This window comes from Carcharodon carcharias, chromosome 3 (genome assembly GCF_017639515.1).
Source record: "Carcharodon carcharias isolate sCarCar2 chromosome 3, sCarCar2.pri, whole genome shotgun sequence".
Classification (NCBI taxonomy): Eukaryota; Metazoa; Chordata; class Chondrichthyes; order Lamniformes; family Lamnidae; genus Carcharodon; species Carcharodon carcharias.
In genome coordinates this window covers 103,492,037-103,780,394 of record NC_054469.1, presented here as the reverse complement: position 1 = coordinate 103,780,394, position 288,358 = coordinate 103,492,037, and the positions used below count along the sequence as shown (strand labels likewise).

Sequence of the window (288,358 nt, the reverse complement as noted above, 5' to 3'; positions counted from 1 at the left end):
TCACTCTGTATCCCATCCCCCTGACAAATTAGTTTAAACCCCTCCCAACAGTACTAGCAAACCTCTCCACAAGGATATTTGTCCCGCTCCGGTTCAGGTGCAACACGTCCGACTTGTACAGGCCCCACATTCGCCAGAAACAGACCCAGTGATCCAGGAAACTAAAGCCCTCCTTCCTGCACCACCTTTTCAGCCACACATTCATCCTTTCTATCCTCATATTCACTAGCACATGGCACAAGGAAAAATCCAGAGATTACAACCTTTGATGTCCTGCTTTTCAATCTGCTACCTAGCTCCCTAAATTCTTGTTGCAGGACCTCGTCCCTCTTTCTACCTATGTTTTGGGTACCAATGTGAACCACGACCCCTGACTGTTCGGCCTCCCCCTTCAGAATGCCCTGCAGCCATTCTGTGACATCCTTGATCCTGGCACCAGGGAGCCAACACCCCATCCTGGAGTCTCATCCATGGCCACAGAAGCGCCTGTCTGACCCCCTTACTATTGAGTTTCCACCACTTTTGCACCTGCACTCTTACTCCTCTCCCCTTGTGCAGCTGTGCCACCCAGAGGGCCACGAACTTTACTCTGGCTGCACTCTCCAGATGAACCTTCACCTTCCTCATTTTCCAACACAGAAAAATGATTCTTGAGTGAGATGCACTCTGGGGCTTTCCTGACTTCCTGCCTGCTTCCCTCCTTCTGACTGGTGGTCACCTATTCCCTCTCTGACTGCAATTCCTTAAGCTGCGGAGTGACCACATCTAAAAACGTGCTATCCATGTAACCCTCAGCCTCGTGAATGCACTGCTGTGTCTCCAGCCGATGCTCAAGCTTCAAAACCCGTTGCTCAAGCTGGTCAAGCCGGGGGCACTTCCTGTACATGTGGTCATCCAGACAGCAAGGAGTGTCTAATAATTCCCACATGCTGCAGGCTGTACAACACATGGGACTGAGCTCCCTTGCCACACATTTTGTTTGTTTGTAAATAAAAGACAATTTCCTTAAATTTAAGCCAAGTAGAAAACTATTTAGTTTTTCTTAAAAAAAAACAAATGCTGAGACTCTTACCTTCTCCAATGTCACTTTAAAATGGAAAAAAGGCAACTAACCGACTACCTACCAATCAGCTCTCTCCCTTGTCCTGACGCCACTCCTTTTGAATTCCAGCGGTGCTGAGTGTCTGGGTGAGAACCAGCTCCCTCATAGGTTAATTCCGCTCCTGCTCTTTATACAGCTGCTCCACTCTTTATGCAGCCGCTCCGCTCTTGCTCTTTTTGTTGTCTTATCGTTATTATTTAGTTAATTCCCCCCTATCCTTAAGTTACTAATTTAATAATAATCAACAAGTGATAGTTATTCAGCTGCTAATTTAAATCTAAATCAACGCTAAAAGCTGAAATAGTCACCAGCAAATCACCTGCCTACTCTTCTGTAATGGCACTCTTTGTTTTTTCAATGTTGGTTTGAATCGCTATTTGGGGCCTCTTGCTCTCTCCCCCACACTTTATTCATTCTCTCTCCGCGCTATCGCTCCTACTGCTGATAGTGACTGGTGTGTGCTTTGGAGGGGAACTTCTGGGTGGTGGTGTTCCCATCTATCGCTGTCCTTCTAGATGGTAGTAGTCGTGGGTTTTGCAGGTGCTGTCTAAGGAGCCTTGGTGAGGTCCTGTAGTGCATCTTGTAGATGGTACACATGTTGCCACTGTGCATCAGTGGTGGACGGAGTGGATGCGGTGCCAATCAAGCAGGTTGCTTTGTCCTGGATGCTGTCAAGCTTCTTGAGTGTTGTTGGAGTTGCACTCATTGAGGCAAGTGGACAGTATTCCATCACACTCCTGACTTGTGCCCTGTAGATGGTAGACAGGCTTTGGGGAGTTAGGGGAGTTACTTGCCACAGGATTCATAGCCTCTGACCTGCTCTTATATCCAAAGTATTTGTATGGCTACCCCAGTTCAGTTTCTGGTAAATGGCAAACCCCAGGATGTTGTTAGGGACATAGGAACAGGAGAAGGCCATTCAGCCTGTCGAGCCTGCTCCAACATTCAATACGGTCATAGCTGATCAAACACTTCGATGCTTTTTACCCACACTATCCTCATAACCTTATACATTATTGTTAATCAGAAATCCATCAATCTCTACCTTAAACATACTCAATGACTAAGCTTCCATGGCCCTCTGGGGTAAAGAATTCCAAAGATTCACAACCCTCTGAGTAAAGAAATTTCTCCTCATCTCAGTTCTAAATGGCTTCCCCCTTATTTTGAAATTGTGTCCCCTGGTTCTAGACTCCCCATCCAGGGGAAACATCTTACCTGCATCTATCCTGTCTATTCCTTTAAGTATTTTGTAGGTTTCCATGAGATCACTTCTAATTCTTTGAAACTCTAGAGAATACAGGCCCAGTTTCCCCAATCTCTCTTCATAAGACAGTCCCCCCATCCCCAGAACAAGTCTGGTGAGCCTTCATTGCATTCCCTGTATGGCAATAGGGGACCAAAATTGTACATAGTACTCCAGGCGCGGTCTAACCAAGCTTCTATACAATTGGAGTAAGACTTCACTACTTTAGTCAAATCCTCTTGCAATAAAGGCTAATATTCCATTAGCCTTCCTAATTCACTGCTGCACCTGCATGTTAGCTCTCAGTGACTTATGGACAAGGACACCCAGGTCTCTTTGTACATCTACCTTTTATAATCTCTTACCATTTAGGAAATACTCTGTTCCTTCTACCAAAATGGATTACCTCACATTTTTCCTCATTATATTCCATCTGCCATGTTCTTGTCCACTCAGTTTGTCCAAATCCTCCTGTAGCTGCTTTACATCTTCCTTACAACACACATTCCCAGGTAGCTTTGTATCATCCGTGAACTTGGAAATACTACATTTGTCCCCCACATCCAAATCATTGATATATATTGTGAAACAGCTGGGACCCAAGTGCTGATCCTTGTGGTACCCACTAATCACAACCTGTCAATGCAAGAAAGACCCGTTTATTCCTACTCTCTGTTCTCTGCCTGTTTGCCAATCCTTAATCCTTGCCAGTATATTACCTCCTATCTCATGTGTTTTTCTTTTGCTAATCAACCTTCTGTGGTGGACTTTATCAAAAGCCTTCTGAAAATCCAAGTATACTACTTCCATCAACTCTCCTTTATCAATTTTGTTGTAACATCTTCAAAAAACTCCAACAAGTTTGTCAAACATGATTTCCCTTTCACATCATGATTATCCAAGTATCCATTTATCACATCCTATATAATAGATTCTAGCATTTTCCTCACTACTGATGTAAGGCCAACAGATCTGTAGTTCCCTGTTTTCTTTCTCCCTCCCTTCTTAAATAGTGGGGTGACATTTGCTACCTTCCAATCTTCAGGAACCATTTCAGAATCTATAGAATTTTGGAAAATGATCACCAATGCCTCCACTATCTCTGAAGCAACCTCTTTCAGCACTCTGGAATGCAGAATATCAGGTCCCAGGGACTTATCAACTTTCAGTCCCATTAATTTCTCCAATACAACCTTCTTACTTGTACTAATTTCCTTCAACTCCTCATTCTCCCTAGCCCCTTGGGTCTCTAAATCTTGAAGATTTCCTGTATCTTCCTCAGTGAAAACAGACACAAAGTAATCATTTGACTTCTCTGCCATTTCTCTATTCCCCATTACGAATTTTCCTGACTCTGCCTATAATGGAATCACCTTTGTCTTAGCCAAATGCTTCCTTTTTACGTATCTATTGAAGCTTTTGCAGTCCGTTTTTATGTTTTTTTGCTGGATTGTAATCATATTCTATTCTCCCTTCCTTTACCAGTTCCTTAATCTTCCTTTGCTGTATTCCTAAAAACCACCCAATCCTCAGGTTTACTACTACTTCTTATAAGCCTTTTCTTTTTATCTTATGCAATCCTTAAGTTCCTTTGTCAGCCATAGTTTGACTCTTTTTGGGTTTTTGCGCATTGAAGGTGCTGTAAGCTATGTAGTAGTTCTTTGAAGACTATCTATTGCCTAAGTACAGTCATACCTCTTAACGTATTTTCCCAATCCACCTCAGCCAATTTGTCCCTCATGCCTTCATAATTTCCTTTATTCAACTTTAACACCCTTCAGAGTGAACTACCTCCCTTTCAAACATAAAGAAAAATTCTATCATATTGTGGTCACTCATCCCTAAAGGTTCTTTTATGAGATTATTAATTAGCTCTTTTTCATTACATAATACTAGATCTAAAATATACTGTCCTCTAGAAGGCTCCTAAACATACTGCTCCAGAAAACCATCCCTAACACACTCCAGAAACCCGTCTTCCACAGCTTTAGTGCTCAATTGGTTTCCCCAGTCTACATGCAGATTGAAGTCACCCATAATTACTGTATTGCCCATGCTACCTGCTTCCCTCATCTCCTGATTAATACTATGCCCCACATTACCACTACTGTTTGGTGGCCTATAAACAACTCCAACCAATATCTGCTGCCCTTTGCTGTTTCTTAGCTCCACCCAAACAGATTCCACACATTGTTCTTCCGATCTGAGATCCTCCCTTACTAATGCACTGATCCCATCCCTAATTATCAGCGCAACTCCATCTCCTTTCACTTCTTGTCTGTCCTTCCTAAATGTCGAATATCCTTGAATATTCAGTTCCCAGTCTTGTTCACCATGCAGCCATGTATCCGTAATAGCAATTATATCATACCCATTTACTTCTATTTGTGCCTTTTGATCATCTGCCTTATTGTGAAGGCTGCATGCATTCATGTAGAGTGCCCTTAATTTTGTCTTTTTGACATAATTTCGCATTCAAAGCATACTCAATGCTCTGCTTTGTTTCTCCTGCCTTCTAGTCTCACTATTACTTCCTGTTACCAACTTTACTTTCTTCCAATTTGGGCCATCCCTTTGGTTCCCACCCCACTGACAAGCAAGTTTAAACCCACCCTAACAACACTAGCAAATCTCCCTGCAAGTTTATCAGTCCCAGTCCTGGTAAGATGTAACCCGTCCTGCATGTACAGGTCCCACCTTCCCCAGAACTGGTCCCAATGCCTCAGAAACCTGATGCCCTCTCTCCAAAACCAGTTCTCCAGCCACATATTTAATTGACCAATCCTCCTATTCCTATACTCACTAACCCGTGGCACTGTGAGTAATCCTGAGATTACTGCTCTTAAGGTCCTGCATTTTAATTTCCTTCCTAATTCCCTGAAATCTACTTTCACGACCTCATCCCTCTTCCTACTCATGTCGGTACCGATGTGCGCCACAACTTCTAGCTGATCCCCCTCTCCCCGAAGGATGTCCTGCAGCCGCTCCGTTACATCCTTGACCCTGGCACCAGGGAGGCAACTCACCATTCTGGAGTCACACTTACTGCCACAGAAACGCCTGCCTGGTCCCCTAACTATGGAACCCCCAAACACTATTGCCCTTCCATTCTAACCTCCCCCCATTCGGCTGAGCCACCCGTGATACTACAGGCTTGACTCTGGCTGCACTCCCCTGAGGAACCATCACCTTCATCAGCATCCAAAGTGGAAAACCAATTAGCAAGCAGGATAGACTCAGGGGACTCCTGCACTACCTGCCTGGTTCTCCTCGACTGCCTGACAGTCACTCATTCCCTCTCTAGCTGTACACTTCTGATCTAGAGTGTAACCACCTCTCTAAACATGTTTTCCATGTAGTCCTCTGCCTCACAGATGCACAATAATGACTCCAGCCGCCGCTCAAGTTCCGAAACCTGGACCTCAAGCTTGGACAGCTCGTGACACTTCCTACAAATGTGTTTGTCAGGGCCACATGATGCATCCACGACTTCACACATACCACAGGAAGTACACTCCACTTAGCCAAGCTGACCTGCCATTATATTAGGTGATTTCAACTTGCCCAACATTAATTGCGATAGACATAGTGTCAAGGGCTTGGATGGAGTGGATTTCTTGAAATGTGTACAGGAGAACTTTTTAGGTCAATATGTAGAGGGTCCAACAAGGGACGGCGCAGTGCTGGACCTAATTCTAGGGAATGAAGCTGGACAGGTGGTTGAGGTGGTAGTAGAGGAGCATTTTAGCGATAGCGACCACAACATGGTACAGTTTAAGCTTGTTATGGACAAAGAAATAGACAAGTTGCAAAAAATTGTTTTGGATTGGGGGAGAGTGGATTTTAGTAAAATAAGGCAGGATCCGGCTAGTAGACTGGGAACAGCTACTTGTGGGAAAATCTACAGAGGAGCAGTGGAGGGCATTCAAAAAGGAAATGGGGAGGATACAGGCTCAACATGTTCCCGCTAAGCCGATAAGAAGGAGTAACAAGCCCAGAGAACCATGGATGACCAGAGATATTCAGGTTACGATGAGAAGGAAAAGAGGCTTTTAGCAGGTACAAGGGAAGCAAATCAGTGGAGGCATTAGTGGAATACAGAAGGTGCAGGGTGGAGCTTAAGAAAGTAATTAGGAGAGCAAAGAAAGCTCTGGCTGGTAAAAGTAGGGAAAATCCTGAGATATTCTATAAGTATATCAATGGGAAGAAGATAACCAGGGAAAGAGTAGGGACCATTAGGGACCAAGGGGGCAATCTATGGGTGGAGCCAGAGGACATCGCTAGAGTGTTGAATGAATACTTCACATCTGTCTTCACCCAAGAGAATGAGGATGAAGGTATTGATCTCAGAGACTGAGACTGCAAGGTTCTTGAGCAAATTGATATAGGGAGTGACAAGGTATTGGAGGTGTTGGCAGGCTTAAAAGTGGACAAATCTCCAGGTCCGGATGATTTGTGTCCCAGACTGCTGAGGGAGGCAAGGAAGGAGATTGCAGGGGCTCTGACCCAAATGTTTAATTCCTCTCTGGCCACAGGGGAAGTGCCAGGGGACTGGAGAACAGCTAATGTGGTTCCGTTATTTAAGAAGGGTTGTAGAGATAAGCCAGGGAACTACAGGCCAGTGAGTCTCACGTCAGTGGTAGGGAAACTATTGGAGAAAGTTCTGAAGGAGAGAATCTATCTCCACTTGGATAGGCAAGGTTTGATCAGGGATAGTCAGCATTGCTTTGTCAGAGGGAGGTCATGCGTAACAAATTGGATTGAATTTTTTGAGAAGGTGACCAGGTATGTAGATGAGGGTAGTGCAGTTATGTAGGTCATATAGACTTCAGCAAAGCCTTTGACAAGGTCCCACATGGGACACTTATAAAGAAGGTAAATGCACATGGGATACAGGGTAATTTGATAAGGTGGATTCAAAATTGACTTAATTGTAGGAGACAGAGGGTGATGACAGAAGGATGCTTTAGTGACTGGAAGCCAGTGTACAGTGGCGTACCACAGGGATCTGTGCTCGGTCCCCTATTATTTGTCATTTATATAAACGACATAGATAACCATGTGGGGGGTAGGATTAGTAAGTTTGCGGATGACACAAAGATTGGCCAGGTGGTTAACAGTGAGGTTGAGTGTCCTGGGCTACAGGAAGATATAGATGGGATGGTTAAATGAGCAGATAAGTGACAGATGGAATTTAACCCTAAAAAATGTGAGGTGATACACTTTGGAAGGAGTAATTTGACAAGGAAGTATTCAATGAATGGCATGACACTAGGAAGTTCTGAGGAGCAAAGGGACCCTGGCATGTGTGTCCATAGATCTTTGAAGGCAGAGGGGCATGTTAATGTGGTGGTGAAAAAGGCATATGGGACACTTGCCTTTATCAGTCAAGACATAGATTACAAAAGTGGGGAGGCCATGTTGGAGTTGTACCAAACCGTGGTGAGGCCACAGCTGGAATATTGTGTGCAGTTCTGGTCACCACATTATAGGAAGGATGTGCTTGCACTGGAGGGGGTGTAGAGGACATTCACCAGGATGTTGCCTGGGATGAAACATTTAATTTATGAAGAGTTGTTGGATAGACTTGGGTTGTTTTCGTTGGAGCAGAGAAGACTGAGGGGCGACCTGATCACGGTGTACAAGATTATGAGGGTCATGGACAGGGTGGATAGGGAGCAGCTGTTCCCTTTAGTTGAAGGGTCAGTCACAAAGGGACATAAGTTCAAGGTGAGGAGCAGGAGGTTTAGGGGGGATGTGAGGAAAATCTTTTTTACCCAGAGGGTGGTGATGGTCTGGAATGCACTGCCAGGGAGGGTGGTGGAGGTGGGTTGCCTCACACCCTTTAAAAAGTACCTGGATGAGCACTTGGCACATCATAACATTCAAGGCTAAGGGCCAAGTGCTGGTAAATGGGATTAGGTAGGTAGGTCAGGTGTTTCTCACGTGTCAGCGCAGACTCGATAGGCTGAAGGGCCTCTTCTGCACTCTGTGATTCTGTGATCCCGTAACTCTAAAGACTATTTATTAGACTTAGAATAAGTAGAATGAGTAAAATACATTACTAGTAACTTAACAGTTATGCTACTTTATCTTACTTTGGTTTACTTTATTAGTTAATTTCACTTTGACTTGATTTAACTTTACTTCCCTATTGCTAGTGTTCCTTACTCAAATCCAAGTAGCTACTTCTCTGTAAATGATATGTTTTCCCATTTTTAAGCTATTTAACCACACTCCCTAACACAGCTTCTCACCAACCAATGAACTTACAGTTTTCCTTTGATGTCACCCCTGGATTTTTTTCAAACTCAGCCTGCTGCCCCAGTAGAGGTGCCCCTCGCAGGTCCGGCTGTCTCCACCCTTGGAAGGTGAAGGAAGGCCCTGAACTTCGCCCTCCATTTATAGAGGTGTCCCTCACAAGTTCGGCTGTCCGCGCCTGGAAGGTGACTGAAGGCCATGAGCCTCGCCCTCTATTTATCCTCTGCCCAAGTGGAGGTGTTCCCTCACAGGTCCAGCTGTCTCCGCTCTGCTAGTGGGAGTTTCAGCAATGGTAATGCCATTTAATGTCAAGGGGCGATGGTTAGATTCTCTCTTTTTGGAGATAGTTATTGCCTGGTACTTGTGTGGCGTGAATGTTACTTGCTACTTTGAGCCCAGGCCTGGTTATTGTCCATATCTTTGGACATGGACTACTTCTGTATCTGAGGAGTCGCGAATGGTGCTGAATATTTTGCAATCATCAGCAAACATCCCCACTTCTGGCCTTATGATAGAAGGAAGGTCATTGATGAAGCAGCTGAAGATGGTTGGGCCTAGGACACTACCCTGAGGAGCTACTGCAGTGATGTCCTGGAACTGAGATAATTGACCTCCAACAACCACAACCAATGTTAAAATAAAACCTGGTCTAACACCTGGATAACTACACAACTGAACCCCCCACTCCCCAACCACCCAGCTACCCCCCCCGACCTTACACCCCCACATGATCCGACAACCCCCCCAATCCAACTATCCTCTGACCCATTTACCCATCCCATCCACTTATCCACCCACCTCACCCACTTATCCACATTCCCACAGTTACCCACCAACCCCCTCACCCACCATTCATCCACTCACTCATTCGCTATCCTTCAAACTGGATCTTTAAACTTACTATAAGGCAGCTAGTGCCATAAAAAGGGGGTGTGTCATGTCTTCCCTGACCCTCCTGCTCCGATGGAGTTCCCCGACAGATGTTGCGCTCCACATTTCTGTGAAAGCTGGTCTAAGAAGACCCTGGAAGAAATGCATAGCAGCGTCGAGTTGGGCTATTTTTGAGCGCATCTTCCCAATCCAACTATCATTGCTGCTGCTTGGAAGATCCAGGCCTTTATCTCACTGCCTGCCTCCGTGTTCAACTACATTGAACAGTGTGAGGTTGTTGCACTTGTGCTTTAGAAATGAATTTAACTCACCACAGAAATTTAAGTCTTGTACATTCCCAACCAAATACCATTATAACAATGCGATTACTGTTAATCAACCATTCTGACATTGAAAATAAACTATTAGAAGTGTGAAATCTACTTACTTCAAGTTCAGGTGTTGCAATTTTGAAAATGTCAAAATTTGAAAAAAAGTCCTGTCTTATACTTTCAGTTAATGATTTCCCAACATTTATTGATTTTTGCACCTTTTAGTTTACCATTTCCCTGCTTTTCAGTCACCCATTTCTCCTTTCTGAATTAGTCGATTAACATTATTTTCATCTTTTTGTTAGTCAGTTCACGCTTATTCATTCTTGTCAAAGACATCTCCACATCTTGACAAATTGTTGCTTGTCACCAATAAGTTTCAAATTAGGTAAGTAAAACAAAAAAAAATGTTTAATTGTACAACAAAATTTTATACAGAAAACATTGGCCTGTTTTTCCCACATCAGACAGGCTCGGCAGGAGCGGGCGGGGTCAGTTACAGAGTCAATCACTGCCCGCGATCAGCTCCGCACCGCCATTTTACACAGGTGGGCCAATTAAGGCCCGCCCAGCAGCAGTAGTGCTGAGCGCTACCCGTGCAGGCAGGGGGAGGAGGGAGAGTCGGGTCCAGCGCTTTTTCGCGCATGCACGCAAAAGAGCGCTTCAATCTCCAAGAGGCATGGAGCTGCCTCAGGGAGATCGAAGTGCTTTTTAAAAAAATAAATAAATGCAATAAAAATTTAATGAAACATGTCCCCTCATGTGATTGTGTCACATGATAAGGGACATGTTTTCACTTTTCAGAAAAAGTTTTTATTTAATTCGTAAAAGCTTTAGGAAACCTCGTCCCAACCGTGGATGAGGTTTCCTAAAAAACATAAAGGCCACTTGGACAGGCAGCATGAAATTCAGGTTAGTTACCTGGTCAATGACCTTAATGGGCCTATCAATTATCGGCGGACGCACAGCTGACTCTGGCGTGTCTACTAAATGAAATATCGCACGCCCGATGTCATTGTGCATCATTTCAAGTTCCAGCGTGTCAGGCCCGCCCCCACGCACCAAATGTAAAATCCTGGCCATACTTGTATTGTGTTACAGGGGTCAATGAACATATTATAACACTGAAGGGGAGCCTGAGAAGCAAAAAGGTTGAGAACCCCTGCTTTAAGGAAGGAAACCTCCCATCCTTTCTGGTCTGGTCTGTATTTGACTCTAGTCCACATGAGCATAGTTGACTTTTTCCTGTTCTTTGTATCAAAGTGCTAGTCAGGGTAATTGGAGATGGGAATAAAAGCCAGTGACACCCACACTAAGGATGAAAATAATGTCACATAGGACAAAATGGTGAAGCTAGGAACACAGGAAATAGTAGCAGGAGTAGACCACATGGCAGTTAGAACCTGCTCCACCATTCAATATAATCATGTCTGATCTTGAGCTTCAATTCCATTTTCCCGCCCGCTCCCCATATTCCCTGAGAAATCAAAAATCTATCTATCCCAGGCTTAAACATATTAAATGTTGGAGCATCTACAATTCTTTGAGTGAACTATTTTTCTCTTCATCTCAGTCCTTAATGATCGTCTCCTTATCCTGAGACTGTGGTCCCATGTTTTAGATTCCCTGACCGATGGAAACAATCCCTCAGCGTCCACGCTATCAAGCCCCTTCAGAATTTTGTATGTTTCAATGAAATCACCTCTCATTCTTCTAAACTCTGGAGAACATAAGCCCAATTTTCCCAGCATCTCATCATAGGACAACCCCCTCATTCCAGGGACCAATTTACTGAACATTTGCTGTACTGCCTCCAATGTAAGTATATCCTTTCTTAAATGTGGAGAGTAAAACTGCACACAGTAATCCAGATACAGTCTCACCAAAACCCTGAACAATTGTAGCAATTCTTCTTTATGCTTATACTCCAATCTCCTTGCAATAAAGATCATTTGCCTTCCTAATATCTTATTGTTACCTGTATGCTAACTTTCTGCATTCTTGTACAAGCACACCCAAGTCTCTTTGAACATCAACACTTACTAGTTTCTCACCTTTTAAAAAATATTCTGCTTTTTTATTCTTATGACCAAAGTGAATAACTTCACACTTCCCTACGTTATACTCAATCTGCCATCTTGTTGCCCACTCACTTAATCCATCTATATCTCTTTGCAGTTTCTCTGTGTACTACGCACAGCTTATCTTTCCACCTAGCTTGGTATCATCAGCAAACTTGGATACATTACTCTTTCCCTTCATCTAAGTCATTAATATAAATTGTAAATAGCTGAGGCTCCAGCACTGATCTTTGCAGCACTCCAGTATTCAATGCTTGCCAACATGGAAAAGCCCCATTTATGCCCGCCTTCTGTTTTCTTTCGCTTAACCTTCTATCCATGCTAACATATTATCCCCAACTCCATGAGCCCTTATTTTGCCTATGAACTTTTTGTATGGCAGCTTACTGAATGCCTTTTGGAAATCCAGCTGTACTACAACCACCGGTTCCCCTTTATCTACCCTACTAGTTATATCCTCAAAAAACTCTAATACATTTGTCAAACAGGACTTTTTTCCCAATCTTGATCACCTTGTAACCATGTTTCTGTCATGGCGACGAGATCTAAATCATTTATCTCTATTTGTGCCACTGGTTCATCTATTTTATTACATTCATTCATTTTTTTCATGCATTCAGATAAAGAACATTTAATTTCATTTGTTACCAACAAAAGGGGGGTTAATTTAAACTGAACTAATTCCTCTTCTCATCACCAGTCCATAAACAGAAGTGTTTTGATTTGCACCCCCCCTTTATAATTGGTGGCACATTTCCCAACCCCTTGGCTTTGGGATGATCCAATTTCTAGTAATAACCCCACAGCAATTTCGAGATAGGATGAACTCAAAGGGTTAGTTTATTTACATACTCAATGTGGGATGGAGTCACAATGTTGCCCTCTTTGCATTCATACAGTAACAGACAGATAGAGAAAGGAAGATTTACAGTGCAGGGACCACAGAGAAGAGATATGGTGTTCCAGAGTCCAGCATTAAAATCCAATGAGGTATTCCTTCACGGAGGTCGGCAGGTTGAAAACCAATGCTGTATAATTCATTTTTCCAGTGGAGTTAACTTCATGCAATGTGATAGATAGACAAACAGAGCTGAATCAATCTTATAGATGATGGTACAGAAGTTCCAGTCGAAACAATGTAGATGGGGCCAGGTATTCAATCTGGGCAGAGCCCTTTTTCTTTGCTGCTGCTAGTTAGATAGTGATATGGCAGACTCAGATTTTGCATTAGAACAAGACAATATTGCTGGTTACACCAGCTAGAGGTCCATGTCACAAGACTCCCACCTCTCCACATTGTCTTTGACAATGGATGTGTATCCCTTGTCTGGGTTCCCGAGACAGTTAAATATTCCAACCATCAAGGCTTGAAAGGAAGTTTGCGGGGTCCTTTGTCCTAGCAGCCGAATACACTCTGGATGGAAAACCTGGGTTAGAAAATGCAGATGGCCTTTCTATAATTCTCTTTGAATTTGGTCTGTGCAGCCACAGGGGTGTCATTAGTGTCTCTTCAAAGATAACAAGGTATGAGTTTCCCTGATACTGCCAGAAAGCTCCTATTGTTTGGAGGTCACAGACAGACATAGCTTCAGCCATTTTAAAAGGTCTTTGTCCAGTTTTTAAATTTTAGAAATAGCCATGAGGAAATTTATATCTATTTTATAAAGAATGTTCAGGGTGGCATCTTAGTCCCTTCACATTTTTTTACTTCTATTCCCTGCAATGACCTTATTCACTGATAAATATTTTTTGTTAAACTCTCTGTTGCTTCCTGTTCGACTCTGCTTGTCTTTAGCCACATCACTACACTGTTGTGATACTTTGACCTTTCTCTTTGGATTTATAAGTCTCCCTCACCCGAGCCCTCCCCCACGCCCCTCCCCCATCTTAGTTTAAAGCCCTGTCCACAGCCCCGTTTATATGATTGGCCAGGACACTGATCCCAGCCCAGTTCATGTGGAGCCCATCCCAATGGAATGGTTCACTTTTCTCAGAGTACTGATGCCAGTGCCCCATGAATCAAAACCCCTTTTTCCCATTCTGCTCTTTGAGCCATGCGTTTAATTCTCTTATCTGTTTAACCCTGTGCCAGTTGGTATGTAGCTCTGGTAACAATCCAGAAATGATTACCTTTGATGTTCTGAGTTTTGATTTGGATCCTAACTTCTCAAATTCTCTTAGCAGAAGATAATTCCTGGTTCTACCAATGTTGCTCATCCCCAAGTGGAACACGGCAATTTTATCCTCTCCCTCCCAATCCAAGTTCCTTTCCTTAATCCTGGCACCAGGGCAGGCAACACAACATTCAGAGCTCCCTGTCATGGCTGCAGAGAACAGTATCTATTCCTCTGACCATACTCTCTTCTGTCACTACCACATTCCTCTTTGGTCCACCCACTTGAATGGCATCCTTCACCATGATGCCATGGTCAGTCCATTCATCCACCTTGCAGTCCTTCTCCTCATCCACACAGGTAGCAAGCACCTTGGGCTGAGGTTCCTCCATCTCTACATGCTGGGTCCCCATAACCGCCTGACCTGTAGTCACACCCTCCTGTCTCTGATCATTGACCAGCTCTAAAGTTCTGCCTAGCCTAAGGGGTCTGACCACCTCCTGGAATAAAGTGTCCAGGTAACTTTTCCCCTCCCTGATGCATCTCAGTGTCTGCGGTTCGGACTCCAGCTCAATGGCACTTAGCTGAAGCTTCTCAGGCTGCAGCCACTTACTGCAGACATGTTTGTCCTGGATCACACTGGTGTCCCAAAGTTCCCACATTCTGCAATTGCAGCACATCACTTGTCCTGCCATCTTTATTATGTTTCAATTAATTTATTTATTTTTCCTTAATTCATTTATAATTAATAAACTCTTCTACTTCCAATAACACAGTAAACCTTAATACTACCAGTAAAACAGTACAATTACTAATAAATTAAACACTTCTGAAAAATAAAGGAGCAAAATATTCACCAACCAATCATTTATCTGTTTCCCTGTGATATCACACTTTGATTATTCTCCTGGACAGTCAGTCTACAAACTACTCTCATCCCCCAACTTTTTAGTGAACTCTGGACTTTCTTTCTGCTCTGTTTAATGAACTCTCACCTCTCTCTCCCTGCTATTTAGTGAAGTTTCACCTCTTTCTCTGTGCTGTTTAATCTTAGGAATTTCTTAAAGTTTCTGAGTACACTGTAATTGATAAAGAAGAGTTCACAAGGAGCCAGCAGATGCAGATTTTTGATCCATACCTATCACAACCCCGGAATACACATTCACTGAAAATGCCTCCATGCACAAGAGCAGCTGCCACAGAATTGTACCATTAAAGGTTGGATAAGTTGGGCCTGTGTCCATTGAAGTTTAGAAGAATGAGCGATGATCTGATTAAAATATATAAGATCCTGAGGAGACTTGACAGGGTGGATGCTGAAAGGGAGAAACTCAAAATAGGCGACACAGTTTAAAAATAAGGGGTCCCCGTTTAAGATGGAGATGAGAATTGTTTTATCTCAAAGGGTCATTAATCTGTGGATTCTCTTCCCCAGAGAGCTGAGTTAGATAAATTCTTTCCTGATAAGGGAGTCAAAAGGATATAGTGGTCAGACAGGAAAGTAGAGGCCACAATCAAATCAACCATTATCTTATCAAATGGTGGGGCAGACTCAAGAGGCCAAATGGCCTTCTCCTGCTTCTAATTTGTATATTAGCCTGGGCTTCTAGATTACTCGTGTGACATTACCACTACACCACCATCCCCGCAAACACTGTTGGCTGGTCTCCCACATTCTACCCTGCATAAATTTGAGGTCATCCAAAACTTTGTTGTACATGTCTTAACTTGTACCAAGTCCTGTTCCTCTATCACTCCTGTGGTCACAGACCAACATTGGTTCCCAGCCAACCAACATCTTGATTTTAAAATTTTCATCCATATTTTCAAATCCCTCCATTGCCTTCCCCATCCCTATCTCTGTAATTTTCACAACCCTCCAAGATATCTGCGCCCCTCTAATTCTGGCCCCTCAAGCATCCCCAATTTTAATTGCACCATAAATCGTGCCTTCAGCTGCCTCAGCCCCAAGCTCTGGAATAATTTCCCTACACCTCTCTGCCTTCCTACCTTGCTTTCCTCATTTAAGACACTCCTTAAAACCAACCTATTTAACTAAGTTTTTGGTCATCTGTCGTAATATCTTATATGGCTCGATGTCATACTTTGTTCTATAATACTCCTGTCAATTGTGTTGGCACATTTTATTAATGTTAAAGGTACAGTATAAATCTAAGGTGTTGCTGTTGTTTTCAAACCTGAATGAGAGATCCCTAAACACTGAGGAGCTTCTTCGACTGAATGCCTCAGTATGTTTTCTGTTATTGAACTGTTACCTCTACCAGCAGGAAAAGACACTGATGAAACATGGATCATCCTACATAGGTTTTTTTTTTTTGCACAAACACCACTCAAACAATATTCTACCAGGTGTAGAATCATATACACAATACCTAATTGACAAAGGCAGCTACAATATTTGCTAGTCAGTAACTGTTCCACTTTAGCTTCTTCTTGAATATCTACCTGATGACTCTATAATAGCAGCAAGACCAACATTTTTTGAAACACACTTTGAAATCTCACATTTAAAACCAACACCAACCACACATTAGGAATCAAAAGATTGTGTCAATGTGAAAGACATTAACGAAATGAGGTTACAATTCACTAACAGGGGTAAGAAATCACATTATTTCCATGCAGTCAATTTTAATCTAATATAACTTTAATATGAAAAAAATTCCAATGAATGGATGACTTTGTTGAATGGGTAAACAGATCAATGATCAATGTAAGTGTAGGGAATGAAATATTGCCATTAATCTAGACACTTTACAGTGGCCTTATGTCAACAAATGTTAATCTAATTTTATGTGCCATTAACAACAAATGTGATTGCATGGGATCAAAAATCGATATTCAAATTAATTTCTGTCATTGGAACCCAACTGCAACATTTACATGGAGCCATTATCCTCTCGCTTGCGGGAATCCCAGGCACGGCCAGCAGTCAATCCTGTGGACTTACCAGCTCAGTAGTTGACCACCAGGCCACACAAATTTGCATCTGGAACAGGTGGAAAGTCAGCTCGTGGGTTTTAAATGAGGTCGGGATGTAAAACACTTTTGTTGTTGGACCAGGCGAGTTTTGAACTGACATTAAAACATACAATACAAAACTGGCTCCCAGCTAAAATCAGAGCCTTCTGGTCTTAGTTTATATGATTGATGCTACTGATAATCAACTTAATCTCTCTCAACTATTTGACTTTAATGAAGTTGGACTTTTTATTACCATTGCACTATTGCTATCTGCCATGTGCAATCTGATGTTGGCCTTTTTATTTTATGCCTTTATTTTCTTATTTTATTGCCTTTAATTTTATATTTTCTTAACTTTACGAATGGACATAGAGCAATGACAGACATGTAAAGACCCTCTGCTGCACACGGTTGCAATACTTTGCGTATCTCAATATATATCAGAGTGACCAGCTGTCCCATATTTTAAGGACTGTTGCTCTGTATTTTGAGGACAGCCTGTGGGAGACTGAGCCTCAGAGTCTCCAGGATGTGTTTGAGTGATTCAAGCAGGACTGCATGTGAGTGAGTTGGTCAGAAGAGAGATGATAATGTTGAGAGTCAACAAGATAAGTATGTGTTTAAGTTGATTAAACCCCTCCCCCCCCACCCACTATTATGTTCTCAACAACACCCACCCCCACCCCTCTCTTGTTGAAAACCCCCTCTCCCCCCCCACTCTTATGCTTACCAAACCCCACTCCCACGTTCTTACATTCCCCAATCTCATGGTCACCAGCAACCCCCAACCCTGGTCCCATGGTCGAAGTGTCCCTTATTTTATTTCAAAAGAGTTGATCACTCTGATATATGCACTCCCCGCCCTGCCAAAAACTATCTGATAAATTCTAATGTAGCTGTTGCTGTGCAATTCAACTGTTAGAATAAATTTATTGCATTGTAGCACACTGCTCATTAAAATAATCATTATAATTTAGGGATAGTTAAAGTTTTTATTTTAGTATCCAACTCAAAGGTCCACTTTCATGGACAAGCCTTTGTTATAAACTGAAATGTGACTTTATCTCTGAAGTAATCTGAGAATATAAGACACAAGATTAATGATGAACCCTTTTACTGATGAGGTACACAATGTGAATAGTGAGGATAACCAGTATACACTTCTAATTGCTACAACTGATGGGCATATATAACATTGATATTATGGCCTGGATTTTTGTTCCTGAGGCGGGAGCGTGGAGCTGGGAGATCTCCTGACCCGGTTTAGGAAAAAGTGCCCCAAATGGGCAGAGTGGGCAGATGTGGGATGGAGTTGGAGTTGGGCCTTCCACCCCAATCTACCACTCCAGGATGGGTACACCCCACCCCACCCCCACTAGGGCTATCTGTACCTTGCTTGTCCTGCTTTCTACCATTAATTAGCACATTCCTTAGATTATATCACCACCTTCAACACCTCTTTGTCCTTTTGTTTGTGAGATCTTTTGGCTATCTCCACCTATCACTGGCCCTCTATCCAGCTCTACTTGTCCCACCCCCCCCCTCCCCCCCAAACCAGCTTATATTTCACATATCTTCTATTTTTACTTAGTTCTGTTGAGGGGTCATTCGGACTCGAAACGTTAACTGTGTTCCTCTCCGCAGATGCTGCCAGACCTGCTGAGTTTTTCCAGGTATTTTTGTTTTTGTTTTGGATTTCCAGCATCCAGTTTTTTGCTTTTACATTATTGGTACCTAACTGGATCTCCCCACCAACCCCCACCACATCCCAGGGTCTGGCCAAGGATCGTAACAGACAGCTTGACAGCTCCCTTCACGAGCATTTATGATTTCTCTAAAAAGTTTAACTCAAACACTGTAGGATAAGGCCCTTGCTGCAGCAAAAGTGGGGTCTGTTTGAACTCAGCTTTGAGTTCAAATGGCCCTGCTGGGTTCGGGTGTCCCACACGTGGCAGTCACATCCTGCCCCCATGCCCCCGCAGCCCTGGCGAAAATGATTTCGACTGGATATGGGGGTGGGACTTCTGGATCTGGGGTCTTCCCACCATTTTTGAAACACTGCAGACTCTCCATGACTGCAAAACCCCAGGCCTATGCATATCTTAGGATTCAAGCTATGAATCAGGTTTATTAAGGAATAATATTACAAGGAAGCAAAAACAAATACAGCAGAAATCTCTAGATTACAGAACTTCACTTAAAAAGCTTAGTTCCTATTATAAAATAAAATATCTCAAATTTCTGGCAGTTTTCAGTAGTATTACACTCTTATTTTGGGTCAACTTGAATGATGTGAAATTTTATATGAGATCAAACACCCGCAGAACCTTTTTTAACCTCATGTTTAACTGTACAGCAAAGACAAATGCTGATTTATATGCCAGGTAAATCCTAGATATATAGGATTTCAACCTTGGTTGAAATCAGGGTGACCAACTCTCAGGGAAAAAATAACAGACATTTTGGCAGGAAGGACCATGGGAGCGGGAGTGGGGGGAGTTGGGGTGGGGTTCACCCAGTATTTTCAATTTTCTGTAGAGATCCAAATGAGCAACAGTTGCATGTAATACCATATTGGGAGCATTACGTTATTATGGGGAGGTCATTGGAAATTCCAATGACTCCTGATTTGCTTTCTTGTTTTGAAAACAGACTGAGTGATAATAGCTGAGTCTTGTTAATCCTCCAAACACCTGCTGCTAGCCTGACATCCCATTTGAGTAGATGGACTAGCGATATTTCACAGGTCAGTCTTCAAACACCTACAAAGTACTGGCATAGGGCTAAAATAGCGAAATGAGTCTGTCAAAGCAGGCCACCAGGAAGAGAGTGCAATGTACATGTGTGCATGCTCGCAAATCAAAGATTGTCACAACTTCAAAATTATGGGACAAAGGCCATCCTGGCAGCAAACAACCTGGGAGACAGGACAACTTCTATTACTAAACGGTGCCTTGAATTCCGGAACAGCTGACCACCGTGGTTGAGATATCTGCAACAACAAATTAACATGCTTCACTGTCTCCTCAAGAACCAAGTTTCTAAATAATCATCTTCCTAAAGAGATCTGGGTAGATTTCCCTGAATTGGCAGGGTTCCCACTGGAATCCATTGGAGCAGAACCTGTCCATTCTCAAACCCTACCCGATGTTATATGGGCAGACTGCCAATGTTATTATCACTATCTGTTGGGAGCTCACTTCAGGGAGGAGAGGAGAGGAAAACAGAAAATCTGGCAGAACTGCAGCAGCTCAAAGAGTCAAGTCACTTATATAGAATCTGAAAGCAAAAACATCAAATTGTGTAGCAGGTATGTCAGATGGTGGTCAGGTAGACCACTGAGCCCCTAAGTTCTGAGACTCCTCTGTAGAGGTTTCATTACCCCAAAGAAAAGGGAGAGAACATTTATTTGGATTGAAGAAAGGAGGCCAATGAAAAGGAGGGTATAAACACAGTGAACAGGATGGCCTAGGCATTACTTCCCAGACCACAAAACAACTCCAGCCCACTGCCAGCATATTCAACATCCCTCTTTGGAATCACCCCCACCCCTCCTAGACCCAAACTGCACACCAGCTCAGCATAGAAGCTGTGATTTCTCACCATCCACAACCAGTGAACTGCATCAGGTTGTCAATTTTGCAATTTCAGCTCATCATCTGCATTTAAATGATGCCAAAGCCAGTAAATGGCTCATGTCTCAAGCCTGTACAAACTGCACAAGGAATCATTGTTCTGCTGGCATTACACCTATTTTTGGGCAAAATTCAAATTTCTCAGCCATTATGTTGACTCCTGTATCATGCAAGAGTAACCACAGTGGTACACAGTTTGAACCATTTTTTGTGGGTCTTAGTAAAGGTACAGTGGCTAATGTAGTATGGTCCTGTAGCTAATGTCTCAACAATGAGATCTTGAGAGTTGCATATTTAAACATGAATCCTTTATTGTTAACCTTTAACTATTTACAAATCCCAGGTTACCTCCATGCAGGCGCATTCCAGAGTGTTCTCTCTTAGACTGTTCTCCCAGAGCCTATCACCATGTGACTCTATTACCATGTGACCCTATACAACATACCATGGATGGTGCTATTCTCCAGTCCCACATTAACCCTTGCTCTTGTTTATTTTTATTTGTTTCTGGGATGTGGATTTATTGCCATTCTCTAATTGCCCTTCTTCAGAGGGCATTTAAGAGTCAACTACATTGCTGTGGGTCTGGAGTCACATGTAGGCCAGATCAGGTAAGGAGATCAGATTTCCTTTCCTAAAGGGCATTAGTGAACCAGATGGGTTTTTACAACAATGTTTCCATGGTCATCATTAGAATTTTTAAAATTCCACCATCTGCTTTGGCAGGATTCAAACTCAGGTCCCCAGAGCATTACCCTTGGTCTCTGGATCACTAGTCCAGTGATAATACCACTACGCCATTGCCTCCCCTTCTGCTGAGCACCTTTACATTACAATGGCATGCAGGCACATACAACATTATACAATAGCTAAAATAGATTAAAGGTCAGGAAATTCATTGGTTTCATTCTCCCAGAAATTTAGCAGGAGCCCAATTCAAGTACTTCCAGCGAAGTAATGGTGGAACTGAAGGAACAGCCCCGGTAGATCCAACTAAAGTATGATTATGCTTCCTGATCTAGAACTTTTAGCCAATTGACAGGCTTTCTAAGGCAGAAATGAAATTTCTTGACTGATACTTTGTTTATGTAAAATAATTTTGTTGCTTTTATCGTTGTAATGTGATAAGAAAACAGAACCTTCTGCAGAAAAAAAAATGTGAAGTGCTGTATAAATGCTAAATCTCATACACTGTACATGGTAGCTTCAAATCAGAATTTGATAAATCATGCTTCATCTTGTTAATAAAAATGGACAGTAAGAGTGTAACAATTTCCAGGTCTACAGAAAATTTCCGTTTTTACACACCTATTCAATAATGATGACTCATTTAGTTATTCCATTTGACAGCTATTTATACATAAAATGTCTTACATATTTTAATGATATGAACTGGCTGGCCAACATGCAATAATCTGCAGCAGAGCCCATATTGGAAAAATTCTATTTGAATTCTATTTGAAATTGGTACCACAAGTGGTCTGACTACTGAAGGTGAGGGTGCAATTGCCAACAGATTCTATTTTTAAAATGGCATTGTCTTGCAGGAAACACTGGCATGTTGCTAAGTCAGTAAAAATCTAGACATTTTTGAGTGAAACCTATTCATCTTCAGAAGTATTCTGCCACACTGTTTTCTCATTGGCAATATGGATATAACACAAACTATCAATAATATAAATCATTTTGCAACATTAAAGGCAATACTGTTAAAAAGCAACAAATTCAGGGACTATTAGACTTGCACATATATTTTACCTCAGGGCAGTAACTGTAACACTTATGAAGTTACAGCATTATCAATACTTTGATATTTTGTTATGTCAGGTATGGGTTCTCCTTTGTAATCATTATTCCCCTAATATTCTTACACTCAAAAATCACCAAAAGAACCTAAGAAAGACATGGGAAAGAGTGAAGTGAACTATTAAGACTATTTTCATGCACAGCCCATGTGTTATGAACTCTATTCAACCAATTTAATCTTTTAAAATCAAGCTCCCAAAGCTCTTCTCTGCTCCTAAAGGTAAAGCAAGCAAAATTCCAGAATAGCTGTCTATCAGCCACCAAATTTCTTAAAGCTGTTCCTTTTTCACAGGCATTGCTTTGCTGAAAGTACACTGGAAACTGAAGAGAGACAGGATTTTGAGCTAGGGCATGGTAGGGTTAGGATGGTGGCTTTATGGGCATGGGGAAGGGGGTTAAGCAGCAAAGGCAGCTGAACAAATGGTCTCCATCTTGGTGATAAAGAAGTCCATGTATTGTTTGAGGTGAAAGTGGAGCAGGGAGCAATGAATGTTTAGTCATAGTAATTACTGCACAAAAGGAAGCCACTCAGCCCATCAGGTCCATGCCAGCTCTCCGTAGAGAAATCCAATCAGACCTATTTTTCTGCTCTATCCCATAGCCCTTCAGGTTTATTACCCTCAAGTGCCCATCCAAATTCTTTTTGAAATCATTGATTACTTCCACCACCCGCCTAATCGTTGAATTCCAAGTCTTTACCACATAGCAGAAAAAGGTCTGATGAAAGTTCATTTACCTGAAACATTGGATGGAATTTTCTTGGATTGCACTAAGCACGGTAGCCTGCAAGGAAAATGGCAGGTTTTCACGCCGTGACTTCCTGAGCCCGCCTCATTATATATTCACTCCTGCGAAACACGATGTTTCCATGGTGGGTGGGCTTTCATTCACCCACTTGCATCACGCTGGTCACCATCTTTAAAAGGCAGCCACCAGCAAAGCACTCATTGCCACCAGCTCACCACCACTGCCTGGGAGACATGGCCAGTAAAGGCAAAAAGACTCCAGCCCCCCACTTCAACAATGGGTCCCTCGAGCGACTGCTGGATGTCACAGAGGCCCGCCAGGATGTGCTCTACCCCTGCTCTGGCCGCAGGATGGGTAGCAATGTCACCAACCCGGGTTGGGAGGCGGTGGCCGCGGTGGTCAGTGCAAACGCCCTACAGAGGAGGACAGCCACCCAGTGCCACAAAAGAATGAATGATCTCCTCCAGTCCGCCAGGGTAAGTCACTCTTTTCATCACTCCCAACTCACACACTCGCATACCCATCACACATCCACAGGGCCCTCACTCTGCCAGCGCAAGGGACATCACCATTCATTCTTTCACACACACCATCATTGTCCTCTTCCCATCCATGGGACCACTCACCACCCACACAGATGAGGCATACTTATCATCTGGCCCAGCAGGTGTCACGATACACTATCCCCATCTCTATCCATGCAGGAAAAACGGGCACATAACAGGAAGGAAAAGTCGAAGACAGGTGGAGTGATGCCGGAAATCAAAGTTCTGACAGAATTCGAAAACAAAGCCATCCAGCTGGCCGGCAATGACCGGGTCCAGTCTTGTGCTGATGGTGAGGTCAGCGTTGCTCTGTCAAGTGAGGATCCAGCAATGCAACATCTATCAGACAGCCATGCCATGAGCGATGTGCCCTCTTTCACAGGCCACTGCCATGCACTAATTATTTCCCCTTGCTTTCACAGGCACATCTGTCAAACAGCCGACAGAGTCCATGACCCAGGACCTCCAATCAAGCTCAGAAGAAACCTCTGAAGAGGAATCTGAAGGCACCGTCCCATCACAGCGCTCACCCACACCCTCCACCAGCGCAGAGACACACACCTCGGTGGGACCTAGCTTTAGAGTAGTCTTGGGATCACAATCTGGTGAGCACATCACACTTTCTGATCCACAGCAGGTGGAGACAGGCATTTCCCAGGTCCCCAGCACTCAAAGGACAGCTGGAGGCCAGAACATTGCTGAGTCCAAGTCAGATAATGAGTCTCTGGACTTGGTCATGTCACAATTGCTGGAGCTGCAAGGGCAAGCTCGGGAACAACAGGAAGGGATGTCCACTGCACACCTCAGACAGCAGGGCATGATGGAGGAGTCCATCCGTCTTCAGGCGGCATTGCAATGCACCGAGGTCAACGCTTGCAGGATGGCAGCTGCCATGGAGACCGTGGCCCAGGACGTCATTCCTGCACTGCTGTGTGGGCTTAACACAATCACTGATGCCATTGTTGGCCTCCAACAGTGCATACGCAAGAGGGATGCTGGGCAGCTCCATCTCACTCCAGCTACCCCTTCCACTCACGGAGTCAGCCAGGGACCCTCAGGCGCCCATAAGGAGGAGCATCAGCAGGTGCATGCTCCAGGGCCATCCACCCAGGTAACTCTGGGAGTGACCAGCCTATCTGACTCCCCTCTTCTTGTGACCCTCACAGATCCAGCTTCACAGGCTGAGGAGGGTGCCACTGCCACACAGCAGGATCCCGAAAGCAGGCTGGGTCCCTGTAAGTTTCAGCCCTCCAGAGGACACCCGCCAAGGTCATCACAGACAGGGCTTCACAGTCAGCTGTCTGCCTCCACCTCTGCTGTAGATGTCCCGGGAACACCAAGGCATAGCGGCAGGGTTAAGAAAGTTAGGTAAAAGTAGTTGCTCAGCCTGGCCACGGGTGTTGATCTCTTGTACATACTGCTCACTATTGTCAAAAAAATCCTAAGAATGTCACCCTGCCTGTTCTGATGAGCAGTGTTCTTGTCACTTAGATGTGAAACCTTTCTGCACAAGATAAAAGGCAGGTGTCTCAGTCCAGGGCCTCCCCCCTGTGCTCTGTGCAGCCTTCAGACCATAATGATGGTCCAGCCTCACATTCCCTGGAAACATTACTGATGCATGCACCTGGGCAGTGTTGGTCATTGCTGCCAGAATGTAGTGGGCAGGCACCACAGAATTCTCTCATACTCTCTGTGTGTTCAGCACCTTTAAGGTGGGGCTGGCCCCCATCACACCAGCATCTGTGACCAGTGATGATGTGCACCAGCTCCTGAAGGGCTGAGGTGCTGAAGGCGGACACAGCATCAGATGCATATAAAGTTTAATGGCTGCATCTCCGAGATGGCCCTAATCATGGAACACAAGTGAGATCCCCTCAGCCAGCCAGGAATCAGAGGCCATGTGAAGATCTATGGAGTGTCCTCACTGCATGTTGTCATCATCCTCCCGCAACTATTAGGGCCTCCACTGCATCTCCATGACAGAAGCATTTTTACAGTCAAACATTCACAACTGCGATGTGAGGATCTACAGGTACACCTCACTGCATGTCTTCAACATCCTCCACAAATCTGGCAGCTATGAGGGCCTTCCAAGTGCACCTGCCTCATCTAGCCAGTGCGACAGCCATGCATGTATCTGCAGGATGTGTTTCTGGTGGTCGCACACCAGCTGCACGCTCAGTGAGTGGAATCCCTTGCGGTTGATGAAGTCCACTAAGTGCAGCGATGGAGACCTGAGCGCCACATGAGTACAGTCAATTGCACCCTGCACCTATGGGAATCCTGAGGTCAGGGCGAATCTAATAGCCTTTGCATCCTGGTTGTCCTAGTCCTGGGCGAAATGCACAAAGTTGTGTGCCATGGAGAAGATGGCATCCGTGAACTCATGGATGCATTTGTTGGTGGTAAGTTGTGAAATCTCACAGTGGTCACCTGTGGTGCTTTGAAAGGAGCCACTGGCATAGAAACTGAGTGCCATGGTCACTTTCACAGCCACTGGCAGTGGATGCCCTCCATGTCCCCTTGGTGCCAAGTCCTGCAGTAAGTGGCAGATGTAGCCACTAGATCCCTGGACATGCACAGTCATCAGCGACACTTGTTCTCAGTCACCTGCAGGAATAGCAAGCGGCATCTATAGACCCTGGGTGTCACTGGGCACCAACAAGCCATGGCTCGCTGTTGCTCCTGGGCAGTGTGTACAGGAGTCCCTGCTGCCCCTTCTTCATGAGGTTGCTGCTCCTACCATTGCGAGACCAGGTGCATCAATCACTCTCTCCTCCGTCTTCTGTGGTCTCTATTGGCCATCGGGCATATAGCTAGGTCACCAGCATCCTTGATCCTGACGTGGTCCTCCTGCAGCATGAAAGAGAGAGAGAGACGTGGTTATCATGGCTGTAGTTAGCACCTTTCCTGGCCCTGTGTGACCACCCCTTATTGCTTCCCAGAGAGTGCTGGTCCCCTCTTGGATGGCCAGAGATAAGTGCGCTGTATGGCTGCCCTGTTAACCTGTAACATGGAGGACACTGATCCAAACCAGGATGCTGAGATTGCAAGGGGCTGTGAGCGCCTCCAGCAGTGACTGCTACATGGCCAGCACTTTGGACGAGATTGTACAACGTGTGCAGTCCAACTGCTCCGCAGTCCAATAAAGTGGTGACAGACTCGAAGTCTGTGCCAGGGGGGATGGAGGGTGGGATGTAAGGTATGGAGTGCTTAGTGGCCCTTTGGTGCCTCCGCAATGCTTGCATGGGCAGGCAGGCTAGGAGCCTGACCCCAATCATATCACTGTGGTTGCGCCTGATCTGTCTTAGTTGCAGAGGCATGGTTAGTTTATACAGGTGTCCCCAATGCGTGGCCACTTCCCTCGCTTACCCTGCCTCCCATCTCGATTGCCTGTGCGCGGGATGCAGCGCCAGGGCAGCAATTGACCCCCCAGCCCCCTCAGCAGTCGCCTCCGAGGCTGGCCAGCACTTGCCCCCAGACTCCCCCCACCCTCAGCACCCGCCTGCAGGGCCAGGCACAGTTTCCCCCCACCCCCCAGCTTCCCTGAGGCCTGTAAACTATGGGCAAGCTGTGGAGAACGCTGCTGCTCACTCATCTCAGTTCCCCCAAAGTGAAGGCCACCAAGTGCACATAGCCTGCATGCTGTTGTGAAACACATCAGCGTGCTTTCCTGCCAACATGGATGGATGATACGGCGGAGTTCCAAAAGCCTAGCGGGATGGACTTTTAATTATATGCTGATGTATTACAATTAGCTCCCTGCCGACTGATGGCGGGAAATGTGGCCCACCATTGGTGGGCTGAGCGGAAGATCGCGACCTGCTTTAACGCCATCGTGAAGTGGATCCCGCCATATTTTCCACATACGCCACCTATCACGCCCACCACCAGAGGGCTTGGAAAATTCCGCCCATTAATTATGTTTCTCTCTGCGGATGCTGCTTGACCTGCTATTTCTCGCAATTTCTGTTCTTGTACAAAAAAATTCTTGCTCACATCCCCCCCAAGTCTCTTATCCAAAACTTTAAATCAATGTCCCTATTCTTTGTACCGTTAGCTAATGGGAACAACTTTTCTTTGTCTACCTTATCTAAATCTGTCATAATCTTACAGACTAGAGTATTGTATCCTATTCTGGTCACATCCTTCCTAAAGTGCGGTGTCCAGAATGGGACACAAAAATCTAATTGTGGCCTAACCAGAGCTTTATAAAGGTTCAGCATAACTTACTCACTTTTGTACTCAATACCTTTTTTTATGAATCCCAAAATCCCATGTGATTTGCAAACTACTCCAAATGATGAAAAATTATAGCTAAGGTTAAAACACAAATTAAATTTATGCCAATTTTATGGAAATCCGTTATAGTCCTCTTTCATTTTCTTCCCCTGACCTAAGGTATACACAATTCCCAGGCTAAGTGGGAGGGGTAGACCTCTTCCTTGCACATTATTGCTAATAACATTTCCAAACTGACTGGTATGAGGCTCACAGGAGCAATCCAGGAAACCTGTCCAGCAAATTTACTACCTTCACCAGCCCACATGGAAGCTCATATCAAATCTCTGCATGAACTCATTCTGGTAGCATAGTCAAGGTTAAGAAGTCCATCCATCAGCACAAACTCAACTCTCTGTTGTCTTGATGTAGAGTATCAATGTGCTCATATGGAAACCTATTTACCGTGAAATTAAAATGTTGTTAAAGTGTATTTCTACTAATTAATTATGCTTTTGGACATATTGATACCCAAAAAGCAGCTTTTGTTCAACAGCTATGTAAGCAATGCTGTGCAGTAATGATAAAAATACACTTCTATTTTGTTCCCTCTTAAAAGAGTCAAGGTCATTTTAAAAAGTAAGATATTTGCAGGGTTATGATTAACTTAATACCCTTTGTTCTACATGGCTTTACTAATTATAGCTAATAGACTAACAGGCTTGGGTGCATTACATTTGCTGACAGTTTGAAGGAGCTGAAATAACATACACAATGAAGCAACTAAAGTTGTGAAACATGTCAGTTTACGAGGATGTCTATTAATGCTAACTGAACTTCTTAAGGTAAAAGTTCTGATGATTAACACTCAATTAATAGGCGGAAAGTGGGCATAACTGATTACAAAAATTGGTGGACATCCATTATGCTAGATTTCTGCCTGCTTAATACAATCTTACTGTCCAGTTTTATACTGGTGTTATACCATCACCCCTGTGCTTCCTTATGCACATTGGCTTCCTGTCCAGCAATGCTTCAATTCCAAAATTCTCATCCCATTTTCTGATCCCTCCATGGCCTTGCCCTTCCATATCACTGTAACGTCCTCCAACCATCACCTTTTAAGATCTCTGAACTCCTCCAATTCTGGTCTCTTGTGCAGATCTGATTTTTATTGCTCTTCCATTAGCAGCTCCAGCTGTTTAGGCCCTAAGATCTACAGTTCCCTCCTTCAACCTCCCCTTTCTGTCCTTCTTTAAGACATTCCTTAAAACCTACCTCTTCGACGAAGCATAGGACCAGCTGTCTCAATATCTTATGGAGCTCAGTGTCAGATGGGCACTGTGATTCTGTGAATTCTCCTGTGAAGTTCCATGAGGCATTTTACAATTTTAAAAGCAAGTTAAATGCAAAATGTTGTTCAAAGACTTTGCCAGCTTGCAGTTAATTGCATTAAGATTATCGCCCAGTGACATCATTTAGATGTCCACATAACTTGCTGGAATTTAAGCTGAAGAAACATGAGCTCTGAGTTGTGGAACTCGAGAGGCCGCTGGAGTCACTGGTGCATCCACAAGGCTGAGGATCACATGGATAACACATTTAGAGAGGTGGTTACACCACAGCTACGAAGTATACAGGCAGAGAGGGAATGAGTGACCGCCAGATTATCTAAGAGAAACAGTAGTGCAAGAATCCCCTGAGATAATTTCACTCCCTAACCGCTTTTCCATTTTGGATACTGGTAAGTGCAATGGTTCCTCAGATGATAGTAGCAACAGCCAAGTTTGTGGCACCACAAATGGCTCAGCTGTGCAGGAGGGGAGGAGGAAGTGCGATAGTAGTAGGGATTCCATAGTTAGGGGAGCAGACAGGCATTTCTGTGGCCATAGACGTGACTCCAGGGTGATATGTGGCCTCCTTGGTGCCAGGGTCAATGATGTCACAGAGCAGCTGCAGGACTTTCTTTTGGGGGAGGGTGAGCAGCCAGAGTTTATGGCCCACAATGGGACCAATGATCTAGGTAGGAAAAGCAGTGAGGTCCTAAGAGCAGATTTTAGGAAGTTAGGAAGAAAATTAAAAAGAAGGACCTCAAGAGCAGTAATCTCACGATTACTCCCAGTGTCACATGCAAGTGAACATAAAAATAGGAAGCTTGAACAGTTCAGCACGTGGCTGGAGGCATGGAGCAGGAGGGAGGGCTTCAGATTTCTGAGGCATTGGAACCTGTTCTGGGGCAGATGGGACCTGTACAAGAAGGACTGGGACTAATGTCCTTGCAGGGAAGTTTGCTAGTGCTGCTGGGGAAAGTTTAAACTAGATTGGCAGGGGGATGGGAACCTGAGGGGAAATTCAGAATGGAGAGGAGAAAAACTGGCAATGGAAAGTAGAGAAGCATCAACTGATAATGTGGATATATCAGACAGTAGTATCAAGATAGTTGAAATACTTGGAGAGTTTGATAGAATTCAAGTAGGCAATAGTAAGTTATTAGATGGGGTCAGAATAAGGGGGAAAATAAAAAAGCCTGAAGCAGGGCTAATATGCATGCATAGCAACGCACAGAGTGTGGTTAAGAAGATTGGTGAAATGCAGACACATGTTGACAAATGGAATTATGATATTACTGCTATAACGGAGACCTGGCTTAAAGAAGGGCAGAGCTGGGTGTTAAATATTCCTGGGTACAAGGTATTTAGGAGAGACAGGAAGGGAAGAAAAGTGGGGTGAGTGGCAATATTAATTAAAGATGGCATTACAATACTGGAGAGAGAGGATGTTCCAGAGGGGTAAAGGATGGAATCTCTCTGGCTAGAGGTAAGAAATGAAAAAGGTGCAATAACATTGATTGGTGTAGTATATATTCCACCAACTAGTGGAAGGGATGTGGAGAAACAAATTTGTGAAGAAATTACAGGGAGGTGCAAGAATTATCAAGTAATCATAATGGGGGACTTCAATTATCCAAATACAGACTGGGATAGGCATAGGACAAAAGGACGAGAGGGGTGATAGTTCCTGGAATGGGTTCAAGGTAATTTTCTGCAGCAGTATGTTTCTGAGCAATGAGAGGACGTGCACTTTTGGACCTGGTTCTGGGAACTGAGTTGGCCCAAGTGGATCAGATATCAATGGGAGACCCTCTAGGGGACAGTGATCATTGGATCATAAGGTTTAGGTTGGTCATGGAAAAGGACAGGGCACAATCCAGAACAGGGATAATTAATTGGGGGAAAGCCAACTTTGATGGGATGAGAATGCATCCAAGTCAAGTGAGTTGGAATCTATTGTTGGCAGAAAGGATGGTGGCTGAACAATGGGCCACCTTCAAAGAAAAGGTATTGCAGGCAATGTCAAGGTTTATTCCCCTGAAGGGGAAAGGTAGGGCAAATAAATTCAGAGCACTCTGGATGACGAGAGAGATAGAGGTAAAGATGAAAAGGAAGAAGCGCGTGTACGATAGAGGTCAGGTAGAAAATACAATGGAGGATCAGACTGAATGCGGAAGGACCAGAGGGGAAGTGAAGCAACTAATAAGAAAAGCAAGGATAGAGCATGAAAAGAGGCTAGTAGCTAACATAAAAGGGAATCCAAGGTCTTCTATAAACATTTAAATAACGAAAGGGTGGTAAAAGAAAGATTAGGGCCAAATAGGAACAAAAAAGGGGACTTGTATGTGGAGGCTGAAGAAATAACAGAGATATTGAATGAATACTATGCATCTGTCTTCTCAAAGGAAGAGGATGCTATCCAGGCCGAGGTGAGAGAGGAGATAACTGGTACACGAGACGAATTTACATTTGAGAAGGAGGAGGTGTTAGAAAGGCTATCTTTACTTAAAATAGATAAAGTACCAGGACTAGATGAGATGCATCCAAGAGTACTGAAGGAAGTGAGGGGTGCAAGGATAAAGCTGGCAACTACAGATCAGTCAGTTTGACCTCAGTGGCAGGGAAACTTCAGGAAACTACAGTTCAGAATAAAATCAATAGTCACTTAGAAAGGTGTGGGATAATTAAGGAAAGCCAGCATGGATTCATTAAGGGAAAATTATGTTTAACTGACTTGCTAAAGTCTTTTGAGGAGGTAACCAAGAAAGTTGATAAGGGCAATGCTGTTGATGTGGTGCATATGGACTTTCAAAAGGAATTTGATGCAGTGCCACACAACAGCCCTGTGAGCAAAATTCTAGCTAAAAGAATAAAAGGGAAAGTAAGCACTTGGATAAGAAATTGGCTGAGTGACAGGGAACAGTAGTGATAAATGGTTGTTCTTCAGATTGGAGGAAGGTTTGTAGTGGAGTTCCTCAGGGGTCAGTGTTGGGACCCTTGCTCTTTTTGATAAATATTAATGACCTACACTGTTGTGTGCTGAGCATGATTTCAAAATTTGCAGATGATGTGAAGATTGGAAATGTTGTCAACTGTGATGAGGATAGTCTTGAACTTCAAAAGGACGTAGACATCTTGGTGGATTGGGCAGACAAGTGGCAGATGAAGTTCAATGCAGGGAAGCGTGAGGTGATCCATTTTGACAGGAAGAATATGTTGAGACGGTAAAAAAGGTGTATATAAAGGAGGTGCAGGAACAGAGGGACCTCGGTGTATATGTACAAAGGTCATTGCAGATGGCAGGGCATGTTGAGAGAGCAGTTAATAAAGCATATGGTATCTTAGGCTTTATTAATAGAGGCATTGAGTAGAAGAGGTCATGTTGAACTTTGTAAGAACCTAGCCAAGCTGTTCCAGTACAGCTACAACGCTGGCATCTACCCGGCTATGTGGAAAATTGCCCAGGTATGTCCTGTACACAAAAAGTAGGACCAATCCAACCTGGCCAATTACCATCCCATCAGTCTACTCTCGATAATCAGTAAAGTAATGGAAAGGGTCATTAACAGTGCTATCAGGCAGCACTTACTTGGCAATAACCTGTTCACTGATGCCCAGTTTGGGTTCCAGCAGGGCAGCTCCTGACCTCATTACAGCCTTGGTTCAAGCATGAACAAAAGATCTGAACTCCCAAGGTGAGGTGAGAGTAACTGCCCTTGACACCAAGGCAGCATTGGACCGAGTGTGGCATCAAGGAGCCTGAGCAAAACTGGAGTCAATGGAAATCAGGGGGAAAACTCTCCGCTGGTTGGAGTCATACCTAGCACAAAGGAAGATGGATGTGGTTGTTGGAGTCAGTCATCTCAGCTCCAGGACATCACTGCAGGCATTCCTCAAGGTAGTGTCCTAGGTCCAACTATTTTAAGCTGCTTCATCAATGACCTTACTTCCATCATAAAGTCAGAAGTGGAGAAATTCACTGATGATTGCACAATGTTCAGGACCATTCACGACTCCTCAGATACTGAAGCAATCCATGTCCAAATGCAGCAAGACCTGGACAATATTCAGGCTTGGTCTGACAAGTGGCAAGTAACATTCGCGCCACACAAGTGTCAGGCAATGACCATCTCCAACAAGAGAGAATCCAATCATTGCCCCTTGATGTTCAATGGCATTACCATCACTGAATCCCCCACTATCAACATCCCAGGGGTTACCATTGACCAGAAACTGAACTGACTAGCCATATAAATACTGTGGCTACAAGAGCAGGTCAGAGGATAGGAATTGTTCGACAAGTAATTCACCTACTGACTGCCCAAAGCCTGTTCACCATCGACAAGGCACAAGTTAGAAGTGTGATGGAAAACTCCCCACTTGCCTGGATAAGTGTAGCTCCCACGACACTGAAGAAGCTGGACATCGTCCAGGACAAAGCAGTCCACTTGACTGGCACCACACGCACAAACATTCACCCCCTCCACCACCGATGCAGAATAGCAGCAGTGTGTACCATCTACAAGATGCACGGCAGGAATTCACCAAGGGTCCTTATTCAGCGCCTTCCAAACCCACAACCACTACCACCTAGAAGGACAAGGGCAGCAGATAGATAGGAACACCACCACCAGAACGTTCCCCTTCAAGTAACTCACCATCCTAACTTGGAAATATATCATCATTCCTTCACTGTTGCTGGGTCAAAACCCTGGAACTCCCCCCCAAGAGCACTGTGAGTGTACCTACACCACATGGACTGCAGCGGTTCAAGGAGTCAGCTCACCACCACTTTCAAGGGCAACTAGGGATGGGCAATAAATGCTGGCCCAGCCAGCGAAGTCCACATCCCGTGAATGAATAAAAAAAATAGTCCTCATCTGGAGTACTGCGTCCAGTTCTGGGCGCCATTCTTGAGGAAGGATGTGAAGGCATTTGAGAGAGTACAGAGGAGATTCACAAGATGATTCTAGAGATAAAGAACTGTAGCTAAGAGGATAAATTGGAGAGGTTGGGACTGTTGTCCTTGGAGAAAAGGCAGCTGAGAGGAGACTTGATCGAGGTATTTAAGCTCCTGAGGGGTATGGACAGGGTAAGTAATGAGAAACTGTTCCCACTCAAGACAGCATCAAGAACTAGAGGGCACAAATTGAAAATAATTGGCAAAAAGTGTAAATGTGATGTGAGGAAAAATATTTTCACCCAGCGGGTGGCTGGAGTCTGAAACAAACTTCCTGAAAGGGCAGTGGAGGCAGGTACGATCAAGGTATTCAGAAGGGAATTGGATTGCAATCTGAAAAGAAATAATGTGCAAGGTTACGGGCATAAGGCAGGGGAGTGGGTCTAGGTGGAATGCTCTTTCAGAGAGCCATTGCAGACTTGGTGGGCTGAATGGTGTCCTTCTGCACTGTAAAGATTCCGTGATTCTGTGTATCCCTTAGTGCATGTCTTGTGCATTTGTTTACCTACCCTAGTGCTCCTATGAGTTTTCCTACCCCTCCCAAACAGGGATACAGCGATAAATAGTGTAGGTAGCCCTAGCTGCATGCTTGACCCATGATAATTACCTCCCAGCACTTACTTCATTTGGTCCCTGTGTCCACATGAGCAGGCACATGCAGACTGCCCGGCTCACCTGTTTTCAAATGTAATTGAATTTTTAAGCCACTATCCCTCCTTTGGCGTACCACCCTTTGATTTAGTAGTCAGTTCTTAGTAGATGTGTTAGGTGCAAGTCAAACAATTGCATAAAATTACAACTTTGAGTATTCATGATGCAGCTTGCTGACTGACTGCGATCAAAGCTAAAGGTAATATTAACATGCCCAGTTCAAATCATGTCCTCAGAGATAACAGTGAAAACATGGATACAAAGAGAACAATGAGGAAGCCTAAATCAAAAAGAAAACAAGCTGAAATGACATTATCAAAACAGAATAATGCACAAACAAGGTTTATTTATCAAGCCCACCAGAAGAGGATTTAGCATTGAGATTTGTTTTATGCCAAAACTGTTCTTATTGTACTTAAGTTGATATTTTTTCTATTTTATATTGCTTCTTCAGTGCCTGTTCTTTCTGTCTGAGTGCCAAAATGTTCATAATACACAAATTAAAGAGATGGTATTAGCTGGCTAAACTATCTCAGCAGCCAGACACTCTCCTAGGTGCTCAATTTGGAAGTAATTATGTGGGCTTCTTGCATGTCATTGTTTGTTGTTATATCTATCATGGTGCACATTGCAGTAATAACTGAAAACATGGTACACACAGTAACAGATGGTAATTTATAATGATTTTGGAAAGTCACTGTTCTATCAACATCCTATATTTCAATATACTCTATTAGCATTGCAACAGAAAGCCTAATATCAATTTTTTTATTCATTTGTTGGAGGTGGGCATTAATGTTGGGCCAGCATTTATTGCCCATCCCTACTTGCCCTTGTTTAGAAGGCATTTAAGAGACAGCCACACGGCTATGTGGTCTGGAGTCACATGTAGGCCAGACTAGGTAAGGACAGCAGGTTTCCTTCCCTAAAGGACATTAGTGAACCAGATGGGTTTTTACAACAATTGAAAAGGGTTATCATCAGACTTTTAATTCCAGGTTTTTTATTGAATTCAAATTTCACCATCTGCCATGGTGGGATTCAAACCCAGGTCCCCAGATCATTGCCCTGGGTCTCTGGAATACCACTATGCCACCACCTCCCCTATATGTATTTCAATAAAAAGTGAGACACATGAGAAAAAGGTAAATAATCCAAAAACAGCAATTTTTTAAAAATTGTAAAGAGTCTGAGATGTCTACTTCTGTGAAAAAAAATTCAGTCCACTTTTCATTCTGAAGATTTCCACTAAATTTGAACAATTTAGTACATACTTTACTACCAGCTTTGGAAAATAGGAGCAGCTGATTCTATAATTATCTGTTGCTGTGTTTTTTACATTCATTCATGGGATGCAGGAATCACTGGCTTGGCCAGCATTTATTGCCCATCCCTAATTGCCCTGAGATGGTGGTGGTTAGCTGCCTTCTTGAGACCTGCCATCCATGTACTTTAGTGACACCCACAGTGCTGTTAGGGAGGGAGTTCCAGGATTTTGACCCAGCGACAGTGAAGGAATGAAGATATATTTCCAAGTCAGTATGGAGGGGAATTTCCAGATGGTGGTGTTCCCATGTATCTGCTGCCCTTGTCCTTCTAAATGGTAGTGGTCATGGGTTTAGAAAGTGCTGTCTAAGGAGCCTTGGTGAATTCCTGCAGTGCATCTTGTAGATGGTGCACACTGCTGACACTGTTGGTGAGGGAGTGAATGGTTGTGGATGGGGTGCCAATCAAACAGGCTGCTTTGTCCTGTATGGTGTCAAGCTTCTAGAGTGTTGTTGGAGCTGCACTCATACAGGCATGTGGAGAGTATTCCATCATGCTCCTGACTTGTGCTTTGTGGATGGTGGACAGGCTTTGGGCAGTCAGGAGGTGAGTTACTCACCACAAGATTCCTAGCTTCTGACCTGCTCTCGTAGCCACAGTTTTAATATGGCTAGTCCAGTTCAGTTTCTGGTCAATGGTAACCCCCAGGATGTTGATAGTGGGGGATTCAGTGATGGTAATGCCGTTGAACATCAAGGGGCGATGTTTGGATTCTCTCTTGTTGGAGATGATCATTGCCTGAAGCCTGTGTGGCGCAAATGTTACTTGCCACTTGTCAGACCAAGCTTGGATATTGTCCAGGTCTTGCTACATTTGCACATAAACTGCTTCAGTATCTGAGGAGTTGTGAATGGTGCAGAACATTGTACAATCATCAGCAAACATCCCCACTTCTGACCTTATGATGGAAGGAAGGTCATGGTGTCCTATCACATATCCACCAAACAGTTTTCTCCAGTACTTTCAAAGTTCAGCAAAGATTCTATCCTTTGAGCAGATTTATCTATATTTGATTATGTTTGAATCAACCGCGTTTATAGGGTACTTTACTTGTGATTTTCAAAATGAAGGGCGTTTAATAACATAAAGTAAATTGATCCATGACATCAGGAAACTTGGTGGCTACTTTCGGGTTGTGCCATAAACTATGCAGTAACAATAGCCAGAATTTTCCACCCCCATTAGCATTAGGCATCATGGCGGGCATGAACAGACAATTTGGCAAGAAGGCCAAAATTCGGTTTTATGCCATTTTGAAACCAGTTTGCGATCGTGTGCTCCATCTAATAACGGCGGGCCGCCTTACCTGCTGTCCAACGTTGGGAACCTAATTTCAGTGCATTTGCATCTCATCATTTTGCCTGTTCACCAAAATCATCCCCCCACATCTAATTTCCCGCCCACATCAGCGGAAAAACAAGCGTGATGTGCAGATGTTGGGACATACCATTAGGGCTCACATCACAGATGCTGGAGCCCTACAGCTACCAGACCCTGGAGGAACACATGTATCGTATGCTGGGTGGATTCTCATGGACATGGCTCTGCCGCAAAGCAACTCACAGAAGTTGGAAGGTCTCATTTGCTGCCTGGGGTCTGCTTCAGAACATCACGGCCTTGACTATTGGCAGATATGGATGATCAGCGATGGAGAGAGAGGAAGGTCCATCTGTGAGTGGGAGTGGAAGATTTAACAGGGGAAAGGTGGGTGAGGTTGGGAGGGGGGTGGGTGTAGAGTAGGAGGGTGAAGTAGGGGAGAATGTGGCAACTGGAGAGGTGGGTGTGAGGGGGGAGGAAGGTGTAAGGGAAAGAGTTTGGAGAGGGGAAGGAATTTGTAGGGGGAAAGGGCTTCAAGGGAGGAAGGACTTCGGAGTGGCGAAGGAGTCTGGGGAGAGGAAGGAGTTTGGAGGGGGGTGGGGGGGAATGGAGTCCAGGGGAGGAAGCAGCCTGTGGGGAGGAAGGAGTTTTGGGGAGGGGGGTGGAGTCCAGGGGGGGAGTTAGGAGGGGGCAAGGGTTCCATGAGGAGAGGGAGTCTGGACACAGGAGGGAGTAAGGGTGAGGAGGGAATAAGTGTAGAGGAGGGAGTAAGGGTGGAGGAGGGAGTAAGGAGGGGAATGTCCAGGTGAACATACAAGGGAGGGGTCTCTGGAGTCACTGACTGCCTCCTGGGGACCGAACTGAGGATGGGCGTGGTGGGCAGGAGAGAATGGTGAGTATGAAAGGGACCAGAGTGAGCTGGAAGCTGGAAGGGTGAGGGTATATTGGTAATGGTAGAAGGGTCGGTGAGGGTGGTTGGTGGGGACTCAGAGGCAGACACAGACCCATAGGGTAGGAAGGAAGAGATCAGGGAGGTCAATGTAGATGGGAGTGGGATTCTCAGGAAGGTAGGGAATGTGCAAATTCACCTGGACATCCTGGAAAGACAAGGGTTCTGGCTGGTAGAGGATGGTGGGAAGGTAGAAGATGATTCCAGGGGGGGTCAACAGTGATGGGGTAAAGGACATGGGTAACTGGAGGAGGGGAAAGAACTGGGAAGCTGAGAAGAAACTTAACGACTACCATGGCTGTCGAAATGGAAAGTGAGCGGAGCCTCATGTTGGATGAGCACAGGTGCTGCATGGGAGTGCGATCAGTGGATGGCCGGAGATGCAGGTCAGCTCAGTGGATGACTGAAAGAGAACCCCAGCAGGCAGCATTGAAAATGCTCAGGATATTGAGATGAGTGTGATGGAGGAAGGCTCTGCGTGTATGGGAGAATGCTGTCACAAGGCTCCGAAAGGCCCTGCCACAAACACGCTTCTCCCTCCAGAATCACTTGTGGTCCAGCTGCGTGCAGCTGAACTGTTAGTTGGGGAGGACTTGTGAAGCCTGTAAATGAAGCTGAAAGAGACTATTACACATTATTCTGTAAAAGTGAATATATTTTCATATTATAAAGTGATCAAATGTGTTCACCCATGCAACCACTTGTGGTAAAAAATTCTTAACTTTTCTAGGGGTGGACACAGGAGGGGTGGATACAGTCTGTGCAATGGTTGGCCTTGTTGCCTCTGCTGACTTCAGCCTTTGTCCTCTGGAGAGCCGAGGCCTCAAGGGCCCCAGCTTGCTTTGGCTTTCCTCCAGTGGGCCAACTGTTCCCTCTGCAGCAACAGAGGACGAGGTTCCGGGGGGGTCACAGGCAAAGGGGACTCAGAATGAGAGAGGACAGCTACTGAGATTATTGACTGGATGACCCAGGCATGCCCAGCTGTCATTCCTCCTCCCTTCGGGTGCCCAAAAGCCCCGGCCTGACTCCTTGAGGGGAAGGAGCACCTGGGTGGACATCGAGGTGCCCCATTTCCCTCTCGCATTGCTACTGCAGGAACTCACCCATGGCTACCCCGATAGAGTGCAAGTCTGCTTGCATCTCCACGTTCTGCTGGACCAGGGTCTCCATCGCATCCGTCAGCCTTCCCATGGAGACCTCCACACGCACACATGGGCACCACTTCATCAAAGACCAAGCAGACACACTCCTCCGACTTGCTTGCCACTCTGTTGAGGACTTCCAACAGCTCGCATGATGTTCCTCTGCCTTCTGCTGACACTCCATGATGAGTTGGAAGGCCCAATCCAGAGGCTCGTCATCTGATACAGACTTCACAGATGCCTCTTCGGCAGCAGTCCTCCTATTACCGGGGAGCTCAGCTGAACCTGGCTTGTCCTGCTGCGAACATGTGTCTGTGCGGTGACCACCAGATTGTGAACCCGAACCTGCTCTAGATCTAGGTCCACTGAGGTGTGTGTCTCTGCGCTGGTGGAAGGTGTGGGTAAGTGCTGTGACAGGTCTTCCAGACTGCTTATTTCCAGCTCTTCAATGGAGGAGGTGTCCTCTTGGCTGGAGGTGAGGACCTGGATGGAGCTGAGGAACTGGCTGGCTGAGAGTGTCAGTTGCTTGGCAGAGCTCCCTGTGAATCAAAGTTGAGATGATTAGTGAATGGCAGCAAAGTCAAAAGCAAGAGAGCGAGCACTCACAGTTGCGTTGAGAGAGGGATGATGTGGTGTAGGATCCTCAAGTGGGTTTTTGCCGCCAACTTCATCGCTGCAGGCAGGGTCCACATTTTCACCAGTCAGCGCGATGGCACACTCTTCAAAGTGAGTGAGGGGTCCCTAAGACCATAGGGCGTAGGAGCAGGAGCAGGAATAGGAGCCCATCAAGTCTGCTCAGCCGTTCAATGACATCAAGGCTGATCTGATAATCCTCAACTCCACTTTCCTGCCTTTTCCCCATAACGCTTGATTCTCTTACTGAATAAAAATCTGTCTATCTCAGCCTTGAATATATTTAATGACCCAGCCTCTATAGCCCTCTGCCATAAAGAACTCCACAGGTTGACTACCCTCTGAGAAAAGAAATTCCTCCTCACCTCTGTCTTAAGTGGGCGACCCCTTAGTCTGAGATTATCCCCCTGGTCCTAGACTCTCCCACAAGGGGAAACAACCTCTCAGCATCTACCCTGTCAAGACCCCTAAGAATCTTGTATGTTTTGATAAGGTTGCCTCTCATTCTTCTAAACTCCAATGAGTACAGGCCCAACCTACTCAACCTCTCCTAAGAAAATTTCTCCATACCAGGGATCAACCTGGTGAACCTTCTCTGGACTGCCTCCAATGCCAGTATATCTTTCTTTAGAAAAGGGAACCAAAACTTTTCACGGTATTCTGGATGCGGCCTAAATATTGCCCTTTATAGTTTTAGCAAGACTTACCAAGTTTTACACTCTACTCCCTTTGAAATAAAGGCCAACATTCCATTTGCCTTCCCTATTACCTGTTGAACTTGTATGCTAGCTTTTTGTGATTCATGCACAAGGACCCCCAAACCCCTCTGTGCTGCAGCTTTCTGCATTCTTTCTCCATTTATATAATATCCAGCTCCTCTATTCTTCCTGCCAAAGTACATAACCTCACATTTTCCCACATTATATTCCATCTGCCAAGTTTTTGCCCACTTACTTAATCTGTCTATATCCCTCTGTAGACTCTTTGTGTCAACCTCGTCACTTGCCTTCCCACCTATTTTTGCATCATCCACAAACCTGGTGATAATACATTCACTTCCTTCATCCAAGTCATTAATATATATTCTAAATAATTGTAGCCCCAGCACTGATCCCTGCGGCACTCCACGAGTTACAGGCTGCCATCACGAAAATGCACCCCGCCCCATCCCAACTCTCTGTCCTCTATTAGTTAGCCAGTCCTCTATCCATGTTAATATGCTACCACTAATGGGCCTAATGTGGGCACCCCACATCTGGGTCATCTTCCTGCTGTTATGAGCCAGCTTCTCCTGCATGAAAACAGATGGAGAGAGTGTGAACAGGACACATGGCACTGCGTGGAATATTTGTGTGGTGAGCGGAGCCATGGACAGGATGAGGACACGAGCTCCAGAAGATATGTGTCTGATGGATATGTAAGGGTGTGTGTGAGAGTTAGTGGTGTTGCTCCTTGAGGTGTGAGATCCCTGTGGATGTGTGTTGGATTTGGGAGTTTGTGAGTTGATAGTGATGAGGTAGTTGACTTAGCCTGGTGGAATGAATGAGAGCATTCATCTTCTTCCTGCCCTGGATGGCTGACCTCCTCCTATATGCTCTGTTGGCACTGACTGCCACTGCCACCACCTCCCAGGCTGGATTTGTGACTCTGGTAGACCTCCTGTGGCCAGAGCTGGGGTAGAGGACATTGCGGCGGCCTTCCACTGCATCCAGCAGGCATCCAAGATAGGCATCACTAAATTTGGGGGCTGCCATCTTCTTTGCTTTCAGGCCATCTGTCGCCTGGAGACATGAAGTAGGCGTGCACTCTGGTGCACTTTAAATATGGCTCCTGGAGCGAGGAAGCATTGAGGTCACGGCATTGCAAACAAATCCGAGCCCGCATTCCAGTGAGCCAGCATGTTCCCCATAAACGCATAATTAATGAGGTGGTGGGATGCATTGGGAATGGGACGATACAACGCAAAAAGATGCCATTTCAGCTTATGGGTAAAACGTCCATTTTCCCACCCATTACCGCACTTAGTGTAAATCTGGGACAATTCTGTCCGATGTATTAGAAGATCCATGTGCCACAAATGACCCTCTTCTATCCAAATGTTTTTATGTATAGGTAGCAATCACTTCAAAAATGAAGGCCTGCATTTTCTTCTGCATTACCACCCATTTTTGAGGTAGCAAACCGAGGAAATGCAACTTAAAGGCTATACTGCCTCAAACACACCACAAAATAATTGGCCTGCATTCTCCTTCCAAAAAGCATCTACTTAAGACTGACCGCAAGCTTTCACAAACATTTAAATAGTGTCATGGGGGGGAAGGCTGACCCTTGCACATCTTGTAACAATTACACTGATATGGCTTTTTGTTTGAAACCTGTTTTATGATGAACACATTTCAAAACAATATGATTAGAACAAGGAATGTTAAAATAGCTGTTTCCTTACATTTTAAATTCAGGACCTTTTATATTCAAATGAAAATGAGAGCACCAATATCCATTTACCATTACTTTCTGCCGATCTCAAGATAATAAGTTATAATCATTGTAAAACTAAGATTTTTAAGATGTTTCCTGTGGTGATTGTTTTATTTCAGGAAATACCCTGGGCAATGTATCTTGATGAGCTGCAGGTGCTGTAGCAAAACTTATAATTTGGTGCTCATCTACTAATTTAGTTTTTAATATCAAAACAGAATCATGTTAAGGCAATTTTACACTGTATTATTTCCATGTGTACAGATGATCTTTCCAACAATTTACTCCCCCATGCTCTTGAAGACCACAACTTCAGCTGTTATTATACTCCAGTGACTAATTCTCTTTCATGAGCATTACAATTATGATTTCAAGTTCAGAGTCAAAATCTAGTTCTCTAATTAGTTTGATAAAAGGTTCACACCTGAAACTTTGGCCTGAATTTTACCCTTGGCGGGCGGGCACAATCAGCGGGCCCGCAACCGGTTGGGAAATGGGCTGCCACCAGCAACTGGCCCCCGACAGCGATTTCATGCTGGCTGACCAATTAAGGCCCGCCCAGTGTGAAACACATCTTCCCAATGTTTGGGAAGGGCAGGTGGGACCCTGCTGGGGCGGGTGGAACCCTGTTGGCCACCAGGTCCGATGGTGAATCAGTGGCCGTTTTAAAAATGGCACAGGCACCTCCAGGGAAGAACTTATTTCAAGCATCGTGAACACAGAAGTTACGGCCTCAAGTACAGCTGGAGACGCCAGGTGGGAGGGCAGGTTGGATAGGCACTCGCCTCCTCCCGGTTTTCGGATGTGTGCCACGGGGTCCTCCTGGAGGGGGTGACTCCGAGGAGGGACACCCTTGACCCCAGAGATGGAAGGAGGAGGCCACCAAAAAGAGCTTGAGAGGAGGTGGCAGTGCAGGTCAGCAGCCACAAAGTGGTGCGGAGCACAGGGGTGCAGTGCCGCAAAAGATTTAACAACCTGCTGCATTCAGGAAGGGTGAGTACCATGTTGGCATAAATCAGTGTGTTGAAAACAAAGAGAGGAGAGCTGGGATTTTCACAATTTAAAACAGCGAGAGGAGAGCCGGGAGTTTGTTTAAAACAGCGGGAGGAGAGCTAAGAATTTTACAGTTTAAAACAGCGAGAGGAGAGCCGGGCGTTATACACTTTAAAACAGCGAGAGGAGAGCGGGATTTCTACAGCTTAAAACAGCGAGAAGAGAGCCAGGAGTACATGGAGAGCGGACCTTCATGAGAAGGGCAGCAGCAGCAGGACATAAAAACCAGCGGCAGAGAGCCTCTTCAACCTGTTTCTACCCGTCAGAGGAAAACAGGTAGGTGATTGATGGGTATATCATCTGTGTCTCTTTTGATTGGCCAACTAGTTTAAATCAGGAGACATTATTACAGCTGAAGAGTACAGTTAAGAAATTCACTTTCAAAATATTTAACACCCAAATTAATTAATTAAGTAGAAAAGGGATGGCTGGGGAGGTGATGTGTTGCAGCTGTATTATTTGGGAGCTGGTGGATGCCAGTGCGATCCACAGTGACCACATCTGCAGCGAGTGTTGGCTCGAGGAGCTTCAGCTCAGAGTTGTGCTGGAGTCTGAGTTGTGGACACTGCAACATATCAAGGAGGGGGAAAGGGAAGTGAACACTCTGTTTCAGGAGGCAGTCACATCCCTTAGATTAATTACATCAAATTTGGTTTGTGATCAGAGACAGGAGGGTGTGACTGCGAGAGAGGCAGGTATGTGGGTCCAGAATTTAGCTTTGGAGGAGCCTCAGCCAGTGCCCTTGTCCAATAGGTACGGGGGCCTTGCTGCCAGTGTGGACGAGGGCACAGATTGCAGGGAAGATGGGTGAACTGACCACAACACCCGTGGTACAGAGCGCCATTCAAGTGGTGGGAGAAAAGAGAAATGTAGTGGTAATAGTTAGGGGAAGAGATACTGTTCTGCAGCAAAAACAAAGAGTCACAAAGGCTGTGTTGCCTGCCTGGTGCCAAGGTTAAGGACATCTCTTCCAGACTGGGGAGGAACTTGGAGCGGGAGGGGAAGAATCCAGTTGTCATGGTTCACATAGGTAGGACTAGGAAAGAGTTTCTGTTGAGAGAATACGAGCAGCTCAGGGCTAAATTAAAAAGCAGATGCACAAACGTAATAATCTCTGGATTGCTACCTGAGCCATGTGCAAATTGGCATAAGGTAAATAAGATTAGAGAGGTAAATGTGTGGCTCAAAGATTAGTGTGGGAGAAATGGGTTCCAATTCATGGGGCACTGGCACCAGTACTGGGGAAGGAGAGCGCTGTTCCATTGGAACAGGCTTCATTTGAACCATGCTGGGAACAGTGTCCTGGTGAATTGTACAACTAGGGTTGTAAGTAGGATGAAAAACTAATTAGTGGTGGGTGGCGGGGGTGGGTGGGGGGGGGGGGATTTGCGGTGGCTGGTTCAATTGTAAAAATATCAAAAAGAAACAAGAGAACAGAGGTGCAGGGTAGCGAAGAGGCAAATGATAATCAAAGTGTGACAGGAAGGGGCAGAAAATATAAGCAGAAGAGTGCAGCAAAAATTGGAACCAAAATGAGCAATAATGGTAAAAACTCAAAGCTTAAGGCTTTTTATTTGAATTCACTCAGCATTTATAACAAGATGGACGACACAAGTAGAAATAAATGGATATGACTTGATAGCTATTACAGAGACATGGTTGCAGGGTGACAAAGACTGGGACTCAATATTGAAGGGTATTCAATGTTCCAGAAAAATAGGCAAAAAGGAAAAGGAGGTGGGTTAGCTTTGTTAATAAAAGAAGGTATCAGTGCAATGGTGAGTAGTGATATAGGTGCAATAGATCATGATGTGGAATCAATTTGGGTAGAAGTCATGGGTGGGAGTCATCTATAAGCCCCTGAAGAGTTGCCTCATTGTAGGACAAAGTATAAATCAGGCAATAAAGGAGGCATGTAAGAAGACCGCTACAATTGTCATGGGTGATTTTAATCTGCATATTGACTGGACAAATCAGATTGGCAGGGGTAACATAGAAGATGAATTTGTAGAGTGCACCAGGGATTGTTTCTTAGAGTAATACATTGCAGAACCTACCCAGGGACAGGCTATTTTAGATCCAGTAATGTGAAATTAGGTAGGATTAATAAGAGATCTCGTTTTTAAGGATCCACTAGGAGGTAGCGATCACAACATGGTAGAATTTGAAATACAGTTTGAGGACGAGCAACTCGGGTCTCAAACCAGTGTTCTCAACTTTAAAAAGGGCAATTACAGAGGCATGAAGAAAGAGTTGTGTAAAGCGGGCTGGGAAAATAGACCATGGGAAAGATCAGTGGATGAGCAGTGGCAGCCATTTAAGGAGATATTTCATAACGCATACCAAATATTAATCCCGGTCAAAAAGAAGGACTTGATGAGAAGGATGAACCAAACATGGTTAACAAAGGCGAATATCCAATCAAAAACTAAGGCATACAAAGTAGCAAAAACTAGTGGTAGGCCAGAGGATTGGAAATTTTTTAGGAACCTGCAGCGGATGGCTAAAAAGATAATAAAAAGGGAGAAAATTGATTATGAAAGTAAAAGGGCAAGAAATATTAAAACAAACAGCAAGAGCTTCTACAGGTATATAAAAAGAAAGAGAGTAGCTAAAGTGAGCATGGGACCCTTGAAGGATGCGATAGGAGAATTGATAACGGGTATCAGGGAAATGGCAGATCATTTAAACTAACATTTTGCATCAGACTTCATGGTGGAGGACACTATAAACATAGCCTAATATCTGTCGTTGGGAAAATACTAGAGTCCATTATTAATGAAGAAATAGCAGGACATTTAGAAATGTGTAACGCAATCAAACAGAGTCAGCATGGTTTTGTGAAAGGGGAATCACGTTTGACAAATTTACTAGAGTTCTTTGAGGATATAACAAGCAGAGTTGATAAAGGGGAACTGGTGGATGTAGTGTATTTGGATTTCCAGAAGGCATTCGATAAGGTGCCACATAAAAGGTTATTGCACAAGATAGGAGCTCATGGTATTGGGGCTAATGTATTAGCATAGATTGAGGATTGGTTAACACACGAAAGGCAGAGTCAGGATTAATGGATCTTTTTCAGGTTGGAAAGACGTAACTAGTGGACTACCTCAAGGATCAGTCCTAGAGCCTCAATTATTTACTATCTATATTAATGACTTGGAAGAGGGGGCAGGGTGTCATGTGTCTAAATTTGCTGACGATACAAAAGTGGTGGGAGGGCATGTTGTGATGAGGGCATAAGGAATCTGCAAGGGGATATAGACAGGTTGAGTGAGTGGGCAAAAACTTGGCAGATGGAGTTTAATGTAGGAAAGTGTGAGGTCATGCACTTTGGTAGGAAAAATCAAAAGGCAGACTATTATTTAAATGGAGAGAGACTCCAAAAATGTGCAGCACAGAGGGATCTGGGTGTTCTTTACATAAAACACAAAAAGTTAACAAGCACATGCAGAAAGTAATTAAGAAGGCAAATGGTATTTTCGCCTGTATTGCTCGGGGGCTGGAGTTTAAAAATAGGGAACTCTTGTTACAACTGTATAGGATGTTGGTGAGGCTGCACTTGGAGTACTGTATACAGTTTTGGTCCCCGTATTTAAGAAAAGATATACTGGCCTTGGAGGCAATTCAAAAGAGATTCACTAGGCTGATTCCTGGGATGAAGGGGTTGACTTATTAAGAACGGCTAAACAGGTTAGACCTTTATTTCTTGGAGTTTAGAAGAATGAGGGGTGATCTTATTGAAACGTACAAGATTCTGAGGCGGCTTGACAGGGTCGATGTTGAGAAGATGTTTCCACTAGTGGGGGAATCTTGAACTAGGGGACATAGTTACAGAATAAGGAGACACTCATTTAAAACTGAGATGCAAAGGACTTTCTTCTCTCAAAAGGTAGTGAATGTCTGGAATTCTCTACCCCAGAGAGTTGTGGAGGCTAGATCACAGAAATTATTTAAAGAGGAGGTAGGTAGATTTTTGAAATATTGGGCATTTGAGGGCTATGAGGAGCTGGCATGAAAGAGGAGTTGAGGCCTTGGGCAGATCAGCCATGATCTTATTGAATGGCAGGGTGGGCTTTAGGGGACGAATGGCCTATTTCTGCTCCTATTTCTCATGTTCTTATGTTCTTGTGTAAGTGTTAAGGTCTACATCTCCCTGTGAAGCTCAGGGGTGTTAGAGTCTGAGTGCCAACTGTCAATGACGCCAGAGCTGGCCAAGGGGGTGAGTCCTGGCTGCTTGGACTGAGTGCCTTGCATCTCGAGGGCCACAACTCGGATGTGCCCTGCAAGGTGTTCCTCAGGTGGGGTTGGCCAGGCTGCAATGGTGCTGCAGGTAGAGAGTGGATTAATCCATGCTCCTCTGTCCTTTCAGAAGAACACTGAAAGGTCACAGACAGGCTGAAGCCCCCCAAACTTTCTAAGCATATCCAGATTCAAACAGGATGCCTTGTAGCTGGAGAGACGCCACGCATCTTAGTCAACTGGCCGTGGAGAGGCTGGGTTGTCAGATGAACATAAGAGGGCAGTGCACAAAGTTGAAAGTTTCAGATGGTGCAAATATTCTTGTGTAGTCTCTTCATGGATGAAAGCCTCAAAACTGGAGTCCCCGTTGATCACTGAAAGACAACGGCACCATGATGCAGATCTCCATTGTCCCACAAGGGTGCCTGGCATGCACAGTGACAGTGTGATGACTTAAACTAATGACTTTTTGCTGTTTCTCCCTTAGATTCATCAGAACACACTCAATAGCAGGACCCCAAAAAGCCACCCCTGATGCCGGAGGACCACCCAGGCTTCACATGCACCTGCGTCACACCTGCTCTCTGAACCAGGCACCAGCACAGATACCAGAACCTCAGTGGCCGCTAGATCCTCGGCTAGAATGTCGGAGCACAGCAGTGAGGGCACTTCACACTCGCTTGAGGAGCAGACGGAGGCAGAGAGGGCCCAGGGTGCCAGCAGTTGGAGGACTGCTGGAGACCAGGATGATGCTGTGTCAAAGGCAGTTGATGAGCCTCTGAAGTCATCCATTAGGCAGCAGATGCTGGATGTCCAGCGAGATGTGCAGGACGAACTGGCAGAGATCCATGAGGGTATGTGTGCCATGGTCTCTGTTGTGGAACAGTCCGTGTGGAGCGTGACCACAGAGTTGACCCTCATGGCCGAGCACACTGTATCCTCCATTGAGAGGGTGGTGACTCTCATGGAGAGGCAGCTCCAGGAATAGAATCAGGGCATTCCTGGGGTTGTGTTTGGACCTGAAAGCCCTCACACAGGCAATGGCCTCAGATGGTCAGTGCCTGTGTGGGAGATGGATGAGGCACCCAATATCCAAGCTAAGTGCCTTTCCATCAATAGCGAGCAGGAGGTCCAGAGCAACCTCACGTTGACACACGAGCCACTGGTCATCATTGCAGGCTCCTCTCAGGGTACTCTGGATGATGGCAACAACTCCTCTGCCTCTCTGCCAGTGACAGTGGCATCTGATAAGGCTGCAGTGACTGGGGACAGGCCAGCTGTGGCACTGGCCACTCCCTCCCAGGCAGGGCTGGCACAGGCTCCATTGGCCAGAGGATGACCACCAAGGTCATCAAGGCCAACAAGACAGCAGAGTCAGCAGGCTGCCTCCCGTGCTGCTGCTAGTGAGGGGTGTCGGGGGCGGGGCGGTGGGGGGCACCAAGACATAGCACTCGCAAACGTAAGTTTAAGGCACCATGAGCACCAGAGGGACTGGTCACAGGTGACTTCTTGTTCTCTAATGTTTTGTTTATGTTTACTGGTCTGGGAACGAAGACCAGAGAAAGCTATATTAATTTTTTTGGATTGTCAAAATGAGATCAATTTTGTTTTTATCGTAATGACCTGAGTGTGCATCACCTTTGTATTTTTTTGGTGCCGGGTATGCCAGTATGTAATGCTGGACATGAGTCATTCTAAATTTTATTGCACAGGCACTGAGTGGACTTTGGGTTCAAATGAAAGGATCATTTCAGACATCCGGGATGGAGACGGCAGCCCTGGCATGAAGTGGAAGCAGATCTTTGGCAGCCTAGCTGAAGGAGCGTTGGATCAAGGCATCCCTGGTGTCCCTGCCACCCTGAAGGATACAGAGGTCTGTCTCCATGCCCTCAGCTTTCTCCTCACCATGCTCCTCTTTTGACTCACTACTGGATTCATCCTCTGTGGCCTGTGGAGCTGTGTTAAGATCCTCTTCCAGCAGTGTGTATCACCTTGCAGTGCCAGACTGTGTAGAGCACAGCATGCAACCCACTCTGGGGGGTATTAGAGTGCTCCCCCTGAACGGTCCAGGCATTAGATGCGCATTTTCAGAAAATCTATGGCCCTCTCTGTCACTGCCCTTATCAGAGATATGATTCGTATTATAACACTGCTCTGGCCCTGTTCTTGGGTGGCGGGGAGGGGGGCATAAGCCAACTTTTCAATGGTTACCCAGCAGCCATCCATCCAGTCGGGCTGGAGCACTGAATAGCCTTGGCACCTGGGAGTGTCTCAGGATATAAGCATTATGGGAGTTGCCAGGGTAGCTTGCACAGACTTGCAGAATCTGCATCCTGGTCACACATTATCTGGATATTCATTGAGTGGAATCCCTTCCTGTTGACAAAGGCAACCGGCTGACTCCTTGGGGCCTTGATTGCCATATGTGTGTAGTCAATGGACCCTGAATGCAGGGAAACACAGCAATCACTGCAAACCTTCTGGCTCACTCAGCCTGGCTGACCTCATCCGTACAGAAATGAATAAATGTCATTATCCACGTGAACAGAGCTTCTGTCACCAGCTTGACGCAACTGTGGACAGCTGATTGGGACGCTCCACACAGATCCCCCACTGAGCCCTGGAAAGAGCTGGAGGCATAGAAGCTGAAGGCCACTGTGACCTTCAGAGCCCCTGGCATGGGGTTTCCACCCACACAGTTGGAGGCAATCTCAGGCCCAATCATCTGACAAGTGGAGATCACAGTCTCCCTAGAGAGGCGGAGCCTCCTTCAGTATTGCACCTCGGACATATTGAGGTAGCTGCATTGCCACATGTAAACCATGGCAGCAGGAAAGTGGAGTCTTCTGTGGCTCCTTCCGCCTTGAGTTACCAACTAGTCCTGCGCCCCTTGTGCCTGCACCTCTCCTGTCACAGTTCACTCCCCTAGGAGCTGCATTGGGACACCTGGCCCCCTCCCCCTTCTGCCCCTCTATTCCTCCTTAGAGGAGGTAGAACATCAGAATATAAAAAATAGGAGCAGGAGCAGGCCATTCAGCCCCTCAAGCCCACCCACCATTCGATAAGATCATGACTGATCTGCCCAAGGCCTCAACTCCTCTTTCATGCCAGTTCCTCACAGCCCTCAAATCCCTGATATTTCAAAAGTCTTATCTATCTCCTCTTTAAATACTTTCAGTGATCTAACCTCCACAGTTTTCTGGGGTAGAGAATTCCATTCATTCACTAGCCTCTGAGAGAAGAAATTTACTCGCACCTGTTTTAAATGAGCGTCCCCTTATTCTGTAACTATATATCCTAGTTCAAGATTCCCCCACTAGTGGAAACATCTTCTCAATATCAATCCTGTCAAGATTCCTCAGAATCTTTAATTCAATAAGATCACCCCTCATTCTTCTAAACTCTAATGAATAAAGGTCTAACCTGTTTAGCCGTTCTTAATAAGTCAACCCCTTCATCCCAGGAATCAGCCTAGTGAATCTCTTTTGAACTGCCTCCAATGCCAGTATATTCTTTCTTAAATACGGGGACCAAAACTGCACGCTACTCCAGGTGCGGCCTCACCAACACCCTATACAGTTGTAACAAAGTTTCCCTATTTTTTAACTCCAACCCCCTAGCAAGACTGCCCAAAATTCCATTTGCCTTCTTAATTACTAGTTGCATCTGCATGCTACCCTTTTATGTTTCATGCACAAGAACACCCAGATCCCTCTGTGCTGCACATTTTTGGAGTCTCTCTCCATTTAAATAATAATCTGCCTTATGATTTTTCCTACCCAAGTGCATGACCTCACACTTTCCTACATTAAATTCCATCTGCCAAATTTTTGCCTACTCACTCAACCTGTCTATAGCCCCTTGCAGACTCCTTATGTCCTCATCACAACATGCCCTCCCACCTATTTTTGTATCATCAGCAAATCTGGATACATGACACTCCTCCAAGTCATTAATATAGATAGTAAATAATTGAGGCCCTCGGACTGATCCTTGTGACACTCCACTAGTTACATCTTTCCAACTTGAAAAAGACCCGTTAATCCCTACTTTGTCTTCTATGTGTTAACCAATGCTCAATCCTTATGAATGCATTCCTCCAGTACTGTGAGCACCTATCTTGTGCAATAACCTTTTCTGTGGCACCTTATCGCATGCCTTCTGGAAATCCAAATACACTACACCTACTGGTTCCCCTTTATCAACTCTGCTTGTTATATCCTCAAAGAACTCCAGCAAATTTGTCAAACATGATTTCCCCTTCACAAGGCCATGTTGACTCTGTTTGATTGCATTACGTTTTTCTAAATGTCCTGCTATTTCTTCGTTAATAATGGACTCTAGTATTTTCCAAATGACAGATGTTAGGCTGACTAACCTATAGCTTCAAGCTTTTTGTCTTTTTGAACAGGGGTTTCACATTAGCGGTTTTCCAATCCGCTGGGACCCTCCCAGAATCCAGTGATTTCTGGAATATTTTGACCAATGTCTCCACTATCTCTGCAGTCATTTCCTTTAAAACCCTTGGATGCAGGCCAGTATGTCCTGGCAACTTGTCTGCCTTTAGTCCCATTAGTTTGTCAAATACTTTGTCCCTCGTGATAGAGACTGTTACAAGATCTTTCCTCCCATTAGCTCCTTGCTTATCTGAAATCATTGGAATGTTTATAGTATCCTCCGCCATGAAGTCAAATGCAAAATATTAGTTTAAATTATCTGCCGTTTCCCTGTTCCCCATTATCAATTCCCCAGTCGCATCCTCCAAGGGTCCCACACTCACCTTAGATACTTTCTTTTTATATACATGTAAAAGCTCTTGCTGTTTATTTTTATATTTCTTGCCAATTTACTTTCATAATCAATTTTCTCCCTCTTTATTATCGTTTTAGTCATTCGCTGCTGGTTCCTAAAAAATTTCCAATCCTCTGGTCTACCACTAGTTTTCGCCTTAGTTTTTGATTGGATACTCTCCTTGACCGCCTTTGTTAACCCGGGTCTTTTTTTTAACCAGGATAAATATTTGCTAAGCTTTATGAAATACCTCCTTAAAAGGCTGCCACTGCTTATCCACTGACCTTCCCCTTAGTCTATTTTCCCAGCCCACTTTAGACAACTCTTTCTTCATGCCTCTGTAATTACCCTGTTGAGGACATTGGTTTGAGACCTGAGTTGCTCGTCCTCAAACTGAATTTGAAATCCTACAATGTTGTGATCACTACCCCATAGAGGATCCTTAACTATGATATCTCTTATTAATCCCACTTCATTACACATTACTAGATCTAAAATAGCCTGTTCTAGGGTAGGTTCTGCAATGTATTGCTCTAAGAAACAATCCCTGATGCACTCTACAAATTTGTCTTCTATGTTACCCCTGCCAATCTGATTTGTCTAGTCAATATGCAGACTAAAATCACTAATGACAATTGTAGCACCCTTCTTACACACGCCCATTATTTCCCAATTTATACTTTGTCCTACATTGAAACAACTCTTTGGGGACCTATAGACGACTCCCACCTATAACTTCTTCACCTTACTATTCCTTATTTCCACCCAAGTTGATTCCACATCACGATCTATTGCACCTATATGACTATTCACCACTGCACTGATACCTTCCTTTATTAATAAAGGTGTCCCACCTTCTTTTCATTTTTGCCTATTTTTACACAATGTTAAATACCCTTCAATATTGAGTTCCCAGTCTTTGTCACCCTGCAACCATGTCTCTGTAATAGCTATCAAGTCACAGTCATTTATTTCTATTTTTGCCAACAGCTCATCTGTCTTGTTACAAATGCTGTATGCATTTTGATATAGAGCCTTAAGCTTTGACTTTTTACCATTATTGCTCATCCTGATTCTAATTTCTGCTGCACTCTTCTGCTTATATTTTCTGCCCTTCCTGCCACACTTTGCTTATCATTTGCCTCTTCACTACCCTGTATCTCTGCTCTGTTTTGCTATTTCTTTTTGATTTTTTAAACTTCCCTTCAATTGAACCCTCCCCTCCCACTAATTAGTTTAAAGTTCCTAACTACAACCCTAGTTATACGAACAGGACACTGGTCCCAGCATGGTTCAAATGAAGCCCATCCCAACGGAACAGCCTCTCCTTCCCCAATACTGGTGCCAATACCCCATGAATTGGAACCCATTTCTCCCGCACCAATCTTTGAGCCACGCATTTCCCTCTCTAATGTTGTTTACCCTATGCTAATTTGCACTTGGCTCAGATAGTAATCCAGAGATTATCACCCTTGTGGTTCTGCTTTTTAATTTAATTTAAACCCAAACTGCTCATAGCCCCTCAGCAGAACCTCTTTCCTAGTACTTTGGTACTACTTTGGTACCTACTTGGACCACGACAACTGGATCCTTCCCCTCCCACTTCAAGTTCCTCTCCAGCCCAGAAGAGATGTCCTTAATCTTGGCACCAGGTAGGCCACATGGCCTTCAAAACTCTCTGTCTTTGCTGCGGAGAACAGTGTCTATTCCCCTAACTATGCTATCCCCTATTATTACAACATTTATTTTTTCTCCCACCACTTGAATGGCGCTCTGTACCACGATGCTGTGGTCAGTTCGCTCATTTTCCCTGCTGTCTGTTCCCTCGCCTACACCGGGAGCAAGAACCTCATACCTATTGGACAAGGGCACTGACTGAGTGCCACCAGCGGAGGCCACAATCCCCATTACCAGGGTAACATGGCTGTCTGATACCTGGAAGGGTCCACACAGTGAAAAAAAGGTCCTTGGAGACACCAATACATCCTGAAAAGAAGCCTAGAAATGCTAAGGATGAAGCTCAGAACAAAGATGAAGCTGTCAAGTTCAAATAAGAGATCAGTAGTAAACTATCTCCCAAACTCTTCACTACTCTCACTGGCAATGCTGCTGACCCTTTTTATCCCGCCCTTGGATGATGTTTTGCAAAATGTGGGCTGCCTGCCTGCCCGTTTTGCCCATGCAACAAGCGCAAATTCACACAGGCAATGTAAAATAGGGGTCAATTGGGTTTTTGATGGCCTTAAGTGGTCTCTTAATTGATGGCGGGCATGGCTCTGACACCAGCATGCGCTCGCCAACCCGTAGATTGCATGCATGCGGGATGCACGCCCGCCCGCAAGGCGTAAAATTCTTCCCATTAATTCATCTCTTCAGATACTGCCTGACTTGTTGAGTGTTTACTATAAGTCAAGTGATTTACACTGTCCTTTAGGTAATCATTGTGATATGCTCAGTTCTAAGTATATGCACTCTCCACTGTAATAGGTTAGAAAAAGGTAAATGTTAATATTTTGGAAAAGAGTATTTCCTGAAGAAAATATAGCTGCAAATACTGGAAATAGCTCAAAATACCAGAATACAGTCTGGGGTTAGGTGTAAGATGCAAAATATCTGATGCATGCTTGTAGGTATGGTAGCATAGCGGTTATGTTACTGGATGAATGATCCAGAGAGTTGACTTCAAATCCTACTATAGCAGTGGTGGAATTTAAATTCAGTTAATTAAATATATCTGAAATAAATGGCTGGTATCAGTGACCATGAAATCCGTGTTTTGTTGTAAAAACGTCTCTGGTTCATTAATGTCCTATAGGAAACAAAATCTAGCCATCCTCACTCGGTCTGGCTACCTGTGACTCAAACCGCTATGAAAAAATCTAATCAGAAGAAAACTGGACAAACCATCTAGTATTTTCTGAAGGACCGGGCAAGGCAAAGTACTCCTCACTAACATCTGGGGACATGTCAAAATTGGGACAATTCATTAGAACATGAGAAATAGGACTAGGCAATGCAGACCTTAAGCCCTTTGAACCTGCTATGCCATTCAATAAGATCATGGCTTATCTGATCTTGGCCTCAACTCCACTTTTCTGCCTCTTCCTTATAACCCTCTGTTTCCCTTGTAGTTTACTCTCATTATCTATTTTCTCCCTCTTTATGTTTTATTAATCCTTTACTGAGTTATAAAGATTTTGTAATCTTCTGGCCTGTTGCCAATCTTCTCAATATCATATGCCTTTTCTGTCAATTTGATACGATCCTCAACTTCTGTAATAAGCCATGTATCATTCATCCTTGTATTCTTTCTTTCTCAATTTAATATATCTTTGCTAAAAACTATAAATTATCTCCTTAAATATCCACCACTGCTTATCCGCTTTCTTATTTATTTTCCCAGTCTACTTTAGCCAACTTTTTCTTTGTACCTTTATAGTTGCCTTTATTTGAGTTTAAGACATTCGTTTCAGACTCATGTTTCTCACCTTCAAACCAAATGTGAATTTTTTTTCATATTATGATCACTCTTCCCTAGAGAATCCTTTGCTTTGGGATCATTATTTAATCTTGTCTCATAACACAGTACCAGATCTAAAATAGCCTGTTCCATGGTTGGTCCCAAAACATATTGTTCCAAGAAACTGCCTCAAATACATTCATCTTCAAGTCTACCTTTGCCAATTTGATTATTCCAATCTATACAAAGATTAAAGTCACCTATGATTATTGCAATAGCCTTCTTACAAGCTCCAGTTATTTCTTGATTTACACACTGTTAGGGGGCTTAGGACTACTCCCACCAGTGACTTCTTTCCCTTGCTATTGTTTTATCTCCACCCAAGCTAATTCTGCATCCTGATCTTTTGAGCCAAGATCATTTCCCACTAATATATTGATCCCATACTTTATTAGTAGAGCTACCCTGCCTCCTTTTCCTTTCTGGCTATCCTTCTGAAATGTTAATACCCCTGAATATTCAGTTCCCAACCTTGGTCATGTTGTAATCATACCTCTGTAATGACTATGAGATCACACCCATTTATTTCTATTTGTGCCATCAATATATCATTTTTTTTAAAGAATGCTGCATGCATTCAGATAAAGAGCCTTTAATTTTGTCTTTTTACCATTTTTCCCCACTCTGAGTCTATCTGCTGGTGCAGTCTCATGTTTGTACACTCTGTCCTTTCCTGTCACAATTTGGTAATCATGGCCCATATTGCCCTACATTATTGGCTTGTCCTTCCTCTTTAACTTGCTAAATTTCCCCACACTTGAACCCTTGCCTGCCACCACTTAGCTTAAAGCCATATCATTAGTCTCAGCACAGGTCAAGTGAGGACCATCCTAACAGAACCTTCCTCTTTCCCCATTACTGGTGCCAGTACCCCATGAATTGAAACCCATTTATCCAACACCATTCTTTGAGCCATGCATTCAACTCTCTGATCTTATTGAACCTATGTTAATTTGCTTGCAGCTCACTTTTGTGATCTGCTTTTTTTAGCCCCTAGCTGCTCAAATTCCCTGAGCAGAACCTCTTTCTTAGTTCTACCTGTATGGCTGTACCTACATGGACCACAACAACTGGATATTTCCCGTCCCACTTCAAGTTCCTCTCCAACATCAAGCCGATGTGGCACTGCGCAGGTAACATAGCCTTCGGAACTCACAATCTCATCTGCAGGGAACAGTATCTATCCTCCTAACTATACTGTTCCCTACCACTACAATATTTCTTTTAACTCCCAGACTTGCACTACAGTGTTGTGAGCAGTTTGTTCATCCTCCCTGCAGTCCCTGCTCTCGTCCACACAGACTGCAAGAACCTTGTACCTGATGGACAAGTTCAAGGACCGAGGTTCTTCCTACACCACCTTCTGGATCCCCATACCTGCCTCACTCTAGTCATCTCCTCCCGTCCCTGACCACAGACTAAATCTGAAGTATTTAACCAACGGGAACTGACTGTCTCCTGATCCAGGTAACTTTCTTCCTCCCTGATGCATCACAGTGTCTGAAGCTCGGACACCAGCTTATCAATTTGAGCTGAAGTTCGTCAGGCTGCAGACACTTACTGCAGATATGGTTGTTGTGGATCATACTGGTAACCACCAGGCCCCACTTGTTACAGCTCCAACACATCGCCTGCCCTGTATTCTGTATTGAATTTTATTTAACTATTTAGGGTTTTAAGTTTTAAAATATCACTCAATTGTCTATGTATAGTTTTTAATCTAGTTAATAACGTTGTTTAATTTATTAAATTTAGTTATATGCTTTAGGTCTTTACTGTAACTTAGCCCACAATCCTAATTTAACCACGTTTATTTGTATTTATTTTTCAAACATCAAGCAACAGCCCTAACCCCATACCTAACTGAATTCCCAAAGTCACCAAATGCCTTTGCAGTCTGCTGAAATCTGTGCTCAGTTGAAGCTGCTACATGTTAATACTCCTATTATTAATTCACTTACTATTTCATTTCGTCCAATTGAAAATTTTAATTTCCTGGCTTTTAGTTTAAATCAATGCCCTAATTCAGAGAGGAAAAAAAAAGAAAAGAAATATTCACCAACCAATCACTTACCTGTTTTCCTGCGACATCATACTGATTATTTTCAAACTCTTGATTCGAATGCAGTATGTTCACTTTCAACTCTTTATATCCTACTCTGGTCTCACACAGCTCCCACTCCCCCTATCCTCCACTGCTGCCACTTTTTATATCCCACTCGAGTCTCACATAGCCTTCGCTCCTCCTGGACTCCTCTGCTGCCACTCTTTATATCCTGCTCCAGTCTCATTCAGCTGCCGCTCCGCCTGGTCTCACACCTCCTCTGCCACTGTTCTTTATATTCCACTCTGGACTTGCTCAACTGTCCCACAAATGTTTTAGTAACATAACTTTTAAGTTGGGAATTAAAGTGTTAAATGTAAGATAAATGGAAACCTCTGATTGAGAAATTGATAAACAACCCTGGAGTAAGTGCAATTTAACAGACCTGGAATAATTATAGTTCAAAGTGTTTATTTAATACAGTCAAAATTTGAAGGGAGAAAACTTAAAACAATGGATGAACCATCTTCGACATTTTGAGAGGGACAGGCAGTCTATGGTTGTCTTCATAAAGGGTTTAAATTATTCATGTAGTTCTCAGGTCAAAGAAGCTAACAGCACCTTTGTAAATAGGAAAGTCACTTGATGGAACATCAAGTCTGGAGAACAGGGCTATTAGTTGCATGAGAGATATAAATTTTTCAAGTAGGTCCCAGAATCAAAGTGGTTGTTTTGAAGGTAATAAATAGTTAGTTTACATTTCTGTTTGTAACATCCCAAGTATGCAACACTGCCGTGGAGATGGGCTGTGGGGGTGTGGGGGTTAGGAAGGTTCCTTTGTTTAATTTATCTGTCTGTGTGTTTGCTTACAGAAGCAGGCAGTCAGCAGTTCAGTTTGGTAACAGAGATAATTGCAGCTCATTAAGTCAAGAGAGCAAATGAGATACATGTTAGCCAGGCCTGCACCTTAAGCAGAGAAAATACTATCTTCATTGTTCACCATGAGAGATGTGGATGCAAGCTCAAGTTCAGTTTGGCGACAGAGTTTGTGAGGGATAAGAGGCTGGAATATTTGCCTTTCTTGGCATTACAAAAAGAAATCTACAGTAACCCTCATTAAAAATCAAGCTTACAAATATTAGTTTGAAGAAGGCAGAGAGAGACAGGGATTGCCAAGAGCTGTGTCTACCCAAAGCCAGGACAAGGCGCATAGAGGCCACTAGGAACCAGGGTGTTCCTGGTTTTTAAAAAAATCACTGAACACAAATGCAGTGAGGCTCAAGTTTGAGTTGAGAAATCCTGAGCCATGGGGTTGAAGAAAAGTTGGAGTATCGCTTAGCTAAAAGCTAATGGAGTGATCCCATGAAATTTTTGTACCTTGGAGAATAATTGGAACACAGAGGGGAAATTAAAGTGAATTCCAGAGATTGTGGCATATTTGGTTTGAATTCACAAAGAAAATGAATGAATCCTCAAAATATTGTAACATATAAGGGTGTTCTTGGGTGGAATTAGAAAGTAAAAGGGGAACTGGATTTATACTATAGTGTTACATTAGTAGTACTTGCTTTGTTTAATTTTTTTATACAGTAAAGTTTGTTTTGATTTAAAAATGTGAAATTCGGTAGCATAATTTCTTTCAGTTGATCACTGGGTGTTCGAATTACTCTTTAAACATTAACAGTCTCTGTGAGGATCATAACAGTACAAAAGTTATGGGGAACTTTTATAAAACATTTATTTAGCCTCAACTGGAGTATTGTGTCCAATTCTGGGCACCACATTATAGGAACGATGAGGAGGCACTGAAGAAGGTGCAGAAAAGATTTACAAGAATGGTTCTGGGGATGAGAAACTTCAGTTAGTGGATAGATTAGCAATGGTGCACTTGTTCTCCTTAGAGATGGTAGAGAGAAGATTTAATTGAGGCATTCAAAATCATGAGTGGTCTGGACATAGTAGAGAGAAAAATTTCCCATTGGTGAAAGGATTGAGAACCAGAGGATACCAATTTAAAGTGATTGGCAAAAGAAGCAGAGGTGAAATGAGGCAAAATGTTTTACACAGTGAGTGGTTGGGATCTGAAATACACTGCCTGACAGTGTGGTGGAGGCTGATTCAAGTGTGGCTTTCAAAAGGGAATTGGGTAATTATCTGAAAAGAACAAAAATTGCAGGGCTACAGGGAAAAGACAGGGGAGTGGGTCTAGCTGAGCTGCTTTTATAGAGACCCAGCACAGGCACAATGAGCCAAATGGTTTTCTTCTGTGCTGTAACCATTCTATGATTCCATTTCACCTTTGCTGGGACTAATTCTCCCCACAGCCATGTCTTGACAATAACCAGCCCCAACTCACCTTTGTCTCTACGCCCACTTCTTTGTCCAGAAGTCTTCTCCAATTCAGCAGTCCCATTTAGTCATGTCCAGTCTTCTCTGTCCAGCTTGACCCCTCACACTGGCATCTTACTCTCTCCAAATTTTTTAATTGAGAACTGATGGCCTGATATCAGCTGACTCAACTTCTGCTTAATCACTTAAGTCATCTTCCTCTGAACTTGCAGCACCAAGATCTCTCAGATACAACACTATCACTGTCATCAAACCTGTCAACAAGGATGGTGCTGCTATTGTCTGGTGTACTAGCCTCTACCTGGCAGAGGCCGAATGCCAACTCTCTGACACTTACTCCTACCTCCCTTGAAATATGACCCCACCACCAAACATGAAGCCTTACAGGACTGTCTCTGACCCCATCTCCTCTGGAGATCTTTCCTCCACAGCTTCTAACCTCATAGCCATCAATAGCCCACTTTTACCTCCTTCCCAAAATCCATAAATAGGGCTGCCCTGGTATAACCATCATTTCAACCTGTTCCTGGCCCAGTGAACTGATTTCTTCCTATCTCAACACTATTTTTTCTCCCTTTGTCCAGCCTCTTCCAACCTGCATCCGTGATTCATTTGATAGTCCCTGTCACTTTAAGTCTCCAATTTCCTGGTCCTAACACTTTCCTTTACGCCATGGACATTCAATTCCTGTAGAACTCCATCCCCCCTTGGAATGGTCGAAGAGCACTTCACCAATTCCTTGAACAGAGGCCCAACCAGTTCCCATCCATCACCACCTAGCTGAACTAGGTGTCAAGTTGAACAACATCTCCTTCAACTGCATTCACTTACTCCAAAGAAAAGGTGTTGCAATTGATACCTGCATGGGTCCTAGTTATACCTTCATTTTTGTGAGATACATGAAACACTCTTGGTCCAGTCCTACTCAGGCTTCACTACCCACCCCTCACAATTTTTTGATATATTGATGTTAGGACATGTGTCAATGCCGCTTCCTGCTCTCACCCTGAAATGGAAAATTTCATCAACTTTGATTCCAATTTCCACCCTTTTCTCACCTTCACATGATCAATTTTAACTCTTCCTTTCCCTTCCTTGACTTCTCTGTCTCCATTTCTGGGGATAAACTATCAAACAATATTCACTACAAGCCCACTGACACCCACAACTACCTTGACTACGCTTCCTCATGCCCTGCTTCCTATAAGGCGCCTATTCCATTCTCCCAGTTTCTCCATTTCAGTTGCATCTGTTCAGTTGATTCAACCTTCTATACTGGCACTCACTTCCAATATATTTTCCTTTTTATCTCAACTGAGAATCCTCTCCCACAGTGTGGTTGACAGGGCCCACAACTCTGTCCATTCTCTTTCACACATTTCTGCTCTCACCCCTTCCCTTCCCTCCTAAAACTACAGTGGGGTTCCCCTTGTTCTCATCTTCCACTCCATCAGCCTCCATATTCAATGCATCGTCCTCTGCCATTTTTGTAACCTCCAGCATGATGCCATCACTAAACTCATCTTCCCCTGCTAATATCTCAGAAAGACAGACAGAATGGCAAAGGAGGAGAGATAGTCATGATAGTAAAGGATGATGTAAGGTCAAAAGCAAGAAGGGTCTTGGCTCAGAAGATCATGGGCAGAATATTGCCGTCAGCATGCTGGGGCTGGCCCAACACGCCGACGCATAAAATGATGTACGTTGACGTACATTAAGGCCATTAAAAAAAGCAATTAAAGTTGTTGACAATGCTGCCCATCCAACATTAAGGTTGGCGGGCAGGTGAAGAGCCCAAGCGGCCTTGTGTTTTTCAGGAATCCTCATCCACGGGATGAGGTTTCCTGAAGGTTTAATAAAATAAATAAATAAAATTTGCCAAATTGACAAACATGCCCCAGCTCATGTGGCACTATCACGTGAGGGGACATGTCTAAATAATGTTTCTCTTTATTTATTAAAAAGTTTCATTATGTACTTAATCTCCCTGGGGCAGCTCCGTGCCTCAGGGAGATTGCTGCACTCTTTCATGCGCACGCACAAAAGAGCACAGGCCCTTCTCCCTCCTGCACAGGTGGCGCTGAGCGCTACAGAACGTGCTTTACGCTGGGCGGGCTTTAATTGGCCCACACACGTAAAATTGCAGCTTCCACCCAGACCGCCCAACATAGGTAAGATTCAGCCCCATGAAACAGAATCAGTATGGGTGGAGATTAGGAATAACAAGAATCAGAAAACACTGGTGATGGTAGTTTATAGGCCCCATCAACAATATCTATACTGTTGGACAGAGCATTAAACAAGAAATTATTGGAGTTTGAAACAAAAGTAATGTAATACTTGTGCATGACTGTAATCTTTATATAGATTGGGACAATCAATTGGCAAGGGTGTTCAGGAAGGTGAGTTTGCAAAATGTTGTCACTACAGTTTCCTGGAGCAATATATTGTGGAACAGACTGGGGAAAAAGCTATTTAAGATCTAGCATTGTGTAATGAGGTAGAGTTAATTAGTAATATCATTGTAAAAGATCTTATGGGAAATAGCAATTGAAATACAATTGAATTCCATGTTAAGCTTGAAAGCAACACGTTCCAATCACCAACATGAATCTTAAACTTAAGCAAAGCCAATTACATAGGTATGAGGGGAGAACTGGCTGAAGTTGGTAAATAGATTAAAAGGTATGGTGATAAATAAATAGTGGGAAACATTTAAAGTAACAATTCAAAATGTTCAACAAAAATGCATTCCATTGAAAAATAAAAACTCAGCAAGAAAGACCCACCCATGGCTCACTGAGGAAATTAAGGATAATATTAGTTTAAAAGAAGAGTCTTATAATGTTTCAAAGACCAGTAGCGTGTCTGAGGATTGGGAGTGCTTTAGAAACGATTGAAGGGCCACCAAAAAGTTGATAAAAAAGGGAAAAAATAGAATATGAGAGTAAACTAGCCAGAAATATAAACAACAGATTGTAAGAGCTTTACAAGTATATAAAAATGAAGAGAATAAAAAGATAGGAAAGGCGGGGGGGTGGGGGTGGTTAACAACGATGAATAACTTAAATGAGAAAGCACCATAGATATGGATATCAGTTCATGTGATTGTCAGAGTCCAGAAAGTCAGAGTCAAGTGAGGATTCCTTCACAGAGAAGCTACAATTCAGGTGGGTTTAGCTAGCTGAAGCAGAATTTGCAGAATTCCTTTAAAGTTGATGGTGATACAGCAAAAATGAGGTTGGTATACAGAGACCTGGTCTGCTCAGCAGGTGACAGCAGGAATCAACCAGAGAAAACAGACTTTGAGGAAGCTTAGACTTGATACAGGTTGGTTGGCCTGGACTCCTGCTTTGATGTTTGCAGGCTGAAATTTGAACAGTAGACTGAATTGTGAGTCTAGAAATGTAACATTAAAACTTTCCAAAGGCCAGAAGCTTAGCTCATGGTATGTTGTCCATTAATGAGTCAGTTGCAGACTAACAAGCAGTTTCTATGTCTCTGGTCAAAATCCATTGTTCACCTTTGGAGATAGATGATGGCTTTTAGTGCCTCTGCAGGTATAATGAGTTTCAATGAGTCTCCTCTAGCTGGGGAGACAGATCACCTGCTGGTCCCAGGTTTTGTTTATTGTAAAATATCCTCACATGAGAGGTGTGAGATTCCACAAGGATGAGGGTTGAGCCTTTGTCCTATAACTGCGGTTGGAAAGTTCCAGAAACCGTAGCCAAGTTGGGAATCATGTGACCCATAACATCCATCTTTTGGTTCAGCAAGGTACACTTTTTAAATAAGCAAAAAGGTAAGGTTTGATTTGAACATTTCATGATCTCTTTCATGTCTTAGGGACATGACAGACACATTTATTAGAGTTTTTTGAGGATGTAACTGGTAGGGTAGATAAAGGGGAACTAGTAAACGTGGTATGCCTAGATTTTCAAAAAGTAATTGATAAGGTAGAAAGGTTTTGGCATAGTGGTGTTGTCACTGGATTAGTATTGCTGAGGCTAATGATCTGGGCATATGGATTCAATTCCCACATTCCATCAAAAAGTTCTTTAGACATTTTGCAGCAAACATTGGTAAGAGTTGTTTTATAGACCACCAAGCAGTAGCGGTAGTGTGGGGCGTGGTATTAATGAGGAGATTTGAGAAACATGTAGCATGCGTAATCAGTAATCATGGGTGACTTGAATCTGCATATAGACTAATGAGCACGAATGCTGTGGAAGACAAGTTTAAAGAGCGTGTTAGTGATGGTTTTCTAGAGTAGTATGTTGAGGAACTGACTTGAGGGCAGGCTATTTTAGGTCCAGTATTATGTAATGAGAAAGGGCTAATTAATAAGCTTGTTGAAAACGAATGTTTATGTATGAGTGACCATAATATGACAGAATTTCACATTATTTTTGAAAGTGAGCCAGTTCAATCTGAAGCCAGGGTGTTAAATTTGAACAAAGGAAATTTTGAAGATTTGAGGGAAAAATTGACTGAGGTGAATTGGGAAAATACATTAGAAAATATGACCATACGTAAGCAATGGACAGCCTTTGAAGAATTATTACATAGCTTACAGCAAACGTACATTCCTTTAAGGCACAAAAAAAAGTCATTCAACCATGGCTAACAAAGGATATTAAGCATTGTGTAAGATTAAAGGAAAAGGCCTTTAAAGTTGCCAGAAATAGCAGTAAACCTGAGGATTGGGAGGATTTTAGAATACAGCAAAGGAGGACCAAGAAATTGATTTTAAAAAGGGTGATTAAAATATGAATGTAAACTAACAAAAAAAAACGGACTCTAAAAGTTCCTTAAAAGGAAACATTTGGCTAAGGCAAATGTGGGTCCATTACAGGCAGAGTCAGGAGAATTTATAATGGGGAATAGAGAAATGGCAGAGAAGCTAAATTATTATATTCTGTCTATCTAGACTGAGGAAGATACAAGAAATCTCCCAGAATTAGAGATCCAAGGGACTAGGGAGAATAAGAAATTGAAGGAAATTTTTTAGTAAGAAAGTTGTTTTGGAGAAATTAATTGGACTGAAGGTTGATAACTCCCCAGGACCTGATGACCTACATTCCAGAGTGTTGAAAGAGGTAGCTATGGAAATAGTGGTGATCATCTTCCAAAATTCTATGGATTCTAGAATGGTTCCTGCAGATTGGAAGGTAGAAAATGTCACATCACTATTTAACAATGGAGGGAAAGAGAAAACAGGGAACTACAGACCTGTTAGCCTTACATCAGTAGTAAGGAAAACACTAGAATCTATTATAAAGGATGTGATATGTGGACACTTGGATAATAATGATCTGATTGGGCATAGTCATCATGGATTTATGAATGGGAAATCATGTTTGACAAATCTGTTGGAGTTTGTTTGGCATGTTACTAGCAGAATTGACAAAGGGGAGCCAGTGGACATAGTATACTTGGATTTTCAGAAGTCTTTTGATTAAGTCCCCCAGAGGAGGTTGGCTAACAAAATTAATGCACGTGGGATAGGAAGCAATATACTGACATGGATTAAGGATTGGTTAACAGGCAGAAAACAGAGAGTAGGAATAGATGGGTCATTCTTGTGTTGGCAGACTGTGACTAGTGGGGCACCGCAAGGATCAGTACTTGGGCCCAGCTGTTCAGAATATATATCAATGATTTGGATGTGGGACCAAATGTCATATTTCCAAGATTGTGGAAGACACAAAGCTAGGTGGGAATGTGTATTGTGAGGAAGATGCAAAGTGACTTCAAGAGAGTTTGAACAGACTTAGTGAGTGGGCAAGAATATAGTAGAAGGAATATAAAGTGGAAAAATGTGAGGCTATTAACTTTTGTAGGAGGATAGGATGCGCAATGTATTTCTTAAATGGTAAGAGATTAGAAAGTGTTGATGTACAAAAGGACCTGGGTGTCCTCGTCAACAAGTCACTAAAGGCTAACATGAAGGTGCAGCGGGCATTTAGGAAGGTAATGGTATGTTGGCCTTTATCACAAGAGGGTTTGAGTACAGGAGTAGCGAAGTCTTGCTTCAGTTGTATAGAACCTTGGTTAGGCAGCACCTGGAGTACTGTGTGCAGTTTTGGTCCCCTTACCTTGGGAAGGATATTAATTCCATAGAGGGAATGCAATGGAAGTTCACCAGACTTGTTCCCAGGGTGGCAGGACTGTCTTATGAAGAGAGATGGGGGAAACTGGGCCTGTATTCTCTATAGTTTTGAAGAATTATGGGTGATCTCATTGAAACCTAAAAAATACTTAAAAAGATAGACAGGGTAGCTGCTGGTTGGGAAGCCTAGAACCGGGGAACACAATTGCAGAATAAGAGAGAAAGCACTTAGGACCAAGCTGAGGATTTTTTTTTTTACTCAGAGGGTTGTGAATCTTTGGAATTCTCTACCCCAGAGGACTGTGGAAGCTCAGTCATTGAATATGTTTAAAGTAGAGATTGACAGATTTCTAAATGCCATTGATGTAAAGGGATATGGGGATAGTGTGAGAAGAAGACATTGAAGTGGATGATCAGCCATGATCAAATTGAATGGTGGAGCAGGTTTGATGGGCTGAATGGTCTACTCCTGCTCCTATGTAGGTGCCACACAAAAGGTTAATAGGCAAGATAAGGGTTCATGGTTTTGGGGGTATTATATTAACATGGATAGCAGATTGATTAACGTGGAGGAAGCACAGTAGGCATTTTCAAGTTGGCAGGCTGTGACTAGTATAATGCCACAAGGTCAGTGCTGGGGCCTCAGCTATTTACAATCTATATAAATGACTTAGATGAAGAGACAGAGGGAAATGTATCTAAATTTGCTGATGATACTAAACCAGACGGAAAGGTGAGCTGTGGGGAAGACACAGAGAGGCTGCAAAGAGATATAGATAGGTTAAGCAAGTGGGGAACAAGACGGTAGATGGAGTATAATGGGGTTCAGTGTGAGATTATTCACTTTGGTCATAACAGAAAATCAGAATTTTTTTTGAAAGGTGGGAAACTTGTAAATGTTGATGTTCAGAGAGGAATCAGGAATGCAGAAAATTAGCATGCATATACAGAAAACAATTAGGAAGGCGAAGGGCATGTTGGTCTCTATTGCAAGGGGATTGGAATACAGGAATAAAGAAGTCTTGCTACAATTACACAGGGCTTTGGTGAGACACATCTGGAATACAGTATGCAGTTTTGGTCTCCATATTTAAGGAAGGTTATATTTGCATTGGAGGTGTTACAGTGATGCTTCACTGGATTGGTCCCTGAATTGAGAGGGTTGTCCTATAATGAGATGCTAAGTAAATTGGGCCTATGTTCTCTGGAGTTTAGAGGAATGAGAGGTAATCTCATTGAAAGATCAAGATTCTGAAGGAGCTTGATAGTGTAGGCACTGAGAGATTGTTTCCACTGGTTGGAGAATCTAAAACATGGGGGCACAGTCTCAGGATAAGAAGCCAATCATTTAGGATTGAGATTAGGAGAAATTACTTCACTCAAAGGATTGTGAATCTTTGGAATTCTCTACTCCAGAGGGTTGTGGATGCTCCATCATTGAATAAATTTATGGCTGGGATAGACAAATTTTCTCAGGAAATCAAGGGTTATGGGAAGTGAACAGGAAATTGGAGTTGAAGCCCAAGATCAGCTATGATCATATTGAATGGGTGGAGCAGGCTCAATAGGCCATATGGTCTACTCCTGTTCCTATTTCTTTTGTGCTCCTCTTTGAGCATTCTGAAGGGACTGTTCCCTCCAACACCCTAGTCTATTCTTCAATCATCTCCAGCACCTCTGCCCCTTCCCATGGCACCTTTCCATGCAAATGCAGAAGATAACCTCTCTCCATTCTCACCATCCAAGGCCCCAAACATTCCTTCCAGGTGAAACAGCAATTTACATGCTCTTTCAATATACTGTATTCACTGTTCACAATATGGTCTCTTCTACCTTGGGAGACCAAACACAGACTGGGTGACCACTTTGTGAAACACCTCCATTCTGTCCACAAGCCTGGCCTTGAACTTCCAGTCGCTCATCATTTTAATTTTCCACCTTGGTCCCACTCCAACACCCTGCAGTATTCCAATGAAGCTCAGGGTAAGCTTAAGGAATATCACAATACTTTTTATCTGAGCACTTTACAATCTTCTGGACCCAACACTAAGTTCAACAATGTTAGGTCATAACCTCTACCCTCATCTTGTTTCATGTTTTTTTGCTGATTTTTTTTCCCATTTCTCTCATTTCCTTTCCTTTGTGTTCGGAGGGCAGCCATTCAGGATCCTGCCATTCATATTCACACAAAAACACACATGCCCGCACACACGCATGCACACACACATGCACACACACCTTAAATGGTAAATGAGACAGGATGTCCTAGAGGGGTCAAGGACAGAATTTATTTGGCTAGAGCTAAGGGACAAAAAAGGTGCAATTACATTGCTTGGTGTAGTCTATAAGTCACCAACTAGTGGAAAGGATGTAGAGCAACAAATTTGCAAGGAGATTACAGAGAAGTGAAGAATTGTAGTGTAGTTGTAATGGGGGATTTTAGTTATCCAAATAGACTGGGATAATAGTATTGTAAACAGCAGAGAGGGGAAAGAGTTCCTAGAGTGTGTTCAGGGAAATTTTCTACATGTTGCAACTGTGGAATGTGGGAGCTTTGGGACACCAAGGCAATCCAGGACCAACATATCTGCAGAAAGTGTAAGCAGTAGAGGAATTCAGGATCAGGATTACTGACCAGGGAGGGGGAGAAATACACTTTGTTACAGGAGACGGTCATGATCCTTTGAATAGATTTGGCTGTTTTGGTCAGCAGTGAGGGACAGGAGGATGTGATCATGAGTGAGGCAGGTAATGGGACCGAGCACACAGTAATCAGACTTCACAATTATCAAACAAGTTTGAGGTGCTCACAACCCATGTGGACAAAAGCGAGGTGGATGAGCAGGCTGACCATGGCACCATGGTACAGGAAACTATTCAAGCTGGGGAAGCAAACAGGAATATATTAGTAGTAGGATATAGTATAGTGAGGGGGAATGACACTGTTCTCTGCAGCAAAAAGCAAGAGTCCAGAAGGCTGTGTTGCCTGCCCAGTGTGAGGGTTTGGAACATCTGCTCACGGCTGGAGAGAAACTCGCAGTGGGAGAGGTAGGATCCAGTCGCCATGGTCCATGTAGGTACCAACAACATAGGCAGGGCAAGGAAGGAGGTTCTGCATAGTCAGTATGAGAAGCTAGGTACCAAACTAAGAAGCAGAACCCCAAAGATAATAATCTCTGGGTTATTAGCTGACCCACATGCAAATTGGCATAAAGCAATTAAGATTAGACAGATGAATGCTTGGCTCAAAGACTGGTGTGGGAGAAGTGGGTTCTTGTTCGTGGAGCACTGGTACCAGTACTGGGGAAAGTGGGGGCTGTACTCTTGGGACAGTTTACACCTGAACCATGCTGGGTCATGTGTTCTTGCAAATCACATAACTAGGGGAGTAGAAAGAGCTTTAAACTAAACAAGGGGCATGAGAGATCAAGCTTGGGTAGATGTGGCAAATCAAGGGGTTGTTATGAAGTGACAGATGATTTGTGCCAGGCAGACCAAATCCACAAGCGAAATTTGGCCACACTATCACAATGGTTTGCAATTTATATTTATTACAAGAAGATTTATGCACTGAATTCAGAAGTAGTGAGTCCACTAAGCTCCCTGCTCTTGTATTCTATGCCTCGGCAAATAAAAGCAAGTATCCCATATGCCTTCTTAACCACCTTATCTACCTGCCCTGCCACCTTCAGGAATCTATGGATATACACACCAAGGTCCCTCTGATCTTCAGTACTTTCCAGGGTCCTACTCTTCATAGTATAATCCCTTGCCTTGTTAGCCCTCCCTAAGTGCATTACCTCACACTTTTCCGGGTTAGATTCCATTTGCCACTGCTCTGCCCACTTACCAGTCCATTGATATCCTCCTGCATTTTATGGCTATCCTCCTCACTATTTACCACCCTACCAATTTTCGTGGCATTCGCGAACTTCTTGATCACACCCCCCACATTTAAGTCCAAATCACCATAAACAGCAAGGACCCCAGCACTGAGCCCTGTGGAACCCCACTGGAAACAGGTTTCCAGTCACAGAAACATCCCTCTACCGTCACCCTCTGCTTCCTGCCTCTCAGCCAATTTTGCATCCAACGTGCCACTTTGCCTTGGATCCCATGGGCTCTTACTTTCTTGACCAGTCTGCCATGAGGGACCTTATCAAAAGCCTTGCTAAAGTCCATGTAGACCACATCAAATGCATTACCCTCATCAACACTCCTGGTTACCTCCTCAAAAAATTCGATCAAGTTTGTCAAACATGACGTTCCCTTAACAAATCTATGCTGACTACCCTGATTAATCCGTGTCTCACTAAATGCAGATATATTCTGTCCCTCAGAATTCTTTCTAGTAATTTCCCCACCACTGAGGTTAGACTGGCTGACCTGTAATTTCCTGGTCTATCCCTCCATCCCTTTTTTAATAATGGGACAACGTTAGCAGTCCTCCAGTCCTCTGGCTCCTCACCTGTGGCCAGAGAGGATCTGAAAATTACTGCCAGGGCCCCTGATATTTCTTGCCTTGCCTCCCTCAACAGCCTGGGATACAGGCTTATCAGGACCTGCGGATCTATCCACTTTTAAGGCCGCTAAACCCGCTAGTACCTCCTCTCTCTCTATGTTAATTTCCTCTAATATTTCACAGTCCTTCACCCTGATGTCTATATCTGAGTCGTCATTTTGCATTGTGAAGACCAACACAAAGTATTCATTGAGGACTGCACCCACGTCTTCTGGGTCCACACACACATTACCTCTATGGTCCCTAATTGGCCCTACTCTTTCCCTAGTTATTCTCTTGCTCTTTATATATTTAAAAAACCACTTTGAGTTTTCCTTTATTCTCCCCACCAATGCTTTCTCATGCACTCTCTTAGCTTTCCTAATTTCCTTTTTAAGTCCTCCTCTGCGCTTTTTATAGTCCTCTAAGGACTCTGCCATATTGAGCCCTTGGTATCTGCCGAGGAGATTTTGCTTCTCTTTTTTTTAATCCTAACCTTTACGTCCCTTGACATCCAGGGTCCTCTGGACTTCTCCCAGTCCACTTGGGCCAAATCGTACCTCAACTTAGTAAAATTAGCCTTTCCCCAGTTTAGAACTTTTATTCCCAGCCCAACCTTATCCTTTTCCATAACTATCCTAAATCTAACTGAGTTACGGTCACTACCTCCAAAATGCCCCCCTACTGATACCTTCCACCTGCCTGGGCTCATTTCCGAATATTAGGTCCATAACTGCCCCCTCCCTTGTTGGGCTTTCTACGTACTGGCTAAAAAAGTTCTCATGGATGCAACTTAAGAATTTTGCTCCCTCCCTATCTTGCACACTAAAACTATCCCAGTTAATATTTGGTAGTTAAAATCCCCTACTATTACTGCCCTATTATTCTTATACTTCTCTGAAATTTGGTTACATATTTGATTCTCTATCTCTCCCTGACTGTTTAGGGGCCTACAGTACACACCCAACAGCGTGGTTGCCCCTTTTGTGTTTTTTACTTCTACCCATATGGCTTCATTTGATGATCCTTCCAAGATATCATCTCTCTCACTGCTCTAATTGATTCCTTTATCAATATTGCAACCCCACTCTCCTCTTCTATCCCCTCTCTATGTTGTCTGAATACCCTATAATCAGGAATATTGAGCTGCCAATCCTGTCCTTCTTTTAGTCAAGTCTCAGTCATAGCTATGATATCATACTCCCATGTGCCTATCTGTGCCCTCAGCTCATCTGTCTTATTCCTCAGGCTCCTTGCATTAAAATATATTCCATTTAGCCTTGCTAAACTCACTTCTTTCTTATCTAGTCTATGTTTCCTGTGCCTTCATTTTAAAGGCTTGTGGTCTGTATAAACAATTGTTTCTGACGAATTACTTGCAACATAAACCTTGAAATGCTGTAATGCTAAAGCCAGACCTAGAATTCTCTGTTCCATGGTTGAATATCTTCTCTGATGTACATCCAGCTTTCGTGAAAAGTATCCCACCGGTTTTTCAATTCCAGTTTCATCTTCTTGTAATAATACAGCACCAATACCTACATCACTTGCATCAATCACCAGCTTAAACTGCTTGGCATAATTAGGTACTGTCAAAACTAGTGTCATGGTCAATACAGCTTTCAAGCTGTCAAATGCCTTCTGACACTCCTGTGTCCATTGAAACTTCTTGTTCTTTTTTAGTAGTTCATTCAGATGGAATAACCACACTGCTAAAATTTGGTACAAACTTCTGGTAAAATCCACTCATGCCCAGAAATCTCAAAACTTCTCATTTTGTTGTAGGCACTGGGATATTTACAATGGCTTTTACTTTCACATCTCTCAGAGCCACTTTACCATTTCCAATGGTATGGCTTAGAAATGGAACTTGCGTTTTAGCAAATTCACTCTTAGCCAAGTTCACCACCAAATTAACTTCTTGCAGTCAAAAAGTTCTTTCAGATGTTGTAAATGTTCCTTCTACGTTTGACTGAAAATTACCAAGTCATCGATATAAACAGCACAATTGCTCAGCCCTGCGATTACTTTGTTTGTCAGTCTTTGAAATGTTGCTGGTGCACTCTTTATACCAAATGGCATAACTTTAAACTGATATAGTCCATCTGGCATCACAAAAGCTGAAGGCTCTTTTGCTTCTCCAATAACAGTACTTGCAAATAACATCTCATCAAGTCAATCTTTGTGATAAACTTTGATTGTCCCATTTTCTCAATACAATCTTCCAACCCATGGAATAGGATCTGAATTTGCTTTTGTCACTGCATTTACTTTTCAATAATCCACACATAAGGCAGAATTTTCTGCCTGTTGGGCAGGCGGGCCCGACCCAATCTCCGGTGGGCGCGGAGCTGATCCCCGCCGGCGAAGCAGGCCGCACTGCCATTTTACGTGGACGGGCCAATTAAAGCCCACCCAGCATGACATCCGGCGGGAAGCACCATGCGCTCCCACTGCGAGCCAGGGAGGGCGGAATTCCTTAATTCCCTAAAAGCGAGAGTGCACTCTTTCGTACATGCGCACGAAAGAGTGCACATCTCCCTGAGGCTAAGTACAGCTTCATGGAGATGGCCTGCACTTTGAAAATATTAAAAATAGAAAAAAAATCCCTTACATGTCCCCCTCATGTGACAATGTCACATGAGTTGGGACATGTTCATAATTTACAGAATAACTTTATTAAAATTTTTAAAACCCTGCATGAAACCTCATCCCGCCAGTGGATGAGGTTTCATGTTTTCTCTATTTGCCGCCGGGGCTCCTGGCCTGCCCACCAACCTTAACATTGGATGGGCAGGTCCTTTAATTGTTTAAATGATTTTGCTGTGCCCCCGCCTTCCTGAAAATTTAAATGGGGCGGGATGACATCGGGGATTCCGCCTGACATCATCCCGCGTTATATGATGCGTTGGCGAGCGGGCCCCACCCCCTGCTTGCCGACAGCAAAATTCTGCCCTTAGTCTTTGTGTTCCATCTGGTTTTGGTGCCATCATAATAGGCGAACTCCAGTTAATGCAACAAGACTCGATGTCATTTTGAAGCATGGATTTGATTTCTTTCTGTACTTGCAATAATTTCACTGGATTTGATCTATAAGGGTGTTGCCTTATTGAAACTGAATCACTCACATCTATATCATGCGTAACTAAATTTGTCCTCCCCAGCTTATTCCCACAAATAGCTTTGTGTGACTGCAATAGCTTCTCCAAATCACTTTGACATTTGTCTGGAAGGTAACTCAATATTACATTTAAATTTTCAAGTACCACTCATTGTCTAATTTTATTAGAGGAAAATAAATTTCAGAATCTTTAATTTCTACCTCTTGCTCTTTATCTATCACCACTAATACCTCCTTTTGGTTATCTTCCCTGTCAAAGTACCTTTTAAGCATATTTACATTACACCCTTTGCTTCTTTCTTCTATCTGGAGTATTTATTAAATCATTTACTTCACTCAGTTTCTTTTCAATTCTTTAAGGCTCATTAAACCTTGCCTTTAATGGTTCACCCAATACTGGGAACAAAACTAACACTTTTTCCCCAGCAACAAATACGAGCTATGGCTCTCTTATCTGCCTTTGCCTTCATCATCTGCTGCGATATGTTTAAATGTTGTTTAGCTAACTCACAAGCCCTGTTCACTCTTTCTCCAAAGTTTGTCATATAATCTAGAATAGTTTCCAAATTCTGATCCACTAACTTCTCCTGAATCAATTTAAGTGGCCCCTTTACTTCATGAGCATAGACTAATTCAAAAGGACTAAATCCTATGGATTCATTAGAAGCATCCCTGACAATAAATAACAAGAATGGAATTCTACAATCCCAATCCTGTGCCAGTCTTGGCTATAAACCCTCATCATAGTTTTCAAGTCTTGATGCCATCTCTCCAAAACACTTTGTGATTCAGGATGATAAGCTGATGACTTAAACTGCTTTATCCCCAGGCTGCTCATTACTTCCTTAAGCAGCTGTGACATGAAATTTGAACCCTGATCCGACTGTATTTCTTTCGCTAGCCCATCTCTTGTAAAGAATTTAGTCAACTCCTCCACAATTCTCTTTGCTGTAATATTTTGTAAAGGTATTGCTTCCAGAAACCTTGTAGACACATCCATAACTGTCAGCAAGTACTGATTTCCACTTTTAATCTTAGGGAGGGATCCTACACAATCAATCAGAACCCTGGTAAAAGGTTCCTCAAATGCTTGAATCGGAATTAAAGGTGCCAGTTTAATGACAGCTTGAGGCTTTTCTGTCACCTGACATGTTCTAAAGGATTTGACTACATATTTATGCAATCAAAGCCAAAAAAATTGTTTGTATCTTCACCTGTGTTTTCCTGATTCATAAATGTCCCCTATTGGAATTTCATGAGCTACTCTCAATATCTCATTTCTGTATCCAGATGGTATAACAATTTGATGTACTACCTTCCATTTCTCATCTACTGAAACATGAGATGGTCATGGAATACATTCAGCCTCTGCTTCTGAATAAGCAGTCTAATATAACTTCTTTATTTGTGAATTCTTCTGCTATAAATCTATCAATTTAACTGAACTAAACACTTCTACTTCATTCTCTTCCACCTTTTCTTCCTGTACAATCTTTTCAAAATCAGATCCAGCTAATTGAAAATCAGCAATTTTTCCCTCCTCTTCCTGATTCAGCCCACGAGTTTGTGATCTCGTTACTCGTTACAAAATCTGAAAACAATCCAGGATGCTCTTCCTGCAACACCTCTGTTGAATGCACCACCACAGGCTGCTCGACTACAGTCGGCATCACCAACATCTGTGATATAGCCAGGTCATTACCTAAAATAAATTGAACCCATGCAATTTTTTCCACCACTCCAACAATCACCTCACCAGTTTTCTACTTGCTCTTTAAATTTACCTTCCACAATGGAATAGGTTTAGCATCTCCATGAATCCCACCTGTTTCCGCTTTTCCCTGCCATACTCCCTCTGGACAACAAATATTACTATCCCATAACATTAAGGATTGACTTCCTCCTGTGTCTCTTAAAATTTTAATATCTTTGCCTGCTCCACCCTGTAGACATGGAAAGACTTTCCCTTCACATACAAAATCTTTAAACATTTCTGTAACCTGCCCTTCAGTACTCCCTTGGGTAAATTGTGAACACATTCCGACTTCTTTACCTACCAGTGATTCTTCCTGCTTCACATGTACACAAACCACCAGCTTTTCCTGATTCTGGATCTCAGAACGCACAGTACTCTTACTTCCAGAATGTTTCTACATTCCAATAACTGCTTTGGGTCTTCCCTGTAGCATCCAGCACATTGACTTTGTAGCGTCCAACACATTGATTTTGTGTGCTCTATCTTATCACAATGAAAACACCTCAGTTTTTGAGTGCCATTCTACCCTCATTACCTACCTATTTGGTCTGAAGAGAAACCTCCTGAAAATTTCCAACTAATCCTTCTCTTCCTTGACTAATTACCTTCCTGTCACCTTCCCACTTCCTATCCTTCTCTGATTTAAAAGGGAGATAAAAAAAAGGTTTAAACCTATGCACTAACTCATAATCATCTGCTATCTCTGCTGCTTGCCTTACTGTTTTAACCCTCTGTTCCTCCACATGAGTTCTCACTACCAAAAGAATTGAATTTTTAAAGTCTTCCAAAATAATTACTTCTCTAAGATCTGCATATGCTGCCTCTACCTGCAATGGCCATATCCATTGGTCAAAATTTCAAATTCTTTCAAACCCAATATACGGCTGACAAGGCTGTCTCCTTCTATTCCTAAATTACTGCCTGTGCGCCTCATATGCACGCAACATAGCCTTTTGACTACCTCATAATCCATCGATATCTCTTCTGACAGCGATGCATATACCTCATGTGCTCTACCTGCCTAAACAGTAAAAGCAATGTCCAGATTTCTTGTGACCATTTCATCTGCTTAGCTATCTTCTCAAATTAAATAAAGAATGCCTCTACATCTCTTTCCTCAAACTTCAGAAGTGCCTGCACAAACTTAAAAATCTCTCCATAGAGTTTTACATTGAAAGTGGTTGTTTCCACACCAGAACCTTCCTCCACATCTGAGATTTTTTTTAACTTCCAACTTTTTGAGCTGATATTTCCTCTCCCTTTCCTTTTCTTTCTTCTAATGCTAATTTCTCCCTCTGAAGATCGAGTTTTTTCATTTCCATTTCCCACTGAAATTCTCTCTCTTTTTCCTGTTCCTTTTCTTTTGCCTTCAACTTATTTTTTCCTTTACAACTGAATCTTAGCCAATCTCAGCCAACAAGAAGAAAAAATTTGGAAAGGTAGAGAGCTTGGAAGGGAATTCCTCATGGTTGCTATCTTTTATTCATTTATGGGATGTGGGCTTCGCTGGCTGGGCCAGCATTTATTGCCCATCCCTACTTGCCCTTGAGAAGGTGGTGGTGAGCTGCCTTCTGGAACCGCTGAAGTCCATGTGGTGTAGGTACACCCACAGTGCAGTTAGGAAGGGATTTCCAGGATTTTGACACATCAACAGTGAAGGAACGATGATATATTTCCAAGTCAGGATGGTGAGTTAATTGGAGGGGAACTTCCAGGTAGTGGTGTTCCCATCTATCTGCTGCCCTTGTCCTTCTAGATGGTAGTGGTTGTGGGTTTGGAAGGTGCTGCCTAAGGAGCCTTGGTGAATTCCTGCAATGCATTTTGTAGATGGTACACACTGCTGCTACTGTGCGTCGGTGGTGGAAGGAGTGAATGTTTGTGGATGTGGTGCCAATCAAGCAGGCTGCTTTGTCCTGGATGGTGTCAAGCTTCTTCAGTGTTGTGGGAGCTGTACTCATCCAGGCAAGTGGGGAATATTCCATCACACTCCTGACTTGTACCTTTTAGATGATGGACAGGCTTTGGGGAGTCAGGAGGTGAGTTACTCGTCACACGGTTCCTAGCCTCTGACCTGCTCTTGTAGCCACGGTATTTATATGGCTAGTCCAGTTCAGTTTCTGGTCAATGGTAACCCCCCCAGGATGTTGATAATGGGGGATTCAGTGATGGTAATGCCATTGAACATTCTCTCTTGTTGGAGATGGTCAATACCTGACACTTGCGTGGCACGAATGTTATTTGCCACTTGTCAGCCCAAGTCTAGATATTGTCCAGGTCTTGCTGCATTTGGACATGGACTGCTTCAGTGTCCGAGGAGTCATGAATGGTGCTGAACATTGCGCAATCATCAGCGAACATCCCCACTTCTGACCTTATTATGGAAGGAAGGTCATTGATAAAGCAGCTGAAGATGGTTGGACCAAGGACTCTACCCTGCCAAGCACCTGCAGTGATGTCCTGGAGCTGAGATGACTGACCTCCAACAACCACAACCATCTTCCTTTGTGCTAGATATGACTTCAACCAGTGGAGAGTTTCCCCCGTGATTCCCATTGACTCCAGTTTTGCTAGGGCTCCTTGACGGCACAGTGGGTCAAATGCTGCCTTGATGTCAAGGACAGTCACTCTCACTTCACCTCGGGAGTTCAGCTCTTTTGTCCATGTTTGAACCAAGGCTGTAATGAGGTCAGGAGGTGAATAGCCCTGGCAGAACCCAAACTGGGCATCAGTGAGCAAGTTATTGCTAAGCAAGTGCCTCTTGATAGCACTGTTGATGACCCCTTCCATTACATTACTGATGATCGAGATTAGATTGATGGGGCAGTAATTGTCTGGGTTGGATTTGTCCTGCTTTTTGTGTACAGGACATACCTGGGTAATTTTCCACATAGCCCAGTAAATGCTAGTGTTGTAGCTATACTGGAACAGCTAGACTAGGGGCGCGGCAAGTTCTGGAGCACAAGTCTTCAGTACTATTGCTGGAATATTGTCAGGGCCCATAGCCTTTGCATATCCAGTGCCTTCAGCCGTTTCTTGATATCAAGTGGAGTGAATTGAATTGGCTGAAGACTGGCATCTGTGATGCTGGGGGCCTCCGGTGGAGGTTGAGATGGATCATCCACTCAGCACTTCTGGCTGAAGATTGTTGCGAATGCTCCAGCCTTATCTCTTGCACTGCTGTGCATTGAGGGTGAGGAAATTTGTGGAGCCTCCTCCTCCTCCAGTGAGTTGTTTAATTGTCCACCACCATTCACAACTGCATGTGGCAGGAGTGCAGAGCTTAGATCTGATCCATTTGTTGTGGGATCACTTAGCTCTGTCTATCACTTGCTGCTTATGCTGTTTGGCATACAAGTAGTCCTGTGTTATAGCTTCACCAGGTTGACACCTCACTTTTAGATATGCCTGGTGCTCCTCCTGGCATGCCCTTCTGCACTCTTCATTGAACCACGGTTGATCCCCTGGCTTGATGGTAATGGTAGAGTGGGGGATATACCAGGCCATTAGGTTACAGATTGTGTTTGAGTACAGTTTTGCTGCTGCTCATGGCCCACAGCACCTCATGGATGCCCAGTCTTGAGTTGCTAAATCTGTTCAAAATCTATCCCATTTAGCATAGTGGTAGTGCCACACAACATGATGGAGGGTATCCGCAATGTGAAGGTGGGATTTTGTCTCCACAATGACTGTGCGGTTGTCACTCCTACTGATACTGTCATGAACAGATGCATCTGTGGCAGGCAGGTTGGTCAGGATTTGGTCAAGTATGTTTTTCCCTCTTGTTGGTTCCCTCACCACCTGCTGCAGACCCAACCTAGCAGCTATGTCCTTTAGGACTCGGCCAGCTCGGTCAGTTGTGATGCTACCGAGCAACTCTTGATGACTGACATTGAAGGCCTCCATTCTGCACCCTTGCCATCCTCAGCACTTCCTCCAAGTGGCGTTCAACATGGAGGAGCACTGTTTCACCAGCTGAGGGAGGGCAGTACGTGGTAATCAGCAGGTTTCCTTGCTCATGTTTGATCTGATGCCATGAGACTTCATGGGGTCCAGAGTCTATATTGAGCACTCACTGGGCAACTCCCTCCCGACTGTACACCACTGTGCTGCCACTGCTGGATGTGTCCTGCTGGTGGAACAGGCTATGGCCAGGGATGGTGATGGTGAGTCTGGGACATTATCTGTAAGGTATGATTCCATGAGGATGTCTATGCCAGGCTGTTGCTTGACGTTCGCGAGGCAGCTCTCCCAATTTTAGCACTAGCCCCAAATGTTAGTAAGGAGAACTTTGCAGGGTCAACAAGGCTGCAATTGGCCTTATCGTTTCACAGAATCACAGAGTTCAGAAGAGGCCCTTCAGCCCATCGAGTCAGCACCAACACGTGAGAAACACCTGATCTACCTACCTAATCCCATTTACCAGCACTTGGCCCATAGCCTTGAATGTTATGATGTGCCAAGTGCTCATCCAGGTACTTCTTAAAAGATGTGAGGCAACCCACCTCCACCACCCTCCCAGGCAGTACATGCCAGACTGTCATCACCCTCTCAGTAAAAAAGTTTTTCCTCACATCCCCCCTAAACCTCCTGCCCCTTACCTTGAACTTGTGTCCCCTTGTGACTGACCCTTCAACTAAGGGGAACAGCTGCTCCCTATCCACATTGTCCATGCCCCTCATAATCTTGCACACCTCGATCAGGTCACCCCCAGTCTTCTCTGCTCCGGTGCTTAGGTTGATGCTGGGTTGTCCGTCCAGTTTCATTCCTTTTTTGTGACTTTGTAGTGATTTGTTACAACTGAGTGGATTGCTAGGCCATGTCAGAGGGCATTTAAGAGTCAACTACATCGCTGTGAGTCTGAAGTCACGTGTAGGCCAGACGAGGGAAGAACAGCAGATTTCCTTCCCTAAAGAGCTTAGTGAGCTAGATGGGTTTTTACAACAACCGACAATGGTTTCATGGTTATCATTAGACTTTTAATTACAGATTTTTATTGAATTTGAATTCCACCATCTGCTGTGGTGGGATTCGAACCCAGGTTCCGAGAGCACTACCCTGGGTCTCTGGATTACAAGCCATCACATCCTCCTCACTAGCTTCAGGCATCACTTCCAATTTCAAATGCTGCACTATTATTTAAATTATGGCTGCTTTCTTTGCCCCTACAATTAACCCTAGCTGCAATTTATCCATCAATTCTATTAATTTAACCTTAGTTGCCTTTTGTAAACCAATCAGAGTTATATCTTCTACTCCCAGAAAAGTCTTAGCAATGGATAAAGCCATATTTGCAGTCTCACCACTTTAAAATCCCTCACCACCAATTCCTGAGTTCAATGCTCTTCTTGTACTCAAAGCCTTAAGATTCACCAATTCCAAACCAATCAAGGAATTTTTCAAATCACACACAAAGCCCCTAATTTTTTTTTCATGTGGCAGATGTGTAATGAATAGGAATCTTGGCCACACTATCACAATGGTTTTGCAATTTGTATTTATTATGAAAAGATTTGTGCAGTGAATTCAGAAGTAGTGAGTCCACTAACAACTTTGGTGTTTTTAAAAATTAAATTAAAACATTTATTAACAAAAGAAAAGAATTCAAAACAGACATAAGATTACAGTTACTTGATATTATAACAAATTCCAAAATTCCTAATTAACCTGACTCCCAACTATACATCACCTTTAAGGCAACAATCCATAATAGATTTTGAATTTAAATGAGCAAGGTTACCACAGCACCCACTCGACAGTGGCATTCCAAAGGCTTTAGCACAACTTTAATTACTGGACACAGCAGATTCCTGAAAAAGTGACAAGAGGCTTTTACCCAAGGCTGCTGTACACAGTGTACCTTTCAAGATGTTACACGGCCACCCCCACATAGCTTTCCATCCTTCTTTATATATGTTTTTCTCTCTCTTTATTGTGTAAAATCCCATTGTTCTACATGTCTTTGAATATTTATTTTTCCCATAATATAAAAATCATTCATGTCATCATTGTGGCCAGCATTCTGGGAAAAATAAACATAATAACCTTGCTGTATTTATCTTGTTAGTTGTAAATATCCCTTACTTTGTTATGAATGCTACACGCATTCAGATACATCCCTTTGAAAATCAAACAACCCCCTACTTATCTTAAAATGCAACTTTCATTCACACCTTATCTGCTGACCCTTATACTCTAGCCCACTCATTAGCATTTCAAATACCCATTTTACACATTACCCTTTTGATATTTTCCACCTTGCAGTCTATCTGACTCTAATTCAATTAAATCAGTCACACAACAGAACCATCCACATTCACACCCATAAGCCTACAGTACTGTTGTGAAAAATATGAGTTTCGTGACAGGGTAGATCCAAGGCAGGGGATCATAATAGTAATAAGGGAAATGAGGGTCATATAAAAGCAGGAAGAGACAGAGAGACAGAGACAGAGACAGAAAAAAGCATATAATTGCACAAAGATGAGTGGCAGGTCAGATGATTGGTCAGAATATAAAGAATGGCAGAGAATGTTAGAAAGATTAATGAGAGAAAGCTAGCTAGAAATGTAAAAACGGATAGCAAGAGATTCTACAAGTATTTAAAAAGGAAAAGAGTAAGTGAAGTGAGTGTTGGCCCTCTAGACAGTGACATTGGGGAGTTAATAGTAGATAATAAGGAAATGGTGGATGAAATGAACAAATATTTTGCTTCTGTCTTCACTATAGAGGATACAAAAAACATTCCAGTAATAGCTGTAAATCAGGAGGTGGAAGGGAGAGGGGAACTTAGTGAAATTACAATCACTGGGGAAGCAGTACTGAGCAAACTGATGGAGCTGTGAGCTCTCTGGATCCAGGTGGACTTCATCTGAGGGTCTTAAAAGAGGTGGCTAATGAGGTAGTAGATGTGTTGGTGTGAATTTTCCAAAATTCACTAGATTCTGGAAAGGTTTCATCAGACTGGAAAGTAGCAAATATAACCCCTCTAATCAAGAAGGGAGGGAGGCAGAAAACTGGAGACTATCTTGACATCAGTCATGGAGAAGATGTTAGAATTGATCACTAAGGTGGTTATAGCTGGGCACTTAGGGAAACTCAAGGTAATCAAGAAGAGTTAGTGTGGTTTTGTGAAAGGGAAATCATGTTTAACCAATTATTGGAGTTCTTTGATGGAGTAACATGCGCTGTGGATAAAGGGGAGCCTGTAGACGTGCTGTACTTGGATTTCTAGAAGGTATTTGATAAGGTGCCACATCAAGGGTTATTGCAGAAAATTAAAGCTCATGGTGTAGGGGATAACATATTAGCATGGATAAAAGATTGGCTGACTGGCAGAAAACATAGAATATGCATAAATGGGTATTTTTCTGATTGGCAAGGTGTGACGAGTGGAGTCCCACAGGGATCTGTGCTGGGGGCTCAACGTTTTACAATTTATATCAATGACTTAGATGAGGTAAGTGAAGGCATGGTAGCTAACTTTGCAAGTGACACAAAAATAGGATTGGAAAGTGTGTCGTGAAGAGGACATAAAGAGATTGCAGGTAGATATATATGTTGAGTGAGTAGGCAAAAAATCTGGCAGATGGAATATAATGTAGGGAAATGTGAAGTTGTTCACTTTGGTAGGAAGAATAAAAAAGTAGAGTACGTCTTAAACAGAGATTGGCTGCAGAATTCCATGTTGCAAAGGGACCTAGGTGTTCTAGTGCATGAGTTACAAAAAGTTAGTTTGCAGGTACAGCTAGAATTAAGAAGGCTATTCTTTATCATGAGAGGAATTGAACAAAAAAGTAAGGATGTTATGCTTCAATTATACAGGGCATTGGTGAGACTACATCTTGAATATTGTGTGCAGTTTTGCTCTCCTTATTTAAGAAAGGACGTAAGTGTGTTGGAGGCAGTTCAGAGGAGGTTTACTAGATTGATAACTGGAATGAGTGGGTTGTCTTATGAGGAAAGGTTAAACAGATTGGGCTTGTTTCCATTGGAGTTTAGAAGATTGAGGGGTGACTTGATTGCAGTACATAAAATCCTGAACAGTACTGACCAAGGCGGATGTGGAAAGGATGTTTCCTCTTGTGGGTGAGTCCAGAACTAGGGGACACTGTTTTAAAAATAGGGGTTGCCCTTTTAGGACAGAGATGAGAACTTTTTTCCTCAGAGGTTTGTGTGACTTTGAAACTCTGCCTCCAAAGGTGGTGGAGTGGGAGTTATTGAATATTTTTAAGGCAGATGTAGATAGATTCTTGTTAGTAGATGAGAATTTGGAATTCAAAACACAAACAGATGAGCCATGATCTTAATGAATAGCGGAGCAGGTTCAAGGGGCCAAATGGCCTGCTTCTATTGGCCTACTTCATATGTCCATATGATTAGGGACCAAAAAGGAGAGACACTCAGTCTCTCTTACTCTCTCTCCTTCCCCATACTCACTTTTTCCTAATCCCCTCTTTAACTTCTACAAGTTATCCCACCAAGTGCCAAAAAAAGTCCACATGACGACTCCAAAAATTTCCACCAAGAGCACCATTACTCCCGATTTTTTATCAAACATTTCACTTTCAAATCAAAGTCGCTGATTTTTTTTCACAGCGATTTCCATGTAGTTCAGTAAAAGATGGTTTCTTTTTAACTGAACTGTTAACTTCATTACGCCACATGCAGAAAGCGCATTCAAGCTGTGCGTGTCCCTGGAATCCCCAGTTAGCCAATCGGTTAGCTAACCGAATGGCCAATCAGGGCAGTGAAAAGCTGCCCAATGCCAAACTCGAACAAAACCAGAAAATGCTGGAAAAACTCAGGAGATCTAACAGCATCTGTGGAGAGAAAAAAGTTAACGTTTCGAGTCCTTGACTTTTCTTCAGAGATCGGAACGTTAACTCTGTTTCTCTCTCCACAGATGCTGTCAGACCTGCTGAGTTTTTCCAGCATTTTCTGTTTTTATTTCAGATTTCCAGCATCCGCAGTATTTTGCTTTTATCTTTGCCAAAACTCCGTTTGGGAAAGAAACATTCGTAGCCCGTATACTAGAGGCAACAAGCCAGGAAACTGAGTGAAATGGACACGCCCATAGACTATGATTTTGTTTTATGTGTCCTTTTATTGAACCTCTCTGTTTCAATTATTTTATTAGTTGTACCTCATTAAAGCAAAGGCACTGACACGCGGGGGGCGGGGGACCTGAACTTCTCGCGAGAACCATCGGGGCTTGAGAACAAACCACTATTGCCCTCCCCCCATTTATATTTCATTGAAATTATTGATTAGATCCTCAACTGTTAATATATAATCACGTTTTGTTTTTTATTCGTTAAGAATAGAAATAAACGGCGGTTGAAGCTGCTTGTATTTAACCAATTGTCAATGTGTTCCTCCCCCTCCCCTCCTGGTGAGTGGTGCGGTCTGTTGGACGCTTCCAGAAGCCGGAGCGCGAGCCTCCCCCTCCCCCGCCCGGTGAAGAGGGAAGGTGGAGCTGGGACTGATTGAGGTGCGATCGACAACATGTCTGCAATGGGGACCCTCGCTTTTGATGAATATGGCCGACCTTTCATCATCATCAAGGACCAGGAGACCAAGACTCGATTAATCGGGCTGGAGGCCCTGAAGGTAACGGGAAAGGCAAATAAAAACCAGAAAGGCCCGGTTTTGGTTTCCGCTAGCTGTTCACACTCACATGTGGTGCTGGTTTGAGCGGCCTAGAGCGCGGGGCTGGGGCTGGGGCCGGGGCCGGGGCCGGGGCCGGGGCCGGGGTGGGGATGGACCGCTTGGTGTGCAGACCAGCTGTGCTGTGATAGTCGGTCCCGAATATTTCTCCGGTCTTCCTTGATCTGAGGTCCAGAGGGAAGCGGCTAATTCCGGAACTTCATTTTAAGCACAATTTGTACACAATGAGTGGATGTCGCCGGTGACATGGTGGCTTCCTCCCTGCTCCGCTTGCTTTGTCGTTGGGATAATGTGGGTGCCGACCCTCGAGGAATAGCACCCACAACGCCGCCCTTCCTTGTAAAATGTTGCATCGTCGTCTCATTCTGACCGGTTTATGCATTTGTAGAAAAATATCTCATGCGTGTACAGACTTGTCGATTCGCAAGTCTTTGTTTCGAAGATCAATTAATAATTCGACAGCTTTTGTTCAAGTCAAGGATAGTTAAAAAGGGCGTAAAGATAAGCTCAAACTACAGGCCAGTCTGCTTAACTTTGTTAGGGAAACTTCTAAAAACAATTCGGGACAGAATTAAGTCATATGGACAGATGCCAGTTAAAGAGAGGCAGCATGGATTTCTTAAGGGAAAATGCAGTTAAATGGTCTACATTGACTTCCAAAACGCATTGACGTAGTACTGCATAACAGACTTTTGAGTAAAGTTATAGCTCATGGAATAAAAGGGACAGTAGCAACATGGATATGAAATTGGCTGAGTGACAGGAAACAGAGTTAATGCACGTTTTTTGGCTGGAAGGTTAGAGGAGTTCCCCAAGGGTTGGTGTTGGGGTCCTTTCTGCTCGTGGTATATTTTAATGACCTGGATCTTGGTGTACAGGGCACAATTTCAAAATTTGCAAATGATATGAAATTTGGTAATATTGTGAACTGTGAGAAGGCTAGTGTAGGACTTCAAAAAGGCATAGACAAGTTGGTGGAATGGACGGACAGGTGACAGATGAAGTTCAGTGCAGCGAAGTGCAAAATAATTCATCTTGGTAAGAAGAACATGGAGAAACAATGTAAAATAAAGGGTACAACTCTTGAAGTGGGTGCAGGAGCAGAGGGACCTGAATGTATATATGTATAAATCATTGGAGGTGGCAGGACAGGTTAAGAGAGCGGTTAGTAAAGCATACAGCATCTTAGGCTTTATTATTCGGGGCATAGAGTACAAGATCCAGGAGGTTATGTTGATATAACTTGTTGAGTAATAAAACACTAGTTCAGCCTCAGCTGGTGTATTGTGTCCAGTTCTGGGTGGCACACTTTAGGAAGGATGTGAAGGCATTGGAGAGGAAGCAGAAAAGATTCATAAGAATGGTTTGAGGGATGAGAAACTTCAGTTATGAATATAGATTGGAGAAGTTAGAACTCTTTCCTTGCAGAAAAGATGATCTGAGGAGATTTGATACAGGTATTGAAAATTGAAGGGTCTAGACCAAGTAGGAAGAAACTGAAAGGATAAGGGCGAGAGGGCACACATTTTAAGTAATTGCTAAAAGAAGCAAAAGTGACATGAAAATCTTTTGCATGCAGCAAGCGGTTAAGGTCTGGAGAGTGTGGTGGAGGCAGGTTCAGTCAAAGCATTCCAAGAGAATTGGGCATTTATCTAAAAAGAATGAATGTGCAGGGTTACAGGAAAAAGGCAGGACAATGAGCAATTCACTTAGTGAATTTGGAGAGCTGGTGCAGATACGCATCTTCTGCGCTATAACATATCTGTGATTCTGTGAATGTTCTAAAGTAGGTGGGAATGTGGGACTTTGCACTCTAGTATAATCTCTTGTAGTTTTAACTCTAATTCAGCCACATTTGATCATTAAACTTGAGTTTACTGACTCTTGCTGAAAGCCTGTTAAGTACCTTGTTCAATTGGCTGTTCTTATAAACCTAATTTTATGTTCACAGTTTGACCATAATAGATTAACTCAGTTTTGTCCTTGCCAGATCTCACGCCTGTTCTCTTTCTACTTGGAAATGCTGAGTAATAATGCAAATGGAAACCTTCGTTGACATCTTTGGCCCTTGTTAGCCCAGGCATACTGAGGACAATTGCACTAGAGGAGCTAGAATCAAATAACTCAGCATGGAGTTCCTAATCTGCACACCAGTAGCACATTTACCCACACTTGCATCAAGGAGGTTGTTGCTCATTTTTAATTTGTGATTGTGGAGCAACTAATACTGAAAATATTTCTCATTGTGAATATACATTTAAAAGAAAAAAAGACTTGGCTTTATCTAGCACCTTTCATGACCAATGGACATCCCAAAGCACTTTGCAGCCAGTGAAGTACCTTTTTAAAGTGTAGTCGCAATTCCTTCTTGGCCCCACCCAAAAATCAATAACCATCTAGGATTGGCCCATTAACGAAGCCTCATGCTTGAGGGAGAAAGGATATAGAGACAAGGTGGGAAGAGGTAATTGAAGAGCAAGGAGGCCTGTGGAGTATAAACATTGATAGACCGTGTAGGCCAAAGCATTGGTTTCTGTGCTGTAGATTCTGTGCAAGCCACTAGCTGTAATTTTGGCAACAGTATTTGATTCTGCATCGATATTAGTAAAGTTAAAATACTGGGAACACATTTTGAAAAATTGATGTCACAATTTTAATGACATTGTGTTTTGCACAGAAATACTTTCTCTTCATGTTATAGCTCAGGTTTTCCAGTTGGTATCATTTTAAAACCAGCATTAGCACCTTTTTAAAATAAGCAAATACCAATTTAGAAAACCAGGCAATCTGACGTTGAATTCATGAATAACTAAAAGCCAAAACCATTTCCTTTTTGAAAGGACTCTTAAGCCATCCTATATTTAAAGGACTAGACTTTTGGCAGGTGTTCATAAGTCAATTTTTGTAATCGAACTCTAATAGTTTTTGCTTTAATTCCAGTCGCACATTATGGCAGCAAAAGCAGTATCAAATACACTGAGGACATCTCTGGGACCAAAGGGTAAGCTCTTAAATTTAGAGTTTTAGAGAAATCTCCATTTTGAGATACTGAATCAAATAAGCTTCTGATACATTGACTCACATTTTTCATTTGCTTGCAGGCTCTACAGAACATATGAACGTGAATAGACCATTCAGTTTCTTGAACCTGCTCCACCCAACAATTAGATTATAGCTGATGTGTATCTTAACTCCATCCATGCTCCTTGGCTCCATATCTTTTTCATAAATCCATCAATCTCAGATTTAAAATGATTAATTGAGCTACCATCTACATTTTTTTGTGGGAGAGAATTCCACACTTCTCCCACCCTTTGCTTGAACTTCACTCCTGAAAGGACTGGCTCTGATGTCCAACTGTCATATTTATGTAATTATTTATAAATTTTGTATTCAAGGAATATGGGAATAATGTGGAAAGGTGGAGCTGAGATATATTAGCCATTGTCTCCTTGAATAACAGGGCAGCCAAATGGCCTACTCCTGCTCCCATTTCTTAAGTTGCCTTAGACTCCCCCATCAGCAGAAAGCAGTTCTCTATATCAGCTCTTTCCAAAATTCTTAAAAATCTCTATCAAATCACCACTTACCCTTCCACATTCCAGGCAATAAAAGACTAGTTTAATATAATATTGCCTCTTAATCTAACCCTTGAGGTCCTGGTAACATTCTGGTGAATCTGCACCAGGGCCAATATATCCTTTCTAAGATGCAGTTTCCAGAACTGCAAACAGATGTCTAACACAGGCTATGTATATCTGTAATAAAAGCTCCTCCCCTTTATGTTGGAGCCCCCTAGTTATAAATGGAGCCCCCTAGTTAGCGTTTTTGACTTTTTTTGTATTTGATTACAACACTTTTGTGGTCTGTGTATACAGACTCCATAATCTCCATGGGCCTAGCTAGTCACTACTTAATTATGTTTCTGACTGGGGCCTTCCACTCTTTCTTCCCTCCCCTCCTTTATTAGCTTACTTTAAATGCATTGTTGCACCAAACTTTTCATTACATTAATGAAATTGTTTTTCCATCCACTGATCTTGATGTGAAACTAATGTGCGATGTACAAGTGGCATCTTCATGCAGGTTTTTGACACAGGTGCTCCACAATTTTATGGTCATTGCACATGTGTATTATTTGCAATCTGTGTAAAGAAAAATGGCTGTTTACTGGTGGAAATTGAATAGATTAATGATATGGCTTTGCAAAATATTGTTCCATTGTTCTTGTCTGTCTTGAAACTTAACAATGTTTTGGAATGAAAAGAAAGCTGGTGCCATTTGTAACTCGAGTTGAAAGTGATATCAAGGGTTCCTTGGTGGCTTAATGCATTTTTCCACAATGTGGAGTATTTTATTGAGTCATTCAAAGCAGAAAATAATCCCTCGTTAATATAGAGTTAGGCAGTGTCAGCCACATGGTTAGTTTCTCTGACTCTGGGCCAGAAAGATTAAAAAATAGCAACAGTTTCTGCTCCTTACTGCTGCCTTTGACCTCTGCTTGAGTGCACAGTTGAGAAAATGACTCTGTGGCTGTAAGGAATAGCCTAGCAACTCTTCCTTTGAAAAACTAAAAAGTATGCTCATTTTGGCAGGATACTAGAAAGCAAATGGCCCCTGTGAACGTATTTAGCTTATCTTTGTGTAGATAAAAGAATTGGAGTGTGGGTGTGTAGTCACATGTTTTGAAGTTGCTCACTGATTTGAGGTTCACTGGAATGAAAGAAGTATGGAATGCTATACCACAAAAAAAAAGATGTTGGCTCAATTCATTTTAAATCTGAGGTCAATAGATTTTTTTTACTAGATCAGGGTATGGAGCAAACACAAGCGGATGGAGTTAAGATACATATCAGTAATGATTTCATTGAATGGTGGGTGGAACAGACTCTAAAGGGCTGAATGGTTTTCACCTATCGCACTATGTTCCTAACACTGTAATTGCTTTCAGTTAACTAAACCCAAACCAGCCTCTGAATGCAAGTGATCATATCTGAATAATATACTATGCCATAATTTTCAGTTAATTTTTTTCTGCATCAGCTACATAAACTCGTAGATGCTGAGTAATGATCTGCGCTAGCAATATAAGTTAAATATGCTGTTGCATTAAAAGTTGGTGGTCATAAATTTGTCATCCATTTCAGGGCTTGACAAAATGATGGTGGACAAGGATGGAGAAGTGACAATCACCAATGATGGTGCTACTATTCTGAGTATGATGGATGTGGAGCATCAAGTTGCCAAACTAATGGTGGAGCTTTCTAAGTCTCAGGATGATGAAATTGGTGATGGTACCACAGGTGTAGTTGGTAAGTTGGAGACTAGAGCTATTAGTATGTTTTAGAGGTTTTTGAAACTTTGGTTGTTATTTGCAAAACACTTTTCAAATGAATTTAATAGGTTGCAAGTAAAAAGAAAATAGATCTGGGTTATTTGAAGAAATCTATTTTCTCAAATTTTGGTATTACATCTTAACATGTTACACACAGATTCACCTGGAATCTCTATGAACTGCACTTTTAGAAGTTTAAATTGTGTAATCTCTCTTTCAGTTCTTGCTGGTGCCTTGTTGGAACAAGCTGAACAGTTATTGGACCGTGGTATTCACCCAATACGCATAGCTGATGGTTATGAGCTGGCTGCTCGCACTGCTATTGAACAACTGGACAAGATCAGTGAAAGTTTTCCTGTAGATCCAAACAACAAAGAACCCCTTATTCAAACCGCTATGACGACACTTGGCTCTAAAGTGTGAGTATAAATTGTGTGAACTGTATTTATTACAGGTGGTGAAACAAGGTAAAGAATATTGTAGTTTTGTGCATACTTCCCAAATGCAACTTGTAATTGTGACCATTTAAAAAGATGATAGGTAGCCACCTTACCACAGGGAATGTTAAATTACTACAGGAATATTGACATGCACTGTTGTGGATCACTTACCAGCCAATCCAAGACTCTCTTTAGCCTGGAGCTATGGATTGTGATGGTAGAGGCTCCAATTTCTTTCCATCACATGGCTAACCCAGAATCTCTCCTGCTCTCACCACCTGTCATTGGTGTGTGTTGAAAGGAGTTATAAGTTGACATGCAACCTGCTTGGCAATGTTAAATATGCATGTTCCTTGACCATCAAGTGCTGGCAATTCTGATATTAAGGCAGTCCGTTCGCAACCTTGGTGTTGCATTTGACCTTGAGATGAGCTCCTGACCTCATTTGTGCCATTGTTAAGACCACGTATGTTCCACCTAATATTGCCCAACTTTGTCCCACCTCAGCTCATCTGTTGAAACCCACATTCGTGCTTTGATACCGGCAGACTTGACTATTCCTGGCTGGCCTTCCACAATGTACCTTCCGTAAACTTGAGGTCATCCAAAACTCTGCCTGTGTCTTAACTCACACCAAGTCCTGTTGTTCTTTCGCTCCTGTGCTTGCTGATCTATGATAAAGGCAAAATACTGCAGATGCTGGAATCAGAAACAAAAAATGCTGGAAAAATTCAGCAGGTCTGACCGCATCTATGGAGAGAGGTAGTTAACGTTTTGAATCCGTATGACTCTTTGGAGCTCTGAAGAAGAGTCATATGGACTTGAAACATTAACTCGTCTTGCTCTCCTCAGATCCTGTCAGACCTGCTGAGTCTTTCCAGCAGTTTTTATTTTTGTTCTTGCTAATCTATGTTGGCTCCCAGTCAAGCAACGTCTTCATTTCAAAATTCTCAACCTTGTTTTCAAATTCCACCAAAGCCTCACCCGTCCCTATCTCTGTTATTTCCTCCAACCCCACAACCCTCCGATTCCTCAAATTCTGGCCTCCTGTGCATTCCCAATTATAATTGCTGCAGCATTGGTGGCCGTGTCTTTAGTTGTCAAAGCCCTAAGATCTGGAATACCCTTACTATGCTTCTCCACCTCTATACTTGTCTTTCCTCCTTTAAGACACTTCTTAAAGCCTACTTCTTTGACCATGCCTTTGGTCATCTGTCCAAGTATCTCCTTAGGTGGCTTGGTGTCATACTTTGTTTTATAATGCTCCTGTGAAATGCCTTGGGATGTTTCATTGTTAAAGATGCTATATAAATATAAGTTGTCAAAATTGAAGGAAAGGAAAGAGGCACATAATATGTGCATGGTCAGCAAGGTAGAGATGACCATAGAGAAGAAAAAGTAGAAAGCCAAAGAGGAGCCATCAGATTAAATAGTCAAAGAACATGAAGGAAAATAGTAAAAAATATCTCAGGCATATCATAAATAGGAAAATTGGGATGAGAATAGGGCCACTAAAGGATGGTTAAGACATAATCACAGGCAGTGATAGCGATATTAAAAATATTAGTTATTTTGCTTTAGTATTTATCAGGGCGATGGATCAGGCGGACATGCCATTGGGATATGAGATTAGAAATGTTTGGCTGTAACTTCCGATGGAATGGCAATTGAGTCAGACAGTTCCGGGCAATTGCCATGAAAATGTTACCTGTGAACTCTAGGATGGGGGGGGGGGGGGGTCGTCCCCCAGCACATCTTTAGGGTAACTCCCAATATGACACCCTGAAGTTATGGCCCAATATGAACAGCATTTAAAATACAGAGGAGAAATATTAAATAAAGTAATCAAACTCTGAAGATAAAACCCTAGTCCATTCTTAAAGAAACTCAGGAAAAGATAGCATGTTACATGCTGACTTTGTTTGAAAGGGGAGATGGAACATGTCCAGGGAATGATTATATCAATCAGCTTAGCATTCATAATAAAGAAAATAATGGAATCCCTACACAAGGAGAAAAAAAACATCTACGCAATACAATAATGAATAGTGAACATGAATTTCAAAAAGGGAAAGTCTTGCTTAAGCTTCATTGAATTCTTGAAGAGGTACAAAGAGAAGGCAACCATGCTGTAGATTTCCAAAAGGTTACTAAAAGAATATAGAGACACTGGAGAGGGTGTTTTTTTTTTTAAAATACAAGAATGATACCAGAACAGCAAGGTTATACCCATCAGGAAAGGATGAACAGCTGGATCTGTTCTCTTGAAAAGAGAATGTTGAGGAGTGACCTATGAGAGATCATTAATGTTATGAATGGTTTTTATGGTGTTTCCAGTTGTGGGGAAGAGCAAAACTAAAGCCAATTAATATAATAGTCACCAAGAAATCAAACGACAAAATTCAAAAGAAACTTCCTTACCCAAAAAGTGATGAGAATGTAGAACTTGATATTATGGGGAGTGTTTGAGGTGAGAAGTGTAGGTGCTTTTAGGAGGAGGCAACATAAGCATATGAGGGAGAAAGGAATAGAGGGTTGTGCTGATATTTGGATGAGAAAGAATGTGAAGATGATTGAGTGAAGCATAAATATTGGTATTGACTGGTTGAGCCAAATGGCCTGTTTCTATGCTAATTATTCTGTAACTTAATGCATTGGTGGAGCATAATGACTTGAATCTCTTCGGACTTTTGACTTCATCTTGGCTATTTAAACATCATTAAAGGAGTCACTTATTTTTCCTTTCTGTGGTGGTTTATTCTTGTCTGCCTTAAATTTCACCTTCCATTGTTTTGTCCATTTAGTACTATAGTACCATTTTAGTACTATAGCTGCCATCTTCAATTTTGCTCCACCTTCTAGTTATTACCTGCAAATTTAACCAAGTTAAAGTGCTAAGTTCTTGAATCCAACTCATTGATATGAATTGTAGCAATTCTATTAGTTTGCCTTGTATGGAATTGTATTAAATGCCTTTTGAAAGTTCAAGTACATAACAATGTAGAGTTTATCATTATCCACTTGTTGCTTCTCAAATGTCAAAGAAGGTGGTTGAGCAACAATTTTTCAGTTTATTGCAGTGACCATTCTACTGCACAGTTGCCTTCTCTTTGTTGATTGGACAACGTTTTGCCATGGACCTGAACCAATCAGTAACTATCTAGATTCAGTATCCTAGTGGCTATCAATTTGTGGTTGACTTGAACCTAGGTTCCAGAGCTGGATAGCTAAATATTGTAATCCCCTTGTTATGATTGCCTTCTGTTTTTTTCCCCCTTATTTTCATATTATTTATTGTTTATACAGTATTAATCGTTGCCATAGACAAATGGCAGAAATAGCAGTAAATGCTGTCTTAGCTGTTGCTGATATGGAGCGCAAGGATGTAGACTTTGAGCTGATGAAAGTGGAAGGTAAAGTGGGTGGAAAACTAGAGGACACACAGCTAATTAGAGGAGTCGTGGTGGACAAAGAATTCAGCCATCCACAAATGCCAAAGGTACGATTGTTTTTGCATTGTGAAATTCAATTTCAAAGAGTATATGACTCACTTCTGAGCATAGCTTGAAATTGGCAATTTAGATACCATTTCTTTAACTATTTTTTCTTTGATAGCTTTGTGTTCAGAAATGACAACTTACTGGGCAGTTTACAACAATAACTTGTATTTGTAGAGCATTTTAACATAGCAAAGCATCTCAAGACACTTCATGAGGACATTAGGAACAGAGTAACAGGTGAAGACGCTTAGCCTATCGAGCCTACTCTGCCATTCAATATGATTATGGCTGATCGAATACTTCAATGTCTTTTACCCACACTATCCCCATATCCTTTTACATTATTGTTAACTGGGAATCTATCAATCTCTACCCCTTAAACATACTCAATGACTGAGCTTCCACAGCCCTCTGGGGTAGAGAATTCCAAAGATTCACAACCCTCTGAGAAAGAAATTTCATATTTTGAAATTGTGTCCCCTAGTTCTAGGCCCCCCCCCAACCAGGGGAAACATCTTAACTGCATCTACCCTGTCTTTTCCTATAAATATTTTTTAGGTTTCAATGAGATCACCTATCATGCTTTGAAACTCTAGAGAATACAGGCCCAGTTTCCCCAATCTCTCTTCATAAGACAATCCCGCCATCCCCAGAACAAGTCTGGTGAACCTTGGCTGCACTCCCTTTCTGAGGTAAGGGGATCAAAATTGCTCATAGTACTCCAGTTGTGGTCTAACCAAGCTTCTGTATAATTGAAGTAAGACTTCACTACCTCTGTACTCTTGTGATAAAGGCTATCATTTCATTAGCCTTCCTAATTGCTTTCTGCACCTATATGTTAGCTTTTAGTGACTTATGGACAAAGACACCCAGGTCCCTTTGTACATCTAAACTTTCTAATCTCTTACCATTTAGGAAATACTCTGCACATCTGTTCCTCCTACCAAAGTGAATAGCCTCACATTTTTCCACGTTATATTCCATCTGCCATGTTCTTGCCCACTCACTAAGTCTGTCAAAATCCTCCTGTACAGTTTTACATCTTCCTCACAACACACATTCCCACCTGGCTTTGTATGATCTGAAAACTTGGAAATATTACATTTGGCCCCCACATCCAAATCATTCCAGAGATTCACAGCTGAGTGCAGTAATTTCTCTCATCTCAATCCGAAATGATTGAGCTGATGAAAGTGGAAGTGTTGAAAATGTATTTAAATGGTAGCTTTGAAATAGTAACAAGCATTTGTAATTGTATTAGGCCTTGTATGTAGCTACCAAAATCTGTACATCAGTAAGACTTCCAAAGGCATTGATTTTTAAATTAATTTTGTGATCTAGGTGGTAAAAGATGCAAAGCTTGCAATTTTGACATGTCCATTTGAACCACCAAAGCCCAAAACCAAGCATAAGCTTGATGTGACCTCAGTGGAAGATTATAAAGCCTTGCAAAAATATGAAAAGGATAAATTTGAGGAGATGGTCAAACAGGTCAGTAACAGCATCCTTACTAATACTAAAACCTGAATGATGGACTTAAGATATTGAATTATCTTATTGCGTTTTTTTTAAAGATAAAAGACACTGGTGCTAATTTGGCTATTTGCCAGTGGGGATTTGATGATGAAGCAAACCATTTGCTTCTCCAGAATAAGCTTCCTGCTATCCGCTGGGTTGGTGGGCCTGAAATTGAGGTGAGTATAGTTACATCAGATTCTAGTGTGAGAGTCATGTGGTTTTCAGGGTTTCAATGTTTACAGTGCTGGGCACCATTAACACTTTGTTTATGATGCAGTTGATTGCTATTGCCACCGGAGGGCGCATTGTTCCTCGGTTTTCAGAACTTACACCTGAGAAACTGGGCAGCGCTGGTATCGTCAAGGAAATTTCTTTTGGAACTACTAAGGATAAGATGCTTGTGATTGAAGAGTGCCAGAACTCTAGGGCAGTCACTATTTTCATCAGAGGTGGAAATAAAATGGTATGTGAGATATTTGTTAGCACTAAGTTTGAATTAAACTTTCAAATGAAATTTGGATTTTATTTTCAGTTGTCTACGTCGGTGGGTTTTTTTGTGAATAACTAGATGTTTCATTGATAATAATCAACTTCCTTTAATCAACTTCCTTTAAAATTCTGTTAAGATTCAAGGTTTCATAAGTAACAGCATTTCATAATGCAATTTTCCAGATTTTTCCACAGTATGTTAATGATAATCGGTTCACTCTTGAATGTCTCACCTCAATCCTTCATAAGAGGGTACAGACTTGGAATGTACCTACCACATATTTATTTTAGTCGCCGTTTGCTAGATGTGGATTAGTAATGTTGCTACTGTATTTCATACTCAGCAAAATCATCTTTTCACTCCAGGTTCGCCTTGGAGGACAAAAAAAAAACAGGCCTTTCTCTTTCCCATGATCAAGTGGCTGCTATAAACACTTTCTCTCTCCCTCCCCCCCCCCCCACATGCCCTCACCTTGAGTAATTATGAGAAACTCCATTGACTTGCATATTCCATGCGGTTATCTCAAGAATATGGAGTTCAATGTCTTAGTCAGGGTGAGCCTAGGACCTTTCCAATCATTTTATAATTGCTCACCTATCTATCTTTCCTTCCTCTTCCTTTGAATACCATCTCAAATTGTCAATCACCCTTTCCTTCCCTTGTCCTCAACTTAGTTGCTTCATATCGATCTTTTCCAAAACATCCTGTTCAAAGCTGTTCATTCTGGATCGAGTACTTATCAAAATCATGAATGACCTATGACTAACCGGGGCAGGGGGAGTAATATCCCACTTTTTGTTCCTTAATCTTTCTGCAGTTTTCAGTTCAATTACAGTGTCATCTTCTGTCAATATCTCTTCAGTCATCCAGCTGTATGGTCACATTTCCTAGATTTGGATATGTAAGAGCATATGTCGCCCCATTACCTCTGCGTTCCATCAAGATAATTAACTAGCATTTTAAGGACCTATTGCCTGAGTCTTTTTAACTTGCGCATACATTTGCTAGTTTTTTAAAGCAAAAAAAAAATTCTCCCAGATCTTTTCTGTGGTCAAAATCTTGCAAGTCCAACTTATTTTTGCTTATATAACTGGAAAATACTTCAACATAACGTTTCTTGTTTCATCCTTACCTATTGTCTACAAAATTTAATCTGGATAGACATATGTATTGTCGTGACCAATTCCCAGGTGAGATCCCCAGCTTGTTACGACCGAGACTGAATCCCAATTTTGTTATGATCCTGGGTGAGGAGGAATGAGCTGGCTCCCCTTCTTTATTTAACCCCCTTGGCTGATCATAACAAGGTTAATTTAAAAATCCTTTCCCTGTTCCTTTTCCCAGTCTAAATATATTTACTTTCTATTAAGGAGTCAATTTAACCAAGTTTTCATGAGTCAAAGAATAAGTTTTAGTTACTAAAACCTGAAAAATAAAAACGCAACACACATATACACAGGTGAGAAGTTAAGAATAGTCCAAACAAAAACTTAAAATATACAATTGAGTCCCAGGCTTGTCCATGAGGTGTAGATGGCAGTACATTGTGGCTGATAAGTTGGGTGATTCTGGTAGAGTTGACCTAGGCAGATTTGCACTTAGTTCTGCAGGGTAGCTGAAGAGGCTGTCGTATTTCCTCCTTGATTGTGGCTTCGGCTGACCCTTGCCTCCAGCAACGAACGGAGTGAGGGAGAGACTTAGCCTGCAAACTGCAGACTGACTGGATTTTTGTCTTCCTGGACACACTCAGCACATTGCTGTGCAGCTAGGTTTTTAACCAGTTTTTCCTGTGTATTCCAGGGGGGGAAATAATTGTCTTGTATCCATCTCAAAACTGTTTACACATTGAGATATAACTCAACAGGAGATGAATTTTTGGGTGACTGCTGAGATGTGCAAATCAGTCTTTTGTCTCTGCAACCACAGGAGATTAAAATTCAGTCTTTTGCATCTTTCCTATCTCCCTTTCAAGTGACTCCGTTTGAAGAAGACCATGACACCTTTCCAGGTGCGGCATTCAATGTTCTCTCAGGACCAGTTAGTCAACTATAATCCACACAGGAATTTTCCAGAAAATAGTCACTTTACATTATAAGTCATCTTTTGCTCATTGTTTTTCCTTTTTAAAAAGAAATAGAAACACAGGTCTTCCTTAAAAGTTCAATATACTCTTTAGTACTTTGTGGCAGTAATCTGCTTTTCATGGCCATATGCTGTTGCACAATTCATTTATCGGTTTCATGATGAGTTTAACAAGACACAAATTTGAATCATTAGTGTTGTCTTATGCAGAGTAAATGAGGTTTTGCTGTTCATACTGATGTGCATAAATATGTATGCATAAAGTTTCGTATCTGTACAGATTTATTATTGATTACATTTTATTCCAGATCATCGAAGAAGCAAAAAGAGCACTTCATGATGCATTGTGTGTAATTCGCAACCTTGTGAAAGATAATCGCATTGTATATGGTGGTGGTGCAGCAGAGATTGCCTGTGCTTTAGCTGTCAATGGAGCAGCAGATAAGGTAAAATGAAAATTTAATAAAATTGTGTGGTTTGTGAGATTTGTATGTTTTTGGATTATGGGTATTTGGGATTCTATTACTTCCCATTTAGTATATCTTTATATAGAGTTGGATGTCAAAAAAAACACACATTTCAGTATTCTGGGTAACTAGAGAAAATATGCCACCAGCTTTTGTGGCCAGTGACACTCTCTTTTGTGCTTTGTACTGTGCTGATTACTAGTGATTAGTAGTTCTTGAATGTCAATAATCAGTTTTTCTATCTCTGTTTCTATACAGTGTCCTACTTTAGAACAGTATGCTATGAGAGCTTTTGCTGATGCCCTGGAAGTCATTCCAATGTCACTGGCAGAAAACAGTGGTTATAATCCGATCCAGACAATGACAGAGGTTCGAGCTAGACAAGTGAAGGAGAACAATTTTGCACTGGGTATAGATTGTTTACACAAAGAGACGAACGGTACGTAGCTATTCCTTAACCCTTTTTAAATTGCTTTGGCATATATCAATTTCATTACTGTCTTGCAATTTAGCTACTGTTTATTAAGGCTGTCTTATTCATTAATATCAATATTTTGTCGCTGTGCTATGTAGTTTTTATTGCAGCCTCAGTAACAACTTGAATTTATATAGTACCTTCTAACATAAAATGTTCTTAGGCTCTTCACAGGAGTGTAATCAGTCCAAAAATGTAAAAGCAAGAGTTGAAGGGGTGAAAAGAGGAAAATTTTAAGAGTCCTAAAGGAGGAGAGAGAAAAACAGATGGGATAAGATGGGAGCGCAAGAGCTTTAGGGCTTATAAAGCTAAAGGCATGGTCATCCATGGTGGAACAGAGGATGAGGAATCATAAGAGGCCAGAATTGGAGGGACGCAGAGTTCTCAGTTGTAGGAATGGAGAAAGTTAGATGAGGAAGGATGCAGCCATAGGGAGATTTGTACACTAGGATGAGAATTTTAAAATCAAGATACTGGTGCACCTGGAGACAATCAAACTTAGCCAGCATAGGGGTGACAGGTGAGCTGGACTTTGTGCCTGTTACAATATGGTTAGATGACCTTGTTTGTGGAGGGCAGAAGGTGAGGCCAGCCAGCCAGCAGAAATTGAAAATCATAATGTGTGTTTCAGCAGCAGATGTGTTGAGGCAGGGCAATGATGGAATTAGGCAGTCTTTGTGATGGAAAGGATATGAGGTCAGAAGTTCAGGCTCCCAAGTTGAATGGGACATCAAGGTTGATGTCTGGTCCAGCCTGAGACAGTAGTCAGCAAAGAAATGGAAACAATGACAAGCAGAATTCAGTGGTGTCTGCCTTCCTAATGGTTAATTGGAGGAAATTGTGGCTAATCCAAAACTGTGTGGGGTCAGTAGTCTGACAACATGGGCAGTGGTGAGGTCAAGATAGTTGGTGGTAAGAGTGAGGTGTATATTTGGAACCCATCTGGTTCATTAATGTCCTTTTAAGGAAGGAAATCAGTCATTCTTACCTGGTCTGGCTTACATATGACTCCAGACCAACAGCAATGTGGTTGACTCTTAAATGTCCCCTAAAGTGGCCTAACAAGCCACTTGGGCAATTAGGGGTAGGAAATAAATGCTCGCCTAGCCAGCGACATCCCCATCCCATCAACTTTTTTTTTTTAAAGTGTAACAGATGTTAGAAGTGACTTGGTAACAGGCATTTTGAGCAGTTCCTTCCTCTTTAATGATGTCCATTTTCTGTGCCTGCCCAAATTCTATTATTGCCTTCCCAAGTTGGAGTGAGTTCTATGCCAATCATTGCCCATCTGCCACTCATTTCAAACACACAACTGAAAATTGAGGAGCCTGCGCATGATGTTAAGGTGCAGCTCGGTCACATTACTTGTTCTTCAAAGGAGAAGGTTCTGAGGGAGTACATTAAATATAAACTACATTCCCCCTCCCTCTGGTTTACAGTAAGGTGGTGGCTTAACTAGTTATACTGGAAATGTTCATTTTTAATGTTTCATTGAAATGATGTTGGTTGACTCGGTGCACTAATTCCTTGACTCTTTCCTCTAGATATGAGAAAACAACATGTCATAGAGACTCTAATTGGAAAGAAACAGCAGATTTCTTTGGCTACCCAAGTCGTAAAAATGATATTGAAAATTGATGATATTCGGTGCCCTGGAGAAATGCAGGAATAGACATGCTAGTACTATACTGACAGAGTGCTGGGATATACCGCAACTAGCATTTTCTGTTCGGTTATTTATTTTTGCATAATACCATAAACTACATGTATTTGTTTAAAAGAACTGAATAAAATCTTGTACATCTCCTGGCTAAATTTTCACTTCATATACTTAATTCTTGAATGCAACAATAGTTTCACATTCCCTGAATCTAAGACAGTAGCATTATTTTAGTAAAATGTGATTTGAGTTGTATCATTTTGTTGGTACACTTAACAGGTCGCTTGAATGAACTACAGTCATAAGTAGCTGAATGGGGTTAGAAGCCAAGGTTTTCTACCTACCAGCCTTTGATTTTTTTGATCATCAAAGTGAAAGGGTGGAAAATTGTGACCGGCAAGTAAAGAAGCAAAAAACTGGCCACCAACTTTTATGTGCCAGAATAAACTAAAGATCCATAATTAGATTGAATTGTACTTCCTGAATCAAGAAATATAAAAAAAACCCTGCATTTGTGTAGCACCTTTAATGTGCCTTACATATGAAAAAAGACAGTCCATCAAGCCTTTCCCCTCCCAATATGGTGCATCTTACATGCACTTTAACTCTACAATCTCCAGGAACAAACAAAATTACAGGATTAAATCTTGGGCTAATGTGGGGAATGGGGTGGAACTGGGCAATTCCCATCCCAAAGACAAGCTGTAGGAAATTGTGGTAACTGATACCACAAGCACACCTATCTTGAGGTGTTTTCATCCCCAGAACTTGAATACCTGCAGTGAAGCTACACTCTAACCTCCAGAATGAATTGTCAGTATGTGCAATGATTGTGAAGAAAAATACTTACAAACGTTTAATCTAGTTCTATGCTTTCATAAATTGTACTGATGCCTCAGTATTTGTTTGACTAGCTCATATCCACCATTTTGAAACCTTTTTTTGAAGACTTCGCTCATACTTCTATAAAGTCTACGTGTTTCTAAAATAAAGATTAGTAGTTCTCTAACCCTGCCCTGATAACCAAGTGCCCTTAAACCAGGTTGTAGTAATGTTCTTCAAACTTTTCCAACATTTCAATATTGGCACTATGTGAGTATTGAAACTGGTCTAGATTTAGCTGGGGGCACAGGATACTAGTTCTAAATTTACATTAATCCCCATAGAGGCCATTGAATAATGAGTTTCCCAGTGACCAAAGCAAAGGATCAATGACAAGATTTCACATTTTAAGACTACTACTGTAACAAACGAACTTTGACTAAACATTAGCTTAGTGTCTTAGTTATCTGCTAAATACAGCAAAGTATTTCTGAACACAACCAAAAATGCCACATCATGTTTATACATTATACCTTGTTACGATCCTTGGCCAGACCTCAGGTGGAGGAGAACTGGTTAGGGACTAATGTTTTGAGTATATAGAAAATTTAAGACTCCTGTTAATAGAATAAAGAAACAAGATTCCTTGCTTTTTGGACAAACAAAACTAAACTTTACAAGTTCAGAAATATAAAACACACAATATCTATCACCACTGTAACAGGGTAAGTATGAATTAACAGACAAACAGGTCAAATACGCCCCACAATAAATGCCAAATGTTACCAAAATAGATTTCATTTATTTCTCGAAAACCCACCCAGATCTAATCTCACTGAAACTTTGTTCTCTCAGAGGGTTTCCAATCTTCACCTTTGACATCTTGCCTTGGAGTTCTGTCCAAAAGTCACTCCAACTTGGGCAGAACGATGACCAACCTTGCAGAGTTTCAATCTTGCTTCACAAGATTCCATTTCCCTGGAATCCCTGATACACTCAAGCATCAACTTACAAGCACGATTTCAGATCTTCGGCTGTGCCAAGTAGAGCACTGCTGTTTTAAAGGGATACCTTTGGCCCAAAGGCCCTTTTAAAGTCTACTCCCCACAGAGCTTTCTCTAACCCAGTCTTTGTCCCTTACCTGGGGCAACCTTTTGGGATCTCTCCCTGTTTCCTGCCCTTGTCACCTGTGTGGGACAATTTTTGCATTAAAACTGATTCAAACTGACTTCACTGATGCTTGAATTGATCTGGTGACCTATCAAAATACTCCAAGAGGATCCTGCCTTTTATTAGGCAGGAACAACGGTAACAAGCATTGGAACATATGTACTTTAAGTTTCACAATCTGCACAGACTACAAGTTTACATAGCACAGAGACGCAGAATGAATGGATTTCATAACACCACACTTAGCAGAAACAAAGTACAAATCTTGGAAAATTTCACCCTAATTTTGGTAGTGGGCAGGCAATTTCATTTTACCTGATGGGCGCGATGGCGAGTTTTCATACAGTTTTGTCCCAAACCCACCACCATTATTTACGTACTCCCAGGAAACACGCCATTTCCATGGCGAGCAGGCTCTCATTCATCTGCCGCCATCACCCTGTGCCGCATCATGCCGGGCGCCATATAAGTCCAGCCACAAGCACACATCTCAGTGCTTCCAGATCACCAATGCTGCACAGAAGACATGGTCCTGAAACTGTAGAAGCCTGTAGCCCCCAAGTTCAGTGATGCATCCCTTGAGCGCCTTTTGGATGGCCCGTCGGGATGTCCTCTAACCCCGCTCTGGCTGCAGGATGGGCAACATCAGCACTAACCCAGCTTGGGAGGCGGTGGTCAGCACCAACACCCTTCAAAAGAGGACAGCCACCCAGTGCCGCAAGAGGATGAACGATCTCTTCTGTTCCACCAGGGTAAGTCACTCTTCTCATCATTTTCAACTCTCACTCAAACCCATCACACATCCACAGTGATCTCACTCGCTGCCAGTTCAAGGTACATCGCCAAATGGTACACTCATTCTCACTTGCTGTCATTGTCCTCATTCTGTCCATGGGACCACTCACCACCTATACAGGCCAGGCAGGCACCCTGCTTACACTTTCTCCATCCCTATTCATGCAGGACAAGTTGGCAAACAACAAGAGGCAGAGGTCACTGACTGGTGGTAGAATACCCAAAGCCATGGTCCTCACAGACTTTGAAAACAGAGACATCCAGCTGACTGGTGTTGATCGGGGCTGTTCCTGTGCTGACGGTGAGATTGGCGGTGCTCTACCAAGTGAGGGTCCAGCAGTGCAACATACATCAGACAACCATGCAGTGAGTAATGTGTCCTGTTTCACTAGCCACTGCCATTGCACTAATTATCTCCCCTTGCTTCCACAGGCATATATGGGAAACAGCTGATGGAGTCCATGACCCAGGGCCTCCAATCAAACCCCAAAGAAACCTCTGAAGAGGAATCTGGAGGCACCCTCCTTGAATTTCCATCACAGCACTCATCCACACCCTCCACCCGTGCAGAGACACACCTCGGTGGTTACCTAGCTTTAAAATAGCCTCAGGATCACAATCTGATGAGCACATCACACTGTCTGATCCACAGCAGGCGGCGACAGGGACCTCCCTGGGGTCTGGCACTCAGTGGACCACTGGAGGCCAGAAATTTGCTGAGTCCAAATCAGATGATAAGCCTCTGGACTCGGTCATGTCACAGTTGCTGGAGCTGCAAAGGCAAGCCCAGGAACATCAGGAAGGGATGTCTGCTGCACGCCTCAGATTGCAAGGCACGATGGAGGAGTCAGTCCATCTTCACTCTGAGGTGATAGTGCCAGCATGTCAATGCACCAAGGTCAACACTGGTAGGAAGGCAGCCGACGTGGAAACCTTGGCCCAGGACTTTGCTCCTACACTGCTGCATGGGCTCAACTCCATCGCTGATGCCATAGTTGGCTCCAACAGTGTTACGCAAGAGGGGTGCTGGGCAGCTCGATCTCACTCCAGCTACCCCTGCTCCTCAAGGAGTCAGCCTAGGGCCCCCGGGCACCCATAGGGAGGAAGATCAGCAAGTGCACACTCCGGGCCCTTCCATCCAGGTGACTCCAAGAGTGTCCAGCCCATCCAATTCCCCTCTTCCTGTGACCTCAGAAATCCAGCTCCACAGGCCAGGGAAGGTGCCACAGCCACACAGCAGGACCCTGAAAACAGGCCAGGGCCCTCCAAGTCTCGGCCATCATGTGGCCGCCCGCCAAGCTCATCACAGATAGATCATTGCAGTCAGCAGGCTGCCTCTACCTCTGCTGTGGATGTCCAGGGAGCACCAAGACATGGCAGGGTTAGGAAAGTTAAGAAGAATTAGTTGCACAGCCTGAACGTGAATGTTAATAATTTGTACGTACTGTTTACTATTGTCAATAAACTCCCAATAATGTCTCCCTGCCTATGGCTCCTTGTTCTGATGAGCAGTGGTCTTGTCACTCAGATGTGAAACCTTTCTGCAAAGGATAAAGGCAGGTGTCTCAGCCCAGGGCTTCTTCCCTGCACTCTGTGTGGCTTTCGGACCAAAGTGTTGGTCCAGCCTCACATTCCCTGGAAATATTACTGGTGCCTGTACCACAGCAGCACTTATCATTGCTGCCAGAATGTAGTGGGTAGGCGCCACAGAGTTCTCTCATTCTCTCTGTGTTCTCTCAGCATCTTTAATGTGGGGCTAGACCCCATCTCTTCAGCAGCTACAAAATATTTAAAGGAATAGACAGGGTAGATGCACGTAAGATGTTTCCCCTGACTGGGGAGTCTAGAACCAGGGGACACGATTTCAAAATAGGGCGGAAGCCACGTAGGACCTAGATGAGGAGAAATTTCTTTACTCAGAGGTTTGCGAGTCTTTGGAATTCGTAGAGGGCCATGGAAGCTCAGTCATTGAGTATGTTTAAGGTAGAGATTGATAGATTTCTGATTAACAGTAATGTAAAGTGTTATGGGGATGGTATGGTTAAAAGGCACTGAAGTGTTCAATCAGCCATGATTGTATTGAATGGTGGAGCGGGCTCAATGGCCTCCTGTTCCAATGTCCCTGATTCAACTACTATGTGGAATGAGAGGAGATTTTTTTTATTCATCCTTGGGATGTGATGTCACTGACAAGGCCAACGTTTAAAGCCCATCCCTAATTGCCCTTGAGGAGGTGGTGGTGAGCTGCTTCCTTGGACCATTGCAGTCTGTGTGGTGTAGGTACACGTACAACATTGTTAGGCAAAGAGTTCCAGAATTTTGATGCAGTGACAGTGAAGGAATGACAACGTAGTTACAAATCAGGATGGTATGTGACATGGAAGGGAACCTGAAGATGGTGATGTTCCCATACAACTGCTGCTGCCATTCTTCTAGGTGACAGAGGTCATTGAAAGGTGCTGTTAAAGTAGCCTTGGTGAGTTGCTGCAGTGTATTTCATAGGGGTACACACTGCTGCCACTGGTAACAGAGGGAGTGAAAGTTTATGGTGTTGGATGGGGTGCTAAACAATTGGGCTGCTTTGCCCTGTATTGTGTTGAGCTTCTTGACTGTTGTTGGAGCTGCATTCATTCAGGCAAGTGGAGAGTATTCCAAAACACCCCTGAGCTGTGCCTTATAGATGGTGGACAGACTTTGGGAAGTCAAGAGGTGAGTTACTCATCACAGAATTCTCAACCTCTGAACTGCTCTTGTAGCCATAGTATTTTTATGGTGGTTCAGTTAAGTTTCTTATCATTGGTAACCCCCAGGATGTTGACTTTAGGTGATTCAGTGATGGTAATGATATTTAATGCTAAGAGGAGACAGTTGGATTCTCTAGATGGTCATTATCTGTATGGAACAAATGTTACTTGCCACTTATCAGTCCAAACCTGAATGGTGTCCAAGTCTTGCTGCATGCAGACACAGACTGCTTCAGTATCTGAGGAATTGCAAATGGATGAACACTGTGCAATCACCAGCAAACATCCCCACATCTGATCTTATGATGGTGGTAAGTTCATAGGTGACTACTCTGAGGGACATCTGCAATGGGGTTCTGGGTCTAAGATGATTGGCCTTCAACAACCACAAATCCACCTTTGTGACAAAACTGGTTGCCCCTTATCTGGTACCTCAGAATAAACTTCAAATTCTCTCCAACTATCTAATTCCCTTTCTTTAGCCTCATTGGATTATCCTCAAGTGCATTGGTAGCCACCAAGCCTTCACAATCATAAGGACATCTGCTTCTGGTTCTGCTCCGGGATTGTTTTATGGCCTTTATTTCATAGTTTAATCTATTGAAGCTACGGCCTCTACTTGCATTTTATGGGCAGAATTTTACGCCAGCCAAAGTCAATGGAATTTAGAATGGCTTGCTGTAAAATTCCAGCCTCTGTCTTTGAGGACTGCTGTGACACCTCCCTTTTGCACTATCAGTGGCTCTTTCTCCTGTATGTGATCATTTCCTGATGCGTCGCACTTCTGGAGCCACTAATCAGTACTTGCACTGCACTTTCTTACTTTCAACTCTTTCACCCCATTTTGCTAGTCCATGGACCTTGCTTCCTGGTCATTATCCTGAACATTCAAACAATATTTAAACTTATCAGAAGCTTTTCCTGCACGTCCCACAATTGCCGTATTCCGCCATTCACTGGATCCCTCTGGAACACATGCCAACCAAGTACCCACTCTGGGCTATTGGCCTTTGGATGTGATAGTTCTGTCCTATGTACCACAATCACTCATATTACCACTGTCCAGCCCTTGATCTGTTCCTCAGGATCGTCAACACAAAACACAAGCACTTGATGTAGAAGGGTGCCTCGTTTACTTCTTTCAGTGTTCAGAGTCCAAATGTTGTAAGTAATTTTGATTAAACATGAGGAATGAACCTTATAAGTTTGATTGCCATGTTTGATAAGTACTGCCTTACCGTCACAACTTATTATCCTTTCCATTTCCTATGACCCTATCTTTTAAATGCACCAAATCTCCTTAAATTCTATCATAGGTGATTTTATATGATGCCTCAATGCTCTCTGAATTTTCTATGACACCTCAGTTTTGATAAAAGGCTGTCTCCCTGCATGTAAAGCATTCAAATGTGCAGAAGAGATGGCACTAATTGTAGTCCATGGAGGGCCATCTATTTTCAGAAATCCATCACCAATTCTGACCACCGCAATGAACATTTAACAGATCATCTTACTTGTAGATTTCATCCAGGTCCAAAATAAACAAAAGGGCTGAATTCCAGAGGTGAGGTGAAAATGACCACTTGACTTGAGTGTGGCATCAAGGAGCCTTAGCAAAATTGAAGTCAATGGGAATCAGGGGAAAACTCTGCTGGTTGGAGTCATGCCAAGTAACAGGAAAATGGTTGTGGTTGTTGAAGGCCAATCATCTTAGACCCAGGACATCATTGCAGAAGTCCCTCAGAGTAGTCATCGATGAACTTACCACCATCATAAGATCAGATGTGGGGATGTTTGCTGGTGATTGCACAGTGTTCATCCATTTGCAATTCCTCAGATACTGAAGCAGTCTGTGTCTGCATGCAGCAAGACTTGGACACCATTCAGGTTTGGACTGATAAGTGGCAAGTAACATTTGTTCCATACAGATAATGACCATCTAGAGAATCCAACTGTCTCCTCTTAGCATTAAATATCATTACCATCACTGAATCACCTAAAGTCAACATACTAAAGCAGTCTGTGACTGCATGCAGCAAGACTTGGACAACATTCAGGCTTGGACTGATAAGTGGCAAGTAACATTTGTGCCATACAATGACCATCTAGAGAATCCAACTGTCTCCTCTTAGCATTAAATGTCATTACCATCACTGAATCACCTAAAGTCAACATCCTGAGGGTTACCAATGATAAGAAACTTAACTGAACCACCATAAAAAAAATATCATTACAAGAGCAGCTCAGAGGTTGAGAATTCTGTGATGAGTAACTCACCTCTTGACTTCCTGGGGACATGTGTTCAATCCCACCATGGCAGATGTTGGAATTGAAATTCTATTAATTAATTGAAAGCGATGGTGCCATGAAACTACATGAAATTGCTGTAAAAACACATCTAGTTTATTAATGTCTTTTAGGGAAATAAATCTGTCATTACTTGGTCTAGTCTATATGTGACTCCAGAGTTACAGCAATGTGGTTGACTTATAAGTACTCTCTGAAATGGCCTAGCAAGCCACTCGATTCATGGGCAATTAGGGATAGGCAACAAATGCTGGCATTGCCAGCTTTGCCCACATTCCAATAAAAAAATGTAGGAACAGGCATCTTCATGATGCATGTTGATGATTTCTCATGGGGTGGTACTGTGCAATTTGAGAAAGGTATGATTGATCATATTAAAGTAGAATTTAAAATTGGGAGATTGGCTTTGGGGCTTTTAAATGTATTGGTTTAGATATTAAGCAGATTAGGTCTGGAATGACTTTAAATCAACAAACCTATTTACTTTTATTCCCATCCCGGTTAATCATACTAGGTTCTCACAGAAAGTTGCTGTTATATCCAAAGAAGAGACAGAGCCATTGCACTGCTTGATTGGTCAGTTCAAATTCTAGTTTTGATATTTTGGAGTTAAGTGCAGTACTACAATGAAGTTAGATTGTTTTAAGGACAAATAAAACATTTTAAAAATTAAATCTGGAGAAATACATACTTAAGTTCCCAGCCATAGGTGACCCAAAGATTACAAAACTGTAATTTTTAGCAAAGCTTCACACGCTATAATCTTCCTGATGGGTATTCTAGTGCAGGTGTTTTCATAATATTTCTTAAGGGTGAAAATTGGAAATTATGTCCTTTAACTTGGGAAGCTAAGAAAATATAAAGGGTTGTTCAAAGTACTTTGGCTGATGAAACACTGAGTCTTGTGGAGGCAGTGGATGTCCAGGGGTGTAGTGGTAATATCGCTGGACTAATAATCCAGAGACCCAGGCTAATGCCGCGGGGACATGGGTTTGAATCCCACCACGGCAGCTGGTATAATTTGAATTCAATTAATAAGTCTGGAATTATAAAGCTAATCACAGTGATAGGACATTTCTTTCTATCTTGACTCTGCTCTCTCTCCACTTGTCCAGTCTCTTCCCACCTGCATTCATGATTCCTCTGATGCCCTACCTCAAATCAACAATTTCCAGTTCCCTGGCCCCAACCGCCTCCTCTTCATCATGGACGTCCAATCCCTCCACACCTCCATTCCCCACCAGGATGGCCGAGGGCTCTCTGCTTCTTCCTTGAACAGAGGCCTGTACAATCCCCATCCACCACCACTCTTCTTTGTCCGGCTAAACTAGTTCTCTCACTGAACAATCTCTCCTTTAACTTGTCTCATTTTCTCCAAATAAAAAGTGAGGCTATGGCTACCTGCATGGGCCCCAGTTATGTCTGTCTATGGAGTATGTGGAACATTCCTTGTTCCAATTCTACTCTGGCCCCCGCCCACAACTCTTTATTCGGATACCTCGATGATTGTTTCGGTGCCATTTCATGCTGTTGTCTGGACCTGGAAAAATAAATAAATTTTGCTTCCAATTTCCACCCCTCTATCACCTTCACATGGTTCATCTCTGATATTTCCCTCCCCTTCCTTGACCCCTCTGTCTCAATTTCTGGTGATAGACTTCTTAACCATCTTATCTACCTGTCCCGCTACCTTAAGGGACTGGTGAACATGCACATCAAGGTCCCTTTGATCCTCGGTACTTCCCAGGGACCTACCATTCATCGTGTATTCCCGTGCCTTATTTGTCCTGCCCAAGTGCATTACCTCACACTTATCCGATTAAATTCCATTTGCCACAGATCAGCCCATCTGACCAACCCATCTATGTCCTCCTGTAATATAAGGCTATCCTCCTCACTATTTACTACCCCACCAATTTTCGTGTCATCCGTGAACTTATTGATCAACCCTCCTACATTTAAGTCTAAATCATTTATATATACCACAAACAACAAGGAACCCAACACCAATCACTGTGAAACCCCACTGGACACAGGCATCCAGTCACAAAAACACCCCTCGACCATCACCCTCTGTGTCCTGCCACTCAGCCAAGTCTCGATCCAATTTGCCAAATTGCCTTGGATTGCATGGGCTCTTACCTTCATTGTCAGTCTCCCATGCAGGACCTTATCAAAAGCCTTGCTGAATTCCAAGTAGACTACGTCAAATGCATTGCCGTCATCTACATACCTGGTTACCTCTTCGAAAAATTCAATCAAATTGGTCACAGATGACCTCCCCTTAACAAAACCACGCTGACTGTCCTTGATTAATCCCTGCCTCTCCAAGACTCCATCCCATTCTCTCACTTCCTTCGCCCCCGTCATATCTGTTCCGATGATGTCACTTTCCAAAACGGCATTTCTCTGCCTTACCTTCCTTCTTCCTTAACGAAGGTTTCCCACCCAATGTCGTTGATAGAGCCCTCAACCATGTACGACCCATTTCCTGCACTTCTGCCCTCACGCCTTCCTCTCCCTCCCAGAACCATGATAGGGTCCCCCTTGTCCTCACTTTTCAGCCCACCAGCCTCCAATTCAAAGGATCATCCTCCGCCAACTCCAACATGATCCTCCACCAAACATACCTTCCCCTCAACTCACTGTCAGCATTCCATATGAACCATTCCCTCTGGGACACTCTGTTCCACTCCTCCATCACTCCCAGTGCCTCATGGCACCTTCCCGTGCAATTGCAGAAGGTGCAACATCTGCCCTTTTATCTCCTCCCTCCTCTCCGTCCAAGGGTCCAAACACACCCTTCAGGTGAAGCAGCGTTTCACTTGCGCCTCCTTCAATTTGATTTACTGCATTCGCTGCTCCCAATGCGGTCTCCTCTACACTGGGGAGACCAAACGCAAACTGGGTGTCCGCTTTGCAGAAAATCTTCGGTCTGTTCGGAAGCATGGCACAGACCTCCCTGTCGCTTGCCATTTCAGCACACCATCCTGCTCTCATGCCCACATGTCCATCCTTGGCCTGCTGCATTGTTCCAGTGAAGCTCAACGCAAACTGGAGGAACAGCACCTCATCTTCCAATTAGGTACTTTACAGCCTTCCGGGTCTAACATTGAGGTCAACAACCTCAGACCATGAACTCTCTCCTCTAAACCCCTTTTTTATCCCTTTTTTAAAAAGTCATTTTTATTTCTTATTTTTATTTTTATTCATTTTTATTTTCATTCATTTATTCATTGTTTTATCCCCTCTTTTTATTCCATTTTCAATCCTTTGTTTCCCCTACCACTGCCCCCTTCCCCCACCCCACCTCACAAGAGCCATCTGTTAACTTGTTCATGTTCTTTTCAAAGCATTTACTCTTATTATGTTATTATCACATTCTACTTTCTTACCTTAACACAACTATCACCATCTTTTTTAGCCCTTACCACTACCATTATCACTCCCTTTGTCCTTTTGTTCATGGCATCTTTGTCAATCTCTCCTTTGCCCCCACATATCGCTGGCCTTCTATGCAACTTCACCTGCTCCATTCCACTTAAACAGTATAAATTTCACCACATTTCTACTTTCTGTAGCTCCGGAGAAGAGTCATACAGACTTGAAGCATCAACACTGTTTCTTTCTCCACAGATGCTGTCAGACCTGCTGAGTTTTTCCAGCATTTTCTGTCTTGGTTTCAGGAGAGGGAACTGCAAGGAGCAGGTTCTAAAAAATCCAAAGTAGAAAGTCACTAAAACCAGGAAGTGGAACAGGAAAGGTCCCAAGTGGACAGTTAAGTCAAAGAACAAGGACAGGAATCTGGAAAAGTTCCTGTTAAGTGAAGTTAAGAGTGGAGCAGAGAAAGGGTCCAAGCTTAAAGGGAGAAAGCCGCAGGATGCAGATTTAAAGCAATATAGGCTTGCGAGAAGCCAGAAGATTCAAGGAGACAGCTAAAGGTCTTCTGTAATTCTTTACTATGGACATGTGAAGTAGTGGTGTTCTGCTGGCGTGGCTGAGCATTTGAGAGAGAAATAGACAAGTTGCAAAAAAATGTTTTGTATTGGGGGAGAGCGGATTTTAGTAAAATAAGGCAGGATCTGGCCAAGGTAGATTGGGAACAGCTACTTGTGGGGAAATCTACAGAAGAGCAGTAGGGGTCGTTCAAAAAGGAAATGGGCAGGGTACAGGCTCAACATGTTCCCTCAAGGAGTAACAAGCCCAGAGAACCATGGACGACCAGAGATATTCAGGATACGATGAAAAGGAAAAGAGAGGCTTTTAGCAGGTACAAGGGGAGCAAATCAGTGGAGGCATTAGTGGAGTACAGAAAGTGCAGGGTGAAGCTTAAGAAAGCAATTAGGAGAGCAAAGAGGGGATATGAGAAAGCTCTGGCTGGTAAAAGTAGGGAAAATCCCAAGATATTCTATAAGTATATCAATGGGTAGAGGATAACCAGGGAAAGAGTAGGGCCCATTAGGGACCAAGGGGGCAATCTATGGTGGAGCCAGAGGACATTGGTAGAGTGTCGAACGAATACTTCACATTCATCTTCACCCAAGGGAATGAGGATGAAAGTATGGAACTCGGGGAGAGGGACTGTAAGGTTCTTGAGCAAATTGATATAGGGAGTGACAAGGTATTGGAGGTGTTGGCAGGCTTAAAAGCGGACAAATCTCCAGGTCCGGATGATTTGTGTCCCAGACTGCTGAGGGAGGCAAGGGAGAAGATTGCAGGAGCTCTGACCCAAATTTTTAATTCCTCTCTGGCCACGGGGGAGGTGCCAGAGGACTGGAGAACAGCTAATGTGGTTCCGCTATTTAAGGAGTGTTGTAGAGATAAGCCAGGGAACTGCAGACCAGTGAGTCTCACGTCAATGGTAAGGAAACTATTGGAGAAAATTCTGAAGGAGAGAATCTATTTCCACTAGGAAAGGCAAGGTTTTATCAGGGATAGTCAGGATGGCTTTGTCAAAGGGAGGTCATGCCTAACAAATTTGATTGAATTTTTTCAGGAGGTGACCAGATGTGTAGATGAGGGTAGTGCAGTTGATGTAGTTAAATGGATTTCAGCAAAGCTTTTGACAAGGTCCCACATGGGAGACTTATAAAGAAGGCAAATGCACATGGGATACAGGGTAATTTGATAAGGTGGATTCAAAATTGGCTTAGTTGTAGGAGACAGAGGGTGATGACAGAAGGCTGCTTTAGTGACTGGAAGCCTGTGTCCAGTGGCGTACCACAGGGATCTGTGCTCGGTCCCCTATTATTCGTCATTTATATAAACGACATAGATGACTATGTGGGGGGTAGGATTAGTAAGTTTGTGGATGTCACAAAGATTGGCCGGGTGGATAACAGTGAGGTTGAGTGTCTTGGGCTACAGGAAAATATAGGGTGTGATGGTCAAATGGGCAGGTAAGAGGCAGATGGAATTTAACCCTGAAAAATGTGAGGTGATCCACTTTGGAAGGAGTAATTTGACAAGGAAGTATTCAATGAATGGCATGACACTAGGAAGTTCTGAGGAACAAAGGGACCTTGGCATGTGTGTCCATAGATCTCTGAAGGCGGAGGGGCATGTTTGTGGGGTGGTGAGAAAGGCATTTGAGACACTTGCCTTTATCAGTCGAGGCATAGATTACAAAAGTAGGGAGGTCATGTTGGAGTTGTATAGAACCTTGGTGAGGCCACAGCTGGAGTACTGCATGCAGTTCTGGTCGCCACACTATAAGAAGGATGTGATTGCACTGGAGGGGGTGTACAGGAGATTCACCAGGATGTTGCCTGGGATGAAACATTTAAGTTATGAAGAGAGGTTGGATAGACTTGGGTTGTTTTCATTGGAGCAGAAAAGACTGAGGGGCGACCTGATCGAGGTGTACAAGATTATGAGGGGCATGGACAGGGTGGATAGGGAGCAGCTGTTCCCCTTAGTTGAAGGGTCAGTCACAAGGGGACATAAGTTCAAGGTGAGGGGCAGGATGTTTAGGGGGGAGGTGAGGAAAAACTTTTTTACCCAGAGGGTGGTGATGGTCTGGAATGCGCTGCCAGGGAGGGTGGTGGAGGTGGGTTGCCTCACATCCTTTAAAAAGTACCTGGATGAGCACTTGGCACGTCATGACATTCAAGGCTATGGGCCAAGTGCTGGTAAATGGGATTAGATAGGTAGGTCAGGTGTTTCTCATGTGTTGGTGCACACTCAATGGGCCGAAGGCCCTCTTCTGCACTGTGTGATTCTGTGAGAAGGAAGTTTGAAGGCACATGGCAATCCAGGGGAGAGGGACATTGGAAGGAGAGTTTGAAATCCTGGAGGTGGACTCTTGCGGAAAACGTCTGAGAGAAAGTGTCACTTGGGAGAAGATTCCAAAGCGAGTTGCTCGAGAGTTGAGATTGGAAACCCTCATGTGAAAGACGGAGTTCAGTGAGACTGGTTATCTCATGGCGTGACAAGTGTCTTGGGGGGAGTTGATGAGGGATCCATAGTATCTGTTTGGGGTGGCATCTGTCACATGGTTTCAGAGTTTGGTGTGCCTGACCACAGGTCACCTGTTGGTTTACATGGAATGTGTACTTAATATAAATATTCAAGTATAAAATAGCTTTTGAAACGTGTCATCCTTATGAATCTGTATATATCTGTAAAGGCATAGTTGTGGATGAAGGAGTATTGTAATATAGTTCATCTTTTCTTGTTTGATAAATGTTTTATTCTTTTGTTAAAAGTTCATCAGCTGAGTCCTGTGACTTTGTTCATAACCACTCTCCATGAATCTAAACAAAAAATAAAATTTAGGATCTATCAAGCCTGGTTCCATCCTGGGACCTGGTTTGTCCAGTAGTAACATCAGCTGGGATGACAACATGCCGAAAGAGTCCAAGCAATTCACAAGGTCCATAACCGCACAATAGGAAACATTCTTTCTCAACCAGAAACCTGCTGAGTCCACCTGACAAAGGTGAACACCAACTGGTCAACTGCAGAATCCATCGCAGCTGTTAAACTGAACCTCAAGTTCCAACTCCTTCCTTTTGGAAAGAAGAAACTCAAGCAATTATTCCGTAGCAATATCTCACAGAGACTGATTTTAAATTTAATCTTTAAGTATCTTTTTCCTTTATAGACTCATTAGAAATAGGAGCAGAAGTAGGCCATTCAGTCCTTCGAGCCCACTCTGCCATTCAATAAGATCATGATTGATCTCCTACTTCAACACCATTTTCCTGCACTATCCCCATATACCTTCATGTTTTAAATATGTAGAGATCTATCAATCTCAGTCTTGATCATACTCAACAACTTAGCCTCCACCGTCCTCTGGTCCAGAGAATACAAAATATTCACCACCCTCCGTCACATCTGTTCTGATGATGGCACTTTCAAAAACAGTTCCTCTGACATGTCTTCCTTCTTCCTTAACCGAGGTTTTCCACCCATGGTGGTTGACAGGGCCCTCAACTGTGTACGGCCCATCTCCTGCGCATACACCCTCACACCTTCCTCTCCCTCCCAGAACCATGATAGGGTCCCCCTTGCCCTCATGTATTACCCCACCAGCCTCCACATTCAAATGATCATCCTCTGCCATTTCCCCCAACTCCAGCATGATGCCACCACCAAACACATTTTCCCTTCGCCCCCCCCCCTGCAGCATTCCACAGGGATCATTCCCTCCGTGACACCCTGGTCCACTCCTCCATCACCCCCTACTCGTCAACCCCCTCCCACGGCACTTTCCCATGCAACCGCAGAAGGTGCAACATCTGCCCTTTTACTTCCCCTCTCCTCACTATCCAAGGGCCCAAACACTCCTTTCAAGTGAAGCAGCATTTCACTTGCACTTCCCTCAATTTAGTCTACTGCATTCACTGCTCCCAATGCAGTTTCCTCGACATTGGAGAGACCAAACGCAGACTGGGTGACCGCTTTGCGGAACACCTTAGATCTGTCTGCAAGCATGACCCAGACCTCCCTGTCGCTTGCCATTTCAACACTCCACCCTGCTCTCATGCCCACATGTCCGTCCTTGGCCTGCTGCATTGTTCCAGTGAAGCTCAACACAAACTGGAGGAACAGCACCTCATCTTCCGACTAGGCGCTTAATAGCCTTCCGGACTGAATATTGTGTTCAACGATTTTAGATCATGAACTCTCTCTTCCATCCCCACCTCCTTTCTAATCCCCTTTTTTCCAATAATTTATATAGATTTTTCTTTTCCCACCTATTTCCATTATTTTTAAATGTATTTCCATCCATTGTTTTATCTATACCTTTTAGCCTATTTCAATCCTTTCCCCCCACCCCCACTAGGGCTATCTGTACCCTGCTCATCCTGCTTTCTACCCTTAATGTCACCTATTAGCACATTCCTTAGATAATATCACCACATTCAACAGCTCTTTGTCCTTTTGTCTATTACATCTTTTGGCTATCTCCATCTATTACTGGCCCTCTATCCAGCTCTACTTGTCCCACCCCGCCTTAACCAGCTTATATTTCATCTCTTTTCTATTTTTACTTAGTTCTATTGAAGAGACCTAAGGTAGCTTTAAGCTGTTAGGGGAAATCTCACTCTGCCTAATGGCAGCCAAAATCTCTGTACCTCTAAAAGATCCCTCGAAGCTCTAAAATTCTCCAAGTTTGTTCCCAAGTTCTCCTTCTTTACTGCTTTCAAAAAAGTAGCAAGTCAGCTATATTTACCCCAGGAAGTGTAGACACTGCTGATCCAGGGTCAGTTAGCAGGAAGAGACCAAGAAATCTTCTCCACGCTGTCCTCTGAAGTGACTGCTGATTACAAACAGACTAAGGATGCAATCCCAGTTGTCTATGAACTCGCGCCACAGGGATATCATCAACAATTCTGAAATTCCCATAAAAATCCCATGCAAATATATCTGGAATTTGAAAGAGTCAAACAGATTGCATTCTATTGATGGCGCACACTTTAAAGGTGGAACGTACTTACGATGAAAAAAGAGAATTGGTGTTGTCAGAGGAGTTCAAAAATTGTCTCCCTTACAATTTCAAAATGCATCTTGAGGAGCAAAAGGTTACCTCAGCAAGGACAGCTGCCGTGAAAGCCGTGGATTATGACTTGACTCACTGACCTCTGAATCACAGCAGGCTGGGTTTGTATCAATTTGTAGCAGCAGGGATAAAATAAGTGGGAGGCGGAGGGAAAGGAAATAGGTCCTAAGGGGAAAGAGAATGGGGAACAATGGGAAAAGGAGAAACGTGGAAGGCCGAGCTGCAGGGCTTTGCCTTGCCTATTTTAATTGTGGCAAAACGGGCTATATTAAAAACACTGCTGGAATGTAAAGAAAGCCACAGGCAGTATTCCAACACAGCCCATACAGTCACTAAAATCGTAGCCCTTTTTTCAAATGCAAAGGAAGGCACAAATGATGAAGGTGTCGATTCAATAACTGTACTTAACCATTTATGTGCTGATTGCAAAGAACACAGTCAGTCAGGCTTTCTTGAGTTTAAACACAAAGGGGTTTGTTTTTTCTTGAGCTTAAACCCCACCCAAGTAAAAATACAAAAATATTTAAAAGACTAAACACATATATCGACCTTTGCGACATACACACAGATGCAGGCACACACACGCAAACACAATTGTTTATAAATTATACAGGAGAGGAGGTTCACTTTTGGACAAATTAAGATTCAATGAGAAAAGACAATAAATAGATAATTCAATCCTATCCTTTATGATTTCTTCGATGTTGTTCATGGTTGAGGCAGTTCTTTTTGGTCCTTGTTCTTTTTCCCTGAAAATGCTGCTTTAGAATTTTGAACTGTCCTTCTGGACTTCTCTGTCTGTTGACTCTAGTATGATATAAACAGGCAGAGTTCCTTTGGAATGAAATTCTCTATCTCTAGGATGTGTTCAAAAATGTAACAGAAATAGGACTCCAAAACTGAGACATCAGGGAGAGAGATGGTGTTACTGGTCCATTTGCAGGCTTCTTTTTATTATATATTTATGAGATGTGAGTGTCACTGGCAAGGCCAACATTTATGGCCCATCCCTAATTACCATTGGGAAGGTGGTGGTGAGCTGCCTTCTTGAACTGCTGCAGTCCATGTGGTGTAGGTACACCCACAGTGCTGTTAGGGAGGGAGTTCCAGGATTTTGACCCAGCAACAGTGAAGTAACGGTGATATATTTCCAAGTCAGGATGTTGGGTGGCTTGGAGGGGAACTTCCAGGTGGTAGTGTTCCTATCTATCTGCTGCCCTTGTCCTTCTAGATGGCAGTGGTGGTGGGTTTGGAAGGTGCTGCCTAATGAGCCTTGATGAGTTTCGGCTGTGCATCTTGTAAATGGTACACGCTGCTGCCACCGTTCGTTGGTAGTGGAGGGAGTGAATATTTGTGGATGGTGTCAAGCTTCTTGAGTGTTGTGGGAGCTGCACTCATTCTGGCAAGTGGGGTGTATTCCATCACACTCCTGACTTGTGCCTTGTAGATTGTGGACAGACTTTGGGGAGTCAGGAGGTGAGTTACTCGCCACAGGATTTCTAGCCTCTGACCTGCTGTTGTAGCCATAGTATTTATATGGCTAGACCAGTTCAATTTCTGGTCAATGTTATCCCCCAGGATGTTGTTAGTAGAGGATTCAACTATGGTAATGCCATTGAATGTCAAGGGATTGTCTCTTGTTGGAGATGGTCATTGCCTGGCATTTGTGTGGCATGAATGCTACTTGCCGTTTGTCAGCCCAAGCCTGGATATTGTCCAGGTCTTGCTATATTCTTCTGTTACAGTAACCACAGACAAATTTGTAATCAGAGATCTTCATAAGGAAGTTTCAGTCATGTGACAGCTGCTCTTGGGTACATAAAGGTGGGCGCTCCATGTTAATGAAATGAGATTTGATCTCACATTGTCAAAGCTATCAAGGTGACATTGAAACAGATAGGAGTCCTTAGCACCCTCCTTGTATAATTGCTGTGTTAGTCCCTTATTGGTTCGGGTAGATTTTGTAGTCAGATTGTCCAGTGGCCCATTGCCCTTATATTTTGAAAGAATATAGACAATGTCACGTGTGAAGTTCATCAGGGAACTGCCTGTAGTTATGTCTCCTGGCAAATCCACATTCAGAAGTTTCCAGACTTTGCCAATTTGTAGGTCCGGTGACTTCTGCTGCCATTTTAAAGGCAGTGTCTTTGCTTCACGAATGTCCTTTTAAAGAAGTTCAATCTATATCACATAAACCGATGGAATTAAAGGTTAATATTCCACATGCACACTTCACGTTGTCATAACATTCCAAAGAGCCGGATAACAGATTAATATCCTCTGTGATGCAGATTGTTTACAGAATTGAGGATTTTCCGCGCAGAAGCAGGACAAATTTCAAAGTGATAGGTAAAAGATTAACTGGAGAAGGTGTCAAGGTACCATGGGTGAAAATTCACTTAATAATGAACCCTGTCTGTTGACACCAGTATTATACAAACAGGCAAACTTCCATATTGGTGACTTGGGTGTAATCTCAAGCTTGCCCATGCAAGGGGTTAACCTTCTGCTAGGAAATGACCTCACAGGCTGGAAGGTGTTATCCCATGAAACTCAAAACCAGTCAGAGAAGCTGGACAAATGGAACAATTTCAGCAGAGGGAATCTGTAAAGTTACAGCCAGCTGAAAAGGTTTCAGAAGCCCAAAATGGGTGATACAACCCATGAAGTTGAAATAGCCAAGTCAGAGCCCACAAAATTAAACCAGGACCAAAAAAATCCACAAACAAGTTAAGAGCTGATGAGGGAGATGCCCCATTTAGTTGAAGAGCCTGAGAGAAGTCACTTGGTAGTTAAAAAGGCTGAAGCCAAACTAAATGAGTTAAAAGAGGCAGGAAAGGGATCTACAGAATTCCCAGATCAAAATGCACCACAGAAAAGATTGAGATCTCAGAGTGGTCCTAGACGATCTAGCACTGAATTGTATAGCTCTGCCTGTGCTGAAGCAGCACAAGGAGAAGCTACATTTAGCCAAATTTGATGATGACACCAACTGGTGGGAAGGAAGTTATGAGGAGGATGCAAGGAGGCTTCAAGGGGATTTGGACAGGCTAGATGAATGGGCTAGGACATGGCAGATGGATATAATGCAAATAAGTGTGAAGTTATTCACTTTGGTAGAAAAAAACAAAAAAGGCAGAATATTTCTTAAATGGTGAGAGGTTGGGAAATGCAGGTGCCCAAGGATGTCCTTGACCATGAGTCACTAAAAGCTAGCATGCAGGCGCAGCAAGCAATTAGAAAGGCAAAAAGTATGTTGGTTTTCTTTGCGAGGGGATACGAGTACAGAAATAAAGATGTCTTGCTGCAATTGTATAGAGCCTTGGTGAGACCACACCTAGATTATTGTTTACAGTTTTGGTCCCCTTACCTAAGGAAGGACATACTTGCCATATAGGGAGTGCAACAGAGGTTCACCAGATTAATCCCTGCGATGGTGGGACTGTCTTATGAGGAGAGATTGAGGAGACTAGGCTGTATTCCCCAGACCTCATTGAAAATTACAAAATTCTTACAGTGTGTGACAGGGTGGATGTAAATAAGATGTTTCCCCTGGCTGGTGAGTCCAAAACCAGGAGACATAATCTCAGGATAAGGGATAGGCCATTTAAGGCTGAGATAAGGAGGAATTTCTTCACTCAGAGGCTGGTGAATCTTTGGATTTCTCTACCCCAGAGGGCTGTGAAAGTTCAGTCATTGAGCATGTTCAAAACAGAAATCAATAGATCTCTGGATACGAATGACATCAAGGATATGGAGACAGTGTGGGAAAATGGTATTGAGGAGGATGATCAGCCATGATCTAATTGAGTGGCAGAGTAGGCTCAATGGGCTGAATGGCCTACTCCTGTTCCTATGTTCCTAACAATCAGGATGGAGTCACATAATGCAGCTGAGAAACTAAGAGACACTAAACTCCGTTCAAACCATGACTTTCATGAAATAAACTGAGAGCTGAGGTGTAGGCTTAAAGCGTTGGAGGAAAAGCCAAACCTCAAAATGCAGGTCCTCTCGACCTAGCTCGAAAATAATTAAATAACCTCTCGCCTGAGTAGAATGAGAAAAAAACTTGAGAGATTTTAAAGTGTTCAAAGAACAAACCAGACAGAAATATCACACATTCTTGTTAGAACATTAAAAGCATCTTAATGACATTCTTGTAACAGCAAAAAGAGACTTTGACCAAAGCAGTTATGGGCACAAAAAGAGACCATTGCTAACTTTCTCACTCAAAGGAAGGATTTGAAAGGTTTAAGTCTGGGACGTGAACAGGAAACATATCCAGGTGAAGAAAATGCAATTGATTTAGCTTAAGATTTGTCTGGCATGTACTTTGAAGGCATCAATAATGAAAAGGCTACAGATAGTGAATACAAAGAAGCTCCAAAGTTAAAAAAGTAGTGCAAACTGTTGTAAATCTGGGAAAAGGAGAGGGAACAAATCCACCAGATAAATCATAATTGAAAAATATTAGAAGAGGGTGAAGATAATAGGAAAGCCCATTGCATCAATAATCTGTGTGAAAAGATATGCATTTCTTTATCTTTTGTTTCCTCAATGTAATTCTAATTCTTTAGATTCTTGATTAACAAGGAAGTGAAAGGTTATCAGGGGTAGGCAGGAATGTGGGATTGAGGTTACATTCAGATCAACCATGATCTTATTGAATGGCAGAGCAGGTTCAAGGGGCCAACCAGCCTACTCCTGCTCCTAATTTGTATGCTCGTATATTCGCATGTTTGTATTCTGTAAAAAATGAAAATATATATATGGTTTTTTTCTGGTGAAGAGGATGGTGTCACATACATGAAATTATGTTATTACAGATTTTAGGGACTGTTTTAAAGGCACATTTCTGTTTTCAACTCAAGGGGCAGAATTTTATGACAGTGGGATTTTACATTCCCACTGAAGTCAATGGGGTTTATAACGGCTTGCCGCATTTTACAGCCCCGTCCCTGCCGAAACGGAGCTGTAAAATTCTGCCCAAGGAATGGGCCCACAGTGATATCTCATCTTTAAGTATCTTTTTCCTTTATCTGCATTTTAATATTTGTCTGGTTATCTGTTGCTTTACTGGTGCATTCTGGTTTTCGATCTTTACACCTTCTGGTTCAGAACAGGGTTGCGTTTCATCTGCTTTCCGTAAGAATTTCTGGCTTCTCCTGTACTGTTGTCTGCTTGGAGTCTGCAATATATAAGACCTTGGTTCTCCTGTGATTCCTGTGACACCAGCAGGATTCCGGATCCCTTCATTCTGAATCCTCACTGTCTCTCCCATGTTCAGGTCAGGCAGAGGTCGGGCACTTCAATCAAAGTACTCTTTCTGCTTCTGCTGTCTCAGTTTGAGCAGGTCCTGCATGCTGTAGCTCATTGTCTGTGGAAATAACAGTTGGGGCACAGTTGGAAGCTTAGTTCTTAGTCTTCTCCCCATCAGGAGCTGTGCAGGAGATGATCCAATGACTTCTAATGGAGCATTCCTGAGATCCAGCAGAGTAGTGGTCTCTTCCATCTGCCTTTGCCTTCTTCAACAGGTGTTTTAAGGTCTGCACAGTACATTCCACCATTCTGTTGGATTGTGAATAGTTGGGACTTTATGTAATGTGGCAAAACTCCCAGTCCTGTGCAAATTTGCAAAACTCACCCCCTGAGAATTGTGGACCATTATTGGAAATGAGCACTTCAGGTATGCTATGGCAAGCAAAAATTGATTTTAAATAATTTATTATAGTGATATTCTTACTATCATATCTCAGCAGCACAGACTCAAAAAACTTTGAGTGATAATCTACTGCTAGTCAGTACTCACTGGTGTCAAATGTGAACAAGTTCCACTCCAGTTTTCTGCCAGGGTCTCTTTGGAACACTGTGTTGTTGAAGTGGTTCTTTTTGTTGTGATTTACTGTACTTTTGGCACACTGCACACGCATTCACCATTTCCCCAATTTGTGCTCCCATTCCAGGCCAATACATTACATCTCAAGCACTTCTGCATGTTTTGTGCCGAGGTGACTTTCATGTTTGTGCTGCAACATTTCTTTCCTCAGTGTTGCAGGAATTATGATCTTTTCTCCCTTGAAAAGTATTCCTTCTTCTACATGAAGTCCCTCATGCAAGTTCCAGTGCTCCTGTACAGCAGTAGGGGCTCCACTCCGATGTGTGGGCCAGGCAGTTTGCACAATCTGCTGCAGTTTTCTCAGGGTGGTGTCATTCTTGGTCGCTTCCCTGATCTCATCCAGTTTCGTTACAGCCACAGGTAAGTTCTTTGTCAGCATGTGAACCTGTGCTTCCGTTTCTTTATCCTCTTCCTCCGTGATGGGTAGATATGCGCATGACAGGTTGTTTGCAATGTACATTTTCTTTCCTGGTTTGTATTTAACTCTGACCTGTACTTCAGCAGACGCATTAGTAATCTTTGGATTCTTGGTGGTGCACAGTTCAGGAGCTTTTTAAGTATAGCTTCCAAATGTTTATGATCAGACTCTATCTCCACATCTTTGCCATAGACAAACTGATGGAAGCGTTCGAGGTCAAACACAATTGCTAGCATTTCTTTCTTTATTTGGGAATACCGTTGTGTTTCAATCAATGCCTTTGAAGCCTATGCCGCTGGTGCCTCATTTTGCAAGAGGACAGCTCCCAGGCCAATCTTTGAAGCATCCACTGAGATCTTGACTGGCTGACTGACATTGTAATACTTTAACACTGGTGCCTGGGTAAGTTTGCTCTTCAGATTGGTCAAAGCTTCCTGGTGACTTTGTTCCCGGTGCCATTCCACATCGTTTTGTAGAGGTTCTCTGAGAGGTGCTGTCAGGTCTGACATGTTTGGAATGAATTTCCCAAGATAGGTCACCATTCCCCAAAACCCTCTCCAAGTCTTACTTACATTCTGGGGTAGCATGTTCACAACTGCTTCAATTTTACTCGGCTCTGGCATCAGTCCCTCACTTGTACGCACATGTCCCAAGTATTACATTTCATGAAGACATATTTTGTACTTTTCCTTCTTCAACTTGAGGTTCCTTTCTCTAGCTCTGGTTGTGTTCTTCTTGTGAGGCTCCCCAGACCAGCATGTCGTCTGTATAGGTTTCCACTCCCTCTAACCCTTCAAACAGCTGCTTCACTGTTCTGTGGAATACCTCCAGAGCTGAATTAATACCAAAACATAAACATAAAAACCTGTATTGCCCATATGGTGTGTTAAAAGTACAGAAATAGAAGCTGCGTTCATCTAGCCTGACCTGCCAGAAGCCTGAACTCACATCCAAGATTGAATAGTATTTAGCATCAGCTAGCTTACATGTGATCTCTTCTACTGCAGGCAACTGGTAATGCTCTCTAGTTTAAGTCTCTAGGATCCAGACAAACTCGCAGACTCCCATCTGATTTTTCTACAATTACAATTGAATTAACCCACTTCGTCGGTTCGTCAATTTTCATGAAGTTTCTCCATTCTGTCCAGTTCTGTTTTCAGTCGATCTCTCAACATTACTGGTATTTTCCTGGGTTTGTGTATTTTGGGTGTCACAGTTTCATCAATCTGGATGGTGGATTCTCTTTTTAGGCAACAAATCCCCTGGAACACATCTTTATAGTTATGATGTCATCAGTGGTGACAGTCATTATCCTCTTGATTAGCTTCAGATTTTCACAAGCTTTGATTCCAAGAATGGGTCTTGCATCAGTTTTCACTGGAAATGAACGGAAGAGCTTGAGACTGTTTTTTGTAGTTCATTTTAAGTGTGCACTTGCCTTCTATTGCAATTTTTTCACCTATAAAAGTAGACAGCTTCACTTTTGTTTTAGTTAGCTGTTTTGCTTTGCTTATCTTACAATACAGGCTAACAGGAATGACATTTGCTGGAGAACCTGTGTCAAGCTTGAAATTCACCATCATGTGGGCAATTTTTAAATCAACCTTCCATTCATCTTCTTTGGAATTTGTTGTTACTGCCCCAATGAAAAGTTCAGTTTCAGTGTTTGTGTCAATCGTGTGCAATTTCTCTGATTTACACACCTTAAGCGAAGTGAGTTAGTTTATCACAATTCTTACACTGCTTTCCATAGGCTGGCCAACAATGTAGTAAATGCTCTGTTCCGCATCAGCTGCATTTAAATGTTTTAATAGCAGTTTTGTTCTTTTTACGTTCAGACTATATATTTGTTCCTTCCTGGGGCTGTTTCTGTTTAACTGCATCTGACTGCTTGACTGTGTACGGCTTATCATCTTGTGTCATTTGTTTAACCTGGCATTTTGTTGTCTCTGCCGGTCTGCAGATATTTATTGCTTTCTCCAGCATGAGATCAATTTCGCTCAAAAGCTGTTCTCTCAGAGAATCATTTACGATTCCACAAATTATTCTATCTTGGATGAGTGATCCTTTAAGCTCTCCAATTTCATATGATTTAGCTCATTTTCTCATTCAGTTACACACTGACTAATGTTGTCACTGCCCTGTGTGCACATAAAAAATCGATATGTTTCATTCATGATGTTTTTCTTAGGGCTGCAGTAGGCTTCGAATTTTTCCATAATTTCTTTCAAGTCATTTTGTTTTTCATCACTTTCAAATATGAATGTGACTTCTAGGGCTGCTTCCCCTGCTACGTGAAAAAAGATGGAAGACTGTACCTGAGGATTTTTTTTTCTCACAGCCTGTTGCTGTGAGGTACAGCTCGAATTGCTGTCGGAACCTCCTCTGGTTTCCAGCAAGATTTCCCTCCAAACTGAGCTCTATTGGTGGTTTCAGAACCTCCATTGTTGCATTTGGTTTATTTCTGACACCATGTCTTGTTTTTTGTTTCAGTGATGCTGTAATGAGACTGTCGACATTGTACTAACATAAACACATATCTACAGTAACTGAATTCTATCAAGACAGGCTCCAACGTATGCTATCTGACCTACAACTCGCAGGTCAGGTGACCCCCCATCTAGTACAGAGTACCGTATAGTATCAAATACTGGAGTCCACTACCACAATCAACTATTATCATGACAATCCACAGCGAGAAATCGCTTGTAGGTGCCTTACTAGACCCAGGGTCTATAGTCGGCACTTGTCATTCCTAGAGACGACTGAGAACCAATGTCACCGAAGACTGCGCATGTCTCGGGAACTAGTTGGTCACATATTCCACCTGCTGCAGGATTTGGCTCCATGGGGAAATGGAAGGTATCCACAGCCACTGCCCATGAAAGTGACCACAGTGCTCAATTTTTATGCCAGTGGCTCCTTCCAGGTGAACTGTGCGGGATCTCACAAACTTTCACCCAGAAGAGCATCCAGGAGGTCATGGACACCATCTTTGTAAAGTCACAGAACATTGTGCATTCCAAGCAGGATCAGGTAAGCCAGAAAGCAAGGGCACTGGATTTGCAACGATCTCTGGTTTTCCACAGGTGCAGCATGAGTGCATTCACGTGGCACTTAGATCTCCATGGCAACAAGCAGTTACTACATCAACTGCAAGGGGTTCCACTTGTTGAATGTTCAGCTGGTGTGCGACCACCACAAACGCATCCTGCAGGTCTACACGCAATTCCCAGGGAATGTCCATGACTCCTACATCCGCAACAGGTCTCAGATCCCTCCAGGGCCCTCAGAGGCTGTAGGGATGGCTCCCCAGGGACAAGGGCTACTCACAGAGGATGTGACTGATGACGCCTGTGCGACAGCCTCAGACTGCACCAGAGAGACCGTGTAACGAGGCTTATGCTGCAACCCAGACTTTGGTGGAGCAAACGATAGGCAAATTGAAAATGAAGTTCCGGTGCCTCGACAAGTCTGGCGGAACACTGCAATACAGTCCACCAAGGGTGTCATGCATCATCGTAGCTTGTTACACTCTACACAACCTGGCACTGCAATGGGGGAGGACCTGGCTGAGGAGGAAATGGAAGAGCTGCACATCTCCTCTGATGAGAAGAACATCAAGGGTGATGACGGTGATGAGGTCCTTGAAAGCGAGGATGCCGGAGATGAGGCCATCACACTGGCCAGACAGGAGAGGCAGGATTGTGAGTCCCTAATAGCTACAAGATTCATGGAGGATGATAACGAGATGCAGTGAGGACAGTCCTGATATCCTCACCTTGTAGCTGTGAACATTTGACTCCTATGTGGCTGATGGTGGTGTACATTACCTTAGTGCTCAAGCTCATGTCATGGAGATGCAACGGAGGCCCTGATAGTCACAAAATTCCAGGAGGATGAAGACAACATGCAGTGAGGATGCTCCATAGATATTCACATAGCCTCTGTAAACGTATTACTCCTGTCTGGCTGAGGGCAGCTCGTTTGTGCTCTGTGATCAGGGTCATATCATGGAGATGCAGCCGTGAAAGATTAAATGCATTTGATCCTTTGTCAGCCTTCAGCACTGTCTCCTTCAGGAGCACAGCATCACCAATCACAGATGCTGAAGAGATGGGGGGCAGCCCCACCTCAAAGGTGCTCAGAGCACACAGAGAGAATGACGGAATTCTGTGATGCCTGCCCACGACATTCAGGCAGCAATGACAAGCACCATCGAGATGCAGGCACCACTAATGTGTTCAGTGAGTGTGAAGCCAGGCCATCACTTCACTCTGAAGGTTACACAATGCACAGGGAAGAGGCCCTGGATTGACACACCTGCCTTTATTTTGTCCAGGAACCAAGGTTTCACATCTGAGTGACATGAACACTGCTCATCCTAACAAGGAGCCATAGGCAAGGAGACATTCTTGGGAGTTTATTTACAATAGTGAACATTATGCATAATGTTATCACCTGTGCCCACCCTGTGTAACTACATCTTCTTAACCTTCCGAACACTATCTTGGTGCTCCGCTGAGATCCACAGTGGAGGTGGAGGCAGCCTGCTGATTGTTATGCCCTGTTATCTGTGATGATTTTGGCGCGTGTCCTCTGGAGGTTCGAAACTTGGAGGGCCCCAGCCTGCTTTGAGTAACTTGCTGTTGGCCAAGTGCATCTTCCTCGGCCTATGGAGCTGGAGATGATGGGGTCACAGGAAGAGGGGATTTGGATCGGCCGGATATTCTTGGAGTCGCCTGGGTGGATGACCCCTGGGTGATGAGCTGCTTATCCTCCTCCCTGTTGGTGCCCGATGGCCTCTGGCTGACTTCTTGAGGAGAAGGGGAAGCTGAAGTGAGATTGAGCTGCCCCACACCCCTCTTGTATTGACACTGTTGGAGGCCAACTATGGCATCAGTGATGGAGTTGAGCCCACGCAACAGTGCAGGACTGATGTCCTGGACCAAGATCTCCATGGTGGCTGTCATCCTGCCAGTGTTGACCTCAGCGCGTTGGCATACCGGCGCTATCAGGTCAGACTGAAAGTGAATGGCCTCTTCCATCATCCGTTGCAATCTGAGGAGTGCACCAGACATCCCTTTCTGATATTCCCATGATTGTCTTTGCAGCTCTAACAACTGATTGAGGATTATCTGATTCGGACTCAGCAGATTCCTTGCCTGCAGCAGACCTCCGAGTGCTGGCAACCTCGGATGTCCCTGCCTCCACTTGCTGTGGAGCAGATTGTGTGCTGTGCTCATCAGATTTTGATCCCAACGTTGCTCTACATCTAGGTCCCACTGAGATGTGTGCCGCTGCGCTGGCGGAGGGTGTGGGTGAGCATTGATGGGTCTTCAACAGTGCTGCCCTCAGAATCCTCATCCGAGGTGCTCTCGGCACTGGGGTTGGGGGCAAGGTTGCCTGAAAGTGATGTGTCAGATGTGCCTAGGAGAGAAAGTGGAGATTGTTAGTGTTTGGCAGCCGCGCTACATGCAGAACATAGGACTCAGAGTAGCGTTGACAGAGGAATGATGTGGTGCAGGATCCCAATGTGGATGCTTGCCGCTGACCTCATCATCACTGCAGGAACAGTTCACGTCTTCTCCAGCCTGCTCAAACGCACGACTCTCTAATGGAATGAGCACCTTTGTGTCTGGCACTACCTCCCCACCTTGCCAACCCTAGTCTGGGACCTCTCTTGCTGATTGTGCGCGATCTTGTCCTGCATAAAGACAGATGGAGAGACGGTGAGCAAAGTGCATGCCAGGCCAAATAAGAAGGATGCCAGGCGTGTGTGCTGAGCAGAGCCATGGATGGGATGAGGAGGCAATCTTCAGAGGAGATAAGGCCAGCTGGGGATTTGAGTGTGTGTGTGAGAGAGTGAGGGGTGATATCCCTTGAGCTGGCAGTGAGCGAGATGCCAGTGAATGTGTGATGGGCTTGTGAGTTTAGAGTGATGAGATGGTTGACTTACCCTGGCAGCATTCATGAGATTATTCATCCTTTTTCTGCACTGGATGGCTGACCTCTTGCGTGCAGCGCTGGCACTGACCACCTCTGCCACTGCCTCCTAAGCTGGAACAGTGAGAATGATGGACCTCCTGCAGCCAGAGCAGGGTAGAGGACATCATGGTGGGTTTCCATGGCATCCAAAAGGCATCCCAGGGATACATCACTGAATCGGGGGGACTTCACTCTTCTTGGCTTTTGGGGCCATGTCTTCACCAGATCAGTCCTGGGCTGCAAGCATTGAGAACATTACGTGTAGCTGCAGTTTAAATATGGCACCCAGAGTGAGGAAGCAGTGAGATAACAGCGTGGCAAGCAAATCGCAGGCCAGCCGCAAGTTTCCGGTGTGTTTCCCGTGACTGCATAATTTATGAGGTTGGAAGGGGACGATACTCCATGAAAATCCGTCATTGCAGCTGGCGGGTAGAACTTCTTTTCTCACGCCCATTGCCAAACCTATTGCAAATCTGGGACGATTCCATCCTACATCTTGTCTGTTTTGTTATTTTTAAATTGAATCACTCATAAATTAAAAGGGAGGTGCATACACACAAATTCTTAGCTCACAGACCACTTTAAGGAAATGCCTTTTCCATGGTAGTAACAGCTTGAACATTTTCTTTTGTTTACAGAGAATGGGTCCTTGCCTATGAATGTATGACACTTCCAGCAAGCGTAACTGAGACATGTTTCAGTCTTGATTGCATCTTAACCCAGTTGTTCATGTAGTTATTAGCATACTCAGAACTTTCAGCAAGTGCTGCCCAATCGCAGAATCACACCTAACAATAGACGTTTTGTCTTGGGTTTCGCAAATTTGGGCTGGTTGAGTACAATCTGTTCTTCTTTGGCAGTCCATCAGGATTGAAGATGACTTGTTTCCACTCCAAATCGATAGGCTCTGAAATGGGAGACGAGTTCAATGCACCACCTGCAGACTCTGCCACATATGGGGCAGGTGGTGCTTGAAGGATTGGGTGGATGGGGTGTTTAGAGGTTTGTGCACTCTCTCCGATGCCTTGACTTTGTCTATGCATGTTCCTGACGAAGTCTGCTGATGTTTTCAATGCCTTCTCAAATGAACCTTCTCCATTTTGGTTGGTCACATGTAGGGGGTGGTGGCATGTGTCAGCTTCACTTCTGACTTCTGAGTGGTCCAAATCGCTCCCACTGCCTGGGTTCTAGACCTTGGACTTATTTGGGGGTTGTGACAAAGTGCAGCAGACAACTGGTTTTGGTGCAAGAAAAAGACAGTGTTTAATGAAGTCACAAATGAACTTCTAACATTAGGATTACACTGAGATTATACAGACTTACAAAATACACTTAGTTAAGAATGGGGAACACACGGCATAATGAGGGAAAATCATGCTACTAATCCCCTTACCCTTGTCCCACCCCCAAAACCTAACTAAATTGAACTAGGAGACGTCAGGGATCATGCTCACCAACAGGGTTCTTTGACAGTTTGAAATCCAGCCAGGTAAGCTGGTTGCAGTTTTGGGGTACGCTCTTTGTGTCCTCTGGGGCCTGTCGTCCCCACGTGGTCCTGGTCTGTGGAATCTGCAAAGGTTCTTTAATTGGGTGGAGGACGCAGTTGTAGGTGGTCGATCTTTGTGGAGGGCTACGGTTGCAGCCTTGTTGTCTTCGGTTGAGTCTGCCACCCTATGCCCCTCACCATGATGTTGCCTGCGGGCCTGCAAACCTCCAGATCTCCTTCTTCCGCTTGGCTCAGCTCCCTGCTTAAACTCGGCTTCAACCGCTCCCAACTGCTCACTGCCCTGTGTCAGCTTTCAAAACTGCTCACCCTTCTGTGTCCCCTTCCCCTTCATCACTCCTGGCCCAGTTATACTGTTTTTTTTAATTTTTTATCTGAAACCAAATCAAGGTTAGTTCTTTGTCTGATTTGGGCTTCTTCAGGTGATTGTTGTCTCGTTGTTTTTAATGGGTTCGCATGATGTTTATCATTGTCTTCCTGCCCCCCGTAACTAGTCTTGAACTGAAAGCTATTGTATATGTGGAGTATTGATGGGTTCGCATAATTGCATTGATTGTTGTCTTCCTGCCCTAGTAGTTAGTAGCGATTATTTATGCATGATTTTGATGAACTTTAGTTTCATGTAAGATGAAGTCTTTCTCTGGGTTGATTGTTTTAAAGGGAAGAATGCATATTCTGTCTCCTCTCGTTGTCTGATTTCTGGTGAAAGTCCAAAAGTCATATCTTTGTTGATGATATGAAAAATGTGGGAATTTTGACACAAGCCAGGGTCTGCCATGAATCGGTGGGTATGTTTGATGTCTTCAAGGATGCTTTGAGGACATCCCTAAAACATTTCCACTGTCCTCCTCGGAGTTTCCTGCCGCGACTGAGCTCCGAGTAGAGCAATTGCTCTACAAAAGACGTGTCCCACCCAGCCAAACCACTCCAACCTCAGTCATAGAGCTTCAGTATGCAGATGATGCATGTGTGTGCACTCACTCAGAAACTGAGCTCCAGGCCATTATCAACTCCTTCTCTGAAGCATAGGAGAAAATGGGTCTTTCACTAGACACCTGGAAAACTAAGGTTCTTCTTCCAACAGCTCCCACAGCAAAACACCTTCCCCATCAATTAAGATCAATGGTGAGATCCTGGAAAATGTGGACTATTTTCCATATCTTCAGAGCCTCCTCTTGGTGCAGGCATGCAGGTGTTAAAATTTATCATCACCTCCAATGTGCCAACTCAGACTTTGGCCAACTGTGGAAACGAGTATTTGAGGACCAAGGTCTCAAACCTAAAGTTATGGTTTACCAAGCAGCAGTGATCCCCACACTCCTATATGTTTCTGAGACCTGGACAACCTACAGCAGGCAATTCAATGCACTGGAGAAGTACCACCAGTGGTGGTTTGATAAGATCCTCCAAATCTGGGGGCAAGAAAGGCAGTCCAACAGCAGTGTCCTGTCCCAAGCCCCACTCAAAATGGTCTGTATTCTGCCTAATATGAACAACTGAAAGAACATGCTGTTTTGATTCCATCAGTTTATCAGTGGGACTTACAGCCTAGGTACCTGGCATCATACTGGCATTGAAACTCATATACAACATTGCTCAAAATTATGTGCCAAGCAGAATGTCATTTTGGACTGATGGCAGCATTCTGTTAGTGGAAAATACCACCTGCTTAGACACTGCATAATTGAAACAGCTTGCTTAACCTGTTGTTCAAATTTTTGACATGGTTTGCCTTTTCAGGGTAATTTGAGGTAGACTGGGCACTTTTCAGCCCATTTGTGAGTTTGCTCAATATAAAGCTTACAATGACCTGATCAGGATAGCCATTGTCCTGCAGAATAGCTTTGATGTGCTCTATTTCTGCTGCCGTCTCTTATCTCTTTAGCCACCTATGACTTCTTTATTGGCAAGTAGAATTCTTACCCCTTTGGGGTATAACCTGGTTCTGTATCATATTAAATTATTTTTCGAGCATCTCCCACTGATATACTATTTTTACATTAACAGATTTTCTCTGTTTACTGTGAGCAGTCTGTCTCATGGCATTGAAGTCAGCCTTTTCTAAATTTGGAATCTTAGTAGCTTTGTGGTTTTTCCTTTAAAACACAGTGTTGAACTCAATTATATTATGTTCACAATTGGATAAGTGTTCAAATAATTAGACTGTTACCTAAATATGGCTCATTACTAATTATTAAATATAATATAGCGTGTTCTTTTGTTGGTTCTAGGCCATAATGTTGCAGAAATCTACCCTGGACACACTTAAGAAATTCACTATCTTTCTGATATGAGCTCGTCTGCTTATACCAATTTATTTGAAAGTTAAAATCCCTGACTAAAACCACTCTGCCTTTGCCATATGTTTGTATAGTCCCTGCATTTATATATTCTACTACTTTACAGCTGCTACCAGGGGGATGATACACAACTCCCATTACCGTTTTAAATCCAAATCTATTCCTTAATTCTACTCATCCTGTTTGTTGCATATATTTTGGTAAGTTCTGCCTACAAAATAGATTGTGTCCCACCTGATGTAATGAGAATGCAGACCTGAAAACCTGGCACATTTCACACTAAAATTAATTCCTGTGAGTTGGCTGCTGTGTTTCACTCTAAATGCCTTGGTGATACTGCAACCCTATGTCAAAAATTCATTTTACCTGGTTTTACATTAAATCAGTTATGCTTCTGTCCTTTATCACAAAGTATTACTTTCATCATTTGATGCCAACAGAACTATAAAGGAGGAATTAATATGCTCACATCCAACCTGGAAAAAATTAAAATTCACCCAGAAACATCAATATTCAGATCAGAAGTTTTAAATTAATAAATGTTCCTCATTTCTTATGTCCAACAAAACAGGACATTAACTACTTCCAGTTATTTGCAATCAGGATTTTTTACATGAAGGACACAATCTCTTTGTCTTATATTCTTTACAAATATGCTGTCATCCACAAACCTTCCTTTGTGTGCGTGCAGCTCCTATTCTTGCCATTTGCAACATTGCCAAAAGCATTGTCTGCATGCACCAGAATTTTGGTGCAACCACAATTTTATTTATAGCCTTACTATGTGTGTGTGTGCATGCCTAGTGCTTCTTCACATGTGCTTTTCCTTGGTGCCAACATGAGACCTTGGGGGCTGCCAGGATCCAGGATCATGTGAGGTAGTTGACTGTTCTGTATCACAAGAAGTCTTTTGCTTCTTAGGTTGCCTTTATTTCATAGCAGCTAAGCCCTGGGATGTTCTTGCTGTAGGCTGTATCTCCTGTGCATGTGCAATGCAAGGTGGCACTGGTTCCTTTATGCATATTTGTAGGCATTACAGAGGCTGGCAAGAGAACACTTATGTGTTGCTATTTGTAGAGGCAGCACTATTATCTATGCAATGCCATTCATACTGGGTACTCAAGCTGTGTGGTTTTTGATGTGTGGGCAAATTTAATGCTTCCAGTAAGATCAATGCAGCCATGTAAAATGCATCTCTGCCAATCCTGACCAAATGAAAAAAAACACAAATCAGACAATTTAAGCATCCATGCAAGAAGCAAAGACTATCCTTCAGGGCTCTGCAGCAATGCTCCATATTGAACTACATTTAAATGGTTCTCCAGTATACCTTGTATTTTGTTGGTGTATTTCGCAACCCAGGCAGCCAGTTCCAACACACTGTCCAATATAGTGCCTAATACCAGCAGCAATATTTCACGTGAATGACATTGTTTGAATTGCTGAACCCATTATTTACAGACCCTCAAGGTCTTCAGGCACCACTTCCTGAAGCTTTGGCCAGCAATGCCTTCATTCTCACAATGTACTATAATTTCCAACTTGCACTAACTCCCCCATGTGGATGCATCTGGACTAGTGCTTCAGGTCAAGTGAGGGTGCATATAGCAAAGTGCTAGTTCCACTGAATACTAAAGGACTGTGTCTTCCTCAAGCTACAGAAGACCCAGACAGAAAAGAAAAAGAAAAGATAAAATCATTCATGAAAAATGGGGCTTTCATGTTACTTTCACTCCAAAGAATGACATTTGGACTTCACATGTTTGACTGACAATTATTGAAGGGTTTATTGAAGGGTAGAATAGGAGAGGCAGAGTGACCCGACAAATGCCCACTTATATCTCCATCATCTTTGCTTGCCTTTCTTCCTAGGATCTGTAAAGCTTTATCCTCAGTTGTGAATACTTTGTGATACTGTGATATGTTTCAGCTAATATTTTGAGGGCAAAATCTAATTATCTACAATTACAGAACAAAAATCCATATGCTGTAATATCTCCACTCTCCACTCCTGTTCCTGGCCTCTATTTGGTGGTCAGGGGAAAGGACAATTGGGGAATTTTCTGTGCCCATTGGCATCGAGCATCAGAGCGGGCATGAGTGGACAATATGGCAGGAAGGCAAAAAATTGGTTTCATGCTGTCGTGAAACCTGTTTGCAATCGTTCTCTCTGCCCATCAATGGAGGTCTGCATTTCCTGCTACCGCACATCGGGAATTTCATTTTTTTACATCTGCATATTGTTATAAGCCCTGCTCACCGGAATCATACCACCATATCAAATTTACCACCCATGTTAGCTGGAAAACACACTGGTGCAGAACACATCTTGACAAGTGGACGTGCAAAAGTCAGGACTTGCTGTCAGGGCCTTGCTCACATTGTAGACATCTGAGGAGCAGAAGTTGCTGGAGCCCTACAGCTACCGCACCCTGGAGGAACACGTGCATCACATACTGGGTGGATTCTGATGGACAAGGAAGGTCACGGTTGAGGGTCTGCTTCAGGACATCATGGTCTTGGCCAAGGTCTGCTATGGATGATTGTTGAAGGGATGGAGACGTAGGTGTAGGTTTGACTGGGGGAGGAAGGTGTAGCAGGGGGTGTGGGAGAGGAAGGTCTAGGTTTGGCTGGGAGAGGACGGTGTACCGGGAAGGGTGGGAGAGGAAGGTGTACTGGGAGGGATGAGGTTGGAAGGAGGGAACAATGGTGTCGCAGGGGAGTGGTGGTTGAAGTTATGTTGGGGGTGAGGGAGTACGGGATGGGGAGGAGGGTGTAACAGGAGAGAATATGGCAACTGGAAGGGGAGGTAGGTGTAAGGGAAGGAGTTTAAAGGAGGGAAGGAGTTTGGAGGGGGGCAAGGATTTTGAGCAGAGGAAGGAGTTCAGAGGGGGGAAGGAGTCCAGAGGGAGGAAGGCGTAAGCATGGAGGAAGGAGTGGGGGATGGATGTCCAGATGAACGTGCAAGGGAGGGGTCTGTGGAGTTGATGACTACCTGCTGGGGAGCGAAATGACGGTGGATATGGTAGGAGGGAATGGTGAGAATGAGAGAGGGCAGAGTGAGCCAGCTGGATGGGAAGGTGATGGTGCGATGGTAGCAGTAGGGACTTGGAGACAGGCATGGCCCCTGGAGGTGGGAAGGAGGAGGTCATGGAGGTCAATGTGGATGGGGGTGGGATTCTCAGGAGGGTTGGGAATGTGCACATTCACCTAGACACCCAGGAAAGAAAAGGGTTCTGACTAGTAGGTGACAGTGGGGAGGTAGAAGGTGATGCTGGGGGGTTGACAGTGATAGGTGAAAGGACATAAGTGACTGGGGAGAGAAAAGACAAGGGAACTGAAGACAAACTTTACCAGTTACATGCTTCTAAAATTGAAAGTGAGAGGAGCATTGTGTTGGGCGGGAACAGCTGCTGCAAGGGAGTGTGGTCAGTGGGTGGGTGGAGTTGCAGGTCAGCTCAGATAGACAACTGAAAGAGAACCGCAGCAGGCGGCATTGAAAATACTAAGGACATGAGTGTGATGGAGGAAAGATCTGCGTACGTGGGAGAGTGCTTGCACGAGACTCCAAAAAGCCCTGCCACACACACTAGAATCACTTGTGGGCTGGCTGCATGCAGCTGAACTGCTAGTGGTGGGGGGATGTAGTGAGACGACTCGTGAAGTCTGTAAATGAAGCTGGAAGACACCATTGCACATTATTCAGTGAAATTGAATATATTTTCAGACAATAAAGTGATAAAATGTGTTCACCTGTGCAACCAACTGTGATCAGAAATTCTTAGCTTTTCTAGGCCTAACACTTCTAGGTGCTGCCCTGACATCCGCAGTGGGGTGGACACAGCCTGTGCAATGGTTGGCCCTGTTGCCTCTGATGACTTTGGTGTGCATTTGTGTGGCGAGCGGAGCAATGGACAGGACGACGACACGAGCTCCAAAGGATATGAGCCTGATGGATATGTGAGGCTGTGTGTAAGAGTTAGTGGTGTTGTTCCCTAAGTTGTGAGATCCTTGTGAATGTGTGATGGGTTTGTGAGTGTGTGAGTTGAGAGTGATGAGAAGAGTGACTTACCCTGGCGGAATGAATGAGTCCATTTATCCTCTTGCGGCATTGAGTAGCTGTCCTCTTTTGCAGGGCTTTGGAACTGACCACCGCTGCCACCACCTCCCATGCTGGACTGGTGACCTTGCTCGCTAGTCTTCACTCAGCGTGGAGATAGAGGACTTTGCGGCGGGCCTCCACTGTGTCTAGTAGGCGCCCGAGGGAGGTGTCTGGGGGCAGCCATCAGTTCCCAGCACTTCCTATCCCTTGAAGAGTGCCAGCTCTTTGCAGGGGCAGCCTTTAAATATGGTGCCCAGTTTACTGAAGGCCTGAGCTGATGAGGCGCACCCTGTCAGCGACCCGGCGTGTTTCCCAGGAATGCGTGATTAATGAGGCAGGATTGGGACAACAGGTAAAACATTCTTTTTCCCGTCCACTACCGCACCTAGTGCAAACCTGGGACAACTCTGCCCAATGTTTCTCACAAGAATTCACATAATATTTTTCTGATATCAGGAATTTGTGCCCACAACAGAATTACATCCCCAGAATAACAGTAGCAGCATCAGGTGCGAGTCATCAGTGGGACTGATTGCACAGTAGATAAGTTCCTTGTTGCAAACTACAGGAGTTACTGATCATATACATAACATTTGCCTAAAGTGATAGGTGTATGAATGGAAGGGGGAAAAAAAAGAAACAGGCAGCTTAACCTACACTTTCCTTATTCACACAATGGCTGTGGGGCTGGGGGGTGTGAAAAGAAAGTTGTCAGGGTGGACTGGAAGAGGGAGCACAGTGCCAGCTTGAATAGAGGGCTGAGGAGGAGGAATTATGTTTCGTTGAACTGGAGGGATATTGCTTATTCCGATACAAAAATATTACAAACAAATTTAACATCAGAGGGCACCAATACAAATCCATCATTGCCCACTATTTACCTGCATTAATTGAGAGAAAATGCCCAACATTTTTGCCACAATCTTTCAATATACCTTCAGCTTTTTAAAATGTATTTATTCGTTCTCGGGATGTAGATGTCACTGGTTAGGCCAGCATTTATTGCCAATCCCTAGTTGCCCTTGAGAAGGTGGTGGTGAGCTGCCTTCTTGAACTGCTGCAGTCCATGTGGTGTAGGTACACCCACAGTGCTCTTAGGGAGGGAGTTCCAGGATTTTGACCCAGTGACAGTGAAGGAATGGCAATATATTTCCAACTCAGGATGCTGAGTGGCTTGGAGGGGAGCTTCCAGATGGGGTGTTGTTCCCATGCATCTGCTGCCCTTGTCCTTCTAGTTGGTAGAGGTCATTGCTTTGGAGCTGCTGTCAAAGGAGCCTTGGTGAGTTGCTGCGATGCATGTTATAGATGGTATGCACTGCTGCCACAATGTGTTGATGGTGGAGGAGATGAATTTTTAGGGCGGTGGATAGGGTGCCAATAGAGTGGGCTGCTTTGTCCTGGATGGCGTTGAGCTTTGAGTGTTGTTGGAGCTGCACTCATCCAAGTGGGGAGCATTCCATCACACTGACTTGTGCCTTGTAGATGGTGGACAGGCTTTGAGGAGTCAGGAGTTAAGTTACTGAACATTAGTGAACCAGATGGTTTTTACAACAATCAGCAATGGTCATGAGACTTTTTAATTCCAGTTTTTTATTGAATTCAAATTCTACCATCTACCATGGCGAGATTTAGAGCATTCTCCTGGGTCCCTGGATTATTAGTCCAGGGACAATACCAAACGCCATTGCCTCCCCCTGGGAGTGTCACATGGTAGTTCACATGAGCATTATCAAATAAAATTTGACATAAAGAGATATTAAAATATATCAACAAAAGCTTCATTAAAGGGGTAGGGTTTAAGGAGTATTTTTAAAGGAAGAAAGAGAAGTGAAGAGGTGGAGTAGTGTAGGGAGGGAATTCTAGAGTTTATGTCCTAGGCATCTAAGGCACCAGGGAAACTTAAGTTGGAGCACATCTTGCACTGTATTAAAAGAAACTAATCTATATTGCACTTTATGCAATGTCAAATTTGAACTGTCATGTAACCCACCTTTTCAAATCTTATGAATAAAATATTTTTTTGGGAAAAAAAATCTCAAGTTTACAGATGGTGCAAGGTGGCAGAAGAACATTGGATTAGTTGAAAACAAAAACAGAATTACCTGGAAAAACTCAGCAGGTCTGGCAGCATCAGCGGAGAAGGAAAGAGTTGACGTTTCGAGTCCTCATAACCGCCGATGCTGCCAGACCTGCTGAGTTTTTCCAGGTAATTCTGTTTTTGTTTTGGATTTCCAGCATCCGCAGTTTTTTTGTTTTTATCATTGGATTAGTTGAGCCTTGAGGAGATGAGCAGAGACAGGCAATGTTGTGGAAGCAGAAGTAACTGGTCTTGGTAACAGAGGGGATATGAAGTTGGAAGGTCAAGGTTGTGAATAGTTTGGTTCAGCTTTAGACTGTATCAATAGAGTGGAATGGAGTCAGTGCCTCAGGAGCAATGTTGAGGTGGAGCCCAAAGATGACAGTTTCAATCTTCCCAATACTTGGTTGGAGGAAATCTGCTCATTTGATAATGGATGTCAACTAAGAAGCATGACAAATCAGGGGCAGTTGTGATGGAATCTATGTTTTCAAAGATTGTATTTTTTGAGGAATATCCTAGCTGAAAACAAAAATTGAAAAGGGAAACCGAGAAAGGAAACTAACCCTTCCAGTTTCTATGGGTTTTCTAAAAACTGAAACTGAGATTTGGAAACCAAAACTGGTTGAGACAATATATAGGGACGCAGAACCTTCCAAGCTCAGCAGTAGTAGTTGATGAGTCCAGTGGTACAGAGCAGGCAAGCTGAAGAGGACAGAGTCCAAATCCAGAAGTTCAGAATAAGTTGCTGCAGCTGTTTCTGTTCCTTGAATATAACATTGGTGGATCTACACCATCCAGGCTGGGTTGAGGATGTTTTGCAGACGTGTGCCATTGGTGGCTAAGACCCATGCACATGGAACTTGGGTTGGTTGTGCACTGCTGTCAGTTGGGAATCAGGATACATCTAGAAGGAGAGGAGCTGAAATTCTTCATAAGGAACAGAGAATTTTGAAGGACTTTGAGCGGATTTTCCATCACAACCCACAGTGGGTTTCAAGGTGGGCGGGAGCTGAGAATCCAGAGAAAAAAATGTCAGGAACCTACCGGCATAAAAACAGGTCGCAGTTCTCCCAATGGCAGGTTAACGGTGGGTTGGTTATCCTGCCAACAAGTGTGTGAACGCCATTAGCATTCATTAACATCTCATGAATGTTCATTGAAGCAGTTGCTCGCCAGAATCTCCTCATGCCTTCCAACCTTGTGTCAGGTCAGCGGAAAATTACTTCAGCCTCAAACCCATTTGAAAATGAGTGGTGTGCACAAGTTGGGACTTACATTTAAGGCCTTTCTCAGTTCGCAGACCTCCGATGAAAGGAAGATGATGAAGGCCTACAGCTACTGGACCCTGGAGGAATATGTGCATTGCATGGTGGGTGGAGCCTCATCCACATGGATGGAAGGCAGCAGGAGATACTGATGGGAGGCAAAGTTGGGGGTGGGTGGAGGGGGGGGGGGGGTGGTGGGGGGGGGATGGTGGTGATGTCTATGTCCGAAGGGGTGGGGGGGTTGGATGTGTCCAGGTAAACAGGCTCATAGGGTGGAGTTAATGGAGTCAACATCTGACTACTGGGGTGCGAACTCAGGGTGGGTGTGATTGGAGGGGATGGTTAAGGTAATGAGGGAAGAGGAATGAGAGGGTGAGGGTTCGACAATGTAGAGTGAAGGGGTGGTGAGGATTGTTAGTTGTGACAGAGATAGACATAGACATGGGGGTGGGAAAGAGGAGGTTAGGGAGGTCATTGTGAATGGGGTTGGGATGCTCTCGAAGGTTCACCTGGACAACCTGGAAGGAGAAGGTTTTGGGCTGGAGAGGTTGAAGGGGGTCAGTAGTGATGGGGGAAAGGACATGGGTGACTGGGGGAGAGGAAATGGTGGGGGTGCTCATGAAAAAGTCACTACAACCATAGTTCTCAAATTGAAAATGAGTAGGGCCTCTTGTTGGATGGGCACTGGTGCTGCATGGGAGTTGGGTCAGTGCGTAGGTGGAGATGCAGGTCATCTTAGCTGGACAACAGAAAAGGATTATTGCAGATATTATTGAATATGCTAGGGACCAGACAGATGAGTTTGATGGATGAAGGCAGGAGATTGCTTGCTCAGGGATGCACTGCCACAGACCTTTCTCCCTGCACATTTAGTCATGGGGCCAGCCATGTGCAGAAAAACTCTTTTGGGGGTGGGGGGGCCTCACAAAGCCTTTGGCAGGACGCTGAAAGAAAACTGTAGACAATATGCATTGAAAGGGAATGTATTTGTAGACGTTCAATTAGTGACAATTATTGTCTTCACCCTCGCAACAAGCTGTGGTCAAAATGTTTTGATTTTTCCAGGCCTTCTATTCCTTCTAGGTGCTTCCCTCACATCTGCAGCAGGAGTGGAGGCAGCCTGCAGAGTTGTTTGCCCTCTTGCCTTTGATGACTTCAGTAATCATCCTCTTTGAGGGCTTCAAACACCGTTGTGTGATGTTCCCCCACCTCTTGCTGACTATGCACTATGAGTTGGAAGGCCCCTTCCAGAGGCTTATCAACTGACTCAGACTGAATGGGGTAGCTGCTCTCCAACAGCCCTCCGAGTGCTGGAGGCTTGGCCTGTCCCTGCCCCTGACTACTATGGGGATGTGTTCTCAGTAAAGTGTTCTCCAGAAAGTGAGCCCAAGCCTCATCTAGAGATGTGCTCCACTGAGGTGTGTGTCTACGAGCTGCTGAAGGGTGCGGGTGGGTGCTGTGACAGTTCTTCATCATCTTCCTCCTCAGATGTGGTCTGGGGCCTGGGAGTTCTGATGGTGTCCCTGTGGGCCTCGTTCTACAGATGCCTGTTAGATGGAGAATGGAGTTTTAGCAGATGAACATGAGTAATGTAAGACTGCATGTAACTCGCTGTGACTGTCAAGATGTAATGAGCTCATGGAGGAGTGACCTGTACTAGGTTGCTGAGATAATCTGATCTCCCCTTCACCACAGGAGCGACCCCTGTCCTCTCTAGCGGTCTGGGCTGCAGCCTCCTTGAACTCTGTGAGGTCAATGATATCAGCCATGCCCCACCCTGTCTGGGAACTTGCCCGCATGTTGTGGGCAAGCTTGGCCTGGATGAAGACACAAGAAAGGCATGTGATGAGAAGGGATGGAGAACAGGTTAGCAAAGATTTATGTCCCTTGTATGTGGTGACCCCTCCCCAGCAGGTCTGAGGATGGAGAGGGTGGACGTGATGTAACACATTTCTCTAGTCTATCAGTGCTAATATGTGTCCCTTAGTAATAGTTGTGTGAGATCCCTGAAGAGAGTAGCCATTTGCGCACATGATACCATGATGAGAGTTTGATACTGGAGGGAGTTGAAAGGTGACTTACCCTGACAGAGCGGATGAGATCATTCATCCTCTTCCTGCACCGGATCTCGTTCTGGACACAGCTGGCAGCTGTGCTGACCTCCTTGGCAATGGCCTTCCAGGCCAGAGAGATGAGATCTGTGTGCTTCCTGGGACCATCCCTGGGATAGAGCACAGCCCTATGTGCCTGCGCTCATGTCATGTCTGAGGTGGAGTGCAGCCTTCTTGTTGTGCATTGAAGACATCCATAATGGTATCCTGGAGACAGGCGGCTGGAGAGAATGAGATGTATGAGTTTGACTGACATTTGAGTATGGCGCCCGGACCTTCGACCCCGCCAGCTGACAAAATGGTATGCACGAATCAGTTCCCAACCTGCCAGGTCATTTGGCCCAGCACTCGCCTGTGTATAATTAATGAGATTCCAAGCGCAGAATCAGGCGCGAGTACCCACCATTCTGAGCAGCGGGAAGGGCACCGCCAAAACTACCCGCCACTGCACTTAGTGTCATAAGTGGAAAATTCCACCCTTGGTAACTGAGGTTAATTATGTATATGCTGTGTGGACTGCTGAGCCAATTCATTAGATCTGTTTTAGTTGTAAATACCATTTAATATGTACCTTAGAGTTTATAATCAACCGCAATTTGCCTGTTAATTCATGTTTAACTTATGTTGATTCTGGATGTTAGAGTATGGGTTGTTTGCTTTGTTTGACTCTTGCACAGTAACAATTCTTTTTTATAGGGTGATGTTGTGGTGCTATGGGTAGCATCTCTACCTCTGAGCCAGAAGCTCTGGGTTGAAGTCCCATTCCAGGACTTGATGGCCATGGAAAGTGCTTTCATAACGTGACCAAACATGTTGGTTATCAACCTGTGAATCCTTCCAATGTGCCTAATGGTAGGAGGTAAGAGTGGAAGAGCCTTCTGGTCAGCCATACTACAGTAGGCAATGGCAAACCACTGCAGTATCTTACCAAGTATGATCATAGACCAAGTTCATGGTTGCCAATGTCCTCTTAGGGCATGGTACCTGAGAAGTGGGGAGTTCAGAGCTATGTTTTGACTCTCAGTTGCAATAGCGGGGAAAAGAGTTACTTTAAATTCATTGAAAACAACAACATTGTGGTGAAATACTCCATTAAAAAAGTAGAAAAAAATTATTTTTGTTTCAAACACTGGAATCTTGTGGCTTCATTCTTTTAGGAAATAACTGGGATTTTGGATTTCTTCTATTTTTTAATAAACAGTTACTGGTCTCTATCCCAATCCTAACACAGTGAAGGGGGAGAGTGAGGTGGCTGAGGGGTACAGGTGGGTGTTGTCGGAGCAGACGTAGATTCTAACATTGTTCTATCAGGAGGTGTTACTTATGAGCAACATGTAGATGAGAAATAGGAGGGGGCTTTCAGGCCTGCCGAGGTAATAGCGAGGGAGTGGGAAGAGAAGCCATACCATAGCTGATTTTATGGCTCAGACTAGATCGATAAAGCAACAACAACAACTTGTATTTATACAATACTTTTAACATCCCAAAATACATCACATGAGCATTATAAAACAAAATATGACACCAAGTTCATAAGGGAATATTAGGACAGATGATAAGAGACATTTATCAAAGAGGTAGGTTTTAAGAAGTATCTTAAAGAAAGAAAGAGAGGTGGAGAGGGAACTCCAGAGCTTAGGAACCAGGTTGCCGAAGGCACAGGCCCTAACGGTAGAGTAATTAAAATGGGAGATGCTCAAGAGGTCAAAATTAGAGGAGCACAGAGTTTTCGGAGGGCTGTGGAGCAGGAGGAGATTAAAGAGATAGGGATGGAATGAAGACATGGAGGGATTTGAAAACAAGAATGAGAATTTTAAAATCAAGGCATAATTGAGAGTCAGTGTAAATTAACAAGCACACGGATGATGGGTGAACTGGTGTGAGTCAGGATGCAGGCAGCAAAGTTTTGGGTGATCTTAAGTTTACAGTATCATGTGAGAGGCCGTCCAGGAGTGTTTTACAATAGTCAAGTTTAAAGGTAACTATGGCACAGGTGAGGGTTTCAGCAGCGGATAGCTGAGGCAGGGGTGGTGTTGGTGATGTTATGGATGTGAAAATAAGCAGTCTTTGTAATGGCATGGATACCTGCTTAATAGCTTATCTTGGGGTCAAATTTGACACCAAGGTTGCAACCAATTTGGATAGGCCTCAGTGGCTATGGGATTGGAGCAGCTTATTCAGTACTAGATATCAGACAAGCAGCCTGACAATGTAGAGACCATGCAGAGGTTTGGAGAAGTGGTGGTGAGGTAGAGCCAGGTGTCATCAGCACACATATGGAAACGGACTTTTAAAGACCTAAAACTTCCGATCAGTGTCAGAACTCCTGTGTCTGACATTGATCAGACAGAAAACTACAGACACAGGAGTTCTGACACTGCATTAGCAGTAAAGCAGATATTGGTGGTGGGGGCTAGTCAGTCAGGGGTTGGGGGTGAAGTCAGGGACCAGTGGGGGTCGACTGATGAGGGTACTTATGTTGGGTTGGGGGGAGCCGGGGGAGTTGGTGGGGAAGTCAGGGAGGTAAGGGGGGAGGCGGGATTAGGGGAGTTAGGTGGTGGGGGTAGTCAAGTCAGGTTGAGAGGGGGTCAGAGGGTCAGCGGGGGAGTTGGATGGTTGGGGGCTAATCAGTCAGGTCGGGGGTCATGGGGGAAGTCAAGACGGGTCAGGAGGGGTCAGGGTTGGGGGGAATCGGGTGGTGGGAGCTAGACAGTCAAGTCGGGGGAATAGTTGGAGGTCAGTGGGGGTCGGGTGGTGTGGATAGTTAGGTCGGGAGGAGCCGGAGGAGTCAGTGGGGGAGTCAGAGAGGTCAGAAGTGAGTCAGGTGGTGGGGGCTAGCTGGGTTGGATTGGGAGGAGTCGGGGGGTCAGGGGCGAGTCGGGGAGTCAGGGGGCAGTTGGAGGTGTCAGGGAGCTTAGTTGGAAGGTAGAGGGGGGAGTTGGGGTGAGTCAGTTGTATAGCTACCCAGGGGTTAGACTAGGATTTTTCTGTCTAAAATTTTATGGATACCATCCAGGTAAGTAAGTTGAACTGTCCAAAGTCTCGGACTCTAACTCAGAATATTTTTTGGAAGGTTCCAGGTAGTAGGGGAGTTATCCATCGGCAGTTCAAACTTTCTGGGCAATTCCCCATCTGGGCATTGGAACTTTTGCACATTCCCCAGTAAATGACAAATATGACGGGGCCAAAGATAGATCCTTGGGGACACCAGAAGTAATGGTGTGGGAGCAGGAAGAGAAGCCATTGCAGTGATTCATTGGTTACAGTTGAATAGATAAGAATGAAATTAGGTGAATGCAGTCCCATCCAGCTGGAGAACAGTGGAGAGACATTTGTTATGAAACTCATAACAGGGTTGCAGACAGGACAAAAGATTGAGGAATAGTTTACCACAGTCACATAGAATGTGATTTGTGACTTTGATAAGGGCTGTTTGGGGCTGTGTCAAGGGCTAGGAACCTTATTAGAGAATCATTACTAGACTGTATCCATTGCTCCTTCAGTGTGCTGTAGGAACCCATGTTTAGGGCTGCTTTCATGTATTCGTTTTCATTTTTAAAAAAACTATGATTAGGTTTTTGCTGATTTTCTACTCATGTAAAGGTTGTTGGACTCTTCGGTATCAACGTTTTTAAAGTGAAACAAAAACAAAAAATGCTGGAAAAACTCAGCAGGTCTGACAGCATCTGTGGAGAGAGAGACAGAGTTAACGTTTCGAGTCCGTACGACTCTCCTTCAAACTTTTTCAGCATTTTTTGTTTTTGTTTTAGATTTCCAGCATCCGCAGTATTTTGCCTTTATCTTAGTTTTTTAAGTGATGCTAGGAGAGTACTAAGATTGGGAAATAGCTCATTCAAATGAAATTCTTTTAAGACACAGCCTTTATTTTCACTTGGATCTCAAGACAGCCCACGCCAGCGGAACAGATTTCAGCGCAGGCGTGCTGAACGCAACCGGCCCGTGAGGAAGTGACGTTATACGTACCGGAACCAGATTGCCGGGGGTCACAGACGGACCGTTTGTGGGGTTCGGCTCGGAGCGGTGAGCTGGGTAATCGGCGGTTTTACTTCCATTTCGGGACTGAGAGGTTGTAATGGAAAGGTGTTTGACATCAGTGTTAACAGGCGACAGAAGGGGCTGCTGGAAGCCAGCGGGGGTTGTGGTTGCGGGGCGCTGGGCCTTGTTGTGAGGGGCTGCACGGCTTCCGCTCTCTCTCCTGACTCTTTTAAACAGCTTCTTATGAGGAGAAGCTGCTATCAAAAGAATGGGGAGCGCCGCTGACTCGGCCTCTTTTCCCTTCGCCCATTCCCAACTGACCACCCCCCCCGCAAAAAAAAATAGACCATCGTATATTTTCCACGTTCGAGTGTTTGAAATATATCTGAGTGCGATTTAGGTGAATTTTAAATAAATTAAAAAATGTCTATTTTTAATTTGTTGTAGGTTTTGTGTTGAAACATGAGTGATGCAGATGAAGTTGCCCAAGCCAGCATAGATGAAAATGATGCGGCTAAAAGTGATGCAGACCAAGCACCTACTACTGATTATGGAAAAGAGATCGCAAAAGAAGATTCAAGTGAAATCCAACATCACGATATCAGTAGTAAAGCAGGTGTAACTAAGAGCCCTGAAGACCAGGTCCAAATTCAAGTCAATAGTGGGCAAAGTGAAGTAAAGGATCACATCGGACAAGACCAAGCTCAGTCTAACAGTAGACAAGATGAAGATGAGAGTAGCACAGATAAAGTCCAACCAGGAGCTAACAGTTTTGAAAACAATGTAACTAAGGTTTCTGGGGACCAAGCCCATGTTCAAGAGAGCAGTACTGTACAAGGTACAGGGGAAATCCAATCTCAAATTAACAGTAGTGAAAAGGATAAAGCTAAGAGTGAGACAGGACAAATCCAAATTCCTACTATTGATGATGTACACGATGAAGCCCAGATTGAGGTGGCCCAAGTTGACGATCAGATAACCAGTGGTGAACAAGAAGAATCTCAGACTGAGGGAGGCCAAGTTGATGATCAGATGACCAGTGGTGAACAAGAAGAATCTCAGAGTGAGGGAGGCCAAGTTGACGATCAGATGACCAGTGGTGAACAAGAAGAATCTCAGAGTGAGGTAGCCCAAGTTGACGATCAGATGACCACTGGTGCACAAGAAGAATCTCAGAGTGAGGTAGCCCAAGTTGACGATCAGGTGACCACTGGTGAACAAGAATCTCAGAGTGAGGTAGGCCAAGTTGACGATCAGATGACCACTGGTGAACAAGAAGAATCTCAGAGTGAGGTAGGCCAAGTTGACGATCAGATGACCACTGGTGAACAAGAAGAATCTCAGAGTGAGGTAGGCCAAGTTGATGACCAGATAACCACTGGTGAAGGACATGATGAAGCTCAGAGTGAGTTAGGGCAAGTTGATGATCAGATGACCACTAGTGAAGGACATGATGAGGCTCAGAGTGAGATAGACCAAGTTGAAGCTCAGCCTACCAGCAATGAGCAGGAAGCAGCTCAGAATGAGTCAGGCCAAAATAAAATTAATAATGATGAAAAAGTTGAAGCTAAAAGTGCCACAAACCAAATGAAACTTCAGGCTAATGGTGGTAGAGCAGTAGCAGCTAAGACAGCTGTGGGCAAAGTCAAACCAAAGCTAACAGGTGGAAGAGTTGGTAAACTTACTGGAAAGATATTCCCGACTTATATTGGGAAAAAGAAAAAACTAGCCACGAAAATTTCTAGAAAAATAGGTAAAGCCAGCAGTGACCTGTTGCAAGCTAAAAGTGCCTCAGGCCAAGCTCAGACTAAGAGTGTGCTTGCCAAGCTCAAATCTCAAGCAAAGAGCGTTGGAAAAGAAAAGTTAAATGTTGTGTCTGCAGATGAAGTTCAACCTGAAACGACTGATGAGAAAGAACCAATGAGCGTTGGAAACAATGCAAGTGACGCGAAAGAAACTGAAAATGAGATAGCAGGTGTGCTCAATAAAGACCAATCCCAAGCTGACACAGACTTAACATGTCCACCTATGAGTACACAGTCGCCTGTTAGTGGAGGACTGCCTGAAAGCGGATCTCATGCTAGTAAGGAGGGAAAACCTGTGACTATGTTTTGGTGTGATGTAAGTATTTAAACTTTTGCAGAGAGACTCATTGACATTTTGCTTTATATATTTTTTTGATCTGCTAAATCTGAGCTACCACATATTAGATACAAATATTGTGCATCTGTCTTATCTCTAGACATATTTATCAGCTGTAATTATGAATTATTTCACTTTTTGAATAAGTTATTCTCAGATTAATCGTTTATCATGCCTTGCTGCATAATATTGAAGTGGTTACATTATTTCCATGCAGTAGCTAGTTAATGCTCAGATTAATTTGGTTGTGTAATGACCTTGGCTTCTTGACATGGTGTTTAAAAAATTGTATTTAGCAGTGAGGTTCTTCAAGTATTTTACTTCCATCCGCCTTAATGGATAAAGTAGTACTGTACAATGCAGGACATAATGGAGTCTTAATGCTAATTTTTTTGTGGGGGGTGTGGTATAAATCTCATTTTTAAAAAAATTATTTGAAGTAGACAAATTTTTGTAGCTATCGGGCCTTAAGTAAACTTTTGCTGTCCCCATTCCCTGCCTGTCAGTTCTTTTTTGTTTATGCAAAGATCTTGAGTGCGAAAATATAAAAAAAATACAGACTTCATTTTCACTAAGATTCTGTAAAATTATAATTATAAAACTCTAGGATATTACAACTTTTCTTTGCATTTCTTATCTCCGAACCTCTGACAAGTGCAATGCTTGGTTATTTCTTGGCCAACTATATATCTCGTTTCGGTAATGAGTTATAGACTTAGCATACTTTTTTCCTTTGATAAATCAGTTTGAAGGCATTTAAACTTTTTGCAGCAGGAATTAATATTGTCATGGTGAACACCTGCAGTTCCAAGATGAACACTTCCTTTGTACTACTTGCTTTGATTTCCAGGAATTGTGAAATGAAGAGCATTATAAGTAAATTACTGCATTTTACATTTCTTCAAAATGAATGGTAAACGGCATATAAAGTAACAAGATCCATAAAACATTTCAATACATGAACATGACCACATAATTAATAATGAAGTTGAGTGAATTGGATTTAGTCTATCATTGTCTCAGCATGCCTCATTTGAGACATTCTGTTTCAATAATGACTAATGTCAAAAATTCAAAGTGCCGATGGAAACAAATATGAAATAGTCTTGTTTTTTATGCATAGTTTTGTGGCAGAATTATGTAGCTGTGTTGATTCAGTTTTGGATACTGTAGAACAAAAACAAAAATACCTGGAAAAACTCAGCAAGTTTGGCAGCATCTGCGGAGAGGAACATAGTTAACGTTTTGAATTCGAATGACCCTTCAACAGAACTAAGTAAAAATAGACTTCGTTCTGTTGAAGGGTCATTCGGACTCGAAACGTTAACTGTGTTCCTTTCTGCAGATGCTGCCAGGCTTGCTGAGTTTTTCCGGGTATTTTTGATTGTGTTTTGGATTTCCAGCATCCGCAGTTTTTTGCTTTTATCTTAGATACTGTAGAATCTGTTGTGCAGTGTAACGTGATTTAAAAAAATTCTGGAACATGTAAGTTTATTTTTGGTAAGTTTTTCTTTAAAATCAGTCCTGTATAAAGAATGAAAGAGGACTGTTGTATCTTGGGCTCGGTGCATGACACAGTGTTAAAGCAAGGGGATTGAAACAGGCAACAGTACTTCAGAATTTTGGATGGAAAGTGGTGTACATATCTTAGGCTGAATATCATTAGGGTGAAATGTTTTGTATGGATATGGTTTGTTAATTAAGCTGAAACTTTAGAAGTTTTGCCATTGTTCAACATTCCTCTTGATCAGACTACTAACTACATAAACCAGACCTTTAAGAGTTACAAACAAAAATGGAGGACATCATAATTTATCATTTGATAGTTAAAGAAGTGTATTTTTATTATAGATTTGCAAAGTAGTTTGCACATCTGCACTGAATCTCCAGATGCATTTCCTTGGCTTTAAACACAAAAAGGTAAGAATGTGACTTTATAATTAAACACTTCCCTCTGTAAAAATATTTTGATAACTTTACTCTTAAATTTCAGCACTAAATATGCTCTTATTAAATACATTAATGTATCAATGTTACACACTTTCGAATACAGTGGAACCTTGATTATCACCTAGTAATTATCTGTCTATATTATTTGTAAGAACGTTAATGGGAGTTGATGTTGGGGAGAGTAGTCAAAGTCATTGTGGGTCAAGTGTATGGGCTGCCAGTAAATCTGCTAAAAACAGAGCATCCCATTGGGTCACAGAGATAACAATCTTACATTGAAATTGAGGAAAAAAAGTAAATCCCTTGATAGCAAGTATCCTATTCTAGGTTATCAGATTGCAATCATTTAGTCACCTTTTTTTAGGACCTTTAGTATCCTAAAGAAAATGGGCAGCATGGGAATATTTCTAACTGTGACACTATTTTCCAATTATGATAACGACCAGTGGAGTGATTAGTTAGGGTTGCCAGTATTTGGTTGATTAGACATCATTAAAAAGAGGAGTGCTTGGGATTCTGACCTGGCAATGTCTGTTATCCAGCAATTAATTTCCCTCCGTTTATGGGCTTAATTGAGGTTTTATTGTACTTTGTGTACTATAGACTTCTATAAATTAAATGGTCCTTGCATTTTGCTACAATTCACATTGATAGTTTAAGTGAATTAACTAAATTTGTTCTAAATGTATTCCTCTAATTTGTTTCTCTAGATTTGTTGTATACCCTTACTTAAATTCTTAGCACCTAGGTATTTTTTTACCTTCATCCTTTTGTACTGTCTCACAAAATTATGTGCTTTTGGAGAGCTAGTCTAGGTTCTAACAGAAGAGATTTTTAAAAATAAATTCTGTGCTGTAAAACTGTTCGACAAAAATTAACAATCAGAAGGAAATAAATTATTGTCATTTCTCAGTGGCTGCTATTGCTTGATATCTCAAACACAGACTTGCATGTGATCCTACACTCTTTGAGACTTGTTCAGTTGCTTAGAAACTCAAGATCAATAAAATAACTTATGAAAATTATTTGAGTAGCACAGGGCTTTGGTATGTGTTGAAGTTGTGAAGTGATTTTTAAGAATAAAACATTAAACATTTGGAAATATTGTCTTCAGGTTTGAGAATTTAGTCTCCCCATTTTATAGAATTGTTTGATGACTTGCACTTCTGTATAACATGTCAAATTTGTGCAGTGTACTCTTTAAACATGTGTATGCCTGTGACAGAGTTCGTGCACCATTTTTATGACTTTTATTACAGCAAAACACAAATCTCATAGAATTCATAGAACCTGCATTCATCCCCGACATCAGATGAGTCATGTTATTATATTTTCAAATTATTTGCAGCTAAATTACTCTGGACCTAGAATTTTGCCATGGTTTTGGCTTTTACATTTTTTAATTGGTGCTTCTTTAATCGTCATGGCTATTTGACTAAGTAACTTGTGACTCTCCATAAAAGATGCAAAAAAAAAACTGTTTTCAAGAGGTGTGTATTGTTATATTGGCCATTATTTTTATATCCCATGAATCAACTAAAGCATTCACTGAATGACTCTCGTCAGCACTGCGTTAATTGTTTTTGCTGTTTTGCACAAAGTGGTTACATTTCATTGAACGATTATGTTCCACAAAGTATTCCTTGGAAGCATGTTTCAAGACCAGAATCTAACCTTCAAGTTTAGATGATTGTAGATCATTCCTTTTACTCTCCATACTTGAATTTTATAATAAATGCCAGCTTTGTAATGTGTTCGATGCAACCACCAAAATACCTTTGGTGCCTTTGATTGGCCATGAAGAATGGCTACTTCATTGAAGTGTGGATTGGTAGGCATACCAGCTATTTCACTTCTTAAATTCAGAGGTTTGAAGAAATTGCACCCAGGTTTCCAAAAAGCAACAGGGGCACCCACATTTAAATCCCATTCCGGACAGATACTTGCACTCAGGCTTCCATACACATCATATTTTCCTGTCTTCATTGAATTCTCAGTGGAAGGGGTAAGAGCCTGCGGAAAGTTTTTTGCCTGCATCCTTGATATGCCTTTTAGTCGGTTGATCAAGGAGCAGTGATAAAAGCATCTGTGAAGATCTTCATGGGTACACCCTCCAGCCTTTCCAACAGAAGAGCACATAATGGACTTGTAGGGAGGGAGAGAAGAAGAGGAACCACCTGACTTTCTTCCCTATTTAGAAGGCTGGATTTTCCTCGATGCGCATCAACTACCTGCCTCAGCAATTATCAATGGCCATATGAGGAGCTGACCTGGGTTGCTGAGCTACATTGCATACTTCACTGAGCTCTGAAATTTTTTGCAGTCTTAATCTCATTCTAAAGGCTGGATAAAATGATGTAGATGATTGTTAAAATACCAAATGTTGTACATCTTGTTAGAACAATAACTGAGGCTTTCCCTGTGGAAAATGTGTTTATTGGGGCTTACAAATTTGTGCATGTGCATACATTTATAACATTGGCACCATTGCTTTTATGTGTAAATTTGTTAATGTTACTGCAGAAAATTATTATTGTTTTTAAATGTTTAAACTTTCACACCAGCATGAAATCCATGACACTGGCAGATATATGAATTTTATTTTAAGCATTTAAGTTCCCACTCCACTGTTATTTTAAAACAACTGTGAACATGGGCTTATTTTCCTTATCATTTCGGTTGTATCCTATAGAGCTGTAAACCCCTTTGGCAGAATCTCTATATCCACCTGCTCTAAGTAATTGGATGTGTGTTAGTGTTCACCCCTATTTGCATTCTTGCATTTTTTGCAGAGCAGCCACAAGGTTTCCTTAATTTAAGCAAGCAGTGAAATGGTGGCTTTCAAGCAAAATATGCAAAAAGCGCATTTTAATTAAATGTTTCAGTTTTATGTCCCAACAGAAACAATCTCGCTAACTTTTTCTGTTCCTTTTCCTGGTTGATTCTCTCCAAACATCATTATGGCAGATTGAAGCAGCCTTAAAATGGAATGGTAAGTATTGCAGGATTCCTTTTGGATCTGTTCCCATCTCTACAGATATTGTAAATTCTTCATGATGTTTTGAGATTTAATATCAATTGTTAGTGCTTATTAAAACTAATGAACATCTATAGCTTTTGTTTTTAATAGTTCTGAGAATACTTTTTATAATGTGGTTGACAACAATGAAAAATGCAGTAATTAGGACATCTGTTTTTGCTGCAGTTGGCTAAAAGAGCACAGCAAATTTAATTTCCCAAAAAAATCCTGGCCAAGCTTTGAGGACTACTAAATTAGATTTCTATTCTGCACTCATTAGCCCATTGCCTCCAACAGTACAACCTTTTAGGGAGTCTCAATTCTGAAGTGCACTTCATTGCAGATATCATCTTGTCCATCATTCATGTCAGAGTACATAGTGGAATATGGCTTTTGGCCCAGGCAAAGCATCTTAGTGTTAGACTTTGTGATCCAGATAATCTTCCCAATGGTTTTCTGTTTCTTTCCTTCTCTCTTTCGGACTATGACTACCACTAAGGAATAGTTGGTGCCATTAACCTTTTGTTGCTTCATTAAGTGTGAGCCTTGTCAGTGATTTGGCAGACTATTCCATCATGCGAGGCATTGCAATCAAGCCCAATCCTGTCCTTATCCAATGTCCATACACCATGTGTTTAACACAGGTATATGCACTCATCTGGATTGGGAGTTCTGGCCGATTTCTGGTTTATTTTCTCCCTTCCTGAGGCCAGTTGAAGAGCTGTAATTGAGATCAATAAATTAAGCATAGGCTAGGAATCAAATTGTGATCTTCCGTGCAAAGCCTTTATTCATCAAAATATAAGGGGAGACCTTACCATGGATAGTTTTAATGTGCAATTGAATTACTTGCCCACTGAAATTGTTTGAAAACCATGAACTACTATTGTGCCTAATTCTATCTAGCTTGCTGCATGTAGTGGTGCACCACTTGTAGTTCAGTGGTGGTGCAGACATTCAGTACTCTTATAGGTGAGAGAAAAGAAAGAAGTGGTATTGAAGACATAAGTGAAAAAGTTCTATCACCACTCATTATTTGAGCCTGTTACCTTGTGCTATGAAAAATGATTTAAAATTCTTCTACTTTCTTGTTGAGAGAGGTGTTGCGTTCCAGCATCAATATCAGATAACTTGGCAAAGTTGCCTAATTAAGATTGTACAAATTGGAGGTAGATGTGCTTGTGAGGAAGAATAATCTCTCTATTATCAGGGATTATTTTTAATTTTTACAATAACAAATTTCATGGACAAAATGTGATCCCTGTCACTTAGAATTTATACTATAGTTGTGCAAAGAATAAAACCTGGTATCTCAATTTCTAGAAAAATAAACTCTAATCTTTCACCAGCAATGTATTTTAACTTGGGTAGTTGTGCCTGGTGCATTTGCAATACTAATGTGCCTTGTAATGCACTGTAATGGATCCTACTTATGCTTTAACCTATCAAGACAAGAAAATAACTCGGTGGTGATGTCTTCTTTATTCAGATAGTTGTATGGCAAGTATTTTAGGAAAGTGCCCATTTCAATGAATATCGATCTGTTTTTAAAGGAAAGTGCAAATTTTTAAACATTTCTTACTGAAATTTATTTTTGTGAGCAACTTTTCAAAATAGTTAATGTGTCCTTGAAAGTAAATTAATAATTCTGCTGGCCTCATCGCCAGAAAACTGATGGGAACTTCCATGTGAAACACCTACTATTTATTTCATAAAATTGGCCACGAAGGTGTATCTACAAAATACTGATAATTGTGTAATGGTATAATTGTAATTAAGATTACAGTGCTGAAATGTTATTGCTGGCTTCAAAGTTAATGCAGTTCCCACAATGTAACCAATGTGCCCTGTAATCAATGGAATGGCATAACAAAAGAACAGTTTTTTTTTATAAATAGGCCATGATTTAACTCTGACAAGTGCAGGTTAAAGGAAAATTGTTTAGTATTTTTGAAAGGAACCATAAAAATAAGTAAAGTGTGTGCGCTAAGGAACATGAATATTTTCATGGTGGAGCTATTCAGATGACTGTCCTCCTTGGAGGTGGTGACAGCGTGGTGGTAAATGGGTACGTTTGAGATCATGGCTTCAGATGACCCATCCGACAACACTTCTCATTTAAATCTTGAAACAAAAACCAGGTATCTCATCTACTCTCACACATTATTCAACCTGATGCATCAAAGGTAATCGAGCAAATGCCAATATATCAATCATGTCTTGAATTGTTTGGAGGTGGGTTTTGATGGCCCAGTTCATCTCGCCTTATTCGCCAATTGCCTTAGATAAAGAAACTACACTGGCACCTGAGCTGAAGAAGTAGGTCTGCTGTAAATGGAAAGCATAAAGGTTGCACTTTGGGTTTTGGCTTCATGTGGTTGAAGCTAAACTTATTTGGGTTTCTTTCGTGAACTGAAGCAATCAAGAAGCCTTAAATGTCAGTTCAGAATGGTCTTGGTTTCACTGAAGCTGAATTTCTAGTGTTTGTACCTTTGTGATGCATTGTCCTGAGGAGTTTTGGATGTAATATTATGTTTGGGATAGCTTAGAACTGTCTAAGCTGTTACCACTGGTACTGCATCCACAGCATTCCCTCAAAGACCAGAGCACAAGGGAGTAACTCGGTGCTGTATAATGAAAGATGATCACGTCTTCTGTTCAACTTTGCAGCAAAACTTTGTGCAAGCATAAACAGCATCATCTGACTGCGTCGGTGGCCTTACTGGGCACAGTTTCCAATACCTTAATTAATTGGTTTAATGAGGTATTGTGCCTGAAGAGGTAGACGTGAACTCATACAACTTGTGGTGAATTGTGCTTCTCACTGTGTTGCTCAGGTGGAGTTCCTGACATCTGCTGTGCACCAATCAAGGGCTCAAACTCTTGCTTGTCAGCAATTTAATAATCGCCTAATGGGGGAAGGGACAAGCGGAGGTAAATATGATCTCTGAGGTTGAGTTGGTCAGGGTGACATGTCTGGCGAAAGAGGGATTGGAACCTAGTCAATCTTTTATGGTAGACTAAGTATCCGATTCTTGAACCACGCAAGTCCACAGCACAAGTGATGATTTACCAGCTGGCCTGGCTCGTTGGAAGATATTTGGAGGCGTAAAGTTGGGGGCTCTGATGCTTCCTGTTTGTTTCCAGATAACCCTGCAAGTCAGTGCCCTAATGTGTGGAGCACTATCTGACAAGGAAACTAGCAGAAAGCTTACCAGTACTTTTGTGGCGGTAAGCTGTGCAGTCTCAGCCACTTGCATATCAGCAGTACTGTATGTACACTTCAGAGGCCCTAAGCTTGGTTCTACCAATGCATGCCTAATTCCTGCTCCTCATGTAGGTTGTGTGTATGCATTTGGAGAGGGTCGTACTTAATATCAGACAAACTGAATTTCTACTCATTTTGGAAGTACCCTAAGCATGGTGACCGATTTCTACGTGATCCAATGTTCGGCTGAGCAAAAGTAAAATGAACAAATTAATGCTTGAACTAATTTGAGATGTGACCAAGTTCTTATGTCATAATCTTTCCAAAACCCATGCTGGCTTCAGCACCATAAAGTATTACCTACAGATTTTTTTATTCATTCATGGGATAGAGGTGTTGCTGGCTAGGCCAGCATTTATTGCCCATCCCTAATTGCCCTTGAGATCTGAGTAGCTTGCTATGCTATTTCAGAGGGCATTTAAGATTCAACCACATGGCTGTGGGTCTGGAGTCACATGTAGACCAGAACAGGTAAGGACAGCAGATTTCCTTCCCTAAAGGGCATTACTGAACCAGATTGTGTTTTACAACAATCGACAGTAGTTTCATTGTCATCCTTAGACTATTAATTCCAGATATTTTAAAAATTCAATTCAATTATTGATGGCATTTGAACCTAGATCCTCAGAGCATTACCCAGGGTCTCCGGATTACTAACCCAGTGACAATATCACTACACTGCCTCCCCTGGTGATCTATTAATGTTTGTAATAATTTTCCTTTTTTCTCCTTCCTCCCAAACCTAACCATTTTTTGTGTGGTGGTGAGTGGGCATCCTTTTTTCAAGCTGTTACTTCAAAGTATTGTAAATATTTAATTTTGGCCACTAAAAACCATTGCAATCTGAAAAGCAACATTCTGAAAAATAACAAGTTTGCCCTGTTTACCCACTTTAAAATTAGAATTGCTCAACAAAATTAGAATTTTTTTTAAAGGAGAAAAGCATCAGAGGTTGGAAATTTTGGAAGACAAATGAAAGTCATAAATTATGACAACTGTTAAATCTTGGGTGAGGAATTGAGTTAGTTTTTGTGCTGAATTTATGATCAGAAACTTGAGTTGAAGGATTTGAATTGTGTAACGCTTTAACTTGAAGCAACTCTTTTGAAATTGTCTTCCCAATCTGGTGGGAAATATTTTGGAAAGTAATGTAGCAGTGCTCTAGTGGCTTGATTTTGGTTCCTTATTTGAAAAATCATAATAAATTTCAGATTGCTATAAATACACAGGTGTTAATATACAAATATAACAGCAACTCAACATTTATAAACTTCCAGAGTCATTTCAAAATACAAGGGTATGTGATTACAGGAGTTAAAACAAGCCAGCAGGATATAATCCCAAGGGACAGTTTTATCTTCCTCATCTCTTATTGAACAGAAGTGGCCTTATTCGATTATAGTTTGAGTCATCTTGTAACAGCACTAATTTTAGACAATCCTACTGTTAGCATAATATTTTAATGGACACAGTCAAATTCAGTGTTTTTTTTTTTACAAATTGGAAAGATAAACCCATATGCTCTCTCCCCGTACCATGGTCCATTTTTTAACAGTATTTTCTTTCATGTCATGTGACTGGGTAGTTTGTGAATAGTGACATTTGTGGTGTTACTCTCCTGAAATAAAAAGCTTAATAGTCTTTTTGGTTTTTCCAAGACCCCCAAGTAAAGATCAAGAACTTCCCTGTATTATCAGTCATGGTTCTGTGAATAACATAACATACAGAGGATTATGGGAATTGTCCTGGATGCCCTCTGAGTTATATAGGCTTTTTTTTGAGACTTCAAGAAGTTACTAAATACAGCAAATCAAAGATGAGAAGTGAGATACTAAGTGTTTCCTTTATAATAATTGCAAATGCATTTTTTGATTGTGCTTGTGCAATATCATGCCTATAATCCTGCATTTAAGATTAAATTTCAAATGATGTGTACCTTTGCTGCTTTATGGCAAGGACCCAATCTTCCACATGCATCCTTCTGTGCCAAAATGACTCTGTGCTCGTCTACTAGAGAGGAGAAATGTGTATGCATTGAAAGGAGCTAAAAGTTAAAGGGGAACATTATTGTAGGAGTAAATACATAAAATTGTGGCTAATCATATCTTAGTATATGTTGCATAATCTATTTCCCCTGTTATCTGATCCACAGGCCTAAAGTTCACCTTTCCAGGGAAACACCTTTCTTTGAAATAACATCTATTAAAATGAAATTTACCCCCTGTGGGAAGATTGAGGTTATATAGATTTTCAGAATTTGGTAGTGATTTACATAGATGTCAGCTTTAAATTGGTTATAACATTTGAAACAGGCTACGTGGATATAATGGCTCTGGTGTAATTGCATGCAGGGGTGTTAGACCTTTAGAAAACATAATTTACTTAGTGTCCCTTGTTAAAGAGATAAATACCCAGAATAATGTTTTATGAAAAAGGATAGGGATAATGATGCAGCAAAAAGCACTATTAAATTGTGGACCAATCATGGAAGATTTACCAAACATTAGCACAAGTCTAGGAATGTTAATTTGATAATGCACCAAGGGGAAAAAAATGTGTACCTGTATTTCCTTTTGCCACTTTAGAAGTAACGCTGATGAATCCTTAAAGTCCATTATGTTATAAAATAACCTTTACAGTTGTAGAAAATGTGCAAAAATGCCATGATTACTAGCAGCTGTACTTTGTGATACCTACTTTTAGTTATTTTGTGTGAAGTGTTGTCACCAATTAACAATGTACCGTATAGTGAAAGTATGCCTTCTAAAATAATTATATTGATATAAATTCAAGGCTATGGGCCAAGTGCTGGAAAATGGGACTAGATAGATAGGTCAGGTGTTTCTCACATGCTGATGTAGATTCGATGGGCCAAAGGGCCTCTTCTGCATTGTGATTTTGTGAAATTATGTAACTGATATAACCTGATTCAATGTTGTATGCTTAGAGGTGTACATACGTTCGACAATCTGTATGTAACTCTAATAACTGAGTATGTTTATCTAGTGAGCAACCAAGCCATACAGGAGTAGTCAAAGATTTGTCCTATGGGGAGTATAAAAGGAGGAGGGGGTTGTGGAGGGATTAAGCAGGGAAATTGAAGCGGGAGACTATGGCACTGTAGTGCCACTGCCAATGGTGGGTCCTCAGAAGTCTGGACGCGGGAATGAAAAGATTTGGAAAGGTGGGAGGATGTTGGTTAACATTGGAGAAGGTTACAGAGAAGAGCAAAGGTAAGATTATGGAGAAATTTAAACACAAGGATGAGGATTTTAAATTTGAGATATTAGGGTACCTGGAGCAAATAAGTCATTGAGGGCAAGAGAGATGGACATTTAGAACTTCTTGCAGAATTGCAACAGGATTTGGACCAGTTGATGTTTATACCTCCATAGATGTGGGATGGAAAGTTGGCTGGGAGAACATTTTTGGAGGCAACAGACCTCATTGAGAGTTTCACTGATAGAGGGGCAATTGCAGGTAATGGTATGGATGTTGAAATAGGTAGTCTCTTGGGTGGGGCAGTTATGGAATTGGATTGGATTGAATGCTTGGCTCTGGATTGTTTGAGATACTGATGTTGTGAGCAGTCTGAATCAACCTGAGACAGTGGCCTGGTTTGGGTTGGACTCTTGGTGAGAGTGAAATGTCCCACAGGAACATTGTCAAAATGTGATACCAAGTCACATAAAGGATTAGATACAGGCAGCAGAGATTTGGAATTGCTCAAGTTTTTGGCAGGCGAGAGGCTGGTCAGGAAAACATTGGAAGATTGGTAATAATGGCACATTCAGAGAAGTGTACAGAGGTAGAGCTAGGTGTAATCTATGTTCATATTAATGCTGACCCCCCTCTTTGAATGATGTTGCCATTGGCACCATGTGCATGAGGAAGAGGAAAAAGAGAAACCATTGGTGTATATGTCCTGTATGCAATTGAGTGGAGTGGAAACCAATGTGTCTCAGCCCCACTGAGCTAGACAATAGAGGATGGGTGTTACAAAAAGTTGACTGCGTCAAAGGCTGCAACGAATTAAAGAGGCATAATGCATGATGATCACAATCATAGAGAATGTCATTTTTGACTTTGGGCTATTTTGGTGCTACAGGAGGAACACAAATCTGATTTGAAGCATTCAAACAGAGTGCGAAGCATAGGCCTGGACCTGAGACGCAGCAATGAATTGATGTATTTTGAAGGGGCAAGGGATGTTAGATATAGTGTGTGGACTTGCAAGGACAGTGGGTGGTGGGTGGATCCTTTTAGCAGGAGTTGATGGCACTTTTGAAAGGGCAGGGGATGAGCAGAGGGGTCCCTTTCCTGTTTCCTCTATCATTAGAAGCCAGAAAGAGAAATTACTTGGGAAATAGTTTAGTGGGAGTGGGGCTGAAGGAGCAGGAAAAGGGGCTCATGGACAAGATGAGCTCCGAGCACGTTGTAGAGATAGTGGAGAAAAGTAGCTTAAGATTGTATTTTCTTACAGCATGATCCTAGGGTAGTGGTTTTGACAGAGAGAGACAGACCATATAGAACTTGATGTATGCCAGCCACACCTGGTGGTTGATGGTTGAACGAGTTGTAATGGTATGCTCCTTGCAATTGAGGGGAAGATGATGGAGGCTATACTATATGGAATGATTCGTTTGGGAAATGATCATGGTTTTGGGGTGAAGGACGTCTGAATAGTGGTGAAAAATTGTTTGAGTAAATCAATAGCTGCGCAGGTATTTGTAGCAAATGGAGGCTTTAAGGCTAGCCAGTTGAGTTTGAAAATGTAGTTTTAAGTAATTTGGAGATTTTTTTTAGTTTCAAGGGGAAAATGGCAGGAAGGAAAAGGACTTGCATTTACATAGCACCTTTTGCAACTTCAGGACATTCCAAAATGCTGTGTAACTGATGACATTGTATCGTAGTTCTTGTCGAAATGCAGGAAGACACATCAGCGAATTTACACACAGCACGGTCCCACAAAAAGCTCAATCAGTGACAAGATCGTCTGTTTTAATTATGTTGATTAAAGGATAAATGTTGGCCATGACACTTGGAGAATCACCCTGCTCTTCTTTGAATAGTGCCAAGGGATCCTTTTACTTTCACCTGAGAGGGCAAATGGGATCTCAGTATAATGCCTTAATTAAAGATCATTCAGTACGCCCTTAGTGATACACTTGGGTGTCAGCCTGGATTGTGTCCGCAAATCTCTAAATGGTGCTAGCCCCCTAAACCTGAGTCAGGCAAGTGTGTTGCCACAGAGCCAAGGCTGATGAGGTGAATAGGAGAGTGGTGAATTCAGAGAAAAGGAAGTTGCTCAGTTCAGTCGTTGAGACAGTTTCATTGAGGAGCCTGAGAAAGGAGGTAATATTTTTTTAAAAGGGATGAAAGAATGGGACAGGGTGAGTTTCTCAGAGAAAGAAGGGCCAGAGGAGTTGTGTGGGGAAGCAAGTCCTTGTTGTGACTTGGTGATGAAAGCCATGCTCCCACCATATTGGTTTAGGCAGAACAAACTAGACACCCAGATGAGGAGACTTCAGTAAGGAGCAAGTTGTCATTACAGCCATGTTTCAGGTAGTGCCAGAGTGCTCATAGAAGAATCTATCTGATTAATGGCCACTTAGACAAGGTGCCAGAGGGAGCTGTCACCCATGAAAACATGCTCCAGTAAGGAGTTAATGCATTCAAATTTTGTTTTGTGATGCTCCTGTGAAATGCCTTGGGACATTTTTTTATTTCATTAAAGGTGCTATATAAATACAACTTGTTGTTCAGAGGAAAGGGGGAAGTTGGTTGAAATAGCAAAAAAGCAAAGCCTACATGCACTGCATGGATGAATTTGTTCAGGAAGCTTTAAATATTTGGTTTTCTAAATTGCTGCTCCGATAATAGTGGTGATTTATAGCTTTTTATTTCTAGTATCATTTCACAGTTGGGATCACGGTAGTAACAGAAGTCAACAAGGAACTTGTTAAGCTGAAAGTGATGCATTTTATGTCCTTAATAAGATTTGGAAGTGGCAGAATTCAAGAAATTCCAAAATACTGGATTTTTAAAATGTATGTTGTCACATGGATAGTCATCCCTTCTGTGATTTTTAAAAATATATATACATATAAATATGTAGCAGAATTAATGTCCAAATTTTGGATTCTAGTTCACACTGAGGAAGGAGGTACTAAAGATGAATTTCTAGCTCCTATGGAGACAAGAACCGTGGAAGATCACCTCAGCAAAATGAAGCTAAACAAGGCTGTGCTTGGTATGTTTTTCAATGTTCATATATATAAAATATATATTTACAGTATCAGCTGTAAGTATGCTGTCTCTTGATATTTCATATGAAAAACCACAAAATCAAATATGAAAGAAATTGTACATAGCAAAATTCCATTTCTCTTCACTTTTCATTTTCAATAAAAATGCTGGTCAGCCTGTCTTGTCAATAAAACTTTTCATTTGTCAGAAAATTTTAATCAGATCACAAAGTTCTGTTAATGCTTATTGTCCTGTAGTTAGTTCCAGAATTTGGAAATGTGCAAATCTAAATCTATTTGTTTTTTGTTGTATGAATCTATTCATCGCCCATGGGTACCTTTATCTTATGGAGAGCAGCTCTCGGCTAACCTTTGAGTCACCAATTTATTAACAAAACAAAATATTGATTATCATTGGAAATATTTAAGGAAATGCCCGCTCTATTAATGGATCACTTTAATAGGGTTGAAAGAAATGTGCTTAATTTATATTAATGGATCAATAAAGTCTTACTTTATAGTGGGTAATTTAGATTACAAGCTCACCAGTATACTCTGACCTGCTTTCTGTTTCTCCACGCTTCCTTGATTGTGATGTCACTCTGACATCACTTTTTGATTTTTCCTATGTTCGATTGGGCTCCTGGAACAATTTTTCAATCGCTGCTCCTTTATATTTGGCCTTTGATTCCCCCTCCTTTATATCTGGCCTCCAGTCACTTGGTGCGCTATTTTTCATACTGAAAAAGAGGTAATTGAGACCCTTGATGAGCTAAAAATTGATAAAGAGGAAGTATTAAATAGGCCACTTGTTCTTAAGGGTGATAAGTCACCGCGACCAAATGAGATGCATCCAAGTATATTGAGGGAAGTAAGGATGAAAATTGCGGAGGCACAAGCCATAATTATCCAACCTTCTTTATATACATGAGTGGTGCCAGAGGACTGGAGAATTACAAATGTTTCACCCTTGTTCACAAAAGGGTGTAAAGCTAAGCTTATAGGCCAGTCAGTTTAACCTTTGGTGGTGAGGAAGTTTTTAGAAGTAATAATTTGAGACAAAAATAGCAGTCACTTGGCCAAATACTGGAAGCCAGCAAGGATTTTTTAAGGGCAAATCATGTTTGCTTGAGTTTTTTGATGAAGTAACAGAGGGTAGATGAGGATAATAAGATTGTTGTAATGTACATGACTTCCCAAAGACATCTGATAAAATTCCACATTATAGCCTTGTGAGCAAAATTGGAGCTCATGGAATAAAAGGATCAGTAGCAGACTAGATACGAGTAACAGGAAACAGAGCAGATATATGGATATTTTTTCAGACTGAAGGAAGGTTTATAAATGGGGTTCCCCAGGGGCCAGTGTTAGGACCCCTGCTTTTCTTGATATATATTTATATATTAATGACCTAGCATAAAATTTGTAGATGACACAGAACTTGAAAATATTGTGAAATGTGAGGAGGATAGTATTAAACTTCAAAAAGACATAGATTGATGGAACGGGCACACAAATGACAAATGAAATTTAACCCAGAGAAATGCGAAGTGATTCATTTTGGCACAAAGAATAAAAGAGGCGATATAAAAAAAGGTACAATTCTAAAGGGGATGCAGGAGGAGAGGGACCTGAGGGTATAAATGCATAAATCCTTGAAGTTGGCTGGGTGGTTTGAGAGAATTGTTCATAAAGCATGCAGGATCCTGGGTGTTATAAATTGGGACATACAGTACAAAGACAAGGAAGTTATGATAAGCCTGTACAAAACATTGTTTCGTCGACAACTGGAGTATTGTGTCCAATTCTGGGCAGTACACTTAAGGATGTGAAGGCATTAGAGAGGGTGAAGAAAAGATTCAGGAAAATGGTTCCAGGGATGAGGAACTTCAGTTAAATGATATATTAGAAAAGCTGGGGCTGTTCTTGGAGAAGTTTGAGAAATTTGATAGAGATATTCAAAATCTGAGGAGTCTGGATAGAGTAGATGGGGTGAAACTGCTATTGGTGGAAGGATCGAGAGCTAGCAGACACAGGTTTAAGCTGATGGGCAAAAGAATCAACGGTGACAAGAGAAAGCTTCTTTATGCAGCAAGCTAGCATGTGGAATTCACCGATAGAGTGTGGTGGAGGCAAATTCAGTTGTGGCTTTCAAAAGAGATTTGGATAATTATCTGAAGAGAAGAAAAATTTGGCGCTATGTGGAAAGGGCAGGGGAGTGGGACCAGGCAAGTTGCTTTTGCAGGTAGCTGACACTGACACGAAATACCAAATGACCCCCTCCTGTACTGTAACTATCCTGTGATTCTAATTTGTACTTGTAAGTCTGATCTTACACATCACTGTTTCTATCAATCTTCCTTTATCAATGAAGAATACCTGGAGGAGGAAACATGTAGCAGAAGATACTGTGGCTTGATCAGTAATATAAATAGGACAACAACAAATGTTGAAATTCTGAAACAAAGTTTGAAAATACATAGGCTGGTCACATCTGTAAAGAGAAAGATAGGGTATGGTATGTTGAATATGTATCCTTCATCAGAATCCAGACTGTTACTGGCAACAATTGGAAGACCACTAGTTCTGTTGAAAGTTTGTAACCTTCACACTGGTTCCATTGGTATAAAATTGAAAAATATTTACCATTAGTCGTTTGGCAGTATAGAACTTGAGTATTGCTTAAAAAAGAGACATGTCTGCTTTTTGTCTTAAACTCATTAGGACACTCATCAGGCATTGCTCTGAGGAATGGGTCAGTGAATGGCCATTCAGGGTCAAGCTGCCAGGGTTAAATTTCAAACAGTGCTTGGCAGTTAACTGACAGTCACTATCAGTGGTGAATTCTTCAAGGCAACACCACTTGCCAACCACTCAGCAGTCTCTTCACATGCAGTATAAATTGTTGTTTTCCCCTTTATATCGGTGTTCTTGCGAATGTCCTGATGAGTGCAAGATGAAAAGCTTAGGTGTGTCTCTTTTTTCAGCAGTACTCATATTTACCATGTTGAAGAATGTACTTACTATGGGTGCCATATGGCTTACTATGGCTTTTTACATACAGGCTCCCGGTTTTAAATGGTACTCAAGATTGCACCATGCAATTAAAAGTATTAAAATGTTTAATCCATTTTATGGAATTCAGTTGTCTGCTTTTAGTAGAGGTGTTAACTTTTTATCTTAAAACAATGGACAAAATATTTTCATATAGCAACATTAAACAATCTATTACTAATATTCGCTCAACGTAATTTTAAGATCTGAATTTGTTAGCTAAACTGTGCTTATTTTAAGGAAGTAATCTCCGTGGAGGGTACTTTCTGATGCTTATTCTTAATCTGTAGGACTTGACTATGTGGTTGAATATCGTTATGACCAAAAGACAAATCCACAATTTGTCTGTAAACTGTGTTACTGTAAATCAGAACTCACCTGGTTTCTCCCCCACCTCCTTGGAGCTAAACACATGGCAAATTACTTGGTAAGTGTATATTCAGTAATATATAGAATCCTTAGAATAAAAACTTAAGTTTGATTATGTGATTACAATTGTTGCAATTATGGAGTATTATACTGAAGGAGAACACTACTGCATGAATTAGAAATGCTTTAATACAAAGTACTTCCTCAACTGTCTATTTAACAGAAAACTTCCATGACCTGAGATATTCCTACTTATCTGATTTTCCATTCAGTGACCCTATTGATTAAATGTCTGCATGAAGGTTGGAGTCACACCTCTGTGATCTGTTTACACAGAACAGTATAATTGACCATCTGAAACTTTCCTGCTTGTTTTATACTTCTCACCAAGTCCCATTCACCTATTACCCCTGTGCTCACTGATGGACATTAGCTCCTACTATGACAACGCCTCGGTTTTAAAATCCTCAACTTTGTTTTCAAAATTACTCCATGGCTGGGATCCGAGTTTCTGACACTGCAATGCATCAAGGAGGGAGAAAGTTACCTGAACACTTTGTTCCAGGAGGTATGACTGAATTTAGCATTGGAAGCCTTGGCCCTTGCACTGGTCAAACACATATAAGGTTCTTGCAGCCTTTGTGGACATAAGCAGTCCTGAAGAATGTGTTGATGTGTTGCCTGCCTGGTGCCTGAGTTAAGCATACCACCTTAGGCCTGGAAAGGAGCTTGGAGTGGGGAGGGCCATTGTCCACGTAAGTACCAACAACATTGGTAAGACTTAGAAAGAGGCTCTGCTGGGGGAGTATGAGCAGCTAGGGGCTAAATTAAAAAGCAGAGCCACAATGGTAATAATCTCTTGATTACTACCTGAGCCATGAACAAATTGGCATGGGGTAAATAAAATAAGAGTTGAATGAGTGGTTCATAGATTGGTGTGGGAGAAATGAGTTTCAATTTATGGGCATTAGCACCAGTACTGGGGAAAGAGGGAGCTGTTTTGTTGAGGTGGGCTTCACATGACTTGTGCTGAGATTGGATCAGTGTCCTGGTAAAGAGAGGGAGAGTGTTCAAATGATGGGAAATTTAGAAAGTTAAAGTGAAAGGGCAAGGCAATAGACAAGGGTAATGTTATGGGTAATGATAACCAGAGTGCAACAGGAAGGACAGAATGTACAAACATAAAGAGTGCACCAGCAAATAAGATCCGAGTCGGGAAAGTGTAAAAAGACAAAATTAAAGGTTATCTAAAAGCACACAGTGTTTGTAACAAGATCAATGAATTGATGGCATGAACAGAAATAAATTGGCGTGAGCTGACAGCTATTACAGAAATGTGGTTGCAAGTTGACCAAGGCCAGGTACTGAACATTCAGGAGTTTTCAGACATTTGGGAAGGATAAGCAGAAAGGAAGAGAAAGTGTGATAGCTCTGATAATATAAGATGAGATCAGTGTAGTACTGAGAAATGATCTCGCTTTGGAAAACCAAGAAATAGAATTGGGTGGAGATAAATAGCAAAACAAAGAAATCACTGGTAGGAATAGTTTATAGGTCCCCTAATAGTATTCATAGAGTCATAGAGGTCTACAGCACAGAAAAAGGCCCTTTCGGCCCATCAAGTCTGCGCCGGTCAAACAAATACCTAATTATTTTAATCTCATTTTCCAGCAGTCGGCCCATAGCCTTGTATGCCATGGCATCGCAAGTGCACATCCAAATACTTCTTAAATGTTACCAGGGTTTCTGCCTCTATCACCCTTTCAGGCAGAGTGTTCCAGATTCCCACCACCCTCGGTGAAAAAAATTCTTCTTCACATCCCCTCTAAACCTCCTGCCCCTTACCTTAAACCTATGCCCCCTGGTTATTGATCCCTCCACCAAGGGGAAAAGCTCTTTCCTGTCTACCCTTCCTGTCTCCCCTATCTATGCCCCTCATAATTTATGCACCTCAACCATGTCCCCCTCAATATCCTCTGCTCCAAGGAAAATAACCCCAGTCTATTCAATCTCTCCTCATAACTAAAACTCTCCAGGCCAGGCAAAATTCTGATAAATCTCCTCTGCACTCTCTCTAGTACACCCTATAATGCGGATTCCAGAACTGCACGCAATACTCTAGCTGTGGCCTAACCAACGTTTTATACAGTTCCAGCATAAGCTCCCTGGCTCTTATATTCTATGCCTCGGCTAATAAAGGCAAGTATCCCATGCGCCTTCTTAACCACCTTATCTACCTGCCCCACTACTTAAGGGACTGGTGGACATGCGAACCAAGGTTCCCTCTGATCCTTGGTACTTCCCAGGCTCCGACCATTCATCATGTATTCCTGGGCCTTGTTTGTCCTGCCGAAGTGCATCACCTCACACTTATCCGGATTAAATTCCATTTGCCACTGATCAGCCCATTAGACCAGCCCATCTATATCCTCCTGTAATCTAAGGCTATCCTTCTCTCTATTTACCACCCCACCAATTTTTGTGTCATCCGTGAACTTGTTGATCAAGTCTAAATCGTTTATATATACCACAAACAGCAAGGGACCCTACACCGATCCCTGTGAAACCCCATTGGACACAGGCATCCAGTCACAAAAACACCCCTCGACCATCACCCTCTGTGTCCTGCTACTCGGCCAATTCTGGATCGAATTTGCCAAATTGTCTTGGATCCCATGGGCTCTTACCTTCGTTATTAGTCTCCCATGCGGGACCTTATCAAAAGCCTTGCTGAAGTCCAAGTAGACTAGTAGACTACGTAGACTAGACTGCGTCAAATGCATATGTCTATACTGTAGGGCAGAATATAAATCAAGAAATAATGGGAGCTTGTAAGAAAGGTATTGCAATAATCAAGGGCAACTTTAATCTTCATATAGATTAAACAAATCAAATTGGCAAAGGTAGCCTTGAGGATAGGTTTATAGAGTATATATGGGACAGTTTCATAGAACAGTATGTTGTGGAGCCAATCGGAACAAGCTATTTTAGATTTAATAATGTGTCGTGAGACAGTATTAATTATTCCAATAGCAAAGGATCCCCTAGGAAGGAATGCTCACAACTTGATCGAATTTCTCACCCAAAAACTGAATGTAAAACTTGGGTCTGAAGCTAGAGTGGCCTTAAAGGCAATTACAAATGTATGAAGATAGAAAAGCAAAGAATTGCGAATGCCAGAAAATCTGAACTAAAAACCAAAAACGCTGGTAAAATTCAGCAGGTCAGGGAGCATTTGTAGAGAAACAGAGTTAACTTCGAAGTTGAGTGACCTTTCATCAGAACTGGTATGAAGATAGAATTGGCTGAAGTGGATTGGGATAAAAGATTAATAGATAAGAATGTAGATAAGCAGACGTTTAAGAAGATATTTCATAATTCTCAACAAAGATATATTCCATTGTGAAGAAATAACTATGAGAAAGACTCACTATCTGTCCTAGCTAAGCAAGTTAAGGATGGTTTCTAACTGAATGAGAAGTCATACAATGTTGTGAACATTGATAATTGGAAAAAATTTAGAAACCAGCAAGCGTGACTGAAAAAATAAGAGGGAGAAAATAGATTGCAAGTTTGCTAGGATGAAATATGAAACTATGAAACATATAGTAAGAGCTTCTACAAGTATATAAAAGGAAAGGGAGAAGCCAAGTAAACATTGTTCCCTTAGAGGATGAGACTGAATTTAATAATGGGAAATGAGAAAATAGCAGAGCCTTTGAACAAGCATGTTCTATCTTCACAGTAGTAGACAGTAAAAGTATCCCAACAATAGTGGAACATTAAGGGGCAAAATGGAGGGAGGAAATTAAAACAATCATAAACTAATGGGATTAAAGACTGATAAGTCCTCGGGACCTGATGGCCTGCATGCTAAGGTCTTAAATAAAGTAGCTGCTGAAATGCTGGTCTTCCAAAATTCTCTATGTTCTGGAAAGGTCCCTGTGGATTGGAATGTCCATATTCAAGAAAGAAGGGAGACAGAAAGCAGGGAACTATCGGCCAATTGATTTAACATCTGTCATTGGGAAAATGCTAGAATCCATTATTAAGCTAGTAGTGGCAGGACATTTAGAAAATCATAATACTGTCAAGCAGATTCAACATGGTGAGTTTTTTGAGGATGTAGCAAGTTGAGTGGATAAAGGGAATTTACAAAGGCATTCCATTAGGTGGCACCGAAAAGATTACTGCACTGGATAAGAACTTAAGTATTAGGGGTGGTTAGGGAGCAGGGTGGCCATGTTGGAGTTGTATAGAACCTTGGTGAGGCCACAGCTGGAATACTGTGTGCAGTTCTGGTCGCCACACTATAGGAAGGATGTGATTGCACTGGAAGGGCTGCAGAGGAGATTCACTAGGATGTTGCCTGGGATGAAACAATTAAGTTATGAAGAGAGGTTGGGTAGACTTGGGTTGTTTTTGTTGGAGCGGAGAAGACTGAGGGGCAACCTGATCGAGGTGTACAAGATTGAGGGGCATGGACAGGGTGGATAGGGAGCAGCTGTTCCCCTTAGTTGAAGGGTCAGTCACAAGGGGGCATAAGTTCAAGGTGAGGGGCAGGATGTTTAGTGGGGGGATGTGAGGAAAAACATTTTTACCCAGAGGGTAGTGATGGTTTGGAATGCACTGTCAGGGAGGGTGGTGGAGGTGGATTGCCTCACCCCCTTTAAAAAGTAACTGGATGAACACTTGGTCCATTCAAGGCTTTGGGCTAAGTTGGGTAAATGGGATTAGGTAGGTAGGTCAGGTGTTTCTCATGTGTTGGTGCAGACTCGATGGGCTGAAGGGCCTCTTCTGCATTGTGTGATTCTGTGATACATTAGCTTGGATAGAGGATTGGCTAATTAACAAAGCAGAGATTTGGGATAAATGGATTATTTTCAGGTTGGCAAACTAACTAGTGGAGTGTCACCGGGATTAGTGCTGGGGCCTTAACTGTTTACAATCTATATTAATGACTTGGGTGAAGGCCCTGAGTGTATTGTATCCAGACTTGCTTATGATGCATAGATAGATGGGAAGTTGAAGAGGGCACAGACTCTGCAAAGGGGTATAGATAGGTTTAATGAATTGATAAAAATTTGACAGACGGAATGTAATGTGGAAAAATGTGCAAAAAAGCTAAATATTATTTAAATAGAGTCTACAGAATGTTGCAGTGCAGGGCAATCTGAGTGCCCTTATACATGAACACACAAGGTTAGCATGCAGGTAGAACAGTTAGGAGGGCAAAAGGGGTGAAGTGCATAAATAGCTAGGTCTTGCTACAACTGTACAGGATATTGATGAGACCACACCTAAAATACTACATATAGTTTTTGTCTCCTTATTTAAGGAAGGATATATTTGCATTGGAGGCAGTTTAGAGAATGTTTACTAGGTTGGTTACTGGGGTGAAGGGGATGACTTATGAGGAAAGGTTGAGCAGGCTGGGCCTATACTCATTGGGGTTTATTAGATTGAGAGGTGATCTTTTTGAAGTATATAGGATTCTGAGGGGACTTGACAGGGTAGATGCTGAGACAATGTTTCTCTCATGGGGAAATCTAGAACTAGGAGATATAAGTTATGAATAAGGGGTCTTCCTTTTAAGGTGGAGATGAGGCAGAATTTCTTCTGAGAATTGTGAATCTTTGGAATTCTCAACTCCAGAGAGCTTTGGAGATTGAGTCATTGAATATATTCAAGGCTGAGATAGATTTTTGAACTGAGTTGAGGCCAAGATCAGGTCAGTTATGACCTTACTGAATGGTGAAGCAGGCTTGAGGTGCCGTATGGTCTATTCCTGCTTATGTTTCTTATGTTATCTTGTCTTCCTATCTCTGTAACCTACTTCAGCAGTATAACTCTTCAAGATCTCTGCACTGCTCCAATTCTGACCTTGTGTGCAATCCCAATTTTCATCATTTATCTAGTGTCCCTGCCTTCAGCTGACTAGGCACTAAGCTCTGGAATTCACTTGTTAAACCTCTGCCTGCCTGTTTACTTTTATTTTAAGTCAACCTTAAATCTTACTCTGACCAAGCTTTTTGTCACTCATCCAAAATCGCCTTATGTGACTAGGTGTCAAATTTCATCTGGCAGTGCTAGTTTGAAACATCTTGGGATATTTTACTAAATTAAAGATGCTAGATAAATGCAAGGTGTTTTTGATTTGTACTTTGGCTAATCAATGTGTCCAAGCCTCCAAAGTGTGATGCTGGCAGTAAAAAGAGCAATACAAACTACTTAGCTGCTAGAGCATGAAGCTTTTTTTCTCAACCAGTACTGTATCAAATTATCAAAATTAATATATGTTGGAAGGATGACATTTGGTAATATGCAGTTCTTTTCAGGAAAAGCATCATCCATATATTCTCAAATATGAGGGAGAAAAACTAAAACCTTCTGAATGGAAAGAATTTGTCTTCACAAAAGCACTGGAAATTGAAAAAAAGGATGGCAGAGGAAAGGTGAAGGTAAGTACAAATCTGCTTGTGGGTTGTTTATTTACAAATTATCCTGGCAACTGCAAGAACTTGCAACAAGGAACATAGGGGCAATCCTTCTTTAAGGCTGTTTCTCACGGTACCCAAGTGACTCTCGGTTGCAGCTAATCAGTGATTTCACCTTACTATCTGCTATTGTCATGAAGCTGCAGTGGCAGTAATCTGCTTGTCTTCTCACATGAATTGGGTCTGCTTTATTTCTCTCTTATTGATTTCATATCTTTGAGAGGAACTGATCAATCATATGTTTGACTGTCAAGTTTTTAAACATATCCAGTAAGCACAGTGAACGCCAAATAACCATGCTAGCATCATTCATAAGTCACGCAGAATCGGGGAATTTTGCAACACAGTAGGGGGCCTTTCAACCCATTGTGTTTGTACCCTCTGAAAGAATAGTTTACTTTTTGATGTGCATTATCTGTTTTATGACAAAAGCAAAGTACTACACGTTGGAAATCTGAAAAAACAAAATGCTGCAAATACTCAGCAGGCCAAATGTCATCTGTGGAAAGAGACAATTAACATTTTAGGTCTAACACCTTTCATCAGTTTGGAAAAAGGCAAGAGATATAACAGATTTCATATAAAGGTAGGGTGAAAAGAACAAAAAATAAGCTTAGAAGGGAAGCTTTGTGATAGGGTTGAAGGTATGAGTCACTGACAAAAAGAGTGATGGTGCAAACCAAAAATGGCTGGTAATGGGACAAGTGAATAAACTAAAGCTGGGTCTGGAGGTGTTGTAAATGATCACAGAATCATTACCAGCAGCTGCTGTTCGGAAAAAAATGGGAGTCGTGGATATGATCTGAGATTGTTGAACTCAATCTTGAGCCTGGAAGGCTGTGAAGTGCTGAATTGAAAGATGAGTTTCTGTGGGTAGGGGAAGGGGTGTTGGTGATTTAGGAGTGGACCAGGATGTTGCAAATGGTCCCTTAGGAATGCTGAAAGGGGTGGGGGGAGTGGCGGCAGCAGCGGGGAAGAATACTTGATGGTGGTGACATTCATGAAGTGGCAGAGGTTAATTTGTTGAATATAGAGTCTGGTGGAGTGGTTGAACGAAAGACAAAATCCTATCATGGTTCTGGGAGGGAGGGAAGAAAGAAACAAGCACAATTCTCCGAAATGCAATTTTGTACAGCTCTATCTTTTATGCCCCAGTTTCTCTGGCCTTTCCTCATAAGGAAAGCCTCATCCCTGATATCTTAGTGGCTGTCCTCCTAAACTGGGGTGCCTTATTCTCAGCACAATATTCTAACACAGGAATAACTGATTATTTGTCTAGGTTTAGCATTACCTCTTTTGTACTCTGTGCCACTATTTAATACAGAAGACTCCATATGAAAAACTGCATTAATTTCTCATGTCTTTGCAAAATATACAGCCTCACCTTTCCCTGCACTAGGTTTCATCCAACGTCTATGTTACCTTAAATCTGCACCCTCTGTTTACTGGCTCATCTGTCATTGGACACAGTTTTTCCTTTTTTACTCTTTCATAACCATTCATAATTTTGAACACCTGTGTTAAATTTCCAGTTAAACTTCTCTGTCCTAGGAGAATAACCCTAGTTTCTATGATAATCTCCATGCAACAGCCCTGTAAAACTGATACCATTCTGGTACTGCTCCTCTGCACCTTCTTTAAAGCCTTGACACCTTGGAAGTGTGGTGCCCAAAAATGGGCGGAAATACTCCAAGTGGAATTGTAAAGATTTGTAAAGCTCAGCATAACTTCCTTGCTTTTGTACTGTGATTCTGTGCATAAGACCAATTTTCTGATATGCTTTTTAACAGCCTTTTCAACTTGTCCTGTCACCTGCAAAGATTTCTGTATGTACACTGCCAGATTTCTCTGTTCTGGCATTCCTTTTAAAATTATAATAGTTAATTTAAAGCACATCATATTCTTCCTACCAGAACCCATCCCTTCACAATTCTCTGCGTTATATTTCATCAGCCACATGTTTACCAATTTACCTGCCTGTGTATGTCGTCCTGAAGTCTGTTACTATCTTCCTCTTTGTATACTACATTATTGAGTATCATGTCGTCTGCAAACTTTTGAAATTATGTCCTGTATACCCTCATCCAGGCTATTAATTTATATCAAAAAGGACAATGGTCCTATTGCTAACTCCTGAAGGACAAAACTACACACTTCCAGTCTGAAAAATAACTAATTGCCACTACTGTCTGCAACCTGTCTCTTAACCAGTTTTCCATCCATGTTGGCACTGCCCCTTTCATCCGGTAAACTTCCATTTTTATAACATCTACTTATTTGATACTTTATCAAACACCTTTTGAAAACCGTTACGCACAATATCAGCTGCACTCCCATCAACCCTCTGTTGCTTCATCAAATAGCTATGGTAAAAGATGTCTTTGATTATGTTGGCAGCATGAATAAATGTTAAATGCCATTTGCCATGCTAGGTGTTGGCTCTTCAAAGAGGCTCAAACTGTTCAGCTTGAGTTATTATACTGGATCAACTGTATTAAAGACAGCAAGCTTTTCAGCAATATGATGCTTTATAGTTTGTCTACAGCTTGTTCCTTGGGGATTTATGATGGTAAAACCTGTAGGGAATCATTGCTGACTGACTGACTGTTCACATGAAGTAAAAGTTCCCATACTACTAATTGAAGAAGAGTAAGAGATTTTGGCTAACATGCTGTCTGTAATCAGTGCCACAGAGAAAGAGTAATTGATTATTTGCTATCTGTTAGATCTTGCTGTGCACAATGTAGCTGTCTTAAATTTTATAAAGTCACTTAACTTCAAAATAATTGGCTCTGAAGTACTTTGGGACATCTTGATGATGTGAAGTCATTTTTAACTGGAAATTCGTTCAAACTTTTGTTAGTTTTGTTTATTTTCTAATAAGCCTCCTGTTGATTAAATGCAGTAATCCAACATTATGTTTATTCAGATAGTTACTTTTGAACACAGTTCATATGTTAGATGGAGTACTTGTGTAGTCCTCGACATTAAAGTGCAAAATAGCAATGCATTAATTATGTGTATAAATACGGGGGAGTAGTGGGGAATACAGATTTTGGAAGATGATGTTTGATGTTTCTATTTAAATTCATTCATGTCACTGGCCAGGCCAGCATTTATTGCCTGTCCCTAATTGTCATTGAGAAGGGGATGGTGAGCTGCCTTCTTGAACCGCTGTAGTCCATGTGGTGTATGGAACATCCCCAGTGCTGTTAGGAAGGGAGTTCCAGGATTTTGATCCAGTGACAGTGAAGGAATGTGATATCGTTGCAAGTCAGAATTATGTGTAGCTTGGAGGGGAAGTTGCAGGTGGTGGTGTTCCTGAGTATCTTCTGCCCTTGTCCTGGTAGAGGTCGCAGGTTTGGAAGGTGCTGCCAAAGAAACCTTGGTGAGTTGGTGCAGTGCATCTTGCAGATGGTACACACTGCTGCCACTATGCATTGGTGGTGGAGAGAGTGAATGTTTATTGCAGTAGATGGGGTGCCAATCAAACAGACTGCTTTTTCTTAGATGATGTTGAGCTTCTTGAGTGTTGTTGGAGCTGCACTCATCCAGGCAAGTGGAGAGTATTCCATTATACCCCTAACTTGTGCTATGTACAGGGTGGGCAGGATTTGGGAAGTCAGGAGATGAGTTGCTGTCTGCAGAATTCCTAGCCTCTGACCCACTGTTATTGTTACATTACCAACATGACTGGTCCAGCTCATTTTCTGGTCAATGGTAACCACCAGGATGTTGATAGTGGGGGATTCAGCAATGGTAATGCATTGAACATCATGGGGAGATGGTTATATTCTCCCTTGTTGAAGATAGTTATTGCCTGGCGTTCGTGTGGTGTGAATATTACTTGCCACATATCAACCCAAGCCTGAATATTGTCCAGGTCTTGCTGCATATGAGCATAGACTGCTTCAGTATTTGAGGAGTCAAAAATGGTGCTGAAAATTGTACAATCATCCACTTCTGACCTTATGATGGAGGGAGGGTCATTGATGAAACAGTTGAAGATGGTTGTGCCTAGGACACTCCCCTGAGGAGCTCCTGCAGCGATGTCGCAGGACTAAGATGATTGACTTCCAAAAACCACATTCATCTTCCTTTGTGTTAGATATGACTCCAACCAGCAGAGAGTTTTCCCCTTGATTTCCATTGACATCAGTTTTGCTGGGGCCCCTTGAGTCACAGTCAGTTAAATGCTGCCTTGATGTGAAGGGCAGTCACTCTCACCTCACCTCGGGAGTGCAGTTCTTTTGTCCATGTTTGGACCAAGGCTGTAATGAGGTCAAGAACTGAGTGCTCCAGTGGGATCCAAATTGAGTGCCAGTGAGCAGGTTACTGCTGAATAAGTGCTGCTTGATAGCACTGTTGACAACACTTTCCAATACTTTGCTGATGACTGAGAGTAGATTGATGGGCGGTAATTGCCTGGTTGGATTTGTCCTTTTCTTTGTGGGTGGAACATACCTGGACAATTTTCCACACTGCCAGTTAGATACCAGGGTTGTAGCTGCATTGGAACTGCTTGGCTGGGGGCGCGGCAAGTTCTGGAGCACAAGTCTGCAGCACTATTGCTGGAATGTTGTTGGAACATTTGGCTGTGCAGTATCCAGTGCCTTCAGCCGTTTCATGATATCAAGTGGAGTGATATCCATATCTGAAACTGGGGACCACAGGTGGAGGCCGAGATGGATCATCCATTCAGCACCTCAGGCTTAAAATGGTTACAAATGCTTAAGCCTGGTCTTTTGCAATGATGTGTGGGGCTCCCCCATCATTGAGGATGGGGAAGCCCCTAATTGTGGAGCCTCCTCCTACAGTTGTTTAATTGTCCACTACCATTCATGACTAGATGTGGCAGGATTGCCGAGCTTAGATCTAATCCGTTGGTTGTGGGTTCGCTGAGCTCTGTCGATTGCATGCAAGTGGTTCTGTGTTGTCGCTTCACCAGGTTGACAGGTTGGAGTAAAAACTTTAAACATTCTAAAGCCTTTTGCAATGAATTTGTCTATTGTATGTGAAAGTCATCAGTGCAGAAGATAAGGCTGAACCATTTGCAATGACTTTCAGCCTGAAGTGCCAAGTGGATGATCCATTTTGGCCTCCTCCAGAGGTCCCCAGTATCACATGCCAGTCATCAATCAATTCGATTCACTCCACGTGATATCAAGAAATAGCTAAAGGTACTGGATACTGCAAAAGCTACCGGCCCTGACAATATTTCAGCAATTGTACTGAAGACTTGTGTTCCAGAACTTGCCTTGCCCCGAGCCAAGCTGTTGTAGTACAGCTACAACATTTGCATCTACCTGGCAATGTGGAAAATTGTCCAGGTATGTCCTGTACACACAAAGTAGAGCAAATCCAACTCGCCAATTACCGCCCCATCAGTCTACTCTCGATCATCAGTAAAGTAACGGAAGGGGTCATCAACAGTGCTATCAAACGGCACTTGCTTAGCACTAACCTGCTCACTAACTCTCAGTTTGGGTTCCACCAGGGTCACACGGGTCCTTACCTCATTACGGCATTGGTCCAAACATGGGACAAAAGAGCTGAATTCCTGCGATGGGGTGAAAGTGACTGCCCTTGACATCAAGGCAGCATTTGACCGAGTGTGGCATCAAGGAACCCTAGCAAAACTGGAGTCAGTGGGAATCAGGAGGAAAGCTCTCTGCTGGTTGGAGTCATACCCAGCACAAGGGAAGATGGTTGTGGTGTTTAGCAGTCAATCAACTCAGTTCCAGTACATTGCTGCAGGAGTTCCTTAGGGTAGCGTCCAAGGCCCAACCATCTTCAGCTGCTTCATCAATGACCTTCCTTTCATCATAAGGTCAGAAGTGGGGATGTTTGATGATGATTGCACAATGTTCACCATTTTTGATTCCTCAAATACTGAAGCAGTCCATGTCCAAATGCAGAAAGACCTGGACAATATCCAGGCTTGGGCTGACAAGTGGCAAGTAACATTGACGCCACACAAGTGCCAGGCAATGACCATTTCCAACAAGAGAGAATCTAACCATCATCCCTTGACATTCAATGGTATTACCATCGCTGGATCCCCCACTCTCAACATCCTGATGGTTGACCAGAAACTGAACTGGACTAGCCATTATAAATACTGTGGCTACAAGAACAAGTTGGAGGCCAGGAATCCTGCAGTGAGTAACTCACCACCTGACTCACCAAAACCTGTTCACCATCTACAAAGCACAAGTCAGCTGTGTGATGGAATACTCTCCAATTGTCTGGATGAGTGCAGCTCCAACAACATTCTAGAAGCTTGACACCATCCAGGACAAAACAACCCACTTGATTGGCATGCCATCCACAAACATTCACTCCATCTACCACCAACGCACAGTGGCAGCAGTGTATACCATCTACAAGAGGCACTGCAGGAACTCACCAGTCTATTTTAGACAGCACCCTCCAAACCCACCCATCTAGAAAGACAATGGCAGCAGATACATGCGATCACCGCAACCTGCAAGTTCCCCTCCGAGCCACCCACTATCCTGACTTGAAACTACATCGTCATTCCACCACTGTCGTTGGGTCAAAACCCTGGAACTCCCTCCCTATCAGCACTGTGGGTGTACCTACACCACATGGACTGCAGAGGTTCAAGAAGGTAGCTCATCATCATTCTCTCAAGGCCAATTAGGCAAGGACAATAAATGCTGGCCGAGCCAACGATGCCCGCATCCCATGAATGAATTAAAAAAGAAAAGGTTTTTGAATTAAGCTTTTGGTTATATTTTAAATTTCAGGTTGTCCTAGAGAAAAATGATACAAAGACCAATGAAAAAACTGCTGTAAAAAGAGTTGCAGAAAAGTGTAAGTTATTGGCACAGTTATTTTATATTAAGCAATCAAAATTACACATCATTTACAATAATGGATTCAGTTTGGTTTTTTTTATCCATCTTGCACAATAATGTTATCCATCCAACTGCCAAAGTTGATTGCTATTTATCTCTTTTCCGAATGAAAATTTGTCCAGGCTTTTATTTTTATCTTTGAAGACTTGCTTTGATTTTCTGTAATCAAGTTACCATAAAATGTCCTATTTCCTTTTGATATTCTTCAAATATTAAACTTGTGTTTTCTATACACGGTTGTAACCTCTCCAGTCTGGAATAATTGGGACCAAGTCATTTCTGGATTTCAGAATTTGTGCTATCAAGCAGCATTTGCTTAATAATAATTAATAACCTTGCTTAATAACCTGCTCACTGACGTCCAGTTTGGGTTCTGCCAGGGCCACTCAGCTCCTGACCTCATTACAGCCTTGGTTCAATCATGATCAAAAGAGCTGAACTCCCAAGGTGAGATGAGAGTGGCTGCCCTTGACATTAAGGCAGCATTTGACCGAGTGTGACATCAAGCAGCCCTAGCAAAACTGGAGTCAATGGGAATCAGGGAAAACTCTCCGCTGGTTGGAGTCATATCCAGCACAAAAGAAGATGGTTGTGGTTGTTGGAGGTCAGTCATCTCAACTCCAGGACCTCACTGCAGGAGTTCCTTAGGGTAGTGTCCAACCATCTCCAGCTGCTTCATCAATGACCTTCCTTCCATCATAAGGTCAGAAGTGGGGATATTCGCTGAAGATTGCACAGTGTTCAGCACCATTCGCGCCTCCTTAGATACTGAAGCAGTTCATGTCCAAATGCAGCAAGACCTGGACAATATCCAGGCTTGAGCTCACAAGTGGCAAAGAACATTCACGCCACACAAGTGTCAGGCAATGACCATCACCAACAAGAGAGAATCCAACCATTGTCCCTTGATGTTCAGTGGCATTACCATCACTGAATTCCCCCAACATCAACATCCTGGTGGTTACCATTGACCAGAAACTGAACTGGACTAGCCATATAAATACTGTGGCTACAAGAGCAGCTCAGAGATTAAGAATTGTGCAACGAGTAACTCACTTCTTGACTTCCCAAAGCCTGTCCACCATTTACAAGGTGCAAGTCAGGAGTGTGATGGAATACTCCCCACTTGCCTGGATGAGTGCAGCTCCCACAACACTCAAAAAGCTTGATACTGTCCAGGACAAAGCATCCCGCTTCATTGGCACCCCATCCACAAACATTCACTCCCTCCACCACCGCTGCACAGTAGCAGCAGTACGTACCATCTACAAGATGCACTGCAGGAATTCACCAAGGCTCCTTCGACAGCACCTTCCAAACCCATGATCACTACCATCTAGAAGGACAAGGGCAGCAGATAGATGGGAAAACTGCCACCTTGAAGTTCCCCTCCAAGTCACTCACCATCCTGACTTGGAAATATATTGCCATTCCTTCACTGTCGCTGGGTTAAAATCCTGGAACTCCCTCCTAACTGCACTGTGGGTGCACCTACACCACATGGACTGCAGCGGTTCAAGGAGGCAGCTCACCATCACCTTCTCAAGGGCAACCAGGAATTGTCAATAAATGCTGACCTAGCCAGTGAAACTCACATCCCGCGAATGAATATATTTTAAAAAACTGAAGCTGGAGAAGATTACACTGTTCATGGATATTTCAGACTAAGGATGAGAATATAGAAGAAAAGTTCACTGTGGCTAATCCTATCCATTTTAAAATAGTGAAGAGACAAGTTTGGTTCTGTCCCGTCAAGTACTTTCCTCATCCAATCATTTTCACTGAAGTTTTCTGGTTTTGTTTTTCAGCTGCTGCAGAGCCAGAATGTAAAGTTCAGAAGTCTGAAGCTGCTCCAAGTACTGCTACTGGCCCTAGCACAGGTGAACTTCTATTACATTTACTTGTCATTTTCTCCTTCCTCTTCACTGCCCCCGACCCTTTATAAACTTTGGAGATCATGATTTCAAACCCATATGACTCTTGTGTTGGAAGTTGATCTGTTTGTGCCACAAAAAATGGCTACTGTATTTGTGAATACAGCACAGGAGCCTTTGTCCATGTGGAGGTATGTGAAATAAAGTAAGTGCTAGACATGATTACCCTTGAATTTGTCTGTCCTTTCCAAGCCTTTCCATATTTCTAACCTTCCTATCTTGTTGAGAGACCTGAATCTCCTCACAGATTTGGTTTCCCTTGCTTGTTGTGTGCAGAAGCTGCCCACAGCTGTCTTCTTTGGCTACAACCATAGTGCATTGTGCCTCCTTGTTCTCCCTAACCTTTCTGCGGTGTTTGACATGGGATCATATCTCAACTGTCTCTTTAGACCTACATAATCAATTCTGCAGATCCCATAGATCCATTTTTTGTCCTTTTAATCTATGTGTTACTCCTCAAAGGCTCCATCAATGAAATTAGGATCAGCTTCTACGTATGTTGACTGCCTAACAGCACATCATCTCCACTGCAGATTTTCAGAATCATCTTTGTGTTGTGGAACTGATTAGATCATACACAACTTATCAGACAGAATTTTTTTGCATTTGACAATTTTCACCTCTCCCTGCCCAATGAAAAAAAAACTGCACACACCTACCACTGGCTCTGTCCAGTTCTAGTCACCACACTTTAGGGATTATGTGAGGATCCCTGAAAGGGGCAGAAGAGATTTATCAGAATGATTCCAGGGTTGGGTGATTTTAGCTACAAGGTTAGGTTGAAGAAGCTGAGGTTGCTCTCCTCGAGGTGGGTGAGGGGAAATTTGACAAATTATGACAGATTTAATCAAGTCTGACTAAGAAAGGCTGTTCTTATTAGCTGATGGTACAACCACTAGGGAACACACATTTAAGATTTTGGGCACGTGATGTTGGGGGGGGTGCGGGGTGTGATGAAGATATTCTTTGCACAGTAAGTGGTATTGGACTGGAAATTGCTGCCTATGAGGGAGGTGAATGATTTCAAAAGGAAATTGGATTAGTACTTGAGGGGAAATAAACTTGCAGGGTATTGAAAGGCAGAATAGGACTGATTGGTTTGGTCTACAGAGAGCTGGCATGGACTTTATAGGCCAAATGGCCTCCTTTTGTACCATTATGCCTCCATGTCTCTGTCCCTCCCCTTCGTTACTCCCTTTGCTTAATAAGCAGTGTTTCTGCTTTCGTTATGGCAGCAGTACCAGCTGGAACCACGGCTCTTTAAGTATCCCAGAAAACAGGATGTTCTAGGGCTTGAATAACAAAATCGATTAGCTGGTCAGATAACTGATCGAAGCAGCCTGTTCGAAAGTAGATCCTTCCTCCATCAAACTTGCAGACAGCTGAGAGTGCTTGCAGTATTTGTATCAAATTAAGCCCTGGACAAGATTCTGACATGTTAAAACTTCTTATCACTGGTGACTGAAAGCAATCTCTGCACATTTTCATCTAGAGTCTGCTGTCACCACGCTTGTGATCAGGTTAGACAGTTCATGTTTTTTCTAGTGCTCTAGTAATATGTGATTTATAATATTTTAAGGTTCCACATGGATGACTGACTGGCTGTTATGTTTATGTTCTGACTACATTTTTGAATGATTTTCATGCCATTATCAGCATTCTTTTAATTTGTTTTCAGAATTTTCTGCTCTTTCCTGCAGGCTTTTCCTCTGTTTTGATGTAGTTTGAATGACATTAGGCCATCTTCATATAACTCATTCAAGTAGCCATTTTTTGTATCAACTTAAATGGTGAATGCTGGCATGCTAATTCATTCTGGGCCCAATAGCACCAAATCCAGTCCTTTCCACCAGATATGCAGTCATTTTCCAGGAAAGTCACTGGTTAAAATCCCAGATTGTTTGTGTGTGGGGTAACTATAATAGAAGCAATTTGCATTATTAGTGTCTACTTTCAAAATTTTGTTCAAAATTGGCATTGAAGCATTTTCACAATTTCCCTGCTGTTTTATATTTCAGCTGCTGAGAACACTAAGCCTGATGAGCAACCCAAGCCTAGCCCAGGTACAGTTATTGATATGATGAAGGATTATGCATCATTCCAAATGTTTGCCACTGACTTTTTTCCATATTCATTTTTGAAGCTCAATTTAGATAACATTTTAGATGGTGACCTTTAAGTCTGTTGAAAAAAACCTGAATATATTGGAAACCTGAAATCTGCATGACCTGCACTAATGAGCTGAAGTGCCTGATGTATAGGCAGAACTCATCAAACTGAAAATTCCCACAAGTGACAATGCCAGCACTTAGCTCTGAGAATTCTCTGAAGCGAGCATCAGGGTCATTCCAGTGTGTAAGCCATCAGCTAAAAATAAGTGGGGTGGAAGATGGTAGGGAAGAGGGGGTAATGATTTGTGTTGGGGGCAAAGGGAGGGATGGAGAAATAGTTCACAAAGTGAGATGGCCAAATACATGAAGTGTTGGGAAGGACAGAATGCAGCGTAAGGGAAAAGGGAAACAACTTTTTTGCAAAGGAACGGAGGCAGAATACATGGGAATAGGAAACTGTTAACAGGAAAAGGATAATAATGATTGGCAAGACAAGGGGGAAAATAGCCGGAGGAGAGAGTTACAATGGATAGCAGTGGAGGAGTGAGAAGGGAAACTGGGAAAGAACAATGAAGTAAACCAATAGCAATAAAGGTAATGATAATCAGAGTATGGCAGGAAGGGATGGTGATTGCAAATTTAAGAGTGTGTCTGCGGATAAGGCCAAAATTTACAAATGGAAAAAAACTGAATTAAGGGCTCTGTATCTGAATGCCTGCAGCATTCTTAATAAAACAGATGAATTGACAGCACAAATAGAAATTCATATGCATGACCTAATGGCCATTACAGAGTTGTGGCCACAAGGAAATCAAAGCTGGGACCTGAATATCCGAGGGTAAGTGACATTCAGGAAGGACAGGAAGCTGGGGAAAGATGCTGGGGGAGCTTGGTTAATAATTCTAAATATCAAGATGTGGAACGTAGAGTCATTTTGGGTGGAACTAAGAAACAGCAAGGGCCGAAAACGTTGGTGGGAGTTGTTTTTAGGCCACCAAACAGCAGTAGTAATGAAAATTACGGTAAACTAGAGGTTGCATGTAGTAAGGGTAATACAGTAATTATGGGGGATTTCAACCTACATAGACACTGGGTAAACCTAATTATGTCGTGGAGGGTGAATTCTTGGAAATCATGTTTAACAAACCTGTTGGAGTTTTTTGAGGATGTAACTAGCAGAATAGATAAGGGGGAACTGGTACATGTGGTATATTTAGATTTTCAGAAAGCCTTTGATAGGGTCCCAGGCACGAGGTTAGTAAACAAAATTAAACCACATGGCATTAGGGGAAAATACTGGCATGGTTTGAGAACTGGATAATGGACAAGGATCAGTGCTTGGACCCCAGCTATTCACAATTTATATCAATGATTTGGATGTGGGAATTAAATTTTTTATTTCCAAGTTTGCAGATGATACAAAACTAGGTGGAAATCTGAGTTGTGAGGAAGGTGCAATGATGCTTCGAGAGGGTTTGGTGAGGCTAAGCGAGCGTGCAAAAATCTGGCAGAAGGAATACAATGTGGAAAAATGTGAAGTTATCCACTTTGGTTGGAAAACAGAAATGCAGAGTATTTCTTAAATAGTGAGAGGCTGGGAATTGTTGAACTTCAAAGGGACTTGTGTATCCATGTTCATGAGTCACTGAAAGCTAACATGCAGGTACAGCAAGCAATTAAGAAGGCAAATGGTGTGTTGGCCTTTATTACAAGAGGATTTGAGCAGGAGTAAAGATGCCTTACTGCAATTATATAGAGCCTTTGTGAGACCGCGCCTGGAGTATTGTGTGTAGATTTGGTCTCCTTACCTAAGGAAAGATATACTTGCCTTAGAGGGAATGCAACAAAGGTTCACTAAACTAATTCCTGAGATGGAGGGATTATCCTATGAGGAAATATTAAATAGACTGGGCCTTTATTCTCTGGAGTTTAGAAGAATGAGAGCTGATCTCATTCAAACATAAAAATTCTTACAGGGTAGATGCAGGAAGGATGTTTCCCTTGGCTGGAGGGTCAAGAACCAGGGGACATAATTTCAGATTAAGGGGCAGGCCATTTAGGACTGGGATGAGGACGAATTTCTTCACTCAGAGGGTAATGAAAGTTTGGAATTCTCTGCCCCAGAGGACAGTGGAGGCTCAGTCGTTGAGTATGTTCAAGACTGAGATCGATAGATTTCTACATATTTAAAACATCAAGGAATACGGGGATAGTGCAAGAAAATGTTGTTGAAGTAGAAGATCAGCCACGATCTCATTGAATGGGCTGAATGGCCTACTCCTTTTATTTTTTATGTTCCTTGTGCTGGTGAGAGAAAGAATGAAGTAGTCAAAAGCTCAGAGCAATCCTTTGAGCAAGGAAGGAGAGGGTGGCAGCAGATATTTTGAGTGGTGAAGTACAATGCTAATGTAAACAGTGAATGTTGTGCAGCAGGGAGTGTTAATATAAGGACGTGGAGATAGGAGAGTGAAATGCGACAAGTATCAGTTTAAAAAGTGGCAATGGAAGAACAGTTTCAGTCGGGGAACATTTCGGGAAAAGTGACAATAATTCAGTAAGTTTCAAGGTACTGGTGGATAAGGATAACAGGAGTCCTCAGGTTAAGGTGCTTAATTGGGGGAAGGCTAGTTATAACAATATTAGGCAGGAACTGAGGAATCTAGACTGGAGGCGGATGTTTGAGGGCAAATCAACAACTGACATGTTGGGGGACTTTCAAACGTCAGTTGATAAGAATTCAGGACCGGCATGTTCCTGCTAGGAGGAAGGATAAGTATGGCAAGTTTCAGGGACCTTGGATAACGAAGGATACTGTGAGATTAGTCAAAAAGAAAAGGGAAGCATTTGTAAGGGCTAGAAGGCTGGGAACAGATGAAGACCGTGGAGAATATAAAGGAAGTAAGAAGAAACTTAAGCAAGGAGTCAGGAGGGCTAAAAGGGGTCATAAAAAGTCATTGGCAACCAGGATTAAAGAAAATCCCAAGGCCTTTTATACATATGTAAAAAGCAAGAGGGTAGCCAGGGAAAGGTTAGGCCCACTCAGGGACAGAGGTGGGAATGTGTGTGTGGAGCCAGAAGAAATGGGAGCGATACTACATGAGTACTTCTCATCAGTATTCACCAAAGAGAAGGACTTAGCGGTTGATTTGTCTAGGGAAGAGTGTGTGGATAGCCTGGATCATGTTGAGATCAAGAAAGAGGTGTTAGGCGTCTTGAAGAATATTAAGGTGGATAAGTCCCCAGGGCCAGATGGGATCTACCCCATAGTACTGAGGGAGGCAAGGGAGGAGATTGCTGGGGCCTTGACAGAAATCTTTGTTTCCTCACTGGCTACTGGTGAGGTCCCAGAGGACTGGAGAATGGCCAATGTTGTTCCATTGTTTAAGAAGGGTAGCAGGGATAATCCTGGAAATTACAGGCCGGTGAGCCTTACTCCAGTGGTAGGGAAATTATTAGAAAAGATTCTTCGTGACAGGATTTACTGCCATTTGGAAGCAAATGGGCGTGTTGGTGAGAGGCATTCTGGTTTTGTGAAGAGGAGGTTGTGTCTCACTAACTTGATCGAGTTTTTCGAGGAAGTGACAAAGATGATCGACGATGGAAGGGCAGTGGATGTTATTTACATGGATTTCAGTAAGGTCTTTGACATGGCAGACTGGTACAGAAGGTAAAGTCGTACGGGATCAGAGGTGAGCTGGCAAGATGGATACAGAATTGGCTTGGTCATAGAAGACAGACGGTAGCAGTGGAAAGGTGCTTTTCTGAATGGAGAGCTGTGACTAGTGGTGTTCCACAGGGATCAGTTCTGGGACCTTTGCTGTTGTAGTATACGTAAATGATTTGGAGGAAAATGTAACTGGGCTAATTAGTAAGTTTGCAGACGACACTAAGGTTGGAGGAGTGACGAGGATTGTCAAAGGATACAACGAGATATAGATTGGTTGGAGACTTGGGCGGAGGAGTGGCAGGTGGAGTTTAATCTGGACAAATGCAAGGTAATGCATTTTGGAAGGTCTAATACAGGTAGGAATTATACAGTAAATGGCAGAACCCTTAAGTGCATCGACGGGCAGAGGGATCTGAGTGTACAGGTCCACAGGTCACATAGTGGCAACGCAGGTGGATAAGGTAGTCAGGAAGGCATATGGCATGCTTGCCTTCATTGGCAAGTGAATTGAGTATAAAAGCTGGGAAGTCATGCTGCAGCTGTATAGAACCTTGGTTAGGCCACACTTGGAATATTGCGTGCAATTCTGGTCGCCACATTACCAGAAGGATATGGAGGTGTTGGAGAGGGCACAAAGGAGGTTTACCAGGTTGCTGCCTGGTCTGGAGGTTATTAGCTATGAGGAGAGGTTGGAGAAACTCGGATTGTTCTCACTAGAGCGACGGAGATTGAGGGGGCGACTTGATAGAAGTTTACAGAATTATGAATGGCATGGATAGAGTAGATAGTCAGAAGCTTTTTCCCAGGGTGGAAGAGTCAATTACTAGGGGACATAGATTTAAGGTAAGAGGAGAAAACTTTAGAGGAGATGTGCGGGGCAAGTTTTTTTACGCAGAGGGTAGTGAATGTCTGGAATTCGCTGCCAGAGGAGGTGGTGGAAGCAGGTACGATAGTGGTGTTTAAGAGGCAGCTTGACAAATACATGAATAGGATGGGAATAGAGGGATACAGACCCCGGAAGTCCAAAATGTTTTAGTTTGACAGACAATATGATTGGCGCAGGCTTGGAGGGCCGAAGGGCCTGTTCCTGTGCTGTACTTTTCTTTGTTCTTTGTTCTAACACTAGCTTAACTGTGAAGGCAGGGAAAGGGGAGTAGGTTGCATGCAGGATAGGAATAGGGCCAAGTCCCAATATGAACTGGATCTGTGTGAAAAGGTTGAGAGTTGTATAAGATGGAGTGTCTCTGAAATAAATGTAGAAGACTTCGTGCACCTTTGTGAACTGAGGTGATTGAGGTTGGCTGAGAGTGGCTGTTGACTTAATTTTGAAGTAAATGGCAGCATGTGGAAAATCCAAACAGCACTTCCCTTTTTAACAACAAATTATATTTATACTAATGCATTTAATGTCGTAACAAGTTCCAAGGCACTTAACAGTGTGATATCAATAAGAACAATTTGGACTCGTTTGACACAGCTGCAAAAAGCGAAATCGGGGCATGACCAAAAGCTTGATCAAAGAGAGAGGTTTTAAGAAGCATCTTATAAAAGGAGAGAGATCTAGGGAGAAAATGTCAGAGCTTGGGGCCAAAGCAGTTGAAAGCACAGCTGCCGACTGCAGTTTGATTTAAAATCAGGGATGCTCAAGGCCAGAATTAATGGAGAGCGGAAGGCTTATAGAGATGGAGAAGGCTGCATAGATATTGAGGGGTTGAGGCCATGGAAGTTTTTGAAATCAAGGGTGAGTATTTTAAAATTGAGGCATTGTCGGATGGGGAACAAGAGAGTGTTAACGAGCATTGTTGTGATGGTTGAGTGAGGTTTGATGTGAGTTAAGATACAGGCAGCAGAGTTTTGGGTGATCACGGGTTTATGTATGGTGTAAGATGAAAGGCTGACCAGAAGAGCATTGAAATAGTTAAATCTGGAGGTAACAAAGGCACAGGTGAGGCTTTAGCAGCAGATAAGCTAAGGCAGGATTAAACCTGAATAATATTACGAAGGTGTAGGTGGGCAGCTTTGGTGATGGTGTAATTATGTGGTCGGAAATGCATCATGAAGTATGAAACACAACAAGTGTGCAAATGGTTTAACTCATCTAAGATAGCTATCATGGATGGAAACTGGCATGAGATGGAGTTTGTGGCAAGGCCCAAAGTCAATGGCTTCGATCTTCGCAATATTTAGAGGAAAGTGTGACAAGTCACAGTGCAGAGTGTGGAATGAGGTGGTGTAGAGATAGAGTTGAGTGTAAGTAGCATGCCGCTAGAACCTGATGTGTTTTCGGATTATGTTGCTGAGGAGTGGCATGTAGATATGAACATACAAATTAGGAGCAGGAGTAGGCCACTTGGCCCCTCAAGCCTGCTCCACCATTCAATAAGGTTATGGCTGATCTGATTTTAACGTCATATTCCAGCCTACCCCCGATAACCTTTCACCCCCTTGCTTATCAAGAATCTATCTATCTTTGCCTTAAAGATATTCAAGGACTCTGCTTCAACCACCTTTTGAGAAAAAGAATTCCAAAGCCTCTCAACCCTCTGAGAAATTTTTTTCCTCATCTCAATCCTAAATGGGCAACACCTAACTTTGAAACAGTGATCCCAAGTTCTAGATTCTCCTGCGAGAGGAAACATCCTTTCCACATTCACCCTGTCAATTCCCCTCAGAACCTTGTATGCTTCAATCAAGTCGCCTCCTACTCTTCCAAACTCCAGCAGATACAATCCTAGCCTGTCCAGCCTTCCCTCATAAGATAACCTGTCCATTCCAGGTATTAATCCAGTAAACCTTCTCCGAACTGCTAATGCATTTACATTTTCCTTAAATAAAGAGACCAGTACTGTGCACCATAATCCAGATGTGGTCTCTCACCAAGCATAACTGAAACATAACCTCCCTAATCTTGTATTCAATTTGCCTTGCAATAAGCGATAACATTCTATTAGCTTTGCTAATTACTTGCTCACCTACATACTAATCTTTTGAATTCATGCACTAGGACACCCAGATCCCTCTGCATCTCAGACGTGCAATCTCTCACCATTGAGATAATATGCCTCTTTTTTTATTTGTTCTGCCAAAATGGACAACTTCACATTTTCCTGCATTTGCCAGATCTTTACCCACTTACCTAACCTATCTATAATCATTTTATAGCCTCCTTATGCCCTCTTCACAACTTAGGTTCCTACCTACCTTTGTGATCATCAACAAATTTAGCAGCCATACCATCAATCCCTTCATCCAGACCATTTATTTCAGGTATAAAGAGTTAAGGCCCCAGCACTGATCCCTGTGACGCACCACTTGTCACATCCTGCCAACCAGAATATGAGCCATTTATGCCTACTCTGTTTCCTGTTAGCTAGCCAATCTTCTATCCATGCCAATATGCTACCCCCTACACCATGAGAATTTATTTTCCGCAATAACCTTAGGAGTCACTTTATCAAATGCCTTCTGAAAATCTAATTACAGCACATGCACCAATTCCCCTTTATCCACGGCACCTGTTACTTTTCAAAGAACTCCAATAAATTGGCTAAACACGATTTCCTTTTCACAAAGCTATTTTGACTCTGCCTGATTACTTTGAATTTATCTAAGTGCCCTGTTATAATGTCTTTAATAATAGCTTCTAGCATCTTTCCTATGACAGATGGTTCAGCTAACTGGCATATAGTTTCCTGCTTTCTGTCTCCCTCCCTTTTTGAATAAAGGAGCTACATTAGCTATTTTCCAATCTAATGGAACCTTCCCCAAATCTAGTGAGTTTTGCAAAATTGAAAACAACGCATCAACTATCTCACTAGCCACTTGTTTTAAGACCCTAGGATGAAATCCATCAGGACTCAGGGGACTTGTCAACCTGCAGTTTCAGCAATTTGCCAAGTACCTCTTCCCTGGTGATTGTAATTTTCTTGAGTTCCTCTCTCCCTTCCAATTCTTGATTTACAGCTATTTCCGGAATATTACTTGTAGCTTCTATAGTGAAGACCGATGCAGAATATCTATTCAATTCATCTGCCATCTGCTTATTTTACATTATTAGTTCCCCAGACTTACTTTCTATAGGACCAACATTCACTTTGTTAACTCTCCTTTTTAAAATATCTATAGAAACTCTTAACTGTCTGTCGTTATACTTCCAGCTAGATTTCTCTCGTACTCCAATTTATCCCCCCTTATTAATCTTTTAGTCATTCTTTGCTGTTTTTTATATTCTCTCCAATCTTCTGACCTGCCACCCATCTTTGCACAAATATGTACCTTTACTTTAAGTTTGATACTATCTTTAACTCTTTTAGTTAACCACAGATGGGTGGATCCTTCCCTTGGAATATTTTGTTCTTGTTGGAATGTATCTATTCCGTTTATTCTGAAATATCTCCTTAAATGTCTGCCACTGAATTTCTAATGACCTATCCTTTAACCTAAATTGCTAGTTCACTTTCGCTAGCTCTGCTTTCATGCTGTCGTAGTTGTCCTTATTTAAGTTCAAATTGCTAGTTTAGACCCAGTCTCCTCTCCTTCGAACTGAATGTAAAATTCAGTCATATTATGATCACTGCTACCTAGTGGCGCCTTCACTATGAGGTCATTAATTAATCTTATCTCATTGCACAATACCAGGTCCAGTGTAGCCTGCTCCCTGGTTGGCTGCAGAAAGTGCTGATCGAAGAAATCATCCCCAAAACATTCTATGAATTCGTCATCTGTGCTATCTTTGCCCATCTGGTTGTTCCATCCTATATGTAGATTAAAATCCCTCCATAATAATCATCAGACCTTTCCGAAAAGCTCCCACTCTTTCTTCTTTGATATCCCATCCTATCATGTGATTACCGTTAGGGAGTCTGTACACCTCTCCCACAAGCGACTTCTTGTCTTTATCATTCCTCATCTCTACCCAAGCCACTTCTATATCCTGGTTTCCTGCACTTAGGCCATCCCTCTCCATTGTGTTACGTGTAGATGCAAAATAAAAGGTAGTCATCACGGGTAGATCCTTCAGAAATTCGAGGGTAACAGAGCAAGAATGGGAATAGAAGACATTGTGCATAATTCCCTGGCTACAATTAGATAGGTAAGAATGAAATCAAGCAAGCCAGTGTTACCTAGCTAGATGATGGAGGAGAGGCATTGGAGGAGGATAGTGTGCTTAACTGGGTTAAAAACTGTACATGGGTTGAAAAGGGATAGTTTAACACATTCATGGCCACAAAGAATATCAATTGTGACTTTAACACATGGACTGTTTCAACACTGACCAGACTGGAAACCTGATTGGAGAGATTGAAATAATGGAATTGTGTGAAAGATAGGCATGGATGTGAGAAGTGACAACACGTTCAAAGACTTTGACGAGGAAATGGGCTGTTGGATAAGAATGTGCAAAATTAACTGGAATGCATCTAGTGTAAAAATTCAGAATTCTCCATGGAAACATATCCCAGCCTTGCTTCCTAGAAATTAATAACTGATTTTGTGATTTTAGCATTTTTACATTTGGGTTTCCCCTTCAGGCTTTCAATGCAACATTGTTGGTACCTATTGCTGAAGAACAAAGCATGTATGATGACTTGTTTTTGCGTGCCAGGCCACTTTGAGTTGTCAGCTTGTGTGGAATTTAATGTCCCCCCAATCCTTGGTGAGTTCGGAGGTTAGTGGGAGATCGGGTGGTGCAGAGACCCCACCACTATCCCGCCTCCATTCCATTGAGTCTGGGGTGAGATGCCAATTGAGTGGGCAATTAGGGCCTCTTCCCACTCCAGCGGCAAGCGGGGGCTCGTCATGCAGGGAGACTGTCCAGCAAGGTTTGCTTGCAACCGACTTAGAGTGGAGGGGAGAGCTGTTCTTCGTTCAAAGTGCCTGATTGAGGGAATTAGTGCCGGAAAGGGGGTGCCTGCTGACAGCCAAACCCTGCCATTTCTTCTGGCCCACTGTCCCCAGGCCCCTTGCCAGGAACCCCACCATGATCCCCATCGCACCCTCACTTACCTTTCGCCAGGGATCTCGGGTGAAGGCCCAAGTGGTTTACCAGCAGCAGCCACCACTCCTGGTGACATGACCAGTAATGGAGAGTCGCCAGCCTTTGAATTGCTGGCAGCTCACAGGGGTATGATTTCTGTCTCACTAGGGGAGGTCCTGGAATTAAATGTCCCCCACGGAGCCTCGGCTACACAAATTCCGCAGTCAATTAGGGATTTAATTCCCTTGGGGCTCCCAGAGATTAGGTTGGCGGGGCTGCCACCGTTTTAGTGCTGGACATAAGACCCTTCCCCCTCTGCCCTCCTTAAATTCTGACCCTTTTTTTGACGATATTGATAGCCGTTGCTGTTTTTCTAGATTGAAGTGTATGTTCTGGGGCAGAATCTTAATCCGGGTGAAAGGCCATTGTCTGAACTGCTTCTGGTGCCCCTGTACAAATTCGTTCATATGTAGATTACATTGCTACATTATGAACAAGTTGGATAATATTGTCATGTTGTAGAGTATTGTTTCCTTGGTACTAGGCAGTTTTCTTTCTATAGCTGATGTACCTTGTTATTCTGACATACAAATGAAGAAGTTTTTTTTCTCTTATAGCTGTTTTTACTCGTCCCCTACTCCATACTGCTGTCTTCCATTGTTTTCTATTAGTTTTGCACTGTGCCCTTTTGTTTTTCTCTTGCACTGTACATTTAACTTTCTCTTTGTAATTCTTAATCTATGCCTAAACCTCACATTTTTGGTCTTTCTAAAGTTTCCTATGCTTTTTCTTATGTCTCATGTCATTCACATAATCAGTGTCTCTCACATGTACTCCTCTATTGATGTACTTAGTTTGTATATTTAACCTTAAAGCCCAGGACACAAAGGAAAATGAGAACTGGACTGGAATGTATCTCTATCCAGATGGTCTTCCTATCAATCTCCCAGTGGATCCGAAGCCGCAGCCCCGGCCGGTACTGGCACGTCAGGAAGCCACTGCAACACATGGAGGTGAGGAAAGAAAATCAAGATTGCACAAGAGATTGCAGCAAAAGCCTGAAGGCTTGCAGGGTGTAATAGGAATTGGAGGCGTAATGTGGGCACTACTCTGTTGTTGGCTACTACTAAGCTGGCAGCACAGGATCTGAAGTTTCTGCTATCTGCTTTGTACATACATTTATATTTGAGTTTTTGATTTATCCCAGCATAGATTAGTTATCGAGTAGTGGAAAAAGACAGATTAGGCAGATCTTTTATACTGAAGGTTTATTTTGAATATTTCTATGGAATTATGACAAAAATGCCCTATGATGCTAGGTCCTCTTTGACACAGCTGACCACACCATCCCCCTCCACCTCTCCAATGGTGTTCAGCTGGGTGGGACTGCACTCGCATGATTACATTCTTTCTAATCGTAGCCAGAGTATCATTGCAATGGTTCGCCTTCCTCTCCCACACCTTTACCTCTGATGTCCCCCAAGATCTATCCTTGGCCCCCTCCTATTTCTCACCTACACCCTGCCCCTCGGCGATATCATCCGAAAAGCACAGCACTAGTTTCCACATGTACACTGATGATATCCAGTTCTGCCTCAACACCACCACTCTTGACTCGGCCACTGTCTGTCAATTATCAGAGTGCTTCATTGACATCCAGTCTAGATGAGCAGAAATTTCATCTAATCAAATATTGGGAAGATTGAAGCCATTGCCTTCTGTCCCTGCACAAGTTCCATTCCCTGGCTATTGACTCCACCCCTCTCCTTGGCAACTGTCTTGGGCTGTACGCAACCTTGATGTCATAGTTGACCCCAAGATGAACTTGCAAACAAAATTCAGCCTGCTTATTTCTACCTGAGTAGCATTGCTTGACTTCACAATTTCCTCAGCTCACCTGCTGAACCCCTCATTCATGTCTTTGTTACCTTTAAATTTGACTATTTCAATGGACTTCTGGCTGCCCATCCACATTCTACCCTCAGCAGGCTTGAGGTTGTCAAAGACTTTGCTGCCCATCCCTAACTTGCACTAAGTCTTCAACTATCACCCGTGTTTGCTGATCTATATTGGCCTCGATTTTAAAATTTCTCCTTGTTTTCAAATCCCTCCATGGCTTTGTTCCTCCTAACCCTAATGCAGCCCCACAATTGTGTTCTGAGTTGCTGTAATTCTCCCTGATTTTAATCCCACTGCCATTGCTGGCTGTGTCTTCAGCTGTTTTGTCCTTTAGCTTTGGAATTCCATCCCTAACATCTCCCTCTTTTTACCTCTCTTTCCTCGTTGAAGATGCTCCTTAAAATCCAAGCATTTGGTCATTTGCTCAATATCTCCTTATGTGAATCAGTGTTGCATTTTGCTTTATAATACTCCTGTTATTTATCTCGGGTGTTTTATTATATTTAGAAATGCTTACAGTGTTTCAGCCATTGAATCTTGAGTCTGAAAAGCAACTACATGTATCTGCAAAATATATGTTTCATGTTATCCGTTAAACATTTCCTGTAAAATGCCGAGAATTGTGAATTTCACAATAGTTATATTTATTGTTGAACCATGTTTTTTTAAATTCATTCATGGGATGTGAGCGTTGCTGGCTAGGCCAGCATTTATTGTCCATCTCTAATTTCCTTTGAGAGTTTGGTGGTGAGCTGCCTTCTTGAACCACTGCAGCCCATGTGGTGTATGTACAACCGCAATGCTGTTGCGGGGCGGGGTGGGGGTGAGTTCCAGGATTTTGACCCAGTGACAGTGAAGGAACAGCGATATATTTCCAAGTCAGGATGGTGAGTAGCTTGGAGGGGAACTTCCAGGTATTGGTGTTCCCATGTTTCTGCTGCCCTTGTCCTTCTAGATGGTAGCGGTCGTGGGTTTGGAAGGTGCTGTCCATGGAGCCTTGGTGAGTTCCTGCAATGCATCTTGTGAATAGTGCACACTGCTGCCAATGTTCGTCGGTGGTGGAGGCATTGAATGTTTGTGAATGGGGTGCCAATCAAGTGGGTTGCTTTTTCCTGGATGGTGTCAAGCTTCTTGAGTGTTGTTGGAGATGTACTCATCCAGATAAGTGGAGAGTATTCCATCACACTCCTGACTTGTGCCTTGTAGGTGGTGGATAGGCTTTGGGGAGTAAGGAGGTGAGTTACTTGCCACAGGATTCTGAGCCTCTGACGTGTTCTTGTAACCACAGTATTTATATGGCTGGTCCAGTTCAGTTTCTGGTCAATGCTAACCCCCAAGATGTTGATAGTGAGGGATTCAGCGATGGTAATACCATTGAATGTTACATAAAAATATTCGTACAACTGGTTCAAATACAAATATGAATTCACACTAAGAAGGTCCTAAGCTTGATAACTAGTCCTTGCATAGTTAGCTGATTGCTGTTTGGACAACAGAAGGACTGTGCTATTGCCCTTAGTGTCCCCTGTTTGGGAAAATCAGCCATAGCTCTGCAGCTGATTACTATCCAGTGACTTCTGCTGAAAAGTGTATTTCAGTTTAGGGCTGGCTGAATGGTAAAGCATGTTCTTGCTAACAGTCTGCTAACAGCTGTTTAGGCTTGTGTGTGAAGAATGGCTCATTGGGCCTGGTACCAATGTGCTGCCAGAACTTAACATGACCTCTAGCTGGCATGAATCAGCACCTCAAAGGAATGGAGAGAATTGGTGTGGGCTGAGCAGGGGAGGGCTTGGAAAAGAGGTTAACAATAATTTCAATTCTTAGCACTCATTCTGTTGTATCTAATTTTGGTTTACTTTTAGCAGCTGCCGCAGTTAATGACCTGTTAAGTGCTATAGGATCAAAACTTCTGGAAGATCACATCACAAACTCTGATTTTGAGGAGACTATAATAGGTATTTTTCAATATTTTCAGTATGAAGTGTTTTACTATGCATTTTCCTATGATTTGCTGATGTATATATTTTTTATAAAGTAAATTTGCTTCAAAAAACCACAAAAAATACTGCTCCCTGTTGTGCTGTATTGAGACATTGCAGGATTTATTTTCCTCTGGTGTAAGTCAATTCGTGTTAATCTTGTTGGGATGTTAATTTGTGAAAAGTACTTAATAATCTCTGCTCTGCGGTAAGGAAAGCAGAGAAAAAGTTAAGATTTGCTAGAGGTCTTTGATAGGTCTGCAAGGATCAATGCTTGAGTTTCAGCTGTTTACAATCTATATTAATGACTTAGATGAGGAATGCGTCATGGCTCAGTTGATAGCTAGCACTTAGACCTCTCAGTCAGAAGATTGCTTATTCAAGTTTTGGGATATCTGGTGACCATGGAAGGCATTATGCAAAGCTACGCCTTTCTTTCTACAAACAGACTGAGTGTAATGCATCCAGCTTTGCTGAATATCAAAAATTTGGCAGAATAGTACGCCGTGAGGAGGATGCAAAGGCATATAGTTAATTTAATCAGGATGACCAATTGTCCCGTATACTTGTGGATGCGTTGACATGTTTATTTGTGCTCATCAGGAAAAACATGAGTCCCTAATTTCAAGTGATCAGAACAATTTATACTACCGGTGAAAAGGGTGCTGACTGATTGGCAAGTCAACTCTGATTTTAATTTATTCATTCATGGGATTTGGGCTACGCTGGCTGGGCCAGCATTTATTGCCCATCCCTAATTTCCCTTGAGAAGGTGGTGGTAAGCTGCCTTCTTGAACTGCTGCGGTCCATGTGGTGTAGGTACATCCACAGTGCAATTAGGAAGGGAGTTCCAGGATTTTGATCCAATGACAGTGAAGGAATGGCGATATATTTCCAAGTCAGGATTGTGAGTGGCTTGGAGGGGAGCTCCCAGGTGGTGGTGTTCCCATCTATCTGCTGCCCTCATCCTTCTGGATGGTAGTGGTCGTGGGTTTGGAAGGTGCTATTGAAGGAACCTTGCTGAATTTCTGCAGAGCATCTTGTAGATGGTACACACTGCTGCTACTGTGCGTTGGTGGTGAAGAGAGTGAATGTTTGTGGATGTGGTGCCAATCAAGCGGGCTGCTTTGTCCTGGACGGTATCAAGCTTCTTGAATGTTGTGGGAGCTTCAATCATCCAGGCAAGTGGGGAGTATTCCATCACATTCCTGACTTGTGCCTTGTTGATGGTGGACAGGCTTTGGTGACTCAGGAGGTGAGATACTCATCACATGATTCCTAGCCTCTGACCTGCTCTTGTAGCCTCAGTATTTATATGGCTAGTCCAGTTCAGTTGTTGGTCAATGGTAAGGCTCCCAGGATGTTAATAGTTGGGGGGATTCAGTGATTGTAATGCCATTGAACATCAGGGAGCAATGGCTAGACCCTCTCTTGCTGGAGATGTTCATTGCCTGACACTTGTGTGTCACAAATGTTATTTGCCACTTGTGAGCCCAAGCCTGGATATTGTCCAGGTCTGCTGCATTTGGACATGGGCTGCTTCAGTATCTGACGAGTTGCGAATGGCATGAACATTGTGTAATCATCTGTGAATACCCCCACTTCTGACCTTATGATGGAATGAAGGTCATTAATGAAGCAGCTGAAGATGGTTGAGCCTAGGACACTACCCTAGGGAACCCCTGCAGTGATGTCCTGGAGCTAAGATGACTGACCCTCCAACAACCACAACCACAACCACTTTCTTTGTGCTAGGTATGACTCTAACCAGCAGAGAGTTTTCTCCCTGATCCGTATTGACTCCAGTTTTGCTAGGGCTCCTTGAATACTCACTCGGCCAAATGCAGCCTTGATGTCAAGGGAAGTCACTCTCATCCCACCTTGGGAGTTCAGTTCTTTTGTCTATGTTTGAACCAAGGCTGTGATGTGGTCAGGAGCTGAGTGACCCCGGTGGAACCCAAACTGGGCGTCAGTGAGCAGGTTATTGCTAAGCAAGTGCAGCTTGATAGCACTGTTGATGACCATTTCCAGTACTTTACTGATGATGGAGAGTAGACTGATGGGGGCAGTAATTGGCTGGGTTGGATTTGTCCTGCTTTCTGTGTACGGGACATACCTGGGCAATTTTCTACATAACCGGTTAGATGTCAGTGTTGTAGCTGTACTGGAATAGCTTGGCTAGGGGTGCGGCAAGTTCTGGAGCATAAGTTATCAGCACAATTGCCGGAATATTGTCAGGGCCCATAGTCTTTGCAGTATCCAGTGCCTTCAGTCGTTTCTTGATATCATGTGGAATGAATATAATTGGCAAAGGTGTTGCCATGGTGAAAGCAATGGGGAGCTGTTGGCTCCCCAAGCTTCTGGGTAATTCGAAACAGGCTTGAGGCTTGTACGTATTCCTTATTGAACAAAGAAATCAGCCCCAAAAACTAGGGTCGCAGATCTTACAATGGGAGTGAACTTATTAATCTTGTATTGACATCAGGTAATTTGGCTATTACTTTGCATTTTGAACTAGCAAAGTATGCAGAAAGTGTAAAAATATTCAACTTGTATGAAATGCAGAGTGCAGTAGGTACCTTTATTGATTCAAGTTTGTTTTTCATGTTTCTCCATTTCTTTGTTTTAATGCCTGTGAGCAAAATTCCTAAATTGTGGACACTCTAGTATTGTGTGGCCAAATTTCTTAGGAATTGAGTCCTCTGGGCTGACAGAGTAATATATATTTATTTCCATTCACAGGGTTGGATTTTGTGACTGAATACCATTATGTTGGAAAAACTGAACCATTATATTACTGTGAACTGTGCACTTGTGAATTGCCTCTACAGTGTGTTCTGGCACATATCTTTGGACTTAAGCACAAGATGCGTTATGTAGTAAGTATACAGTCTATAAATGTACTACATACTATAAATACATATAAATATATTTACTTTGCATATTTGTCATTTGTACTGTAGAATTTGTGTAGAAATATCATCCTAGCCTGAATTGAACAGACAAATTACAAATACCATATTTCCCTATTGAGATGATGGTGGACAACACTGACCTAGTCTGCCAAGAAATGTTACTCTGGCAAGAATCTCCAAAAGTACATTGGATGTGATCACTTTCTTGAACTGGTGCTTGACCGTTGCATATTTACTTGTATTATTGATATATTTGGCAAGGAAATTGATGACTTTTTTTAAAAGTTGCAGCAAACATTAGAACTGGATGAATGGATATTTGGTCAAATGTTGATTCAGATTGCTTGAAATACATGTTAACCGCTAATAATTCCCATTTGGTTCTTGTACATATTTTAGTTCTCAGTTCACACTCCATTCTCAACCATGTAATTTTTTAATTTGTTTTTGCGATGCGACGGTCGCATATTGACCATCCCAACCTGCCCTTGAGAAAGTGGTGCTGAACTGCCTTCTTGACCTGCTGCATGCGGTTTAGTTAAGTTGATAATTGTGTTGGGGAGAAAATGCCATGATTTTGATCCAGCGAAGGTGAAGGAACAATGATGTGGTTCCAAGTCAGGATGGTGAGTGACTTGGAGGGGAACTTGCAGGTGATTGTGTTCTGATGTGCCTGCTGCCCTTGTCTGGTAGGTGGAAGAGGGGTCACGGTTTTCAAAAATGCTGTTTAAAGAACTTGGCCAGTTGTAGCAGTGCATCTTGTAGACGGTAAACACTACTTCCATTGTGCACCAGTGGCGGAGGTAGTTTACAGTAGTGGATGGGATCAAGTGGACTGCCTTGTCCTGGGATGGTTCAAGCTTGTGTTGCTGGAGCTGCACTCATCTAGGCAAGTGGAGGGTATTCCATCACAATACTAACTTCTTGTTGGTGGACAGGTTTTGGAGGGGTCAAGAGGTGAATTATTTGTCTCAAAATGCCCAGTCTCTGACCTGCTTTTGTAGCCACATATATGCCTGGTACAGTTCAGTTTCTGGTCAATGGTAACCCCAGGATGTAGACAATGGGGGATTCAGTGATGGTAATGTAGTTGAATGTCAAGCATAGATGATTAGATTCTCTGTTAGAGATAATCATTGCCTGGTATTTCTGTGGCATGAATTTTACTTGGCACTATCAGTCCAAGCCTGAATGTTGTCCAGGTCTTGCTTTATATGGACGCGACCTGCTTCGGTATCTGAGGAGTTGCAAGTGGTGCTGAACATTGCGCAATAATCAGCAAACCTTATGATGGTTGGAAAGGAATTGATGAAGCAGCTGAAGATGGTTGAGCTTCAGACACTATCCTGGGGAATTCTTGCAGCTACTTCCTGGGGCTGAGATGATTGGTTTTCAAAAGCCACAATCATTTTTCTTTGTGGTAGGTATGACTCAACCAATGGAGAGTTTTCTCCCTGACGCCTATTTTGACTTCAATTTTGCTGGGGCTCCTTGGTCAAATGCAACCTTTTTGTCAAGGGCAGTCACTGTCACCTTAACAAATTCATCTTGCTTGAAACAAAAGATGCATCCAGAGGAGGTGTGAATGGCAGAATAATGAACTGCTGCTGTCCAGAAGCAAAAATAGGAAAAAACAGCAAGATTAAGACCAAAACATGCAAAGAAAAGGAAACAAAATGGGGGCAGAGATTAAGGTCTGAGGTCTGAAATTACTAACTTACTAAATGTTGAGTCCGGAAGGCTGTAAAATGCTGAATCAAAAGGTGAGGTGCTGTGCCTTCAGCTTGTATTGGGCTTCATTGGACCACTGCAATAGACCTAGGACAGATGTCAGCTTGAGAGCAAGTTGGAGACTTAAAATAGTAGGCCACTGAAAGCTCTTGAATTTTTCTTGCAAACTAATTTAAGGTGTTCGCAAAGCGGTCACCAATCTGCATTTTATCCCCACAGATCAAAGCTGAGCATCTGAGGTTCTGTGGGCCATCAGCAACCGAAGAACTGTATGCAGCCACAGTCTGTAACCTCGTGGCCTGCCATATTCCTGACACTTTTGTTTCTATCAAGATCGGGGACTAACCCTGGGTCATTGAAGAACGTAGAAGAGCATACCAGGAGCAGCATGCTTAGAAATGAGGTGCTAATCTAGTGGAGCTATGCTGGACAATTTTGCATGCTAAACAGTGGAAGCCAGTTTAGCTAGAGCTAAGCGACCCCAAAATGGATCTGATCAAACTTCTGTAGCCTTGCCCACATCCAGTTGTGGAAGATAGTGGACAATTGAACAACTAACCGGAGGAGGAGGAGGCACCAAAAATACCCCCATCCTTGGCTGATAGGGGAGTCCAGCATGTCAGTGCCAAAGACAAGGCTGAAGCACTTGAAACATCTTCAGCCAAAAGCGCCCAGTGGATAATCCATCTCCGCCTTCTGAGGTTCTCAATCAAAGATGCCAATCTTCAGACAATTTGATTCACTCCATGTGACATCATGAAAAGGCTCAAGGTACTTTATATTGTAAGGACTATGGGCTCTGACAACATCTCAGCTGTAGTTGAAGACTTGTGCTCCAGAACAGGCTGCGTCCTTAGCCAAGTTGCTCCAGTACAGCTACAACACAGGTATCCACTCAACCATGTGGAAAATTGCCCAGGAATGTCCTGTCTACAAAGAGCAGGACAAGTCCAGTCAGTCAATTCTTGATCATCAACAAGTGATGGACGGGTTTGTCGATAGTGCTATCAAGTGGCACTTAGACAACAACAACTTATTCACCAACGTTCAGTTTGAGTTTTACTGGGGCCATTCAGCTCCAGACCTCATTATAGCTTTGATCCAAACATGGCCAAAAGAGCTGAATTCCACAGCTGAATCTAACCATCTCCCCATGACATTCAATGATATTACCATTTCTAAATCCCTCACCATCAACATACTTGGGGTTACCAGTGATCAGAAACTTAAGTGGACATGCCATATAATTACTGTGGCTACAAGAGCAGGTCAAAGCCTGGGAATTCTACGACGATTAACTCACCTAACTCCTCAGAGCCTGTCTATCATCTTCAAGACACACATTGGAAGTGTGATGGAGGACTTGCCTTAGTGCGTACAGCTCCAACACAAGAAGCTTGACCCCCTCCAGAACAAAGTAGCCCACTTGATCGATGCCCCATCCACCAAAACTCACTCCTGTGACCAGTACACAATGGAAGCAGTGCTTACTTTCTGCAAGATTCTCTGCAGCAACTTGCCAAACCGCCTTCAACCGCACCTTCAAAACCCAAAACCTCTCTCACCTAGAAGGACAAGGGCAGCAGACACATGGGAACACCACCTGTTAGTTTCACTCCAAGCTACAAACTATGCTGACTTGGCAGTTTAACACCATTTCTTCACTATTGCTGGGTCACATTCCTGGTGCTTCCTTCCTAACAGCACTGTGGGTGTACTTAGGCATGCTTTGCAAAAAGTAAGGGCAAATAGGGATGACAAGCAAATGCTGGCTTACCGGTGATGCTCATGCTTCATGAAAGAATGAAATAAAAGTGGGGACAGTGGGACAAGGAACCAAAATTCTGAATGTCAGATTTCAATGAACAGGAACCATGTAAAGTGGGTGTTACAATGAGGGTGCAATGAGCTTCAGTTTGAATGTACATTTGAATTGTGAAAAGCACCCTGGAGTGCAATTATAGATTCTAGATCGTATCTAGAGAGGTAGTTTTGATCTGTATAAACAGGGTAGCATATTGGTGGTCACAGCTTTGTCACAGGTGATGGGAATAATTTGAGGTAATGAATTGAGTTTTGGACGTTAATGCATAATGGAATGAGTGTGATTTTTTTTCGCTGTCTTCCTCCCTGCTGACCCCAGCATTCCTCCTGTTGTATTGGTACATGGCAACACTACTATTGGTATGAGCGCTACCAGTTCTAAAAGTTAGCAATTAGGAAATACTTCTGGATGAAAAACACAATTACCTCTCCTATAGCCTATAAAAATAAATTGATTATTTGTCTTGGGGGAGGAGGTCAAAAATAAATGACCATTAGTCCTAGAGTGAATATCAAGGTGCTAAACAACTGCTCTTGCTCAGTACTAGTTTGCTTAACAAATGAAAAGTGCTGATTTTTTTTTTGTTCGTGATTTATCTTCTATGCCAATGTCAAAACATTTGGTTAAATGTGGATCATGCTAGAATGCTCTATTTATATGGCTATTGGTGATTTTCCATGCATAAGGCATGTTTATTGTGTCTATTTTTCCAGAAAAAAAGGCATCCAGAGTTATTGAAAGTAAACACAGGAAAATATAAAACAATTGTCAAGAAGAAAGCAGCTGAAATTGAAAAGGTAGATGGAAGAGGAAGGATTCGGGTAAGTATGCATCATGAAATGCTCGTTAGTAGGAGCAAATTGAATCCATGACAAATAGTGTCAAAACCAATTCCATCCCCTTGTCTGACCACTGTCTGAGGCTGGACTATACTGTTCACATCGTTGGAGTCCTCTTTCACCCCATGTTTGCAGACATGGTGCTGGCTCCCGGTGTCGTGATACCTCAAATTTCAAATTCTCATTGTTGTATTAAAATCTGTCCTTGACCTTGTTGCATTCTATTTTTGTAACTTTCTTCAGCCCTCCAAAAACTGTGTTCTTTAATTCCGACCTCTTGTACATTCCTGAATTTCCTTGCCCCATCAGGTGGGTTGCGCCTTCAGCTGTCTAGACCCAAACTCCAATTCCCTCTCTGAAAGTCTTTATCATTCTACTTCCCTCTCCCACCTTGGAGACACGTGTTAAAAACTTTACCAAAAATTTTGCTTGCCTATTCTTATATCTCCTTATATGACTAGCTGTCAAGCAGGCATCAAAATAATTTTCTATTTTGAGGGCTCTTCTTGAGATTTACATGAAGGCGGCTTCTTGATTTTCAGGGGCTCCTTCTTCATTCTCACTAACTCCTTTATTAGGTGATGCAGTCACAAAATAACATTACCTTCTATATTTGTGTTGATGATTTTAAGGTTTCCTCCTTTAGATAGAAAATGTAGCACAAATACCAAAGACTAATACAAAAATAAAAACACCTGGAAAAACTCAGCAGGTCTGACAGCATCTGAGGAAGAGGAACACAGTGAACGTTTCGAGTCCGTATGACTCTTCAACGGAACTGTTAACTGTGTTCCTCTCCGCAGATGCTGTCAGACCTGCTGAGTTTTTCCAGGTATTTTTATTTTTGCTTTTGTTTTTGTTTTGGATTTCCAGCATCTGCAGTTTTTTGCTTTACCAAAGACTAATAGATGTGTTTGTATGTTATATAAAACTTGTAACTAGGAATCTTTAAACAACATGTTTTTGTTAATTTATTATAAACAAATCTCCCATACTCCGTTTCCAAAATGAAAATTCTAACTACTTGACACAAGGTAACTTACTGGGACTGAGTCTCACATCTGCAGCCCCTTTTAAAAATTAATTGCAATTAGCACTCTCCAGCATTCTTTAGTTTTGCTCTGCCAATTTCAAGCTTCTTTCCCCCTCAAGACTTTTGTTTAAAGTGAGTGCTGACAAACACATCAGGATGCTGGCTTCGAAACGTCCAACTATGCAGTAAGAGGACCACACCCAAATTAATGACCCAACCGATAACTTAGTTAAGAATCATTTTGAAAAGTTAAAAGGGGATGCTAATTCACTGAGCCAATATAAAAGAGACAAAAACCTAAAGGATATAGTAATCTGGTGCAGAGTGAGGACACAAGCTACCTCACCTCCCAACCATCCTTCCCCCCCACCGCCCCACTTAGTTGCTCAGCAGCTCCACTCTCCAACCCCTGAATTTTCTTCCCACCCCTCTGCCAGGTTACTGATCCCTGCAATCCATCCCTCCCACTCTGAACCCCACAGAGTTTCCCTCCCTTGCTGAGTCGAACAGTCTCTCCCTTCCTCATTGACCTCCACCATTGTTACCTCCACTGCTGCTGCCCCCTGCCATTGTAGGTCAGCGGCCAAAACACTTCATGGTGCTTACAAAGAGAATTAGCAATAAAAAATTTGACACCAAGTCACTGAGAGCGATTTCAATACAGATGGCAAAAACTTCGTCGAAGAGTTAAGTTTTAAGGAGAATCTCAAAGGTGGAGAGGGAAGTAGAAGCTGAAAGGTTTGGGAGGAAATTCCAGAGCTAAAGGACGAGGCAGCTGAAGGCACAACTGCCAATGATGGAGCAATTGGGAATGTGCAAGATGCCAGAATTGGAGATGCGCAGGTATCTCAATGGCTTTTAGAGCTGGAGGACTTTACATAGAAAAGGAGAAGGACGACCATGGATGGATTGAAAGCAGGGATGAGGATTCTTAAACTGAGGCAGTGTCAAACTAGGAGCCAGTATAGATCAGCAAAGATAAAAGCAAAATACTGTGGATGCTGGAAATACAAAACAAAAATAAAAATACCTGGTAAAACTCAGCAGGTCTGACAGCATCTGTGGAGAGGAACACAGTTAACATTTCGAGTCTGTATGACTCTTCAACAGAGTTCTGTTGAAGAGTCATACCGACTCGAAATGTTAACTGTGCTCCTCTTCCGCAGATGCTGTCAGACCTGCTGAGTTTTTCCAGGTGTTTTTATTTTTGTTTTAGATCAGCAAAACAGGGATGATGAGTGAATGGGATTTGGTATGAATTAAGATATAGACAGCAGAATTTTGGAAGAGCGCACGTTTATGTTGGGTGGAAGTTGGGAGGCCAGTCAGGACAGCATTGAAATAACTGAGTGATAACGAAGGCATGGATGAGGATTGCAAAGCAAATGAGCTGAGGCAGAATTGGAATCAGAGGTGGTGGAGTCAGGCAGTCTTGGCGATGGACAGTACATGTAGTCAGAAGCTCAACTAAGGATCAAAAACAACACCAAGGTTGTGAATAGCCTGGAGAGGGATGGTAGTGACGGTCAAGGATTCAAGTTTGTGGCAGGGGCCAAAGACAGTAAATCCAGTCTATCCATTATTTAAACATAGGAAGGAGAATTTTAAATTGGAAGCTTTAGGGGACCAGGAACTAATGTGGGTCAGCAGGCACAGTCGTGGTGGGTGAATAAGTCTACGGGCAGGTACAGGGTTGAGTCCTCCTTCCACTCTATGGTGCTTTTTGAGTTAACGACGCTATAAGAATAATGACCCCAATTCCAAGAGGTATATGTGATGAGGAATTTCTCCATTCCTAAACCTTGGCAGTCATTCACAACCAGAACTTCTTTTTAATGTAAGATTCAATTCCAGATTTGCCAATTTAATGTTTCTTTTCTCATCAGTAATTGCCATACTTTGGGCATAAAGTGGGCACTGTCAATCAGAAAATGAAAGACATTGGTCATGGTAGATTCCCTCACATTTTGCACATTGTGAGGGTTTCCATTGCTAAAGCATCGAGGAGCTAAATACTTAAGTTGTGACGATGTTGTTTTGACATGCATGCAACATTTTTCTATTGTGTTATAGATGACCCTGACAAAGCTGCAATCATTGTTCGTCCCTTATTGTCCTGAGGTGTTGGTTGGCTTTCACTTTAAACTGTTGTAGTCCTTGTAACAATGATGCTCTCTAAATCTAAGTAGAAATTTCTAGGTTTGTGGCCCAGCAATGATGAAAGAATGGCAGTATGTTTCTCAAGATGTTATGTCACTTGGAGGAGATTCTGGAACTGATATTCTTGTGTTTCTGCTACTGTTCTTCTTGGTAAAAATTACTTTTGAAGTAGGTTTAGTGTGGCTTGCAGTGCAGCCTGTAGATAGAATGTACTGCAGCTAGAGTGCACTAATAGTAGAGGGGATAGATATCAAGTCCACTGGAGGAATGCTAATCAAGCAGAGTGCACTGTTCTGGATGCTGTTGAGCATCGAATGTCATTGTGACACTCATCCACGTGAGTGCCGAGTGATCTGTCAAGCTCCTGACTTGAGCCTTCTGGGTCCTGGAGGAGTTTTGAGGGTTCAGGAAGTGAGCCACTTATGCAGTGTACACAGCCTGTATTCTGTGCTGATGTACCTGGTCTAGTTAAGTTTCTGGTTAGTAGTGTTGGTGTAGGATGTTGGTGAGGAACTTGGTCATTGTAGTTTTTGTGAAGGTTGAGGAAAGTAGTTGGGCCTTTTCATGTCGCATACTGTTATTGTCTGGCATTAATGTGTGGTGTGATGTTACCTGCCAATCACCCGTGTGGGTGTTGTCCAAGCCCTGCAAATAGGCTGGCATGAGCTGCTTCATATTGAAGAGTTGTGAATGGAAATAAAAGCAATGGAATCATTAGGAAAAAGTCCCTGGTGACCTTCTGGTGGAAGGAAGATCATTGATGAATTAAATGAAAATAGTTGGGATGCCCTTGCAAAACTGGAGTCAGTGGGAATTGTGGGGGGAAACTCCTCTGCTTGGAGTCATACCTAGCACAAAGGAAGTTGTGGTTGTTGGAGGTCAATCATGTCAATTCCAGGACATCGCTGCAGGAGTTTCGCAGGGGAGTGTCCTAGGCCCAACCATCTTCAGATGCTTCATCAATGACCTTCCTTCCATCATAAGGTCAGACATGGGGATGTTCGCTGATGACTGCACAATGTTCATACCATTCGTGACTCCTCAGGTACTGAAGCAGTCCATGTCCAAATGCAGCAGATCTGGACAATATCCAGGCTTGGGCTGACAAGTGGCAAATAACATTTGCACCACACAAGTGCCAGGCAATGACCATCTCCAACTAGAGAGAATCTAACCATCGCCCCTTGACATTCAATGGCATTACCATCACTGAATCCCCCACTATCAACATCTTGTGGGGTTACCATTGATCAAAAACTGAACTGGACTAACCGCATAAAACTGTGACCACAAGAGCAGGTCAAAGGCTAGGAAACCTGCGGCGAGTAACTCACCTGTCCACTATCTACAAGGCACAAGTCAGGAGTGTGGTGGAATGCTCTCCACTTGCCTGGATGAGCGCAGCTCCCACAACACTCTAGAAGCTTGATACCATCCAGGTCAAATCAGTGTGTGCCATCTACAAGATGCATGGCAGAAACTCACCAAGGCTCCTTAGACAGCACCTCCCAAACCCACAACTGCTACCATCTAGAAGGACTAGGTCAGCAGATAGATGGGAACATCGCCACCTGGAAGTTTCCCTCCAAGCCACTCACCATCCTGACTTGGAAATATATCACCATTCCTTCACTGTCGCTGGGTCAAAATCCTGGAACTCCCTCCCTAACAGCACCATGGGTGTACTTTTACTACTACATGTACTGCAGTGGTGCAAGAAGGCAGCTCATCACTACCTACCTTCTCAAGGGCAATTAGGGATGGGCAATAAATACTGGCCTAACCTATGATGCCCACATCCTGTAAATGAATTTTTTTCTAATTGAAAAAAATGAGAATTCTGCCTTCAATGTGATGATTTGCCTCCAGCAACCAAGACTATCTTTATTTTAACTGGATAGTTTTCACAAAGATTTATTTTGTACCTAAGTCCTGTAGGGCTCCTTGATGTCTTGGACAGTTAATCTTGCCTGCCCTTTAGATCGTGCGTTCATGTCTGGATCGAGGCCATGATGAAGCCTGATGCAGAATGCTTACGATAGAACCAAAACACAGTTTTAGCAAGCAGGTTATTGGTATCTAGGTGCTGTTTAATGGCACAATTAATAACCCTTTCCATCACTTTGCCAATGAGTTGAATTAAATTTGTCCTTTTTTTATTGTTGAGTAGATGCTGCATTGGAATAACCTGACTTATGGAGTTGGGATAGCTAGTTCTGGCGTACAGGTTTTCAGCACTATAATTGGGATGTTGTCGGGACCTATAGACTGCTCTAGCCACAGAAATATACATCAGTACAATGGATTCCAGTTGTGTCTATCCCACCTCCTGATGTGCACCATAAGGCAGAAACACTGAAAGAGTTTGACCTCATTGAAGCCAACCTAGAACTGCCAATGCATGAAGACTGTCAGAACCCACCAAATATGAAACTAAAATCACACAACCTTTCTGGATCTCTGTGAATGCTTTGAGCAGTACAAGTTTTTACAAAGCTGGCAAATTTGGGCTGATGCCAACAAAGTTCTAGCAAGCGATCTGACAGCAGAACTTCCAGGCTTCAACATCCCTCATTGTGGTCTACCCTCAACAGGAACCGCACTCTCCATGCAAGGTCATTACACCTCCACAAACGGAATTTTAAAGACAGCCCAACGTGGGACTCTGGTCACCCGGATCAGACTGCTCACCACATTGTGAATGAATGAGGCCTACAAAAATTTGCCACAGGATTCAGGGCAATCCACCTAACAACACAGTGGTATGTCTTCGCTGTCCAACTTGGACTTAGATTTGTAATGCTGCAAGATGTCATATGCATGAAGACTTCACTTTGCCATATTCAGTCATCTGCTTGCTGGCACTTAGAGTAAATTGGCTGGACAGTAGCACATTTGATGCTAGTGACCTGGGATGTGGCCAGTCCATTTCTTAGCACTTTTGGCTGAAGATGTTTGCAAACATTTAAGCACTTTCTGGTGTTCTTTTGTTGAGGCTGCTTTCAGTTTCATTTCATTACTTTAAATACCAGAGTACGCAGACATCAATTGCAACAACCACAGAATCAGGTCTTTAATTAGTTCATGTTACACAGTTCATCATGAGTACATGGGTAAATCATACTCTGCAATCCAGTATGACTACAACATAGTGATTCACTCAAAACTCTTATACCAGCCCTTCTTCTGAGCTCTACACACAAAAGTGACATTGAATATATCAACATGGAGACATGAGGGTCCACTTAGTCCTTCTCAACTTCTTAATCATCCTGTTACCATGGTTATATGTTCTACTTAATATCCTCAAGATATAGATGATGGCCTGCACATATTCCTCATCCCATCCTTGCCTTAGGCAAAGCTAATTTAACTTGTGCGAACCCATATTCCCACAGCATCAGCTGAGGTGTACCCACCCATATGAAATGGTTTTCCAAGGTTGCTTGGGATTGCGCTGTATACTGAAGTCAATTTAAAAGGGCCAGTAAGAAGATTTAATGGACTGATTCCAAACTTTTCCTGCATATTTTTTCTGGCTCTTTCCCCCTTGTTGTCACTTAGATTTTCAGCAGCTTTAGTAGCAATAATTGTGATGCTACTTTCATTGCTCTAACAGCTCCAGGGGTTTACACAGTTAGTTTCCTCAATAATCTGCTATTTGACAGGAAAGGAGGAGTGCCAATGGAGATATACACCCACTTGATGGCACCTCTACAGCAAAAGTATAGACACTTGTCAGGGGTCCAGTACTTCTTGGGCTGTGATTTATAATGGAGATCATGACAGAATTATGCCAGAAGTTCCAAGTGGATCTCCAGCAAATTTATTTGCAGGTACAGTAATACAGGTGCTTGACATTTATGTTGACCGTTTCAGGCTTCCAATGGAGAGCATAAGCAACATAGGTCAATTAAGCTCAATGCAAACTGGAGGAACAGCACCTCATCTTCCGACTAGGCACCTTACAGCCTTCCGGATTTAATATTGAGTTCAACAATTTCAGATCGTGAACTCTCTCCTCCATCCCCACCCCCTTTCCGATCCCCCTTTTTCCAATAACTTATCATTTTTTTTTACAAATATAAGTTTCTTTTCCCACCTAATTTTAAATTTATTTCGATCTATTGTTTTATCTCCACCTTTTAGCCCATTTTGATCCCTTCCCCCCACCCCACCCCCACTAGGGCCATCTGCCACTAGCTTGTCCTGCTTGCTACCCTTAATGTCCCCATTAGCACATTCCTTAGATAATATCAACACCCTTTTGTCTGTGACATCTTTAGCAATCTCTTCTTTGCCTTCACCTATCACTGGCCCCCTATCAAGCTCTACCAGTCCCACTCCCCTCTACCAGCTTATATTTCACCCCATTTCTCTATTTCCTTAGTTCTGATGAAGGGTCATATGGACTCGAAACATCAATTGTATTCCTCTCCGCAGATGCTGTCAGACCTGCTGAGTTTTTCCAGGTATTTTTGTTTTTGTTCAGTTAACTATTATTTGCTTGAACAAGCAATTTTGTCTCCTTCCCAGCCAGCATAAGACAACTAGGTAATTTTATAGATTCGCAAAATTCCAGAAGTCTGGGAGTTACAGATAATACTACTTAGGGCACTATTTTCTGTCATTCACATTGCTATTACCTATATCAACAGGAGATCATAGGATTACAGAAACTGACCATTCAGCCCAACTAGTCCATGCCAGTGTTTATGTTCCATTCAAGCCCTCCATCTTTCCTCCACTAAATCTACCATTGTGACCATCTATTCCTTTCTCCCTCAGGTGCTTTTCTAGCTTCCCCTTAAATGCATCTATGCCATTCACTACAACCACTCCCTTCCGCACTCCTCGGGTAAAGAAGTTTCTTCTAAATTCCCTATTGAATTTCATGATGGCTATTTTAAATTAATAGCCTCTAGTTATGCTCTTACCCACAGGAGGAAACATTCTCTTTGTATCCACTCTGTCCAGTTTCGTTATCATCTGATTTGCAAATCAGTGCTTTGCCAGCTGCTATGATGAGTTTTTAAAGCAATCCACTGTCCCACCCCTATTTGATCCACAAAGGTGGGTCTTGGGGAAGCTCCTTTGAGCAGGGCTATCCTCAGATGCGTGGTATCCCAAGACACCAGTCGAGAATAGTTATGAGATACTCACATCAGTCGGAGTTGTCATTGAATATATCATGTGTCAGCAGTACTTTAATAGACCTAGGACATCATGCAATATATTCTCACTAAGGTTTCAAGGATTGTTGTGTGCTGCATACAAAAAGGAAGACCTGAAGAAAGCACATCGGGGGGCACTAACAGGTGCAAGATGGACGAATGAAGAGCAACTAAGGGAATCTGTAGCAGTGGCAGCCTAGAACTTGATGCAGGTTGAGAGAGCCATTTACCAAATTCTTTTTACAGGACTCCTAACTTGTAGATAAATTCGTGGATCAACAGTCTTGTCTACATTTTCTCCATGTCCTCTGTAGCATTGTCACCTGTTACAATTTTCCAGGCAATTTAAATATTCCATTCCTGGTACCTGATGAAACATGTTGACACACCTTTGTAAGGGCATGCTAACTTTAGTGAAAACAAACTGAAAACCTGTGTGACTCCCTAGTATTTGTTTTCCTTATTTGCTGTTAGGTTTAGTGTGGTGTTTCACTGGTGCCGCTTTACTGAGGTGAGTGCTGCCTTCTGAGTTGAAACTTCTGGGATTCTGACCAAATGATCTTTAGGACATATCTTCAGTTTCAGCTGAAAGTTGTTTCAATTTAAGCTCCACCCGTTCTTGCAAAGGCTTTTTATGACTTGTCTCATGGCATTAAAAAAAAGGACACATTTTTCAATTACTTAAAAGTATTATTGTACATTGATTGGAACATATTGAGGAAGGAGTTCCAGAACTTTTAAGCACACACCTGAATGTAATTCCTTCAGATGCTGATATTGCAAGATGCATCTGCCACATAAATGTGTGTGCCTGTATGTGTGTACATTGGCGAAAAGCATCCAGATGACAGCTACAGTAATTAATTTAAAACAACTAAAATTCCAGAAAAACCATAAAGTCCTCGCTTAACGTTGCCTCACTTAATGTTGTTTCACTTTAATAAAGTAGTGTCAGTATATCTATTTAATGTTGCTAGTTTCACATTAATGTTGCTTGCCACAGCCTTCCTCTTCTGTGGCCTGCCTGCTCACATAACCTTTCCTGCTGTGCTTCTGTTCTTGCCATTAGTCTCTCTTACTCGCTGTCTGGCCTTGGGTCCAACCTACCCTCGCCTCTCGCCCTGTTCTTACCTTAGCCCCCAGGGTCTGATCTTGCTGCTCTGCTCATGGCTCTTTTGCTGAATTTGCACTGAAGTCCTGGACTCCATCTAGTGGCAGACATTGGTTGGTGCAGGTAGTGAGGACTTCAGCTGCTATCTGCCACTAGATGACATGACATACTCTATTTTCAGTACGGAATTGTATTCGTCTTTCAAATTATGTTTCTCTCAACCCTTCCACTGTCCCTAAATTGTCAGATTTCTTGTTTGACATCCAGTACTAGATGAGAAGAAACTAAATAAGACTGAAGCTATTTTCTTTAGTCCCCACCACGAATTCCGTACCCTAATCACTGACTCTATTTCCCTTCTGACAACTGTGAGAGGCTGAACAAAATTGTTTTCAACATTAATGTCATATTTGATCTTGAGACAAGCTTACAACCCATGTCCGCGCTATCACTAAGACCGCTATTTTCCACCTCCATAAGGTTGCTCGACTCTACCCTTGACTCAGTTCATCTGCTGAAACCCTCATCCATGCCTTTGTTACCTCTAAACTTGACTATTCCAACACACTCATAGCTGGCCTCCCGAAATTCTATCATCTGTAAACTTGAGATTACCTAACATTCTGCTGCCCAAGTCCTTACTGGCACCAAGTCCCATTCACCCATCACCCCTGTGTCCACAGACGTACATTGGCTCCCAGTTAAGTAACGCCTCAATTTCAAAGTTCTCATGCCTGTTTTCATGGTTCTTCCTTCATGGTTTTCATCCTTCCATGGTTTTGCCCCTCCCTAATGCTACAATCTTCTCCAGCCTTACAACCCTCTAAGATAGTTGTACTCCCCCAATTCTACCCTCAAGTTTCCCTGATTTTAATCACTGCACCATTGGTGACCTTCAGCTGACAGAGCTCTTGAGCTTTGGAAGTCCCTCCCTAAACCTCATGCCTTCTCTTCCTTTCTTCCCCTAAAATTGACTTCTTTGGCAAATTTTTGATCATCCATCCTAATAGCTCTTTACGTAGCTCAAGTCTCTTTTTGTTTGCTAATGGTCCTGTGAAGCGTCTTGGGACATTTTGCTATGTTATAGTTGCTGTATAAATACAAGGTGATTCATCCTCCACGTTACAGTTCTACCCCATTGTTCCCTCAGCTTCTCTAGGTAATGGCTTACAGGTTTTAGCAGTTGGTTTTAATTTAGTTTTGTTTGACAACCAGTTATAGCAATGCCACCAATCCTGGTACCTTACTGCATGTGAGAGTAGAGGTCATGTGAGACTCTGCCAATCCACAAGGTCATTATAGTTTACCTTTGGGCTGAATATATGGTTTCCCCAGGACTACATAATGCTTAACTCTTATGATGAAAGGCACGTCATTGAGAGAATGTTTCTGTGCATTGAACTATTGAAAGAAGTACTGTTCTCTATAGAAGTAATAAACTTTACAGAAGAAAAACTACTTGAACATCAACCTTAAATACACTAAATTAATATTTTAATAGAGCAGAATTTGCTAACATTGTTTTCTCTTCAAAGTGAAATTTCTTTAAATTCCAGGTTATCCGAGATTATGATGGACCTGCACTTAGCGAGAGGATAGCTGCTGCAAAGATTGCATCTGAAGATGGTAAAGCACCAGCATTCACTACTCTTAGTTTAGACAATAGGAAACTTAGTAAATGATATGAAAGTGTCTGTATGTTCCTTTAACAAAGTTACTTTAATTCTCGTGACTCAACTCAGTTGTACATGTACCAGATGATTTAGCATTTAATTACAAACTTAAGTGAAATAATTGAGCTTGCTGCAGCTCCTGTTCCTGTATGAACACAACAGGACTAGGGCCATTTAGCCCCTTGAGCCTATTCAGTGACATCATGGCTGATCTGCAAGCTAACTCCATTTGCCTAATATCCTTGGTTTTTAAAAAACCTTTTAAAATAACATAACGTAAGAAATAAGACCAGGAGTATACTATACGGCCCTTCGCGCCTCCTCCACCATTCAATATGATAATGTCTGGTCTGCGGCATCAACTCCACTTTCCCACCTGCCCCTCCTATATTAATATCAGATTTAAAATTAGCAACTTATTCACCATCAGTTGTCATTTGTGGAAGAGCTCCTAACTTGTACTACCTTTTGTGTGTATAGAAGTGTTCCTCATTTCACTGATGCTTTACCTTCTGTGTATAATGGCTAATGATCATCTAGAAGAGAATGGCAGGAGTACAGACAATAAATACAATAGCTGTCTGATTTGTGCATTAATTATTTTTACACCTGCATTGTGAAATTAGCTAGCACTGGTTCCATCAGACATAAAAACAGAAAATGATGAAAATATTCAGGTCAGGCAGCATCTGTGGAGTGAAAAACAGAATGATAGTTTCATCCCCATGATTCGGATTTCCAGCATCGCAGTATTTTGCTTTGTATTAGTGCCTAGTTCCAACAGTGTGTGTAGAAGCCAAGGCAGCTTCCCAGTTATATGGAGAAACTTTAACAAGCAGTTTGTCATGTGCTGGTAAACAAGTATGATCCTCAAGCTAAACTCTCCCATATAAAATGTACTGGAGAATTTAGAAAACCAGAGCTGTTCTTTCCATTTGATCTGCTAAGTGATACTATTTGAATTTGTCAAATTTTATTTGGTGTGTTTTTTTGACACACAGTTTTAATTACTGAACAAATGGATTCTTTTTTTAATTATAGAAAGTCAGCTGCAAGACATGGAATACAGCAGTTTTGACCAAGACCAGAGCATTTACACAGAAACCCCTCGCTCTCCAGATACGAGAACAAAAAGGTCTTCCGTTAGTACAAGTTCTAAACCATCCAGCAGAACAAGTTCCTCGAAAGGTATGTTTGTCTACAGCATTTTAATATTCCCCTGTCTCAAAATCAAAATTCAGTTTACTCACAAAGTGGAGCATGTTTCTGCAGCATGTTGTGCTGTAAGTTCCCTATCATAGCTAGAGTGGTAATCTGAGGAATCCAGCTAGGTAGGTGTGTTTTCACATTTGTTAGAAACTGTTGCAAACCAATACAGGCTCAGGCTTGGAAGTAGACCATTTACCTGCTGGCTCTACTGCTTTTATAGAGATAAAATATATTTACTGAATTAGAAATGCTAAATGTTTTGATTTATACTCTATTCATAATGCATAATCTTCTGTTTAACAACATATGGCAAAGCATGCGGAGTAAAAATTGTGAGGTGCTTATCAAAGTGTATTTTTAAAAATTGTATATTTAATATCAGTCCTTAAAGGAGGTAATATCTCTAAAGATGAATACTGATGGTAACTACATTTTCTCTGGGGACTTGTGCTTGTTTTTTGAAAAAACAGCTATTTATATAGGAGTAACTCGAGGTGTAAGAGCACCACCCATAATGCAACATGGCTAGTTTATGCTACGTTGGGCGACCTATTCCTTAGTCTGTGCATTTTGAGCCTATTTATATTTACAAAAAAAAAATCTGTTCATCACCTCCTAACCTTGGGCCCAGAGTTTCTGTACCTCTAGTTTGATTGTTGATGAACAATATCTGTTGCCTGCAGGCATGCATCTGTCTTAGTCATTTTTCCTCATTCACACAGCCTGCTCCTTTGACGTGCAGATCCTGCTCATTCTCCCATTGCAATAGAAAGTAACAAAGTGTCTACAAGACAACAGAAAAGTCACAAAACAAGTACAAATAACATAAATATGAAGAAAACCAGGGAGGAAAAAGGCATGAAATCTTCAAGAGCCAGAGAGGAAGAGAAAATTTAAAGGAGTTGAAAATAGAACTTTTCTATAGGCAACTTTGAATACAGGGGAGAGAGTTGCCCAACTTAATACTGTCATCAGAAAGCATGGCTATCAGCCATACTCAACAACTATTCATCAACTCCACAGTGCCTACTGTATTCCCTATATAATCTCCATACTGCTGAAACTTTCATCCATGTTTATTCCACCGCAAGTCTTGTTTTTTCAGCCACCAGCTTCCCTAGTTAAACATTACACAAAGTCCACTGAATTAAATGGCTGTATTTCACCCTGGGCAAAGCTTGGACATGCATCACCTATCCCCTCACGAGCTAGCGCTGGCCTCTATCCATTGATGTTTTGATATTGAAATGCTTGACTTCACTTTTGCACACCTTCTTGCCCTCTCTCCAACCTAACTTCATAATATGCTCCAGCCCTATATCACAGCGTTAATTCTCAGGCTCAGCTCCTTGCCCTATCCCTGCGCAATTCAATTTTCTACCTCCCTCTGCTCTGCCATTAGCAGGAGAACCTTCAACCATCGTGTTCTATATGCTGGAACTCTCTCCTTAAGCTTCTTTGTTCTGCTGAGGACATGTATGGCAAAATAGGGCAAATGGATTGTGAAGTTTGGTATACCGCTTCCAAAACATTTCAGCTGGTGGCTCCTTGCTTGCACATTCTGATATTACTCTGAATATTACCATACCTAGCATCCAATCTTTATATCCCTTAATCTGCCCTAATAATCACCGGATTTACAGCAATTAAGATGCATTTATATAGTGCCTTTAACATAGAATGAGACACTTGTGAAGCAAAAGGCCAAACTAAGCCAAAATGAACGGTGACCAAGCATTTAGTTGAAAACCTGTATTTTAAAGGAAGAGAGTTGGAGGATTGAAGTTGTAGCAAGTGTAAAAGTAAGGATAAGAATTTTTAAATTGAAAAGACCTGGAGCCAGGAAAAGTTAGTCAGTTCATCGCGACAGGTAAGTAACATTTGATATGGGGTAGGATATGAGGAGCAGAGTTTATGATGAACTGAAAGTTATGGCAGATGGAGTATAGGTTTGTGATGGGGGCCAAAGATGACAACTTTGCTCTTCACGTTTTAATTGGAGAAACCGATCCCTCAATCAAAACAGTATTACCAGTACATGAACAATCTACTTTATTTTAACATTCAAGGTGCTAAGAATTTTTTGCAACAATGAATTTTGTTTCAGCTGGTTCTCGGTCAGATTATAAATATTCCCGACGTGACTCCTCAACAAGTAAACGTGACCAGCCTAGGAAAAGAGAAAGCTCTAAAGGTAAAACATATTTTTATGTACTCTAACTATTATTATCAAATAGATTCAATTAAAAGCCCGTATGGCCATATTGTCTAAGATTTGATCAAAATCCAAAAAAAAGTAAAGCTGGGTCGGTTGTATCAGTGGCACGCACATCTTTGTTCTACCATGATCTACCATAACCTTGGAAAGAGCATGGCCCATTAGGGACCAAAGTGGCAATCTGTGCATGGAGCCAGACGACGTAGGTGAGGTTTTGAATGATTACTTTTCATCTGTGTTCACTTAGCAGAATAATGATGGAGGTTTAGAAATCAGGGAGGAGAACTGTGATATACTTGAACAAATTAGCAAGAAAAGGAAGGAGGTTTTAGCGGGCATAAAAGTGGATAAATCCCCAGGTTCAGATGAGATGTATCCCAGGCTGCTATTTGAGGCAAGGGAGGAGATTGCAGGGGCTCTGACACTAATTTTCAAACCGTCTCTGGCCAGAGGAGAGATGCCACAGGACTGGAGGACAGCAATTTTTAGTACCATTATTCAAGAAGGGTAGTAGGGATAAACCACATAATTGCAGGCCAGTGAGTCTAACATCAGTGCTAGGGAAACTACTGGAAAAAATTCTGAGGATTAATCTCCACTTGGCGAGGCAGGGATTAATCAGGGATAGTCAGCATGGCTTTGTCGGGGGAAATCATGTCCAACAAATTTGATTGAATTTTTTGAGGAGGTGATTAGTTGTGTAGATGAGGGTGATGCAGTGGATATAGTCTACATGGACTTCAGTGAGGCTTTTGACAAGGTCCTGCATGGGAGAATGGTCAAGAAGGTAAGAGCCCATGGAATCCAGGGCAATTTGGCAAATTGAACCCAAAATTGGCTTGGTGGCAGGAGGCGGAGGTTGATGGTCGAAGACTGTTTTTGCGATTGGAAGCCTGTGACGAGTGGTGTACCGCAGGGTTCAGGGACTCTTGCTATTTGCCATGTATGTTAATGATTTAGATGTGAATATAGGAGGGATGATCACTAAGTTTGCAGATGACATGAAAATTGGTGGTCTCCTAAATAGTGAGGAGGAAAGCCTTAGATTACAGGATGATATAGATGGGCTGGTAAGATGGGCAGAGCAGTGGCAAATGGAATTTAATCCTGAGAATTGTGAGGTGAAGCATTTTGGGAGGACTAACACGGTAAGGGAATACACAATGAATGGTAAGACCCTAGGAAGTATGGAGGATCAGAGAGACCTTGGTGTACATGTCCATAGACTCCTGAAGGCAGCAGCACAGATGGATAAGGTGGTTAAGAAGGCCTATGGGATATTTGCCTTTATTAGCCGAGGCATAGAATGAAAAGGGGAGGTTATGTTGGAGCTGTATAAAATGTTAGTTAGGTCACGGCCATAGCTGGAGTACTGTGTGCAGTTCTGGATCACCACACTATAGGAAGGATGTGATTGCACTGGAGAAAGTGCAGAGGAGATTCACTAGGATGTTGCTTGGGCTGGAGCGTTTCAGCTATGAAGAGAGACTGGATAGGTTAGGGTTGTTTTCCTTAGAGCCTTTTCCTTAGGCTTAGGGGGGACCTGATAGAAGTATACAAAATTATGAGGGGCATAGTTAGGAAACTTTTCCCCTTAGCGGATGCGTCAATAACTAGGGGGCATAGATTTAAGGTATGGGGCAGGAGGTTTAGAGGGGATTTGAGGAAAATGTTTCTCACCTAGGGGGTGATTGGAATCTGGAACACACTGCCTGAGAGGGTGATAGAGGCAGGAATCCTCACAACATTTAAGAAGTATTTAGGTGAGCACTTGAAATGCCATAACTTACAGGGCTACGGGCAAAGTGCTGGAAAATGGGATTAGAATAGATAGGTGCTTGATGGCTGGCACGCACATGATGGACCAAAGGGCATGTTTCTGTGCTGTTTGACTCTATGACTCCACTCCATGGAGGGAAAATAGAAGGGTGCTGTTTTTGTGTATCTCCGAGTAGTTGCTTGGAGAATTAAAATTTTGATCCAGCCTTAGCTCATGCTATGATTTTTCTGGATTTTACATTATTTCTAAAAGAAGTATAAAGCAACATGATTGTATACGATATATGGCACAGAAAGAGGCCATTCGGTCCAACTATTCCTGCATTTATAATACGCTTGAACTTTCTCCTGCCTTTCCTTATTTAAATCTATTATTGTAATCCTCTATTGTCATCTCTCTCAAATGCTTGCCTAGCCTCCCCTTAAATGTATCTATGCTATCGCTTGACCCTGTGGTAGCAAGTTCCACCTACTCATCACTCGAGTTTCTTCTGAATTCTCTTTGGTTATCTTTATAATTTTATATTAATGCCTTTAGGTATTCTCTTCCCCACAAGAGAAGGCATCTATCTGTATCTACTCTACCAAATCCTTCCATAATTTTAAAGACCTCTATAAGGTCATCCCTCAAAAATATTTCATGATTTATTTCTTATTTCAAGAGAAAAGAAACCAGCCTGTTTATCCTTTCCTGATATGTATACCTTCCATTTCTGGTTTCACCTTTGGAAATCTCTGCAAGCTCCCCAGTGCCTCTGCCCTTTTTATAAAATGGTGACCAGAATGCGGTACTGCAGGTGTGGCCTAACCAAGATTCGATACAGTGTTACCATAACTCCCCTACTTTTCAATTCTATACTTCAGAAATAAAGCTTAGTTTGGTTTTCTTTTTCTGGCCATGCCATATTTTTTTAATCTTAAAATTGGTTTCACAAGTATTCTTTCAAGGTATAGTACTTTTTTATATGTTAATCGAGCTGGATATTCACTTTTCAAATGTTTTTGAAGACATTAAACGTTCTGGAGAAGAATGGAGAGATGAATGGGAGCGATCTATTAAACGGACAAAACCCAGTAAACAAGATAAAAAAGAAAGAGTGAAAGAGAAAAATACACATTCTGACAGAGACAAAGACAGACGGAAAAGCAGATCGGACTCTAAAGATGACTACAAGAAAAAAGAGAGGCCCAGGTAGTGCATTATGTGCAAAACGTTTTTTTCTCTTTGTCTAGTGATGCTAAAATACTGTCAACATCTTGTAATTGTTCATTTGAAGAGTCAGTGCAGACATGATGGGCCAAATGGCAGCCTCCTGTACTGTAACAATTCTGTTTTAGAATCTTAATAGTCTCTAAACTCATTGAGAAAACAAGAGAAAGTATTGGCAGTATTCAGGCACAGACATACAGAAAGTTTAGGTCAGGAGAACAATAAACTTGTCAATTTGACAAAATTGTAAATGTTCTACATTTATCTCAGTTATAGCTCTTTAGTTTATTTTGCTGAAGTTTGAAATTTGGTTCCTAGGGATAAATATGCCAGTCATATAAATTTATCATACCTAGTCAAAACCAGATTGGAATCAGGAGTGTACCTCAGCAAGAGGTAAGGAACCTACTGGGAACACAATGATATCTGGTGCATATGGCTTAAAAAGATATTGCATGCTAATCTTGAGCACCAACTGTGAAATATTGTAGGGACCCTATATGGATACTGTTACAAATCTCGAAAGTGGAATTTTACAGTTTTCCCATTGTAGCTATTTTAAGAGCAAATTTCAAAAATTTGATCTGTGAAGCTGCATTGCTTCTTGCAGAAGTATGAAATGTGGCAGAGCAATCTCCTTTTAGAGCCCTCCTAAGCCAGGCACTTGAAATCAGATAGGTGTTTTTCCTAACTTGCATGGTTGCTGTTGTATTAAATGGCAGAGATTTAAATAAGGCAAATTGTTTGCTAGCAGTGAGTACATTTCTTTCTCTTGATGGAAGTCTTATTCTTATTTCTCTCTCCATTGCAATACAATCAACATGCATTTTGTTGTGCGAGAAAAAGCAAAATTCTAATGAAAATAACTATCTGGCCGATTTCTTAAAAGTAGTGTCCATGCGTTCTTGTGTCCTGACTCAACCCAACATTCCAGTGCTGTATTGAAGACGTGAAATTAATTATTCTTCCATAGGAGCAGTAAAGATGATCACCACAAAGGACCTGAGACCAGCATTCGGGCACCTGCAAAGGTAAATAAAAAGTGTAAAAAATCTTCCATGTTTTGCAAATGAATAGTTGCCACATAACCAACTATTGTATTTTAATTTTTAAAAAACTCAAAGCATTTGTTAGTTTTAAGATTCTGAAACTGACCTGTATTCATCTCAGTGACCATCTTTTAACACTTAAGGTTTGTATTTAATGCCACCTGTCAGTTCATCTTTGTGTTTTAATACTGCTAAGCAGTTTGGTGATATGTTTGGGTTAGAAAAATGCTTTCAGTATGGGTTAGAAAAATGCTTTCCTGCTATGAACAGGAAATTCATTCTCATGAGATGTCAGGTATGTCCAAGCAGAGCCTTGCTTATCTCCTGAACTGACCGTGTCCTCTTTTATTTCATTTCCAGTATTATCTTGCCTGTGATCCCTACTACAATCCACTGCTATTCCTCAGTCTGCATTCTCTTCTACAACCATCCCAGGCTTGAGTTCCCCCTTGAACAAACCAACAGCTGCCCCTTCTACTTCTCCTAGAATTCCCTGTAACTGCTTCCTTAAGGAGAGCAACCCTCAAATTTCCTATCTTTCATCATGATTTTCATGCCCAATATGTTAATTGGGAACCAACTTCATCCCACTTACTGCCCTACTCACCCTACCCCCACATCACACCCTAATCTTCATCCTCTAGCTCCACCTCACTGGAAGACTATATTTGGCTCTGACTTTTCTTGCACAATATCAGGCGGAGCATTTTGTAATCTTTGTTTTGTAAACACTTGTGCTTGCCTTGTGTTTCTGTCACCTCATTTTTCATTTTAGGTACTTTTTTATTATTTAAAAGTTCTAATTTTTTAAACAATTCCCAATTCTTTCTTCTGATTCTGGATGTTGGTTGAAAAACCAACTCTAAAGACTGGGTTTTCAGCCACCAAATAATTCAGTATCTGAAATTGACGTGGTCATATCAAAGACTGAGTGTCATGTCTATGACATGTGAAACAAGGACAATTGCTATGGTGGCAACCCATAGAATCTGATCGTACTTAGACAATAAATCCTTCTATGTCACATTGAGAATTGGGAAATGAACAAGTGGTATAACCGTACCAAACCACCAAATTTTATTTAAATTTCTGTATGTTTGCTCATTGGGAAAAACCTCCATATTGTGGATGAATTGAAGCTGTTCGTTTAAGGTCACACACAAAACACAAGCATCATTGTGCTCCATAACACTGTAGTTTAGTATTACTGTGTGGGTTCTAATTTAGAAATAGTTTTATAAGTAATCTCAGTGTTAACAACTACAGTAATATTTAAGAAAACTTTTTTTTCTATATTGTAGCCTGACCATTCCAAACGTGAAGCTATCATAAAGAAGGAGATTTTGAAATATTTGGTGAGTGCAAAATAAATAATTTTGAGAACGTGAAAGGAATCAAGAATTATAATTGCAATCCAAACATTGTGACCACATTGTAAAGACAACTCGCCGTTTTATTTTGCAATTTAAATCTGTGGATTAAAGACCAATTATTCACAAATGCTGCACGGACCAACTTATAATCGATTGGCTAAAATAATGCACTTTTAAAAAGACGTTTCCAAAAGTGATCATAAATATGTTAGTATGTTTTACATTGTGATAAACATATTTTTACAAAATTGGTGGATGACAAATGTAGCTGAAAAAACACTTGCTTGGATGTTGGCAGTCATATCTCTTGAGATAACAAGTCTCCAGGGCTGCAGTTGTGCTGCAGTGCTGGTTTAAGCCAGTAGTTGTAGAGTGGGAAGTGCAACTGTCAAGTCTAGAATTGTATTGCACTGTAGCTTACAATCTGTCTACCTGAAGAGAGCTCTGCATGTATGTTCCACATTTTAATATTTGTAATATTAGGAAAGAGCATTCATATAACATCCAAAGGATTATTTACCAGATGTGTAAAGTGTCCATGGGATTCGGTGATCTGAGTTATTTTTAAATGCAGCTATGTACTGGAGTGGCGTTTACACTCTACTTAGTACAGAATCGAAATGGTATGTTTCCGGAAAGGCATCTCACATTGCTTGAGTTTAATGTGCTCAGGAGACAGGTTGTAATTTGATTCCTGAGTTTACTGCAGCTTTCATATTGACAAAGTAAGTGTTATTATAACTGCAGTTAACTTTCTTTTACAAATTCTATAATTTGAACTTAAAGATGCCTTCCTTGACAACAGGACATCCCACTGTGCTAATGTAGGAAACACGGCAGTCAGTTTGCTCCTAACAAGTGCCCACAAACAGCAATGTGATGATGACCAAATAATCTGTTTTTGTGATGTTGTTTGAGGAATAAATACTAGCCAGAACACAGGGGATAACTCCCCTGCTCATAAGCATAAGAAATAGGAGCTGGAGTAGACCATATGGCCACTCAAGCCTGCTCTGCCATTCAGTATCGCCATGGCTGATCTTCTACCTCAACTCCACTTTTCCATCCACTTCCTGATTTCCTGAGAATCCAAAGATCTGTCTATGTCCGCTTTAAACATACTGAACGATGGAGCATCCACAGCCCTCCCCTTGAGTATCGACAGTTTATCCAACACTTCCTCCTTATCAATTTTGAGCCCTTGTAGTGACAGAGTTTCCTTCTCTGTCACCGAGTTGCTTCCTTGGTAAAGGCAGATGTAAAGTATTCATTTAACACCATACCCCCTGCCTCCATGTGTAAATCCCTTTTTGGTGCCTAATCAGCCCTACTCCTCTTACCATCCTTTTGCTGTTTGTGTGTGGCTTAAAGGCTCACTAGTTCCCCGGGACCTGATGGCCGGGATGAAAGGGTCTACAGGAAGTGACTGCAGAGATGGTAGGTGCATTGGTTGTAATCTTTCATGTAAAATCCCCTAGATTCTGGAAATGTCCCTGCAGATTGGAAAACTGCAAACGTAACTCTTCTATTCAAGAATGTAGGGAGACAGAAAGCAGGAGTTAACCTGTCCTTGGGAAAATGCTGGAATCTATCATTAAGGAAATTGGTGCAAGACATATAGAAAATCATAATACAATCAAACAGATGTAACACGGTTTTATAAAAGTAAAATATGGTGTGACAAATATATTAAGAGTTCTTTCAAGGGATATCGAGCAGGGTGGACAAGTGGGCACCAGTAGGTGTAGTGTATTTTGATTTCTAAAAGGCATTCAATAAGGTGCCACATAAAAGGTTTTCTTATTCCTTCATGGGATGTGGGTTTCACTGGCAAGGCTAGCATTTGTTGCCCATTCTTAATTGCCCTTGTTACTACAGAAGATACGAGTGAATGGTAAGATAAAAGTAAAATACTGCAGATGCTGGAATTCTGAAATAAAAACAGAAAATGCTGGAAAATCTCAAAGTCTGGCAGCATCTGTGGAGAGAGTGGCATAGGGTAAATAAAGTCAAGGAGTTAAATGCGTGGCTCAGAGATTGGTGTGGGAGGAATCGATTTCAGTTCATGGGGCACTGGCACCAGTACTAGGGTAGAAGGGAGCTGTTCTGGTGGGATGGGCTTCACTTGAACCATGCTGGGACCAGTGTCCTGGCAAACTGAATAACTAGGGCAGTAGAGAGGGCTTTAAACTAAATGGGGTGCTGGGGGAGGGTTCTAGAAAGGGGATATGTAGGCTTACAAAGCAAAAGGACATGGCAGCCTTGCAAGGGAGCTATTAAGGTATTGGTACCCAGAGTGTGACAGGAAGGGACAGTGTACAAACATAAAAAACAGCAGCAAATAGGATCACATGGGGAAAATAATGGGACAAATAGAGGCTAATGGGTATGATCTCATAGCCATTACAGAAATGTGGTTACAAGGAGATCAAAGCCGGGAACTAAATATTCAGGGGTTTGTGACTTTTCGAAAGGATAGGCAGGAAGAAAAGGCTGGTGGGGTAGCTTTGTTAGGATGAGATGGATTAAGGACGATAGCGAGAAAGGATTTGGGATCGGAAGATGTAGAATCCATATAGGTAGAGGTAAGAAATAACAAGGGGAAGAAGACACCGGTGGGGAGTAGTCTATAGGTCCCCCGACGGTAGCTATACTGTGGGACAGAGAATAAATCAGGAGATAATGAGGGCATGCAAAAAAGGCAGCGTATTAATTATGGATGACTTTAATCTTCATGTAGATAGGGAAAATCAAATTGGCAGAGGTAGACATGAGCAAAAATTCATTCAGGACAGTTTATTAGAACAATATGTTGTGAATCCAACGAGGGATCAGGCTATTTTGGATCTGGTAATGTGTAATGAGGCAGGTTTAATAAATGATCTCAGAGTAAAGGATCCCCTAGGAAACAGTGACCATAATATGGTAGAATTTAGCACTAAATTTAAGAGTGAGAAACATGGGTTGGAAACAACTGTGCTAAACTTAAATAAGGGTAATTACGATGGAATGAGGGCCTGGAATTACCTGGAGTGGACTGGGAAAGGAGTTTAGCAGAAAAGACGGTTGATGATTTTTAATTCCTCTCTGGCCACGGGGGAGGTGCCAGAGGACTGGAGAACTGCTAATGTGGCTCCACTATTTAAGAAGGGTTGTACTGCTAAGCCAGGGAACTACAGGCCAGTGAGTCTCATGTCAATGGTAGGGAAACTATTGGAGAAATTTCTGAAGGAGAGTATCTATCTCCACTTGGAGAGGCAAGGTTTGATCAGGGATAGTCAGTATGGCTTTGTCAGAGGGAGGTCATGCGTAACAAATTGATTGAATTTTTTGAGGAGGAGACCAGGTGTGTAGATGAGGGTAGTGCAGTTGATGTAGTTTATATGGATTTCAGCAAAGCCTTTGACAAGGTCCCACGTGGGAGACTTATAAAGAAGGCAAAGGCCCATGGGATACAGGGTAATTTGATAAGATGGATTGAAAATTGACTTAGTTGTAGGAGACAGACGGTGATGACAGAAGGCTGCTTAAGTGACTGGAAGCCCGTGTCCAGTGGTGTACCACAGGGATCTGCCAGGTCCCCTATATTTGTCATTTATATAAACGACATAGATGACTATGTGAGGGGTAGGCTTAGTAAGTTTGCACATGACACAAAGATTGGCCGGGTGGTTACCAGTGAGGTTGAGTGTCTTGGGCTACAGGAAGATGTAGACGGGATGATCAAATGGGCAGATAAGTGGCAGATGGAACTTAACCCTGAAAAGTGTGAGGTGATATACTTTGGAAGGAGTAATTTGACAAGGAAGTATTCAATGAACGGCATGGCACTAGGAAGTTCTGAGGAACAAAGGGACCTTGGCATGTGCATCATAGACCTCTGAATGCGGAGGGGCATGTTAGTGAGGTGGTAAAAAAGGCATATGGGACACTTGCCTTTATCAATCGAGGCATAGATTACAAAAGCGGAGAGGTCATGTTGGAGTTGTATAGAACCTTGGTGAGGCCACAGCTGGAGTAGTGTGTGCAGTTCTGGTCGCCACATTATAGGAAGGCTATGATTGCACTGGAGGGGGTGCAGAGGAGATTCGCCAGGATGTTGCCTGGGATGAAACATTTAAGTTATGAAGAGAGGTTGGATAAACTTGCGTTGTTTTCTTTGGAGCAGAGATGACTGAGGGGCGACCTGATCGAGGTGTATAAGATTATGAGGGACATGGAAAGGGTGGATAGGGAGCAACTGTTCCCCTTAGTTGAAGGGTCAGTCACAAGGGGACATAAGTTCAAGGTGAGGGACAGGAGGTTTAGGGGGGGATGTGAGGAAAAACTTTTTTTTACCCAGAGGGTGGTGATGGTCTGGAGTGTACTGCCTGAGAGGATGGTGGAGGTGGGTTGCCTCACATCCCTTAAAAAGTACCTGGATGAGCAATTGGCACGTCATAACCTTCAAGGCTATGGGCCAAGTGCTGGTAAATGGGATTAGGTAGGTAGGTCAGGTGCTCCCCATGTGTCGGTGCAGACTTGATGGGCCGAAGGGCCTCTCCTGCTCTGTGATCCTGTGATAGACAATTCCAAAGTCTCTGAAGAAATTTCTCCTCATCTCAGTCCTAAATAATCAACCCCTTATCCTGAGACTGCCCCTGTGTTCTAGATTCCTCAGTCAACCTCTGTGTCCATTGTGTCAAGCTCCTTTGGAATCTTGTATGTTTCAGTGAGATGATTCTCATTTTTCTAAGCCCCAGAGAGTATCAGCCCAATTTACTCAGCATCTAGTAAACCTTCAAGTATATCCTCCCTTAAATATGGAGACCAAAACTGCACAGAGTACTCCAGGTGTGTTCTCACCAAAGTCCTATACAGTTGTGGCAAGGTGTAGTGCCAAGGACTCTTTCATGTTCACCTGAGTGGGTAGAACACCTCATCCAAAATATGCTCCAATACAGCTTCAAAAGTGCAGTGTTCTCTTAGTATTGTACTGGAGTATCAACATAGATTTTTGTGCTCAAGCTCTAGAGTGGGACTTGAATCCACAATCTTCAGGTGAGAATACTACTAACTGAACCCAGGCTGGCACATTACACAAAACAAATTAAGCTTATTCAGCATATAATTCCTGACAAATATATGTATTAGTTGTTGAGGATAATTGGAAGAATAATTTTCACACACAAAGGATGTGCAAGAATGCTGGTAACATCATGGGTATTATCTGAAATGAGATAATCTGATTTCTTATTTAAATTAGATAAGGAAGTGAGGGGGAATCAACAGATCTAGCAGCAAGTTTCCCTTTCTCTGTGCCATTATTATTTTAGAGATATTTTATGCAGAGTGTTAATTTATTATTCTTTGAAACGGAGCTCTGTTGCATTATGCAAAAGGTATGTTTTTCAGCTGAGCAAATCAGATGGATGATCATTCATAGGTTCACTTCAGGCAAAACACATTTAGGATCATTTTCCTGAATCCAGGCACAGTGGAGTAGCAAATATCCAAGAGCAGGTTATAGCAATGGAGCTTATTCAAGTTTTTTTTAATGTATTTTCTGTGTCAGGGCAAGCTAATGCACCTTTGCACAGATCCAGAAAAATCTCTTAGTATCCTAAAAGATTTCAACCCAGTTTTAATGATTCTTCTTTACACTTGTCTGTTTGAATTTTGTTTCTTCCACTATCATATGAACTTTCTACTCACGGCATGAAAAAAGTAAACTTGCAAGATAGCTATATCATAGTTTCTCTTTCGTTTTAGAGAAACTGTAATGTCTTAGTTTCTGGGAGAATGAGTATTTAATGCCAGTTAATGTTTTAAATCAATTTTGATTACTTATGTTTACATGTACAGTATTCCAGTATTGCCTTGTGAATAAAAATAGATTAATTTGAATAACGACAATTCTAAGGTTATCTAGGTCTAAGATATAGATGAGGACAAAGCTATAAGTTTACGTTGGATATATGGAATGGAAACAGGTCATTCAGTCCAACAAGTCTATGCCACACCTTACTATTTGCTTCAGCTACGCCCTCTGGTACATTCTAACCACTCTTTGCGTAAAGATGTTTCTTCTGAATTCTATAATGTATCTCTTGGTGATTATTATATATTGATAGACTCTAGTGGAAACATTCTCTCTGTATATACGCTATCACAACCTTCCATAATTTTAAAGACCTATTATGTCACCCCCTTTCAGTTTTTTTCAAGAGAAAAGAGGTGTATCCTGTTCATCCTTTCCTGATATGTATGTTCAGATGTTTCTGGTATCATCCTTGCAAATCTTTGCATATTCTCCTTTGCCTCTATGTCCTTTTTAAAATGTGATCAAAACTACATGCACTACTCTAGATATGGTCTAACCAAAGTTTGATACAGGTTTAGCATAATTTTCCTACTTTTAAATTCTATCCCTCTAGAAATAAAGTTTAGCGCTTTTTTTTATGGCCATGCTAACCTGTGCCGCAACATTTGGTGATTGGTGTGATTTAACTCTGAGATCCCTTTGCTCCTCTACCTCCCAAACTCACATCTTCCAAGTAATAAGTGGCCTCCCTATTTTTCTGACCAATATGTACTATTATTTGTTGAACTTCATTTGCTGTTTATTATTGCTCTCCGATAATTTGTTGCAGTCCTCCTCAGAATTGACTATCCATCCCCAATTTGATGTTGTCAGCAAATTTAGAAATTGTGATTTTGATTCCAAAACATTAAAGTAAATTGTGAACAGCAGTGTCCCAGCACTGCTAATTGTGGAACGTAATTTCCTACCTTCTGCTGGTCTGAACTCTGAAAAACCACCCTTTATACCCAATCTCTGCTTTTTGCCTTGAAGCCAGCTAGCAATCCATTCTGCCACTTGTCCCCTGACTTCACATTCTCTGACCTTATTATAATCTGTCTATTATGGGACACCATATCGAAGGCCTTTTGAAAATCCAGATTTATTACATCTACTGCATTACCTTTGTCTACTCCCTGTGTTACCTCTTCAAAAAAACTCAATAAGTTTGATCAAACAATATTTTCCCTTTTGAAATCTCTGTTAACTATTCATTATTATATTTTTCTTCTCTAGATTTTCTTCTGTTCTCTTCTTCAGTAAGGGTACCATTATTTTTCCTACCACTGATGTTAAGCTGCCTGGACTATAATTCCATGGGCATGTTCTGTCTCCCTTCTTAAATACAGGATTGACATTTGCTATCCTTCAGTCTTCTGACGGTACACCTTTTACTGACTGATTATTAAATATCCTTAGTAATGCTTTTTCTATCTTTTCCCTAGATTATTTTAAAATACTTGGCACAATCCATCTGGACCATGGGCTTTATCCTCTGAGTGTGATTAGTTTATTCCGTACATCCCCTTTTTATTTTAAATGCGCTTATCTCATTGGTCATCTCACCATTCAATGTCTTGTCTACCCATTCTATCCCTCTACTAAATACTAAAGTAAAATAATTATTAATATTTCTACCATCTCTCTAATGCGAGTATCCTATCTATCCCTTAATGGACCTTTTCCCATGACAGCTTCCTTTTTTATCAGTATGTCTGTAAAACACTTATTTTATGTTCCTTGATAATTTAGTTTCATAGTTTCTGTTTGCTTCCTAATTGCCTTTTGGCTTCTCTCCAGATCTGTGTTTTCTCTTATAATGCATTCCTCTGTTGTCAATGTACTTAATGTCTGCCTCTTCCTAGATCTCAATTGTTCCTTTGTCTCTATTCATCCATGGACTCTCAGTAGTGTTTAGTTTGTTCTTTTTAGTGAAATATATATTATTCCTGTGTTTTGAGCAATGTTTTAAATGTTTTCTGTTGTTGTTCTACATTGTTGTCTGCCAACATTGTTGCACATTTTATTTTTCTTAAGTTCTCAACCCCTCAAAATCAGCTTTTCCTCAATCTGTTGACTGGTTTTCATCTCATTAATGTACTTCTCTGTTATCATCTTAATGCATGTTATATTGTGGTCACTATTATGAATGTGTTTAATTCTGTGAAGATTAGTGGTAGGACAGAAGATTGGTCAGAATTTAAAAACATGCAAAGAATGACTTTAAAAAAAGGGAGAAATTAGCGTATTATTACTATTATTAGCTAGAAATGTAGAAACTCTTACTGTCTGTCTTTGTAAGTATTTAAGAAGAAAAGAGTAACCTAAGGGATTGTTGGTCTTTTGAGTGTGTGTCTGGGGAATTTATAATGGGAAATAAGGATATGGCAGAAGAGTAGAATAGATATTTTGTGTCTGCCTTCACTGTAGAAGGCACAAGCAGTATCTAAGAAATAATTGTAAATCAAGAGGTGGAAGTATGGGAGGAGCTTAAAACAATTACGTTCACCAGGGAAAGGGTACTGAGAAAACTATTACAACTAAAGGCTGACAAATCCCTAGGACCTAATGACCTGCATCTTCGAGTCTTTAAAGAAGTGTCTGCTGAGATAGTAGATGCATTGGTTCTAATTTTCCAAAATTCCCTCCAATTCTGGAAAGGTCCCATCAATTGGAAAATAGTGAATATAACTCCTCTATTTATGAAAAGAAGGAGACAGAAATCAGAAACTGCAGGCCAGTTAGCATAACATCTCTCATAGGGAAAATGCTAGAAACTATTATTAAGGAGGTTGTAGCAGGGCACTTAATGCAATCAAGTAGAATCAACATGGTTTTGTGAAAGGGAAATAATGTTTGACCAATCTATTAGAGTTCTTTGAGGAAGTAAGAAGCAATGTGGATAAAGTGGAACCTGTAATTGTGCTGTACTTGGATTTCCAAAAGGCATTTGATGAAGTGCCACATCAAAGGTTACCACACAAAATAAGAGCACATGGTGTAGGTGATAACATAATAGCATTGGTAGGGGAGGTTACCTAACAGGAAACCGAGAGTAGGGATAAATGGATCATTTTTGGGTTGTCAAGCTTGTGACTAGTGAAGTGCCACAAGGATTAGTGCTGGGGTCGCAACTATTTACGATCTATATCAATGACTTGAATGAAAAGACTACATTTTTTAATAAATATTCATTCATGGAATGTGAACATTGCTGGCTAAGACAGCATTTAGTGCCCATCCCTAATTACCTTTGAGATGGTGGTGGTGAGTTGCCTTGTTGACCGCTGCAGCCCATGTGGTGTAGGTACACCCACAGTGCTGTTAGGGAGGGAGCTCTAGGATTTTGACCTAGCAACAGTGAAGGAATGACGATATATTTCCAAGTTAGGATGGTGGTGGCTTGAAGGGGTACTTCAAGGTGGTGGGGTTCCCATCTATCTGCTACCCTTGTCCTTCTAGATTGTCGTGGGTTTGGAAGGTGCTGCTTAAGGAGGCTTGGTGAGTTCCTGTAGTGCATCTTGTAGGCAGTGTACACTGCTGTTACTGTGTGTCAGTGTTGATGGGAATGATTGTTTGTGGATGGGCTGCCAATCAAGCAGGCTGCTTTGTCCTGGATGTCCAAGCTTGTCCAAGCTTCTTAAGTGTTGTTGGAGCATGCACTCACCTGACAAGTGGAGAGTATTTTCCTGACTTGTGCTTGTAGCTGGTCGACAGGCTTTGGGGAGTCGAAAGGTGAGTTACTCATCGCACAATTCCTAGCCTCTGACCTGCTCTTGTAGCCACAGTATATGGCTAGTTCAGTTTCTGGTCAATGGTAACCCCCCTCCCGGATGTTGAAAGTGGCGGATTCAGCAATGGTAATGCTGTTGAATGTCAAGGATGATGGTTAGATTCTCTCTTGTTGGAGATGGTCACTCCCTGGCACTTGTGTGGAGCGAATGTTACTTGCCAATTGTCAGCCCAAGCCTGGATATTGTCCAGGTCTTGCTGCATTTGGACATGGACTGCTACTGTATCTGAGGAGTCATGAATGGTGCTGAACATTGTGCAATCATCAGCGAACATCCCCACTTCTGAAATTATGATGGAATGAAAGCCATTGATGAAGCAGCTGAAGATTGTTGGGCCTAGGATACTACCTGAGGAACTCCTGCAGTGATGTCTTGGAACTTGAGATGATTGACCTCCAACATCCACAACCATCTTCCTTTGTGCTTGGCATGATTCCAACCTGCAGATTGTTTTTCCAATTTACCTGATTCTCATTGACTTCAGTTTTGCTTGGTCTCCTTGATGCCACACTCGGTCAAATACTGCCTTGATGTCAAGGGCAGTCACTCTCACCTCACCTCTGGAGTTCAGCTCTTTTGTCCATGCTTGAACCAAGATTGTAATGAGGCCAGGAGCTGAGTGACCCTGGCAGAACCCAAACTGAGCGTTATTGAGCAGATTATTGCTAAGCAAGTGCTGTTTGATAGCGCTGTTGATGACCCCTTTCATTACTTTATTGATGATCGAAAGTAGACTGATGGGGCAGTAATTGGCTGAGTTGGATTTGTCCTGCTTTTGTGTACAGAACATACCTGGGCAATTTTCCATATTGCCTGCCGGGTAAATGCCAGTGTTGCAGATGTACTTGAACAGCTTGGCTAGGGGCTCGGCAAGTTCTGGAGCACAAGCCTTCAGCACTATTGCCGGAATATTGTCAGGGCCCACAGTCTTTGCAGTATCCGGTACCTTCAGCTGTTTCTTGATATCAAGTGGAGTTAATCGAATTGGCTGATGACTGCCATCTGTGATGCTGGGGCCCTCCAAAGGAAGCCAAAATGGATCATCCACTCAGCACTTCTGGCTGATGATTGTTGTGAATGCAGCAGCCTTATCTTTTGCACTGATGTGCTGGGCTCCTCCATCATTGAGGATGGGGATATTTGTGAAGCAGCCTCCTCCAGTGAGTTGTTAATTGTCCACCATCATTTACCACTGGATGTGGCAGGACTGCAGACCTTAGATATGATCTGTTGGGTGTGGGATCACTTAGCTCTGTCTTTCACCTGCTGCTTATTCTGTTTGACATGCACTTAGTCCTGTGTTGTCACTTCACCAGGTTGACAACTCATTTTTAGGTATTCCTGGTGCTGCTTCGGGAATGCCCTCCTGCACTCTTCATCAAACCAGGGTTGATCCCAATGCCACTCAGCGAGGGGGCGGAGGTGGGGGTGCACCAAGGCGCAGCACCCACACGTAAGTTGAAGGCACCTTGAGCAAGCTGAGCGTGTCACGGGTGACCTTTTTTGCATTTTTTAAGAAACAGGTAATGTTGTCTCAGGTCTCATGGAGGAGGTGGGGGGCGGAACCGTCTCTGTAGGTCACAGTGCAATGGACCTCAAGATGGGGAGGCGTGAAGCCCACATGGGACATCAACATCAAAGGGATTGGGGAGAGGAGAGTGAAATCTACAACTATAACAATGGAATCAAGGATTAGAGGAGGAGAAAGGGGAGTGCTTGAAGCGAGGGAATCCTGAGCATGATGCTCCTCCAGAACAATGGGAGGGATTTCCACAGTCATAGGGGGAGGGACGAAACTGGTCTTGTAAAGAAACAAGACTCACCGATGCCATACTAGCCAGACGTTATGGCCTGGCATACTATTTTGCCATGTTCATGACAGCCACCTGGGGCCTGCCCCAGGTCGCAAACTTTTAACCATCTAGCAGGAAAGGTGAGGACCAACATGTGTCAGCAAGGTCAAATGTTCAAAAAATGGAGGTGGGAAGGCAGGCACTAACCTTGGGGTGATATGCTTATAGAATATGGTGGATTTCTTGAAATGTGTACAGGAGAACTTTAGGTCAATACGTAGAGCGTCCAACAAGGGACGGCGCAATGCTGGAGTTAATTCTGGGGAATGAAGCTGGACAGGTGGCTGAGGTGGTGGTGGGGGAGCATTTTAGTGATAGCGACCACAACATGGTACAATTTAAAACAAAAACAGAATTACCTGGAAGAACTCAGCAGGTCTGGCAGCATCAGCGGAGAAGAAAAGAGTTGACGTTTCGAGTCCTCATGACCCTTTGACAAAACTAGGTGAATCCCAGGAAGGGGTGAAATATAAGCTGGTTTAAGGTGGTCGGGGTTGGGGGGTGGGGAGAGAAGTGGAGGGGGGGTGGTGTGGTTGTAGGCAAAAGCAGTGATAGAAGCAGATCATCAAAAGATGTCACAGACAGCAGAACAAAAGAACACATAGGTGTCGAAGTTGGTGATATTATCTAAACGAATGTGTTAATTAAGAATGAATGGTAGGGCACTCAAGGTATAGCTCTAGTGGGGGTGGGGGGGAGCATTAAAGATTCAAAAATATTTTAAAATAATGGAAATAGGTAGGAAAAAGAAAAATCTGTATAATTTATTGGAAAAAAAACAAAAGGAAGGGGAAAGAAACAGAAAGGGGGTGGGAATGTAGGAGGGAGGTCAAGACCTACCTAAAGTTGCTGAATTCAATATTCAGTCCGGAAGGCTGTAAAGTGCCTAGTCGGAAGATGAGGTGTTGTTCCTCCAGTTTGCATTGGGCTTCACTGGAACAATGCAGCAAGCCAAGGACAGACATGTGGGCAAGAGAGCAGGGTGGAGTGTTGAAACGGCAAGCGACAGGGAGGTCTGGGTCATTCTTGCGGACAGACCGCAGGTGTTCTGCAAAGCGGTCGCCCGGTTTACGTTTGGTCTCTCCAATGTAGAAGAGACCGCATTGGGAGCAACGAATGCAGTAGACTAAGCTGGGGGAAATGCAAGTGAAATGTTGCTTCACTTGAAAGGAGTGTTTGGGCCCTTGGACGGTGAGGAGAGAGGAAGTGAAGGGGCAGGTGTTACATCTTTTGCGTGGGCATGGGGTGGTGCCATAGGTGGGGGTTGGGGAGTAGGGGGTGATGGAGGAGTGGACCAGGATGTTTTTTATTTTTTTTTATTTTTATGGTACAATTTAAGCTTGTTATGGACAAAGAAATAGACAAGTTGCAAAAAATGTTTTGGATTGGGGGAGAGCGGATTTTAGTAAAATAAGGCAGAATCTGACCAAGGTAGACTGGCAACAGTTACTTGTGGGGAAATCTACAGAAGAGCAGCGGTGGGGAAATGGGGAGGGTACAGACTCAACATGTTCCCTCTCGGGTGATAGGAAGGAGTAACAAGCCCAGAGAACCATGGATGACCAGAGATATTCATGATACGATGAGAAGGAAAAGAGAGGCTTTTAGCAGGTACAAGGGGAGCAAATTAGCGGAGGCATTAGTGGAGTACAGACAGTACAGGGTGGAGCTTAAGAAAGCAAATAGGAGAGCAAAGAGGGGACATGAGAAAGTTCTGGCTGGTAAAAGTAAGGAAAATACCAAGATATTCTGTAAGCCTATTAATGGGACGAGGATAACCAGGGAAAGAGCAGGGCCCACAATGGACCAAGGGGGCAATCTGTGGGTGGAGCCAGAGGACACCGGTTGAGTGTTGAACGAATACTTCACACCCGTCTTCGCCCAAGAGAATGAGGATGAAGGTATCGAACTCGGGGAGAAGGACTGCGAGGTTCTTGAGCAAATTGTTATAGGGAGTGATAAGGTATTGGAGGTAGATAAATTTCCAGGTCTGGATGATTTGTGTCCCAGACTGCTGAGGGAGGCAAGGGAGGAGATCACAGGGGCTCTGATCCAAATTTTTAATTCCTCTCTGGCCATGGAGGAGTTGCCAGAGGACTGGAGATCAGCTAATGTGGTTCTGCTATTTAAAGAGGGTTGTAGATATAAGCCAGGGAGCTACAGACCAGTGAGTCTCACGCCAGAAGTAGGGAAACTATTGAAGAAAATTCTGAAGGAGAGAATCTATCTCCACTTGGAGAGGCAAGGTTTGATCAGGGATAGTCAGTATGGCTTTGTCAGAGGGAGGTCATGCCTAACAAATTTGATTGAATTTTTTGAGGACGATACCAGATGTGTAGATGAGGGTAGTGCAGTTGAAGTAGTTTATATGGATTTCAGCAAAGCCTTTGACAAGGTCCCACATGGGAGACTTATAAAGGCAAATGCACATGGGATACAGGGTAATTTGATAACATGGGTTTAGCTGTAAGAGACAGAGGATGATGACAGAAGACTGCTTTAGTGACTGGAAGCCCATGTCCAGTGGCGTACCACAGGGGTCTGTGCTGGGTCCTCTATTATTCGTCATTTATATAAACGACATAGATGACTATGTGGGGGGTAAGATTAGTAAATTTGCACATGACACAAAGATTAGCCGGTGGTTAACAGTGAGGTTGAGTGTCTTGGGCTACAGGAAGATATAGATGGGATGGTCAAATGGGCAGATAAGTGGCAGATGGAATTTAACCCTGAAAAGTGTGAGGTGATACACTTTGGAAGGAGTAATTTGACAAGGAAGTATTCATTGAACGGCATGACACTAGGAAGTTCTGAGAAACAGAGGGACCTAGGCATGTGCGTTCGTAGATCTCTGAAGGTGGAGGGACATGTTTGTGTGGTGGTGAAAAAGGCATTTGGGACACTTGCCTTTATCAATCGAGGTATAGATTGCAAAAGCAGGGAGGTCATGTTGGAGTTGTATAGAACCTTGGTGAGGCCATAGCTGGAGTAGTGTGTGCAGTTCTGGTTGTCACATTATAGGAAGGATGTGGTTGCACTGGAGGGGGTGCAGAGGAGATTCACCAGGATGTTGCCTGGGATGAAACGTTTAAGTTATGAAGAGAGGTTGGATAGACTTGGGTTGTTTTTGTTGGAGCAGTGAAGACTGAGGGGCGACCTGATTGAGGTGTACAAGATTATGAGGGGCATGGACAGGTTGGATAGGGAACAGTTTTTCCCCTTAGTTGAAGGGTCAGTCACAAGGGGTCAGAAGATCAAGGTGAGGGGCAGGAGGTTTAGGGGGAATGTGAGGAAAACTTTTTTTACCCAGAGGGCGGTGACGGTCTGGAATGCACTGCCTGGGAGGGTGGTGGATGTAGATTGCCTCACATCCTTTAAAAAGTACCTGGATGAGCACTTGGCACGTCATAACATTCAAGGCTATGGGCCAAGCACTGGTAAATGGGATTAGGAAGGTAAGTAGGTCAGTTGTTTCTCACGTCGGTGCAGACTCGATGGGCCGAAGGGCCTCTTCTGCACTGTGTGATTCTGTGATCCCCTGGCTTGGTGGTAATGGTAGAGTGGGGAATATGCCAGGCCATGAGGTTACAGATTGTGGTTGATGGCCCACAGTGCCCTGTGGGTTGCCCAGCCTTGAGTTGCTCGTTCCATATCCCGTTCAGCCCAGGAATGTATGATTGCTAAATTAGTTGATGACTCAAAGATAAGTAGGTGAATAAGTTATGAAGAGGACATAAGGAGTCTCCCAAGGGATATAGATAGGCTAAGTGCGTGGGCAAAAAAATGTCAGATGCGGCATAACGTGGGTAAATGTGAGGTTGTCCATTTTGGCAGGCAGAATAGAAAACCATATTATTTAAATGGATAGAGATTGCAGAACTCTGCAGTACGAAGGGATCGGGGTGTTCTGGTACATGAATCAAAAAAGTTAGTAACCAGGTACAGGAAGCAATTGGGAAGGCAAATGGAATGTCATTTAGTGCAAGGGGAATGGAATATAAAAGTAAGGCAGTTTTGCTGCAGTTCTGGGCACTGGTGAGACCACATCTGGACTACTGCGCACTGTTTTGACCTCCTTACTAGAAATAATATAATTGCATTAGAAGCAGTTCAAGGAAGGTTCACTCATATCATTCCTGGGATGAAGGGGTTGTCTTATGTGGAAAGGTTGGGCCTGTACCCATTGGAGTTGAAAAGAATGAGAGGTGATGTTATTGAAACATAATTCTTGTTCTTTGAGGGTCATTAGTCTGTGGAATTCACTTCCTCAGCAAGCAGTGGAGGCTGAGTCATTGAATATATTCAAGGGTGAGTTAGATAGGTTCTTGATTGACAAGGGAGTCAACAGGCATCTGATGATTGACAGAAAAGTAGAAGCCACAATCAGATCAGCCATGGTAGAGCAGGCTCAAGGAGCCGAATGGCTTACTCCTCCTAACTTGTATAATGTTCCCCGGCTTTTACTTTTCTCACGTACTCTTATTATTGTTACTGGTCTACACCCGTGTTGTGCTCCTTTATTATCTTTTATCTCCATCCACACGATAGCTGCGTCACTTTTCTACTATTGTTATCCCTAATTAGCACAGCTATTCCACTCCCCCTTTTCCCTCCTATATATTCTAAATATATTATACACTGCAATGTTTAATTCCCAATCCTGATTTTTCTGTAGAAATGTCTCTATAATCCCTACAGTGTCTGGTTTCACCTCCAGCTTGCCTCACTTATGGGCACATGTACATTGCTGTACAGACATTTGAATTCATTTTTAATAGGCTTTCTTCTTACATTTAATTTGGATAACTCTCCACTGATTGGAGTCATACTTAGCACAAAGGAAGATGGCTGTGGTTATTGAAGGTCTTTCATTTTGGATATTGCTGCATGAGTTCCTCAGGGTAGTGTCCTTGGCCCAACCATCTACAGCTGCTTCATTAATGACCTTCCCTCCATTATAAGGTCAGAAGTGAGAATGTTCGCTGATGATTGCATAATGTTTAGCACCATCAGCGATTCTTCAAATATTGAAGCAGTGCGTGTCCTCATGCAGCAAAACCTAGACAATGTTCATACTTAGGCTGATAGACGACGAATAATATTCGTGTCACATGAGTGCCAGGCAATGACCATCTCCAAGAAGACAGAATTTAACCATTCCCCCATGATATTCAGTGGCATTACCATTGCTGAATCTCCCACTATCAGCATCCTGGGGGGGATTAACATTGATCAGAAACTGAACTGGACCAGCCATATAAATACTGTGGCTACAAGAGCAGGTCAGCAGCTGGGAATTCTGCGGTGAGTAACTCACCACTTGACTCCCCAAAGGCTGTCCACCATCTACAAGGCACAAGTCAGTAGTGTGATGGAATGCTCTCTACTTGCCTGGACGAGTGCAGCTCCAACAACACTCAAGAAACTCGACACCATCCAGGGCAAAGCAGCCTGCTTGATTGGCATCCCATATACCTCCTTAAACATTCACACCCTCCATCACTGACACATAGTGACCGCAGTGTGTACCATCTACAACATGTGCTGTAGCAATTCGCCAAGGCTCCTTCAGTAATGCCTTCCAAACCTGTGACTTCTACCTCCTAGAAGGACAAGGGAAACAGATGCATGGGAACACCACTGCCTGCAAGTTCCCCTCCAAGCCACACATCATCTTGACTCAGATCTATATTGCTGTTGCTTCGCTGTCATTGGGTTAAAATTCTGGGACTCCCTAACAGCACTGTGGGTGTACCTACACTATCTCCTTCAGCACTGTGGGTGTACCTACACCATCTCCTTCACAAGGGCATTTAGGGATTGGCAGTAAAAATTGGCCAGGCTAGCAAAGTCCCAATCCCATGAAATAATTTTTTTTTTAAAAAAACAACCGGAATTCAGAGATTATATAGATTTCAGATAACGGTGAGTACAAATCTGCATGTTCTTTATAATGCCCTGGGTCTATAAAAGCTCAAGTATGCATTTGAAATGAGCAGGCTCCCCAATCCTGACACATTGGTCCATGACTTGTGAGCTCCAGGGCTTCGTATTGCAGATGTATCCCAAAGATGCACTGGGGAATTCCCCACCCCCACAGGAATTCTTTTCTCCCCCCCAACCCCCCAAACAATCCTACCCACTTACCTTCTCCCTGGCCTGTCAAGGTGCTTTAAACTTAGCTAGTGTTATAAAAAAAAAAGGGAGCTTGGCCTCTTTGCATCCAACCGAGCTGCCCTGCTGCACTAGGCCCTGGGGACACACTGCACTTATCGGATCTTGCCCAGCCTGAGTCAGAAGGTCAGGCAAGATAGGATTTTGGGAAAGAAAATGATTGTCACTCTGAGGAAGTTCAGGCCCAGTATTTCATTTCTTAGGATTTGCAATAGTAGCTGCTTTTGCGGTGTCATAGATGTCTTTTTTCTTTCCTTGTGTAGGTAAATTTCTAATTCAGTGGTTCTGGTTTCATCATTACTATCTTGAGCATACCATAAAAGTCTTAATTCAAATTGCGTGCTAAAAATTATAGGAGAAAATATGAACAAAGGGTGAGCAATCCATCTTTGGTGCATAACTTGATTTGAATTTGAAAGTTTGGTCGCTCAGTCACTTATAGGGCAATGCACTGATACTGTGGGCTGACAGTAGCTCAGTGGTCCAATTGAACAATGAGTTTGTGGGAACAAAACTCAATCCCCAATCTGTTAGGTCTGCATGCTGCAGATTTAGCATGTACGCAGGTGAAATCATGGTGGAATATGTCAGCTCAGCATTTGTCAGGAACATGTAATGACATGGGATGCAAGTATAACAAAAACTACAAATACGCAGGTCACTGATCACCTGTGGAGCAAGGAGAAAAAGTAATGTTTTGGATGTAGCCTTCCATCAGAGCTGTGAAAATGAGCAAGTGGAAACAGCCAAGTCAAGAGTATAATGATTTTAATGGACAAAGGATTGGAGGTGAGGATGTTGAGAAGATCAGCTGGGTAGCTGCAGAAATGTCATGGTGAATGGAGGGCCAAAGGCTAGACAGTTAGGAAGTTGAAAGTGCAGTTGTAAGTAAATTGGTTAGAGTTTTTCTCTGGGTGGGTTGTGATACAAGGAAGTGAACAGAGATAGCCTCTTCTATGATTGACACTGAGAGTAGATAGTCCATGTTTGATGACAAGGTCAAGCCGGCAGCTGAGAGTATGGGTCAATGAGGTTATATAGAAGGAGAGATTAAAGGAGGACAGGAAGGCTTGGAGGAGAACATGATGAGTTTAGATGGAGGTTAAAATAGCAATTTGGGAAGCCACTCAATGGCAAAGGCTAAGCCAGGGAAGATGTTCCTGAGAAACTTGGCATGACACTTGAGTGGACAGTAGAGAACAAGGATTTTAAATGAGAGGCGAGACAAGTAGAAGAAGATGAGAAACTTGGAGGAGGAAATGATGCCAGAGAAGGGGGCAGACCAGCTTGTGATAAGAGCCACAATGCCACTATATCAGTTTGGATTGGACAAGCAGTGGAAGGCATAGCCAGGTAGGGAAGCTTAGTTTAGTGAGAGAGTATCATCACCCCTCAGTCAGCTTTCTGTCAAGGCCATGATGTCGTATGCAATCACCCAAATAAGCTCATGGATGCCAAAGGTCTTGTTCACATATGAACAGATATTCTGCAGAGAGAGAAAGATGCAGTGATAGCTGATCCACTGACAGAGTTCGCCAGGCCAGTATTGGGAGTGCTGCACATGACAGGAAGAAGGTTGGTGAGATTAGCCTCCAATGAACGCACTGTGCAGAAAGGTCATAGAGTAGGGTGGGGAAATTAGGGTGGCTGTTCTTAAGGAAGTGGCAGTGAGTGGTTTGATTGCCAGAGAATGCCAGTGTGCTTGCACACGCGTAGGGGAGAGACCTCATCCTGAGTGAGACACAGCCAGAGTGAGTGTGGGTATTGGCAATTTGGTGCACAGTGGGAATTGAACTGAGAGTGGTCTTGCCCTGCTGCAGCAGTAGAGGCTACAAGGGAGAGAAATGACTGGTAAGTAGTGGATAAGGCCGGGCAAGTATTTACTACTTTTATCGCTTATGGTTTAAGGTCTTTTTGTGGTTTATAGTTTGCATATTCTGTAGTAACGAGGATCAGGAAAGAAGGGCCTTAGAGTAATTGATTTAAATGGTTTAGTTTAAATGGATAAGTCATGGCAGGAGAGCTCAAAGTCGTGGTGTGCTCCTCGTGCTCCACGTGGGAAGCCGGGAACATTTCCAGTGCTCGGGACCAGCATGTGTGCAGAAAGTGTGTCCAGCTGCAGCTCCTGGAAGCTCGGGTTTCAGAGCTCGAACGGCGGCTGGGGACACTGTGGAGCATCTGCGAGCCTGAGAGCATCGTGGATAGCACATTTAGAGAGGTGGTCACGCCGCAGCCGAAGGGACTTGAGGAAGGAAGAGAATGGGTGACCACCAGGCAGTCCGAAAGAAACAGGCAGGTAGTTCAGGAGTCCCCTGGGGTCCCATTCGCAAATCGGTATTCCATTTTAGAGGCTGATGAGGGTGCTGGTTCCTCCAGGGAGTGCAGACAGAGCCAAGGTACTGGCACCACAAGGAGCCTGTCTGTACAGGAGGGGAGGAAGAGCAATAGGGGATTCTATAGTCAGGGGAACAGATAGGTGCTGCTGTGGCCGTCAACATGACTCCAGGATGGTGTGTTGTCTCCTTGGTGCCAAGGTCCGGGATGTCACTGAATGGCTGCGGGGGCGGGGGGGGGGGGGGGGGGGGGGGGGAGAGATAGGAGATAAGACAGAGGTCATGGTATGTGTTGGTACCAATAACATAGGTAGAAAGAGGGATGGGGTCTTGCATCAAGAATTCAGGGAGTCAGGCAGTAGACTGAAAAGCAGGACCGCTCGGGTTGTAATCTCTGGATTATTCCCAGTGCCACGTGCTAGTGAGCACAGAAATAGGAGAATAGCACAGATGAATACGTGGCTTAAGAGTTGGTGCAGGAGGGAGGGTTTTAGATTCCTGGGTCACTGGGACTGTTTCTGGGGAAAGTGGGATGATTTACATCTGAACCAGAGCGGGACTAACATCCTTGCAGGCGGGTTTGCTAGTGCTGTTAGGAGGAGTTTAAACAAATTCAGCTGGGGGAGGGGACACAGAATGTTAGCAGAATAGGGGCACATCATAATACAGTAAAACAATCAAGTCAGACGGAGTGCAGCTGCATTAAGTTTCAAGGGAGTAAGACAAGGCTGGATAGCCTCTACTTTAATGCAAGGAATATTACAGGTAAAACGGATGAGGACTGACACGTGGAGTTGTGATATAGTAGCCATCGCGGAGACGTGGTTGAGGGAGGGGCAGTAATGGCAGCTCAACATTCCAGGATATAGAATCTTCAGGTGAGACAGGGGAGAAAAGAGGAGGAGGCGTTGCACTATTAGTTAAGGAGTCAGTTACTGCAGTAAGGATGATATCCTAGAGGGGGCATCGAATGAAGCTTTGTGGGTAGAGCGTAGGAATAAAAAAGGGGCGGCCACATTGTTAGGTGTTTATTATAGAACCCCAGATAGTCAGCAGGAAATTGAGGAACACTTATGTGCACAATTTGCAAAGGTGTGTAAAAACAATAATAGGGTAATTATATTAGGTGATTTCAACTTTCCCAACATTAATTGGGATAGACATAGTGTTAAGGGCTTGGATGGAGTGGATTTCTTGAAATGTGTACAGGAGAACCTTTTAGGTCAATACGTAGAGGGTCCAACAAGGGACGGCGCAGTGCTGGAGCTAATTCTGGGGAATGAAGCCGGACAGGTGGCTGAGGTGGTGGTGGGGGAGCATTTTAATGATAGCGACCACAACATGGTACAATTTAAGCTTGTTATGGACAAGGAAATAGACAAGTTGCAAAAAAATGTTTTGGACTGGGGGAGAACAGATTTTAGTAAAATAAGGCAGGATCTGGCCAAGGTAGACTGGGAACAGCTACTTGTGGGGAAATCTACAGAGGAGCAGTGGGGGGGCATTCAAAAAGGAAATGGGGAGGGTACAGGCTCAACATGTTCCCTCTCGGGTGATAGGAAGGAGTAACAAGCCCAGAGAACCATGGATGACCAGAGATATTCAGGATACAATGAGAAGGAAAAGAGAGGCTCTTAGCAGGTACAAAGGGAGCAACTCAGCAGAGGCATTAGTGGAGTACAGAAAGTGCAGGGTGGAGCTTAAGAAAGTAATTAGGAGAGCAAAGAGGGGATATGAGAAAGCTCTGGCTGGTAAAAGTAGGGAAAATCCCAAGATATTCTCTAAGTATATCAATGGGAAGAGGGTAACCAGGGAAAGAGTAGGGCCCATTAGGGACCAAGGGGTCAATCTGTGGCTGGAGCCAGAGGACATCGGTAGAATGTTGAATGAATACTTCACATCCGTCTTCAGCCAAGAGAATGAGGTTGAAAGTATGGAACTTGGGGAAAGAGACTGCGAGGTTCTTGAGCAAATTGATATAGGGAGTGACAAGGTATTGGAGGTGTTGGCAGGCTTAAAAGTGGACAACTCTACAGAAAATCTATCTCCACTTGGAGAGGCAAGGTTTGATAAGGGATCGTCAGCATGGCTTTGTCAGAGGGAGGTCATGCCTAACAAATTTGATTGAATTTTTTGAGGAGGTGACCAGGTGTGTAGCTGAGGGTAGTGCAGTTGATGTCGTTTATATGGATTTCAGCAAAGCCTTTGACAAGGTCCCACATGGGAAACTTATAAACAAGGCACGTGGGATACAGGGTAATTTGACAAGGTGGATTCAAAATTGGCTTAGTTGTAGGAGACAGGGTGATGACAGAAGGCTGCTTTAGCGACTGGAAGCCCGTGTCCAGTGGCATACCACAGGAATCTGTGCTGGGTCCCCTATTATTCGTCATTTATGTAAACAACATAGATGACTATGTGGGGGGTCTATGTCACAAAGATTGGCCGGGTAGTTAACAGTGAGGTTGTGTGTCTTGGGCTACAAGACTAAATAGCCAAGTGGTTATGGTACTGGGTTTGTAACCCCAAGATCAAGAGTTCATATCTCACAATGGCAAATTATGAAGCAATGTAACTTCATCTGAAACAGATGGAAACGGGTTTGTACTCGAAAGAGTTACAAGACTAAATAGCCAAGTGGTTATGGTACTGGGTTTGTAACCCCCAAGATCAAGAGTTCAAATCTCACAATGGCAAAACTATAAAACAATGTAACTTCATCTGAATAGGAACAGATGGAAACGTGTTTGTACTCGAAAGAGTTACAAGACTAAATAGCCAAGTGGTTATGGTACTGGGTTTGTAACCCCAAGATCAAGAGTTCAAATCTCACAATGGCAAAACTATCGAACAATGTAACTTCATCTGAATAGGAACAGATGGAAATGTGTTTGTACTCGAAAGAGTTACAAGACTAAATAGCCAAGTGGTTATGGTACTGGGCTTGTAACCCCAAGATCAAGAGTTCAAATCTCACAATGGCAAACTATGAAACAATGTAACTTCATCTGAAACAGTGGAAAGGTATTTGTACTCGAAAGAGTTACAAGAAGATATAGACGGGATGGTCAAATGGGCAGATAACTGGCAGATGGAATTTAACACTGAAAAGTGTGAGGTGATACACTTTGGAAGGAGTAATTTGATAAGGAAGTATTCAGTGAACAGCATGACACTAGGAAGTTCTGAGGAACAAAGGGACCTTGGAGTGTGTTTCCATAGATCTCTGAAGGCGGAGGGGCATGTTAGTGGGGTGGTGAAAAAAGGCATATAGGACACTTGCCTTTATCAATTGAGGCATAGATTGCAAAAGCAGGGAGGTCATGTTGGAGTTGTATAGAACCTTGGTGAGGCCACGGCTGGAATAATGTGTGCAGTTCTGGTCTCCACATTATAGGAAGGATGTGATTGCACTGGAGGGGGTGCAGAGGAGATTCAGCAGGATATTGCCCGGGATGAAACATTTAAGTTATGAAGAGAGGTTGGATAGACTTGGGTTGTTTTTGTTGGAGCAGAGAAGACTGAGGGGCGGCCTGATCAAGATGTACAAGATTATGAGGGGCATGGACAGGGTGGATAGGGAGCAGCTGTTCCCCTTAGTTGAAGGGTCAGTCATGAGGGGACAGAATTTCATGGTGAGGGGCAGGAGGTTTAGGGGGATGTGAGGAAAAATTTTTTACCCAGAGGATGGTGACGGTCTGGAATGCACTGCCAGGGAGGGTGGTGGAGGTGGGTTGCCTCACACCCTTTAAAAAGTACCTGGATGAGCACTTGGCACATCATAACCTTCAAGGCTATGGGCCAAGTGCTGGTAAATGGGATTAGGTAGGTAGGTCAGGTGTTTCTCACGTGTCGGTGCAGACTTGATAGGCCAAAGGGCCTTTTCCGCACTGTGAGATTCTGTGAATGCCAAGGAAGGCACATAGAAAAACCATAGGATTATCTAAGAAGGGTAAAACCTGGTTTACTTGTTCATAGACTCATTTAAACGCTCAATCCAGAGTCAATGAACATAGTATGTTAATATCTTTGGCATGCAGTTGGTGTAATACTTAACCTCTACTTTTGTCTGTAGGATTCTTGAATGTCTTCACTCCTTTTCCCCCTCATAGTTACGATTAGTAAACTAGTGTTAGCAATTGACGGTGATCCCTATGACTCCATATTTGCACAGAAGGATGTGGTTCTTATAGGATACGAGCTCTAATTCTCAATGAGCTGTTCAGGATCCCCCACAGCTGAACAAGTCTCACTCTGTGACTCAGAAACCCTTTAGCTAATGACCAGAGTCTTTAAAGGGCCAGCATTTGGGATTCTGGAAAACAGGAAGAACTTGTTCTTTAGAAGGATGGCTTCCACTTCCTTCACCAGTCTGACAAACGGTCATCGACCTGAGACATTTCTCTCTCCACAGATACTGCCAGACCCGTTGAGTATTTCCAGCACTTTCTGTTTTCATTCTCTCAACACAATATGTTAATACTAACGGAGTATGCTTAATTCTATTAGTTTTGACCTAAAGTCAGCTGAATTCCATTGATCTTGTGAAATCATTCTGCTGAACATTTTATCTCCGTTTTCATATTTTAACCTATTAAAAGAAACTTGTTTTATGTGGAAGCTTGATTACTATATAGATGGATATAGGATATCGAACCTAAACAAAATGTTTGTTTCATATAGAAATAAACTATTAAGGTCACCTATTACTAAGCAGAGGTTTCAAAAGTTGGTTAGTAGCCCTTAAGTTGTAAGTAAAATTAATTAGCTCTTGACACAATGCCCACTGTGTGGGCTAGCTTATGGAAGGCTCCTGTATAAACTGTCGCTCTGGAGCCCAGGTGCCTTTACAAGGTCAGAATTGGTGAGTGTTTTAAGCGCTGCTGTTCATTTTGACCTGAAAGTGTAAATGGTCAAAGGTTTATCCCGATGTTCTTGCTTAATGTTGCTACGATGTACTTCCTGATTGAATACAGCAGCTGAAGAAGTATACTTGCAGCATTGGTTTTAAGTTCAGCCTTTATAGAAGCTCTCTTCTCTCAGCCTAACCATTTATTTTCTGAACTGTCTTGCCAGCTATGATCCACAATTGTACAATTTTTACTTGGATTATTAAACCATTTTGCCGGAACTTAATGTTGGAAGTTTGCCTGCCTCGGAGCAAGGTTATGATGTAGCAGAACTGAGGAAGGAGAGAGAAAACGAGTCTACAGCTAGAGTTAAGCTTTTTTCAATGGAACTAATTAGATGATTCACTTTCTTCCCTATCCTGGGTAGAATTAATTCCTGATTGCACAATGTGTGCATCTTTGAGATCAATTAAGTCAATACTAAAAGTTGTTAACTTAACAGAGTTTCAGCTCTGCTTGTCTTATTCTTCTAATAAATTACCTGGGTTGACTAGAATGAGATTGACATTAACCCTCAAAAATGCTTGGCCTAAATGGCCAAGTGGTTATGGTACTGGGTTTGTAACCCTAAGATCAAGAGTTCAAATCTCACAATGGCAAACTATGAAACAATGTAACTTCATCTGAAACAGATGGAAACAGGTTTACTCAAAAGATTATCAAGAGTTCAAATCTCACAATGGCAAACTATGAAACAATGTAACTTCATCTGAAACAGATGGAAACAGGTTTACTCAAAAGAGTATCAAGAGTTCAAATCTCACAATGGCAAATTATGAAACAATGTAACTTCCTCTGAAACAGATGGAAACAGGTTTGTACTCAAAAGAGTTACAGTTGAGGCCTATATATAACAAAAAAATCAAGAGTTCAAATGTCACAATGGCAAAACTATGAAACAATGTAACTTCATCTGAATAGGAACAGATGGAAAAGTGTTTGTACTCGAAAGAGTTACATTATTATGTGGTTTTTTAATATTCTCTAATTTCTAGAACTACCTTCATTCATTTTTTAAATGAAACATTCTCCATATGCCTCCAATGTTTCTCCAAGGGTTAATACAGTCAAGTGTCTCATTTTGTTCTGTTGTTTCTGTTCTCTTCTGAAAAAAGAACCAACACATGGGACTCTGGGCTCCCTTGATGCAATGCTCGGGAAGACCTATTAAGTGAATGCCGCTGAGTAGATTGTTATATAATGTTGTAGAAAGTCACGTGCATTGTTAAGAGGCAGCTCTAAAGTACTGAGTAGATTTTACTGCCAGAAATTCTTTGTTAAAGTGTTAAAACACCTCTGTTAGAAGAGTTGTTAATTAAAGATTCTTGGTTGGTAATTATATTTTATTTTCTTTCAGACCAGTTTTAAAGTTATTAATGATACTGATGCTGGATATGTCAAGGAGGTTATGTACAAACTCAGCAATCGACTTTTGCAGTTTGGTCAAAAGGCCATGAAGATCACGGTAAGAAAACTTAATTCCATGTAATTGTTAACCTTTCCCAGTTTCACCACGTATTTCCCTTTCCTGAGGCAGTAACTTATGTTGAGGTACAATTGCATTGGCAATAGTAAGTACCTGGTTAAGTAGCAATTCTTCATGTGTGACCCTGGTCAGTACGTGTAGGTGGACTAATTGATTGTGCTGAGCAAAGCCTAGCCAAATAGTGTTCAGAGTTTTAGTGGGGTCATTGCATAGAAAGCAGGGGTAGAGGAAAAAATTAAATTACAAAAATTTGTTTCTCCTCTTTATAGCCAGAGGCACTAAAACAAAATGCAATTTACCACCCCTACCTTGGCTTGGATTGGCTAAATTACCACAAATCATGGATGGAACCTACGATCTTTGTTGATCTGCGTAGCTTATTATTAAGCCGCACAGTGTGTTTGCTCAATGAGCTAATGTTGTGTGCATTTTCATTATGTTCGATCACTCTCCCAACACACGCACACACACGCGTGAATAAAATCTTCAATTTTTAAAAATTTTACCTTATTTCTCTTGTCCCAATCTATCACTATTGTGCTACAGTGACCAGGATTGATATGCCTTTTTTAAAAAAATGCATGTTATAATAATTCCCACACCTTTTAAAAAAAATTATGTTCTTACCAGGCTAGTATTCCCCAGCCAGGAAACACATTTATATAATCATGTTACCATTATGCTGACTGGTAGAAAACTTGTAAGGGCCCCTAGATTAACTTTACATCTCTCTCTGTTACAAATGTCAAAAACGCTAAGTGTGTGTAGAGTGCCTTGTACATCGTACATTAGAATAAGTATTCCTTTTTTGTTTAGGGTTCTGCTGAGAAATTAATTCAAGAAACAAAATCCTATATACCAGATGAAAATCCTAGACATGAATCTCGTATGGCAATGAACTTGGGGAGTTACCCAGGTAATTTGGGTTTCAAATAGATGTTAGACTTTGTTTACTCTGTATGGTGCAAGTGTTGATTTACCAAGTGTTTTTAATCACTCCTAGCAGCAATTTATCATTGCCTGTAAGATCGTTACGGCATCAATGTCACGTCAGTGTTATAGCATATGGAGAGCTGGAACAGAAGCCATTTTTAGTACTCTGATGTTTTTTATCACAAACTTCTTTGCATGATTTGTTTTGCTGAAACAGCAGTGGATCTTTATTTTCATGTTGAACATCCTGAGCCTAACCTTTTATCTAAACCCCTCAAAATTACTGTGCTTCATCAAGCCTCATTAAACTTGCTTTGACCAGGTAGCAAATATTTTGGAGCTACAAAGCTAGCTTGAACATGCACATCTTCAGACTTATAGTTTCCCTACTGATTTGATAAATTGTTTATAAAGATTGATTAAATGAGAAAGCATGCTAGATTTCATTGAATAGATATTTTCTGTACTGTCTTCACTGTAGAAGACACAAATGACATCCTAGAAGTAATTGTAAATCAAGAGTTGAAAAGGAGGATGGAACTTAAACAATTATATCCACCAGGGGAAAAGTACTTAAGTTACTACAGATTGAATATTCTTTATCCATAAATTGGAAGACCAAACACATCCAAAAACCACACTCTTTTTGAACCTCATCGACCTTTAGCATGGGAAGCCTAGTTGTTTGTCTGCACTGTTTATCTTGCGATTTCTGTGGTGAACAGGTCAAAAAGAAACTATTTATCATTCGGTGATACATCTTGCTTTTCTAGCTATTTTATTTACTTTAGACCATAACTAGCTTAGGCTATTGTAATGTAAGTTTATATGCGGTATCGAAAAACCAAAATTAACCAAAATGCAGTTGGATGCAAGTGGTCATCTACTTAAGACAGAAATTAGAAGAATTTTTTTTCTCCTGAGGGTATTGAGTCTTTGGAACTCCCTTTCTCAAAAGCCAGTAAAGCAGAGCCTTTGAATGTTTTCAAGGCAGAGGTAGATAGATTCTTGATAAACAAGGAGCTGAAGGATTATCAGGGCTAGGCAGAAGGTTACAGTCAGATCAGTCATGATCTTATTGAATGTTGGAGCAGGTTCAAAAGACCAAGTAGCCCCTGTTCCTTACTCGTATGTTTGTATGACCCTGAGGGATACGGATAAAGGATACTCAACCTGTAGAACTAAAAGATGACATGCTCCCAGATCCTGATGGACTTTATCATAGAGTCTTAAAAGAAGTGGCTGCTACGATAGTAGATGCATTGGTTTTAATTTTCCAAGATGCCTTGGATTCTAGAGAAGTCCCATCAGATTGGAAAATAGTGAATGTAACTCCCCTATTCAAGAAAGGAGGAAGACAGAAAGCAGGAAACCAGTGGCCAGTTAGCCTAACATATTGTCATAGGGAACGTCCTATAACATATTATTAAGGAGGTTATAGCAGGACACTTGGAAAATCTTGAAAGGAAGGGAAAAAATTTCTTAAGGCGTCAGATGGGATGAATGATAAAGTGAAACTGGGGACAAGGACAGCTTTGAGATAGGATGAGTCGGTGCTGCTGGAGGGAGAGGTCGAGTGCATTCATATCACTGCGCATGGCGCTGAGTGTTGATCTCAGGATGTGGCGAGAACAGCAGTCCGAGGAACGTTGCGTGTCCCAGAGATACCTGTAATCCTGGGTGGATTCAAAACATGAGGGATGGAAATTCAGTTGGAATCAACGCAGGGTAAGTCAGAGACTTACTGAGGAAGGAAATCACTGAGGAAGGAAATATGGCTGTGAAAGCGAGTTTTCATAAATACCTTGTCAAATACCAGGAGGGAAATAGAAAGCAATGAATGTGAACAGGGTGAAAGAGATAAACAGAAATCCTGTCGGAGAGAAGAGCAGTACTTCTTCAAGCTAGCCATTCCTGGAAGAGAAGTGACAATGAATTAAATACTATGATAAAAGCAAAACACAGTGGATGCTGGAAATCTGAAATAAAAACAGAAAATGCTGGGGAAAACTCAGCAGGTCTGACAGCATCTGTGGAGAGAGAAATAGAGTTAATGTTTCGAATCTATATAACCTTTCTTCTGAAGAAGACTCAAAACATCAACTCTGTTTCTCTTTCCACAGATGCTGTCAGACCTACTGAGTTTTTCCAGCATTTTCTGTTTTTATTTCAGATTTCCAACATCCACTGTATTTTGCTTTTATCTTAGAAAATCTTGATGTGATTAGGCAGAGTCAACATAATTTTGTGAAAGGAAATGGTGTTTGACTAATTTTTGAGTTCTTTGAGGAAGTAACAAACAATGTGGATAAAGGGGAACCTGTAGTTGTGTGCATTTGGATTTCCAGGATGTATTTGACAAGGTGTCAATACAAAGTTACTACACAAAATGAGAGCTCATGGAGTAGGGGGTAGCATATTAGCATGGATTGAGTGTTGATTTGCCAACAGGAAACAGAGTAAGGATAAATGGATCATTTTCAGCTTGGCAAGATGTAACGAGTGGAGTACCACAGGGATCAATGCTGGGGCCTCAACCATTTACAATCTATGTCAATGACCTGGATGAACCGAATATATGGTTGCTAAATTTGCTGATGACGCACTCGAAAGCGAGGAGAGTAAATTGTGAAGAGGACACACACAGTCTGCAAAGTGATACAGATAATTTACAGTGAGTGGGCAAATATTTCTCAGATGGGGTATAATGTGAACTTGTCCACTTTGGCAGGAAGAATAGAAAAGCAGCATATTATTTAAATGGAGAGAGATGGAAAAGCTTTGCGGTGCAGTGGGATCTGTGTATCCTTGTACATGAATCACAAAGTTAATGTCCAGGTACAGCAAGTGATTAGGAAGGCAAATGGAATATTGTCCTTTATTACAAAGGGAATGGAATATAAAAGTAAGGAAGTTTTGCTGCGGTTATACAGGGCATTGGTGGGACCACATCTAGAGTACTGTGCAGAGTTTTGGTCATCTTATTTTAGAAAGCATACAATTACATTAGAAGCAGTTCAGAGAAAGTTCACCTGACTGGTTCCTGGAAAAAGGAGTTGTCTTATAAGGACAGGTTGGGCCAGTGTCCATTGGAGTTTAGACGAATGAGTGGTGATCTTATTAAAACATTTAAGATCCTGAGGGGGATTTGACAAGGTGGATGCTGAAAGGATCTCCTTGTCGGAGAAACTAGGGGACACAGATTAAGCAGGTGAGGGTTGCTTGTCTGTGGAATTCTCTCCCCTAGAAAGTGGTGGAGCAGGGACATTGAATGCTTTTAAGGCTAAGTTAGATAGATTATTAGAATCTCAGATTGACAAGGGAATCAAAGGGTATAGTGGATAGACGGGGAAGTAGAGGCCACAATCAGGTCAACCATGAGCTTATCAAATGGGTGGAGCAGGTTCAAAGGACCAAATGGCCTACTCCTAATTTGTATGTTCGTTCATATTTGGTTCTCAATCTCAGCATAGCCTTGATCCAGATTTAGGTGCAAGAGCGAAACAACAGAGGAGGAATGAGATTAGTTTCCCTAGATATTTAGTCATTATTTGACTATGGCAGCAAGGAAAACTGAGGTTAATGAATGTCGAAGGTGGAATCTCTCCATTGTTTTGTCAGATCTGACATAAATGAACATAATCATGGTTGTTAGATGCCAGTCATTACACCCCTTGAACTACCTCCAAAGTGTCCTTGGGCCAATAATCTTCAGCTAGATCATCAATGACCTTTCTTCTGTCATAAACGTTTTGCTAATAATTCCAGTGTTCAGCTACATACAAAATTCCTCCGAAAAAGAGCAACCCATGGCAGCCTATAAAGGAATTGGAAAACAACCAGCTTATTGTGACAAGTACGAGCAACCATTATGCCACATTATGATCACAACCACCTTTATGAAGAAAATTACCAATCATCTTCACCTGACTTTCAACAGCTCCTTTGACTTTCAATATCACCTAACCCTCTACCATTAGAATAGAATCATAGAAAGTTTACGGCACGGTAAGAAGCCACTTGGCCCATTGTGTCTGCGCCAGCTGATAAACGAGCCATCCAGCCTAACCCCGCTTTCCAGCATTTGGTCCATAGCCCTGCAGGTTACAGCACTTGAGGTGCATATCCAGACATCTTTTAAATGAGTTGAGCATTTCTACCTCTATCACTCTTTTCAGGCATGAGTTCCCAGACCCCCACAACACCTTGGGTGAAAATATTTCCTCATCTCCCCTCTAAACTTTCTACCATTCACTTTAAATCTATGCCCTCCCAGTCACTGATCACTCTGTTAAAGTAAATATGCCCTTCCTATCCACTCTATCCAAGCCCCGCAACTTTGTACATCTCAATCAAATCTCCTGTAAGCCTCCTCCGTTCCAAGGAGAACAACCCCAGCCTATCCAATCTTTCCTCATAGCTGCAATTTTTCCAGTCCTGGCAGCATCATAAATCTCCTTTGTACCCTCTCTGCAATCACACCCTTTCTGTAATGAGGTCACCAGAACTGAGCACACTACTCAAATTGTGGCCTAACCAGTGTTTTATATAGTTCCAGCATAACGTCCCTGCTCATGTATTCTGTGCCTTGGCTAATAAACAAAAGGATTCCATGTGTCTTTTTAAGCACCCTATCAACCTGTCCTGCTACCTTCAGGGATCTGTGAACATTCACTCCAAGGTCCCTCACTTTCTCTACACTTCTCAGTATCCTCCCATTTACTATGTAATCCTTTGCCTTGTTTGACCTCCCCAAATGCATCACCTCACACTTCTTCGGGTTGAATTCTATTTGCCACTTTCAGCCCATCTGACCGGCCCTTCCTGCAGTCTACAGCAATCTTCCTCACTTCAACTACAAAGCTGATTTTTGTGTCATCTGCAAATGTCTTGATCATTCCCCTACATTTATGTATAAATCATTCGTACCATATAAAGCAGGGGACTTAGTACTGAGCCCTGGAAGCAGCCTTCCAGTCACAAAAACATCCATCAACAATTACCCTTTGTTTCCTACCACTAAGCTAATTGTGTATCCAGCTTGCTACATTCCCCTGGATCCCATGGGCTTTTATTTTTTAACCCGTCTTCCATGTGGGACCTTGTCAAAAGCCTTGCAAATATCAATGTAGACCACCTCACTGATGCACGACCGTCATCAATCCTCCTTTCTACTTCCTCAAAAACTTCAATCAAATTAGTCAGACACAGCCTTTCTTTAACAAATCCATGCTGACTTTCCTTGGTTAATCCATGCCTTTCTGTGTCTTTCTAAGTATTAGTTTATCCTGTGTCTCAGAATTGATTCCAGTAATTTCCCACTACCACAGACTGATTGGCCTGAAATCATTCAGTCTATCTCTTGCTCCCTTTTTAGTCAAAGGTACTACATTAGTAGACCTCCAGTCCCATTGCACCACAACTGTACCCAGTAAAGATTGCTAAATGATGTTCAGACCCTCCGCAATTTCCTCCCTGGCTTCTTTTAACAGCCTGAGGTACATTTTATCTGGTCCTGGTGATTTATCCACTTTCAACGATGCTAATCTCATTAATACTTCCTCTCTCCCTGTGTTTATCACATCCAATGTTTCACACTACTCCTCCTTAACTACAGTGTCTGGCATTGTCCCCCTCTTTTGTGAAGACAGATACAAAGTATTAAGAATCATACCCATATCCTCCACCTCCACAAACAGGCTACCTTTTTGGTCTTTCATGGGCCTTATTCTTTCCTTGGTTATCCTCTTACTCTTAATATATTGATAAAATATCTTTGGGTTCCCCCGATTTTACTCGCCAATATTCTTTCATGCCCTCTCTTTGCTTTCCTAATTTACGTTTTTATTTCACCCCTCCCCTTTCTATACTTCTCTCAGCTTTCAGTATTCTTCTCTCAGTATTGAGTTCAGTGACTGACATTAGCTTTCCTTATCTCTCTTATCTTACTCTGTTAGCTCCTTGACATCCAGGGGGCTGTAGATTTGGCTATCCCACACTTTTTTTCTTTGTGGAAACGTATTTACTTTGAACCTCGAATCTCCCCTTTGAATGCCTCCCACTGCTCTGACACTGATTTACTTCCAGTACACTTCTGCTAAATCAATCCTCAGTTTAGTAAAATCGGCCTTTCCCCAATTTAGAACTTTCAACTTCTGTTTTATCTTTGTCCTTTTTCCATAATTATGTTAAAACTAACTGAATTATGACCATTGTCACTCCTTTCACCTGCCTAGCTTCATTTCCTCAAAGTCCAGAACCCTGCCCTCTCATGTTGGACTTGCTACAGACCAGCCAAAAACATTTTCCTGAATGCATCTTAAGAATTCTGTTCCCTCCATTCCTTTCCCACTAAAACTATCCCAGTTAATATTGGGGTAGTTAAAATCTCCTACTATGTTTTTGCACTTCTTTTGCATTTTTAGCATCATTTGGAATTCCATTCACTGGAAGCTTAATTGCACCAGCTATTTCATCACCATGACTACAAGAGTAGGGCATAGGCTGGTTTCTTTAGTGAGTAGCTAACTTGATCCCTTCAAAGTCTATCCTCCATCGAGGCTCAAATCAAGAATTTGATGAAAAGCTCACCACTCACCTGGATGGGCACAACCCAATTGACTCAAGCTCAACATTATCCAAGGCACAGCAGTTCACTTGATTGGCGTTTCTGCCACTGGACTCTGTATCCACCTGCTCCATCACTAGCATGTATCCTGTAGATGCACTTTGTACAATCAGTAGGATGCACTGCATAACTCATAAACATTATTTCAATTAGTACCTCTTTCCCTATAATTTCTATCACAGAAGAGTCAGGGTAGAAACGTTGTGGGAACATAATCACCTACAAGTTTCCCTCCAAAGAACATACTTGTTCCTTTGGAGTTTGTTGGTCAATGTCTTGGAATATCCCATCTTCTACCAGTGTGTGAACATGAATATCATGAGGACTCCAACTGTTCAGAGAGCCCATTACCACCACTCAGGGCAACTAGGAATGGGCATAAATTCAGCCTTGCCCACATCCAAAAAGCAGAAGAAAGGGAATGCCATCACAACTTTTCTCTTTGTCAAAAGATTCCTCCAACTGAATTTTCAGTGAAAGGGCTCAGTTGGTCAGATCGTGGAAGCTTATACAGCAGCATTTTACACTGATGGTGGAACTCCCCAGTTTCTTGATAACTATGCCATAGTGAAGGTTTTTATTAAAACTTTCACATTTTAATAGGTACAGGCCTACAGTTTTGTTTATGGTCGCAACTTGTTTTCCCCAAAGGGTGGCAGAAAATGTTGTTTTATACTTCCTAAATTTCACTTTTTTTTTGTATGAACAAGTTGTTTTTGTACAAAGAAAGATATAGTAAAATGCAAATAAATTTATACCCAGCCCAAAAATGTACACAGCTGCAAGTTCTCATGTAATTTATTGGCATTGCTTTTGAGTAAACACATCTTTAATATGTTATATTTTACAGAGAAATTGAATGTCTGTAGTTTGGCCATTACTGGATTGTTTACCTGTTCCTGTATATTTTAAATATTGTAGGTATCTCTGGCAGGGATAACAGCATGCGGCAATCAGTTGAATATTCATCATATCCACCCTCTGGTACTCTAACCAGAAGCTCCTCAAGTAATCCTACACCTCACCCCATGGTGCGTAACACTGGTATGTCAATGTCATCGATACACAGCAACCTCCTGACCCCATCACTACTGAATTCTATTCGTGGAATGGATGAGAATACAATTACTAATACTCTCACTAGGCTAGCAGCCAACAACCCTGCATTTGAAGGTAAACCACTTTTTAAACTGCACTAAGGAAGAAGAATGAATGAAATTGCATTATTATTTGTTCACAGCCAAATTAAATGGTTCCTGTTTTATGTAGGAAAATGCACAAAACAAGATTCCACAAACATCAGTGAGATGAATGACCAGTTAATCTGTTGTTTGATGGTGCTAGTTGAGGGATGAATACTGGTCAGGACTCCAGGAGAACTGTTTATTTGGCTACAAGTGCTATTACCTTAACAGATCAACAGCATTATTAGATATAGAAGCTTAATGTTAAATTGTTCAGTCTTCTTTTGTCCATTTGCCATCTGTGCCTTTTCATCGCAAAAAGATCACAAAGAGCATCTTTCCCAAAGATGATTAAAATATAACATTAAAATATTTTATAATTCTGTAAATATTCATTGTTAGAGAGCCACATTAATCAATACTTTGTTGCCTTCTTTCTAGGTATTAGGATTTCAACCTTGGTTACTGTGCTGAGGGAGGCTGGTGTGCTTAGTAAAAGACCAAATTAAAGATATACTACAATTCAGCGCCCTATCCAGCTGATCATCTACAAGAAAGTACCTGGACATCTTGGGCAACAGCTACAAATCAATTAAAATTCCTTTTTAAACCTTGTTTATAAGCTTACATTAGGGAAAAGGCTTGTTTTGTGCATTCCAAGATGTTGAACTGTCAGTTACGTATGTCTGTAGAACAAAATTAACTTTTGTGAGTACTGTTGATTTACAGCTTTGATGTAGATCTTTTAATTCTGGTTGCAACAAAGCTTCAACCTTCTGGATTTCAAAGTTAGCTGAAGTGTTCTCTATTTTGTTTGCTGAAATTGTTAGAAATGCAAAGATCAAACATTTTGATAGTCAAAATAGTACTGGCACTGATCTGAAAGTAGTAGTCCCAACAACAATGTGCAAATCTAATGAGGGATCCCATCCGTTATTTGAAACAAACTCAAACCATTTTGATTCGCAACAGGGGATTGGAGATCCAGGTAAGTAAATTAAATCTTTTGAATACTGACTGATCTCTAGGTTCTAGAAGGTACTTATATTCTCTTAACACCTTTAATAATTTTCACATTGGCATCAACATGTCGCTTAGCACAGGTGCAAGGCACCTGTTGTGAGCTGATGGCCTCGTTATTGGAAGTTTTAATTCATTCAGTTGAGGGTTTCTTGTGAATGATACAAAGCAAATTAAGATTTTTTTTAGAGAAACATATACTTACCTGTATCCCCAAATGTATGACTATTAGAAATCTTGCTTGCTTAATTTATCTTGGTCTTCAATGAACTACAACGAAGAAGAATAAAGGAACCATTCATTTATTGCTTAAAATCTGTAATTGAAAAAAGTGTCGAGTATTGTAGCCAGGGTTTGTTGATGTTTTAAAGACTCTAGAACCTTACTGGTGCAAAGTTGTTTGTACTGAAGGGTTAACATTTTTGCACACAAGTATTTTCCATCACCTTAAATTAGTATAATTTTACTGAGCCACTGATGAGCACAGTCAGTCATTTCCCAGCATCCCAAGTATAAAACACAATTGCATTTTTGTGTTTTGAAAACTCAAAAGTTCAATTTAGTTTTTAACAATACCTGTTTCAAGAAATGGCATTATGACTTTTTTCAAACTCATTTGCCAAGAATTACTTTCATTTGAATGCCCGTCTGCCCGTACAGACAGTGACTTTCAATACAAGTGTATCTTTTATTTGTTCTGATGAAAAATGTAATCTTTTTCTTCTGTGTTTTGGGTAAAATAAATATTGTATGACTGTTTCCTTGTGAGGTCTGGTTTCCTATTGAAGCATTTGTAATGTGAGTGTGTCTGGTTTCATCAGTTATTGAATGGTGCAAATTATGTTTGGCGGGATTAGTGTGTAAAGAGCTATTTCCTTGGCATTCCATGCCAACATTTAAATATAGAATTGCAATCAAAAGGAAGGTGGTAAAGTTGGGGATGGTGAAAGAAAATTCTGGACAGTATTGGCTGTAAGTGCTCCCCTTCACTTTTTGTGCATTTTCTGCTGCTTTCTACGGCAATGAGAAATGTAGCCTTTTAAATGTCTGATGGGAAAATGAATGTCATTTATGTGACAGTTCGTTTTCTCCTGTCACCCACAGTTGGATTTGTTTCATCCATTCCTAATTTCACCTTTTATTATTTTCAAAGATGCTATTTGGGTTTACTGTGTGACTAGACTGAGTCCCGAACAGTGGCCAGTCATGCTGGAGTGGCCCAGTTTGGCTTGACTGCATCAACAGTAATTGTAACTTGAGGTGCTGAATGTATTGGTCATTGTTGGGAAGAATATCCTTAAGAACTATATTTTTTTAAATTCAGAAGGACATTGTATTATTTGGACACTTTTTTTTAAAAGGTCATAAATTCACCTTGGACTGTGAGCAAATATGCCTTTTCAAATAAATCACCTGACCTGCGTGGCATTTGAGGAGAGCTGTTCGCTTATTGAACTGTAATTAATGGAGGGAAAAAACTAGTTTAAGGCAAAGGCCTAGTGATTTACTGGAAATCACCTGACCAAGGAGCTTTAAGTTTTGAACTTTTTTTTCAACTCAGTTGTGAATGAACTGAGAAAATGAAGTTGCCCAGCTCGCGCACTCCTTTCCTTGCCTGAAGTGGAGTGGTTATCCGTATCCAGCTTGGAATCCTCATCTCAGTGGATCTTGTCGGTCTTTGGAAACCCAAGAGGCTGAGATGAGAAGGATTGGTTGGCTCTATTTTCCTCCACGCCGAAACTCTGTTGGTGAGAACCTACTAGGACTAGCAAGCCATCTTCACATGAGGGAACTTCAGATCAACAGCGTCAAAACCCTGCGAACTTTTATAAAGTCTTCAACCGCCCATCTCTGCAGAGACCTCATCCATTTGTCTTTTGTTCGATTGTATGTGTGTGTGTGTACTGGGGAATTTTAAGAGGGATAGATAGTTACATTTCCAGATTATAAATTGTTAACCAGTTCTTGAAACTGGCTTTAAAAAAAAAAGTTTCATTTTTAATCAATAATTCTGAGTTTATTGAAAGAGATCTAGTTAAAGTCTCTTATTCTGGGTCTAACAGTAGTGAAAGTAAATCATTGGTCATTTTGGTGAGTGAATTAAACTTTTAAACTAATGGTGTGATCTGTGGAGCAGTGGGGCTAGATAAACGGTGCACTCCTCCCATCCCGGTTGTAACAGAGATTGGGGGCTCTTGCGGGATTTTGAAACGTGGACAAAAGATGATTAGATGTGGATGTAATAATAGATAAAAGGACAGATACCAGGTTTCTTAGGCATTAGTAAACAAAATGGCTTTGGAAGTTGCTAAGACTTTTCTAGAGATGGAAGATTTAACTCTGACTGTTTTACATAAAGTAACCAAGACTAAGCTAATGTGATTGGCAGATAAATTGGAGTTAGAATTACCCGTAGGGGCGATGAAAGCTGACAAAGTTGAGGTAATAGCACAGCATTTGAAATTGGAAGGGGTACAAGAGAGACCACGTTCTCCAGGAGTTAGCTAGGATTCAGTTACAAATGAAGCAGCTTGAACATCAAAAGGGGAAATGAGAAAACCTGAATTAGAAAGTAAAAGAAGAGCAGAACAAATGGAAATGAAAAAGCTTGAACTTGACCTCCAGAGAGAGAAGCTAGCAAGGGAGGAAAGAGAGAAGGAATGAGACAGGGAATACCAGCTTAAAAGGCTGGAAACAGGCAGGTGCAGCAAGCAACTAGGAAGGCAAATGGTATGTTGGCCTTCATTGCAAGAGGATTTGAGTTCAGAAGTAGGGATGTCTTACTGCAGTTATACAAGGCCTTGGTGAGACCACACCGAGAGTATTGTGTGCAGTTCTAGTCTCCCTACCAAAGAAAGGATGTACTTGCCACAGAGGGAGTGCAGTGAAAGTTCATTAGGCTGATACTGGGGATGGCAGAACTGCCGTATGATGAGAGATTGGTTCGACTGGGCCTGTATTCACTAGATTTTAGAAGAATGAGAGGAGATCTGATTGAAATGTATAAAATTCTAACAGAGCTGGACAGACAAGATTCAGGGAGGATGTTTCCCCTGTTTGGGGAAGTCTAGAACCAAGGGTCAGTCTCAGGATATGGGACAGGCTATTTAGGACTGAGATGAGGAAAAATTTCTTCACTCAGAGGTTGGTCAACCTGTGGAATCCTTTACCACAGAACAATGTGGAGACCGGATCACTGAGTATATTCAAGAAAGAAGTTGATTATCTTTTGGATAATAGGGGCATTAAGGGGTATGAAGAGAAAGCGGGAATATGACTTTGAGATAGAGGATCAGCTGTGATATTGAATGGCGGAGAAGGCTCGAATGGTCTCCTCCTATTTTCTATGTTTCTATGAATTAAAAAAAGGCATCAGTTGCTGGGGAAAGTTATGATGACAAAAAAAAACACCCCCAACCCAAAGCCCAGTGGGGAGATGTTTAAATTTCTATAAACGCTTCCAAAATTTGTGGAAAGGGGTATACAGGCTTTCTTTATTTCGTTTGACAAGGTAGCTTAGAAAATGGAGTGGCCAAAAGAAATCAGGACATTTCTCCTACAGAGTAGGTTGGTAGTTACAGCTCATGAAGTTTATGCATCACTTTCAGAAGCAGGTTCTGTGGATTATGATGCAGTAAAAAAGGCTATTCTTACTTGAGTTAGTCCCTAAGGCATGCAGGCAGAAATTTCAAAACACAAGCCTGGGCAGACCTATATTGAATTTGAGAGGGTAAAGCAAAGTAATTTTGATTGTTTGATATGGGCATAAAAGGCAGATACAATGCATGAAGCTCTTGGGGAAATAACTCTCCTGGAAGAATTTTAAAAATCACTTCCTCCAGTAATTAGAACCCATGTTGAAGATGAGAGAGTTACAACATCTATACAGGCAGTGGAGGTGGCTGATGGTTATGAGCTGGTCCATAAATCCAGACCCTTTTTCCATCACCCTCACAAACCCAAGAAGGACAGAAGGTGGGAAGGTGAGAGGAAGGCAAGTAGCCAGGGAAGAGATGGGACAGCTGGAAATGCCCTATTCGTAGACTCGTGTTTCCATTGTAAAAAAGTGGGACACGTTTGTGCAGATTGCTGGAAGTTGCACAGGAAATCCATGGGACTTTTAGGATTCGTAAGGGCAATTCAAGAAAAGGAATTGTAACATTAACTACAGCTGTGAAACTAAGTGAATAAGACACATGAGAGTTATAAAGAATTCTTACCAAGAGAAAAAGTAATTGCTTATCCCTCAAATGAGACAGCTAAACCTATAATTATATTAAGAGAAACAGGAGCCACTGAAATAGTTTTGCTGCGGAAAGGCACAACTTTTCCCCCAGAAAGTGAATTAAAAGCCAAAGTTTTAATAAATGGTATTGGCAGGATGTATATACTTGTACTTTTGTACCAGGTGCACTAGGAGTGTTACATAATGTGTGGGACAGGTGATGGTAGGGGTTGCTTAGAAGTTACCCATAGATGGGGTTAGCTTACTCCTCGGAAATTATTTAGCCAGAGTGAAGGTAGTAGCTTCTCCCATAATGACGGAAAGTCCAAGTGAGGTTAGAGATGGAGCAGTTGCAGGAAAAGGTTCGAGGAATTTTTCCTTCGTTTGTGATGACCCAAGCAATGACTAAGCAAAGTCTATCATTTGAAGGTCAAAGTGATACCACAGATAGATATTTAATTAGCTGAAACTTCCTTTAAAGACATAGATAATCCAAAAGAGATGTTTAGTAGATGTTGAGGCTCAAGAAGCCGATCTGGAGATAGCACCACCAACCCAGACTGAAGCTGAGGAAGTTCAGGAAGGTGGTTATATTAAAAATGGGATACTAATGAGGAAGTGGAGACCTCACAGGCCTGCAGATGAAGAGTGGACAGTTGTTAATTAGGTAGTGGTACTACCCAAATGTTATAAAGAGATATTATGGATAGCACATGAAATTCCTGGCAGGACATGGAAAACTCAAGCGCAAATAAACGGACAGTTTTACTGAACAGGTCTTCTCAAGGATGTGGCGCAGTTTTGTAAAATGTGCTGGAAAACCACAACATGCAATCAAACCGACACCCTTAGTTCCCATACCAGTTTTTGGGGAACCATTTAGTAGGGTGTTAATAGACTGTGTGGGACTGTTAGCAAAAACAAAAGCAGGACACCAGTATATCCTTACAATTATGGATATAACAATTAGATTTCCAGAGCCACACCTTTAAGAACAATTACAGCTAAGTAGTGATAAAGAAGTTAACCCAATTTTTTTACTCGATATGGATAACCGGTGCAGATCCAGTTGGATCAACGTTCCAACTTTATGTCAAACATTTTTCAAAACTTCGAGTAGTTTGGGTATAAAACAGTTAAAGTCAACGGCATATCACCCCACAGACACAGGAGTTTTACAGATATAACATCAAATCCTCAAAATAATCATTCGAGTGTAAAGAATATTTTTTTCAATATTACTGTGGGATACTGTGAAGTAGTTTGCAGGGGCTGTGTGTGTGTGTGTGTGTGTGTGTGTCTAATAGAATGAAACTGAAGACGGTCAGACTGCAAGGTTTAAATCATCAAAGGCGTTAGGTGTAAAAACAGGCATTTTGAAGTGGAGTTGGACAAGATAAGATGGAATCCAAGTAGATACAGCGTGAATAGGAATTTGGATTAAGAGGTAGATAAGGAGTTGAATTTTTAGCTGTTGCACTTCAGAGACATAACAGGAAGTTTTACAACTGGGAAAGATCATAAATAATTAAAACAAAGCTATTAAGTTCTGTCGAAGGGTCATGAGGACTCGAAACTTCAACTCTTTTCTTCGCCGATGCTGCCAGACCTGCTGAGTTTTTCCAGGTAATTCTGTTTTTGTTTTTGCTATTAAGTTTATTTTTCCCAAAGGTAGTGGCCATAAAGACAACATGAAAGATTTTAAATTCTGGGTGGGGGGGGAAAGGTAACTTTCAACAGTGTTATGACACAGCCGATGGTAAATGTTGAGTTGTTCAAATCTCAAAGGGAAACTTGAAACAACTGCCACAACTTGTTTTGCAATTTGTATAAATTTTGAGGTGCATGCATTGAATTCAGTAGTAATAAGACCACCAAGTCTTAAGTTTTTACAAAACTAAATTAAACATTTAGTAGAAGAAATGACTTTAAATACATACATAGATCTACAAGTCACTACTATGATAATTTCTAAATCCCCTAATCAATCAAGCTCCCAGTTACGCCTTTGTTAAGGAAACAGTAAGACGGATAGAGCTTAAAAGACCCAGGAAAGGAAACATGATACCCTGAACAAGTTGACTTCCAAGTGAGTTTTCTTAACAGCAGTCCTTTGAAGACAGCAGCTTGAAGCATAGATGCTGAAGGCTTTTTCACATACTTGTAAGATCTTAAAAATGCCTTGCCTTACACACGGCCCTTGCTCCTTCTTTATACATATCTTCCTCTTTGAATTCAAATACCCATTGTTTCACTGTCTTTGGACTTTATCTCCCTGATAATAAAACCCTCTCATAGCACTAAGTTTTACCAGTAATTTTTGGAATTCCACTGTTGAGTGAGAGGGAGATAGAAGCCTGTGAAATATCTTCCCTTTAGCAACAGTGGGTGCCTTGCGATAAATTTACTGGATTTTTTATAGATTAAGATTCTATATGAATTGTTGCCTTGAAAAGGGTGTTTATTTGTGAGTCTCGCTAAGTAGAAATCTTTTGGGAAAAGCTAGGACTAAATTTAACTGTGTAACTGTAACCTTGTGTGTTTAAATTTTCTTTTCTTTTGTTAATGTTTTAATTTAATATTTAAAGTCTCCAAAAGTGCTAGTGGAATTTTTACTTCTGACCTCAGTATACATACCTTCTCATAAATACAAATTGCAATACCTTTGTAATAGCCTGATCAAGTTTGGTCAGCTTGGAAAATATAACCTGCCATATCATAACACTAGCACATTGCCGGGAATATCTCCATGATTGGGACAAAAGACTGGACTTTCTTTTATTTGCTACCTGAGATTCATTGAATCTACCAGATTTAGTCCTTTTGAATTAATTTATGGATGTGAGATCAGAGATCCTCTGAAATTAATCAGATAAAAGTTTTTAGGAGAGACAAATCTTCCATGTTATGTATACATGTTCCAGGAACAGCTCATAGGAGCCTGCAAAGTGGCTCAAGAACATCTTAAAGTTTCTCAAAGATGAAGGAATGGGCAGATAAGCAAGCTGTGACCCAAACATTACAACCAGGGGATGAAGTGTTAGTGTTATTGCCTTTATGGGGGAAACCTCTGAAAGCACGGTTCGGTGGTCAATAAAAGGTAATTAGGAGGGTTAGTAAAGTAAATTATTTGCACCCCAAGCCGCAGGAAAAAGAATCAGCTGTGTCACGTGTTGAAAAAATGCCATTGTAGGGAGGAGGATAAGAAGCAGGCATGTCAGGTGATAAGTGCAGTGGAGGATGAGAGAGACAATGAGAGTGAGGTGGAAAGAGACTTAGGCAGTTCACAAATTGAGCCACCTATGATCTGGTTAGCTAACCCTGAAATATTAGGGCAGTTAGACACCATGTTTTCATACTTGGAGCTAAAATTTTGAGAAGACTTAATGAGGTTACTTTTACAGGATTTAAAAGAATCTGTAGGGATAAACCAGGATGTACAACTTTAGCCATGCATGATGTAGGAGAATCTTCTATAAAACAACACCATTATTGCAAGTCCAGAACAACAAACTCAAGTGAAGGCAGAAATTCTATATATGTTAGAAACTCACCTAATTGAACCTAGTGAAAGCAGTTAGTGTTCTCCAGTAGGCCTGATGGGTCAACCAGTTTCTTAATAGATTTTAGAAAGGTTAATGCAGTAACAATAATGGATTCCTACCCAATCCCTTGTTTAAAAGATTGTATTGACATGGTTAGAAACATAGAAACTAGGAGCAGGAGTAGGCCATTCGGCCCTTTGAGCCTGCTCCACCATTCGATATGATCATGGCTGATCCTCTATCTCAACGCCATATTCCTGCTTTCTCTCCACACCCCTTAATGTTGTAATATCCAAAAATGTATCATTTTCTTTCTTGAATATACTTAGTGACCCTGCTTTCACAGCCTTCTGTGGTAGAGAATTCCACAGGTTGACCACCCTCTGAGTGAAGAAATTTTGCCTCACCTCAGTCCAACTGGCCTGTCCCCGTATCCTAAGACTGTGGCCCCTGGTTCTAGACTCCCCAAGCAGGGGAAACACCCTCCCTGCATCCAGTCTGTCTAGCCCTGTTAGAATTTAATACGTTTCAATCAGATCCCCTCTCATTCTTCTAAACTCAAATGAATACAGGCCCAATCAAACCAATCTCTCCTCATGTGACAGACAGCCCTGCCATCCCCAATATCAGCTTAGTGAACCTTCGCTGCACTCCCTCTATGGCAGGTATATCCTTTCTTAGGTAGGGAGACCAAAACTGCATGCAATACTTCAGGTATGGTCTCACCAAGGCCCTGTATAACTGCAGTAAGACATCCCTACTTATGAACTCAAATCCTCTTGTAATGAAGGCCAACATACCATTTGCCTTCCTAATTGCTTGCTGCACCTTTCATTGACTGGTATACAAGGACACCCAGGTCCCTTTATACATCCACATTTCCCATACGTCGCCATTAAATATACTCTGCAGTTCTGTTTTTCACACCGAAGCGCATAACCATTTTTATCCACATTACACTGCATCTGCCTTGTGTTTGCCCACACACATAACTTGTCTAAATCGTTCTGAAGCCACCTCGCATCCTCCTCACAGCTCTCAACCCCGCCCAGTTTTGTGTTGCCAGCAAACTTGGAAATATTGGTTCCCTCATCCAAGTCATTTATATATCGTGAATAGCTGGGGCTCCAGCACTGATCCCTGGGGTACACCACTAGTCCCCATCTGCCACCCAGAAAAAGACCCATTTATTCCCATACTCTGTTTCCAGTCTGTCAACCAATTCTTAATCCATGCCAGTATATTACCCCCAATCCCATGTGCTTTAATTTTGCACACTAGCCTCTTATGTGAGACCTTATCAAAAGCCTTCTTGACATCCAAAGACACTAGTTCTCCCTTATCTGTCCTCTTTTGTGAAGACAGAATCAAAATATGTGTTCAATTCTTCTGCTGCTCGTTTGTACCCCATTATAATTTCCTTCGTTTCTGACTGTAAGGGACCTATATTTGTCTTCACAAACCTTTTTCTCTTCAGATACTTATAGAAGCTTTTACAGTCAGTTTTTATGTTCTATTAGCCATTGCCTTTCCACTGTCAACCCTTTTAGTGAGGTTCCCCAATCCATCATTGCCAACTCATGCCTCATACCCTCATGGTTCCCTTTTTTTAGATTCAGGACCCTAATTTCGAATTCAACTTCTTCACTTTCCATCCTAATGAACAATTCTATCATTTTATGGTTGCTCTTCCCCAAGATTGTTAATTAATCCTTTCTCATTGCACAATACCCAGTCTAGGATAGCCTGCTCTCTAGTTGGTTCCTCAACATTTTGGTCTTAAAAACCATCACGTACGCACTCCAGGAAACCCTGCTCCACAGTATTATTGCTAGTTTAGTTTGTCCAATCTAAATGTAGACTACAGTCACCCACGATTACAGTTGTACCCTTATTGCATGCGTCTCTAATTTCCTGTTTAATGCCTTCTGTTACATCTTCATTACAGTTTGGGGGCCTATTGACAACCCCCACCAACGTTTTCTGTCCCTTGGTGTTTCTTATCTCTACCCAAACAAATTCCACATCATGATTTTCTAAGCCAATATCCTTCCTCAGTATTGCATTGATTTACTCCTTTACTAACAATGCTACCCGGCCTTCTCTCCCTATTTGTCTATCCTTCCTAAATATTGAATACGCCTGGATGTTCAGTTCCCATCCTTGGTCACCCTGTAGCTATGTCTCCATATTGCAACTATACCATAACCATTTATATCTATTTGCACTGTTAATTCATCTACCTTATTGCAAATGCTCCGCACATTAAGATACAATACCCTTAGACTTGTCTTTTTAATCTTGTTAGTCATCTTAACTTTATTTTGCACAATGACCCCCATTTGTTTTTCACCCTTGTTTTTTCTGCCTTCCACTTTTGCCTCTTACTTTTCTGTCTTTTGTTTCTATCCTTGTTTCTCCCTCCTCTGTCTCCCTGCTCAGGTTCGATCCCCCTGCCATTTTCTAGTTTAAACCTTCCCCGCCCACAATAGTAAACAACACCCCCCCCCCCCCCCCCCCCCCCCCCCCCCACCCCGGCTGAGGACATTGATCCAGGTCCAGCCTAGATGCAACCCGCCCGTTTGTATTACTCCCACCTTCCCCAGAACCGGTCCCAATGTCCCAGGAATCTGAATCCCTCCCCACTACACCATTTCTTCAGCCAGGCATTCATCTGATATGTCCTGTTACTTCTAATCTCGCTAGCACACGGCACTGGTAGTAATCCTGAGATAATTACCTTGGAGGTCCTATTTTTTAATTTACAACCTAACTCCCTATATTCAGCTTGTAGGACCTCATCCCTTTTTTTTTACCTACGTTGTTGGAACCAATGTGTACCACAACCACTGGCTGTTCACCCTCCACCTTCAGAATGCCCTACAGCCTCTCTGAGACATCCTTGACCCGGGCACCAGGGAGGCAACATGCCATCCTGGAGTCTCTTTCGCAGCTGCAGAAACACCTGTCTGTTCCCCTTACTATTGAATTTCCTATCACTATAGTCCTGCCACTTTTCTTCCTGCCCCCTTGTGCATCAGAGCCACCTGTGGTGCCATGGACTTGGCTCCTGCTGCTTTCCCCTGAGAAGTGGTCTCCCCCAACTGTATCTAAAACAGTATATCTGTTAGAGGGGGACGGCCACAGGGGACTCCTCTACTCTGCCTGGTAGTCACCCATCCCCTTTCTGCCTGTTCAGTCTTTACAGGCAGTGTGACCACCTCACTGAGCGTGCTGTCCATGATAATCTCAGCATCACACATGCTCCACAATGAGTGAATCCACCCGCAGCTCCAGCTCCGAAATGCAGTTAGCCAGTTGCTGCAGCTGGACACACTTCCTGCACACTGGAAGTGTCCGTGACTTCCCATATAGTGCAGGAGGAGCATATCTCGGATATGACTTCCCTTTAGATTAAACTCATTAGTTATTCCCCTTAAAGAATACTAATTATGCTCGGGGTCTTATTCCACTCCAAACACTGCAGTCCAATGTCCCCCTTATTTTGTTTAAGCTAATGGACTGCAGCAGTTTAATTCATAGAAGAAGTAGAAGTACTCACGACCCTGCTTACCAATTAGCTACCTCCCCTGCATTGCGTCACATTTTGAATTGTGATGTCACTTTGAACTCTGTCTGAAGGTCATGAGGACATGCATCTCCTCTCCGGCCCCGGCCCCGGCCTCTCTTTCTCGCACCCTTTAATACTGCTCTTGCTGGCCTCTCCTCTCCAGTCTTGGCTTCTGTTTTTCACACCCTTATATACCACTCTTGCTGGCCTCTCCTCTCCAGTCTTGGCTTCTGTTTTTCACACCCTTATATACCACTCTTGCTGGCCTCTCCATTCCAGTCTCTCCCTCTGTTTCTCGTGCCCTTTTATACCACTCTCACTGGCCTCTCCTCTCCAGTCAGCCCCGAGTCTCCCCGTAAGCCTCGCTCTGTCCATGAGCTGCTTTCAGCGCCGAGTCCAGCTCCCGCTCTTTTTAAATCTCCGCTTTCTCAGTTCTCACTCTTTTTTAAATCTCTGTTCTGACTCTGAGCTCCTGCTATTTTTAAATCTTAGCAAGGCCACCGCTCCTCTCACAATTCCTCCCTGTCCCACTCTGGTCTCGGGCCTGGTTTTCCCTACACTTTTTAAAATCGTCGCTCCTCTCTCACTGCCTCTTGGTCCTGCTCTGGGGGACCACAGGCTGTTTTATCTGCTCCCTCCTCTCGCGCTGTTTTCAGTGTTTCAGGGTTGACAGTGCCATGCCCCTTACGAAGATAGATTTATGAAAGGATACTGGCGAGCACCTTTAATGTCATGTGCTAAGGCGATATCAGCTTTCGCCATGCCAAATGGGCTATACCAATGCCAAGTGATGCCATTCGGGTTAAAAAATGCTCCAGCCACTTTCCAAAAGCTAATGAATCAAGTTGTAACTTGTGTTCCTGACTCTGCAGTTTGCTTGAATGATGTATTAATTTACAGCAACACTTGGAAAGATCATTTAAAACAATTGAAAGCCCTAATTAAATAATTACAGTTGACAGATCTAGTAATAAACCTTGCCAAGAGTGAGTTTGCAAAAGTGTGAGTATCTTATCTAGGGCATATCGTAGGGCAGGGGCAAGCATTGCTAAGAACAGCGAAAGTACAGGCTTTGGAATTCTCTGTCCCTAAAACAAAACAGGAAATCATGAGATCTTTTAGAAATATGTGGCTTCTCTTGTAGGTTTGTACCAAACTTCAACACAATAGCAGCTCCACGAATGGGCTTATTGCAAGAGAAGTAAAGGTGGTATAGTCAAGAGAGTGCCAGACAGCTTTTGAGAAGCTGAAGGCGATTCTAACCAATGAACCAGTTGCCCCTAACTTCACTAGACCCTTCAAGATGGATATCGACGCTAGTGACTTGGGGGTCGAGCAGTCTTATTGCAAGAAGATAAATCAGGCAAACTTAAACCAGCATCAAAAGAGAGAGTCTACAGTAGAAAAGGAAACCCTGGGATTATTAACTGGCTCTTAAACATTTTGAGGTATATGTCAGTCGTGACTGCCTAAAAACACTAGCATATACTAACCATAATCCTTTGGCCTCGTAGAAAAATTTAAGATTCAGAATGGCAGACTGTTCCGATGGAGCTTGCTAATACAGCTTTATAACTTGAAAATTGTTCATATTGCTGAGAAGGATAATATAATTGCTCATGTATTATCAAGAATGTATTTTTGTATAATTATCTGGAAATCAAGAAAATCAGAAGAAACTACAGATTTTGCATAAAAAGTGAATGACTGTGTATAATGAAACGCATTTGGAAATGGCGTTTGATTTCTTAAAGGTGGAGGCATGTTGGGAAATATATCTTTAAGAACTGTATTTTCTTTTAAAATTTGGAAGGACATTGCATTATTTGGACCCTTTTTGAAGAAAAGTCATAAGTTCATCTTGGACTGAGCAAGCATGCCTTTTCCAATAAATCACATGAACTGCATGGCACTCGAGGAGGAGAGCTGTTTGCTAATTGAACTGCAATCACTGTAACTGATGGAAAAAAATTGGCTTAAAGGCAAAGGACTGGTAATTTAGTGGAAATCACTTGACTGAGGATATTTAAGTTTTGAATTGTTTTTGTTTTGAGCTCAGTTGGGAATGAACTGAGAAAGTGAAGCTGCCCAGCTTTCATTTTCCTCGCCTTGCCTGATTATTGATATCCAGCTAGGAATCCTCACCCCAGTGGAACTTGTCTGTCTTTGGAAACCTGACAGACTGAGATGAGAAGGATTGATCTGGCTCTATTTTCCTTTGTGCTGAAGCACTGATGGTGAGAACCTTCAGGTATCTACTGGGACTAGCGACTTGTCTTCACTCAAGGAAGCTCCAGATCAACAGCATCGAAACCCTGAGAACTTTATCCTTTGTTTTATAAAGTCATTCCTTCAACCACCCATTTCTGCAGAGACCCTATACATTTGTCCTTTGTTTGTTTGTGTACGCTGGGGAATTTTAAAAGGGATAGATAGTTACACTTCCAGATTACAAATTATGTGTTAACCAATTCTTGCAACTTGTTTTAAAATGAATGATGTATTAATTTACAGCAACACTTGGAAAAATCATTTAAAACAATTGAAAGTCCTAAATTAAACAATTACAGTTGGCAGATCTAATAATAAACTTCGCCAAGAGTGAGTGTGCAAAAGTGCGAATACCTTATCTAGGGCACATCGTAGGGAAGAGGCAAGTGTTGCCAAGAACAGGCATCACATTTATAGTTGATCAATCATTCTAAGTGTCTTGAAAGAAACCTGGTTAAAGTCCCTTTTATTCTAGGTCTCACCGTAGTGAAAATAAAGCATTGACCATTTTGATGAGCGAATTGAACTTTTAAACTAATGGTGCAACCTGTGGAGCAGCGGGGCTAGGTAAACTGCACACTCCTCCCATCCCAGTCGTAACTTCATTACCCTGGTTACCCACTTTTCCGGATCAGTTCTTTGGCTATCACCAGACCTGAGATTCCATGATCCAGCAGATAAGAGTTGCTGCATTGGAAATGTTGCTGCCCTGCAGGGGGCTTTTGGGCAGGAATACCTCTGTACAGGAGTGGGTTGGGCCAGCAAAAGCAGGCAGTCACCTTGGTCTAGAGTCTTTTGGTAGCAGAGAGATAGCAGGATATTAAGGATGGCCGAGTGTCTGATAGTGGACTGTGACTACCTAGGATTGGAAACTTTCCTAAAACTGCTTATTTGCCTCACCTGTTCCCCTCAATATACCATTGATGTCTGGTACAGGCGGTCTGGAGGACACAGTCATACCAAATTTAGACATAGTAATCGGATGTGCCTGTGCAAAGACCCAAGACGCTTATTTTCTATCTTTTTTTTAAAATTCCCTTTGGCTGTGATTTTGATGCTGCACTGTAGCAACATGAGTTGTTATATTGCACTGTCATTCTTTCTTGTTGATTATGCATAAGCAATTGTGCCCACAGTGAATTTCCACAGGGCCAATAAAATGTATTGAGTTGTATATATCTAAATTTAAAACGTGAACAAGATTGAAATCTAATGTTGGTGTTTACAAGTCATTTATGAAAGATCATTATTGCATGGCTTTAATCTGTACGTGGTTTTATCAGTGAGTTCTAAAGCTGAAACTAGCCTAGAGTTTGGGGGAATTGATGTGGTGGGGATTGGTTCTAATTCAGGGTGAACAAATCATAATTGTATTTCCAGTGGATGCAGACCTGCAGAATAATAAGAATGGTCAGGGTAGGAATTGGAAATCTCACCCTAGTGCTGTAGGTTGCACTCATTTGGAGTTGTGATTTAGGTACATGATTAGCGACTTCTTTACTGTGTATTTTACTATGATGTACCAGGCATTGGATTGATTGCCACTCGGTGGCAAAAGTAGGGATATATTGTAATCTTCAGCAATGAAGTTCCTTAGCTTGTTGAATGTCAAACTTGCCAAAACTATAAATTTAAGCCTTCATAAAAAAATGATAGATGCACTTCCAAACCCATGACATCTACCACCTAGAAGGACAAGGGCAGCAGGTGCATGGAAACATCACCTCCTGCAAGTTCCCATCCAAACTACACACCATCCTGACCTGAAACTTTATCACTGTTCCTCCACTATCACTCGGTCAAAATCCTGGAACTCCCTTCCTAACAGCACTGAGGGCATACCTACAGTAAATGGACTGCAGTAGTTCAAAAAGGCGGCTCACCCCCACCTTCTCAAGGGTAATTAGGGATGAGCAATTAATGCTGATCCACTAAGCAACACCCACATCCCACAAACATTTTTTAAATTCTGTGATGTAGATGCATTTCCACATGACCCAGTTGGTAAAATAATACAATATTAAGGCATAGAGGTCAGGATGAATAGATTGATGGTTAGTTCAGATTTATCTATAATTAATTAGGGTAGCAGTGAAAATGTATCCCTGAGGTTGACGAGAGTAATAACAGCCAAACAATTTTGATGTCCAACCATGTCCTCTGTAGTCTAACAGTATTTTAGCACTCACTGCCCACTATATGCTGCAGCTTAGTTCAGTCAGTTCAAGAGAAGACATGGGTGGGTACTCACAAAATTATCATGGTGAGTGTAGGATTGGAATCCCCTCTAACTGGACTGTTATTAAATATAAAACCCCAAAAAGCTTTGCTTCATGGACATAAACACTACAAAACAAACAGGCCAAACTTCAACACACACAGACAGGCTGTACTGCCTGGGGTTAATCTATGAACATTTAGAAATGTTTTGTAATATTCTTTCAGATATTTTATGAATTAAGTATATTTTTCCAAAAAAAAAAGATTCACAGACCTTCAGCTCTCACCAGAATGCCCAACAGTGTGGAGAGTTGTAAGTATCAGCCAAATCCGAGGAATATTGGGGCTGAGGTTTAAGGACCGTTTTAAGGGTAGCAGTTAAATCCTGAGGGGGTTAGGGTTGGGCTGAGTAAGCCTTGGGGCTGAAATGCAGGGTTTTCTTTCCAGTGGAGGCTTTTATTAATAAGTCGTGGTTTTGAGTGTCACGGGGTGTTGTTACGCTAGTTTAGAGCTCTTGTATTAGGGCATTGGGGGTGTTTTGTTAATAAGCAAATTTGTGGTTGAGCCTAAAACCCTGTGTCTGTAAGTTTGTCCTTTTATAAAGTCCTAAAGTCAAGAACTAACAGTAAGGGTGAACTGACTCGTGAAGAACCCCTTACATGAGATTACAAATGATGATCTGCTCTGTGTATAAGCCATCAGCAACTTTGCTTCTTACATCAGACCTTGCTAGCATCTTCTGGGGTACAATCTCCATCTCTATGGAAGTGGATTAGATACATGTCACAGTATCTTTATGTTTTCCGTTCATAGACCTACCAGTCAAGGGCTTCACCTACTTTTGCCAAAAAATTGAAGTGCTGTTACCTATTGGCATGAGATGAGAGAAAAATACCACCATTTACATGCAAAGTCATGTGAAAAAACTAATAATGTGTTTTTTGTAAAGTATGCCTTTCAACTTGTATGGTAATCTTACACTTCCCAAATGAGAAAATAATTCATTCAAAAACACACGAGAATTAGTAAATAAGTAGCCAAAAGGCAAATTGGAATCTCACACAGCACAAAAAGTGTGCCTCAACTGGGCTGTGGTCTATGGTACTGCCATATGAAATACATTGCCCACATCAAAATATATGCAACATCAGCCACAGGCTCAATCATAATCGCTGATACTTACAAATCTGACATTTAATCTACAAACCATGATCACGTTTGCCAAAGGCTCATCAGCATGGAACAGCTCTGTTGTTCCCCTTGTAATAAAGGAAAATCAAGCACTACAAATTTAAATCCACCCATGCCCTATAGAGGTAACTATTGGCCTGATTGGTCTCACTCAGTACAAAGATCCTGGACTCACCCAGAAATATTATTGAAGCAACCCTGGTACCAATACCAAGTACTATTGGACTTTAGCCCCTTGAGAATTGATGAAAAAAATATCTGAGGAAAACAGACTTTTGGAACCATAACTTAAATATCTTGAAGTAAGCTCACTTTAGTGTTCAAAGCCTTCTGCTAGTTGCGAATTTGGTAATATATCTCTGCCAGAATCAAACCTCATGATAGGTACAAAGGGAAAGGCCTGTGGATACCCTGCATGGTTGAACCACATCAGGTGCAATGGATGAAGGGAGAATCAACCAATTCCCAAGCTGTATTTTATTACAATCCCCATAGTGACCAACAACCTGTAAAAAGAGTTTTGGATTTCCAGTTAACAATTGAAAGGATCACACAAGATTTCAGACTTCTACTGTAACAAAGTAAATGCAACATTAACTAAACATTATTTCAGTGGGCAAGTTACACTCTAAACTACAGAAAAGTGTCCCCATTTAACTTTTAAAATCGAAGATCCCCTGCCACAGTTATACCTTATTCTGTCCCCTAAGTAGACACTTATTCTCCTGGAAGCAGTCGAAAGCAATTCTCCACTTCTACTGGCCTGTTTCCTTTTTCCCTTACCAGCCCAGCCGGATAACTCCTAATCTCCAAACTGACTTACATGGTGAGGGTTATCTGGAGATTCCTCCCCCTAGCCAAAGCTAAGTGAATCTTCCAGCTTCATGAAGTTGGTCTCTTCGATCTGAACGCGAACTCCCACCTGTAAATTACAGGTGAACAATAGAATGGCTGCCCCTTTGTCTCTCTGCTCTCGTTCACTTTCGCTGTTTCTCAGATTCTTGCAGAATGACTATATCCAAGAGGTTCAGGGACCTCTTAGGAAAACCTGCAACCAGATCCTACAGTGGCTTGCTATGCATTCTTCCCCTCTCAAAGCCCATCTCCATGGCAATATAAATCATATGAGCCTTGTATCCAGGTAGAACTGTTAATTAACTTATCCTCGAGGCACCCAACTCCATTCTAGCTTGAAATGAAACACACAGCGTAAAGTATAACTTTATAAAACCTGAGATTGCTAACATCTCCCTGTGAGACTTAAGAGACTAACAGTCTACCCATACTCAACACAGATGCTCTTGCCATTGTCAACAGGTGTGAACAACTTGCATCATCTTCCCAATAAAACAACCTTAGCCTCTCTTTAACAATCAACCACCCAAGATTCTTGTCGGGCAGGATTCAAAGCAGGTCACGTGACTCTGCTCTGTCCACCATTTCACCTTAAATTAAGGAAACGGTCCCAAAACATAACAATACTGTAAACGTTGAAGCCTGTATATGGTAGGCAACCACCCCAATCAAGGGGACATTAAAATAAACATGTGGAAGAAGTCTGCAGTTGCTTCGATGTTTTTTCAGATCTTAAGAAGTAAACATTCTCAGAAGCTACCCATGGGCATGCAGATACTTACAAGGCTTCAGCAAATCATAAAGCCTGATTCAACCCTAAGTGCAAGTAAAACTTGCTTTTTAAGCAGTTGGTATAAGACTTTTTCCTCTAATAAGAGTATGCTTCATTTTGGAGTAAAAAGCTTTTGGTAAACCTCTTCTCAATCCTATGAGCTGTAAATACTGTAATTCTAGGTCTGTATGGTTTGCTACAGTAGTTATGTTGCTGGACTAGTGATAAGTGCTTGGAATAATGACCTGGAGACATGAGTTCAAAATCCATGACCAAGAAACAACTGGATTGTCATCAAAACCAAACTAGTTCACTAATGCCTCAGGAAGCAATTCTGCCACCCTTATCTAGTCTAGCCTATTTATGTTACAACCAGGATGGAAAGAATGCACGCATTATCAAGTCCCACTATTCCACAGGCCATACTATTCATTTAGATATTAATTTTCTCACTGAATTGGCCAATTGTGTACCTAAAGCTCTGGTACCCAGAAGAAAAGAGATTCTAATCAGTCTTTTAAAAACTCAGAATGATTAATTTATTTTAAAACAAAACTTCTTTTAACAAGTTGCAAATACTGGTTAACAAACAATTGTAATCGGGAAGTATACCTATCTATCTATCTCTTAAAGAATTCCACCAGTGCGCGCACACAGACAAACAGATAGAGTCCCTCTGCAGAGATGGGTTTTGGAGGATGGCCATTATAAAATAAAGGATAAAGTCCACAGGGTCTCGATGCTGTCAATCTTAAGTTCTCTCAGGTGAAGATGGGCTGCTGATCCCAGTGGAAGCCTGGGAGTTCTCACAACTGGTCTCAGCTTTGCAGGCCCAAATGCAGACTAGTTACACTCAAATGAGTGTTCTCTGGCTACAGGTTGAAAGCCACACAATTTTAGGTAAGGTAGAAAGAGAGGGAGCCAGTCAAGGTAACCTTCTTTCCTCAGTTTGCTCTCCAATAAAACAGCCTTCAAAACAAGCAGGTTCACAAATTAAGTTGTTTTCCTCTCTCCCATAAGATTACCTTTTGTCTCCCAGCTTTTCATTAATTAAAGTTCTTTGCAGTTCAGCACAAGCAAACAACTCCTTCTCAAGTACCATATAGGTCAGGTGATTTCTTGGTAGAGGCCTGTTTCTTTCCAATTCCAAGGTGAACTTATGGCCTTTCAAAAAAAAATCCCAGGTTAGCTTCCACATGTACAGATCATGCCAAATCCTTCCATTTTTAAAAATAAAACTTCAGTCTTGAGAGATATGATTCTAACAATGACTCCTTGAGTAATGCAGGTGATCTGTGGTTGACTTTTAACTGCTCTCTTAAATGGCCTAGCAAACCACTCAGTTGTGCCAACTCTCTTATGTTTGCTGTGGTTCAAGGAGTCTCACCTTCTCAAGGGCAATTAAGGATGGCCTTGCTAGCCATGCCAACATCCCAAGAATTAATTTTTTAAAAAAAGATGATTCACTGGTCCATACTGTTAAGTAAGTCTGAGTAGTAGATATTAGTATAATCCAACCATTTTCAGGTTAATTTAAGCTATATTCATTGCAATAAGCTAACAAAGTTAAGCACCATTTTGTGTCAACAGTGAGATAAGAAATCATTTTGTTGTTGTTAGCCTTTTACAACAAACTAACACAAAACAGTATTACGAAGTAGCCACTGACTAGCAACAGATGATTGACCAAATAATGTACCCCAGTTAAGTTACAATTGAAGGACAAGTAATTAATAATCGGTGGTTAGTTAGAAGGCACTTTATGTTATTTCTGCATTTCTCCATTAGCTTTTCTTAGAGAAAATTAAAGTGCTGTAACAGCTGGGAAAGAAATAGGATAAGCCTTGGACAACCTCCCTATGGGAAGACCGTCCTCTGCAGTCACCGTCACCGTGAAGCGGTCTGGGAAGAGCATCCTCTGCAGTCACCATTACCGTGAAGCAGTCTGGGAAGAGCATCCTCTGCAGTCACCATTACCGTGAAGCAGTCTGGGAAGAGCGTCCTCTGCAGTCACTGTTGCTGTGAAGCAGTCTGGGAAGAACATCTTCTGCAGTCACCATCGCCATGAAGCAGTCTGGGAAGAGTGTCCTCTGCAGTCACCATCGCCGAGTGAAAAAAGAGCAAAGAGTGATATCACAGGAAAACCATAAGTTCATTAGCTGGTAAGTAACTGCTAGTTTGAACTACCTATACTAAGTTGATTTCAGATTAAAGGTGACTACTGGGGCCCAGGGTCAGAGGCCTAACTTTCAGCTTCAACTCAGCAGAGAGCACGAGTTCCAGTTGATTTTAAAAAGTGTATTTTGAATCTCTATTCTAACTTGCTTTCAGGGTAAAGGTAAATAGGAGAAATATTTTACAGATTGATAAACTAAAGACCAGTAAGAAATTTAAAAACAACTTGAAAAACTAATTAAAAAAAATAGAGATGCAGGGCCAGGTGATGTGTTGTAGCTGCTTGATGTGGGAGCTGGTTGACCCCATTGTGGTTCCTAGTGACCTGTGGCAAATGTTGGTTGCTAGAGGAACTCCGGCTCAGAGTTGATGAGCTGGAGTCTGAGCTTTAGACACTGCGACACATCAGGGAGGGGGAGAGTTACCTGGACGCTGTGTTTCAGGAGACAGTCACATCCCTTAAATTAACTACCTTAAATTCGGCCAGTGGTCAGGGACAGGAGGGTATGACTATGAGTGAGGCAGGTAGAGGGATCCAGGAAGTAGCACTGCAGGAGCCTCGGCCCTTGCCCTTATCCAACAGGTTCGAGACTCTTGCTCCCTGTGTGGACGAGAGCGGGGACTGTAGGGAGGATGAGCAAACTGACCATAGCACCATGGTACAAGTGGGGGGAGAAAAGAGAAATGTAGTTGTAATCAGGGATAGAATAGTTAGGGAAATAGATACTGTTTTCTGTAGTCAGGATCAAGACCTCCGAAGGCTGTGTTGCCTATCTGGTGCCAGGGTTAAGGGTATCTCACCTGGGTTGCAGAGGAACTTGGAGTGGGAGGGGAAAGAACCAGTTGTCGTGGTCCATATAGGTACCAACGATATAGGTAGAATGAGGAAAGAGGTTCTGCTGAGGGAACACGAGCAGCTAGGAACTAAATTAAAAAGCAGAACCAAAAAGGTAATAATCTCCAGAATACTACCTGAGCCACAAGCTAATTGGCACAGGGTCAATAAGATTAAAGAGGTAAATGCGTGGCTCAAAGATTGGTGTGGGAGAAATGGGTCCAAATTCATGGGACATTGGCACCAGTACTGGGGAAAGAGGCAACTATTCTGTTTGAACACTTGAATCTTGCTGGGGCCAGTTCCCTGACGAATTGCATAACTAGGGTTGTAGATAGGGCTTTAAACTAAATATTTGGGGGGGGGGGGGTGGGGAGGGTTCAGTTGCTTGGAAATATAAAAAAATCAACGTTTAAGGAGAGGGTAAGAGTGCAGGTTAGTGACAAGGCTGATTGTTACCAAAAAGTGAAAGGAAGGGACAGAGTGTGTGAATGCCATATTGCACCAAAGAATCGTATAAGAGTAGAGAAAATTGACAATAGGGCAAACTTAAAGGCTTTGTATCTGAATGTACGTGGCATTCGGAATAAAACTAATGAGTTAACAGCACAAATAGAGATAAATAGGTATGATTTGGTGGCGATTACTGAGACGTGGTTACAGGAAGAACAGGTTTGGGAGTTGAATATCCAAAAGTACTCACCAGAAGGATAGGCAGGAAGGAAAAGGGGGTGGTGTAGTTTTGTTAGTAAAGGAAGAGATCAGTGCTATTGTGAGGAATGAAATAGGCACTGGAGAGCAAGATGTAGGGTCAGTCTGGGTAGAAATAAGAAATAGCAAGGGAAAGAATTCCCTGGTGGGAATAATCTATAGGTCCCCAAACAGCAGTTTAGCAGTCGGGCACAGTATAAACCAGGAAATACTGGGAGCATGTAAGAAAGGCACAGCAATGATCATGGGTGATTTTAATATGCATATAGACTGGACTAATCAATTTGGCAAGGGTAGCCTTGAGGGAGAGTTCATAGAGTGTATTAGAGATTGTTTCTTGGGGAAATATGTTGTGGAACCAACAAGGGAGCAGGCTATTCTGGATTTGGTTTTGTGTAATGAGATGGGATTAATTAATGATCTCATAGTAAAGGATCCTCTAGGGAAGAGTGATCATAGCATGCTAGAATTTCAAGTTCAGTTTGAGAGCGAGAAATTTGAGCCCCACACTAGTGTGCTAGGGTTTAACAAAGGTAACTACATAGGTATGAGGGCAGATTTGGCCCTAGTGGACTGGGCAGGAAGACTACAAGATAGGGCAGTTGATGAACAGTGGCAGATATTTAAGGAGATATTCAAGTCCTCTCAAGTAAAATATATTCCAAAGAGGAAGAAAGATGGTAAGAGGGGGAAAAGCATCCAAGGCTAAGCAAGCAAGTTAAAGGTAACATAAAGGCAAAAACTAAGGCATACCAAATTGCAAAGGTCAGTAGCAGGCTGGAAGATTAGGAAACTTTTAAAGATCAACAAAGGGTTACTAAAAAAATAACAAAATGATCAAAGGTAAATTATGAAAGAAAACTAACACAATGTAAAAACTGATAGCAAAAGCTTCTACAAGTATACAAAAGGAAAGGGAGTAGCTAAAGTGAATATTGGTCCCTTGGAGGACGAGACTCGGGAGTTAGTAGTGGGGAATGCAGAAATGAATGGCAGAGACGCTTAATCAATATTTTGCCTCAGTTTTCACGGTGGAGGACACTAGTACCACCCCAATAGTAACAGGTAGTGTAGAGGGAATAGAGAAGGAGGAATTTAGAACAATCACCATCACTAGAGAAAAAGTACTGAGCAAACTATTGGGATTAAAGGATGACAAGTCCCCAGGACCTGATGGCCTACATCCTAGGGTCTTAAAGGAAGTGGCAGCAGAGATAGTGGATGCATTGGCTATAATATTCCAAAATTCCCTGGATTCTGGAAAGGTTCCAATGGATTGGAAAAATACTAATATAACGCCCTTATTCAAAAATTGGGGTGGGGGGAGGGGGGTGCGGTGAAGGAGGCAGAAAATAGTAAACTACAGACCAGTTAGTTTAATGTCTGTCATTGGGAAATTGTTGGAATCCATTATTAAGGAATGAGTAATGGGGCATTTGGAAAGTCAAAGTGCAATCCATCAGAGTCGGCATGGTTTTATGAAAAGTAAATCATGATTGACTATTTTGCTAGAGTTCTTTGAAAATGTGACAAGCAAAGTGGATAATGGGGATTCTGTAGATGTAGTATATCTGGACTTCCAGAAGGCCTTTGATAATGTGTCATACAAAAGATTAATACACAAGATAAGATCACACAAAGTTAGGGGTAATATATTAGCTTGGATAGAGGATTGGCTAACCAACAGAAAGCAGAGAGTCGGGATAAATGGGTCTTTTTCTGGATGGCAAGCTGTAACAAATGGGGTGCTACAGGGTTCGGTCCTTGGGCCCCAACTATTTACAATCTATATTAATGACTTGGATTCAGGGATAGAAGGTACTATAGCTAAATTTGCAGATGACACCAAAATAGGTGGGGAAGTAAGTTGCAATGAAGAAATAAGAAATTTACAAATGGATATGGACAGGTTAGGTGAATGGGCCAAAATTTGGCAGGAGGAGTTTAACGTGGATAAGTGTGAAGTTATCCATTTTGGTCAGAAGAATAAAAAGAGAGAAATAGAGAGAAACTTCAGAATGCTTCAGTGCAGAGGGACCTGGGTGTCCTCGTGCATGAATTGCTGAAAGCTAGTATGCAGGTACAGCAGGTAATAAGGAAGGCAAATGGAATTTTGGCATTTATTGCTAAAGAGAATAAAAATAGGGAAGTGTTATTGCAACTGTACAAGGCATTAGTGAGACCGCACCTGGAGTACTGTGCACAGTTTTGATCCCCTTACTTGAGGAAGGATGTAGGTACATTAGAGGCGGTTCAGAGGAGGTTCACTAGATTGATTCCAGAGATGTGGGCCTTGTCTTCTGAGGAGAAATTGAACAGTTTAGGCCTGTACTCACTAGAGTTTAGAAGGATGACAGGAGATCTAATTGAGGTGTATAAGATGCTGAAGGGGATAGACAACGTAGACGTGGAGTGGATGTTTCCCCTTGTGGAACATTCTAGAATGAGAGGCCATGGTTTTAGGCTAAGGGGTGGTAGATTTAAATCAGAGATGAGGAGGAATTAACTTTTCTCAAAGGGTCGTGAATCTGTGGAATTCACTACCTCAGAGTGCAATGGATACCGGGACGCTGAATAAATTTAAGGAGGAGATAAACAGATTTTTAACTAGTTATGGGTTGAAAGGTTATGGGGGGAGGGCGGGAAATTGGAGTTGAGGACGAAATGAGATCAGTCATGATCGTATTGAATGGCAATGCAGGCTCGAGGGGCTGAATTGCCTACTCCTGCTCCTAGTTCTTATGTTCTATCAGGAACACACACTATCATTGAGTGTTAAGTCTGTCTTAATGAATGGGCCTCCTGTAAAGACATCAAGAAAAGAGACATAGCTTAAAGGAAGGCATTGTCTTAAGTTTAAGACAATATGCATAATTAACTAGAACCAATAGAGTTAACTCTTATCACATTATTGACTAATTATAAACCAATTAGCCATTTCCAACAACTTGGCTAAGGTGGGCTTACAACATCTTTTGAGTATAAAAAGGGGGTTGCGGGAACCATTTTGTGCACACCAAGTGTGGAAGGAGCGGTTTAGGTCTTCACGGGTAGTTAAGTGTCCTATCAGTGCAAAGGTCGTTTCCAATTAACTTCAGGGCAGGTGAGTGGTTAGTGCTGGGACTAGTTTAGTGACAGATTCGCTGCCAGTCGAAATCCCAGGAAAGT

The 288,358-nt window shown here is 42.3% G+C and overlaps 2 protein-coding genes across 6 annotated transcripts; both read left to right on the top strand.

Annotated features, from left to right (window-relative positions):
• The first annotated feature begins 85,591 nt into the window (after positions 1–85,591).
• On the top strand, positions 85,592–102,009 carry cct5 (chaperonin containing TCP1, subunit 5 (epsilon)). Its single transcript, XM_041184954.1, has 11 exons — positions 85,592–85,830; positions 88,828–88,888; positions 91,035–91,199; positions 91,443–91,641; positions 94,969–95,161; positions 96,504–96,653; positions 96,737–96,856; positions 96,958–97,143; positions 99,561–99,698; positions 99,978–100,158; positions 101,739–102,009. Exons 1-11 carry the CDS (start codon positions 85,726–85,728, stop codon positions 101,864–101,866), a joined length of 1,626 nt encoding a protein of 541 aa, XP_041040888.1. The 5' UTR covers positions 85,592–85,725; the 3' UTR covers positions 101,867–102,009.
• Positions 102,010–148,333: 46,324 nt separating this feature from the next.
• Positions 148,334–263,578, top strand: si:ch211-197h24.6. Of its 5 annotated transcripts, none has more exons than XM_041184131.1 (24): positions 148,334–148,407; positions 148,810–150,483; positions 152,356–152,424; positions 155,422–155,446; positions 164,890–164,994; positions 168,334–168,470; positions 174,751–174,873; positions 181,683–181,749; positions 183,602–183,673; positions 185,746–185,790; positions 196,358–196,495; positions 199,244–199,336; positions 202,103–202,239; positions 206,545–206,652; positions 217,705–217,774; positions 218,863–219,009; positions 221,138–221,224; positions 224,036–224,219; positions 225,211–225,268; positions 226,588–226,641; positions 252,926–253,033; positions 253,871–253,970; positions 261,537–261,788; positions 262,241–263,578. In XM_041184131.1, the coding sequence occupies exons 2-24, from the start codon at positions 148,825–148,827 to the stop codon at positions 262,306–262,308; spliced, it is 3,906 nt and encodes a 1,301-aa protein (XP_041040065.1). In that variant the 5' UTR covers positions 148,334–148,407; positions 148,810–148,824; the 3' UTR covers positions 262,309–263,578. The 5 variants fall into 5 exon arrangements, with proteins under 5 accessions (XP_041040065.1, XP_041040064.1, XP_041040066.1 ...); XM_041184130.1 differs by having other exon boundaries at positions 148,336–148,416; XM_041184132.1 differs by having other exon boundaries at positions 148,391–148,467.
• Positions 263,579–288,358: the final 24,780 nt, after the last annotated feature.

What these genes read in the sequence shown, in the direction of transcription:
- si:ch211-197h24.6 (XM_041184131.1), top strand. Translation starts at nt 148,825, where the DNA reads ATGAGTGATGCAGATGAAGTTGCCCAAGCCAGCATAGATGAAAATGAT. An exon ending in TTTTGAGGAGACTATAATAG is followed by an intron (nt 199,337 to 202,102) that starts GTATTTTTCAAT and finishes TTCCATTCACAG; the next exon opens with GGTTGGATTTTGTGACTGAA. An exon ending in CAGAACAAGTTCCTCGAAAG is followed by an intron (nt 219,010 to 221,137) that starts GTATGTTTGTCT and finishes ATTTTGTTTCAG; the next exon opens with CTGGTTCTCGGTCAGATTAT.
- cct5 (XM_041184954.1), top strand. Translation starts at nt 85,726, where the DNA reads ATGTCTGCAATGGGGACCCTCGCTTTTGATGAATATGGCCGACCTTTC. An exon ending in ACGACACTTGGCTCTAAAGT is followed by an intron (nt 91,642 to 94,968) that starts GTGAGTATAAAT and finishes TTGTTTATACAG; the next exon opens with TATTAATCGTTGCCATAGAC. An exon ending in TTTACACAAAGAGACGAACG is followed by an intron (nt 100,159 to 101,738) that starts GTACGTAGCTAT and finishes TCTTTCCTCTAG; the next exon opens with ATATGAGAAAACAACATGTC.